General features: G+C 38.2%; 1 protein-coding gene across 6 annotated transcripts; it reads right to left on the reverse strand.

Annotated features, from left to right (window-relative positions):
* Positions 1-29,805: 29,805 nt before the first annotated feature.
* On the reverse strand, positions 29,806-211,215 carry RAPGEF2 (Rap guanine nucleotide exchange factor 2). 6 transcript variants are annotated; one of them, XM_027882827.1, is made up of 30 exons: positions 210,822-211,215; positions 155,574-155,644; positions 151,951-152,007; positions 137,682-137,765; positions 118,853-118,928; positions 117,503-117,670; positions 114,765-114,782; positions 76,400-76,531; positions 67,285-67,462; positions 65,387-65,523; positions 64,705-64,863; positions 62,874-63,026; positions 62,352-62,516; positions 59,275-59,382; positions 58,978-59,181; positions 58,769-58,877; positions 56,360-56,606; positions 51,769-51,926; positions 47,229-47,469; positions 46,599-46,982; positions 44,979-45,190; positions 44,768-44,891; positions 44,143-44,166; positions 42,885-43,108; positions 42,048-42,239; positions 40,185-40,337; positions 37,926-38,151; positions 35,741-36,300; positions 33,084-33,389; positions 29,806-31,913 (listed from the first exon to the last, which is right to left on the reverse strand). In XM_027882827.1, exons 1-30 carry the CDS (start codon positions 210,888-210,890, stop codon positions 31,888-31,890), a joined length of 4,965 nt encoding a protein of 1,654 aa, XP_027738628.1. In that variant the 5' UTR covers positions 210,891-211,215; the 3' UTR covers positions 29,806-31,887. The 6 variants fall into 6 exon arrangements, with proteins under 6 accessions (XP_027738628.1, XP_027738631.1, XP_027738629.1 ...); XM_027882830.1 differs by lacking the exon at positions 44,143-44,166; XM_027882828.1 differs by lacking the exon at positions 114,765-114,782 and having other exon boundaries at positions 210,822-211,214.
* Between the last annotated feature and the right edge of the window lie 51,056 nt (positions 211,216-262,271).

A 262,271-nucleotide genomic window follows, 5' to 3' on the forward strand; every position in this document is an offset into this window, starting at 1 on the left:
CCTTAGTTGCCTCCATACACATCTGCAATTCCCTACTGACCCTGACATTTGTTGTTTTGGGTTTTGAGCTGTATTATGGAGCCGTTTTTTGTTTTCAATTCCTATTTGAACAAATGTTAAAGATGACAAACCACACTTCACTGTATCCATCCTAATTTAGCAGAGCTAAGAAGAGATCACAGGCTGAACCTGCATACTCCTTCAACAGGCACTCAAGTATTTTGATATCCTTTTCCACCAAATTATTACATATGAATTTGTAGATTACACATGCTACACCACTACTTCATTGCAACCGCTTAGTCTCCTGACTGGTGCATTCTCTGATACTACTAAAACTCTCTCCCATGACGGGCCCAATTTTTTGCAAACAACTTGGCAAACTTTAAAATCATCTTTGATGTTATTCTTTAGCTGGAGAAAGGATAAAGCATCTATGATAATTTGGTCATATTTTATTCAGTCTTAAGGGTCTCTCCTGCATTCTTTTGCACCTCAGCATTACCAGATTTAGCAGTCATGAATACATTTACACATCAACACACTTTTTTCCTCACTTCTTTTAAAAGTTTCTGTCACGAGTTTCTTTTTATCATAGAGAAGCAGCTTCCACTAACACATTTGTACAGCTATTACTGCCAGAGTACATTAGGTGCTCCAAAACTAGTCACATATAAGATTACTGCCAGACAATCTTGGTGCTTGTTGGAATATAATGCTTGCAAACATGACAGAAAACAAAACACTGCTTAAACTCTGTCCTGATTATTTCCCAGAGAGCTTCAAATCTGAATGGGGCTCTTCTTGCCCTCATTCTTCTTCACAGATAATTTTCTCAGTTTGTTTTATCCCTTTACTGTGTATGGGCCAATAACCACTCAGCCAGAGATTGGCAGAGGGGATCTATTTCATTCAGCGTCTGTGTTTTAACCTCTCAGCTTTTCACCACTAAGGCCTCTGTGCTTCAAAAGTGTACCCAGCTGGCTTACAGTAGAATGTCTATGGTGCAGCTCCATTACCTCAACCTGATGCACTAGCACCTGTCCCCTGCTATCACAGGTATTTAGGCACTGCTGTGTTGGAAGCCAGGATGACTATGAAGATATGGAAAAAGCATTTAAGGAGTGGAAAGAAACCCAGAAAACTGAGGCTACCTTTGAAGAATGGAAAAACCGACTTGTGAAAATGGAAAATGAACCTCCATGTGCTTGAGAGACTATTTGCGGTGGTTTAGTTAAACATAAAACCTATTCGTAAGTTGCATTCCCTCCCTTTTCCCTTTCTCCCTCATGGACTGGCAGCCTGACAGGCTTGGACACAACTTCCCATTGGTGAGCATACATGCAGTACTGACCAATCCCGTTACCCCTGGTTTTCTCCTCCCTAGTTTCCGCCTCCTAATGTTTATGCATCAACTGTTGTCCTATCATTGTGAGCGGACTTGCATGCTCCGCCCAAGTTACTCCCCTTTTCCAGAATATTCAACCCTAGAGGATATAAAAGCCCTCCATTTTGTTAAATGAATTGGATCAGCTTTTGGCTCTGCAGGTATTGGCATCTTGTGTGTGTGTCTCTTTCCTGGTGCTCTGCACGGTAGTGAACTATACCTGTCAGCACTTGCTATTGCCACCTTAATATCTGCAGGCAAGGCAAGAACCCCTGTCGCTGGTCTGTCTCCCGATCCCAGACAAGACTGCGACACTGCTGTACCCAGTAGAAATAGAGGATTAGCACTAATTCTGATGACTTTTGGGTCAGTTTAATCGGGCTAACCATCTAGGTCATCTCAGCTCTTTTCTCAAACCTGTAATAATTACTGCTTTTGAATCAGTCATTGCCAGCCAGCTGCATTGAACTAGAGTTCTGTGACTGGCTCATAATTAATTCTCTTTAAAGTAATTGTTATTTCTGAGTAAATAACAATCAGGATCAGATGGATGAAAAGAATTTTCCCTTCCACCCCCAATTACCAGTGTTAAAAAAAAAAATATTGAGTGTAGCCTTGGCACATCTTGCTCTGAACAAAAAGTTGGAACGCATTTTACCATCTATAACAAACAGCATTTGTTTATACAGAGCAAAGCTTTCTGAACCCAGGACTCTGTCTCATTCTTGAAGAAAAGCTATCTCCAGCACACCAATTAGCACAGGGTAATTTATGTTCAGCCAAGTAACAGAAGGTTTCTCAAAAAGAGGAGAGCCAGACTGAAAGGCACCGTGAAGGTAACTCACTCATCGACTTGCAAAGGTTGCAGGCAGATACGGAGACACCTTTGGTTTACATCTTGCATCACAGTCCTATTTCAACTAAAAAAAAAAAAAAAAAAAAAAAAAAAAAAAAAAAAAAAAAAAAAAAAAAAAAAAAAAAAAAACAAAAAAAAAACAAAAAAACACCACAAAACCAAACACAAACACCAAAGACAACACACAAAACTCAGGAATACTCATCAGCCTTTAAAGTAGTAGCCTATCCCTGCCAATAGCTGTTTTAAGCCTAAAAAAGTTTAATATCAAAGTTTGTCCTCAAGCCCCTTCTGCCAGCTCCCAACCAATGACATGTGGTACCTCCCACACAGAGGCTGGGGCTGATCAGCCCTGGGCTGGGGCAGGATTGGGTGGCTTGGCAGCACCCTGGCTTCAGAGGCACCCATAGTTATATTGTGCCCTGTGTATTAACTTAAGGCAGAGCAGGGATTTGGGTTCTGCTCCCCTCACCACATTAGTTAATTATATAATAAAAAGGGATTTCATAGAATCATAGAATGGTTTAGGTTGGAACAGACTTTAAAGACCATCTAATTTCGACCCTCCTGCTATGGGCAGGGACACCTTTCACTGGACCAGGTTGCTCAAAGCTCCATACCACCTGGCCTCGAACAATTTCAAGGATGAGGCATCCACAAGTTCCCTGGGCAGCGTGTTCCAGTGCCTCACCACCCTCACAGCAGAGACCTTCCTAATATCTAATCTAAACCGTCATTTAGTTTGAGCAGGTTAATATATATATATATATATATATATATATATAAAACAGCAGTATATATTTTTATATATCTGTGTATATGGTTTGATGCAGGTGCCGCCCAGCAACACCACCACAGGACCAGCGGGTCGGATCTCCGAGGGATCGGAGCGGAGGGACCGATCTGAGCCGCTTCCTGTCCCAGCGCTGCCCGCCGTTCCTGAGGGCACATTGCCACCTAGCCACGGCACCGGTCCTCTGCAACACACCAGCACAGCCGCCACAAGATGGGCTTTTTGAAATGATCCATCCTAGCACCACTATACTGGACGAATGCCATTAATTCAGAATTTCTCTGATTACTTCCTCGTGCAGCTCAGGGTGTAACACCCTCCTGCATCGATCTGCTCGTCACCACCTCTCCTGACACCAGTCAGTGACTCCCCTACAGCAAGACGGTGTCAGGATATGGCTTCAGAGCAACACCCATCTTGTGTTCATGTGCAGGGTGAGAGGGAAGGAGTTCGGGTGTTTGCATTCTCTCTGTTTCAATTGAAAATAGGTACCGGTGGGGTGGGAGTAGGAATATTCTTCATGCATTTCCCAGGCAAAAAGTATGGATCTTTGCTATTCGAATTACTTTTCTTTATCTTTTATCTTGCAAGGGGTTTTTTCGCCCACATTTCACACTATTACCTTTTAAGAGGGAGTACAGCCTTTGGGGGACATCAGGACCAAATTTGGTATTGCCTTAGGTAACTTGAGTTTAACTTTATCCTGATAAAAAGTGATACAAGTTTTCAAAACCAAACAATTACTTTCATCAGTAACAGTGTGCTTTCTCATTATAACAAAATATTAGATAAAGGAACAGGGCATACTATGTTGAATCAACTGTATTTCTTCGTAAAGCAGATTGGAATTATTTGAAGGTTTTCAATGAGGACACCAGCTCAATAATTTACCCATACAATGCTTGACAAGAAGAGGGGGGGGGAAAATAAAAAGGAAAAAAATGCAGTTATTTTAATCAATAGCATCCTCTGTCAGCAAGTCACCTACAGGTCCTAGAACAAAGAAATGAGAATGCCTTCACCAGAAAGCTAACATCTCACAGTGGACTGCTGAGACTGAAGTGAACAAATTCTTTTGTGAACCCAAGCAAACCTGAAGTCAAAAGCAGCTGTCATTGATTTAAGTGTGCCGTACTGTATATTGACACTGCTATTGTTTGCTCTATAAGCCCCCTTCAGTAATGCACACTCTGTTACAGAGGCCTTACACAACTAAGATTTTGTTGAACGACACAGTGGTGCTTAGAATTCCCAAGCTGAATTGCAAATATTTATTTCACTGTCTCCTCAGAAATGCATTGTAAAAAGAACCTCTCTTTGAAATTGCACAGTGGCTCTATTGACCTTTTCCCAATACATTTCTAGAAAGTGCCACACTCAGCTAAGAATAAAATATCTTCAAAGTATAGCTGTGTCTTTGCCCCAATACTGTAGGTACAGTAAAGTCTTCTCTTCCAACTGTAGAGAAAATTATTTCATACCATACGCAAATGCATTGCAGGGAATAGTTTGGGGGGTTCTCTTTATGATCCTATCTCACATTTCAGTGCCACTTCACACGCCTTTAAATATATCCCCCAGAAAACTAGTGTCAAATATATGAATAGGGTTGAGGTAATTGCATGTCCATATACAGAATAATATACAAATGGAGGGATGTATGCAGAAATTCCAAAGACACCATTAGAAGAACACTAAATGACTGTGAGGCTGAACACATCTGCAAATCTACAACATAGCAGTGCTGACAAACATCACTGGTCCTAAATTACATCATAGGTATAGCATTGTTTGAGGTTGCAGAATGTGAGCCTTCATTCCACAGTCCTTACCATGTGAGTTTTTGAATTCTCCAAGAAGTTGTGTTCTCTGGTTCAGTAACTGAAATGGCTCTAATCTGTCTCTGTCAATACTTCACAGAAAAAGGGGATGCCCTTTTGGGCAAAATGTTCAAATCTGACCCGCTTTGCTCCCTCCTACCTCAAGTTCAATAAGCATTGCTTATTTCTACAAAACATGTAGCTATTTTGGATGTCAAAGTCACATGACTTTAAAGGTTATTTCTTGTGGCAGCCCTGGCCTTTCTTTCCCAGCAGTTACACACAAGACATGCCTACACTGCACAAAAGATAGCAGAGCATGCATCCCTGAGCCAGCCCCAGCATCAAGAGCAATGCAGTAACACCCTCACAGCATACTCCCATACTAACTAGCTTTGTCTGATGGCTAAGCAGCACAGGAATAGCCACCTAAATGAGTGTACAGTGCTTCCAGAAATCAAGTGAGTATCCTCACAGTGTCAGGTAGACACCATTTTACTCAGAGTAAGTTTATCTTTCCCGATCCAGTCTGGCTGCAGAGAAGACTAGGGTAAAGATAGAGCCTCCCCTGCAGTAACTGCTCCCGTCTCAGATAAACAGAAGACTCACAACCTTTTATTCTTACCTCTTTCTGTGAGGATCATTAAATACACTTGATATTTCTAGCCTGGGGATGAAAATTTTCCTTATTATGGGAGCTTGTCTCTCTACAACTGTCCTGGCAATCACACAGTGCTTCATCGCACAATGTAGATTCATTCACATCATTATTGTCATGAAATAAGGGAAACTCCCTGCACACTAAATCATGCCAAGCTTTGTTATGTTTACAGGGTAGAGGTGTCTGGGGATGATTTCCTTATCTGGGCCTTCATATGCCTGTATGCCCCAACAGACATCTTTCTAAATAGCAACCAAATTATTAGCACATAGTAATTTATGCATCAATAATATTACTCCATAATTTAACAATGTTAAATGTGGATGAGAGTGATTTTCTTGTATTTTCCAGCTAGCATGACCTTAATTATACTGATACCAATTCCCAATACCCTGTTATACTGGAGATAATTGGCTCTAGCAACTTCATGTCTAAACCTTCACATTTCCACCAATTTAATGTGCTCAGTCTCAGCAAATTCTGTCCTATTGTCAAAGATTGTAGCATCTGAAAAATAAGTAACATATGGCAAGAAAAAAAAAATTACTACTAAGCATGATCATTTATGTAGTTGTAAGAGTCTCTGGTGAGTTTATCTCAAGGAAATAAACCCATTATCACAATAAGTAAGTTGTGATAGGTCTTTTTTGCCTTCAGGGTAAAAAAAAAATCTCTGTCTACCTCATTGCTAGCAGTAACTTTTTACCTGTAGAAACAAACATTTATTGTTAGATTTAGTTGGTATTTTTGACTTGTGTGAAAGTTTTAAGAATTTTTGCAAGGCCATAATTAGCTAGCTCCTAACATAATTCTGGCCTCTCATCTAGATTTTCCAATCCCCAAATTTCTATACCACTCACCACGCTGTTCTTGGCTGGCAGACAGACAGCCTGTACAGATATGTGGCTGCCTCCTGCCAAACAAGCAAGCAGAAACACTTGCACTCAGCATTGTTTGATGGTAAAACCACAGTTCCATTTTCTGTAAATACACACCTTGTCTTGTGTTTCCCTAATCATTTCATGTAATTCCTCAGCTATCACCTTAACAATCACAGGCCACCTTGTGTGTTGGGTTGTTTTGTTATGTTGGGTTTTTTGTTGTCAGATTCATAGGTACCTACTCTAGCTCTGAACCTTGTTCCAGTGGCCTTCTGTTAACTCTTTGCAATTACCTATTTTCTCTAAAGCTCATGTTCCCTCATGTCCTATGACTAGAAAAAAAATTGTCCACAACTACTTACAACTCATTCTTCTTTTGTTCGCCACCAGGTTCTAGTGAATCTCCACAACAGCAGAAGTTCTATTTGCCCCATTTTCCCATCTTTGGACTTTCCTTGTTTATTCCTTTTATGTTTCAGTGTCACTCAGTGCTTAGTCAGTGGAGATCAGCTTTCTCTGGTGAGGCTAGAAAAACAATCTTGCCATGTAGGGGAGTGAGCTACTGAAAATAAAGATTAAAAAATATAACTATATGAAAATATGAAACTTATTAGTAGGTATCAGAAATGCAGCATTATCACCACAGAAAATAGTTCATATTACCCAAGGGAATAACAAAATTTAGCTGATCTAAAGACTTTAATAAAGAGGAAGAAGGTCAGTCTTTGTGCAATTAAGGGCATTTAAGCAAGACATGAAAAATCACCCACCAAATAGCCTTTTTCTGCTTGGTGAAGACAGAGAGAACAGCATTAGTAGCTGGTTAATTTAGCTGTCAACAGCTGCTAGTTGTTAGACATCCTTTGCTTAAACTGTAAGGATAGATACTGAAGAAGAGGGGGATTGTGAAACTCAATGGTGGAACAAGAATCACACATTAAGGATGCTTGAGGTGATGCTGCTGGATACTTTACAAGAATTCCTCATGAACATGTGTGTAAAGAACATACTGCTCTACACCACCAGCCTCATTGGTGGCACATACAGGGAACAGTCCCTGCCATTGCTGTATTTTCATATTATGTGGGAGAACCCAAATGCATATGGCTGGTTTCTCATGATTTTGCAAGCATTGCGAGTTTGAGAATGACTCTCTGTGTGTTCCAGGGAGGTCCAGGGATGACAGAATTGCAGTAACATTTAGGTACAGTGAGTTGCCTACTCAAATACCAATAGAGTACTTCTCTTCCCTGTCATCTCTTTAAGGTCTGAGAGCTAAGATTTCATGCAAATACAGATATCTAACATCTGATCTCATTTTCACTGTTACAACTGAACTCGACAGCAACCACTCTTGTAAGTTTTAATTTTTATTTTTCTAGAATCACATCATGTTGTTCCTCCATTTTAGGCATCTATGGAAATAACTATTGTATACTATACTGAAACACTTTACCATACTGTAGAAACACGTGTCCTTAACATTGTTATTTTATGACGAAATGAAAAAAGAATAATCATCTTACTTTTGGTAATTGTCTTGTGAGCAGAAAATTTACAATGCAAGACCATGAAGTTCTCCTGTAATATTAGTTCTTTTTGATACAAGATTAAAGTTTAATAAAAGGAGTGTAACACATCTCTCAGTTCATTTTTCATATAACAACTAAACCCATGGTAGATATATGCCTTCAGTCTTAACTACAATTTCCTATTACACTAGTAACACAGAAGATACCATTAATACCTTGTAATTGTGTCACAGAACATCTTTTCATGTGCAAATCAATTGAATCCAGTAAAAAAAAACATTCAGGGTTGAAACATCACTAATTTAATGTTGAATGTATACACAAGACCTTCTCCCCAAAAAATCAATGCCTAATTTGTTTGGGGAAAGAGCAGAGGCTGATTAACTGCAGACATATCCTGAAAATATACTGCTCTAGCTCTGAATGAAGACATCTTTCTTTTTCTTAGAGGCTCTATTTCAATTATTTATAAGCTTCTTTTACCTGACATGAGTTCCTGAGGGAAAAGTTCTGTCCAACTTGTACACTCTACTTTGAACCCATAACATCGTTTTCATTTGGAACAAGAAGGCACAGGTGAATTAGAAAAGAATATTTGAAAACGGTTTCCTGTCCCATTCACCATACCCCCCTGACTTTTCATTCCAACTTCAATCTTCAGGCTACTTACCCAACACTGGTTCCAGGTGCGTTCACATCTTAGCAAGCACTGCTGTAATTCCCTGTCAGCCACAACAACATTTTGTGGAGTCACAACTTAGCAATGGAGCATGACAGGATGTAGCAGTGTGACACTGTAGACTACCAGGAGGCACTGTGGAAAAATAGGAGAAAATTTATAATGAAAACCACTTGGTCCTGAGGACCTAATATCCACACCAGACATGGTTAGGGTTTGTCTGTCTATTCATTTTGGACTTTTTCTTGTAAACAGAACACACATCTGTGGCTGGAGAATATCAGATAGCTCCTGGAGCATTGCTGCCTGTCTTTCACCCAAGAGGAATCCATTTCTCTAACTGCCCCAGGATGCAAAGCAAAGTACATTAGGTGGGGATAATCAGCAGATAGACTTAAAAGGCACACTCCCATTTGCACTAGCATGCTGACATCAGCTCAACCCTGGAACACCAAAGTCCCTCCTACTCAGGTGCATTTGTGCTTCTGATCATTAATTTTGTTTAAATCCAGACCTTAATATCAGATTCCTTTTCAACCAGGCATTCTCCTTTTATGTAGATATGTTTATAACCATTCAAGCTACAAAAGAGTCTGTTCTGAACTGGATCTTTTGGAAGCTGCTACACAAAAATACTGGAAAATAAACATTTACCTGCTGCAGCCCGGTGAAAGGAGAGGCGACGACAGCACGAGGGGTTCTTGCTCTGTTGTAGGTGTTTATTAACGCAGGAACACATGAGGGTACAGAGTCAAGGGCGCTGTCCCCGACTGAGGGGAGAGCTAACCCTTATATAGGGTTCAGGGTGGAAGGATCTGGAAACTGGGAGGAGCATGGGACTAAACAACCAATGGGGATTCAGCAACATGCATAACTTAACTAGGAGCCAATAACATGGAAGGAGGGAAATGGCAGGACCGCCCACACTGTGGCAAATCCTGGCCAATGAGGGAGAGGGAAACCTTGACCAATCAGGGAGGAGAAAATTCACGAGGGGACTAACATGTTCGTACATGTCCAAATATAATATAACAAATATAACTGGGGTACAAACATTAAAAAGCATGCATTAACAGTAAACATTATAAACATTAGTCAAACGACTACAGAACATTCTATTCATTTACGAATCAGGCTTAAACTGCCTGCAAACGCCCGTGTTATTAGGTAAGAGTCCTTTTAGTATTTTTCATATATCTCACACCATTTCTTGTATTCCTCTTGCTTCTTTCGTTTGTCCTCCTCATCTAGCAGTTTCACATTACAGACACTTTTTCAAAAGGGAAATCTAGGTTAAATCCCTGCCAGTCCATGCTGATTCATGGCAGCAAAAGGTTATTTTTGCTTTGTAAATACATTTTCCAACAGAACATTATGCTTGCGTAGCTCAGGAAAATATACCCCTATAATAATAGTCTACATATGCCATCAACTGCGTCTGCAGAAACATTGGATCTCTGCAATCAATCATTACTTTCAACACAGCAAGGCCTAGGCTGTTCAAATCAGTTAGCTCAGTTATCAGAGGCTTCTAGGTCACCTTGGACACTTAAGCCATAAAGTCTGTGAAAACAATGGAACTTGTGGTGTTGCAATATCATGGCAACAAAGCTCAGCTAATGCTCATTCAGTATTTTGGTATTCTAAAATCAAAACTTGATTTAGAATATCAGACCTAAAAAAGAAGCAGTCAGAAAATGTGTCTTGGCTGGTATGAAGAATTTAGGAAAAGGGAAAAAGAAAGAAACGGGTTTGAGGTAGCTATTTTGGTTGGAAAAAATTTTAGAACTCAGTTTAGTTGCCCCTAGCTCATGGCCAAGGATAGTATACACATGCTCACTGCCAGACACTTACTCATGCCCTCTCAGACACCAGATGGGATACCCTGTGGCACCTCCAATAAATACTGATGTGGGAATAACTGAACTTAGCTCCAAGAGTGAGATCTCTTCCAAACAGAGATCCTGAATGTCGGTATCTATAAGAAGCTTGACCTTACATCATAGAAAACTGGGGTTTGAATCAACTGTCTGAATGGAGATCAGACACAGGCAATTACTCAGTAAACAATAACATTAATATTTAATAACTTAATCTCCCTGGATAATTATTTGGAGTTTAGCTATATTCATGTTTTGTAGTAAAACTGTACAATACACAGAAATCACGGCTATGTAGGGTGTGAGCCTAGGAGCCTGTAATATTATTACCCTGCTAAATAATAGAGATCACAAATAGTTCAAAATTATACGAGGTTGGGTGTTCGGGGAGGGGGTTTAAATTAAGTGCATAAGGAACTAGGGAAGGTACTAGCCAGTGGACTGTATGTTTCATGTCCTCTAGACCGCGTTACAGCTCAAAGTTTTTAATAGGTGAATTATCTACAGATTGTACATTTGAAGGCTTACAGAAAGAAGAAAAGTTTAGATTGTGTAAGTATTAATTTATATATCTTTATATACATTTCCTTGAACATACATTGGTCTTCAGCTCTCCTTGGATCGCAGCGTCCTCTGGGTGTGAATTCCTGGCGCGTTCGTTCCCCCGTCCGCCTGGAACAGCTGCTCTGCAGTTCCCGCCAGTGGCCGCTGCGGGGCGCCCGCTCCCCGCGGCACGCCGGACAGCCAGGGCAGCCACGGGGGAGGAAAACCACGAGAGCCTTGGAGGAATCGAAACAAAAATAATCCGGCTTTCCAAAACCATCATCGCACTCCTGTGACGGGTCATTATGTTTCAGATTCATGACGGCAAAAAGCCGACCGTTCCCTCGCTCCTTGGGATAGTAAAAACGAGAAAACGATGGGCCAGAACTGTTTTCCAAATACAGTTATTTTCAGGCTTGAATTCTGGCTCTGTGTTTTTTCTACAAACGTTACTAAGCTTCATCCTCCAAGAGGAATTGTTAACACTGTATTAAGTGGTCTTAAAAGTGAGCTTGTGAGTTTGTAGCTCATTTGTGTTGCCTTAAAAAAAAAAAAAAAAAAAAAAAAAAAAAAAAAAAAAAAAAAAAAAAAAAAAAAAAGAGAGAAAAAGAAAAGCCTCATTCTGCCTAAAAATATATATATATTTATATAAAGATAAAAACCCCGGGTATCTTAGGGCTGAATGAAATTACCTGTAACATTAGAAGAGACATGTTAATTAAGATCAAACTGGGAACTCATACTGGTAGGCCTACATACATACACGTATGTACACAGAGGCCTAAAAATGGCAATTGCTACTTCACCTTCTGAAAACTCAAAGGCCCTAGAGAAATGGAATAAATTTCAACTGTATAGAAACCCAGCTCAAAAGTATTACGTTTTTCTTCTCCTTTCCCAATTCAAACAACCATTATGTTAAATGTTAGGAAAGCAGACTATTCTGTCCATAGCACTTCCATAAAATACTAGGTCTAGTCATCATCTACCTGTCTGTAGTGTGACTGCAACAACATCCTCCAGCTGAGCCTTTTTAGGTCCAACCAGAGAAAACACAGATCCTCCAGCTGGAACTTGAAGGCTCATAGGTGGCTGTTGTCACTGCAGTTCTCCGTGCAGGGTTAGATGGGCACCAAGAATTATTTCAGTTGTATTCAACCTGCTGACAGAAATGTCAATAACACCTTCGAAAACACACACACACACAAAAAGCCCTCTCATGGCCTCAGCAGGTATGAACCGGCCTTTGAAATTACCCCAAGAGATACTCACTTTCAGACAGGCACTGTGAGTTGCCAAGTACCTGCAGAACATTACCCGCTAACTATCTGCACCCAGTACAGATCTTCTATGTCAGGGCCAAAAAGCAAGTGTCACAGCTGTTGTACAGTACTGAACACTGCAGACCTTAAGGTGGATCCTCTCTGTAAACTATTCTGTAAAGATAAATAGGACTGACATATTAGGTTATTATGCCCAGTCTGGTAACAGATGTAATTTCACCTGAGTTAACTTCTTGCAGTATCGAGAAGCTTAGAAAGTCTGTTAGAGAACAGTGAATGAGTTTGAATGCCAAACATCCTCTTTCACATTTGAGAGTTTTTACTAAAGATAGCCTGCATGTTCATCACAGACACTCATTTCCTTAGAATACATTTCCTTGCATTTCCTCATAACACTACAAACAAAACCTTGAAGTTTTGACATGATATTAAAATCCTATGATTGGCTGCATTCCTCTACTTTCTTGGAAACCAGGTTTTAGCTTTTAACTTCTGAGAAAGTAAAGTGAAGTTAACCAATATAAAACCAGTTATCTGGAGCTGAGAACTGAATTGCACTGTTCAGAGTTCAAAGAAATCTTTAAACTCTCCAAACAGCATGCTTTAGTATCTCTCATTTTAATACACAGATCACAAACTTATTTAGAAGGTTGTGGGTTGTTTTTATAGAACAAGGGATCACCGAAATTTGAGGTTGTTGAGTTTTGTTGGTTTGATTTTTTGTGGGTGAGTTAGGGGAGTTGAATTCAATTTAACATTACTTTTATCACACTGTGTTGGGATTGTATCTTATTTTAATGAGTTGAGAGTCACTTTCAAAAGCCATTCGCTCACCCCTTTCAGATTCTTATGTAAATGATATCAGGAATTCCTCTCTACTGAAAGCAAGATGAGCCATTTGACTTTGTATCAACAACATAACTATAATTTATGCCTATAACAAACACCATAGATGGAATCACAAATTCACTGAGCTCTCTTGCTAAATACATATACAGAGTACAAATATGTTGTCATATGTACACGCAGGCAGCTTAAGTAAAATACAAGGAAATAGCACAGCTGAAATACAAGGAAAGTAGCTAGACTAATGTTATCATATATCACCTGCATTTGCATCTAATGTCTAAATGGAGAAAGAAAACACCATGTTTAATCCAGTACCAGCTTATCCTCTCCCTCTGACACTCTTCTTTGAAGCTCCACTTGCAGTATTACATCATTTCTAGAAAAAGCTACTGGAAGTAACAGCTTAGCTGCAATGGGAGTGTGGCATCATCTAAAGCAGCATTTTACAAGACTGAGAAGCAAGCAGACTCTGCAATACAGGCAGAACCCCTACATTCCTCTGCACACCTGGCTGCACTGCCTGCCTTGGCCTGGGGACAGGGCAGAAAACTGCATGAGGTGGCAGGATCAGCCAAGTGCTGTGCATTTCCATACATCGAGTCAGCCAGCACCACACAAAGATAACAGAAGCCGGGTGATAAGGAATTACAGGGTGAGTGAAGGCTGCAGTTGCCAAGATGGGATCATTCCTCTTGCTGGCCACATGTTGCTTTTTCGTCTTCTGTGTCACCACTCACTATGGGAAACTGATCCAGCTACACCTTTTTTTTCCCTGAAGTTGTTTCCAGTCATATCAGTTTCTGTATCTGGCATATCAAATGTCTGTGCTAACACAAAGTGAGAGCAGCTTGCCCAAGACGGGGCTGCCTATTTCAAAGGCAGCGTATACTTGGATTGGCCTAAGTAACACTGCACGTTAAGGAGTGGGAAGGGGCATGCAGAAAGGAACAAGCAGAAGAAGCTAATTTTTCTAATAAAAAAGATACTCAAACTCAGATGTTTTCCATTAAAACATCTAATAATTTTGCAGAAAGGGAGCACTGCTTAAGCCCTATTTTGGATGTGTGAAACTTGTCATTTGAAAAGTCCTTTCTTCTTAAAATAGACCGATTTCTATTCAGTTATTTAATGCCCTCATATTTTACGGTTGAAAAATTATTATTAGACTATTGAACATTAAGATAATGACTATAGGAAGTACATTGTTTGAAGGCAGGAATTTCTCAGGCCTGTGAATGAATCTGCTAATAAATATTACTTTGAAACATAACTTCAGCGTTTTTAAACCTGCATATGACAGTTTTGCAACTGCAAACATTCTCAGCTTCCACGTATACATCACAAGCTGTCCATACAAAGAGACATACAGTGCACTGAAGGCACTGGAAATTTGGCTGACATTATTCCACAAATCTATTCCTTAAATATATGTCTGAAAAATTACCATTTCACAATTCAAAGAAAATGTATGATAATAAAATTCCTGAATAAATCCTCAGAATACCAATGAGGAGAAAAAAACTCAGATAAGAAAAAAAAAAAAAAGAAAGGGAAACATAGAAAACTCACCTAATTTTCTTAGAACTCCTTTTATCTTAGTGGATATCTTCCCACTAAAATAGATTGTATTTTTCTATTCCTAAAGTAGGTTATAGTCAACTAATAGAAGTACATGGAGTTTCCTATCATACAATGAATCTGTTGAGATAATAAGTACCAGCTGGATCCATCCCCAACAGCAATAACAGTATGTAGAGCATGATTATAATGTAACAGATTGTGAAACAGAAGAGATGGTTTCTCTTGTAATAAGGCCCTTATGTTAATACAGTAACAGAAGAGAGAGTTTTGCTAGTACACAATGCTTCTAGCAAGGCCTTTATGCTAATGTAGTAAATTATTTCATAGGCGAATTCTCCAAAAATATTGCCTGTGAATATTCTTAGGAGCTTGATTACACATGCACTTATGTGCAAATGTGGTCCACTGCTGAATGAAGCAGGGCCCCTGGTGACACAGGATATTGGAAGAGGCTGATGCACCAAATGCCTTCTACACCTCAGCCTATTCTAGCAAGTCTGGCCTCAGGAACTTCCAAGAGATCAAGAGGAAAATCTCTAGCAAGGAGATCGGTAGAAAAAGATCAGAGGATACTTAGGCAACTTGGATTAACATAAGTCCATGGGCCCTGACAGGATACACCCGCATGTGCTGAAGGAGTGGGGCAATGTCATCACGAGGCCACTTTTGATAATCTTTGATTGATCAAGGCAATCGGGAAAAGTACTAGAGGACTGGAGGAAAGCAAATGTCTCTCCTGCCTTCAAGAAGGACTCCGGGAACTACAATTCAGTCAGCCTCACCTCAGTCCCTGGGAAGGTGATGCAGCAGCTAATCTCAGAAACCATTTCCAGGCATATGAAAGAATATTAAAGGGGTAGTCAACATGGCTTCACTCAGGGGTGAAGGATAAACTTCTACAATAAATTAAATAGTCTGATAGATGATGGGAGAGCAATGGATATTGTTTACCTGGACTTCAGTAAGGTTTTTGACACTGTCTCACGTTAGGACCTCATAGAGGAGCTGTTAAAGTGTGGGCTGAATAAGCAGTGAGATGGATTGAAAACTGGCTGAATATACTGGCCCAGGGGGTGGAAACTGATGGAAGTCTAGTTGAAGATCAGTAATAAGCAGTGTATCCTAGGGGTCAACACTAAGTTCAGTCCTGTGCAACATTTTCATTAATGGTTTGGATTGGCAGAGTGTACCCTCAGCAGGTTTGCTGTTGATACAGAACTGGGAGGAGTAGTTGACGTGCTAGAGGGTTGTGCTGCCATCCAGAGGAACTTTGACAGTCTGGAGCAATGGGCTGCCAAGAACCTCATGAAGTTCAGTAAGGGTAAGTGTAAAGTTCTGCATCTGGGAAGGAATAACCCCAAATACAAATATACACTAACAGCTACTCATGTGGGAAGCAGCTTTGAGAAAAAAAGCACCTCTGGATCCTGGTGGACCTCCAGCTGACCATGAATCGGCAACATGCACTTGCAGCAAAGATGGGTAATGGATTCCTGCACTGCTTTAGAAGGAGGTGGTGCCAGCAGGCTGAGGGAACCAATTCTTCACCTCTTTTCAGCACTTGTGAGGCAACACTGAATCCTGGGCCTCTTCTTGTAGGAAACATGCCCTGGTCTTGTATTTATCTTAGTGGCCCTTCACTGTACTTTCTCTAGTATGTTCATCTCTTTCCTGCACTGCAAATGCTACATACTTCTAGCCAGCAAGAATATGTACACAGGCAAAGCCAAACATCATGCAGGAAGATTTGGCAGGCAGAGCCGCAGAGAACCATTTCAAATGTCAAGTTGTTTAAAGGCTACTTACTATGTCCAGTAACGAATGTAAATGCAAACAGTTTAAACTATTGGACAAGGAAATTTTTGTCAAAATCTCCTACAAACTGAATTTGTTTCCTCTTCAGGCTTTCCAAAAGTCATTTTGCTTAGTAGCATTTACCATGGATTTTGAGATCTTCGGAGCTGTTACAGTTTTTTAACAGGTTTTGAAGTTGTCTGTTTAGCCATAGTTGTTGTTACCTTCCAGAGCAAAGACTTTTGTCTTGCTATTAGTAACACTTAACATCTCACTGTTCCTATGTGTCTTCCACTACTAAAACATATTTCAAAATTAACTTTTGTTTTCCAATAACCAAGTAGTCAAATGGAACACCAGCTTGAGAGCAAAGCTAGTGGGAATATTTGCCTGTTTGCCAAGTGTCTGCATACCAGTCCCCATCCAAAATGGCCTGCTGACCACCAAGAAAGATTCAGTGACACACTTGTTGCCGATAGATCAAGTTGAAAATAGCCACCTGCTGTCAGCTTGCATGATTTTGTTTTTCTAAACGAGGCTCATAGCATTTGGTGCATGTTTTTTCCAAAAAGCTTCAGTGCCCAGACTTTTCCTTCCCAGTTCAGATATTGTAATGAGGCAGCTTGAAACACGCTTCTTAACAGCATGTTTTGCAGAAGGCAAGCGCACTCCCCCAAGGAGTTAGTCATTACTGAAGAAAATCCATAAATTTTGATTACTCTAATGATGCGCTTAAGATAATCCTCTTTACTCCTGAATAACAAAAATTTTCTACACTATATTGTACTCACATACATCTTCCATCTCTTTGAAATGTGACAGTATACATGGGATGTATAGCTAGTGTTCTGTTAATGTAAAGAAAATTGTCGGAGAAGGGTTATTGGGCTTCAAATATCAGAAAATCCATGCAGAAAACAAGGATTAAAAAACAACAAAACCCCCTAGTATTTTGTTTCACACTCTTCAGTTGTTGTCCCATTTTTAGGTAGCCTTTTGATACTGGTGCAGTAACAGCACCTGACATAGATCCCTATTGTGACCAAAAGTTCAAACATTTAAACGTCAAAAGTTGCACATTGATGAAGTTATAATGGAAAGTCAATATAACTGAAATAGGATTGGAGAGAGAGATATTTCATTCCATTCATTACATTCTTGATGTAATGAGGTTTGGACACACACACAGAGGTTCCTGTAAATCCTGAAAAGAGCAGTTTCACTCACTCATCTCATCTCACGTTTCATCTTCAGAGTAACAATCTCCAAATGTAAAGAGGATATATGTTCTCCCAGAACTTGGGCTTGAAGGTAGACTACTCAAAATTGAATAATAAGTTACTGAAGTTTAGTTATTTATAACACTTTAAGTAGGATTAGACAGTTTAGAGAACCACATTCTCAGTTCTTCCATTCTCCTTGGACATGCTAACTATTGCTAAGAACTCAGGGCTGGCTCAGGATCACTGCGTAATTAAAAAAAAAAAAAATCAAAAAAACCAAACGACGAAGAACAAAGAAAATAAAATCTCCTGCAATTTCAGCATCCCTGAAATTTACTCTACAGAAAACACACCTCTTCAATAGACATGTAGTTACCATGTGTGGATATCATACCATTTTCTAAAATACAGCTGCTTTTTCTAGTCTTGTTCCTACCTTCGGAGGAGAATCAATATTCTTTACAAAACTAGTCCTTCAAAATTGAAAAATTTTGCAGCACCATCCTTAGGCGAAAGAAAAAAAAAAAAAAAAAAAAAAAAAAAAAAAAAAAAAAAAAAAAAAAAAAAAAAAAAAAAAAAAAAAAAAAAAAAAAAAAAAAAACCCCACAAAAAACCAAACAGACAAACACAAACCAACCAGCCAAAAATGAACAAACCAAAAACAGGGAAAAAAAAAAAACAAACAAAACAAAAAACAAAACCAAACAGACAAACAAAACAACCCTCTCCCACGACTAAGTAATCATCTCAGGATATTTTTGCACTTTTGCACAAAAGCCCAAATAAGCATTCCAGGCCTTCCCAGAAACAATGCAGTACCGCACAGCCAGCACACGGGGTCTCTAGCACACGGCAAGACTCATTTCTCAGCCCTGCCTCACACATGAGGAATAATACATAATACACGCATACATAATGTTCATACAGCATTTCCAGGTCAGCTTGGAAGTCTGGGACCTCTCCCTGAAACAGCTAGGCCCCCATGAGCAAGGTGCCAAGCTCTTAATTTGCAAATCTTGCAGAAAAGAAAGGGAAAGCTGACGAAACAGATGCAAGAAGCATTGCTGCACTTCAGCTGCAGGCACACAGGGATATATATACTCAGGGCAGTCCTGCTCTCATTGGTTATAGTTCTTCAGCTGCCCTCCTTTTCATCCTGCCTTTCCTTCCCTTAATTTCTACTCTGGCTGTATGTAATTACATAATTTATTTATAATATATATATATGCTCCTGTTGAAGCACATTGCAATGCTCAGGCACAAACTGGTATGAGGAATTTTAGGAATACAGCTGTGATTTCCCCTTTCCTCTTCGTAACTTTTTTAAACACAGAATCTCTACGCTTTTTTATCCCATCTGTATTATTCTCCAGATATTTTCCATGTATCTTATAAAAGGTAGCATATATTTTGGATGCAGGTAAAAACCTGACCTTCTATCGACACAGAGGTTATCATAGACTGGTTTGGATTGGAGGAGACTTCTAAAGTTCATCTAGTCCAACTCCTCTGCGATAAGCAGGTACATCAACTAGATCAGGCTGCTCAGAGCACTGTCCAGTCTGAGCTTAATGTTTTCAGGGATGATGCATCTAACACCTCTCTGGACAACTTGTTCCAGTGTTTCCCTGCCTTCATTGTAAGAACTTTCTTCCTCATATCTGGTCTAAATCCACCTTTTTTTAGTTTAAAACCATTTCCTCTTGTCCTAGCACTATAGGCCCTTCTAAAAAGCTTTTCTACTGAAAGGTCACAATAAGGTCTACTCAAAGCCTTCTCTTCTTTGGTCTGAACCACCCCAACTCTCTGTCTTTCCTTATAGGAGACGCATTCCATCCTTATGAGCATTTCTGTGGCCCTCGTCTGGACCTGCTCCAAGGTCTTCACTGTGCTGAGGGCTCCAGAACTGAACCAAGGACTCTGCTGCTGGGGTCTCAAGAGAGCACAGCAGAGGGGCAGAATCACCTCCTTTGACCTCACCATCAGGTGGGTCAAGCAAAACTTGACTTGGCGAAGCCATGCTGGTTGTCTCAAATCACCTCTGTGTCCTCCATGCACCTTAGTATAGCTTCTAGGATCTGATCCACAATCTTGCCAAGCAGAGGTGATGCTGACAGGTCAGTAGTTCCCAGAGTCTTCCTTTCTACATTTTTTTAAAAATGGGTGTAATGTTTCCCATTTTCCAGTCACCAGGGACTTCCCCTGACTGCCATGACTTTTTGAGTATCATAAAGAGTGACTTGGTAATTACATCAGCCAATTGCCTCAGGACTCTGGGATGTGTCTCGGCAGCTCACATAGACTTATGTATATTGAGGTTCCCAGGATGGTCTCAAACCTGATCTACCCTTACACAGGGATGTACTTTGTTTTCCCAGTCCCTGTCTTGCAATCCATCCTTTCAACAGGTGTGGGAAGAGAGACTGCCAGTGAACACTGAGGCAAAACAGTTTTTGAATACCTCATCCTTCTCCTTGTCCCTTGTTACCAGTTTTGCTCATCATGGTTGAGTATGATTTCTTTGACCTTCCTTTTCTGCCTGATCTACTTATACATGGCTCATCTCCGTAAGATTTCAGATGTGCTTTAGTGTAGCCAGCACATCTCAGAGCAACAGGCTGAGGGCCCTCACCAGCACCCTGTCCCTCTAACTTTGGCCTGTCATCCCACAGCTTGTCATGCAAGCTTGGTATTATCCCCATCCCCATTCAAATCTAATTTAAAGCTCTGTCACTGAGCTCCACGAGCTCCTGAGGAAAGACCCTCTTCCTCCTTTGAGAAATGTGAATGCCACCTGACACCAGGATGGCCTGGTGCAGTGTAGGCCATCCCATTATCGAAAACCCCAAAACTGTGTGACACCAACCTTGGAACCATGTTTTAAGGATCTAGGCCCCTCTGTTTCATCCGATGTCGCTCCTGCAACTGGAAGGCTGGAGTTAAATACAGCCTGTGCTGTGGAACCCAAGGCCCTGAAGTCTCTTTTGATTGCCCTTGGACTAGACATCGCAACTTCATCACCACCCACACGGAACAGCAGTAATAGGTAGCAGTCCAAGGGCCATACCAGCTGGGAAGTTTCCTGGTGATGTCCCTAACCCATGTCCTGGGGCTGGTAGGCCTTTCTGACCGGGGCAACATCTCTAGTGTAGATTATTGTCAAAGGAGACCATATACATGCCAAACATACCATGCTTGCCTCAAGCCTTGCTTGCCCCAGCACCCTACTCATATGTAAATATGTGTAGATAGCTTATTACTTACCATATCAGATGAAAGGGAGACTCAAAAAGAGTTCAAGTAATGATCTGCAGGCAGAATCAGCCTGTCAACCTACAAATATAAGTTATCATTATGAATACAGGCCATTGGATTTTAAAGCACAAAATTTCAGAACTGTTTTCTTTGGATATTAGTTCTCATGGCATAATTTTAAGGAGTATTTTTCTCATATTATTTTATGCCCTATTCTCTGAATTGTACTTTTTTCTTAGTATTAGTTTGGATTACCTTTATGAGAAGAAGAAATGAGACCTGTAAAGAGATCTAATCTCACCTGACTGATGGCCAGTGAAAGAATTGCTGCCACCCTGTCTTGCAAAACTAAGTGCATTGAAGACTTTTTAAAGAGTATTATGCATGCTCTGCATGCTTGTGGTCTGCCCAGAATGTGAGTATACCTAAAGATGTATGAAGGTCAGACTAGCATGATGTCTATTCTGTGGTTTGGACTAATTACCTTCCTTATACATTTTTCTCCTTGGTATTAAATACACCATTTTGTAACAAAAACTTGGAAATGCGGAGCAAAAGCTGAAGATTGAAATAAGTATTACATTTGTTCAAATTCTCCAGACCATTGTAACAATAGCAGTCTTAGTCATTCTATCACTATTTTTCTTCCTTAGGTATGTATGAAAAGGTCAAGAAGTTTAACTGAACTCTCATCTTTGAAAAATCGAATTTATTGTAATAAGAATAAATGCTATGTCATCAACATGCAGTACTCTTTAAGTACATATTTTTAGCAGTTTTGTGAAAGGTATTGATTTGGTACATCTGGCCAATTCCATGTTTCTAAAATCCCAGCACATTTCATTTATAAAATAATATTTCAGAAAGAAGGTGACCTTCACAGAAGTGAACACAAGCAGTGTTTTTTAAACTATTTAAATGTGCATCTATAATTTAAGAAATCTGCAGACAACTGGGTGCTTTTTTTTTTTTTTTTTTTTGTAACCTTGGCAATGCAGAGCATGCTTTGAGAAAGAAAAAAATCCAGGAGTTATCCACTGATATTATTTTATAAATGCATACTGCCTTTCTCAAAGGGTCTCCAGTCTAAATTAAGCATACAAATTGGATGCAGTAAGTGAAGGTAAACAGTGGGGAGGGACTGGAATGAAGGGCAGACTGTGCTCGCACAATGCAGTGAAAGCTTGTACATGAAACAAATATTGGTGTAGACTAAACTGACAAAGACTGCAAGATATATAGCTGAAGAGAGAAATAAAATAATGTATAAAACATTAACCTACAACCCACAAATTTCCAAACAGCAGCAACAGCAATTTATTTGACCATCCTAGGTGAATAATCAAAAGAACACCACTGATCACTCAGCTAAGTCAGCTTTATGCCATTGTCTCCACAAGGACACAAGGCAGGCAGGGATTCAGCAAGGCACAGAAAGTGGGACAGCCCACAAGAAAGCCTTTAGCCCATCGTGTCACAGGAACTTGAACTACTGTCAAGCAGCTCATTTGGATGAATGGGGGACATGACCGCTTTCAGCAGCCAGCAATTTGCATTCTTCCCATTTATTCATGTGTGCCTTTTATTTATGCACATTTTCAGAGCATCAAAAATATGCAGAAGTTCATGCTTCAACCACGAGGCCATTTTGTAGTGACCTATGCCAAATAGCACCTCCCATAAATATTCATCAGGACTGAAGGCAGGACCCTCTCAGCTACAGAGCACCAGTCGCTCCAGAATGAACTGAACTGGGACTTCTGATGTGATGAAATTACATAGCAAGTCATGTAGTCATTGGGATGACTCACTAGAAGAAAACATGATAGAGGTCTAAATCATAATCAAACAATGTTAGAACAAACACTGCATAATATAGTTGCAATATCAGGGAGCGGGAGTAGGAAATTAAAGGTAGATTATTTTAATACAAAGGAGTGTAACTTTTGCTTATAGGAATCTTGATAAAAAAATATTATTGTTTTTCCACTGATTAGAAATAAGCATGGTTATCCACTCCACAGTATAAAGTGTTGAGAATTCCAACTACATATCTAGATAGTTATGCACTTCTTACTTATAGTCTTTGCCAAATGGACTAAGGAAGCCCTAGCATCTATCTGCAGCAGAAACAGTTGCAAACCTGGGCTACTCAGTTTTCCAGCCACAAAAATGATTCCTTTAGGAACATCTTATCAGGACAACCAATATATAGTATGACAGCTTGTTTTAGGAAAATAATCAGCAAAGAAAACATTAAAGTACAGACTGCAATGAAAAGGTTCTTTAGGCACCTGTGAATTGCATGAAGAATTAAGAATTCTAGTATTACAAGCTAGGACAGGATACAAGAAAAACTGACATTTCACTATCTGCTACAAATGAAACAATGCCCAAGACAAGTCCACCTGAAGTGTCAAGTGTAGCTTGTGCATATAGCATTAGTGCACTTCAACACAAGGAAAAGAAATCAGTTGTGACTCCTGGACTAGCACCAGATGTGAAGAGGAACAGTATCAGCACATCAGCAGGCAGCAAATACATTCAGCTGCAAAGATTTCTTCAGCAGTATACAGAAGTGGAAAGTGAAATTTCAGCCAAAGCTATTAAAATTATGAGAATGCAATTATCAGGACAACACTAAAACCAAGGACAAGTTTACATCTATGAAAGGAGTAAAGGCTGACACTGCAGATGCTACATAAACAACCTATACTCCTGATTTCAGTTGAAACACAAGTTCAGAAACCTCAGTGACCCTAAAGCTGAAACAAAAAATTCAAGCAATACTTAGGTGAGTAAAAAACAAACCAGAAAAGAACTAAGAGCAAACAATGTAGTGTGACATCCCAGCAGCTTAGAGGTCAGCAAAGATTTAACAAGATGTAGTGTACCACACCTACCTCAGGAAGAACTCGTTGCACTTACAGAAAAACAAATTCTGCAAAACAAAGGCTGAAATTAGACTCTTAAACCTCAGAACAGTAGTTGTAAGGACACCAAAATAATGTCTGCATCAGATCCAAGCAATTTAAACAAACACTAAACCAACTCATACACTTCATGATAGTTACAGGCAGTATCACTTGACTGAATAGAGTAACTTGCTCTCTGCAGGTGGACTGACATTTTGAAAACTGTATTTGAGCACACTGACTCCACCAGATACGCAAATAAGCCTTCAAGGGTGCTTTGCTCACAAGTGATGGCACTTTTATGTCCATAATGCAAAGATAACATGAAGGAAGGTATAGCCATAACCTTCAAATACCTGAAGAAATATCTGAAAAAGCGCAATTAAAATTGTCAGTAGTACCTACAGAACATGTGCTGACCTCTGCAAGCCTTAGTAAAATTCCCTAAGGGAAAAGGGTGATACTAACTGCCTAAACACATTACTTCATCTGTTCAGAAGTTATCAGAATTTGCAAACTACTACATTCCATCTGGAATTGCAATGTTACATCCCACTTACATGTTACAAGAAAAGTAGGATGTATCCAATTCACTCCTTTTGCAGCACAAGCAACCAAGAACCAGAAACAATATTCAGTGAATTACAGAAGATCCAGGGAGACTTCAAAGACATTAAATAAACCTGTGATATATCAGTTTCCATAAAGAAAATTAAAATATCAAAACACAAAAAACTACACCAAAAAAAGAGTGCCGATGCACAGCACTCTGGAAAGCCAGCTGCTTGAAGAGCAAATGCCAGACTGGAGACATCCCAAACAACCAAATGTTGTAATCACAGAATCACAAGGCTATTTAGCTAGAATGGACACACTGTGATCAAAGTCCAGCTCCTGGCCCTGCACAGGACAGCCCCAAGAATCACACCACGTCCCTGAGAGTATCATCCAAGTGTTGTAACCCCTTCCCTGGGAAGCATTAATACACGATGTGGAGGTAGCTCAGTCCTGTACAGATCTTCAACAATATTTTGTAAAGAAACATGTTTATATAGAGAATGCATTTTGGTCAATTATGATTAAAAGCGGTGATTTAAAAAAATAGTCAGATTGACTAAGCCCTTTTAATTACACAACAGACCCCTCTTGTAAGATTACTGTTTGCATTTCAGAAATCTGGCCAGAACCACAACTCCTCCCTTGGTTCCCCTCCTCCCCAGTTCTCTCCACTGGTCCTAAGCCACACTCCATTTCTATCTGACAAAGGTTTTAGCACATAAAAAACCAAAAGCTGTCTATTCATCAAAGTAAGAGCTATGCTATGAATATATATGGACATTACAAAGAAACATGAGCAAAACAGCTTTCAGGCAACAATTGAGAAAAGGGCTATGTACATGCAGACAAAGAACTGAAGTCTGAATTTGCCCTGCCTGGGTACACTCCTTTCAAGCTTTCTGAGCATTAAAGTGCTGCCTCCTTCCATTGTTTCTGAGGACTGCATACAAAACACACTTTGGGAGGAAGGAAATGGGTGGTGCTGTGTTCTACAAAGGAGCAAAGAGAAGCTGCATGAGAAAGCTGCTAATATAAGCAACAGGAAGAGGTTAACAGGGAGGAAGAATTATGCATCTAAAGAACAACAAAGGAGGCATAAGAAAGGAAAAGCACGTACTTGCTGGGAAGAGAAGAAGCAGCTAAGTGCACCCTTTCTTAGTCAACAAAGCACTTAAACATAAATGATTCACTGAATCATATTCAAGAGCAATAAATACATAATCCATATGAACATGAACTTCAGTGAAGTTTCTGCTATGAGCTTGGTGATTTTGCCAACGGTATTTTAACACAAAACTCAACATTCTTTAGAAACTTTTATGTTCAGCCTTAGTCACAGAAAGACTTCCATCAGTTTCAAGTTTGTTCAGCTTAAATAATAAACTGTGCTAGTATCTCCACTCAGGCAGTGAGATATAGTAAATAGGACTCCAGTTCTCCCTGCAAGTTGCCTTTCACAAACCTTTAAGTTTTCTTGCTCTCTTCTATCAAGAAGGCACAGGCTTTCCCAAAGCACAGTATTAAACCTGAATGAAATCCTTCAGCCATGTTCTCTGTTAACATTACATAGAATGGAAGATTCACTTACTTCAAAGGTTATCCAAGACACAAAAGCTGTCCAGAATGTGCATCAGCAGCAAGGGGAAGGAATAAAATTTATCCAAGACAAATGTTTAGAGTGACCAGGAAAACCCATCCTCTAACCCAAACCTGAGTAAGCAAAGCAAACAAAGATTGATAAACTAGTATATTGGAGGATAGATCAGAATATTGTATGAGGAGGATGTGATCACATGATAATCACAGTGACAAAAGTAGGATAAAATTCAAATCAAGATGCAGATCATGCTTCATTTCAAGCAGTAGTTCTGGACGTCTATATTAAAAAAAATAAAACCAAAAAGCCAAACTGCACAAGGTGCAGAGTGCCTACAGAAGTTTCCACTCTACCTGTCCCACTGAAGTCTGGTTTATTCTGACAGGACAGACCGGAAAAACGCACGGCCACCATAAGGTATAGGTGCAAGAAAAGAGAAAGGAAGAGAGCTACTCAGCCTAAAGAATGTTTAATACAAAAATCTCATATACACATAAATCAGTATATGAAGACTTGTTATCTTTTGACTACCAGAGCAATGGATCTGTCTCCCAGTTAAGAAATACAGCAGCAAAGGCTATCTCTTAAGAGCAGAATGTGTCAAGGTTTTATGAGAGTTCTCTGGACCATCAAATCAGAACTACCCTTCCAGTTCTACACTGATGTTGAAAGCAAGACCTCAGTATGAACACTTGCTTTTTTTTCAGTGCAAATTCCTGTGTTTTACTTGAACTCTGACCCAAGACACCAAGGAAGAAAAGTTATCCTGGGTCACATGGACTACCTTCTGTTAGAAAGGGACAGTTCAGATCATTTTACTTGTTACACAAAATGCAACAGAAACTAGTTAAAAAACCCTCATATTTCTCTAGGCATGAAAAAAGCCTCAAAACAGATTAAACGCACCACCTAGGCAGTTCATCTCTGCCACAGCTACTGGCCCTGAGATAAGTGACAATCTTTTTCTGGAACTCTATCAGAAGAATAACAACTGCATGTTCAAATAGGTGGTGACTGAGAAAAGCATTTGAAACATCAGCACTCTAGCAAAAGTTTCACTGAAAAAAAAATTGTCAAACTTCATCCCTCAAATGCCTTTAAGTAATGCTGTACTGTCTTCTTTTCCAGTGCAGACATCCTAGCTAAAAATGTAGGTTCGGCACTGGTATACAATGGGGTTTTTTTCCTATATATACAACGTTTATATATATATATATAATGCTTTGAAATACACATACAAAAGATTCCATTGCCTGCAAGGGCAACAATGCTGCAAAGAAAATTATCCTTCTTTCAGAGATTACACTACCTAGGACAAAACTACACCTTTAGGGATCCACCAAATAAAGAAATAAAATCCAAGCAAATTCTCCAAACTGAAAGAGAAGACTGAGCATGTCAAGCCATGAGAGAGTGCCACCAAATAAAAGGCAGAGGGAGACAATTCTACGCTTAAGGAGAAGCCAGCACTTCTACTTAACACAAACTTTAGTTTCGACACAGAGAGCCAAGACTCATTTCTCCACAAGCAATGCAGTCTGTGTGTAGGTGTGTGGAGTGTCACTGTATAAATTTAATCCCAGGAAAATCAAACGAGAAATGCAGCTGATGATTGCTAGCAGTTGAATACCTTAAACTTATTCCTAAATGCTCACTACATGTAAGCAAGACAGAGCTTTTTAAAGATTTTCATATTCTAGTAAAAATTTGCATTTATCACATTTTCAACGGAAATCAGAAAGTAACAGATACCATCTCCCATCAGTAATAAACCTACTTTCACTCCCAGGCTTCTCTCAAAGCATGCCATTTTTAGACACAAGACTTTAAAGCTTACTTAAAGGAATCTAGGGAGAGATGATCATATTATACTAATCATCTCAGACGGCTGCTGTCTCTAGAGGGGGTCAATTTTCAGAGTAATTTTAACAATGTTCATATCTTCTTCAATAGATCTGTGTTATTTAACATATGTTAGAGAGGCTGTTGCTGCTACATAACCTTTGTTCACAGATGTAATGTTTCATCATATACCAAGTAATACATGAATATTAATACTTGCAATTAAATCATTACTCACATTCTCCAGAGCTGATTTTGTTTCAAGTATGCTACAATCCATATGAGACAGCCTGGAACTTTATTATATTTCCTACTACTCTTGAAGCAAATAGAGGGGATTTGGTTTTGTTGCTATCCTAAAACAAACCTGTTCCTCGCCTTAGGTGGTCTAAATATTTGAGTCAGATTTACAGATGTAAAACCTGCATGCTTCTCCAGATACTAAGGTTAATCCATTAAAGCAGTACCCTCAATACTCCAAGCTTTTACAAATTCTTGCTGACTTCAACATGCAATACACTGCATAAAGGTGTAGCCTCTGCCTCAGTAAGTTTCAGTAAAAAAACAAAGCACAGATAATTGAATGACATTTCTTCAAACAAAAAAGAAAATTTCCTTAGATCTCAGTGTTCTGTGCGATTTTGGTGAATGCAACACCAAATACCGGCAACTGGTCTTTATTTGTCTGCATCTTGCTGCATCCACACAATAAGTACAAAATTCATATTACATATATTACAACAACATGAATTCACTTCATAAGAAGTCACACCAAGTCCTTTATTTCTACTGGATCGGTTGCTGTGTGAAGTGTTCTTTATCACCCAATCCACAATGAATTAAGCTATGTGTATTGGATGTGGAGGACATCTCTACATAATGTGTTCTAACAATATTAATTACAGAAGGGAGGCATAAACAGGAGGATAGGGAATGCTGCCCAATTCAATACTATATCAAACACATGGAAAAAAACCTGAGTTCAAATATGTCACAAGTTGATTAGAGGAATAACTTCCCTATCGATGTAACTTCAGTATTACTGAAGGACAAACTTGCAGGCAAGACACGTAAAAACGTATGTTCATTCTACTGATGTCAAAACCAATGGTAGTCTTTAACTTTTTGAAATGTACCCAAGAAATACTAGCCACAGACTGACACTCACACCACACAAATTTAACAGTCTCCATAATTTCCTTCCCTACAGTGCTAGAGATTACAGCAATTAAAAGGCTATGTTTACAAATCCTATCTTTTCAGTGATTTTTAACGCTCTTATGACTGTTGATCATTTCCAGAGTTGTGTTATGAAAACTTAAATCTAGACAGCATTTTGTTGCTTTTCTTTGCAATGAATTAATTTTAGATTCACAAGCACCACCTGCCAGGCATTTCAAAACTAAATAGGCTACAGCGGTTCATGGCTTTAGCAGTGCCATTTTAACCCAGACTTCTGCATACCATTGAAAATAACAAATCTAACCTGTGAGGGAAGAAAATAAAATCTACAGATTTAACACTGAATTGCTGTCAGCTTTTACTACTGGGAATGCTATTGGGTGATTTTTATTACTTAAAACACCTTGTTCAGTAAAAACTCAAATGGGTTGCTTTCCATACTTCTCCCTGCTTAAATGTTAAAACATGTATTCCTTACTTTTTACAGCACTGAGAATATAAAATCAACATAATTTTGCCTCTAAAATTGTTTACATTCCATACACACCAAAGACCATAAGTTTTTTGGCATCTCAAATGTTTCGGCTGCGAACACACAACATATCGGTCATTCTCACTCAGCAGTACACACACCGAAGTTTTCAAAAATTATCAGCAGCACAACTGTATATTAAGAAAAACTCCACACCAGTGGTTTGCCCACATCACTTGGCAATGTCCCTTTAATATTAATACACAGAGAAGTAAAATCTTTTCATAAATTTGTTCAAGTATGTGGAACATGTAAAATGCATAAGAATCAATATGGACTTCATTAATGTTATATTTATTTATTTTCCAGCTTCATACAAACTGGATGTAGAAGCATAAACATAGTACATTTCTACCATTTTCAACAAAAATATAACCAATATGTACAATTATTGTATTAAAAATACAAAAGGATACAGACTCCACCAATGTCTTTCTAAAAGACATACAGGTACAAGTAGTATCAAAAGTATGAGGAAATCACCAGTTAATTGTACATTCTGCACTTGACATCACAGAGCGAACTGAGATTAGCAGTCCTATGGTCTACAATTACTTAATGCTTATATAACATTTGTGCAACATGTGATAGAGCTAAGATTTTGTATTTCTATATGCACATGAGGTCCATAGCCTTGAGAATAAAACTGGCAAATAATGCATATAACATGTAAAATTACAGATGCATAATTGACAATGTGATATATAAGCAAATAGACAAAAGCTATGATTACAGGAGAGAGAATTAAATAAAGCACTGACATTTGTTTGATACAGTGAAAAAACACTGCAATTTGATCTTTAAAAGTTGAAGCTATTTACGTTTATCTACTGATCAATATGATCAGCTGAGTTCAATGGAAAAAAAAAAATCCAAGACCAGCAGTTCCTCACATTTGAGTACTACTCGGATTGGCAGCCTTCACTTCTCCGGAGTCTGTGCAAAAACAACACAAAAATAGAGGGGAGGGTCATTTCAGTCATTCTAGGGTTAATAGCAGCTGTGAGCAGGTGGTTGCTACACATTGGCCTTCTCTACACATGCAGTGTTCCATGAAGCCATTAACAGTTGTGACTATTCCTGCATTGCAAAGGCTGGCAAATCTAATCGTGTTATTTTTTTTTACTTAAAGGCTCGTTTATCCCCTAACGTCAAAGTCAATAGATGGAAGTTATTAGATCAGTGTTAACAGCTGACACGAGCTGTGACATCCCAACTTGGCTTCACTGCAATGTTATCCAGTTAATTTTTATTTTAATATAACTACTATATAGTAAAAAAAAAAAGTACATAACTTAAAGGTGGGGTTGCCATCTGTCTTATTAGAATGGGACACTTTTTTAGTATGCCATCCTGTATTCCACAAGGCACAGGTATGAGACACACAGTGTCCTCTTCCACCATCGACCAGTTGCAAGCACTGTGTTTCTGCATTTACACCAGACCCGGATGAGAATGCCATTAACACTAACATTTACAAACTTGTGAAGATTCCAGGGTGGGGCACATTAAGAGCAAAGCTAGATGGTCAAGGAAAGGCTGCATCCTGTAACCTCTGCCTTCCCTTCTGCCCTGCTCAGCCACATGATAGCAATATTCTCTCCAGGAGCTCAGGCTGGCAACCTTACTTAGAGGTGTGAAATAATACTGTAATTACTATGCAGATGCAGTATTTGATCTTCCAAATGCAAACATACAAAATTGTAACAAAGGCATTGTAAACAAGCAAATAAGCACTGCCTCCTTGAAGGATCTCAAAGCATTTTTCTCTTTGTAGGTTAAAGGCCAAATGTAATTTGACAACTAACTTATCTCATTATCCCAATGAGACTAAGTGCTAGGATTGTGATTAAAATCTAAAAGGAAGATTTAAAAAAAACCCTTCCAGGCATTGGGAAGTGCAGCCAGAGTTAATCATCCTGATGTGATGATCTTGGAATTTGGAATGATACTGTGTGATGTGGCAGACAGCGACAGTGGTAGCTTGGAGATTGCTGCACTGTGCATTTCAAGCAACACAGTTTGAAAAGTGCCAGGGCGATTTCTTCACAGTATTTCACATGCAAGGGGAGAGGGGACAGAAGGGGGAGGGGCAGAGGAAGAAGCCCCATGCTGCTTTAAGGCAGGGAAGGAGGCAAATAGGTCCACCATCCTTTAATCATAGTTCCGAGGCTCCTATTCTAGGGACGTCTTCTTGTGCTCTCCTTAAAGGTGGCTCACTCTGGATCCAGAAAAGCCCAAGTCTTAGACAGCAGAGACTTGTTCATCTTCTGCAAACATAACAGGATAAGGGAAAACAGAATTTAGTTCATACAGAAAAAGACTGCTACTGAATGAAACAAACCTGTGCATATAACAACTATGTGCACTGTGCTGACATGTTTTCCATTTCATTCTCCTAGGTATATACTTTAAATAATCTAAATGTCAGCACATTTCAGGTCTCATGGGAAGTATTCCTTTGTAATTTTGCTCTTGAAGAAAATAAGACAATCCCCTAACTGAGCTATGTCCAGTTCCTCAGCCCAAGGAACACAACAGCTACTCCTAGATGGCCAGTAGCTTCAGAAAAGACATCTTATATTTTTCCCTGAATACATCTGCAATTTAGTCATCATTGGTAGAAACAATTAACATTCTCTGTCATGGTAACTCTTAAAGTTTGAGGCAATTAAGGGTAACTTCATTTTTCTTACTTCATCATATTCAACTGCAGAGTTCATCCTGCACATAAAACCTTACCAACTAAGCAGTTAGAGGCAAAAGGGTAATGTTAGTCATTCTATCATTAAGCAAAATAAAGAGTTCAAATGGGGGATTTGGGCACCGTCCTGCCTAAACTTTGAGCGCCTAGGCCTAGAGTTGTAATCCAGCTATACCTACACTCGACAGAAAAACATTATAGTTCAGTTAAAGCACAAAGATGCAGACACAGTTGGGCCAGCGAGGTAGCAAGACAGTAGTAAGCTCGTTATGTGAAACTGTTGGAGTGGAAAACCCAGTGTCCATAGCATAAGAGTTTCAGGTAGAATGTGAATGACTATACAAATAAACCTGACCAATTATGCTCTGTGGGGTGGATAGGCAGGTACTCTATAGACCAGGCTATTTTTTTGATCATTAAATACTGGGTTAGTGCAAAAAATTAGGGGAGGTACATGGTGAACAGAGGCACCTCCAGAGAAGTTGCCTAAGCCAACTACTTGGCTGTCCAAGACTCACATGGACCTACATTCCAAATTTTAAACCATATTTAGGATGAACTGAATTCCTTCCCTTATAAAAAGTTAACAAATAGCAAGTTTTGAAAATGAAATAGAGTTCAGATAATGGCAAGAGTTTCTATGGCAGAATACATCTGTGTAATGTGCTTTGTGTCTGTGAAAACACTGACCAGTTTTGCACGCAGCATGCTCAACATCTACCAATTAGAAATTTACCATCTTCCTCTGTGGAAAACCCTTGAGATGGATAGTGAGCAAGACGTGGATCTGACTCGTTTGGTTTATGCCACTGAGGTTTGTTCGCAGGCCTGCTGGTCGAATGGCCGTGAGACTGCTGCTGTGGAGTTGATGTTCCATGACTCTCACATGTCCGTGCCACCATTCTAGACCTCTGAAGTGCTATGTTGTAATCTGGAGGCTTTCTGGTTGGATGGGAGCCACCCTCCGCAAACTCAGCAATAGGTATTCCTACATAACCAGGAGGAGTTGGAGGTGGTTCCCGATATCGACCCTCTTTTCGTGCTGCAGGAAAAACAACAGATGATTATAAGAGATAGGAAGAGAAACACTGCTGAAAAGAAAACAGTTACTAAGTAAAAATCAACCAACTCAACAGCCCAGGAAGAGAAAATCCGAAGGACAAAAGTTAACCATCATATGCTATAAGCATACGAGCTTGTGAAAAATAAATCAATCAAGAAAGTACAGAATATACAACATACACAGGATCCAGCTATTCTTCCGGTGAAGCATTAGTCTAATAAAATTCACCAAATTACATGAGGAATTTGTTCAAACTTCACAACTGAAGCTGTTCCATCAATTGTATACAATTACACATACAGTGATCAAAGTAACATGGAAGACAAAAGGGTCTGTAGAAGTAGCAAACAATTCCAAAAGGCAAGGAAGAGGGCTTCATCTCCACACTTTTTGAATGCATGACTGCCCACTGCCCCATGGTTGTACTCTACGCAAAACTGGAAGTATGCCCATAAGAGCAATGATTGAATATGATTTTATATAGGAGGTGGAAAGACCACCATCTAAGTTCTGGATCTCACTGAGATGTAATTGTTTACCTGAACAAGACTTAACTCTGGGCATAATGAGAAGCTCTCTCTTGCAGAGAACTTCAAGGGAGAAAATAGCAGTTAAGAACTCTAAGCATCTGCAGAGACACAGAACAGACAGGCAAGACTCCCTGTTTCAGCTGTGTAGTTAGAAATGTCACCTGGGACTTTGATACTGTATACTTGTTGTGGATCTAGCGCTTTAACACAAGATCACTTAACTGACAAACCTTAAAATAAAGCAGGAAAAACCACTGACACAGACAATTTACTCTCCACAGCTTGTCATACACTGTACATTCTTGCACAAGTGGTGATGACACCACCACCCCGCATTAGGCAGTATGATTTGAATGAAAGGGCAGTGCAAGCTCAAAATGGACCGGTGCTATTTGGATACAAGTTTTTATGGACTAAAAATAAATCTCTGGTATTATAACAAAACCAAATAGTTTCCAATAGATTCTAAGTATTTTTCTTGGACAAACTGTTTTAACTGAGCAAAGCAGCATGAAGAGGTTTCTGAGAAACTTCATTCAAATATTTCTGAAAAGGAGAAGAAATTCTATGGAAAATTTCTGTTCAAATACTGCAAGAGATCAATATCTATTCAGTGCAGAAGTAGTATGTAAAACAGTGGGTTCTGCTGGACAGTGATATACAGAGTTATATTTGCAGGATAATTACTTAATAGTAGTCAAGTGCATGGAAGTGTGTTGGTTTGAATTTTCAGGTCTCTTTCATGTTCTTTCAAGTCTCTAAAAATGTAGTGGCAACCACTGTCTTGAGAGGCAAGTTTGGAAGCACACTTGTTACACATCCTGGAGGAAAGCAAGGGTATCAAAGAGAAAAATTAGAGAGAGGTACAAATCTGAACCTGAAGTCCTGAACTGAACAGGTTCCTGCTCCTCATAGGCCAGGGATTCAGATCTGAACCCAAGCTTTGAGGCAACATGCCACTGCTAAGCAGTATGCTTGAGCAGAAAATGGAAAAGTCATTTTATCACAGTGGTCTCAGCATGATCCTCAATCTGGCAGACTTTCAGCTGTGTCAGCAAAAAATGGCTCTTAGGTAGTTCTTTATATTAACCTGACAAAAGGCAAAGTGAGGGGGAATGAAAGGAAGAAAAGTGGCAAAAATTCAGAGGTTTTGGATGGCCAAAGAATTGGGATGTATAGAAGGAACAGTATGAGAAAAATGTTAAGCTCTGCCGAAGACACCTTCATAACTAATTTAAAAATTACGTGATCTTTCTATTATTGATTGCATGTAAATGTATTTCACCTCTAACTTAGAAACCTCCTCAGTTTCAGCAGTCCAAAGAAATATTTTACAGTTGGTATTTAAGCACAAAGTGATCCCATTTTCAGAAGTAAGGAATATTCACAATTATCAGACAAGTCATAGAGGTATAAAGTAAAACCCTTCTATGAAAATCAGGCCACATTTATTAAGACTTCTAAATATAGCACATGGAGCCTTACTGTGATGAGAAATTCACATTTCAGAACAAACATCTAAATACATCAACCTCTCAGAACACTGTCCAGCAGTTGAGCTAGTTTTTTGATGTACGTAAGGTTCTCTTGAAATACAAAGACACTGCCAGAACTGAAAATCAACAAGAAATATTTCCCCTTGTACAGAAAAATTTAAGAGAGACTGCAAAATGTTCGGTTTTGCTTTAAAACCTAAAAAAAGAAAGTCAAACCAGCCAAAAGAAATGCAGTTTTAGAACAATACAAAACCCTGTAAGCAAATGAATTAAAATACTTCATGATAAACAAAACTTAACTTACCAACATGCCCCTTTGAACTACTTGATGACACTGCTGTATGAGTGGGCACAGGAGCCGGTTTAGTCTCCTCTGCTGGTACAGATGTTATGCTAATGGTTTCAGCTTCAACCGAAACATCCTTCCCACCCCTCCGCTTTATGGTACCTGTATCACCTTCTGAGTCCTCTCCCCAGTATCCTGTTGAGGATGCCCAGCTTGCTCTGGACTGTGCTTGATCAAGGCCCTCCCTGCCTTGACTTTGCCTGCCATACTTTGTGCCGTGATCGGGGAACATCAGCTGGTCCATATGGCTGCCTGAGGCCCACAGTCCTGCCCCATCGCCTGAACTATCAAAATGAGCGTGTCCAAAAGGCAGAGTCTCCCAGCTCCTCTGGTGCTGTATTGTTTGTATGTTATCATGAGAACCGCTCGAACAAGAAGTCCAGCTACCACGGCCACTGTCAGCTGCATCAAGCGAAGCTCTGTCCCCCTGATCCTGTGACAGTTCTTCTGTACTAGGAGAAGAAAGCACAGTTGCTCCAGCATACAGGCCTCTGGTCTCTGAGAGTGGTGCATATGAGCTAGATGCACAGTGATGATGGGGAAAAAAAATAAAACCCAGTGTTGGAATTGGAAATCACGTACAAGACACACAATTCAACAATCAAGAGAAAAATAAACATATTTGGGGGTTGGACTGGATGATCTTTATAACATTTAAAAGGTCCCTTTCCACCAAAACCATTCTATGATTGAAGGTTTGATGCACTTTCTAATATCTTTTGTTTGCATTAATGGCTAATTCAATTTCGAGAATGGGACACTTTTCTTTCAAGCTCATCCTCAACAAAACAAAAACAACAAAAAAACCCCAACTGGACAGATAACCTGATAAAACTTTACACTTCAGGGAGTTATTTCAAAAGATAAAATCTTAACTTTGCAGCAGCCTTTTAAGACAGGTAAACCACACTGACACACATAAAAGGGAACAGACTGACAGAGAGGGTTGTCCTACTGCTTTTCCAGCCATGCAAAGCAAAGGTTCAAAAGCTAGAGTTTTAGAAGGAGGTGGTTGATATTCAGATCTAGGTTTCACCTTTTCAGATTTATGTTTTTTGCCTAGGAAACTCTAAAGGTTAAATTTTCAACATTTCCTGCAAATGGAAATGTATTTCAACCTTAATTTTGGAAACACATGCTAATTCCTAGAGCAAGTATGTTCTCTGTAGCCTCTCAGCCGTTAAGTGAGCCTGACACTATCACTTACATAGCAGCAGAAAAAAACGACAAAGTGTCACTTTTGCTTAGCAGCTATCCAGGCTTCTGGGATTTGTTCTTCCAGGGCAGCTTGCTAAGCAGACTGAAAGCCAGTTCTTCCAAATATTAATCTGATTAGAGAGTTTGCATGGCCTGGGATTCCCAGAGCTGAAGTACATCACTTTTGGAACAGGTCTGCCATTCACAGACACTGCAGGATTAAAACCCTTGAAATCGTTCAGAGGACTGAAGCATCCAAATAACAGCTCAAAAAAAAACCAAAAAACCCCCAAAAAACCCCACAAAAACCAAAAAACAAAGTGGAGACTGAATAGGAGCCAGAGCTCCAATTATTTTCACACCAAGGCTCACTACTAGAGATTTAGAGAACTCCTCACAGCACTAGCTTCCCCACCATTACAGAAGTTAATTACCTAGAAAACCAGCTGCATAATGTGAATTTTAGCTTCCAATTATTGTTGACTAGAAGAGATATTTGAGGCAAAATATTTTGGAGTTAGACAAATATGCACTTTTCCATGAAACAGACTGGAAAATCACTAGCTATTTCTGTTCTCAGTTTGATCACTGAACAATTGTATGAATAATATCTCATCTAATTCAGTTAATTCCCCACGTAGGAAGCAGGCTAGGATACTAGTCTGCCACAAAGAGGATAATCTACAGTACCACTGAAATGCTCAGACGATAAGTCTACTGAGGCAAACTTTTACTGCTGTAGACCTCATCATGCACTCAGGAGTGCAAAACCTTTTCCTGTCAGAAATGGAGCATTATCACAACAAGCAGCATTGAAAGAGCTGTTTTTAAGAGCAGGGGAGAAAAAATACTTGAGAGATACAGAGGAAGTTACATGAACAAATACACATGCCACATACATACTATATGAAAGTATAATGTAAGTAAGCATAAATAAAATTCCTACCCTAAGCTGTATTGATCTGGTTCAATCATGATTCTTCTATCAATCCTTCCCACACCAAGATTTGTCTCCACGATGCTGACAGAATGCCTCTGTCTCCTCTCGTCATGTAGGGAGACTGGCATAGAGTCAAAAGAGGAATTGCTGACAATACTAGATCTAGAAGAAATTTCACTGTGACCAGAATCTGAAAAGTTATCCACCGTGCTGCTAGGAGCCAAAGTATAGCCTGCAAAGGGAACATCATGTTAATTGGACTCTCCAAGACACCTGCTCAGTTACTGTCAGGCAGCTGGTGATACTGTCACCATAGTAGAGCAAAGCTACGATTACATTTACACAGCACTGCAAAAGATAAAGATGCACAGCAAAACTGTGTAACACTGTGTATTTGGTCTCTTAATCAGAGGTTTTAAGATTGTGAGAACACACACTACTCATTTACAAACCAACTGCTCACCTGCCTTCTTCTATGCCCTCCTACCTCAAAGCCTTTTCAAATTCATCATCATACTCGTATCCTCACATTATGAAATCTTACTTCTCAACAAACTGCCTGTGCATAAACACTGTCTCCAGGACTGGAATGAAAGAGATGCTTAGGATGAGTCTATTGCTTAAAGTACTCTAAGAAACTTTCTTATACAATTTTTCTGTTTGCAAAGCTATGCTTCACAGATGAACAGCAGATACAACATGAAGCCCAGATGCCTGGGCTGACTGCTTATTACATATTTTAGCTGAGAGGGGGGCAGGTTTTCAAGCTTTCTCTGTTATACTTGGCTAACTAATTAATTCCAAATAGCTTATATTACCAGAACTATAATGAAATTTGGAGGCAGCATTGACACAGCCAGACTGAGGTAAAATCTGCATACCATGTCACAGAACCAAATTCAGGTTTTGTTTTAGTATTAAACAAAGTTGTGCTAAATGTTCTTGTCAGCTAAGTTAAAGATCATTAAAAAACATAAATCCACAAGTAACTGCAGTTTTCATTTTTTTTTTGCTTTCAGTCTACACATAAGAGTCAAAATTACTTCTACACATCTATCCCACTTCACTTGCTGAGAATATGGAATTAATGATGTCATTTTTGTCTGAAAGAATATAACATTAGTTTCATGTCACCATCAAAACAGGGATTTTTTTTTTTTAGTCATGTTTATGATTTGCTTTTTGCAAAAATAAAGTGCTTTTCCCATTATGAGCCAAGTACAGAATTCCAAGTCCTTTTTCAAGAAATGCATAGGCCTGGCCATATTTATAGAAATTCACTGTTTACTAATGTAGTATTTGGGAGAAATAACAATGACAGCTTACAAGGACTTGAAATGATATATTCTCTACATAATATTCTCCATCTGACCTTAGTAAATAATACTTCAATACAAGTCACTTCAACTCCAGTGTATATTTTACCATAACATTATTTTATGTAACTGTTAAATTGAACTTCTATGATATTCTGAAAAGAGAATAATTTTGCCTGCAGTACATCTAGGCTATCATACTTTCAAAGGGGATTTTTTTTGGTTTAAACTACAGCACAACGCCTCCATCTTCTGTTTCTCAATTCATAACCAGAACAACTACATAAAAAAAAAAAAAAAACCACCAAAGTCAGGCTTTAAAAAATTCCTTTAAAGTCCTAAATTCACTTTAAAAAACAGCTCTATGAAATCACATAAAAACACCTTGGTCAAGGAAGCTCCAATGTGTAATGCCATTCCTTAAATAGTCATATACGTGGCTTGAATAATCAGGCTACTATTAAAATATTCTCTAGTAATGATCTGAATACTAAATATCTTAAGCCTTTTGTGCCATACATAGGTCACATCCCTTCCACATGCATGACACAGCAAATAATTCCTCTAATAGACCAGTGTGGTCAATGCTGTACAAAGATTTTAAGTTTTCAACTGCACATCCTTACACTGGCAGGAAACACTGAAGATAGAAATATTTTTCAGCAAAAGCAGCTGCAGTGAGAGTGACCTACAGCATCAAATCCTGTATCATATCAGGCTATTTTTCCTGGCTTTTGATAACCACAGGGCTTTCAGGTACCCTTGAAATCAGGTTCACAATTATCCTTTTAGGTAACTCACACTGAGCTACGTTTCCTGCCCTCTTGCTGACCATAAGTGACAAAAATAGGAGCAGCAGTAGTTTATCAACTGTTCAAATTCTTTCTTAGAAGCTTCCAAAGTCCATGAGTTTCGGGAAACAGGATGAGAAATACTGAACATCTAATACCTTTCCTTGGAGAGCTCTGAGGTGAAGTAGGAGGAGAAGACAACTGTGAAGATGCACTTGAGACCGTGTCTTCAGATTGTTTCTTGTGACGATCCAAACTTCCTTCTTCTGATAAGGAAAGAATTTTCTTTAAAGCTTGTGGGGAGTTAATGCCTTTAAGTAAGAATAAAGTAGATGTAAAGTCCAGTATAAATACATCTTCATGCTTCATAATGCATTTATAGAGCAGATATCATACAGGAAAAAACCCTAAGTTTTCTGACACCGCTTTACATTAAGCAAAATATTTAAACCTATTCCTGTTTAAAATATAGTGCTTTATTTCCACATATTCATGCAGACGGTCTTTCATTCTGGCCACTTAAATACTTTGCCACAGAAAACACAATGAAAATTTGATGTTGTAGAATAGTGCCCATACAAAACTTGAGGATATGCATAGGAGTGGCTACAGAAAAACTTGAACTAAAATTATGCTGAATACAGACACAAACCAACCTCACTGGCTAGTGAAGATTTATATACTAAGAATTGAAACTGTTCTCCTGTTTCTTTTCTATTCAGAGTAGCCTAGAAAGTCAAAGAAAGCTGGAAAGAAAATTAATAAGATTAGGCTTATGAAACAAGGTCATCCTGCAGCTGCCTTTCTCCCTTTCATTTTTGGGAACTATCTCTGCACCAGCTTATTTTTGGAAACTGAAGAGTAAAAACATCCTGATGATGATGTATGCTGTAAAGATCTAGGACACCAAGAATTGCTTTTCCCAGGCCACATTTATCCATCTTTCTTTTCCCTTCCCTCAAAAATCCACTCTAGGACAGTGAAGATAGAGCTTCTCTGACAGTTTTGCCAATGCTTGCAATAGAGGTTATTTTCAAGCATTCACAGAACTTATCTTTGATCTGCTGGATCGCAATCATGCTATCAATAATTTACAGCTGCTTCATCAGCATAACCTAGTCAGTTTTCAGAAACCTTGGCATCATTGAGCAAAAATGCAGTCTATGGAGCTTCAAAGTCCTTTTAAGACTTAAAATTAATGGAAAAATCAACAAGATCCAGATAAATAATGAATTGTTTCTTGCTCATTTTACTGCTTCTAATGCTTTGTTGCAGCCTAAGCAGTGCATGAGGAAAACTGATAAAAAGCAAAATCAGAATTAAGCTCTTGTGAAATTACCATCATGCAATAGGAAGGGCCAGTTATGCTACATATACTTATTAGGATAATTACCACACTTTAAGTGATTTAAGAAGTTCTTTAATCATGTATTTGTGTTATGTATACATTCTGGGACACAGATTTGGAAATCAGAGCAGAAAAACTCCTATAGTTTGGTGCCTTTCTGAGTAACATGGAGGCAGCAACAACTGAATAACAACAATAAAAAAGCAGAAGGGAGCAAAAGCCAAAGGGACAATGTCAACATGAAACTTCAGACCTACATTTCTGACAGGACCACCAACCTGAGTGGGCCTGAATTTCACATTAAAAATTCAACTTCTGAAGAGACACTGAAACTTTGGAAACATCTCAGATGGGTCGTTCAAGAACTCCATATCCCTAAGCCCTTTAGAAAAGTTAAGCCAAGATCCCAGGGTAGATAGAACCATTTCTTCTTTCCAGCTGCTAGTAACAAGTAAATACTTGTATTGATTCAATTGACAGGATGCTTTCCCTAGATTTCTTTCTTCCTTTTTTTAGAAAATAAAATTATGGACAGACACCGCATGAACTGGCATAACCTCCATATCATACTACCAGAAATAAATGCCTGAACCTTAAAAAATTCAAAATGTCTCCCTGACATGAGTGAATACACTTCACAGTATTAAGCCAAATGTTTTCTTGTTTCACTTACCAAATGGTGGAAGGTCTTTGACTGGCACTTTCTTCCGAGAGGGATAAAGAGATACAGCAGGGACCTGCAACGCTTGGTTTACTTTATGTTGCTGCTGTTGCTGCTGCTGCACTTTCTGCTGGATGCCTGCCCGGGGAGCCACTGGTGATGTTTCAGATTTTCCAGGTCGCTTGTCTCCTGTATTTTTCGGTACTTTGCAAGAAAGGGGAGAAAACACTGAATGACTACTAGCTAAAAATGTGGTGGGTGTTTTAGCCCTCCAATTAATAATTAAAAGGTGCTCAAATACTTGTACAATTAAGGACTACAAACTGATTCAGAATGGATGTATAATTATTATTTTTTGCTACCCTAAAACAAGGGAAGGGCACAACATACAGCATTCCCTCAAATCAAAATGAAACTGATATATCCACGATAAGGTCCCCCCTGTGCTGTCCCCGATACAGCCCTCCAGGTATCTCTGAAACACCTGGAAATATGGAAAACCCCTATTCCCTCAGAATAACCATATACCCATTCACACCAATAACCTGAGTACATAGAAAAACTTTTGATCCTACAGATCCTTTGTACAGACAAATCTAAGAAGCCCTTGTACACTTCAGTGTGACATCATCTTAAAGCCTTATCACCTGTATAAATACTATGTCTCTATCCTGTTAATCTACAGGATTATCTTTTTAAGATTCATAGACTTTCAGTACTCGAAAATGAAACCAGACACCTAATTTTCCACCTCATTTTCTAGTTAGTGTTCCTGATTGCCTCTCTGGACTAGAAACAGAGGTATGTTCAACAGCTTCCTTAAAATCCATAGCAAATGACAATGCTCACATGTGTTGGTGGCTGGTTCACACTGCAGAGACAGGGTCTGGAGGCTTTCTTCATCCATTTCCAGATCCAAGTTTGAGAGATACTGCTTTACCTTCCGTGCCATCTGAGCATCTTCGTACAGCTTTTTAGCATTAAGAAAGGAGCTGCGACGGACCCGCTTTTTATGACCCCCTGTTTGCGCAACATCCAGCACAGCTGCATTGGAACTGCCCTGGCTGAGAGACCTGAAGTGAAGGGGGGCAGGAGGAAGAGGAAAGAGGGGAAAGGTACGACTTAGTCCAACACACTATGACCCAATAAATATGAAACGTGCAAAATATTGCATGAATGTCAGTCTACAGTCAAAGCTTACATGCCTCATTCCAGTAAATCAAACAGCTGTAACAGACAGAAAGATGAGGGCCAGAAAATCTTTTTACTTGGTTACAGGCACTATTTTAATTACACAAATATTTTAACTTATTCTGCTCCAACTAGGCAACATCACTTCACACATCTAGAAAGCATTCAAGGTAGCTCTCTCACATAAGCCAGCTACTGAGAAGACTGGAGCATTAGGAAAAAGCTCATGCAATGAGGGAATGCTGACAGAAGACTACAGTTGAGGTTCAAATTCAAATTCATATACAGAAGGCATTTTGAAAGCCCTCTACATTTGAAATCAGACTGTAAACAAAATATACAGTTTAGTTTTACAGAATAGAACTTCTTTGTAACTTGCGAGGTTGAAGACAACTTTTTGTTAAATAAAATGATCAACTAGTTCATACACATTTCAGTGTATGTGTATCTATATGAAAGGTATGCATTGGCCCTGAATTGTTAAAGCAAAAATGATGGTTGAATTGTAATATGAAAATAAGTTAGTTTAGCAAATACTTAAGTTTTAACTTTTGTATTCAATTGTGATAATTGCTTAATAGGTATAACAAAATTAACAGCTATTTTCAGCTGTTGCAACCTTGTCATTTTATAATTCTCTTTGACTGAAAGACACTTTCTTAAGCAATTTAAATTGGAGGTGGGAAGAGAACATCCCTTTTCTACCTACAACCACTTAACAATAATTTAAAATTTTTGTGTTATAACCTCAAAAGCAAAAGCACTCCTAGATTAAAATGTAAATGTATTATCAGTAAAAAGGGTTAACAAGAGAAGAAAAAGTCAAAACACCAGAAAATTAAAGATAGCAAGTAGGAAACAATGCAAATGGTAAAGGAAGAATGAATGTCTGTGTTCGTTGTGTCCAACCACTTACCCCAAACTCCTCCATTTCTTCTTCCTGCAAGTGAGAGTCAGGAAGAGTAAAGCACGGGTTTAGGAAGAGACAGAGAAAGATCACAAGCCCAGAAAGAAAAAGACCAGACCTCAAAACAAGCAGTCCTGGAAGCTCACAAATATTAAAAAGAGCCTTGACTTGAGCAGATAGTCAGATATTACAAACCCTTCTACCTCAAATTAGGAAAAAGAGTATGCAATAATCTGGTCTAACATGAAGCCAAAGAGCATTCAGTCCATGTTTTCGAAGACCACTGGCTGACACTGCTTCAGATACATTACTACGTCTACTAAAACAAAACCATAAGCTGGCACATGTCATTGTTTCAAACAGACCAATACAAATATTTTAAAGACAGTTTCCCCCCCTCCCTCCCACTGATAGAATCTCATTTTTATGAAGTAACTGTCAGCTAAAGAATAATAAGAAACATTTGAAGTATTTATCAGTAAGCACAAAATGTAATGGTTTCTCCAGTTTTAGACCACCACGTAATTTTGGTAAATCGATAACAACAAGAAGCTCATACTACTCCAAAGCCCCTCTTGCTGACAGCTAGGCTTCTCTCAGCTGCCAAAAGCTTTGCCTGATACAACACACTTACCTTGTTCTAAACATTAAAGAAGGATCCATGTTCACAGATGCCATGCGACCGACGTGGCGTATCTCCTTCGCAATCATTCTCAGCTTCTCAAAATTGACCAAACCCTCCACTTTAGAATCATTTCCTACAATCAACAAGCAATAACATGAGTAATTAGGTAGGAAAGTTAGTTTTCCTTAGCTGGTAAAAGATGATGTACTTCTGCTTTTACCTTCATGAAGGAATGTAAGGTCTTTTTTGATAACAGGAAACAGAGGGATAATAGGGGGCTGTAGATTTTGGTTGTTAAGGACATTACGATATTTTGCCATATTCCTAGATGGATCAAACAAGTCCTGTAGATCTTGAAACAGTTTTTCATATTTGCTTGGAAGCTTTTCCCAAGTAGTTCGGAGCCTTGCAACTGGTGCCAAATTCAGGCCACTTGAAACAAAAAAAGTGCAGAAAAGTTCAAGAACAAGAAACAAAAAATCCCGTAAAAGACCATGTTAAATTTTGTATTGGAGAAATACCATATAGCCAGGATAGTATAGCACAACAGTGTCAATAAAGTAACAGAAAGTGAAAATTTCACCAGCACAGAATTATTACTAATAATTATTATTCCAGAATAATTCAAGTAATTTTTATAAAAGCCATAAAAACTGGAGATATGTTAACAATGTAACTATAAACAGATAAAATTACATTTGGATGAATAATTAAACCTTATACAGACTATGTACTTGCTGCTTTGGGACAGTGTCTGAATTTGATAATAATATTGTAATCTAAGAGTATTTCATGATCATCCCTTATTTCCAGATTATCAAACTGGAGGAAAAACCGTCTTTGATGATGATGTTCCGATGGTGATAACAAAGTGACTCGCCTTCTTTCTACAATAATCCATCTCACTTTGTTCTGTCTAGATCAAATTTTGTAAGACTTTCTATATCTGAGGTTATTTGGAAGCTGTAGCTGGTACAAAGGTCATTTTTATCCTCTATAATGGCACTGCTTGTCTTGCTGTTAATTTCTACCTAGGGGAAAGTTTGGCACCTGGAATGGTCCCTTCATTCAAGTTTTTCCTAGCAGGAAGGCTGCTTTTATTTCTCATTGAGATCAGCTGAAATAGCTGAACGAAATCTCAATATTTTTAGGTCTCAGAGATGTTGGCCAATTATCATCATGTATCCTTGACTTTGGAACCTGCCATATTTGATCAAATGCTATTCAAAACCAGAAAACTCTCTTCCTTTCCATTCCAAAACTATGAAAGGTTCTCTGAGATTGTCAGACGTTTTAAAATTCTTATTAAAAGACCTTTATTTACAGCCTATAATATGGTATAATATCACAGTCTGGTATTGACTGTTAGCAGAGTTCCATGCAAGAAACTGCTGATACAAAGAAAAACAAAGGAACGTATCATGGCTGAATGAATTCATTCATTCACACTGAGAATGGTATGTATACTGGGAGCTACATATAAAATGAGCTGTCTTTAGGAAATTAATGCATTCATTTATGACAATGTTTTAATTTTTCTGTTTATAACTACTGTTTCTCTTGGTCTTTGTCTTTAAATAAGTGCAGTAGTTTGTCTAGTGCCAGGTTCACCAATGACTCTTGCCATGCTGTCTTAAGCAGTAAGTACATAATAGCAGCATTCCAAAAAATATTTCAGCAAAAATTTCATTGGCAAGTTCAGATTACTGGAAAACATCCTCCTTATTGGATTGCCAAGTGTTGATGTTAGGTTTACTCTGTTAATTACTTTTTTTTTTTTTTAACTAACATAAGTAAGACTTTGCTTTTTACTTAGAAGTAAAATTATTACTGGCCATACCTAATGATGGCAAACATTGAGTTGAAGTTCTTGCATTCTCTGCAGTGTAGTGCTATCTTAATGAAATGCTTTATGATCTTCATCCTTTTCAGCTGGTTGGTTTCTCTAAGAATCTCAGAAGCCACCCAGAATGTTTCTTGATTTATCACCTCTTCGAACCTTTTTAGATTAGTGCAACCTGTTTTTGATTTGAGTTTAAACAAGTCATCTATGTATTCTGTGGGTTCAATATTACGGAACAGCTCAAAGTTTCTCATGGAGAGTTGGGTTGCCACCTCAACAGTACTGAGCTGTAGTAGGGAAATTTGACTTTCCCTTAATAACTCTTGAGCATCTTCATCTGAACAAAGAGTTTCTGTTTCCATGTTGTTCTTCAGGTAATACCTGTAAAAACAAAATTCAAAAAGGCACTAGATACAATATACTCGATTAATGCTGAAAGTTACAGCAATGATCACTTGGAATCTTATAATAAAATTAATTTTACCAGGCCTAGGTATTAATGAGAAGCTGCATAAGCAGAAATTTGTTGCAAAGAAACAGAACATTAATAATTAAGTAACACTCCTTTAACAGGATTTTGACTTAATAAACTGCCATCATCAGCTTTAGCTCAGTCTCCAATCTTACCTGCCACTCAGCTGTATCCTGTCAGCAAGCTTGGATAGCTGATCAGGAAGCCTCCTTTGCTTGATTACACCCTCAGGTGTGACAGATACTTCACATAGAGAATATGCATCAGGGGTTGCAGTGAGAGCAAATTCCCTGATAGCCTGGATAACCACTTCTTTTGCTGTTGTGTCCTTACTGATCATTATGTAGCGACTTTGCTGGTCTGCCTTGAAAACCCGCAGAACTTGATCTGGCAAGTCTGGAAAAAAATGACACGCAAGTTACGCACTTCAGTAATGAAAAATAGAAACTTAATGGTATAAGAATAAGCGAGTTACATTGAGTTAACTACTACTGCTAAGTTTTTACTTCAGTAAAGACTAGTTCTATTAAGATCCAGGCAAAGAAGTTAGTTAGGCTATAGAGGGAGCAAGCCACAAAAATACATTAACATTTTCAAAGTTTGGACAGACAAACTGATGAGCAGTCTGATTTTCACAGGTGTTCAAAAATTCTGTTTAAGTCTGAGAAAAATCCAGGACATAAGCTACAATGACATGTAAGAAGCTTAAGCAATTCAATGATAGGAGTGTCAATCTTCCTAAGGATGTTTTAAATAAAATAGACTCATTTAACTAACTCTGACACTCAACCATAGTGCCACACACAGAGGGAAGATGTGTACATATAAGAGGCTAAGAAGATGCTCTTACAATGCCTAACATGCATCTGTACATAATTAAAATGCAGTAGTATTAATGCACCCAAGTACTGAATTATCAAAAATACTCTATCCTTTATACATTTAGATTGTAATAATACATGTGTGACTGACTGAAAACTTTGCTCTTTAGTTCTCTATGCCAATGTTTTAGTAATTAATAACTATAGCAGCCAGAGATAAAACAAACCATCACAAATATTCACATTCTAAATATATTACTGTTTCAAGTGACTGGTGACATCAAACTTATAGCAAACACCTACAAGGTGACTGTTTTTTAGGAAATCTGGAAAACTACCAGCCTAACGTTGGATTTGGTATTTCCATAAAGTCTTATAGGAAGAAATTAAAAAATGAAAAAAGAGATGAAATTGTACAGCTATCCACCATGGGTTTTTTAACATCAGGTATTTTTAACTGACAAGTACTTTCAATTAATTTAACTTTTTCCCTCTATTACAAATAAGCTTTCCAAGTTTTGTGAGGAATGACATCTAGTAATTTTTCTTTAATTAATATGGGTTTTTAAAAAATAATTTCGTTTTTTAAATCCCAAAGGTCATACAAGCAAGAAAATGTTTCATAATAGAAAGCCTTCTGAATCTGCCGCTACAAAATGACCTTCCAAAAAATACTGAAAAAATAGCTTCCAGATGAAAACGTTCACTTTGATACAATCACAGTCTTTTCTGACAAGTCCTGAGTGTGCATAACACATACCAAAGTTACTACAGAAAGATCTACTCAGCAGCAGAAATCTTGTGACAAAAATTAAACAAAAATTAAATCTCCCCATTGCTGCTGCATGTTTCCAAAATAGTAATTGAGAAAGCATTAAGATAAATCTGTCTGATATGAGTTGATTTACATGCCACAAAGGCTGTTTAGGCTTAAATATATTAGTTTACAGATTTCATGCAACTAAGCCCATAACTTTCAAGCTCATAGTAGTTTTTTTGCAGCTTGAGAAGCACTAATAACAAAACACACTAGAATTGAGTGATTATATCATCAGTTATACATAAAGAATATTACAGGCCATTTTCTAGCCCTTCCTAAGCACTTGAGTCAAATCTACAAATACTTTATAACTAGCACGTTGATTTTGCCTTTTATCACCAACTCTGTGTTGACCGATCTTCCTCCAGTAATTAGCTGGGATACAGAGGAGTGCCTGAAGTATTTTCTACATTTTTTGACATCTTGAGGAAGGTAGATGCCAAAGACACAGCCTTTCAGAGATGTTATTGAAAAACAGACCATGCCCTAGATCTTGTTGCCTCTTGCTGTTAGAGAAATACCTGCCGCTCAAAGAAATGCTACAAAGCTAGGAAGGTACTGTAAACAATACAAAAGGTCAGAAATTGTTTAAGAGTCCCAAGAAATAAGTGTTTTATGCAAGGAGAAAATAACCAGCACTGCTAGATCACTGAAGTCAGTAGGAAGAAACAGAGAGAACCGCAAATAGAAATGTCCCATTTTAGCGCTGCATTTTACCACTCAATTTGTCAGGCTGCTTACCTATCAGAGCTGGTAGCAAAAGTGCTACACAGAATACAGAGGAGTCTGCCAGCAATGGAAATGATTACAGCTATAGCAATGGTAGCAAGTAATTCAGCCCAATAATTTTTAAATAAAACGCCGCTTGAAGAGAATCGTAATCACCCCACTTCCCTCCTTTTCATAAAGGAAACTGGGATGACAGGCTGAAGAATGCAATGCTGTATGATAGGAATCTAGGCCCTTAGAAAGATTGTGAGGGAACAAAAATTGTACTGGTGACTGGCAGCTCATCATTACTATGTTATTTTGACTTCCAGTCATATAACAAAGACAGCACAAGAAAAGAGAAATCAAAGTGCTATTGAACCTTAAAAAAAACCCCTTTAAAAGTATATTTGAAACAGCCTGAGCCAATCAGAACAGAAACTACAATGACTTCTTGCAGATTTCAAGCTGTTCACACTTTCTCCTCAAAGAGTCCCTTCCAAAACAGTAAGTTGTTTTATTTTCTATCCTGAGGGATATATACCAAAGCCTCAAAGGACAGCTGCTCTACCACTTTTCTCTTTCTTCTCCAATGCATTCAATTTCTTGCAGTCTGCCTCCGTTTCCATCTTTAATTTAGACCAGGGTAGTAAAAGGAATTAAAAACTGCAAGGTTTAATTTTGTCCAAATGTCAAAATATATAGAGGAATAACTCAACTCTTCTATCTACACTGCAACCATCTCTAACGTCCTTAAGGTATATTTTTTTTTATTTCAATCCCTCTTTCCCACACAGGAAAAAAATTTTAAGCAAATAAAAAAAATTTTTTTTTTTTAATTAAGAAATACATTTTCTACAAAGATAATGGAAAAGTTGCTAAAAAATTGGAGCAATGGCATTACATCATATTTATGTCCTGTCCTCAAAGTAAATCGCAAACAGTAGAACCTTATTTGTTTATTAAGCTTCTCTGAACTCCATCTGTGATGGAAGGGTTGTCAGGCCTGCAACAGCTGTCCTTCTCAATTCATGGAATTTCTTTGAGCTGTGTAAGTCAGCAACGCCTACAGCTCTGGAAGTTAGCCAGTTGCTGTGCTTGGCATTAGGGGCATATTAATTACCTAGAACTGACAGGTCTAGGTAATCAGTAAGCTAGAGAATGAAACCTTCCACCATTTATAGAAAAAGTGCTGATGAGAAGCTAGGCTCTTATTGATAAGGTATATCTTCAAGGTGTTGGACACTAGTCATCAGATAATATGCAAAAAATCAATCTTCCAACTCTCTCAGGATCAATGTAAGACACTGGGATAAAAATTGCATATCACCTTCTTGTAATCTTCTCTAGTCCTAAAAAAACTCCGATGAAGTAAGTTAAGCTCAGTATCACAGTTTCAAGTGCAATGATTGCACCACCACTGCCAATGTGTGGGCTGATACTCAAGCAGCATCCCTTTAGGTAATGTCTGAAATCCCTCAGGCTTAGCAGGGCACTGAATTTTCAGTTCTACTTTCGAGAAATACTCTAAAGATTAGACTAAAATAACCATGTGTCTGCACAGCTAGCATCACCATATCCTCCTCCAGCAGCTATATTTTAATAGCAAAGATTTGGATACTTAACTCAGTGAAGGTTTCCCACTAAGAATCTTCTTGCAGCCAGATAAAAGCCCAAATCCCAGCCTCACCCAGGAGCTCCAGCTAAACCCTTCTCATAAGATAAGGCTCTCAAGTTTCTCATATTCTCCCCCTATTTTTCCCTCACTCACCCCTGTGCTTTGATCCTCTCTAAATGTGTTCATTTTTTATCTATTTCAGAAATGGATTTTATATTCAAAGAATTTGGCATACAGCTGTAAGGCAGGGCGACTAACAGGAAACTTTGAAACTCTGTCCCTTACAGATGTAGTACAAGATTATATAAGTCTGTTCAGAAAAAGACTGAAAAACATGTCCTGTGTCCCAGTCCAACGCCCTTTCCCTTTACTATAAGCTAGTGATCTACTGTGCTATTTGAAAATACTGCAGTCCTGTAAATAAGAATGCATTGGAGCAAATTATAAAGTACCAAGCAAAATAGGTTTTTTCCTGACCAAGAGTATTCAATCAGTAAGAAGCACTCTACATACAGTACACTTAAAAAACAGACATCTATTATGGTAGGGTAAAGTATATTAGACCAAATGTAATAAATCCTAATGCACTAATATGTGGGTAATCTGTGTATGATACCATATAGTTAATAAAAACTCACATGCCTTGTTCAGTCTCTGCAGGTCCAGAAAAAAAACCTGATCTATTAAAAGAAATTAAAAGTTCAAGAACAACAACAAAAAATCCTTACCTGGAGTAGTATTAAAGTCTAAAATGCGGTGATGAGACTGCAGTAGATCAGGATTACTGGATGACAGGGTTCCACTGACAGGTAAAGCAGGAGGAATGTGCTTTGTTTGCCTCAGTCCCACAATGCTGTCATCCTGAGACTGGCCAATTCCAATGTCACTGCATCCAGAAAGAAATGAAATCAGGGCTTACAGACATTCAGAGCTTGGGCTATACTAGGGGGATGTCCCTTATTGCTACCTTTTTACACTTCCTATTGTTAGTACAGCAATATTTAGTAGTCAAAGTTCTCCAGACAACAGTACTTACTGTCTAGCTTTGCCAACAGCAACCAAATGTCCATTTAGTGATTAGATCTGCCTGTTCACACTGCTAGAAGATCCTCATGTTCACCACTAAGCTCTGAGAAGCTGCTAGGCTTGTTATTTTTTGACCATTTTTCACAACGACCAAGATCTTCATTCAAAAGGTGGTACCTCTGAATACCTCATCACTCCTGCACCACACCATTACTCAAACTTTGACTAATACTGCTGTCCCCTCAGCACTGTTTTATTACAACACCTGAATTTCACAGATTTTTCACCCCATCAGAGATCGCATTTGCAACTATACTTTGTGACATATCTAAGATCTTTCAACAGACAGAAAAGAGAGGATCACTGAGATCATTCATTTTCCTAACCTATATCCCCTCTCTGAGTTTCTTTTCACTCAATGTGACTGAAAGGATGCCAGTTAACTTGGAAGGCTAAGCTAAACAGCTGAACTTGTGTGTTACTGGTATACCCTTCAAAGTGCCTGACAGGCATAAATAAAGCATTCTATGATAAAGGTGAAGAGTTTTGTCTGTTAAATTGTGTAAGGCAGGGTCCCAAAGGAGGTCAGTAGTGCTAGATGGATCAGAGTTATCATCACATTATCGTAGGCACTGACGTGCTTATTGCTGCTGAGTTCATAAGTACAAAGTGAAGCAGAACAACTGTTACAGGATGCAGAGCTGGAGACAGCCATTGAACTTTTCTCTAAATATATAGATTCAAATCCTTAATAAAATACTCAGAGGGTGTAAAATGTTGAATAGTGGTCATTATAGAAAGTGAAAACATTTAAAAACACAGAAAACATAGGCAAAGCCTTTCTAAAAGCCAAGCACATCTAAATCTGTATCTACATGTGTAAATAAAGCATAAGCCAGAACTTACACTTTATGGCAAACTGCTACAACTCTGAAAAGTCAGTCTAGTAAATTAAATGATGCAACACAAATGACCACTTGTACCCTAGTGTTGGGCACTTAAGCCTATGACTAGTGCTCCAGTCTTCCTCAGAAAACCTAAACAGAAGTAATATAGGGCCAGATAATTATCCCCAATAGCTGTTACAGCACCAATATCCTTTTGTGCTTACCAAATGAATTAGCTTACACAGTACACTCTTGTACCACTTCTTTAAGTGCTATGAATAAAACAATACTCTGGAAAGCTAGAACAGTATCTCTGGGCAATTAAGACACAATTTTAATTACATGGACACAGCAATTGCTTTTTAGAATGCAGTGCAACTCAAAAAAGTTTGGAGGGATACTTCTGTATGATGTGTTTGGATTTTCTCATTGTTTTTTTTTTTTAAAAACAAGATAGCTAAAAGTTAGTGGATTCTCTCTCAATCAGAAATTAAGCTGAAATCTGAATATTTGCATTTTTGTGCTTCCATATCAGGCACAAAATACTGTGACAAGCAGTGATGCTCAGTTCAGCACACAACACTTATGCTCAGCCACAAGCAAGTCTCTCAGTACAACTAAAAAAATTTCCAGCAATCAATGTATTTTCTTTAAAGTAGAAATGACTTCACATAAAAAAAATAAACCTCAATAAACAAAAAACACAAAACCCAAAGCTTTCTGGAGGTTCTAAACAACTATATACTAGATTTCGTAAGTCTCACAACAACACTGTTTTCTCTAAATTCAAGTCAGATGAAGACAATGTGACTCTCACCCTTATATTAAGAGTTTCATTTGCATTATGCATTCCTTTTGCAGTTTGTCAGTTTTATATATATTCTTATACCAATCCTGTGCGTCATGACCGAAGCAGCTTCAGTAAAGTGGATCAACTGACAAATGTTAGGCTTAAAAGAAAAAAGTATCCGAAATTCTTCTCAGTTTTAACCATTCATACAAAAAAATTGGAAAGCACTTACTTTACACTCAGTTTTGTCTATTTTTAAAACTTAAATCAGAATCTGAGTTCTAACTTATGCAAAAAAAGAAATTAATGCCAGAAATTTCAGATAAAAAGAGCAACACTAAAAAATCCAGGTGCCAGGAAGATCAACTGCCCTACTGTTAGAGAAAATATTTTATTATGCCGATGAGATGAGGTTGTCGTTTTAAGGAAACAGCATTTCTATTGTTTTCTATGCGCATCTGTGTGCATGCAGGGAGACAGCGCATTAACTAAGAAATAACTTTCCTGCTGAATGACAAACAGGGTAGAAGCGATAATGGAATGGCAGGACTGCCTGAATGCTTCCTCCTTCAAAACACAGCATCCTCTGCATCCCACTGCAGGGCTGCAAACAGAGAGGAGAGATGGAGGCTGTTTCTTTGTCTGAGATGCTGCACTGTGGACTAGGCAGAATTTTACTAGAGAGGGAGGTGGGGATTGTGTTTAATCCTTTTTTGGAGCAACTGAGCCTACAGACCACAAAGCCACTCTGCATTAGAAAAGTAAACAAAGAGCTCGAGTGGAGGCTGTAGCCAGAAGCAAACTACAAGAGAAGCCTTACAGCCAGTGAAGAGAAGATTTCCCAGTAGGAGCAGAGGAAATGGTGCTGTTTGCTCAGTTTGGGAAGTTACTTGACATTATAGGACTAAACTGCAAGACTGAAGGAAGGCATTAACTCCTGTTCAAACTGACTCATCTTTGATGCTGATTTAATGTCTCATGAAGCAGACAAGCTCCCTCTAAGAGTGACCTCGTTCTAGTTTAAAGATTGCTTTTGTCTGGATACATCCTGGAGGCACTGCAGACTTCTGCAGTCTTCACAATCAAAAAAAGGTGGACAGTTTAACCTCACAAGCTAGCTGACTCATGAAGTCTTTAAATGCCTATTTTAATTAATGAGTAAATCAGTCTTTTCATCCCTCTTGATTTTTGGTATGTAAAAATACATGAGAATAGGTAAATTCCCTTAATATATGCAACTACTAGGAAGAACGAGATAGATGCTTCTATGCAATAGGGCAAAGAAAAGCACAAACAGTAAAGTCTACAGATACAGATGTCTATGTAGGAACTGTGCAGACACAAACAACTGAATGTCAACAGACTTTGCAGACCAATTGCTATATATAACACACAAAGTAAAGCTAGCAAAAAGGAAAATAAAATAAGTCAAATGTATTGTTTTTCTGAATCTTACCCAAAGAGGTCCCTGCATAGAAAAAGTGTAAAAATTAAAATAAAAAAAAAAGAAAAAGAAGGAAAACAAACATGAAAATTTTACGCAAATGCTAAGAACAATAGTGAACAATGCAGAAAATCAAGCCTAACAGTATGCAGAGATCATCATAGGAACAAACATGCAAGACCAGTGAAATAAAGGAAAACATTCTAAAGACAAACGACACAAAAAGAGGATTTACTGATTCTCCTCTACAGAAATAATATTGCCATCAACTTAAGAAACATCCATTATTTGGATATGATAATTTACATTAATTTAGTCTTTCTATTACTAACATTCTATATATAATATTTCAGAACAGTCTTCATTTATTAGGGAATATCTAACATTATTTAAGTAAACTTTTTTTTAAAGTAACAGCAGGAAAAAAATCCTAGATTTTCAGCACAAGTTTCTTTTTTACAAATTTTTATGGAACAGTTTCTTCCTTAGTGGGACACAGGAAAGAAAAATCCAAGAGAAAACACTCATCACACATCAGCTGCCCTCTACAATTAATTTTTCCCCCATGGACATCATCTGCCTTGGTCAAGAAGCAGATTCCCATAAAAATCATATAAAACTCACTCTTCAATTGTTTCCAACAATTCTTGTCAGAAATCTATTTCTAAAATGTGTTCATAGAATAAAAGTTACTAGATAGCATATTTAGCTTTCATTAAAAAAATATACAATTCTTTCACGGACAAGTTGAAATTTTCATCTCAGTCTCCCTTAAATCAGTACACAGAAATTTTTATAGACCACTGGTATGTGGATACATTGAAATCACTGCTCATATCAACTCTCTGCAAGCAAACATGCCTGCAGTTATTCTGAAATTAATTGCCTGGGATGCTTTCAGTTAACAGTCCTCCTAAAAGAAAACAGTAAATGACATAAAGAAGTATTTGTGTCATCACTTTATCTACAAGAAGCAAAATACATCCATATTGATGTCATGAGCTGTACTGTTAACAGTCTATGCTCATTCAGAGTAGTATTTTCTAGTATATTTTTTCAGATATAAGCATGATTTGTATTAATAAATAAAAAAGTATCATCACAACATATAAGTTTCTTAGGAATTACAAAAATTTAACACAAGGCAAATATTTAAGAGGAAATAAACTCACTTGTACGGTTTCTGAGGCAGAATACTGATTCGAGTCTTGTCAAGTATCTTCTTTAACTTATTTCTTCCCCCAACTGTGTTGGCTTTACTTTTCTTATTTACTTTTTCTAATCCTATTACCTGCTCCACATCAACAGCAAGGTCAGGGATGGAATAACGACTCGCCTTTTTAATATCACCAATTTTAGGCAGGTGGGGAGCACCGTTTCTTTTTTCCTCTGACAACCGTGTTAAGAGTTCTTTAAAAACTGCACGAGACAGGAAAAGGAAGAAAAAAAACCCCTAAAATGTAAAAGAAAACTCTGTACCAGTTTAATAGTAATCATTATAAAAAACCCGATTAGCATATTCTCTCAATGCCAGTATTTAGATATAAGACTTTAAAAACATTTTCTATTTTAAAAAGGGCATTAATTTTCTGTAGTACAAACCAGAAGAAACATAAACTGGCCCAGCCTAGAACAGAAATACACTAGTGACCACATGGTTGCACGGATGGTATCAACAGAAGGGATTTGACTTTTCAGCCTAAGGACAAAGGCTTCCACAGGATAGTAACATGCATAAAAAGAGTACACTAGAAAAAAATGAGACTGAAAAATGCAAATGAGAAGGAAGGCTTAAACAGATAGGCAGCAACAAAAGCTCTCAGATGGACAAGAAACTATTAGCAAAAGGACCAAAAATATCACAGGGGAAACTGCAACAAAGAGATAAGGAAAATATAACAACATCGGAGATTATCGAGACACCTTGGATGTTCGGCAGGGCTGTTGCATCCATCTGCCAGAGAAAAAAAAAACCCTCTCATTCTCCCTCAGGTCCCTAGCAAAGAGTCATCTCTAAGGCAGAAATACCTGATAAATTTGTAAATTAGTTATTCTACTGCAATTTTCAGCCTCACAAAAATGCTGATATATTTAAATAAATCAATCAAAACTGATCCAGAGACCAACTCACGTATTCTGAGTATGACAAGAACTTCCCATACATAAATGGAAAAATCATCTGATGAATTACTTTGTAATAATAAATGAAAACTGATAATTAAAACTAAGGACTTGTAGAAAAACATAAGAACAAGGGTAACCAGCTCAGAATAAGTATTAGGGGTTAGGTTTTACTGTTATTTATTAATTTTGTCCTTAATGTTCATCTTTATCTCCAGAGGTACATAAAAAAATCACGAAGAGACTTCAAAAGCTTCAAATAAGACACACAAATAAAAGTGAAGGAAAGTAATCCCAGCCAATAACTGTACTGTTGAATAGGAATTGGAGGCTGGAGAGAAGAATTAGATACAGATAAGAAGATGCTGTTGAAAAAAGGAAACTCTCCCTCTGGGATTTGTGGAGAAGGAATTGTGCATGCAATACACAAAAAGTAACTGCTCTGAGACTACTGGAATCTGATTTCAGTATTTGCACTGGAACAACAAGATAGGAAAAACACAATTTCTGAAGAAAAGAAAAAATCAGGTTTAATCTCTAATATACTAAAGCAACATGAGATTCAAACACCTAGTGTGTGAAGAATGGTTACACAGAACTGACACATGAAGTAACAAGCAAATAGTGTATATATTAAGAAATGCCATATTAGAAACATTTGAAATATTAGAATCTTTACTGTAAAGCAAAAAAATCCCCAGGAAACAGATTTGACCGATGACTTTTGGAGACAACCTAGGTATATTTAATCATCAGTTAGTGCAGTGACATGCAGTGACAATATTCTGCCCTGCTTACTTGTGATGAACAACCTGATCCTGAAAGAGATACTCAGGAAACACACCATGAAGTTGTATAAGTAATCCAAGTATCCAGTGGTAAAAATCAAACCAAACCCACAAGCTATTAATTATTTTTGATGCTAACCGAGGCCCTGAGCTGCTTAAAGATTCCTTTATGCCTACTTAAGTACTTGTTAGAGGGAAAAACACAGAGAATAAATACAGAGGCTAGCAAAATTCTTTCACCTAGCTGGCAAGGAAGTTTGTGTTAGCTTTGTGTTTGTTACACTCATAGTGGGCTGAAAAACTACAATCAAATTCAGCAGACAGAATAAGACCACTGATGAACTGAAATGCCAGAAGAGACTTTTTCTTGAGAAAGAACTAAATATTATACATACAAACGTATTTTATAAGTCTAAGCTACATGGTCATAACAGTTCCTCTTAATACAGTTCCTCTTAACTCTGAGAGCAAAATCACTTTGTAACAGACTATTAATAAATTTTTGTTTGCAATTACAAACTAAGGTATTTTAGGACCTGCACGTTTCCTTTTTCTATTGTCTCTAGCACAAAAGAGTTTTGAACAAAACTATTTTAAACTAATAAAAAGAATAATTTAAGTCTCCATCAAAATTAGAACAGAAATTTGAACAAATAGTGAGAGCAAACTTACCAAATAAATTGGTTTTCACAGTGATAGACAAATGAGTGTTATTTCTAAGGATTTCCATGGCTTTTGTCAGCTGAATGTTTTCAAAGTTTTGACCGTTTACTTCCAGTATCTAAAAATTCAAACAAGTAATGTTATTCTCATGTAGTAAAGAGAAAGGAAACAAAAAAAAAAAGGGGGGGGAATGGGGGACACATTTTAAAATTAGATACCTGGTCTCCACGTTTCAAGCCTGCTTCTGTAGCTTTGCTACCAAAATCCACACTATCAACAAAGATTCCAAATCCCTTTTCTGACCCTCCCAGTAAGATAAAAGGCAAAGGGGCTTCTCGAGATGGCTTTGTTAAGGTTATCAATCTTCGTTTAGCTTTAGCAGCACAAGCAATATTTAACAGCCTCAAATGTCCACCCATTTTCTACAAGAGAAAAGTATAAAAAGTTATACATAACAACAGCCTGTCTACTCCCTGTCATCCCAAATTGCCAGAAAAAAAACTACTCAGTCTTACCTCCCTCTCCAAATTGTTCTCAAATTCTTCCAGAAATCGAGTCATAGCAGGATCTCCTTCAAAATCATTGAAGTGATTGTTCACCCACAACAGTACTACCCGTGTAACCTGAAAATTAATCAGGGATATAAATATTTTCCACGAATTCTCAGACCAACACTACTACTAAATCCTTTAAAAATCCTGTTCCTCCTTAAAGGCTCTGTAAATTCCTGCTAGAATCCTAAATATTATATATACATATATATATATATATCTCCAAAGCAAACTTTACTAATATGTGATCATTTCTCAGAAGGATAGAACAAATTAAGTATTAAAATTGTTTTCACTTGTATAAGCAGTTGTATGCTGTATTGCATAACATACAAGTCAGAAAATTAACACTGGTTGTATGAAATTTGGCTAAGTAGGGAATAGTGCACACAGGTAAGAGCCAAAGACGTAGATCCATTTCTGACTCATAACAACAATTTCCTGTTCATGTACATTTCCAAATCTGATTAATTCTTCAAGCATATGATCACAAAGCCTACAAGACAGCTTTATATTGGTTCTTGAATCTCCTAAGTCTTTAGATGTGCCACTATTAACTTCAGTTGGCACTTACCTGTGTGAAAGAGTTATTGTATGTTTAGAGAGGCAGGCAAAAGGAGCTCTTGCAGGATGCAGACAAGAAGTTTTAACAGCAAAAACCTACAATTTCTTTCCTTAGAGTAAATCTTTCTGTTTACTCCTCCTTCTTTCTCTCCACCACTACTCCCCAGAAGCAACCATGATTCTTCCAAGTTTAGAAGAATCTTAGCTGGTATGTTACAGCTTGTTAGAAAAAAAAACCTAAAGGAATGCTACTAAGTAATACTAATGAAGGTAAAGCCACAAAATAGGAGCTGCCTTTTTTAAAACTATATGCTTCCACTATAATATTCTCTCTTTTCACATGCGATTTGATTTGCAACATCAGCAGCATTCGTCCTGGTGAAATAAAAGAGTTTCGACGTCTTGAATTAATATTGATTCGCACTATTTTTTAAATATTTTTTGCTTATTTTTTTGCTTAATCCAAAATGGTTGTGCCACTCAACACTACTTGTAAAAATGCAGCTGTATGTCTTCTTCTATGGGAAAGTAAATTAGTGGCAATAAATCTCCAAAAATTTCAAAACCTAGAGCTTAAGAACAAAGTCTCATAAAAATTTTAATCAGGTAGTACTAACCCCTGTCCATTCTTCGTGTCTGCACAAAATCTAAATGACTGTAGCCTCATATGCTGCTAAAGGGCTGACACCAGGCATGTAAAACCACCCACTGCCACCCTCACATATAGTTTCTAAGTATTCCTTTTACCCCAGAAAAGCATATGAATTCAGAAGAATTGCTGAAATTAATGACCAAACTAACAAGGTACTTCAGAACTCCTCAAGAGTTCAGATTCTAACAGAAGGCAACTGCACAGCACTATGTGCTGCAGCTCCCAGCCACAGAGACATACTTGAGATTTTTCCACCTTCAAAATTGAATATGAACTTCATTCCTGTTAAACAGATCTGATATTTTTCATTACTGTGGTTGACACTGGAAAATCCAGACAATGTCTGGTTAAATTTAGGCTAACTGCAGATTTTCTAAATTGGCTGGGAAGTTACAAGCCATACCATGCAACATACTATAAAACTCTGCAGTAACAGCTTCACTGTCAATGCTGCTTTCCAAGTTGGGACATACTAATCTACACTCGAAGGACACCATGCTGGGAGGATTTGAATGGTGACTTCCAAAGGAATGCCACTACTTGTGTCACAATCAGGAACAGCATTAAAAGACAATTAAAGCTGTAAAAGTAAGTACCCTGCTGCTCAGCAAAATCATGAGTAAGGCTGGATGTCAAGTGTCCCACTGTGATTACTCTTGAGTACTGGCCATGCCCAAGAAATTTTACTCACTCCTTTCACTCTCTTCACTGTCAGCCCCCAATACCAAAGAGCCAAAATCTTCCAGATTCCTTATTCCATACTTGCTTATCTCCACTTGTCCCAAGCTGTTCTCTGCCTCTTGCCTTTCCGTCAGTGCTACTGGATGTCAGAAAAGGTTGGTCATTGAGGCAGCAGAACAAAGAGCTGCTCTGTGTTCAGACCTGATACCAGTAACTGTGCTGGCTCATGCTTTCCAGAGGCTGAGGGGATTATCCACTGGAGGACAAGCAAAGTGAATTTAAAGATGAACTCCAATATTATAGCTCTGAAGCTGTAACAGCATTAGCTGCAAAGCCTATCCTCTGCCAAATGTATGATCCTTTCTCCGAGGCATAGCTACACTAGCACTTCTAGAAGAAATACCCAGATTTAAATAAAAGTTAAAAACCAAACTTCTCTTTAGCCTTAATAACATAATTCCCTTGGTTTCAAATTTACAAAAAAAAAAAAAAATCTGGAAATGCTTACTACTTATTTTACATATGAAAAAGTTGCATACAAATGAAAATAAAGCAATAACAGTGTGCCAAAACTGTATAAGCCTTATTCTTCCACCATGGAAATTTTGTTTAGGGAAGAGGATATTTGATTGCTTTCTTGTGTTACGGTTGGGTTTAGCATATTTTTTTAATGCTACATAAAGCTCAACAGATTCTTAATGCATGCATTTTCTAGTTTCTTTAAAAAAAACAAAAAAAGGAAAAAATCACAAAACATTTACCAAGTTGCATGAACAAATATCATGTACAAAAACCAGAACTTAGTTATGTGCTCAAATTCAGAGACACAATAAAGTTCTATTCAATAACATTTAACAAAAATACTGATTAGTGGAAAAAACCTTTCCGTATACTTGTAAACAACCAAGTTATGTTTTAAAAACACAGCAAGGTAAAAATGTGGTTAATTTACCTTTTCTGAACACAATAATATTTTAATAAAGTGAGGATAATATATTCTTAGTTTTAGCCATACAGTCTGCCATTAAAATACGTCGCCAGCTATTTGTGTCTTATTCAGTTTAGTCATTCTCTCTAGAACATATTTTATTCTTAACAGCTTGTATTTCAATGCAAATGGTAACATAATTCAGGAGATTTTAACCTTATCCCTGAGGCTGGGGTCATTGAACCACTCCAACAACTTCTTGCCCACTTCCATTGGGCTGGAAAGAAAGGTCCGATATGTCAACAGGAAGTCTTCTATAAATGTTGGGTCTACCACAGAGTGTTCTTCCACCAAATGCATTGTTAACCTTTCAGCTGTTCCCTATTAAAAATCAAAACAACAAAATCTTACTTACTAAAACAGATTTTCAACACATGCAAATTTGTTCTCTTACTGAAGATGCATTACACCAGAAACAATACTGCCATCCATTAACTGATAAGCTAAGCAAACATAATGCCTTCAACACTGTGATGAGAAATGTAAAAATTTATGTAAATTTCTATAGAAATCACCTAGTTGTCAATGTGCGTATTTATAAAGAAAATCTAGAAATATTAAAAGTCTATTTTCAAATATATATTTTTAATGTTCTTCACTAATCCTGGATTTAACTTGCCAAGTTAAGAAATTTATATAACACAGACTTTTGCATGAGACTCTTTCTTTTGCTTTTACCTTGATGACAATGTGACCTTTTCTTGTTCCAGTGCGATCGAGCTCCCTGTGCTCCTTCACCATCACAATCTCCCCTTCCTCTTCCACCTTCTGCATGTTCTTTTCCACTTGATTGAGGATGCGGCAATAATCTTGCTGGGCTATACAAACAAACTGGAAAGAATCATCACGCACCAGTATTAAAAGGTAAAATCTTGAGAAAAGCATGTAGACTTAAGGTGCAAGTACTCTATTAATAGAAAAGATAAAGTAGCTTCTCAACCTGCAGTGAGTCAAATTTGTCTTTCCAGCAGTTCAGCTGTAGTAAGCAGATGAATACACAAGCGCAGTACTTCTACTACAATCTTGCAGTTAGAAGAGATCAAGGACCATCAGAGCAACATGATTTAGCATTATCAGCCATTTTCATTCAGCTGCTTTGACCTCCTCACTGCTGAAGATGTAGTTCAGTGTCCTAACCAGTATTTCTTTCTCCCATGCACGCTTTTTGTGGTGTTTAGAAGGGTTAAGTGAGTGAAGTGAAAACCTAGCTATTGTTTTTTGTTCCTATTGCTATGGTAAATAATTTTCATTTTTCATAGCTATTATTGTTATTAAAGTCTATCCTTAAGAAAACTAACATTTATTCAATTAATGAGTTCAGGCACACAGAAACAAATTACTTCTGGATTAAAGCCTAGAGCAGGAAAATTATTTTCTAGAATCATCTGTTCAGCAAAGAATAAGTGCAAGGGTAACTCTTAAGAATATTCCTACCACCTACACTATGCAAATATAATTAAGAACAACCACAATAAGTAAAAAAAGACAAAACTGTACACACTATGAATTACCTTCTATAACTTGCTAAAATTTTTAAACCCTTGTCTCTTTCTCAGGGCAAGATTAAACTGTCATCTTATATGAAGTTGGGTACTTAACTGAGAGGAAATAAGTGTTTCTCTGATTAAAAAGTTGTTAAATCATTATGCACATACTTAAGACAAAGGTACGAGAATCAGAGACAGCATTTTCTCCTGCATTCTTTAAATTCATTTACACACCATTTCTTTTTTCCAGCAGCTAGTAGTAGCTGAAACAAGTCCCACAGCTTCAATTTGTTGAAAACATTATCCTAACAAGAAACCATTTATGCATATTTTGCAAGTTAGATGGGCAAACCAAACCAAGTGACTTTATTAATACATTTACACCCATTTCAAAGGTAATCTACTTGAAGTTAATTAGTCATCAGGACCAAGCAAAATGCTTAATTCAGCCAAGGCTCAGCTATTATCTTCTGGATGGGAATAAGCAAATAGCAATCACATATCCAGATTGGGCCAGTATGCTATGAGAAGCATTCCTTACATCTGACTGCTACTATTATAGCAAACATCAAGGCTTTTTCCTTGAAAGGCCAGGTTAGCCAAAAGCAGATTTTTAACTTAAAGCATAGGACAGTTCGTATTACCCTAATATTCAGTAGCTGAGTCAAGTAAGGAAGAGCTATTAGCTGTAGAAGTAAAAGAGCCTGTACTGGCTAACAGTCGGACCTTAAGAACCTACTAAGGGAACATCGGAAGCAATGGGTGGAACAGGCTGATGGGTTTCAAGTTCTGGAGAAAGCATACAGGCAAACCTCTTCATCCCAAATGATCCCTACCCAGAAAAAGATCACTCAATTTCCTAGATGGTGGGTATGCAGGAGCCAGATCACCCAACTATTGTCCAGTGTTACCCACTGGAGATTTTACATCTATTTATTTAAAAATAAAAATTTGTCTCATTATCGAGTTGCAATATACCCATGTGTTTGTGAATTTGCACATATTACAGCCCAGCACTCTACCTGGCAGTCATCCACTTTGGTTCTCATCACTCCTTTCATATATTCCTTTTCCATGGTAGGGGAAACACCAAAACTGTTCCCCATGCACAGTATCTCTGTTCTTCCATCAGGATACGTAACCTCCACAGAGCCATTCAATATGACTGACCAGGAGTCCAGCTACAAATCAAACATTGCAGGATACATGAAAACCAAATCATTTAACATTGTAATATCATACTATATAAATACAACATTCACAACCGTTCTAAAACAAAAGTTATTTTTAGCACTTATTGAAAAATTATAAGCTAGTTTGCCTTAAATGTACAGTATTTCAAGCTGAAGAAAACTGGGGTCTTAAGTTTATCTTTAATATTAAGAGGTAATATAAAAGTGCGGGGGAAAAAAAGAAATAAGGTTTTAAGACACCACTTAAACACTGAAATAAACTCCCCAGAGCAGCTCAAATAGGCAGGAAGCATTTTGTACAATATGGAGAATGTATTTTTATGTTTTTATTGCACAAGAAATGTGTGAGTGCTTAAACAAAAGCTTTCAGACTAATCCACAACAAAGAGAGGTTTGATTTACCTGATCGATATTACTTTTTTTTTTTTTTTTAGCAACAAAGGAGGACCTTAACCCTGTAGAATCTGGGATGTTTGGTATGATAGGAGAGTCAAAAGCAACTTATACTGACCTCTTCCCCATCGTTTAGTACAATAGTTCCTGCTCTCTCCACAACTGCAAACACCATTACAGCACAGAGTTCTCTCCTTACTGACATTGTCATGTTGGCAAAAGCAGGCAATTGATGCATGAATTCCAGTAGTTGTTCTGAAGGAGAAAAAGCCCACTGAGTGGTGCATGTCAAAACAACGAAGCACAGTAAAGATAGCTCTTCAGCAAGATGCCCGAGGCTACTTAAGCTAAAATGCTGCACAATCGTTTCTGTATACTAATAAATCATGTACAGTGGCCTGTTTTAATTACTGGGTATTTTGTAGACACAGACTGGCTGGTCATATTATCAATAGAAGCCCTGCAAAGTAAAAGCATAATGGAAGAATTGTAATGTAACCAAGAGCTCTGAATACTACCAATGATATTTGTAATACTCCAGTCAGCACAGTAACTCCCTTAACACTAGGACAGGACTATATAAAACACAGCAAGACAAATTTCACAAAGCTGAGCAAGTTTTTTGGCAAAGCCATCCCCTCCTAGGCTAGATCTAATAGTAAATTGTACTTGATCATTGTCTGGTCGTTTCACAAAGTTCCTCTCAGATGGACCAGACAGGATTATTGTCTTAAAGGTGACTACTGCTGCTCTGACTTCTGCATGCCCTTGAGTTGCACTTGTATTTAACTACATCCTTCTTGCATTTTCATTTTTTATATTGTTCATAACTACAGTACTCAATTTTACTTAGCAGTTCTGCTGAGTGATTATATGCCCTAAAAACATTTTTGCATCCAGTTTGATCTAAAACATCTACTAAGAGCGTTCAATAGGACCCTATCTTTTCCCTAAACTTTTATTTACTCTGAATTACAGAAAGTTTGTGGTTAGAAGGGACCTCTGAAGGTCATCTGGTCAAACCTGCCTGTTCAAGCAGAGCCACCTACAGCCACTTGCACAGGAATGTCTCCAAATATCTTTTGAATATCTTCAAGGAGGAACACTAACACCTCTCTGGGCAACCTCTGGCAGTGCTCAGTCACAGCTAAAAAAAGCATTTGCACGTGTTCAGATAGAGCCTCCTGTGTTCCAGTTTGTGCCTCTTGTCCTCTCACTGGGTACCACTGAGAAGAGTCTGGCTCTGTCATATTTACACCCTCACTCCAAGTATTTGTATGCATTAATGAGATTTCTGAGTCTTCTCCAAGCTGAACAGTCCCAGCTCTCTTAGATCTTCCTCATATAAGAGACGCTCTAGTCCCTTAATCATCTGATAATCAACCTTAATCACCATTTAGTCATACTTCAATAAAAGAAAAAAATCAAATCTCCCCAGTGAAATAGATTAGATTAGAATTTGAATTCCAGTTCTGCTTTGCTCTCGGTGTGTTTACTTGTATGCTAACATAGCAAATTAGTTTGATTAGATGTACATTTATGCTAAGATCTTAACAGCTCCAGTGTTTATCACAAATGTCCAATCACATCACCATAACTTACAGTTAAAAAATGCACTCTGATAAGCAGTGTTGACGTTAATGCTGACTTTGCCAAGGTTCTGTCTAACTGTTTTCCAGTTCACGATGTTTACTGCATAAACCTGTTCTGATATCAATTAGAAGCTGATGTTTTAGATCAAAAGGGCCAGCAAGTAATAGGCTTCACCCATATTATGTGCATTTTCCTCTTCTTCTTCGGCTATACTTGTTCATTAGCTGAATTTATGGCATTTATGATTCTCCTTACAGATAATAACTGTAATAATATATATATAATTATAGTAATAACAAATACTAAACTTACCAACTACAAATGTCAATTATTAAAAAAAAAAAAATCTCAAGCTAAAAACTAATTCTTTTGGGGGTGAAGGAGAACATTTTTAACAGTATTTTACCACACTGCAATACTTACCAATGTCATCATCTGTCCTGTCTATTGGATCTTTCTCCAAGCAGTCTCTAACAATATCTCTACTCATCAACGGATCTGATGCTCTTTCAATGTCTTCTTCATCATCATCATCTTCAGAATCCACTGCTGTCTCTGGTAACCCACTGAGATCCATATCACCTGCTTCACTTTCTGTAGCCTAATACATGTATAAACAATTAAAAAAAAAAAAAAAAAACAACACCAAGAAAACATTCAGATGTGTTCTGGCACAGATTTCTAGTTAGATATACAGAAATCCGCCAATATTTTGGCTGTTGTTAAGAAAAATACTGCTTTTTATTGAATGAATTTGAGTGATCTGTTAGATGGTCATTTTATATTTTTATATTACTTTTTTCTTCACATATCTTTTTAGAACAACTAATGATTAAATCCACCAAATCCACTGTGTTTAAACAGAGTTTTAACATTAGTTTCAATCAGTCACACATAAAAAGAATTCAACAGACATTATTTAACCAGTAGGACTTGGGGGGATGGATGATTATTACATTTCAAGCAACAACTTTTTTGACTATTAGTTGAACATAATTTTTTTCAATAAACAGTTTATTTGACAGTTTCTGTCCCCATCTCATCTTTGCATTTTCAGACACTTAGGAATATGATGTAATTTTAAACAGACAGTTTTGGGAAATAAGCAGAATATCAAAATGCTACAGGAATTTTGCTATCTCCCAGTAATGTAGGACTATTTTTCTTCTACAATTCCAGTTGAACATAGTTAAATATGGCTTTCATTTGCTGATAAACTGCCTAAGAATTTACAGATGCAGAAAAAAAATGTGAAATCATTGCTTAAACGCCACAGATGGACTACACAGAATATCTGCCAAATTTAACCTTCTTTAAATTGTATTAAAATGAATGAAAATATAGTCCAGATATAGCCTGAGGTCATTAGTATAGCACCTTAAGGTAAACAGACTTAATGATTCAGTTTGAAGACCAAACACTTAATAAATCCCACAAACATTTGTCTGTCACAGTTGATAAAGCTGCTTTTTCTCAGAACCTGATTTAATATCATGGCAGCTGCCGAGGCTCAGCTATCACAATTTTTAAGGAAATGCAAGCTTCTAACGAGCAAGTTTTAAGCCACGGCTTGAGAAATCCAGTTTCACAGGCCTTACAGGGATGGTTTGTTTCTGAGACTCTGGACACACACGATGCACTCACATCTGCTTTAAAAATAATACATGGGACAAACACGGCTACTAAAGCTTGTTTGATCGATCTGTCTCTCACTCTTGTAAAAAAGACAACCCACAAAACTAGGTCACTCTCAAACACAGAGAAGGTAAGATGACTTGCATTGGTAATTTTGTAGAATCATCTTCCCTATCCCTGCCTCACTAGCTGTGGCTTTCTGTGACATCTGTTACTTTAATGCCACTATAACAGCCACCTTATGAACGGTAACATATGGCTGGAGATGGATCAGGGCTGCTACTGAGAGTCTTAAATGCTTCTGTCCTACAGCACAACACTGGCTTTGTAACTGGGTCTTGTTAATACAACAAGCATGATAACAAAATCCACACAATATTCAAATTACTCTCACTTAGTAGTTTTGGGTTTGGTTTCTTTTGCTGTTGTTGGTTTGGGGGGGTTTTGTAGCTTTTAGGGTTTTACCTTTTTGTGTTTTTTTTTTGCTGTTGTTAAGAAAAATACTGCTCATTCTTTAAGCAGAATAAGGAAATATGTTACTGGCACACAAACAAATCAGAAAAACGATAGCACCAATAGCAGTATTTTCATTAGCAGTCTTACTGTGTTTAACATGCGTGTTCCCTATGATACATTTGAAACAGTTGCTGTAACTGCTCTTTCAAAACAGCCTTCATCAAAAGTGACTGGCGGAAAAGTTAGTGGTGATGAGTCAGTAGACACACAGCTTATGACACCAATCTGTCAGAATCTGAAGTTTCCAGCAGTGAAAATTCCAGTGACAGTGGGACTGATTCACAGTCGATTTTGCAAACCTTCCCATTACTAACAAGTGCCCCTCCTACCTGCCCAGGTTAAGCTTTCTCAAAAGCACATTAGTAAAATGAACACAGAGCTCAATTTAGTCACAACACACATGAGAAACTTCCACATATTGTCCAAAATCTGATAATTAAAAGACAAGTTATTTCACTGTCTTAGAGCAACAAAACAAAAATGGAAAAAGTTGAAGCTCTTTTATCAAGAAAAGTTGATGCTATTTAAAACAAATTCTCACACTGAATTAAATGTAACTTTGTACTCAGAAAATGTATTAAAAATACTACTAAAGGCTACAAGCATTTCCTGAATATGATCACTTTTTAGAGCGTTTGTTGTGTTTTTTTGACAACTAAAGCTATTGGTGAATGAGAAGCAACTATTTCTAACTTACTAGCTATCAAAAATTATAAACCATTGCAACAAAGAAGCTCAGCATTAAATACAACAATCTCCAAAGTAATAAGAAAGTTTAATAATTTAGGACACCTTTAGAAATATCTTTTGAGGAAAAAAAATTTCCATTTTTCAAGCAACTTTCTGAAAATGCTGTGATTACCCAAAAGTAAGCAAAGGAAGATAAATTTAGCCTTTCCTCACAGGCAATATGTTTTCACAATAGTAAAACAAAAAAACGAAACCAAAACAAACAAACAAAAAACCCTCATTCCAAGAGGACTCCGTGTTTATACACAGAAAAATTTTGTATCAGTTTTGTTACAAAACCGTCACAAAGGGTTTTTTTTGCTTAGTAGCATCACTAATGACATTAAGTATTCAAGGTCCTCTTGCGGACACATTCAACTTTATAACCGACCTACTCTGAGTATTTCTGCGCTCCCTCATGTGCGACAAAAATCAAGTATGTCTGCACAGGAACCCTTAGTTAAGCGCAATAGCCTTGCATCTATCTAAGACTAAAGGGGAAACCTCAATTAGCTCCTTTGAGCATAAGGGCTTCCTTATAAACCTCGGCAGCTGAAAACCAGAACACAGGATGAACACCCAACAGACTTTTTACTACAGTCAAAAGTGAGACTTAGAGCTTCTCAGAGCATTTAATCAAGGATGAAGTACACCTCAGAATTTCCTTTCCTTGATCCATGTTGTACTTGGTTTCTTGGGTAATAGGAGAAATTAGCTTCCCTTAAATAAATCTAAAAAGATAGCATGCAAGAAAAATGCTGGTTGCAGCTTGAAGTACAAAACAATGTTTCTCCAAAGTCTGAATACCAACTGTGAGAGTAAATTTCTCATGTCATCTTTCCAACTGTGAAGAAAATTTTTGCAGCTTCAAAGGAATCTCACAATAGTGACAGCCTAATATTTTATTTGTCGCATCACCAATGAGAGATCAAGAGTATACGACGTTTTCAAGCCTGAGTTGAAGGGCTATTTCCCATTTGATACCTAAGGACAATCTGCCCAATTTCAAGCAGTGTCTATTAAGGCTAATATTGCAACAATAAAAAATGGTTGCTCTAACTGCTAAGGATCTTGAAGCCCAAGCACACTTCCAGATTTGAGTGATAACTAATTAAACAAATACTGTGAGGAGAGGAGGATCAAAAAAAGTAAAGAACTAGTATTCATTCCCCCTAGGTGAAACTAGGGAAGTAGAGACACTGCTGGTCCCTTTAGACTGGCGTGAGAGGAAACTGATTAATCCCAACTCTGCTGGTCTCTCATTTTTCAGAGGCATCATGAAGATGGTCATAACGAGAGAGGTGATGGACTATGTGAGCAGCTAAAGAAGATGACCCAATTTATGGCTTGTTTCTTTCTTCAATGAATTTTTGGGTTTCTTGAGAAAACAGATTAGAAATGGTCAATTAGAAATACTCAATTAAGTAACTCTCACCCCAGGGTAACAACTGTTTTATCACACACTCATAGTATGGGAAAGAAAGTGGGGAAACTTGGAGAAGTGCTTAAAAGATGACTGGCTCTGTTTTAGGTGGCCTTCATAGTTTTCTATACTGATTTGGGGAAAAAACTTCTAGTCGATAATAATATAAAGAAAAAAACTAGAAAGCAAGTAAAATAACACTAACTACTGATTTCTTAGTATTTCAAACAGACTATTTCAACCCTTACTTTTTAATTTTTATTTTAACTACTTTCTTTAGGAAACATTGCATCATTTTGAAGAATAAATTCCCTTTGTGACTATTGTTACCACCTAAATCAACAATCCAAAATCTCCAAATACGCAAAAGAAAAGCACCAGAGATCAAAAACAAACAAACAAAAAAAATTAAAAAGCAAGAATAAAAGAAACTTCTTGCAGAAACCACAAATATGTTCATTGCCTGGTGCAGTCCTTCAGTCTCATGAAGCTAACAGTGAAAGCAACCATGCCTAGCTCAAAAAACCCAGTTCTTCATTGCTTTTTAACCATTGTAGTTTAAGGGCTAAAAAACAAACTAAAAAATGAAATTAAGAATGTTTATTAGCAAAAACATTCATTGATTACTTTCTAATTTTGAAGCCTGTACTGATGCAAAACACCAAGAACACTGTCTCTACCTCATGAGTACACTGTCTCTGTCTCACGAAATCACTTGTAAAAGTCTCATTAGCTTGAAACATTCCCTCCTGTCACACAGAGACACTGGATCCAGCTTCTCCACAGAGAGAAACCATGGCTGGGGTTTTGTTTTAAATTAGTTTTCAGAAGACTGAGTAAGAGTTTACAATATCAATAAATTAAGATTAAATTCAATCCATGTAATTATAATTTGTATTTGTTTATTAAATACTTATCATATGTACTACAATCAACTATAAGTATTACATATATGCAAATCATACATAAATCTAAGGTAATAAAATTATTTTTTCATACTCTGTTGACATGAATGCAAATGGCTATGAAATACATTAAAACTCCTTTAGTCCAAGATTTTTACAGCACTCTCCATAAATGTTCTTTCAGTATCTACCAAAACAATTACAACACAGCAGCCCACACCTGTCACAAAAGTCAGCCTGAGCAGTTTTCCTCACTAAAGATGAAAAAGTGTAACAATCCAGACAATGCACACCAGGAACAGCATCCTACCCTATCACCAGCTAATAGGTGCTTTCTCAGAATGGGGCAACGTTCACCAAGACCAGAGGCTTACAGAACAAGGACTCTGAGAGGCACTCCTCAGCGATGAGCTGCAGGATAGATTAAGAGCACCTCAATTTACCAGGAGCAATATGGTACTGCAGAGGACTTAGTTGAAACTGTGGGGGCAGGAGGGGGCAGCTCACAGGACACAGTTTATCTGAGCCGTTCCAGCCGCTCTTGCATTACCCAAAGCCATGAACTTCAGAGGCTGATACAGTTGAAAAAACTGACTTAAGGTAAAATCTCTTTATTTTGCATACAGTGACTTAGTAGGGCTCCACGGACTCTCTGGTTTGACAAAAGGTTTGGGCTCCCTCAGGAAGACTTCCAGGAGGGTGGACCTTTCTTGTAGGAGCTACCTTATCAGACTCATGAGAGTGCAAAGCTGACATCTTGAAAATTTCTAAGCAATGCACACGTCCTGGGAGGGTCTCAGAAAGGATGTTCCCAGTTTCCTGTACTGCCAGTGGTATCTGGGCAGACACCAGAAGGCACACAGAGGTGGCAGGAAGGAACCGGTCTGAGGACAGGATAAGGCAAAGAAAGGCTGGCAACGAGCTGAGCCAGCACAGCAACGCCTTTCCAGAACAGGGTGGGGGGAATAACACACATTCATGAGCTTAAATTTCCTCCCTCTCCAACCAGGAACATCATCTCGTAATATATATGACAGGTATAGGAACCACTTAGGAGCCTGTAAGAACAGGTATGTGCTTTCATATAGGAAACATTAACTAAGCCTGAGAGTAAAGAGGAGCAGCAGTGAATGATCTGCTTTGCCAAGTCAATACAAGACAGAATCAAAGTATTGTTCTTGGCAAGTACAAGCCAGCACACAATCTACTAACATTGAGCATCCCCTTCCTCTCAAGTCACCCTACAGAGTTCGTCACTTGATGAACTTATTTCCTAAAATAAAAGTAACAATATTTAAGGAACTTATTAATTGGCATCTGAAATGTTTTTGAGACTTGGGTGGGGTAAACATAAAGGTTGATTTTATTTAGTAAGTACTTCTTATCCTAAAAAGTTCTTTCATGTGCAACGTTTGGCAAACAAATTTAGATACCGCATTAATATTTAAAAGGAAGTATTCTCAGTTCAACGTTGAAAGCATCTGAAGATTCAGCATCATGATTTATTAAAAAAAATCTTAAGAGGCCATATTTTCACTGCAAGCAGCTGCTCTTAAGGTTACAGAACTAAAACTTACTAAGATGCAAAACATGACATATCATTACCTCAGATTCCAACAGTAAAGATATAAAGAACAATAAAATTTAAAGAAAACCCCACATTTATTTATCAGTTGGAAGACAAGATGGTAAACTTTCTAAATCAGTGCTTCTACTTAGCCATAATGAACAGAAGTCCACTCCACTGAACAGAAAAATGTCATTATATACAGAACATAAGAATCAGAGGAACAATGATCATGAGTTTTGCCTAAGACCTACTAAATTTGAAAGAAAAAAACATGTTGATGACTTGGTGATGGTTTACTCTTTTTGAATAAACACTTGGAAGAGAATTAAAAGGTAAACAATTGAGAGAAAATGACTGATCCAGTCTCTTCATAAAAAAAAAAAAAAAATTCTGCTTATTTATTCCTTAACCTGACCTAGAGAAACTCAAATTACAGCCATTTTATTTTGTTTCAGGACTGGGGGGGGGTGGTTTACCAGTACTTTAACATACCTTAATGTTGCTACATTACATTCCTCTATGACTGAAATTGAGGCCAGAAATTAATGATTTACCACTATTTGAGAAATCAGATAAACAATACTTGGTACCATTAGGTTAAATTCAAGAATTTAAAAACCTTATCAGTTTCTGCACCTGAACTTACCATTTTCTTAATAAATGTTTCCTTAAGTATATGTATTAAGACAAAAACATGGGGTTACATTCTACAATATATGGTCATATTTCTTGATACAGACATAGGTTATTTTTAAAATTACTTTGACAATGTGCAATTACATGGTTCTCGATACATCTGTGCCAAGACAGCTTTAAATGAGGCATTAATTGGAATTAATTGAAGAAACTAGTAATATTTTTAAGATCACCAAGAGTGGATTATATTTATAAAGTAAATTTAAAAGAATATTTAAGAAGTAAATTTTCTCTGTGTAAATAATTCAGTAAATTATTAACTCTCTCCAAATATCAACCATTCTGTTGATTCCATTATTGCCAATGAAACTTACAGGAGTCACTGACCAGGCTGGTGACTACATAAAGAAGTATTTATCTGAAGTTTCTGTAGTTGTTTGTTATATTGTTTGGTTGGGGTTCTGTAATTGCACAGAAATTCAGTGATCCCTTTCACAGTTAGGAAAGTTTTGCTGAAAGTCCTTGCAAAAAATTTACTTCCAACTTATCTAAAGTATGGCTGTAACTACATGCCACCTACGACTGTGTCTCTAGAGGTACTTGTTATTTTTACGTTAAAGTGAAAATCTTTGCAATGAAAAGGATGAAAATCTATAAAAGACTAGAAGAACAAAGCTAATTTTACATCTTCTTCATTCTCACAGTATAAACATGAATCCTGTCTCAAAGTAATCCTGTCTTCAGAAGAAATTCTGTCAAACCTACTTGACTGACAAATGCTATGCCTGAAGTGCAGCTAACTTGACACTTTTCACAAAAATAAACCTCTGCATTATTGCAATTAACTGTCTAAATTGAACTGGGACCTTTTTATAGCTTATCTTCTTCCACAAGGAAAAAGTCTATAAGTTTATTCACCTGAAGCAGACTACATCCTACAACTATGATCACAACTGAACTTGTATGTATTTGTATAGATGCATTTCCCATTGTTTAAACGACTACATTTGCAATTATAGAAGTATCCCAAACAAACATCACTCCTCTTCTGGTAAACAGTACTTTATGTAGGACTGGTCTCGTTAGTTTATTATTATTTTGATAGAAGCATATTTTAATTGGATTGATGCCTTCTTTTCAGAATAACAAATTGGCATACTTTCCTATCAGGACAGATCCTGCTCTGACATTGCAAGAACAGTAAACATTAAGTGGAAAATGCGGACTTCTTGTTTTATTTCACTTGAATTTTTTTTCCAATTTATATTTAAACTCTGGATCAGTTTCACAGTAAGTCTATCCAAAATCAAGCTGTTCCAAAAAAATAGCATAGAGCTTTACAACATGAAGTCCCCTCAGAAGCATAACTTTAAAAAGTGTCACTAGTTCAACCTACCCACGTTTCTGAGGATTGCCAGGAGGGAATGCACTGCTAAGATGTTGGCATCAGGTTTCTACAGGGTGGAGAAACTGAAATATGCCCCTCAAGTCAGGCCAGCACAGGCTGCCCACTTGTGTTTATTTTTCCCCATCACTGAACAGGTTCTACACTATGAAGCCAACATATCTAAGAACTACAAAATACAGCAGGAAGAAGACAATCCCTCACATTACAAGGTCCTACATCTATAGTTTTGATCTGTAGACATCACAGCAGCTGTTAAACATCTGGACAATCATACAGACAGAAAGAGGTGGTGAAGTGCTGGAGTCAGGAAGAGAATTCCTTTTAGGTCCCTTTAGGGACATGGAGAGTTCATACTGGCTCTCCATGCTGAAGTTCAGGAAGATTTCCTCCCCTCAAATCACTAACAAAAATTTGCAAAGCACCATCCTGATATATGAAACACTAAATCTCCTCGTGGCTGACTCAGATGCTGACAAACTACAGTGACATGTCATGTTGCTGTGCTGCAGATTACTTGCCGAGTTTCCAAATACCAGACTAATACATAGTGGGTAAAACCCTGAAATTATTACAGTTGAAACAAAAGTTAGTTTTTTGAGGTCTACCAAGTACTTCCTCAGACAAAAACTGACAATAGGCAATAGCATGGGCATTCAGCTATTAACAGCAAAACTGTTGGTAATTGCACCTCCCATCAGCATCCATTTCAGTCTTACCTGGTAGATATCAGAAAGGCTGCTGCTTCCTGAATCACTAGTGATGCTACATCCTGAGTGACTAGATGAAACGTGGGTCACCTGTGGGTGGAGACTGTCAGTAAGGTGCAGCTTTGTGAAATCTGCAGGAAGCTACAGGTGGAGTAAAAAAAGCATCATTACAATTTGAGGGAGATACACAGCAAAATTAATTCAAATCATTTATGTCACTTTACCCTCTGCCAGTATCAAGTGTTTTAAGAAAACCACTGAGGCTTGAGAATGCAGCATAAAAATTTTGAGGTTTGTATCTTTTTGAACTCATGCAGAGGTCAGCAAATTGTTGCAAATATAAGAGATTTTAAAAAAACAACCTGAGGACAAACACTAGTGAACTAATGTGCCAAAACCCTTCAATATCTTGCTATAGGGTTTGGATAGAATTAAAATGCATATGAATATTGTGCTACTTCCAATATCAATAGTTTCCTGTAGAATTAGAATTAACAGTTGAGTAAAGTCACATACTTTAAAAAATCAAAATGCACTGCTCTACATTTGGTATATTTTGTTTCTCAAGTTGACAAAGCACATTAGAGAAAAATAAAATCCAAGTCACTGAGCTATCCATTATACTTTGAGCCAAATAATATGACAGCGAATAGGAAATGTGGGAAGACTGATACAATTATAAAGAGCTAGAATCCTGAAATGAGTTTGCTCACATGCAGTGCTGAAGAATGAATCAAGACCATGAATTTGATCACTGAACAATCATCCACCAAGATTTGTGATGTGTATTTTCACTATTGCTTTATGCACACAGCTCCCATGAAAATCTTTAAGAACTTCAAACATTGCCAGAAATGACAAAGGAAAATATCTGCTGTCTGAAGAAATATTTAAACACTATTTCAGGGGCAAATCACTCCTCTCCCCAAGAAGCCTGCATCCCACAGCTAGTTAATAAAAGTATGTTAATGTATCAGTTTTGTTGAGCAATAAATTCTTCAATAATTAAAAAATCTTTGCTCATTAATTTTTTTCAACTCAGACAAGGCAGATACTCTCATCTTTAAGAAGTTGTATTTGTATGAAAAATGTCATATACAGTATGTCCATCCATGTCAATTATGAATGCTACCTTGTTCTCCCTGGATGGAAATAAGAGTTCATTCAGTGTTAAGACAGAGTAAGCTGATCAGTATAAAAGGTTATGAAAAAAAGTCATCTCCAAATCTCAAGAGAGCGTGCTTGAGAAAATTATTAGCTCTGTACAGCCAAAGATACTGAACGATTTTACTGCTGTTTGCCTTAAGTTTGTTCATGGAGCATGACCTGAAAGAACCTTGGCTTTAAGATTTGCCATGAAAAGCACAGACAAATGAAAACTTTAGTCTTATTTAGACTGACTGGCATTTCCTATTCTAATACATCTGAGTAGGATTTCTTCTCACAGCATGGCTGTATCAGTGACAGGGAAAACAGCTACATTTTAAACATTCTTTCTTAGTAATTTACCTGAAAGAGGGGTTAAAACCAGAAACCAGACACTAATAATACTAAAAGGCTTCAGTAAGCCCAGAGCTAGAGCTGATCTTCATCAACAAAGAGAGGGCAATTAACAAAAGTAATACTCTAATACATACAGCCATGGATGCTGCCTCCAGAAAAATCTAGTTATGCTCACCCCTTCTGATAATGTACCAGAAAGAGAAAACAGGGCATTAAGGGAGTGCATTATAGTATCTGTTGATTTTGCTACTTCACTTTTCAATCTGTAAGTTTTAATTATCACAGAACTGAATCATATATATTGATACTTAGGCCACTGTATAACTTTTTTTATCATTATTTGAGCCATTCTACAAATAAGTATACATTCCATAGGTAGAATGCATAGGAAACGAATTGCCAGAGCTTCTGCAACGTGTCAATGCCTACTTCTAGAAGTGCAGTCTCTCATAATTAAAGCAGTCCAGGTTTATTTCCAAGTAGAAATCCTACATAATATTTTAAGATACATGCACCAATCATCTCAAATTTATATATTCAAAAACTTAAAAAAGATATAATATTTTGAGAGTTTTACTTTTTATAATAAACTAGTTCAGTCCCAAATAAATATTAACTCCATAGAGAGCTGTACATGAGTGCAGTCTTACATCCAGCCAAACACATTCAATTTTTCATAGTGCCCTGCAAATATCTCCATGTTGTTAACAACGGCATTTATTTTTTAGCAATGCACTAAAAATTTTAAAGAACCTTACATAAAAGCAAATCCACTTAGTATGTTAAAAAAAAATTAAATCAAGCTATGTTTAATATAATGACTGCACTTAGTGTTTTAAATGAACAGCAAGGGTTTACGTTTTGTTACTGCACAGGCAATAGGAAGAAGCAGGGGATTGCACAATAACTGATGGAATACATTGCAAATAAAAGCAAGCCTTCAGAATCTTTTTGGCTGTAGACAATCAGCTGAAAGCTTGGTGATTACTGGTTTCAGAGTAACTCCTCAAGTCAAAGCCATGCTGCACGAGCTGGACTTGCCAAGTGGTGACAGAAGATCAGAAGCAGGCATTTTACTTTAGGCAACCTAACTAGTCACTTTGATGCTAATCAAATAGGACTATTTACAAGCAGAAAGCACATGCTCACATCTTTGCAGAATACTACATCTCTGTGCTACATGCCCGAAAGCGGCATCCACTTTGACTGCCCTACCCCCTAAAGTTAAGGCAAGAGGCTGTATGAGGAAAAAAATAAATACAAAAATTTAATAAGCCAAAACATTTAAACTGTAAACTCAGTGAAAAATCAAATCACAGTAGGCTAATGAGAAAAACCAAATCTTGACACCTTCCCCTCACCCTACCCTTCTTTCTAGGTTCAACCTCACGCACAAATTCTCTAAATCCTCCCCGCTCAGTGGTGCAGAGGAACAGGGAATGGGGTTACAGTCCCTGGTAACATCAGGTTACCATCACAGGTTGTCTCTACTGCTCTTCTCCTTGCAGGAAGGACTCCTCACACTCTTCTCCTTCCAAAGGAGGCAGTCCTCCATGAACTTCTCCAGGGTGAGCCCTTCCCACAGGCTGCAGTTCTTTATGAACCGCTCCATCGTGGGTCACTTCCACAGAGTGTAGTCCTTCAGGAATAACCTGCTCCAGCATGGTTCCCCTGTGGGGTCACAAGTCCTGCCAGGAGCCTGCGTCAGTGTGTGTTTCCCACAGGGTAACAGCCTCATTCAGGCATCCACCAGCTTTGGCATGGGGCTCCTCCATGGGGTGCAGGTGGATGTCCCCATGGACCTCTGTGGGCTGCAGAGGCACAGCTGCCTCACCATGGTCTGCACCACAGACTGTAGGGCATTCTCTGCTGGGGCACCAGGCACACCTCCTCTTTCTCCTTCTGCACTGACCTTGGGGTCTGCAGGGTGTTTCTATCACATATTCTCACTCCTCCCTTCTCTGGTTGCAATTTCACAGTTTTTTTTTCCCTACTCTTTGGAACTATGTTATCCCAGAGGAACTACCACCGGCGCTGATGAGCTCACCCTTGACCAGTGACAGGTCCAACTTGGACCGGATGGCATTGGCTCCTTTAGAAATAGGGGAAACTTATGGCAGCTTCTCACAATAGTCACCCCTGTAGCCCCCTGCTACCCAAACCCTACTACCCAAACCCAATACCAGCTACACGTGTTCCTCCTGGAGCACGTTTTGTTAATGGTTTTCAGTAACTAGAACGAGGGTAAAATGCAACATTCAACAACAAGCAAAAAACTGTCTGCCCCAAACTAGGATATTTACATCTAAATTCTTACTTACAGTGGAAAATATTCAGAAAATACCAACATGAAACCATGCTATTATAACCCAGTGAAAAAAATTGCTAGGAACAATCATCTCTGCTTTTGGGAAACATATGGCAGTTAACTTCACTACAACAGGTGAAGTTGCTGTGCTACTGAGTATCATTTTATTATTAAATTATTAAGCACTCTGCTCTTATATTCAGCTATCACTCTATTCTAAAGTTTAGCATTGACTTTAGTATTTAGTATAACAATAAAACGAAAGGTTTTCTTGCAATGCTTTGAGGCACATACTGGCTAGATCGAGCACATGCTTTATCAACCAGACCATGAGCGGTATGAGGAAGCCTAACGACACACCCTTTGCCTCAAAAACATCACCCATTACAGACTGACAACACCACAAATGGCATCACAACGGAATATTCATTTTTATCTTGTCTTCCATTTTCATTAAATGATGGCTAGGAGTCATTCAACGTAACAAGGATCAAAAGCAACTTGTCTATTTTACATAACAAGCATTTATTTTTCTGCAATCACACTAAGCTAACAGCTTTGCTGAAGCCAATACCTACAACACTTAACTTCATTACTGAACACTCAGAGTCAGAGCATCAGAAAGAACTAGCAGAGAGAGTAAAAACACAACGGGATAATTTAGAAAAATTAAGACATGATTTGTTTTCCAGTAAATATAGTTTCAGAATACATTCCTACATTAAATAATTAAGAGTCATTAAAAGGGTAAGAAAACTGTCCTGATGACCTATTCGCAGGACAACCTTCATAAGTGTCAAACATTAAGGTGACATATGCATAGATCTAATCAAGTGTAACAAGGGACAAAACAAGAACCGACAAAATAGTTTCCACCAAAGCACTAATCTTAATTTGAGAGCAGTCAAAACAGTATTTTATAACCATAATAAGCAGGCATAAGCTCACACATACATACATCCATACAGGTTACACACATGGATAGAAACCAGAGGGAAAACAGTACATCTGGGAACACCACGTTTTTACTTCTTGAAAACCCTAAAACAAATGAAAACTTGAACAATTATGTGAAACTATCTTAAGGACAAAGACATATATCCCTTTCGAACTCTACAATACCTTAAACCCTATAACATCTTCCTATCTTAAAAGCAGCATTTTATTACTTCCACCCTCAAAGTGAGTCATTGCTTTATGCATGCAAAACTAACAATTACTTTGCTCTGAATATGTTCCTTCTATTTTAAGAACGTCATGATTTTCTCCTACCCTACAGCATGCCTTTCTGTATAACAAAAGGCAACCTCTATTGCAACTTCTACTCAGAAATCACTTGGTTTATCCTAATGATACAGCATTTAAAAAAAATTAAACATATTTTCAGAATATTTACTGGACAAGAAATCAAAATCCTTGGACATAGCATAAAAAGTTATGAGAACAGACAAAAAGTAAGTGAAACTAAACCAAACCCCCTTCTTTCTTTAAATAGTATTTCTGCTTCTTTTTTTTTGTTTGTTTGTTTGGGGTTTTTTTGGGGGAGGGGTTGGGGGTTTGTTTTGGTTTTGTTTTTTTATTTGGTGTTTTGTTTTTTAAATGCAGTGAAAACAAGTATAAATGCAACAACGTGAGAGGCAGACACAAGAATGTAATTTTAAATTACCAGAAGAATTCTGGTTAAAGAGCTTCAATATACTACTCATTTTAAAGCAAACACATTGGTAAGCTTTTTATAAACAAGGTCCTCTACGGAAAGCTGACAGCACTTCATGAAAAATTCATAAAGCCTGCAAAGTGACTGAAGTACATTTGCAAAAAGATGGGATTAAAGAGAGCAAAGGTGTAACATTCTGTTATGCAATTCCCAATGAATGCTCTTATAGGTAATTAAGTGCCACTGAGACAGGCTAAGCAAGTACAGTAGACATAATACAAAATATCACCCTTATAGCCTCTATTTCCAGTTTCTGAAACACAAGCAAAATCTGATTCTTTAACCTCTAAACACATGTATCTGATCACTTATTTTGCAGTAACTCTTTACTAATAAAAGCCATCATAATAAAAAGTTTTTTCATTCAATAGATGACACAGCCCACCCAAATATAACTAAGTAAATTATAACAAAGTTTTTTGGGGATTCTGTATCTTTTTGTGAAGGAAGAAGAACAGCAGACAAATAAAATTAATACTGTGTCTTAGTCTTTCTCATTTTTTTCCCCCAAGACAGAAATTCTAAAATTTTTATTGCACTACAAAAGTGTAGATCACCAAGGCAGAATTCTTCAGTATCCTATCAAATTATTAACATTTTATTTCACTGTTGTATATAGATGTTGATTTTTATATTAAATGTTTGTAAGTCTGTTGTCTGTATTTTAAAGCTATACATGTTTATACATACATATATATATACACACATTTATGGTGTTTAATCAAAGATGAAATATTTCTAATAATGGTGGGTATTCACCAACATACTATTTCAACGTAATTCTTTCACTAACCAAGGGAGACATCAAGGAAAACATTTTTATGGTTGAGTGATTTTAAACACAGCAGTCAATGTAAGTAATTACTGAATAATAAAGTAATTTTTATTGATTCTGTCTGCAGACATGATGCAGGCTGACATGTCCAGTGGAGAATTAAATTTAAAATAAAAGTGTAAACTATATACAGTTCAAATTAGGATGCAATTCACATGGAAGAAGGATTTCCTTGTACCTAGGGGTGGAAAAGATTAAGAAGCTTCTATATAAATTCTACAAAAACTTCTGTAAGACTTAAATAAAATCCTACTGACTTGAATTATGTCTTCTGTTCAACTGTTCAGTTTATACAACAATCCCTCGTGTATTTCAGATCTCTAAATTTTCCTCAGATAGACATCTTTCTGTGAAGCTGTGGCTCAAACTTCATGAAGATCTACTCTTAAATATTTTCTTCATCTTGAGTACAACACAAGACACAACCTATGTTCTGAAAATATTGCATTTTGATACTATTGTTGTTAAGCGGTTGTTTACATACAAAGCCCAAGCAGAATACCTCTAAAAATAATAAAAGACAGTATTATAAGGATCTTTTCTGGCAATTTCTTAATACTTTGCTCCACTGATACTTAGCTATAGCTAACCACCCTCCCCCCATCCCAAAAAAAAAAAAAAGAAACTATTCAGATTCTAAGCTAATGCAACATGAGCTGCTGGTCTCGGGGAAAGAGCAAGACAGAGCAAATGCACACGAACTTCATTTTGTTTCCCCTTACAAAACACACACCGACTGCCACTTACTCATAGCTCTCAGCAGCTAATCCTATGAGCACTTAATGCATTGAATCCTTTGCTTGAAGGATTCTTGACTTCTGCAGAGAGACAGAGGTGGTAAAATTTAAATGGGTGTCTGGAGAATGAAAAATCTCCCAGGGACAAGTCTTTTTAAAGGAAAAGAAATGCATCACTGAAACATACCCATTCTTAATTTAACCACCTTCTCTGTTGTATGATCAAATATGTTAGTACTTGTACTTTCTTTTGACAGTGTTTGAACTGGAGATTCAATGTGGCATTTTATATTCAAGTGTCTTACTTCAGGGAATCTGACAAACATTATTCCTTCAGCAAACACAAATGTCAATTTATTGACTACAGCTCAAATCATGTGGGGAAAATTTAAAAAAAAAAAAAAATCGTATCATCCAGGTATTTACAGTGCCAGTGAACCACAAATACAAGAGAAAAAAACTGTAGGATGGAACTAAATCATATTGAACAATTTCCCAAAGTTTCTCTCAGGTTCCTGAAATTCTGAACTCAAACTACTATAAAAAATTTGCAATGAAGGGAACAAATCCACATGATCAAAATATTTTTATTCAGAACTTTACTCAGAAGTCTATCTCAGTCAAAAAAAAATGGCTTGTAAAAGTGTAACTTTTTAGTTGGGCAACATACGATAGATAATTCAGTAATTTTAAAATACGGACTCTGTGGTGGTTTTAAAGTTATAGCAGTTTTGCATAGGGATCAAGCTAGAAAGATCTCTACAACTTTTGACTGCAGACACACATTTAAATACCGACAACTCTTTGACAACCTCAACCACATGAAGAAATATGGAAGTAAAACTTTGTAGAAGGAATTATGAAGGATTTTAAGATTTGCTTCCTCTTTTTTCATTAAGTATCTGGTATTTTGTATTATTTAATAAGTAAATAAATTTATTACAGATTTAGATCAGATCCCATTCTTTGAACTACTGTGAATAGCAGAATCTCTATTCTGGTGTATTATGTCTGCACATGTCCAAAGACATAGCCTACCACTCTTGGTAGCATCCCACTGTCCCACCAAGCACTTGCATTTAAGAGCCCCAACAGAGCCTGCACAGCCCACACCCTCACACAGACTAACAGCTTCCCAAAAACACTGAATAAGGTTGGGAAGGGAATTCATCTTGCAGAAATCTACATAATTAAAACTGACAAGTAAAGACAGGCACTCACTGATGACTGCCGTTTAGGATGAAGGGAAGACCGTTCTGAGGCATTTCAATATCTCTAGGGTAGGAGGGTAGAAAACGGAGTTCAACCACTAAACTTCAGTAAAAGTTCCCCATTATTTAATAGCAAGAGACATGGAGGAAAATAAATAATAAAGCCTGGCTTTGCAGAGATCTCTCTCCTGGGAATAACTGATTTTCATACTAACAAAATGCATGCTCCAGTTGATGTTTTTCCCACAGTTAAGTATTTCTAAATACTTCCTCTTGTGGCTGTTTGGGTGCTTAATATGCTGAGAACCACTGCTGGGTTGGAAACGAAGTGGCCCATTTTCAGGGCTTTTGGAGGCTTGTAAGGTTACATTTTGAACTCTTTGGCCTGTTACAAGTAACTGTGGGAGAGGAAGGAACAGAGAACTTTGTTTCCACAGGAAACCAGACAAAAGATTTACGCCTAAGGATGTAAAAGCAAAAAAAGTTCAAGAACACTTTATGTAGGCACATATGTTAACAGGAAATGTTAATTCAAACATTTTCAAGCAAGATGTTCTCAATCCTACAGAGTATTTTAAATAAATAACATACCAGACTCATTTGGGGTTCTTACATAGCAGTCTCACAAGTAGACACGGGGGATGATAAAAAGCAATTACACAAGCAGGGGTAAAACTGATGGTACCTGCAGATAGATTTTATTTTCAGCTTTAAGGCACCACTCAGAACTGGAAACCACCACGGAGAAGTAAAGAGTTTACCCCAAAGGTGAAAACATATATTCTGAGCACGTCTTAAATGGTTTAAAGCAAAGATCTATGATATGTCTACAATTTCAACTTCTGAAGCCCTCCCACCAGTAGAGAATTCTTACATCATGTGTTGCTGTTCAGGTTTTGTTTTATACCTGATCACAGAATACTTTATGATTACAGCATTCTAACCAAGCTTTGTTAGATTGGCTAAGTTTTTCAAACCTTCGTGAGGTGATCGCTCAGTTTTGAACTGCAGCTAGTCAATGTGAACTAGTGCAGTTTACTACTGAACTACAGCACTGAATTTTACTGCATTAAACTAACTTACAATAGTAAAAGAAATCAAAGTGAACTGATTCTAGAGTAAATTAAGGGCTACTCGAGTAAGTGTTATTTTTTTAAAGATGGAATATGAAAAATGATTGATATATCTTAGAAATCTCCTCTTTCCAAGTGGAAGGGGAAAAAAACAAAAGTGCTGATAAAACCTGCTGGTATCACAGTGCAATAAGACACTGCTGATAGAAGAGATAAGCAGAACACTTCTGTGAGCATACGATGACTCCTACTTGGAGGTAAAGAAACACAGTGCAGTAGATGATGACATGAAATCATGCACTTAAAGACAAAAACAAAGAACCTGGGAACTTCCGTGTCAGAAACGACTCAGAAAAGTTTCCATGTAGCAGCTGATCAGAAGGTGACTGAATTGTTCAGGTGATGCAGCAGAAGGAGAACCCAATGAGATCACAGCATGCATCCTCCAGAAATACAGTTCTTGGCTCTTGTCCATGACCCCAGCAGGGATCTTATTTGGAAATGCTGCACACATTCCCAGCTGTATGTTTTAAATAAAGATGGGCTTAAAGCCATACACATACATAGAGTGAAAGAAGAACTATCAGGACTAAAAGAAGAAAAATTAATATTTGAGAAAGTTCAGGAACAGCACAGCTTTTTCAGCCCCCACTGAGAGCGGGTATGAGCACTATCCAGAAATAGAAAGGAGGGAAAAGAAATATTTCCAGTAAAAGGCAATGCAGGTGTGAAGCCTAATGAGCAGGAAGCTGAAAGAAGGCTGCTATTCAATGAACTACAGAGATTCTCGAAACCAGACTCCACAGGATCTGTGGCAGAGGCGGTTTTCAAACTGAAGCCTGGCCAAGTTATGAGTGTGCTGCACAACAGTGTGTAACAGCAGCGACCCAGAAATTCCCTTCCAGATCCATGTCATTCCTTCAAGCAAAAGAATCTGAAGTGCAACTGTTCTTTTATATACTTATCATTCAGAAGTAGACTAGCTAAAGGAGGAAAAAAGACAAAAATCAACACGATTAACACGATAACATTTTTTTATCAGTTGCTCCTTTGTACTCATCTAAGTATTCTATACACTTCCAAAGCAAGTTTTTAAAAGATATAGATAAATAGGGAGCTACTATGTACAGATGCAAAAAATTGAGATTTCCAAAGTCTTGCCTCTATAAAATACCAGATTAACTGAAGGAAAATTTGATGAACATTTAAAGAGAGACAGGACTATTCACAAGCAATTAAATGAAAATTTTGTTTGAAGTCTGATGGTGGCAGCCATATCAATACCACCCCTGGAATTTTAACTAAAGCATTATCCCTGCTTTATAATATCAAGAAGTAGTTGAGGAGAAAAGTGAGTGCAAGTTTCCTCAATTTTCCTTGTCTGAAAACGAAAGATTCACTCTTTTGCTTCACCTCAAACGAACAAAAACAACAAAAAAAAGAACTGCATTACAAGATGAATATCTCAACATACAAGTGGACATCAAAACACTTGCTAAATTTTGTTTTCAAGAATAATCTGATTGTAGCATTCTTTAATATAACGCAAAAAGTGTATTATCATAATCAATGGTTTGAGATTGCTAATTGCATTATAGTACTTTAAAACAATGACACAATTAAAAAAAAAGTTGGGCAAATAAGAGGCAATTAATTTTGCTTAAAAATGGGGATGATGTAAATGCAAAGTAAGGTGAATTAAAAAAAAAAATATTACTTAAAAAGACCTTTAAGTCCACAGATAATACTTATAAGACCACCACACAGAGAGTAAAAATATTTCATATTTGCATTACAGAGTGATACAGGTAGCCTTGCTATTTTCCTGGATTATGTAAAAATAGCACAGCAATGAGATAAAATATTTTCAAATGACAAGCATCTCCCTTTATACATGACTAATGTTGCAAAATCTTAAAAGAGTATAATTTTACCATATCTATGATTTTTTAACACTATACTAGCATGATTACTAATCAAACAGCTTTAGTACTTATTTTCTGAGTTTTGAAAATGTAACTGTACTCATGCAATGGCAATACAGCAGCAGTGAATGTCTCTGTAACAGCTCTGACTTTGCTTGCTACATTATTTTACACTTTCCCTGACGTGGTAGTCAAAGAAAATTAATGAAAATTTTTCACACTGACACAAGCTTTTAAAACTGTATGTGCCATCGTGAAGTTCTAATACCTACAGAGTTGCTATTCTGTCACACAGAACAAGATTCCAACTTCTTTGAACTACTATTATTTGGGGCAAAAGTTGTGTTTATTGTGATCATAGGAAGGGAAATCTTTTTTTCGTCAAGGACCTTTTAGGAAATGCTAAGCTGTTCTCTGAATTCTGGAGCACAGTGCAGCAACCACCATGCGAAGCCATTTAAAATTATTTACAAATATCAACAAAGAAGCATCTTTAATATTAATAGTATCTCCACTGAATTTTGAAACAACCTGTAGAGCTTTTCTTTGTAGTACCAGTGGCACTTTTCTAAAACTATAATATCTAATGTTAAGTTCCACTAGCCTCCCACTTTTTTTTTTTAAAATCACCTAATTTTTACAAATGTCCACAACAACATACAAGACAAGTAATACAAGAAGGTCCCACGTGGAGCCTGCTAAAATCAGGGCTGCTTTAGAGTAAGGAGGCATTGTCAGTTAAAGTACCATGTAATTCTGCTCAAAATGCTGACATTCAGATGTCACTTCCAGAAATTTATCTATTTGTGTCTGTGCAGATGTGCACATAGAGTTTAAATCATCCCTTATATTCCTGCCTTGAGTCAACAGCATACTAAAAACATAATCCATGTAGCAATTTATATATTCTACTGACACCATGAAATACTTTACTGGTGTTTATTTAGGAAAAGATTTTACATTACAGATTGCCAAGATGCAGAAATATAAGCAACACAGAAATCAGCTTGAAATACTAGGGCCAATAACTGAAGCTGATTCTACAGATACAGTTAGTGACATTCATCTTTTTTCTCCCATCTACCAGAAGATAAGATTTAGAGACTCAGGATGTGTGCATTAACATCACCTACTGCATTAGGTCACCTTGCAATAACCAGATAATCTGAGAGTCGAGTCAACCACAGATTCACGGCAGCACTACAATGGACTCTGCTGTAAGACATGGTGCAAGAGATTTATAAAGTTACTTCTCTTTCATAAAAGTGGTAGGCATTTTAGTCATTACTGCATTAAATATGTTATCTCTGGATGCTTAACTGAATAAACCCCCAGTTGGAACACTGAGGCTCCACTTAAAATTTAAAAAAAAGAATATTATTATTCTAATTCAGGCATTCCTAAATTTAGTTTTCCCTGGGTACCATCATCACAGAAAGAATAGTAACATACAATACTACTGGAAGTGGCAGGTGTAGGAGTGACATTTAAGTGTCTAAACAACCTCTTCCTTTAACAGGAAAGAAGTAAATAACTAGATTTCTGTATCCTGCTGCTGAGATGCATGCCACTGTTTGTGAAACTACACTTGAGTACCTATTTATTTAGGAAAAGCAGCTGTATTCAGGGACCTTGGGAAATCTCTACTAAATGGAAATTTCCAAAATCCTTAGCCCTGAAATGCAAGAAGTCTCTAATCTTCTCACAAAACTGGAAAAAAAATCCCACCACCACCAACAGTATTATCAACTGTAAGAACCTACTAATTTAAAAATAAGCAAGACCGAACAGGACAGAAACTCCTGGAGTCAGACAACAAAAAATGTTTGCAGAAGTCAAACACCATCAGGCAAGGAGAGGTACACCTAGAATACAGACTTTCACAGTTATTAAAAGAAATTAACGCTGTTTTCACATCAGTTTGGTTCTTAGTCTGCACCTACAGCTGTGAGCACCTTCACTTTTAAAAGAATTAGTATGAGTCTTCTCTGTTGCCTTAAAAAAGAAAAAATCCAGGGAACCACCATTTTCAGACAATTATTTAAGTAGCATATTTTACAAAGGTTTCAAAATCCATAAATCCATGCATTTTCATTTTCTTCCTAGTTCATTAAAAGCAAGGACAATATAAAAAAGATCCTTCTACATTATTTCTGTATATTTCAAACAAAACCCCTCTACAGTCAGCTTTTTAATCAAAGGTCAAAAAACCTAGATGAAAATCCACTGGTGATGTGGCTCAAGACTGAAATGGCAAACACGCCAGGGAGGCACATCCAAGTCTAACATCTGGTTCTTTCCTGAGCAATCTAGAAGAGTAAAGACCTACTGCCTGCCAAGTATTTGGAAAATATGGGCTGGTTTTTTTCCTAGCTTGTTATCAGGAATACATTAAGATTTAGAGGTCAAGCTGTACCTTGATCAGTGAAGCAGCACAGGCAGAATGTACAGTGCACATTTTGAAGAACCTTTAGCTCCTTACGTGTAAGAAAAACAAAAACCAAACAAAATCCTCCAAACCAAACCAAACAAAAACCCACACAACAAAAACAAATCCAGAGCATAAAAAATGCAGCTGGGATAAAATGAGAACAGGGTTGATGGCTCAGCAAACCTAGGACATAGCAAAGAAATAATTCCCAAAATCAGTGTAGATTTCCCAAAATCTAGAATGATTAATTTTTTTCAACCACGACCAAACATATTAAAGTACAATGCCCTTCATCACCTTATTTTCAAGCCACTGATCCCACTACCAATATTAAATTTATAGTCCAGTTCTGCAGCCATATTCTCTTTTTCAAGCATTCCCACGCTCTTTCAAATCATTAGACCACGTTAGACCTTCCTGACACTAGTGCAATTCCTACAGCATTCAGCAGGCTAGCAGGCACACAGCAGCAGAAGGGCATTTAGGAAACAATGCTGTGGATGGAATCCTAAGAGCACAATCCAGCTCCCATTTTCCTGCCTCTGCAGGAATAACGGCAGCACAGAACAGTAAAAGCCTATTTTTAACTATAAAACAAGCCAACATGACTACACACACAAAGGGAGACCTACAAAATAGCACAACGTCATTTTTATGAAATCATTCTTCAGAAGAGGAAAAAAAGAAGAAAGCTTGAATCCACTTTTCTTACTTGCAAGGTCATAGTTTGGAGTCAAGCTATAAACTAATAAATCCTACCTGGTCTGTCCAAATAATCCAGCAGACAGCATCTGTGGCTGCAAGCAAGTAAGCTGACAGGCTGCAGTCAGATAAAACAAGGCAATATTTATAGACTAAGCGAAAGAAATCAGAGGTTGAGGAATTTGACCACCGTGTTATTGTCTGGGTTTACAATGTCGTTGCTGGCTGTCCCTATACCTCTGAAGATCAGCTAACTGCAGTTACCAAGAAGATGCATTACAGTTACCAAAAGTTGGCATTTAGTCACCCAAGCTGGGACAGTCGAAATAAGTCACCTACACGAAGAAAGTTACATGGGCTACATGGAGCTACATTTTGTGATTGTCACAGCATTTGTTAGCTTACTAACCGATTCTAAATGCAGTTATAATGTAATACTTTGCACTTTGTATCTTAACTCACAAGCCTGCTTTTCCTCTGCTTTGAAAAGCAACTGGTTCTTGATCCAGCTGAGATACTGGGACTGAAAGAGAGGATTGGTCTTAAACCACTTTGCATATTCCCAGTCCAAAGGAGAACTGTCATCTCTGTTTAAGAGCTGCAAATGCCATGAAGGTATGGATACATTTGAGCGTAGAGAGTCACAAGCATCTTCACATTTTGTCAAATGGTTCAGAGCTTTCTGTCGTCAATTACAGCAGTCACTAAACTGGAACTCAGAAGACACATAAGGAAAACTAGAAAGCCCATATGAATTAAAGGAAGGGTAGTCACAATCCATACACTGCAAAGGAACTATTGAAATTTGTAGCAGAGTAAGTTATTTGATGCCTTTTTAAGGTGTTCCAGACAGGCGTTGGTAGGAATGGCATATTATGGGAGATATCAACTTGACTACCTGTAACTCAGGCTAGAAAACTACCCAGTCCAAGCTGGGAGGTTTAGCAGGCTACTCCCCATTCAGGAAAATCCTCTTTCACTTTTCACAAAGAGGGAACTGAACATGCCAGGATTTTCTGTTCAACATTTGCAGTGGATACCAGTGATCAAAAACAGACTGATGCCCTTATTTTTAGCTTTTTGAGCAGATTAAGGTTTAGGCCAAGTAGAGAATGCCAGGTTAGCTAAACACTGTGAAACTGGTTCATGGTAGCAAGCTTCACATTTGCAGTGAGAGCAACCCAAAAAGACAGATGCAGCCTTTTGCCCAAAGGACCACACTCCTGCTAATAGAATTACCAGAGTCTTGCTAGTCTAATGACCCACTCCAGCATCACAAGAGTAAATTAGAAACAACATATACACAAAATTTCCTGTCTTCCAGTTATTTCACCAAATGTTGTGATCTTTGATCCTTCCAAAGTAAAAAATAACATAAAATAAGGCAATAGCTCTCCCTTTACATCTCAGATGTATTAGGGACTAAGTAGCAGCACTATTTGTGTCAGGTGCTGTTATAATGTAAAGCTATTTACCTTCAACATCACCCAAATAAAAGCACTGCAATCTGTCGTCCTTCATCCACCCTTCTCATATGCCCATACAAACAAGGGGTTTGGAAGGAATGATAAACACTCCTATAAATTCCAGCTTCTGGGCACAGGATCACTTTTCACAAGTAACCCACTGAGCAGAGACCCCTTCAGCACAGCTTATTCTTCCCATGGCTTTCAGCTGAATCATCACCATCTCAAAACGAACAGCAACGAAGACTACTGGCAAGCTGACAAAACCGGAATAACCACTAACCATCCAATTCTGGGACACCATACATGTAATATTTCAGTAACAGCCTGATGGGTTAAGCATGCAGAGGTTAGAATCCTAAAAACACTGCAGACCTGCAGGGGTCCTCCCCTACTTCTCTTGCAATACAGCTACCAGATTCTAAAATACAATATTGAAAATGAAGTGTGATATGAACAAGGTACTTAAGTCAAGGGTAAAATCTCAAGACATTAATATTTCATGTTTCTCAAATCCTTAACATTAACTCTATTTCTCATCCATTGGAAATAAGGAATGCTGGGAAAAAAATGATCTAGTATTACACTCACTTGCACAAACTCCTGAAATACCCTATCAAAGGGTTTGGTTTTTTTCCTTCTAGTAGTATTACTTCCATTAATTTTGAAGTTTAGAAAATGCTTACAAGAATTCATCAGTAAAAGCGCAAAGAATTAGTAGTCTGGTAATAAATCTGTTGCAACTAAGATATCAAAATAAAAATTACACTTTAATAAAATAATCCTGAGAGCCTGAAAATCTTATTCAGGTCTTAATTTCAGTCAAACAAAAATCACACAACTATGTATTCCTGAAGGAGTTAGTAAAATTAGTTCAGTTTTTCAAACACCAAGGATGCTGTTAAGGCCTAATTTGAAGCAATTTAAAGCCTAGAATACAATAAGAAATAAAAAATATATAAGATAGTTGAAGAAAAAAACTTTAAACAAGGTTAAAAACATTACATTTAAGTGTTTCCAGCATCAGCATCATTATGCCAGATTGCTGATGGTCTGAACATAGACTAAATTTTTAAAAACTCTAGTTTAAAATTTAGGAATCATGGTTCCTAATGCTCATATTCTTAAATCATTGTGGTTATCTCTTGATATTTCATTGATTTTACAGACAACCTGTAAAGTTATCAAGTAGATAAGCTTTTTGTAGATGAGCTTCAGGTCATCTCAGCAGCAGATACAGAACCTGAGACACTTCCTCTCACTGTTGCATACTGGAGTAGTACCAGCAGCAGCGACAATCACGACTGTAAAAACAACCAGCACAACTGACAGCATTTTCTAATCCTCTTATAAGCTACATATTTCTTTACCTATCACTATCGGAGATCCGCTGCCTCAGATAACTAAAAACGAAGTTTCCAAAAACCTAATTTACTTTATCTCACTGGAATATTTTTACAGTTTCATTTGGTAAACTGTTAAGTTTACATCACTTGGAAATAGTTTAAGTACCAGCATAAGTATCATAAAACCCTTGAGCCAGTATTTAGCAAGGGAGTGCAATTATTTTGCAGGTAGAATAATCAACTTGAGATACTGAGGCATAGGATTCCCTTAGTGCTTGCTTCTAGTTACAATGAACTTCATGCTATTCAACATGCATGTGAATTCCATGGTATTTTTAACTTATGCTACTTAACAACAACACATTATTTTCTGCTTTTTAAAGTTTCTCTTATTCCCATGTTTTTATTAACTCATAGAATTGGGAGCAAACCAACTGTACCTTAAGGGATTTAGGATTTTTTGCTTCTTTTGATGTTTAGGATTTTTGGTTGCTTGGATGGCTTTCCTTTTTTTTTTTTAATTGTTGGGTATCAGCAACTCTCAATTTCAGCTAGATTTTCAGTACATCTGAAGATCAGGCAGGAGTGCCAACAACTCAGTAATAATAAATAGCTTTAGTCTGTTGGTCTCGAAATAGCATTTTGGAAGAAGCTGACTTTCCTTTTCAGGTTCACATCTGCATTGTGACTATAAATACCACATTTCAGTATGTACCATCATAAATAGCACTCTGCAAAACACTCCAACAGATTTGGCCACTTCAGAACATAAACCAGAGCCATAATACTGATTATGTTAATTTCCCAATTCTCATTGTGAGGCCTGAAACTCTCCTACTCCATAAATTTGCTAAAAAATGCCCTACTGTGCAATCTTCTATATCAACTATCCATGCTGACATGAAGAAATTTTAGCTACTTCTTGAGAAGGTAGAGAAAGCAATATTTTGCACACACACAATATACATATAGATGGCAGCCTTTTTGGTATGGTTTTGTGGGTTTTGGTTTGTTTGGGTTTTGTCTTTTTTTTTTTTTTTTTCCCTCACCTTTAAATATGTTGTGCAATCCCCAGGCCTTGAAACCATAACAGAAAGATAGCAGGATGCCTTCTGTGTGCCAAGGATACTTTCATTGCCATCTCTCCAGGTCACTAAATACATTCACTGTCATTCCTATGAAATGACCCAAATTCTGCCATTTATAAGCTTTTGGAAAAATCTGCAGTTAAATGCTGTCCTGCAGAATAGGAATTTAGCCAGGGGTCTACCACAGATCTCTGGTAGGATGCCAGACAAGTCACTTAAAATCAACCTGTTATATGATTATTAGGGTGTGGGTGCCTGAACTGCGACAATATACAGAAAATTAAAGTAACAAAATCCATTCTTTGAATACTTACTAAGATCAACCTAGGCTGAGAAATAAGCATCTTTAGTTCTCAAAACTCTGTCCTTAAATTTTGCCAAAGATTTCCTTCAGCAGACCCACCTGAAAAATTAAGATGCCTCCCCCACAATACTTTAATGAATTGCATGAACACTGTAGTTGCAAGCATCTTAAAAAGTCACAGAAGAGAAAAATATTTATGCTTTTGTTTTCAAGTAAAACTTGAATAATACACATAAATACAAACTGGTCTTTTGAGCAATGAAGCTAGCCCAAAATATCAAACAGTTGCTCATTAGATTAGAGTTATCCATCTCGAGATGAATCTTGTGGTCACATAATTAAAGACTGTTTCATAACGCACCTATAAAGGTGTAAAATACTATTTCAAGTCATACGAAAAAATCTACAATCCTTGTATTGATCTTCAGAGAGGATAACTTTTTTCAAAATACACAAATTAAAAGGAAAGGCATGATAAGAAGGGGCCAAACCAGAAATCTGGTTTCTACTAAAAATAAAGGTGCCTAACAACAAAAGAAGAAAATCTGTATCAAGTCCCAGTGCAAAGTAATTCATTAAGATAAACAAAATCACAACCCACCAGCAGCTATATCAGCTAATAGGTTACTACTACCTAGCCAGAGTTTTTTCATACATCTATTTTTTTTCCAGATACATTTGTATAAATTTATGAAAGCTTACAAACTGTAGCCATCTGATCACAACACCACATCTCTCTTTCCCATGTCTTATTAGTGAAGTGTGATGCTCACTCAAAAGACAAATAAGCATACCAGGTTACGTTTTTTATTTTAGAAAATACCGATGATCTCTTCAAGGGATAGAAAGTGATATTTATTTCGTACAGTTCTATATTTCTTAGGAAAGTATGCCAACCAGCACACTTACTATACAGACTAAAATAACCATATTTGAACAATTCCCACTCAGGACATTTCCTCAGAATACCATTTATTTCCCTCTCTTTCCTGGGAGTGAGGGCCACAAATTTTTGTGAACTAAAATATCGTTAAAACAACCCAAAAATTTGTGATACTGCTTTTAATATTTCTCAGTAATTCAAGACAGGTCAAGCACATCAAAAGACTGCAGTATCTTCATGATCACTAAAGAAGAGTCACTGGGCTGGCAGTGAAATATATGCTTTATTAGCAGACTTTATTCCTATTACATCCAAAGTAAAAATGTAACTTATACTTTCTTACAGATTGTCTGTAAGTCACTCCAATGTACTCTGCAATTCATGAGTTGTTAATCGTTATACAGTCATAGAAGAACTGTGCATCTAAAGTCACATTTTTAAAAGCCATTATACCTGTCAATTTTTTAATTTTTTTTAGTTGACCTTGAGAAAAGTTCTTAGAAACAACATAAACAAGGGAAAAGGAGAAATTAGAAAACTAACACTTTTAAAGGCCCAGGCCTACCACAGGAACCTTCATGCACTAGACCTTCATGTGATTTTTTTCACATAATAAAGTAGATATAAGATGCAACATGTAAAGCTTTTCAAGAGATTGTTGTTTCAACATCCACAAAGCAACATTTATTGAAATATCACTCCTCTTCCTAAAATTTGAGATTAGGAAAATTATAACGAAAGCATTACAAAACTAGTTGAGAGGACTCTTATAACCAGCAAGGACACAACCAAATAGAACGAACCTACTGAAGAAGCCCAAAGAGGTGTTGGATGCCCCAACCCTGGAAGTGTTCAGGGACAGGCTGGATGGGGCTTTGAGTAACCTAGTCTAGTGGAAGGTGTCCCTGCCCATGGCAGGGGCGTGGAACCAGGCAATCTTTAAGGTCCCTTCTAACCCAAACCATTCTAAGATTCCATGAATTAATGAAATCTGGCTAAGTACATTAAATAAAAGAACTAAGCATTTTTGCAACAATCCAGCTCTCCTTTCTCTGTCATCTTTCACCCAGAGCATACCTTTCCTCCCTGTTAAACAGATGACAACAGTTGTGTATCAAGGAACATCACCCACAGATCCACATCACCTTCAGATAGGTGTCTGTAGCACTGCTTCAAACTCTTCCAATTTATGAAATATGAGGCATGTAAGACCAGTACAACTGACTGATGCCACTGATTTTATTTTTTACATTAAACCATCTAGGAAATGCGAGAGCACTTACTCGTCCTCTCTCCATTTTCACCATGATTAACATAATGATCAGTTTGCACACCATTTTCCCAGAACAGTAGATATAAACCTTATACCTCATTCCCTGACTAAAATAGTGTGAAATTAAGATTTCACAGCATTAACTAAAACTAATTCACAGAACTTTGCGAAACCTTGCACAGGAGATTTTTGCATTCAGTTTTAGATTGTCTCAGCAAATCAAACTGAGGGGATGTCATAGAAGTAATTAAGCCCCTTTCCCTGAAATAAGATTGAGTCAGATATCAATAAAATATTTAGGACTCTGGGAACATACTAACATGAAAATAACTCATTACCAGAAATAATTAATTCAGTAAGTTTTCCTTTTAGGCAAAACAAGACAAAAAGTCTGTATACCTTGTACTTCAAGCTTCCCTTCCCTTCCCTCTCTACCAACAATTTCAGTTCCACTTTCCAAGGGAAATAACGTCTACCTGATGAACAAGCATGAAAAGTTTCATTGTCAAAATGGTCAGTTTTGCTGAGCTACACTGTGTACTAACACTTTAAACTTCTATATAATCTCTAAACTATGTCTTTTGTTTATTACAAAATCTGCAATTGCATGCCAGCCCTATGTCAAAGCATGATTTCTTTCTCTTGCATAGAAGTTAATTTACCTTAAGAAATGTCCCCTTCTTGTAAAGTAATACCTTGACCTTTTCCCTTTTACTACTCCTACATTTTGGTCCATCTCTGTGATTCAAGTAATTCAAAGTGATACAACTAAAATACGACTGTAATGTACAGTTACTAAAATTAAGTTTAATTTTTTTCTTTATCTATAAGCACTTATTTCATATCACTTAGATTTGCTGTGTTACCATAGCCAATCTAGAACTTTTCATCAACATTCTTTCGAGAGTAGAAAGAGCAGGCAAATCCAATCCATATGCAGCTTTCTCATTTTATTCCTATTTGTAAATTAAAGATATACTATTTTATTTCACCTTTTTCAGTATTTAAGTTTCAGAAGGAGAATTTTTTTTCTTTTTTTAGATTTAGTTCTAAATATTTCATGAAAACCAAATGGTTTGGTAACATGAACACCCTTATACTTAGAATGTAATTAAGAAGGGAAAGGAACAAAACAGTCTACAACAAGAAACTGTGATATGTCTGATACTTGCATAAGAAAAATCCACTGGACACATTCTGAAACATTGCTAGATTACTTTCTGTATTTCTACACAATCAGAACTGAATTCCTGGAAAAAACGTTCCTCCTTCAAAAAGTTTCTGCTATCATCTCTTCCCAATATTTCCAGTTCTTAGCTGTATATTCTGATCACACTGCATACATGCCCATGCACATTCTAACACACAGTATGCACAGAACATATATATATAAATAAATTTTCAAGAAACAAATTGTAAGATTGAAAATTATAGTGAGCCATATAAAATCCAGCCTGAAGATTTAAACGTTTTAAGTGAGCAATAAGGTTCTATGGATCCTTACAAAACTTACAGAAGCTTTTCATCATGCAAAACCTGAATTCCTAATTCCTCACACCTGAGGCCTTGTTAAATCATGTTTGCTCTTCTGCTTATGAATGCATTTTTCCCAAACAATAAACACAGGCAGCCTATGGGATTAAAGCATGACAAAGGTGTAGCTGACTCATGGGATCAATTAGAAAGCATCAGTACTTATGCCTTTTGTTCACTCCATGTTTTACTAACAGTTTCTGCATTTTCAGCATAAGCGTATCACAGATGTTAAACGTCATGCTACGAGGCAGTGGTGCACTAGTACTATACACTAGACAGAATAAATCTATTCTTATCACCACCTACAATTATATCAGTCATTATACAGCTTACATATTTCTTTAAAGTTTAAACAAATGCATAAGGATTTTAACTGAATGCTCACAGCTTCCTGCCCAGTGAAAGTATGTCAGCATTTTTTCAGTACATTTCTAACATTCAAAAAGAACCTACAGAGTTGCCTTTTCTAAGCCAAAACCAATTTTAAATACAGCCACCGACACTAATGCCACAGGTACAGCTTTCCCTCCAAACCCGCTGTTAAATTCACAAGCAAGAAAGCCCATGAGCAGGATGACAAGCAGTTTCAATCTCCATGCAGTTTGCCTGTGACAGGTTATTGATAGAACAAACAGAATTTGCAATACTTACTGAGTGTTTCTCCTGCTGGCCCATAACTCCATGGTTAGCTGGGATTGCAAGTGGTTTCATAATGAAGAAACATAAGCTGAACTGAATTTACACATCATGTACCAATTTCTTATGGATGGCAAGTCACCCTCTACAGCATTAAATTAAAAAGAGGCGGAGGGGGTGAAGCCAAGCTGGAGCTAAAAGTGTCACTACTGGTAAGCTCAAACCCCCCGTCGCACTTGTAGTGCAGAGCAGCAATCCGAATGACAGCGTTAGTCTCCATTTTTGTAACACTGAAAGTCTAAGCATGTCAGGATGTACAGAGCCTGATGAAACCCTACATATCCAGCATCCATTCAAAGGAAGAAAACCATTCCCTGAGCCTGAGGAATGGGAAGCGGGGGAAAAAAAGGAAAAAAAAAAAAAAAAGGAGGAAAAAAAGCTAAAATGGCTGACTGCACAGAGGCTCCCTCAAAAAGGCTTAATACAGTATTATATTAGTCAGGGTACAGGAACCAGCCTCCAGCACTCAGCCAAGCATTGTTAATACTCCTGTTTCATTTGCAATCACACACACTCACACACGCAGCCTCCCCCCCCTCTCCACCACAACTACCCTCCACTCCCCCAAAATCAGGGCAGCGCACGCGAATAGGGACCTCCTCCCCTGGCTGCTAATGATGCTGACAGAGTAGTGACCAGTGATCTCTGTTCCACTCAGCTAACCAAGTTTGCACAATTAATCTCAGCAGCATGACATTGATGGACATTTAATTTTATGATGCCTGTTCCTCACAATCAAGACAAGCACTTCTACCGCCCAAAGAGTCAGCAACTAAAATACAACACAATTACACACAAAAACCCAGAGAATCATGAGTCTGAATGCAATACGCCAATATAATTACGTTATTGTGCTTACTTTGGAAGACCATGGCTGCAGGCAGTTGGCATAGCAACGCACAAGGAAAGCCATTTCCTGGGTAGAAAGAATGCTTCCTTTTCTAAATAAAAAATTCCTCTTAGGATACAAACGGCATTGCTGCTTCCTGCAGAAAGCAAAGACACTGAAGTCTGTCTCTTAACCTGCACACAGGCACACACTCAATGCAGTTGGAGTGATGTAAGTGCATTTCTCTCTCTCTCTCTCTCTCCCTCCCTCTCCCTTTATCCACCGAAATATTCGAGTTAAATGGAAGACACATTCCTTGAGGCTCGCCCCCTCCGATACTTAACTGTTTCACTCATTAAGGTAGAGATGGACAATGCAGATAAAACAGCAAGCTCCTGCCTCTGTCTGGTATCAGCCTCGGAAGATCAAGGCATCCCCAGAGGGGAGGGATCCGTTTGCTGCTGGCTCCTAAGAATATCACTGAAGTCAGGGTGGGAATGAGAACCCACGTTTACCTCGCCAAATCTTGAACTGAACACGGACTTTTCAAGAAGATAATGCTAAAGCAGAGACATCACCTCCCTTCCCCCCGCCCCCCCCCAAAAGAGTGCTGCTGCAGAGGTGTAAACATTGTTATCACGTATTTATAAACAGTGCACTTGATGAGCTCTCTCAGATTTTCAGCAGCTTCGATGCTACACAGGCCACAGACATCCATTCACGGGCTGTGGAAGGTAAATGTCCAGAACCTTTTAACACACCATTTCACATCTTTCTGAGTATAGCTCCTGCTTCTTCTTGCACAGTGAATATAAAGTTTCCACTGCAAGCACATGGGGATACAGGTTGTGGAAGAGATTGACACGCATATGGCGTTTATAATTCTCCACTCAGACTGTAACTATATCCTAAACTTAGAAATTTCCCTAGTCACTCCCATTTACATTACACCACTTCTCATATTATACTGGCAAAATCATACTGCAAAGGAGCCAAAATGAAACACAACCAGGGACCACGCTCAAGCAATAAACAAACTGTTAGCGCTATACAGCGAACCTCATGAGTTTGTACCACTTGACAGAGGACTGACCAAGCCAGGAACATAGCACTCTTCCATTAGGCTTCATCTTTAGTAAAGTTCTCTATAATGCCTTCACAACACATTCTTTAAAATCAGAGACCACTCGGCCTAAAAAAACCTTCAAAGTTATTGTTGTCTTTTTTTTAGCAAGGACAATAAGAAAAAAAAAAGACTTAACAGTTGTTACACAGGTATAAATATACAGGGCAAAAAAAATGGGTAACACAGAATACTATGTCACAAAATCTGCAGCTGCCTTCCACCAAATAACATGTCCACTAATGAGTTTAGTCAGTTACACACTGATTTGTTCACTTCTGACAATGACTGCTAGTAAATGAAGCTATAAAACTTAATGGAAATTAATTCTAATGAAGCCAGAAAACACCCTGACATATTCTATTTTTTGCACAGTTATTCTATGAAAATTGTTTCATACACAGCATACATTTTAAATTGAATATATTTACATTTATGAGAATTTTATGACACTTGCGCCCTTGGTCCTATAGTATATTCCGAAAGATAAGTTATTATTTAAATTATTCAGTTACAACAATTAGTTTAGAATTTTTTTAAAAGTCTTTGCTATGTGCCACTGCAACTAACAGACGATTTTAAATTGCTAAATCATGCTTAAGCTTTGTAAAATAGTTTAACAGTGAGTACAATCCATTTTCTGATAAAGTGCTGATCAGAAGTAACAGAAGTTATGCATTCTAGGAAGCTACAGCAAAACCTCTCTAGTACAAAATTAAAAAATACTACTTGTTGACAAAGCAATTAAATACCTCTTGAGTCTGATTCGGTGGCCTTGTAGTTAACACCATGAGCAGAATTTGAGTGTGGTGTTTCATACTCATGTCAGGAAAAAAAAAAAAAATGAAGTTCTGCCAAAAGAGAAACATGTCCCCAGCACAGGAAGGCAGCACACCACTTTCTGCACTTGATCACACACATAACTATCAACATGCATCCCACTCTGTATCCAACCAGAATCTAGCCCAGGTTTCTACAGCATGAGCCTTCAAGAGTAACATGAAAACATGACTAAATCCACGTCATATGAAACATTTTCTTACTACTTGTGCTCGTCACTACTGTACACATTTACTCATCTGTTAGTAATTTAAGTCAGTAGTTTGTATACGATTGCAAAAATTTTTATCAACCTAACGAAGTCCAATTGATGCTCACACCCATCAAGACTGAAAAAACCTCTGTGGTTTCCAAAACAGAAAAGTTACTTTACATTCAAAATGTGAAAAGTGACATTTATGTAATTAGGTGAAGAAAACGCCACTCACAAACAATTTGTGAGTCAAAACAATATCAATAAATTAGTGATCAATTCCATTTTCCTACTCCTTCCTCCTCAACACCACCACTTCCAGGTAGAGTGGTGCAGTGTAATCATATGTACTGTCCATTATCAGTTCAGAGAATAATTACATACAAATTAAATTTCATAAAAAATAATTAAAGCAGAAGTGCAGTGAAATCTTATAGGTTACAGTGAAGAATTAATGGTATTTAAATCAGTGTAAAACACCAGAATGATACATGCTGGAAAGTTTCATAAATAAGTATAAATCATAGAATCATAAAATCAACTGGGTTGGAAAAGACCTCCAAGATCATCAAGTCCAACCCTTGATCCAAAACTGCCGTGGTTACTAGACCATGGCCCTCAGTGCCACATTCAGTCTCATCTTAAAAACCTCTAGGGATGATGAATCCACCACCTCTCTGGGCAGGCCGTTCCAATGTCTGATTACTCTGTATGTAAAAAATTTCTTCCCAATATCCAACCTAAACCTCTTCTGGCACAGCTTAAGATCATGCCCTCTTGTCCTTACTGATGGTTGTCTGGGAGAAGAGACCGACTCCCATCTGGCTACAACCTCCTCTCAGGTAGTTGAAGAGAGTGATGAGGTCTCCCCTGAGCCTTGTCCTCTCCAGGCTAAACAGTCCCAGCTCCCTCAGCCTCTCCTCATAGGGCTTGTGTTCGAGTCCTTTCACCAGCCTCGTTGCTCTTCTTTGGACCCGCTCTAGCACCTCAATATCCCTTCTGAACTGAGGGGTCAGATCTGGACACTCCAGGTGTGGTCTCACCTCACACTGAGCACAGAGGAAGAATCACTGTCCTGCTCCTGCTGGCCACTGTTCCTGATCCAGGTCAGGATGCCATTGGCCTTCTTGGCCACCTGGGCACACTGCTGGCTCATGTTCAGCCTCCTGTCGATCAGCACCCCCAGGTCCCTTTCTGCCTGGCTGCTCTCCAGCCACTCTGTGCCCAGCCTGTAGCGCTGCAGGGGGTTGTTGTGGCCAAAGTGCAGGACCCAGCCTTTAGCCTCGTTGAACCTCATCCCATTGGAATCAGACCATCTCTCCAGCTCATCCAGGTCTCTCTGCAGAGCCCTCCTGCCCTCCAGCAGATCAACACTCCCCCCCAGCTTGGTGTCATCTGCAAATTTGCTAATGGTGGACTCAATCCCCTCATCCACATCATCAATAAAGATATTAAACAGGACTGGGCCCAACACTGATCCCTGGGGGACACCACTGGTGACTGGCCAGTAGATTTTCCATTCAGAAACAGTAGTTCTGAACTCAAGGTAAAAATTGGTAGAGACCTCAACAGAATGTATCATCTGACTGTAATGGCTCTCAAATATTTTACATTCTAGGACATAATCTCAAATGGATATTGTTCTCCTAAGCAGTGTCAACAATACTTGGAGTATTAAACCTTTTTAGGTTAATGACAAATGCTGCAACAACAGATTACTTCAGTTCTTCAGTTTCAGGCAGTCATCTTAACTCATAACTATTTACAGGAGTACTTAATTTTTAATACAGATTATATACACAGAAACCATTCTCCATTCTTTTCCTGAAGTACCTCAGAACTAGTAATTATCAGCACATTTTCCCCTTCCCTTTAAACACAATGTAAGGTATAATTTCCTTCATGTTCAAAAACTTTGGCAAACACCAACAGTGCACTCTAAGGTCACCAAATCTACTGCCACTCCATGACTCCAGTAGCTAGAAAAAACATTAAAGTGAAGGGACAATTACATAGATATTACACAGCTGTGTAGGTGGACTAACAGACAGCTAAATTGAAGAGTGCAAGAATGGAGTACATAATCTTAAGGAAAATAAGGTAGAACTATCTTCTCTTTCCCCCACCCTCCTCACTTGGAAAGCACTGGAGGTTTAAAATTTAAATTTAAGCTCAGGGCTACTGGACACAAAACTGTTAAGGTCCCAGGGACATTTTCTGAATTTTATAATGCTGATGTTCTCTCCCTCCCACCAACCTTATGAGAGAGATTACTAAATAACAATCTGATGCTCCCATCAAGATTTAGAAAGACCAACTGAAACCACTAAAACCCCAGAATAATAATTCATTCAAAATGCCATCATACATTTAAATGCCCCATACATATGTCTTATTCTAATGTATTCAGACAAATTTACTGCCAACAATTAAAACCTCTGGCCATATGACCCAATTTCATACAAGCAAGTTCATATTTAACAGCATAATGCAGATATGGGATGGTCTAGGCACACCTGTCCTATTGGTATTTTCTCAAGAACTTTGAGAACTTTAAATAAAACAGTTGAATAAAAGGAAGTTACTAAATATGTTCTCCAAGGTACTAAAATACCACTTTGGCCAAAACACCTAGATGAAGTAATAGTATTCACGAAGTTACTTTCTTTATTCATAAAGCTGTGGCACTAACATCATTCTAGAGATTTTCAGTACACAACTGGCAACACCAAAGCATCGACTACAATGGAGTGGTGTATGCTGTTTTGGTAACACGTTTACTAATGTTACAGACCACTTGAACAAATGCCCTTCTGTGGAGCTGCTGCTGCAGATGAATCTATAATCCGGATCTTTAAAATAATGACAAGCCCAGAGCAGTCAGGCTGCTGCCTCAGTTGGGTGGATGTGCCATAGACTGTCAATCATCCCTTTGATAGCAGACTCATTTGTCACCTTCTGTGCATAGCTCTGTTTTCAGTACAGCAAACTGTTTGCATGCCATCCATCTTAAAAGGGGAGCAAGTCGTAGCATTCATCTAAAATACTTGCTATCGAATTCTCTTATGTAAGACAATTATGCTAGAACAGACATGAAGAAAACCTATTACTCATACTCATCCCAAATGTGACAAGATGTCCTATTTCCAGAATACCTAAATTAGTTTACAAAACTGATTTGAGCAAAAGCTCACGACAGTACCAGAGCACACAAACTTTTCTCTTATTTATTAATTTATTTATTAATAAAGAAATTTATTTATATTATTATTTATTTATATAATTACTATTGTTTATAAATAAATAACTAATTTAACGCCATATTTATTTATGCTTTAAATCTATCAATGTTTTTAGGAAGAAAAAAAAAGAAAAAAGAAAAATATAACCATATCTTTCATGTTCCTGCAACACTTACAAGGTCTTGTATAACATATTTTACAGGCTAGATCAAGATCATATATAATATGTATGTTTGTGAAGTCACTTTATGCAATGTGATTTTCACGCAAAGTAAAGCATTTTTACTTATACAAACAAAGTTTACTGCATATTAACATGGCTTTAAAACTATAAATTATCATTATTAAATGTTAAAAATTAGACATTGAAATTTGCAGTATTAATGACTTCAATTTGCAGAATGGTCAGAGATTGGTTTCATTCTCTTAATAGTTTCAGTTCTTCATCAGTGGAAAAAATGCTTTCTGTGAGGATAGACAGTTTTTTCCAACATTCACAAAATTTTCTCACTCTGGTGTCAGGACAAGATTTAACAATAGTGTATTAATTAAACTGGAGAACATGCACAAGCGTGTTCTGCTTTTAAACCATGAAAAAAACCCGCAAGAAAACAAAAAAGCAAACACATTTTTTGGGTCAAGAATCATGGTATCAGGCATTCAGGACAAGCAAGTTCTCTTTACCACATCCAAACAACACTTTGACATCCATACCTGCTGGGGACAACGTTTACTACTGAGATACAAATCTCCAACTATCTTAGAGGAAAAACAAACAGGAAAACTGTCCACAAAAAACCCTCACATACCATTGTGTTCATACCAATTTCGCAGCAGGAATCCAGGGACACAAGTTCTTCACTTATGTGAGGCAACCTTAAAATTTCACATTCTTTGCTGTGTAATAGTGTAGGAAAACTTTATGGAAGCTGGATAAACACATACCTCTTTCATATGTGTCCTACTACTGCACTCCTAAAATGTAAGAATAAAACTCAGGGATTGAGGTTAATCAACTGTACAAATTCTATATTGTTATGGTCATTAGCACCACCACTGAAACCTGTTCCTGAAATATGCTGACATGTTTGAATCACAAGGATGATTGTTCTGGCACAGAACCGAACATATCTGAGACCACCTCAGGCAGGGGAACAATTATTTAATGTTTCAATATGAAATATTAATGGATTAAAAAACAACCCACCACAGGTTTCCCAGTGCCCCACATAATGGTGGGAATTGTGTGTCTTTTTTATACCATATCTGTTGTTAATCTGCCCATCTTCTTTAATGTTTACTTGGACATCTCCTAGAACAATTTATTATTTATCTCTGGTGTTATGAGGAAGTTTAATTTTGAAAGGGCCGGTAGTTGTTACAGAGAACTTTCATTCACTTCAATTACCTGTTGGAAGGAAGTAACAACTTGTGTTTTTGTCTCCAGTCACAGTCTCATGCAAAAAGACTCTCCAAAGAGCCTACTCCAGGGGTTCCCAATTAAAATCAACACTGAAGACAGTTTACCAGTGTAAGATCATTTTCCTTTGGGAAAACTCTCTTCTCATGCCCCTGCACATCCTCTCTTGTGTAATGCACAATACACTAACATATCCTGAACGTTTTGTGTAGGGCATCTAGGAACTGTACAGAAATAATTTATCCAGACTCCTCACTTTTATAAGTAACAAACCCCATGCAATTTCACTTGTCCTTTATTTTAAAAATATTTACCATGCAAAATGAGCCAGTTTGCTTTTATATAGGAAAAAAGTCAAACCATGGCATTATATCTTTCAAATAAAGAGAACCTAATATAAAATTCTAAGAAATGCCTTTCCCTCTCCTCTTCCCAAATCAAATAGATCAAGAAGCTAACTACCACCACCTGATGGACATCCCATTTTGCAAATGTACCACTACACTTTTTCCTTGCAATTACAAGATCAGTTACCTAGATGTAGAAGTGCTAAGTAAAAACAGGTAGAAGTGCACCTACTGGATTGACTCTGCCTGACAATTTGTTTCTACACTGTTTTATATTCCAAGATTGGTGCCAGAATGCTTACTTTTAAGATGATCTTCTGTGCACCAGAGATTATTTGAAGACTTTAAAACCAGTTAGCTGCAGGCCTTTACATTCACCAATTTACAGAGTAATATAGAGAACATAATTTAGAAGTGAGAGGAAGAAAGAGCAAAGTATTTTACATTTTGACATATGCACACACACATACATATAAAATAATTCAAAACAGAGTGAGAGCACAACTGGGTAGTTTTTACATCAGCCACATCAACAATACAGATAACACCTGCCAGCTGTTCCAAATACATGTCAAAACTTTACTGTCTGAAAATTCAAACATAATTAAGGCTAACCACGCAAACCTAAAGCCCAGCTCCCAATACCCATTACTCAAGCAAGAGAATACTAACACTTTACCTAGACCTTAAATAAAACAAGAGAAGGGGTTTTTTATCATACAAAACAAAGAAAAAAAACCAAAAACTCAACAACAAAACCAAAAACAAACAAGAAAGGTGAAAGAGAGGGAAAGAATTTACAAACAAAGCCTTGTTTGTACCTTGCTTTATTCAGGACTTGTTAGCTCTCCTGAACTGAATTGTCACCTAACAAAAGATGCAAGCATGGATAACAGCATTTACACTCAGCAGGATCTAGCCAAGGCACTATAATACACACATCTACCCAATTAAGTCAAAAAGGGTTTACACATCACACACTGGATGTGCTCCAGCACCTCGATGTCCTTTTTCGTAGCAAGAGACCCAAAACAGAACACAGAATTTGAGGTGCGGCCTCACCAGTGCCCAGTACAGGAGGATGATCCCTGCCCTGGTCCTGCTGGCAACACGATTTCTGATACAAGCCAGGATGCCATTGGCCTTCTTGAAACTTGAACACTATGTTTTCCCAATGTTTCAATTCTGCACATACTTTCTTAGTTGCTCAGGATATTTTAACTACTAATTTTTAAAATTTTTTAGAGCTTTAAAAGTCACTCAGCAAACTGCTAATTTGAAATTAGTCAAGTCAAATACAAGGCATTGTTAAAAGTACTCAGAAACAGAACCTTTTCTGGAAAAACTAATACTAATAATTTTATCTTGAAGTCACTATGTCAAGCTCAGCTTGCATAGCAGTGGCTCAGATGTTTGGGGGAAAAAAAGAAAATGAATTGACAGCTTCTTTCCATCCTTTAGTGGGCAAATATCCACATTAGGACTATCACTCATGATGTCTGTCTGTAGAGAAATAACAGAATTGAAAGATTCTGTATTGGTATTCTACAAATATAACGCACAGGCAGATCCCATTTCCCCATATGTACTTTATAAGCAGATATTGTTCCTACCTGATCAATCCTAATGAGGATATTCCTTTTAAAATATTTAAAGACACACACATATGTTTGTTTTTATAATTTTCCTCAGCTCTAATCAAGTTTAAGTGTCAAAAAATCAACATTTGTATTTAGTTACATTATGTAATAATCAGTTTAGAAAAGCTATGAAAAAATAATTTTTGTGCTGCATGAACAACTTTCTGCTTTGACAACAAATTTCATATTTAGTTTTATAACCTACATCTCAGAAAAACAACCTTTTATATAATATAAAATCAGTAACAGCAATAAAATCATGCTCCTCTGGAAAACCTATGCTATTATTAACCAAAATTTCACATATATGTGGTCATAAAGTACTGGCAACTCTACAAGCTGTAAATAGGACCTAGTGTCATTAATGTGTCTAAAAAAGAGAAAGAAATATTACTGACACTTCAGTTGCAGAAAATAGTGCATAGCTTCAATGCTTCTCTTTGAGTTTTCAAATCTAATCACATTACAAATCCAGTTATGACATCAATGTGAGCCCTTCCAAAGGGAATGGAAGAGCAGTAAATCCCAATGGATCTAAGAGTTCTGCAGCAGGGATGATGTAATATATGAAAATAGACAACCTCTGACAGAAGCTGCAAGTTGAGTAAATAACACACTGCATGTCATTAATTTTGCATTAGCTTGCCAGTAGTCATTACTAAAAGGATGATGAACTAACCATTTTGTTTTGCTTCAGGTGCTACACAAAATATAACTATAGCATTGCTCATATATTAACAATAATACACAACTTAATACTTAAAACAGTAATAGTCCTTTAGAGCATGGATGAAGGAAGGAAGCTTTGTGGCTAAAAAGGTTGCGTTTTGCCACAACACACAGAACACAGGGATGGGAATTAATTATTGCCCTTATGGTATTGCCAGTGGATGTTCCCATAAAGAAAGATCCAACTTCCATAAAAAAAAAAAAAAGTTAATGGGAAATATCCAAACCATCTCAGACATTTCATGTTTCAGACAAAATTATCCCACAATTTTTGTAGTGTCTCACTTCAAAATACACCTGCATACATAACACAGTCACACACTCCAGGAATTAATGTTACTGGATGTGTTCAAATATTACAAATACAATAATTTTGTATTACTTCCTAGTATGACGTATACACACTGACTTCACTCCAAGTCATGAGTAGATTATCACCAGCACAGAATAATTTGTGTGTTTTTGAAACTGCACACTGAATTTTGTAGATGAAAAGCAACTAAACAAATATCCATTTGGTAAAAGGATACTTGCACTTGGCAATGTTAAGAACTAGGCACTTTCTTTTATTAATGGAACAATCAATAGTTTATTTTCACTGAAAACATTAGAAATATTAAATTATTTTATACTGTTTTGTTATTAATAGAGACAAATTTGTCTGAGCAAACAGGTACACATTATTTACACTAATGTGTTTCAAATACCTTTGCATACCATGCTCCTTCCCATCAGCAGTACACTGCAAATTTAGGTATGCATACAATTATGTTTCGAATTACTATTTTTCTGCTGACATTACTTAAATTAATTTGCTTCATACCAAAGAACAGAACGAGTTCAGTTCAATTTCTATTTAACTGAGGTAACCCTTTTGCTTTCATTTTGCATAAGGCACACAGCAGAACTTTCTCAGCTTCCTTCCTCCTTGCTCTTCACATTCTTCCTCTATCTGGGGGAAACTCAGTTACCAGCAAGTTCAAAAATTGAATCTATTTAAATTGATTCAGCTGCCATAACTCATATGAGCCTCTAAAGCCAAAACCTTCAAACATTTTGTGCTCCAAACATTTCTGACAACCAAGCGTACCTGACCCCAGTAGTTTCTTTGAGCATTTTTTTTCCTTTGTAAATAGACTTGGTAAATGTAATACTTCCAAGGTCAAAGATGCTTAGAAAATTGTTTTTCCCTCCAACCTCTCCATATCCTTTATCCCTTTTTACAAAGTCAAGCTTTTAGTGTGTCCACACCCTCTTGTTCACTGCCCTGTAAAAAAATTTTCTTAGATGTGTTTTGGATTTTTTTTTTTACTAAAAGAAAGCTTTTTTTTATTGTTAATGTGAGTACTTATGATTGGGTCTGTTCTTTGTTTTTTGTTTTACTAAGTGATCTTGTATTAGAATGAAAGTTATAGATGATCCTAAAAACCATCAGGAACATTAAAAGCTGCAGCTATTTACAGGTTTGAAAGGCTGACAGTGTTCCTTTAAACTGATTTCTTATGACTGAGTATCTGACAACAGTTCCTACTGATTCAAACTGAAACTTAAATTCTATATGTAATAAATATGACTAAGTACACCATTACATTGGCATCAATTTACTATTGAACTTATTATCAATTTATAATGCCTTATCAAGAAGACACTGTATCAAGCTATATCACAATATTGCAAAGTCCATACTGTTGAGAAGCAAGCACATAAAAGGTATTTCATGATCATATGTAGTGTGGATCATGGAAAGACTTCCAGCAACATGTATTTTACAACATGCAACACAAAAAAACCATGCAGAGAAGCAATGGTATTAGGTTGTTTTCTAACATTAAGTCTCATCCCAAATTATACTGGACACCTGCAACAAAGGGCTAAAATTGAATCAGCTTTTTTGAATTCTCATCTACTATGTTAACCACTGAAAAACACTGCTTGTCATCTTGGAAACTTCCACATAACTTCAGCAACCAGACACAGCAAAAAAAGGAAAACAAACATGAATTTGCATCAAATTCGGGCAGAAAAACTTAAAATTCATGGGTTTTTAAATCCTTCCTAAATGTAGTGGCATGATACAAGGCGGCTTTGTAATGTATTTTTTGCAGACAATGGAAAAGGTAAATTTGTTTCATAGAACAATCTGAACATAAATTTTCAACTTTAGGCTCTTGGCAGACAATGTGAATCCCAATGGTATCAGGAAAAAAGGCTACTTTGCCAATAGTTTGCACTAATAATTTTAAAAAAAGTTCATGGCAGGAAGTTTTCTGCAATTTGCTACTAAATGAGCAGGTTCTAGTTTTTTTTTTAAAGTAATATACATCAAAAAAAAGCTATGAAAACCCTCATACTTATTTTTTCAGGGAGTCATGGCTGCAGATGAGACTTGACTCAGCAACATTAGACATGGTTTCATTTCCAGACCTCATTCAGATTTTCAGTCAACTCCTTCAAATAAAATCCAGCCCTTAACACATCTCACAATGGCTGTCTCAAAGCAGTGCATGAGGATAAAATTGTTGCATGCTTGTAACTGAGGTGGAAGCCAGGGTTATTGATGGCTCCATGCCCACCACTCTTTTCTTTCCGACACCGGATAAACGGATTGTCACCTCACGTGAATCTCAAGCTGAGTGGGATAAGAAAGGCTACTAAAGGCAGAGAGCCCTTCTGCAGGGATTTCAGCAGCTGGCTTTAGAAAGCCTGGCTGAGAATGCACTAGCAGCAAATTTCATAAGCCTGTTAACTAATTCAAATCTAGACAGATTCTCACAGAGTAAAACACCACACGTAATCTTTCTGTTCAGGGCCATCTGCAGGTGCTTCAGCATTACTTGCAGGGCTGCCTGCATATCTTGAACTACACACCAGTAAGCTTTGATACTCTGCCTTTAGCAAACTAAAGACTACAGGACAGACTAAAGCCCATATCACAGTTTACATGCCAAGTCCAGATAGACACAGACTACCACAAACCAGGGAGTTACAAATTACTACTCTAATACAGCTAAAGAACAGAACCTTATTTCGGACAAAGTTATTTTTCCTTTATGAATTTATGTTAATTTACACTGAATATGTCATGCATTATATACAGAATAACCAGCTTAGCAACACTCAGACCGAGCATGACTAATTTTTCACAGATATAATGAAGCAGCCACAAAGTTTACTGGCAGTAAGATATTACAAGGAAGTCTGCCCTTTTTTAAATTCACTCCTCAGATGACTATTTAATTTTAAAGTTTTAAAAACAAAACAAACAAACAGTCTAAAGGCAGAAAAAAAGCCATGCAGGTTCTCAGGAGTGTGGGTCCACACTCTTTTCAGTCAAGTTGCTTTAAACAAGGGCTTTGTATCAAAATATGAACTAGTCTTAAGTAAAGATACGCACAGAAAGAAACTCCACATTCAGAAGTTAAAATCCAATTTTTACTTTTAAGTAATGAGGTGTTAACACTAATCTAGCTAAAGACAATTTCTGACACATGAGAAGCACAAGGAAAAATTTTCTAGATTCAAGTGAGAGCAACTCAAACTCATCAGTATTTTTTTCTTTCCTGAAAAAGAAGCAATCAATTTTACCAAACTATAAAAGGTGATAAAAAGGATGCAATTTTATCAGTCTGATAAAACACATCCATTTTATTTCCATATACTATCAAGTTTATATTTTCCTTACTCTAGAAATCAGCAATGCTTGTTCCAAAAGTAACATGCCGAAATACAATATTCAACATCAGATTTCACTTCAAATGATCCTTCAAACATTACGGTAAGTTATTAAAATATTACAAACTATTTCAAATGCCTATCATAATCTAAGTAGTACAATATCACTCCTAAACACAGCATTTTAGTAACCATAGGTTACTTCAGATCATGCCACTGAAAAACTGGGGAGCACTGATCTGAAGATAAGGAAGTGGTCCCTGGAAGAAATGTACTATACATATTGAAGAAAGAGCAAATGTCAGCCTAGAAATCACTCGTATATGATACTGGAAACATATTGAAGTTGGAACCCTTTTAAGTGTTTTAGATAAATGAATTTGAGAATGTGACACAGGAGGACCTTGTAAATTAAACACATTGCCTGATAAAATAGCAGAAGAATTGACCAAAGTCATGTTTGAGGAAAGGGAGAATTTTTAAGCTAAAAAAAGCAATTTTAATTTGTTCTCAGCTCTATCTCAAGAGATTTCTCAAGTATAACAGTAGGGACATTTAACAGTTTGACAAGACACATTCTTATCAAACTTTGTATTTAATGGATGCTCTGTATTTATTCACTTTGGCATTGACAAATGCAACTGCAAATGTCAGTTAAGTTTAAAAGATATCACTCAGATCTTCATATTACTTTGAGTGTATTTGAGGTCTGCAATCAGGAAAAGCTTCTATATTTTGGTTGGTTTGGTACCATTTCAAGATGCTTGACTTATTCAGGCACATCATTCTCCTCCCATTTACGCATACTTTGCTCGAGTCTACAAAATCCAGCCTCTTCCTACTGAGTCAGTACACATCAGAACAGAAGACAAGTGAGAAAAAACGTGACAAAGTCTTTTTGTGGCTTCTTTAGTGCTCATCTTGTCACACTCCATTTCCCTCTAATGACATACTAAAGAGTGATGGGGACCAGTTTTTTAAGTCCTCTGTGTCATAAAAGAGATACTTAAGTAAAGTACCTATCAAACACTAAATATTTTATATATGCCCTTTCCTCATACTTCTCATTTCCTACAAATCACAGAACATCAAAACAAGGAAGGTCAATCAAGCTGGGCAAGAGACATTGTACTGTCAGTAAATTTCGTGTTTACATTTGTATTTTTACATCATAGTGAGACTGTTGAACTAACAAAGCAAAGGCTATGAGACAATTTTAGTCATGATGTTGCATCAGTATCATGATACCACACTGCAAACCCACAAGTAAACTGTTAGTGGACCATACACAGTAAGTTACAATACCTGAGGTTTAGTGCATTCCTGTGAGCCAAAATGAAATGAATGCCATATAGGAGGAAAGGAAAAGATGAACATTATCAGACATGCCATAGTACATTCCACCACTATGAAGATAATGTTAAAATTCTGTTAATGAGGGTCCACTGTCCTCCACAAGTTGACTCTACTGCAGAAAGCCATGCCACAACTGAGAGCACTGCATTTCATTTTTAATTCTTGGAAAGCACAGCCATGCATCTGCATTTAAGCTCTACATTTTGCTCTATGTTTCTATGAAGATATAGAAAACTTTCTTCAGAAAATACTGTTTGAAGTTTCTGAAGAAAAGGATTCAGAGACTACTACAAATAAAGCATAGTAGTTTATCAACAATAAAAATAATAATTCCACGTGCTAACTACTAAGTTAGGGTAAAACAAAATATAAGAAAATTATACATTGTGAAGACTTTGAGGATGCTATCAAAACAGCTTTATTACTTTGCAGTTCATGTACATAACACCTAAACTAGAACACACAGATGTGGAAGAACAAACCTGAAAACGAATGCATCATATTAAGCCTCTTCCAACTGGATTTAACATATTATTTACTACAATATCTGAACCTCTGCTTTTTTAGAAGTGCTTCTTTATTTATCCAAAATTAAGAAGTAGAAACAAAGATGACATCCTGACAGATGATGGCCAAAGCACATATAGGCAATAAGTCCATAGGATATGTGCTATAATATGTTTCAAATTACTACGTGTTTCAAAAAAATTCCCGCTTTTTTCCAGTCGATTTTTCAAGACACTAATAAAAAAAAACCAAACAAGGTCAAGGGACATGAAATAGGAATGGAGAAAAAACAATGCAGCCTGTGAATGTACAGATAAAACAACAGAAATAACATTGCCAGTAGAAGTGAATGAGAGAATAATGTCTACAAGATCACCAAATACCGTAAAAATAGGAGGAAATGGACCAGTGTGAAGAGTCTTGACTACATTTTAAAACTCATTTGAGCTTATTTGACACAATTTGCTTTGAAAAAAAAATAATAAGCTCAGGCATATGCATCATATTACACTTTGAAAAGCAACATTTGACTGTAATTGTTGAAAATTTTAGAGGTTATTTGGCAATCTCTTCCAACTCAATATGAAATCCTGCTTGCAACAAATTTCCGAACACATACACGAAGCCATTATGAACTTGCACAACAGAACGGCATGTGATGGACTTTTGCTCTTAGTACCAGTTAAGCTTACAAAACCTCATCAGGCGTACCTAAAGTGAAATTTATACAACAGACAAGCTCCTATGAATGCAAATGGCACTATGTAATCTAAATCCTGCTACCCTTCTAGAGGTAGGTACAGATCACACTACAACTGCTTGCTAAGCACAATATACACATCTTAGTAATATGGACAAAAGCAATTCTTCCTGTAATTCCTATAAACTACAATACCACAGGTTTTTTTTGGTTGGTTGGTTGGGTTTTTTTGCAAAAACAGGTCAGTAAAATGTTTTATCTATAAACCAAATGAACTGGCTCAATCCATATTGAATTTGGAGGCAATTAAAACTGCACTGAAAATAAAACCATTAAAAGCTGTTGTATAAACAAAACCAAATTTTTGGCATAAAATGCAATTATTCAACCCATGGAGAAAAGCCTGGGTAATTAACAGATGTAATCAAACATCTACACACTTACAGACACACACTGAATATACAGTGAACTGGCAAACAAGTCAAGGAATAAATATGAAAGAAAAATTGAAAAAGCCTACAACTGCACTGTATTAAAGACAGTATTTTAAAAACTGAAGTATTTAAAAACTAAAGCTCTAATCCTGCAAATTTATACGTGTATGGCTTACACTGTGCAAAATTCAGCCCAATGAACTCAATGAGATTAAATATGCACAAAGTTATTTATGCCCATGCCTTTATGGTTCTAGCAGATTTAGGGGCTTAAAGAAATAAATAACATCCAAAGACAAACAGCTTTCCAGTATTTTGCTCACAATTGAAATCAATACCAAGCAAACATATTAATCTAATAGAGTTTTTCTCAGTTTGAAACCCATATAAAAATTTTACAGAATAAGTTTTAATTATTAATTTATTTTCATCTCAAGAGAAAGTCTGGAAACTTTTAGAATACAAAGATTTCCCCCCCAAAAAAAAGCAATCAAGTAAAATGACTAAACAATTTCTTTGATTATGAGCTAACTACGCAGCTCGCTAAAACCCAAGTATAAAGGGCAGACACCAGCGTAAGTTAATTTCAATTTTACATTCAAGTTCTGGATATCAAAAACAAATGACAGATGTAATCCAAGAATTTGGTGTACTGCAACGCAGCACAGACCTTTTCAGGCAACACCTGTTACCAGAGACAATGAGTGCTTCACTAACTGACCTTTTAACACAGTACACTAAACTAATGCTACAGTAATTTAAGAGAAAAAGGAAATGAGAACTGAATTTTTCACAGTTTCCCATAATGACTAGAAAAAATAATACATGACATTCATGGTCAGAAATGCACTTTCACCTCTGAACTAAGATGCAAGTTGCACACATGTTCATGTACTGATGGAAACAAACTCACATTATTTTAAGGGGAACGCCCCCTACAGAAGCACACTTTAAAGATATCAGCAAGTTTAGCCATTTTGACTGTGTTATTTTCAGCAATTTTCATATTTCTGTTCTTTTGCGAACAATAAATACAGACAGCTTACCGTATGGTAGCCTCTAGGTAGAGGTGGTTTCCCCACAGGATAAGGGTCAACAGTATCAATAATTGTTTGTCGTTCCCCTTTCTGGTTGATTTTCCTAAACCTTCTTCGAGACTGCCTGTGAGATGCTTGACGCTGAAAATACGCTTCACTTTCTTCCATATAATCAACCTGCAATAGATGCAAGAGAGGGTGTCATTTCCCCACAGAAAATAAAAATGTTTCTTCTTGTTTGAAACACAACAAATCCCACTTTCAAAAAACAGCAGCTAGCTTTGAATTTCCTGCATTTTCAGCACTAAGAGTGAAACCACTACTAAAAAAATATATAAACATTATTATGAACATTATCACTAAGTATCAAAAATTTTCAAAAATGGTAGAAGAAAAATTTTCCCTTCCTCACCCTCTTCTTACACTTGCACAAATACAAACATCTCAATACTCAACACACTGCAGAAAGAAAACTGGTACACCATTTATATTGTTGTTACATTTACTTTTACAGACTTCTTGTAAAATTATAGTTTTCTTGTGCTAGCAAAATACCAGAAGAGTTTATAGGTTTGTCAGGGTTTTTTTAAGCTGCTTTATTATTATTAGATAAGCAGAGATGCTTTAAAGTATTAATCACACATTAGCTTAAGTAATTCATGTTTGATTGAATTAAATTTATTCTCAGCCATCTGACTTTTTAAAACTAAATTTGAACATTTTTAAATTCTGCCAACTTTACTGGGTGAAGGGAAGGTTATTTTGTTAGCAACATCTACTGTAGTCCAGCGGCAGAACAGCATAGTCTTTGAGGTTCAAAAGTTTTAGTTGCCAGTTCAGGATGCCTCATTTGAACAAATACAGAATCAATAGGCTAAGGCTTTATTAACAGTTAAGTTCATAATACAGGCATGACAATTACCTAAGCCATACAGAGTGGCTTAAATATAGACTGTGATATTAAACATTTTTTTCCTAAAAAGTGGCAGTTTCTGTAAATCTTGCAAAAGCTCAGGAAACTGTGGTATAACTTCAGGGCTGTAGAGCAGATTAGGTTACTTGTTTGTTACCAGTTTGTGTAACTCGCATCTGACCACAAGTACAGGGAACAGTTTGTTGCCCCAGTTTTGTTCTCCAAAGGTATACAATTTAGTTTGTTGTAGCTGTGTGAATGGCTGCTTTTGTCACTCAAACAATGCAAGTACGTAAGCAAAGAATGGCAAGAACATTATGTATGAAATCTTACATTTATTAAACTATCATATGCAAAAGAGAAAAACTCTAAGTTGTATTGGAAGCTGAAGTGTTACTAAAGCTGGTCTGTAAACTTTGAAAGCAACTGAATGAAAATGTTCTTACCACAATCATTTCAGATGGCTCTAGAACAATGCACTCACATCCACGCCTCATACTCCCGGCAGAACGCTTGCCAAAACTGAAGAACAAAAAGAAATATTTCAATTATAAAAGAGATCTGAACTATAACAGAATTCATAAGCATATTTACATCTTATCCATATATTGCAAAGCAGAGGAAAAAAACGTACATACCTCTGCACAACACAAGTTTCATGCACATGTCCTTCAATAGTGTCCTTGGGTATCAGTTAATTAAAACCTGTCTATTTTGTATTTACATAGTTCCCTAAGAGTATTTGCTAAATAAGTCTGTTAACACTAAAACAAGTGTCAATCAAGAGCTGTCTACTGAAGAGGCATAGTTGATTCTGAACTACATTACAGCATTTGATCTCTTATCTTCTGACATTACAGTATTAAGTTACCTAAGCTATCTACATTTCTATAACGAAAGCTAGCTGGAAGACCAAGAAAATAATTAAAAGGTTGATCAACTTCAATTAGCTCTTTTTCACTTAAAATAATAAAATAAGGAACATAAGTGTATTCCCAAACTGAATAGATGAGGACAAAAGGTTGTTCTGCCCTTTCATGACACATTCCCACTGCAACGCAATAATTAAACATGATACTATTTTATTTCTTGCAGGATAAAACAGAAAGCTTTTTAAATTTTGGTTTCTGGAGTGCTCTGCCTATATTAAATGAATGTGTGCACCTGCAGGTTTCACTGCAAACAATCCTCAAAATGCAGATGTAAAGATGGAACACAGAGAACCAGTACATAATTCAGTGAAATACAGGACCTTCAGAGTTAGATCCTTAATCCTACACCATCGGAGTAAAAGAAAGGAAGCCAGTTAAACTTTGCTTATGGGATGTGTGATTCCTCCTCTAGGTAGGAATGCCAGGTCAATGCCAGACCTTTCCCATCGCAGACTGGAGGGCAGGATAGACAACAAAATGAGTGAAGCTTCAGGACCTCTCTTGTAGTTTGCTGTAACCAAAATATGCTACAATTTGCAGAGAGCCAATGTAACTATTTAGCCTTTCCGTTTCTTCAACTCAGCACTGTGCAACAGACATGGGAAACCTTTCTATCTGAAGCCCACAGGTCAACAGCCTGAAAAACAAACCAGACTCAATGAAACTGTAAAACCTGAATTTTAACCAATCCTGTAATGCACAGTCATGGTAACACAATGAAGCTACAATGTTTTTGAAAGGTAAATTTTGTTTCATAACACAGAAACTGAAGTTCATATCCCATTCAGAACAGTGTATCTATGTTCATCTCTATGCTCCTGTCCTGCCTGGCGATTAGTAGAAATGAACAACTTAACTTGCTACCCCAAAGGCTAATCTCTTGACAACAGCACATTTATAGGCTCAAAAAGAAGGCAGTCAGATATTGAAAAGAAATGCCAGCTGTGCTTATTCATCAAAATAATAATCGCATTTAATGGTACATGGGACTTCTACAATAGAAAAAATTTTCCAGAATACTAAGCTTCTTGAAAAGAAACATTCAATACAGAAGTCTCTGGACAAAATGCTTATTTTCCTAGAGGCAAACACATGCTTTCTCCTATAGTTTAGCAACTAAACACAGGGTTGTTAACAATACCATCTTGAGTTTTATACAGTTTCAACTACCTTTAAGGACACAAGAAAATGAAGCCATTACATCGATTCATTAGACTGTTGCAAAAGTGGCAAACTTATATTTTGGTCAATAACCAGATCCATACACACAGTTTTTCCTTAAAAATAGAAAGGAGGAAGAGAGAAAGGAGAAAGTAAGTAACTCATTTACTGAAAAACAGCAATGCAAAAAATGGTGATTAGGAAGTCAACTTATTTGATATTCTAATTGGAAACAAACACAAATATTTTTACCACTTAGAAAACACTCACTGCTGTAATTTTTTTGCCAATCCATTTTTCTAGTCTCAGAGCAAGTACTCATTAAAAAAAAAAAAAAAAGTATATACACTTTTCCCCTCCACCATTTCTTCTTCCTCTATTGCTGTCTGTAAGTATCAACTTTAAACTTCTGTCTTTTGCTAATCACTGCTGACATGCAAAAGTTTTCAAGCTTTAGAAAACACAGTAAAAACAAAAAGCTGTGTTTTGGATGTGCTTTTCTATTCTTGAATAACTTGTTTGGATTTTACTCTTCAACACCAGGGAACAGGCAGTCAACGTATTAAGATAGAAGGCATGCATTCAGTTAGTATAAAGAAAATTCTCGATTTCTGTTCCCAGTAACACAATGGTTCTCTCAGCAAATAACCATGTCACTGTTGTATTGCTCAAATTCCTATGACACCATGAAATTTATCAGAGCAGACAGTGCATCACATGTATATATTATCTTTGACCAAAGATCATAAGGCACTTCAGGCTGCAAACAAACTCTCTAATCTTTGTGAAGTACTGTAGGAAAGAAGACAAGTAAATCAAGGCATAAAAATGTTAAATAACCTTTCGAGTGCTGCAGTTCTCAGATTGCCACACCAGCTAAACATCCTGATTTCCCATCTCTGTTGAAAATTCATCATCAGTGAGGAATTCACCTAATCAGCGAAAATTAGGGAAGTCTCTTGTCATTGTCCACTACATCTAGACACTTCAGAAGTGTTCATCTCTGACTGTGGTAGAACATCCATCACAGTATTGCATGCCATCTGTTGCAGAACCACACTTCTGGTTTTTGTGTGACATGCAACTCTGAGAAACTACTGGGATCTTAGGGCATGGCCAATCCTGCTGTTTCAATTCATAAGACTGAAAACAAAAGTCAGTACATTGTAACTGAACTAATTTGTCAGAGTTTCACACAAGAGCAAAAATAAAAGACTAACAAAAAAAGGTCTTCAGTGGCAACTCTACCTGAAATCCCCAGCTGCGGTAACTAGACACTCAGTAGAGGAAGTCACTAAACAAACTTGGTTTTACTGAAAACAAGTTATTAAAAACATCAGCAAGCAGTAAGAAGAAGTAAATACCAAACACATAATATAGTCTGTTTATTGAGCTGATAAAAAAGCCCAAGCTGAAAAGCCTTTTATAAAATTCTTCATGATCAGAACGCTGAGCACTGGAACAGGTTGCCCACAAAAGTTGTGGAAGTGTTCCAGACCAGGTTGGATGGGGCTGTGAGAAACCTGATCTAGTAGGAGATGTCCCTGTCCATGGCAGGGGATTTAGAACCAGATGATTTTTAAGGTCCCTTCCAACCCACACCATTCTGTGACTCTATGAATTACCAGGAGAAGAACTTCATTCAAGGGACCACAAGCCACCACGCAAGCTGGCTTGAGGGATGTTAGGCACCACACAGGAACAGTAGCAGCAAATAAAGTTTCAGTGGAAGGGTTGAAAGATTATCTTTATAGTATCAGCTCTATTTCAGTAATTTTGACTAGACAATATTCTCTACAAAATTTTGATGCCAGACTTCCCACAGAAAGTGAGTTTGACTACCCAGATTTCTCACAAAATGCATAGTCTATATGAGCACTGGCTAGTCAAAGTACAATGTAGAGAGCCTTTATTAGCAGGTTTCAATGGACCAGAGATTTGACAAATTTACTCCTTCCCTTCCTCTAGTGTGAGATAATCTTGCAGATATATGATCCCACTACAGAGCTTAAGTTTAACCACGGTGGTAGTGGATCAAGGGTTGGACTTGATGATCCCAGAGGGTCTTTCCAATCTGGTTGATTCTATGATTCTTAAATCCCATTTTTGTTTTTAAAATGCAGTAAAGAAATCTGCATAATACACGCTTGACATTTGGTTGAGCCATTTAAATCAGAATTGTCTTAACACACCTTCCTACCTAAACCTTATTAATTTCAACTCCTAAACATAGCTCATTTGCAACTAAGTCAGTGATATACCCGAAAGAATTCTAGACTTGCAACTATTTTCTCTAAATCAGTGATGTGCATAAGAGAATTTCACCAATGGAAGTTAAGGCAGTTTAAAGTTATCTGTGCAATTGTAGCTGTCAATATGGCATGCACAGGTTATAATAGTAATTTAGAAAGCCAGAAGAGCTGCCTGGTCAGGATATTGCTGCCTCATCTAAATTTCCCAAAGAACCTTGTTTTCTAACACTTTTCTTCCCTGCTACCACATAAGCTCTGACTTGAGGTTCCCTGAGTATTAACACTTCACAGATGCTCTCCTCAATACCTGTCCTAGAGATAAGTTCACTTCTGGAGTCCTTTTCTATCACAGTACTTGTATTACCATACAGCTATTGAATACATGTTGTGAATATAAATCTACTGCAAATAAAAAACTCTAACTTAATGATATACAAAACAATATTATTTACAGGAATCCATTTTGCAGTAGACAGGTGTTTTCCCCAAGCAACTGCTCCCTAACTACACTATTTGCTTAAACAATTGACAAGTCTAATTTTCCACCTGACTATTCATAAGCATTATTTCCAAATAAATTCATTAATATTAAAAAAACCACTTTTGCTCATTATGTGAATTGAAAGTAGATATTTTAATTCATATCAGTAATTTACAATTTCAATTCTAAAGCATTTTTAAATTGAATTTACACTGACCCTAGATGACAGTTCCCTTCTCTATAAGTATACCTTACTATATATGTATCTCAGCTTATAACCCATTATACTCAAAATACACACAAGCTAGCTAAAGAACAGATGTATTACTGTTTTCAACATGCTTGATAACAGAAGATGAGTTTTAAGTGAAAGTTAAGGGTTTCCACATTTCCCATGTTTATACTTTCAGCTTTCATTTAAAAAAAACCCAAACTTTACTATTATAAAAATACAATAGTACACATATGTCAGTGGTTAACAAATAACACGAGAATAATTTAGGATCACTGCCTTCAAATTTAATTAATTTACTAATAAAACAAAACAACAAAGTACTTCAATTAAATTAAACATCTACAGCCACAGGCAACATATGAATTTTTATAAGCACTTACACAGAAACAGTCAAAAACTTGCAGGTGTTGAGGGCAACTCAGTTTTTATTCTTTCTATTATCATCATGATATCGGAGGACAAGGCAGTTTTCTCCAGACATGACCCATCCATTCCCCCAGGTCCCTAGACATACACGTACACACACATACAGATGCTCTTTTCAAAGCTCACAGGGAAGGTAGCAGCTACTAAAGAGGGAACATTTCCCTATCAGCATTCAGCCCTGTCCCCTCACCCTGGGCCTCCACATTCCTGCTTTTCACGTCAACCCAGCTCCCAAATGGAAAGTTATTTCTCAGCACTGGAATGCAAACACATTCATCAAAAGTGATGCAGAATCTGAAGGAAACTCCACTGACAGTGAACACCAAGAAATAGGGTTTCAGTGTGAAACCCTTTTCCTCCTTCCCCTTAAAGATGAAAGACCACTCACAGAAAACTCATTTTCACTAGTGAAAACTATGTTGCAAAAAGGACATACAAAAATTTGGGGTCTCCTCTATAATGTAATCTTCGATTTCTTTTGATATTCACCACATTGCATTAGCTTAAGGTTTTAGTAAAACCACATTTAAGTCTCACAAAGAAACTTACACAAAGCATGGTCAATCTCTATCATGCACATTCTTCAACACATATTTAAGTGCAAAATATTGTTATAGTTTCATGTATATGTAAATGCAATATTTTGAATAAAGTTGTTAGTTGAATCTAAAACCTATTTAATTGGCAGCTCCTCTCAATCAAAAAGCAAATTCTATTTAGACATGTCCTAACAAAAGAGAAAATACAAGTAACACATTTTCTTGTTTCTCAAGTTCTCAGAATTTTCTAGAGTACATGTATGCACGGAAATAAGTTCCATAGAAACTGATTTTTTTGATAAAAAAATTTACAATCTAATTAAAGTAGAAATGTAATGTATAAATATTGCAATGATTTATGTCAAAACCCTAGAAAACAGATAATCAAAAACTTTCTTTGTTCTGAAGTTTTCAAATGGGATGTACAATGGGTTCAAGATTAGGGTTGTGCAATATCTGCCAATACAGAACATCTAAACATACATGGAGACTAAAGCAAACATTATCCCTCTCCCACCTTCACTAAAACCAATCCTTATCTGTTCAAGACTATAGATAAATAAATCTGTAAGCACAAGCGTATGCATAGTTGAGTTCAGTTTCTCAAGCTTTTAATAAATTCATGATAAAACCAGACCTTAAGTTATATAAACCCAATACTTCCAAGCTCTTTTTGTGAAAATTACATTGCTTCAGTTGACATCTGTATTTAGGAGAATCATAGAAAACTACCAAAGTGAAATACAGAGGTATTGCATGATGTATATTTAGAATTTGGAGTTATGTAAGCCAAAGTATCTTCATTTTCTTGTAGGTAGACGCCATCCTAAAAATGCTATTACTACCACCATTATTTACGTTCAAGTGCTCTCTACTGCATTTCCCACCTTCCCTCTACCCTCCATTTCTCCATCTCAGAGGAGTCCCTGTTCCTTCAGGTGGATCATTTGCTGCACGTCCCACCTGCACACGCCACTTGTCATAGCAGTGCCATGACAGGCACTTGCTTTCCATCACTGCATTCTCTGATGACAGAGGAGCAAACATGAGCAGAACGTCTGGTCTCTGACAAATCCTAAAATCAAATCTAATGTAATAATCAACATTTAACTTAGAACAACATCAAAGTGTGTTAGATTTAGTTCTAAAGCAAACTAGTCACACTGAATTCCTGGATGAAATATAGAGCAGTATTTAGTAGATGCCTAGATGGGGGAAGCCTAGCCATGATGGAGATGGGGGAAAAAATGGGGACTGTTTTCTATTTGCCATTTTGGGACATAAGGGATTCAGTAAAGTTCCTTCTCAGGTTTTTTTTTTTTTTATTAAAAAAACAACACAATTCACTTTGTTATGTCCAGATTAGAATGAAAAACATGAGTCCCTCAATATGGCTCGTTCTAGCCAAGCTGGGTTCAGCTGGGTTTCACATCAATATGCTGACCTCCACCCAACTCATCCTCGCCAGGGATGAAAAAGAAGAAAGTTACAACTTAGAAGCTCGTATACATGCACAAGCCTTTCCCAGAGGAATGCTTAAGTGTTCTGACGAAAACTAAATTTGGCATGGCCATTTCCTGACCCCTCAGAAAGAAAGACAGAGCCTTTCATGCATGCAGAGCCACTCTAACGTGAACAGCTCTCCACTGGGGATGATGTAAGGAGGGAAGGCAGCAGCAGGTTCCCCCCCGCCCCCTTAGAACTTCACACTGGAAACTATGAAATCAAGAGTTTGTCAACTAAAAGACAGAATATGAAATTAGCTGATAATACAGGTTGACTTCTCTAATTCTCATGTGAATTGGTGCCTGTCTTTCAGAAAAAGCAAGTAAAAATGCAAGTGAAACCCACACTGTTTTTTAGTTGTAATAACTAACATTCTTAATTAAAATGTGGTGATCATCTTCATATCATAATAACCACTAGATTCTCCATGTTATTCTATTTATTCGATACATTGTTTTTCTGCATATTATTTTTCTTTTTATTATTATTCCATTTATAGCAGGTTTTTTCAACAAGAGCAAAAAGCTGCTTTACAGAAATGCCTTTCAGTTAAAAGGAAAATTGAGATGCTGGCAAGTGGAATACAAGTTGAAGAGGCATTTTCAGACCTGTCACTACTTGCAAATCCTGGAGACACGAGCTCACTGCATTCCATGGATAAGGATGATTAGACTTATCCAGTGTCATATGATAGCTTAGATGTTTACAGTCTCAGTACAACAGCTCATGTGTCAGCAAAGGGACTCACTTGCTACATCACAGCTAAGTACATGCCACTTAATAATACTTTGGGAGGCGTGTTTCACAAGAGACAAAAGCCTCAAACATCACTGCAGATCCTTGCTTGACTTGGGGCCCAAACTGCCCGCTGCCTGTGGGAGAAGAGGAATCACAGTGCCAAGGGCAATAACCCTGGTGCTGCAGCAGGAGGGTGTACAGGTGGGAAGAACCCACCAAGCCAGACAGAGAGAATGCCTGATGACTAACCAGACCATACTAAAATCATAGAATAAGCACACTTATAGTAAATTATTGTTTTAAATTGTGTATGTGAAAAAAAAAAAAAACACTAGAAGTGTATGAAAGTTAATTAGAACTCCAGCTGAAAGCTTTAGTAAACTTCTTCAGTATTTTGAACACGTTTAGTTAGCATCCTTAGAGATGACAGACTATAGTGCTGTATCTACATAATACTCATAGGGATTTATTTCTTATGCAAATGAAACACAGATCAGAGGTTGCATTAATCTGCTAATTTATAGCTGACTACTGAAAGCACTTCAAAAGAAGTTCCTGAAAACCCATCGTGAATAATTTGAAATTAGCTAGATTCTGGAGGTTTGCTTCCAGAGGAAGTCCCCTCATTCAACCCCTGAAACGTATACCTTAGGATCTTCATACAGTTTTCCTTCTAGAAAAGGCTACTGTTTTAAGAAGTATGGTTAATTTTAAAATTTTATCTGGTTACAAGACTGAGTATGGTAGCAAGTTTGACTAGTTTAGGTTAAAAAAATTAAATAATTGTGCAAAGTTTCACATTTGTTCCTTTTCACAACGCTACATTCAAATTAAAACATTAAGCTGAGACATGGTTAAAAACCCAATCTGAAAAAGTACTGTTCAGAATAAAAAATTGTTTTGCAAATTTACTGCAACAAAGGCAGATGCTCAAGGCCTTTATAGCAGCAGGTGATCCTGAATACTTTTCAGACTACAATACCACTTAGAGTTCTTTTAGTACTCTTTCATATAGACATATGAAATGTTTCTATATAAAAAAAAAAGTGCTGATGACATTCTCTCGTTGATTTCAAGATCTCTATTCATAAACTATAGACACAGAATAAAGAAACAAAACTGGAAAATTGGAATCTCCCAATAGAGGCAACAACAAAATTTAGCTTGTTGCAGCAGTTCTGTTTTGCTTCATCTCTAGCACAGGAAGTTAGAAGGCAGGTGCTTCATCAGAACAGCTGACAAAAGGTCTTTCTATAGGAAAAATTATCCTTATTTTATTTTTAAATTAGAAGTTCTTGTATTATTTTATCTCAGAAAACATTCAGAGATGAAAGGTTTCTTCCTAACCTACTTTTTTTTTGTTGTTCCTTTAAAAATAAATAAATAAATGGTTTGAATAAAGACAGCTTTGCTTATGTTTCTTGCTAATGACGTCTGTGTTGCCATGGAGATTACTGTGACATCACAAGAGCTACATAATGGTCTCAAAGAATAAGAAGTTGTTGGAAAACATTACTTAATAGGCAAGACCTGTCTGAACACAGTTTAGCTTATTAACATTCATGAAATTCATTAAAGCAGAGGAGTATTTTTCCAACGTCATACAAAGACCTCAGATGTTAGATTCTAAATTAAGAGGTTTTACATTGAAAAATATTAAATAGGCATTTTTAAGTCCCCCCATAGACTTTCATAACTAAGATATTACAAATGTCTAACTTTTTAACATTAATAAAATAACTTGGCACATCATCTAGATTTTTAGTAGTGAAATAAGACCATACATACTGACATTTTCCACATGCATTTATATGCTTAACTCAGTCAATACAACAATTCACATAGAGAGATAAACACATGACCTCAATAAGTAGTTTACATAAATCTATTAGAACAAAACAGATATTAAAGATAAATTTGTATGCTTGTAAATGAATAAACAAAGTAAAAGAGTGGAGTAGTACTGACAATTTTGTTTTAACTATTTGTATCATAATTTGAAAATAATTTCTCTCACTTGACTTGCTATGTCTTGTATCCCTGAACTGATTTTTCAGAAACATTTGAAAATTTTAGCATCACTTGAAACTCTGAGACACTTTTAAATCTCTAATAAAATGTTATTCGATACTGTGGAAGACCACTTGTAGCAGAATCAATCTAATAATCAAAACAATACTTCTGATTCCTTCCACCTTTTCCACAGTCCTCCAAATACATAAGTAAAGGTCACTACTTCAGCTTATCAAGATTGTCCTTCACTGAAAATCATCTGAGTTTCACATGAGGTAAAGAAAAAGCAATGCTCTCTGTCCCTTTTCTCCAAGTGGTGGTACTTCTCCCTTTTTGGTATTCTTTATACTATTTTTGCACACTGCTCATTTTTTGGAGTTTTTTGAGGTAAGCAATGATCAGATTACTTCAGTTCATTACACTTGTAAAACTTGTCCAGAGACTCTGAGAGTAACAGCTTTCTTCTGATAGATACCTTTAATTAGCAATGTAAGCAGTAGTGAATATTCCAGTATAACAGTTCTCACATTTAACTTCTAAATAACCACTTTATTACACAGAGAATTTTTCCCTCCTTAGTTTCTCAGAAAGAACTCTCAATTTTTAGTCATAATTAGTCAACTTTCAAACATTTAAAGAAATGGGATGTGAGAGTTGGTAACATTCATAGATGACAAATTTTGTATTTCCTCTATCAGCTACCTTAAAGGATTCTGTCCTTTCCTCTGCTTTCTTTCTGCTATCCCCCATAAATCTAGTTTGTTAAACTCTTCTCAATTTTTCCTTAAGGTCCTTTTCAAATACTTTGTGCTACTAAGATACATTCATGCTTACACGGAAAAAAATCTACGACCTCAGATTTTGCCTTTTCTTGGCATTGGCTGAAAAATTTTAATTATTCTGTGTAGCAAATGCAAAAATAACCTAAATTGGTTCACTGGCAAAACTCTCCATAAAAGCAGTGGTCTGGATTTACAATGTTACGTACTTTGTTTTATGCTCTGTATCACAAATTCCTAAGTGTAATTTTGTCATTAAAGTAGATACCTTTAACTAAGTACTTTTACACAACCACAGTTTCAATGGGGAAGATAAACTCCGCTGATGTGAATAAAGCACAACATAAGAAAAGTCTACCTTATTTACTTATTTTAAATGTGGCAAGAAATGCCATCTTAACTGAGCTTACAATTGCCATATGTAAATGAAAAATGAAATGAAAAATGAAATGAAAAATAAAAAATTAACCAGAAAAAGAACTCTTGAATCTACAAGCTCTGTGCCATCAATTCATGGTGTCTCTCCTATAGAAAGTCTAAGGAAATTGTTCTGAACATTCCACAAACGCACCTGAGCACCAGCAGGTGAACCAGGCCATGTCAAATCCATCATCATGCCTTTTTCTATGGAAAGAGACAGAAGTCTGTGGCTCTAATATATACATCTAGAAACTAGGATAAGGTTTGCATTTGTGAGAGCTGCTGAAACTGGTTTTTCTCCTATCATGAGCATTTCCATTCCTGAAAGTCTCCCTCACCTTAAGGGGAATCAGAACTACTCAGGCTCACTTAAAACTTATTCAGGTCATTTGACACTTTCTGCTTCATTGTTACCTTCTCATCTCCTCATTACAAACTTGGAAGAAAGCCTGGTAGCACTAGACATACTACGCTAAATTTCTATTTTTATTTTCAAAAGATGCCAGCGTAATAGATTAAGTCCCTTAATATTTTATCAGCTCTGCAAAAACAAAATTCCAGTAGCACTGAAATATGACAGGAACAAGGCCAGATACCAGGCAATCTCATCATTTAGAAACTGCCTCCTATTTCCCAGCACCTCAGATACTGGCAGCACACTTGGAAAAACAACCAGTTTCAAACCTCAGTGAGCTCTTCGATTACTCAGCAGAAAAGAAGATGGATGGGATAAAAGAAAATTTAACTGCAAAAATAATAATTCATATTTAAAAAAACCCCATACACTCATTTTTTCAAACTGTAAGGACAGTTTCAGGTGACACGACTAGTACAAACAGCCTGCGCACTGCATCGCAAACTTCGCTGAAATAGCAGGTGACATCAAAAGACAAAGGTCCATCAATTTATGGCCCAGCTAATTCAGCTACAGCCAGAGTTGACTGTGTTTAAAGTGATGAAATCAGATTCAGAGAGTTTGAAATACTCCCTGCATGCCCTCCCTGCATGCCCTCCCTCAGGGAGCTGAGTTCAGGGACAGCACCATGGCAGCTCCAGCTGCTCATGAGGAAGACTGCAGTGACACACATGAGCGAGCACTGTGCTTCACTGATAACAATGACCGTGATACCAACAGGAGATCAACAAATTCAAGGCAGATGGCCAGATCAGGCACTCCCAATAAAATGCTACCTCTCGTAAGCAAGCTTTTATTTTCTCTAGGAATTTTAATCTCAGTAAGCAAACACAGTCGCACTGTGATAAGTCTAATTTTCTTCTTCCAACTAGCAGTAAGCATCTCCATCCAAAAGGGCATTTGCAGTCTTTTGGGTAGATGCAGACAGTACAAACCAATCAGTGTTAATTTCTCAAAGTCTATTTAAAATTATTTGTAATTCATGGCAGCCATGCACTCAGTCATAAATGCACTGACATCACAACTTCTTCCAACTTCCTTCTTCAGCCTATGATCTTTCCCAGATTAAACCATAAGATCACACTCCTTCATGCTTCAGTTGATGGACTGAAATGCTCAAACAAGGCACTCAAACCAGACAGAGGACAAGGGAGGACAAGGGGTCAGCCCACATAAATATCATACTCTGTACCTTCCCACCAGCCTTTAGATATGGTCAGGAGTGTCACTTCAGAACATCACTAGCTGGATACAGACATATCAAAACAACAAAGAGGTTACAGGGGCATCCAGCAGCAGCAGTTAGCAGCAAGGGAAAAAAAAGAGGGGAAAAAAAAAAAGTAGTAAAGTTTTAAGTAAAGAGAGAGAGAGTTCTGAGGGTAAACTAAATCCAAAGCACACATTTTCAAGTAATTCCTTAAATAAACTTGAAACTATAACCTGGGGAGTTATTTTTCTCTACAAAGTTCCAACGTATGGTCTTCATGTTTCCATCATGATGCTGTAAATCCTTAGCCATAAGCAAAACTCAGAACACGGGAAAAGCTAAAAAAGTTCAGCACAGCTCTTGATCAACTCCCTCTGCAGCTTAAATAACTAAACCAGCAGTTCCCAAAAGTACAACTCAGAGCCTCCCCCAAATCAGTTGTTGTAAAACTCTGGGGGGGGGAACCACACCTCCCTTTTTAGGGGATTTTATCATGGTTTAAGTATTTGTGTGTATTGATCACCCTCTTTCAGTTAAAATCCCAGTCATTCTGCTATCTCATAGGTTTCCATCAACAATAGCCATTTTTAATAAACACTAAGTTGCAAATATATTAATCATATACCAAGAGAAGGATTTTATCATCATGATTAAAGCTATCAGTGCAATTTTCTTCACTGAAAAGACTGATCAAAGGTAGTTATGTATTCAAAATATAAACAAACCATAAGATACATGTAAACCACACAAAACAGCATGACCCAGACATCACAAAAATTAAGAAGCAGGTTTCAGATACATAAAGCCATAAAAACGCATGTAGATAGCCAAGGGCTCTGCTCCAGCACCATTACACTCACATTCATTACCTGTCAAAATAAAAAAACCTGCCAAAATCCCCAGCAAGTTTTCCTCTGAAAGGTTACTTTCATAAGGTAATCAGGATACACTTCAATGAGGACAAAACATTTCTGCACAAACTGAGTTTTGCTATTGCTTTACACATATTCAAAACAAGCCCATAATGTCTTCAATTAGCCTCCAGTACAATTAAATATTCCAATCCATTTTATAAGTTGTTTTAGTATAGGAAAGACCAGAGGGCTAAATAATTAATATTTAAAGAGATACATGCCTTTTAATTTTGAAAATAGTAAAAAAACAGATATTCTCTCACCTTCAAAACTTAATCTATTAATGAGATGAAAAAGCTTAAATAATTGCTCTTGTACATAAAATTTGTGAATTTGCCAAAATGAAAGTGGTTCTCCATTGCCACATGAAGCGGTGAGGGGAGAATTGATTGGATATGGCAGCAAAGAAGAAAAAGAAGAGGCTATAGCAAGGGAACAGTGTAGATGAGCAAGTAGTTAAAGACAAGTGTAAAGCCAGGTTTGCACATGGCAAGTTAGCATTGCAGTATGCCTGAGCAGCTCAGCACACGCTATCCAGATGGTCTCAGAAGCATTTTAGGAGAAAAGCAGAAAAACTCAAGTACCAGAGCCTATCAGTTTGAGAAAAACTGCCCGGCAATTCTGTATTTTGCTGCTGCTAAGAGTTAGTTGCATCCTCTGGTCCTGGAGGCCAAGGGCAAGCATGAGATGAGCTGTGGGAGATCTAGGAGACCTTTTTGTACTGCAGCTCCCATTTAAGTAATATAAAAGAAACCAGCAGAATTTACACTAGAATTAAACTTCTGGTACAAAAACCACACAGAAAATCCAAGCAGATGACCAAATGTGGTGAGGGCATGGAGCAGGCCAAGAGGTGCTGGAGGCCATTCCAAAAGTTATTTTGAGGGACTGTCACATTGTTGCTGTCAGTGGCCATGTGAAAACACAGGAGAGCCAGGATAACCCTCAGTGAATGGCATTTTCTGCTCATTTATTTTCTGGACTTTATACACAAACCTCATTCTACCATGTGAGCTGCTTCAGGGTATAGATGCTCAGGGGAAATGCTGAGAGGACTGAGTGTTAATTTGTGCTAGTTCAGTGGTCATGGTGGGAGGGAAGAATTACAGAATGTTTAGTTTAATAATAATTTGTGTCTGATAAATTAAAGGAATAAGTATGAGAAATGTTAATAGTAAAATTGGGAGGGGAAGGGAGAGGGATAATCTTCCTTGTCCAGAAAATTTCACTGTTGCAATTTACAGAAATTAAACAAGAGAACAAGACTGAGCTTTACTTTCTGTCACCAAAAATATGACAGTTTTAATTGTTTAGGTCAAAATTCTTGAAAACTGTGATTGTTTTTTTTTTTCCCAAAAATAAAAAGGTAATAAAATCCAGGCTTATCTTATGAACACTATTTGCTAAGAGATGGTTTGGTATTTGAACAAATACAAGTTAAGCTATATGGCAACAGAGAAATAAATTCAACTCATGCTATTTTCAAAAAACAGACATGGTTTGGATGTTAAAGTTTCCAAAGCAAGTTACTCAAATTAGGACTTCAGGTATTTCAATACTCCATTTTCAACTTTTTTTTTTTTTAATTTTAAATTAAAGACTTGTCAAGTAGCTAGTTACAAGTAACTTTACAAGTCACCTAGCACATTTACAATTTTGGCTAAAATTGGCAGCTCTGACACTCATTTCAAAGTATTCCAACTCTCATGGCTAGGCTTCGCGAACGAAGATTTGAGAAGGGCTCTACCCACGCTTGCTACAAGCGTGCTGATGGTTAATATTCCAACTAGCAGCTATTTGACCATACTTCATACATTACAATACTTAATTTTGGACTGCTATACTATTTTTTATTCCTAGTTTGAGTGGGTGTCCTAGTTTTGGGCAAGGACAGGGCTAACTTTTCACAGTAGCTGTGAGGGGGCTGAGCCTGGAGCTGCATGGGCACAGCCAGGACATTGTCTTATTCAATCCCACTTTACGTCATGGGTGGGGGAAAGGACTGTCTCCCAGGGTCCTGGGCAAACGTGGTGGGCACGGACATAGGGTCCATCTGCCATTGTTCAATGCTTGGTGAGCATTTTGCATGTAAATCACCCTCTCTTTTATACACTGTAATTAGTATTGTTGTCATTACTGTTCAGTTGTTTTGGTTTATTTTTTTTTAATCTCATTGCTGTTTCCAGTATATTGTTCTTATCTCATCTCAGAATCCTCTGCCTTTTGTGTCTCCCACCAGAAAGGAGGCAAACTAGCAGTGACGGGTTTGCGAGAGTCTCAGGGAGTACAGGCACTAAATTAGGGAGTGGCATTTCTAAACCATGACACTGGGAAAGCAGGGGAGTAGTCATTTCCTATGCTTTTAGACAGCTTGGGGGGCTGGGGAGGTAGAATTAGGGGGGGATGACAAAATGTATCTTATTTTAAATTTGGTCAGCTACTAGCCAGCCACTCTTCAATGAAGTCAAGTTTGAGAGAGTCAGGAGGACAGGCAAGGAAAAGCTCACAAACAGAGCAGGATTGGCAGGATGCAGCCCAGAGAACCCGTCCATAGGGATTTACTACAGGTAAATGGGGCAGGTTGCCAAAAAAAGGGAGAATATTTTTAAAATGGGAAAAAACATGACGAGTTTTAGATGGTGATACTTAGGCATGAATTACTCTTAGCTCGGGGAAAAGAAAAGTTAGGGAAATGAGAATTTTCTATGTCAATCAGATCTGGAGATAGGAATATATTTTTTTCTTTCTACATATTTGCTTGCTCCTACACAGACTTCTCAGCTCCATCCTAATCTCTTACAAGCTTCACATGTTGCAAAATAATCTCCTAGTGGTTTTTTAGATGGGCAAAGATAAAATGGATTAATCTGGAAAAAAAATCACACTAAAACAGTGCAAATATGAATCTACTATTGCAAATTTGGTTTACTCAAATGACAGTGTTTTAGTCAAGCAAGATCGAAATTAGATGATCTCTACTTTGCAATGTTTAGGTTTCCTATTACTTGATGTCAGCGATGCATGAGGGCGTGCTCCATTTGCTAAGCATACCCAGTTCATCATAACAACAATAAGACAGCAAGATTCACAAATTGCTGTTGAAATTGTTACTCCCTGTATATGTAAACAGTCCGTTTCAGCAGTTATCCAGTAACTTTCTTTTGCCCACTTTTAACACAACTCTTTAGATTTCAAAATGCCACTCTATCAATTCCTTCTGGACAACAGCCTTTTCAGTAGCTCTCTCCTTTTTTTTCTAGACCATAGAAAATTTTACTTTAGCATTTTTGCTAATCTGTCTCTTGTGCCAAGTACGTATATCTGAGCAGTTTACTATTTCTGTCTGAGCAACTCACTGGCAGCATAAGTAAAGATGAAAAACTTAGTTTCCTTCTCAAGACTCGCTTTATTAAATAAATAAATCAATAAATCACTTATTACCCACCAGTATTCCAAATAAGAAATTTAACCTAAGTGCCCTCTCACTTTTCCCATGTTTCTTATTCATGGATGAGCCTAAGGCCCAGATATTCCAACTTACTCATTCACAAAGAAAAAATCCTGATTAACCTTGCCCTAAATTGAAAGGCCCTCACCTATCCTTTGATGACTGTAGCTTCGCAGCACAAAGCCCCTCACTAGAATAACTCTGATTTTACTCTCCAGAAATATTTTCTATCTTATGTAATTAAAGTTACTTAATTTTGCTTTCAGAGATTCATGTTATCTCGGTTAATTAACAAAGTGTCTCTCTTGCATTAACTTCCCAAGACACTAACTTTGACATCTACTTGACTTCATCCACAACTATGAAACTTATCCTAATGCCAAATTACATGCTTATACTTCAAAGATCTCAGACACTGTTTCACCAGATGTAATTTCTGAGTTTCTCTCTGCGAACAGCCCTTAAATGCTCTGCTTAGTGTCACAGGATCTGAGATTTTCTGTTCAATTTTTGAGGAAGAATCTTAAGCTCATTGTTCATCTCACCTCTCTTCAAGTGTCCAAAAGTTTGCGGAGGCACAAACATTGCTGTATTTCAAAGGAACACAAGATTCTTGCCACAGACTATCCACAACCACCCCGCATTAATTCACGTATTATACATCCTTTCTCCTGGTACCTAAAGGTAGCACTTTCTGCCAGCACTCCCTGTGTTATGGATGACATTTTCACTCTGCCAGCAGCAGGTATCCTATAATCTGTTGTGGTGATACTTTTTATAATAACCAATTTTACAATTTTAACATTATCTATTCAATGGCACATCAAATATACCATTTTATCAGCAGTGCCTGTCCTTTTACAAACACAAGTGTGACTGCACCAAGAACATGCTACCATTACCAAAATCAAGTCCCAAGACTAGCACTGCTCTCCCACTAAAAGGCAGATTTGGAGATCTAATTTTTCATGCATCAACCAACTCTAGCTCTGAAGTGGTTTTCCACTGTTTAAAATTATTTAGAAGTTTCCAGTATTTTCGTTATCATGGTACCATACAGAGACAGATCATTCTTTCACTCTGCCTTTCACAAATTTTACTACATGCCATAGGCTTCAAAGAAGCCTTTTAGAGCAGTCTGAATGAATATGCTACAACCAGGATCTTAAAGTGATTCTGCTCTGCTTCCACTAAAATGATTAAGCTCAGCCACGTTAGTCCAAAATCCTTGCAATCACTTGCATTTTTCCCATAGCTCAAAATAATTAATTTTTTTTACTGTAGCAATGTACATTTCAGTGTCTCACACTCAAACATTTTTTTGCAAGTGAAATACCACTCCTCATGACAAATCCATTTGCATGAAGCACAGTCTTAAAAAGAAGCAACAAAACCTGCAGTAACATGATCTAAGCATATACTAAAACATGCACCAAAGACTTGTGCACAGTAAGTAAAGCCTCAGGAAAACATCACAAGTTCAAGTGCATCCTGTGATTAATTTGATTACTCACAGGAACAGACTCCTTGGTACTTCATTCTTTTTTTTTTTTCTTTTTGGTGGTTTTACTTTTAAATTGACAACATCTGCACAACATTTTGCCTGGTTGTACCTTGTCCACAGTGCTTGCAATTTTAGATATGGGCATAATACAGTTACCACAGTTAGTAAAAGCAGGAAAAGCACACTTATTTGTGTTCTTCTGTGTGTTATTTAGCTTAAGATACTGCCTTTTAATTATAAAAATTTTCCACATCTCACGATTTATGTTTAAAATATAGAATGCAGTACGTTGATAGCTGACATACCTGCTCCTTGGAAGAAACATAGATTCTTTAATGAAGACTGAACCAGACAGCAGGATATACCAACAGCTACCAATGTCATCAGGGCTGGAATAAAAAAGGACACAGTTTAAAACATTTGATTTAAATTACTCACAGCAGTACCAAATTTTCACTACAAAGAACTAAGAGGTAAAAATGCTCAAAATTATGGAAGCCCCAGTTCAATCATTTATAAAACAATTCCATTAAACTATTCTAATTTCCATCTGCAAATATATGCATTATAAGAATGTCTCATTTCATTTACTTCACTTTTTTAAAAGCACATATCTATCCATTTGATAACAGCAGAAACCCATTTAAATATAACAAAGCATTTAAAATTAAGTCAAGCTACAGTCAACATATTGTACTGTATTTTGTTGAATGCATTACTTTGGTCTTGCTGAAGAGAACCCTTTCCCTCTATAAATAAGACTTCCTTTCCCAATTCTAGCCATCTCCTCTCAAATCCTTTGGGCATCAGCTTACCTTCCTACAAGGTAAAAGACCATAGGAAACATTCACAGATGGCAAACCTATACTAGATTTGTTAGTCATCATTATCTGGTATTACTACGCACTGCCCCTTTCATGTCTCTTCCTGGCACAAGACTGAATTCCCAATTAAAGGGAAAAAAGTTTCTTTTCCCCTCTCTTCATGATATTGAGGAACTGGATGAGAACATCATCCAGGCCCAGTTCATTCTGCTGTAGATTCAAATCTTGCTCCTTGACTAATAAAAAACCTTTTTCACATACTTAGACTCATCTTGGATAAGTTCAGATAATGTTGGACAGGGAAATAAAATAGATTAGGTTACTAGAAATAGCTGCAGTAGAAGTCCTGTTCCATTTTAACAGTCAAAACCGAGAAGATCTGTACTTGAATTTTTAACACTCCTGCTTCTTCCAGAGAAACTCATTAACTGAATTCAAGTACGTCACTATGAACTGCATGAGCATTCTTATCCGAAAACCACCCTAGTGACACTAAGAGATGTAGATTACTTAATTAATTTGTAGTACCTTCATTTTTTTTAAATTACATGTCTCAAGTCTTTAGAAACAATTAGGTCTAACTTCAAGAAAGAACAGCCCACATCTTGTAACAAGGATGACAGCATAGTATTAAACCTAATCTTAAATCTAAGTAGGCAATGTACATGTTAGCAGTGTCCTTTTCAGTAGAACTTCAATTTAAGAAGTACATATAAAGCAGTCCTCAAAACAAGAGAGGGAGGGAGTCAGCCTAAAACAGCTGAGAGCAAAGTAGCAAACCATCCAATCTAAAAATGTGCTCCATTTTCATTTTGCACTGTAAAATAAAAGCATAAGAGAAAGGACAAACATCAGAAACACACAGAACTAACAGAGGAAATTAAGGACACAATCTACGGCCAAGAACAAAAGAGCTAAATAAGATGATGGAACTTGTATTTCTTTTCTACCAGCTGATGATCTGACCTGTGAAGCCACAATGGTCAGCTACGCACACCAGATCAGTGAAAACTTCGTATCTTTAAAATGAAGACTTCAGGAATACTTCTTTATACTGACAGACAACAGAAAATTAGGCGATATAGTCCCACAGCTAAAACAACACTTCGTTTCACATCGTTTAAGTGCTCCAAGCTGTCTTTTCTGAAGTATGCCCCACATCCTTGCTTCTCACATGGACCTGTATCATCCTCAAACTTGTTGGTCTAGAAAAATGAGCATTGTACAGAAGTACAGAGAACCAGGTTAAAGCAGATAAACTCACAAAAACCAGCACTTCAAATGAAAATATCCTTCTCAAAAGGATAAACATGAACCTGAGTTAAGTTACATGTCTTTAAACATTCTTTCCCTCACAAGTCCTATGTTGACAGGCATACAACAACAGTGCTGCTGAACTGCAAGCCTGCTGGGTTATTTTGTTGTTTTTCAATAGATGTCATTTTAAATACAAATAATCTGGACTAATTAGCACAGTTGAAATAGACATTTTCAGCAATGGCTACAGAGAGTGATTTCCCAAAGAGCTGGGAAGTAACTGTATTAGAATGTCAATAATAATTTTTTCATGTGGATTACAGTATATTACATTTTCATATACTAAGTTTTGTGTTTCAGGGTAGGGTTTTTTTTTCCTTTTTTTCTAAAAATTGTCACCTTGACCAAGTATAAAATTGTAGTCTGACAGAAAAGAACCTGGGGTCACAGGCTTTATAACTCTAAAGCAAAAGTAATCTGTAAGATCTTTTTATACTTCCAGAAAGCCATTTCCAATTATAAAAGAACTGAAAAAGAAAAAAAAAATTAAGCCAATAGAAAATATTTAACTTTTGTAAATCTACTAATATACAATTTTTTTTCCCTCATTTTAGGAGTTGATTAACTTTTTATTATTTGTAATAATAAACACCCACGTGTAAGAGGCTTCAGTTATCCCTTCTCATTGGAAATCTTTTTACTTCAAAGGGAAAGGCAGCTACTGGCTTTCAAAAGCACCAGGCAATATGTTCAATATTCAAATTCTTAACACTACTTTTGAACCTACCTTTGAATCATTTAACAAACAGCTAAAATCATTATACATTTAACTGAAGTGGTTTAATTTTTTCTTATTTGATCACACACAGCATGACCTTTCATTCAGTTAATCATCCAACTCAGTTTTAACTTTTTTTTTTCCCCTCAGTTCACAGGTTAATTTTCTTTCTCTGCAAGCTAGTTCTTCAACAGTTATTGTTCCTTCTCATCTATCAGGAACATCATACTTTATTTCTGCTTTATATATAATCAAAGGAAGCATCTGCTCATTTGACAGCTGAAAGCACTGATTAAAACAATAAATAAAACTTTAGGAATACCCTCTGATGGAATTTATTTTCCCTTTGCTTTATGTGTACTTACAAAATGTTTTTATTTTTACAGTGAGAATATACAGTGTATATTTGAGAATTTATAAGCTCTAAGTAATTTGCATCATGCATATCTCCTGAACTCAACCCTTTAATTATCTAAAAAAAAAAAAATCTTCAATATTGCTGTGTCTCAATAGTGGAAGATTACTACGTAAAGTGTCTATATTCAAGGTATCTTCCCTGAACTACACTGTGCATTCTTTTAAAATTTTCACTGCCAGCCAAAACATCATAAATATTTCCGAGACAGTCTTTAAGAGGAAAGAATACTGAGAGAGTTTTAATTCTCTTCATTTTTACAACCAGTAGTGTCTTTATACAGTCTTGAGCAAAACATCTGAAAAAATCTCACATGTATAGCAAACACTTTCCTTCCTTCCGAACACACATGCTTCCCAGAAAAAAAAAAAAAAGCCAATGAAACACTGATCTAGTCCTTTCATATGAAAACATATATAACTCCTGCACTTTTCAACACTTGCTACACTCTCAGTTGATTAGAATTAAGCCTCAAAAAAGCCATTTGGCAGTCAGCTTTCACTAGACAGTATTATTACAAGAAACACATGCAGTTCTTCCATTTTAAGGATTCTGGGCTTTCTACAATCTTATTCAAACATCATGTGCCTTTGAATCAAGCTTCCATGTTTTCTGTACTAAGCTTGACATTTGTTCATTAACAATGCATTTGCATTCTACAAGACTTTTGTGCCTGTAATGAAAGACAGAAGGAACTATAGAAGGGGACGCTGAATTACAAAAGCACTTCTTCAATCCACCTGAGGACTCATACAAATATTTTAGTCAACAGCAAACACTCACATTTGAAAAGTTTTCTTTGCAATCACATTTATGTTTTGTTTTAAACACCAAAATTGAATTCTAGAGAATAAGAGTTAAATTATAAAGTTTTCTTTCAGTGTCAGAATACTGCCTACCCATGGCAGTCCACAGAAGAATTTAGAAAATGTACTTGTCCTACAGATACTTGTTCTGTCATAGAGAAAACAGTAAATTGTGCTGAAATGGCTTTTAGTGTGGACAGGTCACATCCCTGACAGGGTCTGCAGGACAGTATTAACTTCATTTCATCCAGAATTAGCTGAAGCAGGATAGATGCTGACAACTTTCCCCCAAAGGCATCCTTACAGGGATACTGGGGTTTTTTCAGCCTATAACAGTTGAGGGGAGGGTCCGGGAGCATCTAGCAGTCAGGTTGATGTAGAAAGGAAAGACATCTGATCAGGTAAGATCAGATAGTAAGGACACCATGGCTATACATCATCATAGCAACTACTGAAGCAGCAGCTGTCACTGGAAGCGCACTGAAAGCTCCACAAAGGAACAAAGCTGGCAAAGGGTCTGGAACACAAGTCTTGTGAAGAGCAGCTGAGGGAGCCGGGGTTGTTTGGCCTGGAGAAAAGGAGGCTCAGAAGGGACTTTATCACTCTCTACAACTACCTGAAGGGAGGTTTTAGCAAGGTGTGAGTCAGACTCTTGTCCCAGGCAACAAGCTACAGGACAAGAGTCAGTCTTAAGTTGTGCTAAGGGAGGTTTAGATTGGATATTGAAAGGATTGTCAAGCACTGGAACAAGCTTCCCACTGAAGTGGTTGACTCCTCACCCCTGGAGGTACTTGAAAAACACACCGGCTGGTACTTGGGGACATAGTTTAGTGGCAGATATTGCAGCTTTGGGTTAATGGTTGGACTCATTGATCTTAGAGCTCTTTTCCAATCTAAATGATTCTATGATCCACATAAGGTTGAAAGCAAAGCTCATCCAAGTCAGGCAAGCAGCACCTCCACCTAGTTTTGAATTCCTCTCCCACACAGCAGAAGTGGAAATAACTGAAATCAGGAATTACTGACACATGTACATTTCCAAGCAGGCAATCAGAGTTCTTCTTTGCAGGCAAAACCTTTACTTTACTTTAAGTGACAGAATACATTCCTTCAAATACCTAAGACTGGGGGAAAGGAAGGGAGGGGCTGCTGCTCTTTGGGGGGTGGAGGGGGTTGGGTTGTTTGGGTTTTGTTTGTTCTGGTGGGTTTTCAGCTCAACTACTGTTCAGGATATTCATCTCCATGAAACTTAGGACTGTTAAAAGTTGCCTACCAAATGTAGCAAAGCTATCCACTTTGCCAGGTTACAGAAAACAAGATTTATTACTGTGAAAGTAAGATGACACAGGCAATTTATCCTGCAGAGAATCAGAATGAAGTCAACCCAAAAGTCACACATTAAGGGGCAGTAAGAAGAATTAAATCAGTACACGTAGTCATTCTGTCCTGAAAATAAGATCCGTGCTCTCTCATACTCACCAATATGCAGGCTTTATTCATAATCTGCACTTCAGTTGTATGAAATCTAAATAAAGTTTGACCTGAAATATTGACTCGTGTATTACAGAACTTTCAAGAGCAGTGGATTTCCTGGGAAATCTATATATAAGTTCCCAGAATGTCAGAGAATTTGATTTACAGCAATTCAGGAGCTAGAAACAGAAACCTATAAACTGGATTGTAATGTCTTCCCACTGCATTTCCCTTCCCAGCTTCCTTGATGTAGTCATTTAATGCAACTACAAGCTCCAGCCAGACAGGACACCTCTGTGCTTTGAAAATGACACAAAAACCTGAAGACAGAACTATGCAAAGTAATTTCATAGTTGTCACTAACTGTTCTGTCTGGAAACATCAATTACATAATTATGCAACAGCTGATGACATCACTAGGTTGTCACCACTGATGAGGTTAGACAGTCTTTTCAGACTTGGGTCTTCACATTTTCTAGCATATGATTGTTCTGTGAGACCTCAGAGGCAGTCAAAGTTCAAAAATCAGGAAGTGGCTATAAATCTCCAGACTTCCAAGACCGACAAAGCTTTCAGGCTTTCTCAAAGTCTTCAGCACTTGTATCAAACTCTTCTTGGTATGATCTATTCATTCCCCTAGAAGGGGTAGCTTCCTATTCCCAGATCCTCAATTAGCTACATATACACAACTTAAAACCAAAGCTTTACTTCATAACTCTTTTTTTCTCAATATAAAGCAATGAGCAGCACTTGCACATTTGTAACTATACATTTTAAACTATGCATCTAAATTAAATATTAACAGCATATCGAAGAAATTACGCACAAGAAATAACTTATTTCAACACCTGTCCCTTACACCTATGGATTCTGTAGGGCATCTCTCTACAGTAGAGTAGATGTCCAATTTTAGATTTCAGATTTCCTGATCCCATAAGATGTGGAAAAGTCCTCCAAAATAGTCAGTTACAATTAAGATTTAAGTCAACCTGTTGAAAGGCCAAATAAATCTCAAATATCTACCCCATCTGTAGTGTCTTCCTCTATCCTAACAAGTCCTGATGCATCAATTTCCTTTAAAACATCTTTAGAAGTAGATAGATTTTAACAAATTCAATCCATTTAATTCTCAATCTTCACCAAAATGAGACACAGAACTACTAAAACCTCCGGAATAATGAATCATTCAGCACATGCTTACCATGTGCCTTTGCTTCAACGATATAATGAACATCGTGAGTACAGGGGCAAGAATTTGCAGGTCTTTGTGATGACTGCTGTCAGACACACTTTAATTCTGTAAAATAAGACTTCCCTTCAGCACAAAATTCAGTACCTGGACCTAAAAGCATATGCTGAACAGAAGTCTTTGCTGCTCTGACCACCACTGGTTTTTCAGCCAACTCCTTTAAAACAGCATTTGAACAAAGCTAAGCAGCATGCAGGTCTCAATGGAAACAAGCATGGAAAGTACTTCCAAAGAATTACTGCTTAATATTCCTTTTGCAGGAGTTGCCTCTATCCTGAGGCTTAAACAATGGAGGTGCCATTCTCCGTCCAACACTGGACTGAATGGTCCAGCAACACCAGATGCTGGAAGGACCCCTAACATAAGTTGAACATCATCATCCAGAATTACTTTCCATTCAGAGCTATTTTTCAAGCTATTTCATAAAAAGGTCATGAAATAGGCAAGAACAATGTCTTGGTTGTGAAAAAGCTAGTTTGATTTATGGAGACAATAATTCTTTAAACTTCCAACCACTAAAGGATTCATTCAAGACTTATATTTAAACTGGACATAGTACCATCATGCTACAAGCTATAACATTTGTAACCGTTCTGACAAAACAATTTATATTACAAACCAAGAGGTATCTGGTAGATTACATTTTCATGTAATCATACTCAATGCTGTTCAAAGTTGAATAAATTTCAGAAAGTAAGCAGAGAGTAATTACAAAGACATTGTTCATGCTCCCAGTTCTCCACTTGGGAGAGGCAAAAACAATGAAAACTTGACATGTCAGAACTGGGACCTCTTTCAGGCATTTAAGTACTACACAAGAAGAAATCACAAAGAACATTGCTCTGCAAGCTTATGTTCCACAGGATATTGTTCCAGCAGATTAATCTGTCTGTTTCTCTTTGCTCATTTCGGTTATCCCTTGTCTGCTGAAAGCTATAGGTAGTTTATCATTTTAATTGAGTAACCATTGCCGCAATTAAACATTAGCCCTCAAGTGCCTTGAAATGTCAAACATGTCTAAGTTGAACAATTCTCTCAGGTAGATATCTCACTGCCTGAAGATCCTGCCCACTGGCACTGTAGTACCGTAACACTCAAAATAGCCAGAGAACCATTTACTAACATTGTCAGCACTGTCTATAATCCTTATAATCCTCCTTATTAGGCTAGTTAAGCTGTTACCTGACATCTGCCAAAGCATTTTAGATGCTCTTGATGACATTAGCAGGTATATCCCAAACACAGAAGTAAAAGAGATTGGTACTTGATGCATCAGCCACAATTTTCAGATACTTTTTTTATGTGAACATATTGAAGTCATAATTAAAGTGAAGATTAGAAATAAGAATAAATATAAGACAAAGTTAAAATATATTTAGTAACAAAACTTATAACTAAGAATTTAAAACTTCTGATTTTCACTAAACAAGCATCTTAAAATGCATATTTCAACTGATGTCTATGATTATCTTTTATTAAAGGACCCAAGATGAAAACTGGTGTCTTGTCTCCTGGTAGAAAGAATGGGAAATGAAGAATGAACCACGGGAAGCAATTACTCAGTATTCATGAAAACAATCAGAAGTATATTTTTCTTTAGAGTATTAAATTTGTTTGTATTGTTTTCCACTTATAAAATCAGTAAAATTAAAACAGAAAATTCAGTCAAACTGAAGATTATTGCAGTGTCAGTAATGCCTGTCAGTCTAAGACAGTTGATTAAACAGGCAATCAGTAAATATATTATGCAAATAAACACAATCTAATTGACCTATTGTCATTGAAGTTTTGATATTAAACTTGTACAGTGAACTACCCCTTGATAGTAGAAGAGAAATTCAAAACAAAAATTATAGTCTCCTAAATCATCAGAAAAAAAATTACAGAAGTGGTAAATAAAATGGTCTTGCATCCAAAATACTCTGTGGTCAAGACAGACAAATCTGTTCTTATATCTAACAGCCTCCTAGTATTTCTCCAAAATCAAATCTTTTATTCTCAGAATTACAGCAACAACAAAAACATGACAGGTTTTAGTGACGCATTTACAGTGAAGAAAGTGCAAAAACATTACTTCAACTGTCATTCAAAGAAGTCTCTAAATCAGGTCAAACAGTAAGAGAAATTTGGAACTGGCTATGCAAAGCCAACAGACTGATTTTGGTCACTGACACTACTAAAAAACCTTGACTCGGTGTCTGTTTACACAGAGACAACTGTCAAGTCCTTGAATGGGTTTTTTTTAATGATACACATTGCCGAAGAAATTTCCCACAGAAAATGCATTCATAGTACAACATATGAATTCAGGTTCCTGATTTACTGCAGTGCAGAACTGGCAGTATCCCAATGCTATTTTGGCAACTGCCCGACTATCAGAAGGTGCAATACACCTTTAGGAATACTGTCAGGACAAAGAAGGAAGAAAGAAAAAAAAAAAAAAAAAAAAAGGAAGAAGAGACCAGCCCTTCTGCAGCAGTTCTTTGCATTATTAAATATACTGCTGCAGAATTTCCACAGAAACCTATGGATGTACAAGCAGTATGAATATATGAATATATTATATATATTTATGAATATATATTACTTGCAGAGGTCTACCTGAAAATTCAGATACTGACCTAGCAATCATAGAATCATTTAGGTTCGAAAAGACCTTCACAATGATGAAGTCCAACCACTAACCCAGCATTGCCATATTCAGCATTAAACCATGTCACCAAGCACACATCTACAACGTCTTTTAAATACCTTCAGGGATGGTGACTCAATCACTTTCCTGGTCAGACCATGGCAGTGCTTGACAACCATTTCCATAAAGAAATCTTTCTGGATAGCCAATGTAAACCTCTCCAGTGCAACTTGAGGCCATTTCCTTTTGTCCTATTGCATCTTACTTGGAAGAGACCGACTCCCATTCTACTACATCCTTTCCAGTAGCTGCAGAGAGCAATAAGATCTACCTGAACCTCCTTTTCTGCAGGCTAAACAATCCCAGCTCCTTCAGCTGCTCCTCATAACACTTGAGCTCCAGACCCTTCACCAGCAACGTTGCCCTTCTCTGGACATTCTCCAGCATCTCAGTGTCTTTCCTCTAATGAGAGGCCCAAAACTGAACACAGGATTCAAGATGCAGCCTCACCAATGCCGAGTACAGGGGGACCATGACTGCCCTGGTCCTGCTGGCCACACTATTGCTGATCCAAGCCAGGATGACATTGGCCTTTTTGGACACCTGTATCACAGAATCAATCAGGCTGGAAAAGACCTTGAAGACTGACTCTTAGATTCACATTCTCAAAGACTACTCATAGATCTGTTTCTCACCTGTCCTTGCATAGAACTACTCTATGATGATTACACAGACCTACAGCTGCTTAGCTAAGGCACACACAGACATTGTACAGCTACATCCAAAATCCCCATGACTTTCTGTGTAATGCATGATACCTGGATGGATGACAGCACATCTCTTCTCTGGGAAGAGCATCATCCTGAGCAAGCTCCGCAAGTTCCCTACCAGTCACTCTCCTGAATCCATCTCACCCACGTGCCTTCAGGAGATGATCTAACACAACCTGTCTGGAAGCTACACAAAGCTAATGCCCTCCAGCATTTTTCAGTCATTCTACTCTACCTCATGAATGACATTTTCATCTAAAAAAAAACAATAGGTATTTGAGTAGCTACCAGAAAGTTATGCTCCTTTATTTCCTTTCCAGATTTCATTTGTTTCAGGTTTTGATAGCTGGGGCAAGCCAGTACTGAATGGCTAACTCAAACCCAGTGTGTTCGGGTCTTGTGATTTGCCATGGGGATGCAATCAAGAAAACTTGGCTAAGACTGGATGGTGATACTACTGCTACTGGACCTAAGAATTTAGTTCTAATCATGGAAATATCAAAATTATGTCTCTTTATCCTTTTTACAGCATTCTCCAAATCTCATCCCCTTTTGTCTCCCTGCTCCACCTCCCATATATGCACTATAGTCTTAACAGAAGTGGATGTTTTTCATCCCAGATTGCATGACAAGTGGAGAATGAGGAAAAAAGCAAGACAAACCAGAACTGTACAAATACAGCTTTTTGTCATACAGCTGCCTACCACTGTCACTAATTTAGAAATTAACAAGCTTGTTATTTCTCATTTTAGCTGTGGACATTCTCTGTAGTAATAATTCGGATTTACACAAGATTTTTTCTATCCAATCTTCACTTTACATGTACAACTTCTATTTTTTTAATCCCCACACTGAATTTCATTAAAGGCTGCACAACTAAATGACATAAAAGCACACAAACATGTTGGCATTAGACAAGAGCTTTTTTTCAGCCATAGAAATTAATACTGAAATTCAGTTCAAGATATTCAAGACAAAACTACTCTTCTTTAAATACCTGTCCTTTTCTAAGAATCTACACAATCAAAACCAGTAACCTACTACTAAAATACTGCAGACCGAGAAATTTTTCACTGATCAGTGCCTTAAATCCAAAACACACATTTTCTCACTAGAGACATGTGGGAGGTAGGAGCATATATCCTATCAGGCTTTCCTTTGAAGGATTTCTTAAACTTTATGATAACCTGGCATTAGGGTTTCCTTTGTATTTTTAAAAAACAATACAAATAGTAGCTAAGTTAGTTCCAAGTTCAATTGCTCAGAAACTACAGGGAATGTGATCACTAAAACATGTGCTACAGCCTGGCAATTCAGAAACACATGAGGTTTTATTATTGAATGACTTTGGACTGCAGGTCATCAAACCTTAAAATATTTTCTACTAATTCAATATCCTTAGTGAAGAAAATAAATAAAGCCTAAAGACATATACGACTTCCTTACAGAAAGAGTAAGCCAAATACCACTGATACATACAGACAAATATCAAATAGCAGGGTTGAAAAACACATACAGCCCTTGCATGACTAATGACGAGGAAAAAGAGGTACTGCGTTTATTAGAGACCTATTCATTTCCTTACGGGCAAAGCATCTCTTGCCAAAGATTGCTCTCTGCCATCATAGCAAACATTTAAATTTTGATCTGGAAAATTCTGTTCGACTGTTAAGAGGTATAAACACCCTCTACAAATCTGCTAAAACTTTGGTTCCCAAAGAAAACGATAACTGGAAACTTACTCTTGGAGACATCTAGAATTATTATCCTGCAGACATGAAAATAGAACTTTTTTTTTCCTTTGAACTACTGAGAAAATACATATCAAGTGACAAAAAAAATATATTTTTTATTGAAAAGTAGATTTAAAAAAAAAAACAAACAGAACAAGTATGCGCGTAAAGTAAAGCTCAACTCTGAAATTTTGCTTTGCAGGTTTTTAAGCCCTTTTACCACTAATTTCCCATCAAACGCAAGTAGTAGGATGACTGGCAAACGAAGAATAACTCGAGCTGAACTGCCACTTCTAATAACCCAGTCTCCATTTAAACAGTGAGATGGCCGCAGGGTTTGAGAATTTGTCGCTACCATGTATACCCGCTGATAGTAAAGCAAATGCAGATGAGATGAGCCAATTTTAAACAACGTGCCCTATTTTACCCCTTTGGTCAAAAAAAAAAAAAACTATAGAGATACCATGAAGATTAACAACTTTTTTTTTAATTTAGGATAAAAATTACTGTTTGTAAGGAATGCAAATAATTATTTTCAGCATTGCATACACACAATAGAAATTTTCCTCTTTATACATACAGCTAGCAATGCAGACAGGAACAAAATTTTCACAAGGAGAAAGTTTTGATCAAATAAACAAAACAACTGTATTAGTTTGCATGTTAGCACTTAGGGATAAAGATTCAGATTTTCTGCATTGAGACATTAAGCTGTGCCTCAGGGAGGTCACACACACAGGTCAATTAACAGCTCCAACAGTTGCAGCTATTTTAATAGATGTAGTACCCAATTTCAGATTTCACTGCAAACGTACCATCACTGGGGGGAAAGAAAGGTTGTAATTTAACAAACAATCTAAAAAGTCCAAATGTAATGATTTTTTAGATCTTAGCCTTCATGACCAAAAGAAGAGGTTAAAGTGATAAACTCTGGCATGTTCAATAAAAAGTGACCTGGTTGCGTGTTCCTAACTCATTTCCTATAGCTCATAACAGAGCGGATTGATTCTGGCCTGGCTATCAGTTTGCTTATCTCCTGCAGTACTTAAAGAATTTTTCCAAACATGTACACTGTAAAACTGGAATTCTGATTTTTACAAGAATACATCTTCAACACGTAGGCTGAGTTTGAGAAACAAAAAATGGATTCCTCCAAGTTTATTATTTTAAAAATAGAATACTGAAAAAAGACTGCAGGTTCCATGGGATTTTCTTACCAGGTGGATCTCTAATCGCTTATTAAAAAAAAAATTTGTATGTTCTATTACTCAGAGTAACAGAACATACATTTCTGGCTTCAAAATATTGATTTTTTTTTTTTCATAAAAAATATTCAGTGTTAACTTCCAGGTTTAGTCCATTAAAGAATAAATGAGAAATGTAAAACGCTAGTGCAAGTACATTTTACATTAGCATCTCTATCCAGAAACTGCCAAACTGCCCATTAAATCTACTGAATAAGTCCTGGGGAAAAAATGTCAAGAAGCAAGTAAATATGAATGACAGGCAAACAACCAAAGTGAAGATGAAGTCACATGAAAGGAGCGACAAAGGAAATCAGTCCAAAAGAAGTGCAAAAAGCACTTGAAGTTAACCCAGATTTCACAGTTTTCTGTTTGTCAATTTTCTTTTTTCAGGCAAATATTTCCTGTAACTTTTGCTTGTTTAAGTATATGGTTAATAACTAAGTATTGATTAATTCAGCATATAATTCAAATTTAAGTCAGTGTTTAGAACAAGCCAAATTATACTGGATCTAAACAGAAACTCTGTTACACATTACACAGACACAAATCAACTGCCTAGAAAAGGACAAATCACCAGCACAACAGTCTTTAGCAAATTAGTCTGTAAAATGAATAAAGATTGTACTGGTCTAATTAAACTTATCTATCCACGTATAGATTTTATCTATCCATCTATGGATTTTTACCTTGTGCATTTCCCATACATAACATTACTGTGTTTCATGAGACCTTAATTTAACTTTGCTAAATTGTCAAGGCTTAGCACTAAAGTTTGTTCAATCACATCATCTTCATGATGGTCAATACAGGAAAAATTACACACATATTAAAGAAATCATACAGAGGTTTTTGTATGCTTAAATGTTCAAATAACACCAGACCAGCCCGAAAAAAATATGCACTTAGAGTCTGGTTTAGGGGGCAGTAAGTAAAAAGGATGATGAACCATTTGTTTCAATAAATTGCTTGCATAAATGAAGCAATTGCAATTCTCAGATCTCTACTGGAAATCTGAGTTGACATTAGAGCACATCCCTGCTAATTATAAACCATGTTATATTTGTCAATTTGGCACCTCTGGCACGAAAAGCTGATCACTACTACTTTCACAAAACTGAAGTAAGACAAAATGACAACAAATGAGAAGACATCCCACATCCTTTAATTTTATATAAATTTAATACAACATGCACCACCAAGCAAAAGCCACCGTTAGCTCTCTCCCTGGCACCAGCAATTTCTCCACTGTTTAATGATGAAAATGAAGTGGATCATTTATATTTACACACTGTGCACTGGGCAAGGGATTCAGCATCAATCACTGTCCTCAACTCACTTTAAAATTAATTAATTCTTTAAATATTCTACAAAAGGAAGCAAAAATACTTACTAGTACAGAACTTCATTTGCTTCATGTCTTTCATATCTAACAGTTTCACACATCATTCTGAAAGAGAAGAAGTCACTTGTTACAATTCTTATCAATGTCACAAAGACTTCACTTTCTGGAATTATTCAGCATTTCCATATGCCTCCAGCACTTACAGAAACTAACCATCAATTTAAAGCTAAGCTGATTCATAATTTAAGAGAACAAATTTTTAAACATAAGCATTGAAGTCATTAGTTCACCCAAGATCAGATTTGATTTAGGACATTAGATCTAACTGTTTCCATAAAAAAAATTCTATAAAAATGGACAAAATTATACTGATCTCATTTTAAAAAGTGATGTGATAAAGCTGCTTTAAAAAAAAACAATTCTGAATTTTAAAAATGGATGGAAATGTACTATATGCAACACTTATCAGAAATAAAACAATATAAAAACTGCTCCCATTTTCAAGTCAAGCTCAATAGATAAAACAAGAAATTATGTTGCATAGTAAATCAATGCTTCTCATTTTGCTAATATTGAGCTTGAAAATTACCATGAGATTTAATGCTGAAATCCCAGAGGGCTCAAAGTGGAGAGAATTTCCTGCAGAGAAATCTTCTGTCTAGAGGGGAGGATTAAAGTACTTTTGCATTCACTGTCTGGCTGACAAATGTGGCATAATAGAGGGAAACTATAATAGAACTTACCATATATTAGGAAATCCAATGTTAATTTGGTGTAAAAAGCAAAAAATCAACATGCCATTTCTGTCTATTGTCTTAAGGAAACAGCCCTACAAATTACTGGGGAGATGGTGGGAAGGGGAAGGAAACAAATTCCTCTGCCTCCCTCGGCCTTTCTATGTCTCTGAAGCAGACTGCAAACCCCAAGGCTATTTGACAGACAGTCAGAGAGAGATTTGCCTAAGAGGCTCATGTGAACATTCAAACGAGGAACTATATTTAAATTTTGGAAGTAAATTTTCTTTCCTCACACAATTCATCCTCAGCATCTCAGTGTACCAATGACCAGCTGCCAGCAGACAAAAGCATTCAAGTATTGCTGCTAAGGCAAAAACTCTCAAGTTGATTTGAGATCTGGAAGAGTTGGTCTGGGCTTGATGTAACATAAGGTTTCTCTTTGCCACTTCCTAGATCATTCATTTCAATAGACTGCTACAAAAGTCACCCTAGCACTCACCTCTTGCAGGATTTTTACATATTAATTCAGCCCGCAAAAAAATAGTGCTTTTTCTGTCCAGAACTAGCAGGCTTATAGTGGTATCCTGACTATTAAGAAATTGTTAACACAAAATTGATATCATAATTCTGTTTGCTAATAAAATATCTATACAGGTACAGATACAAATTAGGAATCAAGTTTTACTACCACAGCCTTTCTTCCAACCCCATTATTTTAGACCTACTCTTTGGGCCATCTTTGAGAACTTTTCTTCCAGGCAATGTCTGTATTGTATATAATTAAGTATTACGTATTGCATATCCATTTCAGCTAATGAAAAATCTTCCTGCTTCCTGGCACAGCAAAAACCTTTCTGAACCACAGAACCATCTCTTTTCAGACACTGCTCTCCACCATAAAATTGGGTCTTGTCAAAATCTTTTACAGACACTGAAAAGCTCCTCTCTGTTTCTACCTCCTGAACCCTCATCTTTTCTCTGATCCTCTGTTTTGAGAGGGAAGGAGGGTACGGACATGAAGTTACCGGTGAGAAGATACCAGAAAAAAGCCATTGTTAGGAGTCAGATTTAAAAATCCAAATACTGCTCAAGGATTGTCTGTACCCTATTGGTCTGAAATGACGCTAGGCAATGGGCCATCTAAGAGTAGGAGTTAAAGGAAACAGAATCATTGTAACAAGCAAGTTCTGTTCCCCTCTGAATTGGGATCTGAAGGAAGCACATTCTTGATTAAGTCACAAAAGTTCACCACTGGCACTGAGTTTTACAGCATTTTGGTCCTATTATTAGGACAGTAACAGAGGAAAAAAATGCCTCTTACAGAAGGTAGTCAAGCGTTTCAATTCTTGTGTTACAGTGGTACAGCTACAAATTACAGTGACCAAGTAGCACAAACTAGATTGTTTCCTCAAGTATTTGAAAAATTGAATTAGTTCTGGTCAATACTGGTGTCCAATTTTTGCTGGATCACTCGAATATGATCTTTGTCCACTTCCTAAACAAATATAATAAATTCAATATGAGATCACCAACAAGCCATGTGGTAAGTTATTCACTACTAGAGGCCACATTTAACGCACTAGGTTTTAATGAATCTCAGAGGTTTTTGTGGCATTCCACTGCCACAAGAAGAGCTGTATCCTAAAGGATACTATAAAAGCTTTCAGTTCAACATCTGCCAGCAGCCCAGCCTTTTCCATGTATGGTACTGTAAACAGAAGCTCTCTTTGAGGAATTCACTATGCTGGGAGAGCGAGTTCCACACATTCCTCAGCAAGAACCTCATTCTGCACAGGAAGCCAAGAAGCACATATCAACACACCACGCAACCATATGTGCACACTTTGATCTTTGTAAATAACTTAACATCAGTTCAACTCCAGCTATGCAAAACTTCATGTGCTAAAACTCTCGCATATAATAACAGAACACAAAATACTTTAGCTGAATGTGACCATGGACTCCTTCCAAAGCGAAAGTAATTACAGAGGCTTCTTTGAAGTCAACATCCATACTACAAAATGTGTCTTGAGCATTTTGGAAGAAAGAAAATCCCACCTTTAATTTTTTCCAAATTACAGAATATTGGCTTGGGAATGTGGACTCTCACAGAATGACAAAGCAAGAGGTCAGAAATTAGAATCTAAACCAGCACTAATCAAGTTAAAGTTGCCTCAGCATCTTCAGATGTGGCAAATGTTGGCATGCCCCAGGATGCAAAACAGCAGTAATTTACCCTCTCACCCCACAGGGCATACAAAAGATGTGCTTGGCCTCCTTCTGCAGCTGCCAGTTTCACATCAGTGTCTAAATACTCTTAGGAACCTCTGCTGTAAAATGTTCATGTGAGGACAACTGAAACAATTACATAAAAAAACCCAAAACAAAACCAAAACCTCAGGAGTTCATGTGAAACTTTGTACTTCAGGTCACTTGCTTCATGAAGCATTTTAGATTTAAAAAAAAGGGGAAGACCTTCATTAGATATTTTTACTAAGTATCATTTGCACGTGCTGTACACAAGTCATCTAAAACTTCCATACAAAAGCAAGCACATGCTGAAACAGAAGCTAAATAACATACTGCTATCATGATTATTATATTACATAAATGACTTCATCTATATATGGGCTTTCAACCAGGACTGGACCTTATACGCTGTACGTAAAGCATTTACTTCTAGTCTGAAAGTTTGAAAAGAAAACAAATGCATCCACAATAGACAGAAACAGGAAGGAACAAATAGAGATGTATATGCACACATAGAAGGGGAAAGTGTTAGGACAGTGAAGAAAGGAAGAAATAGATGCAGTGAAAGTTAGCGTTTCAGTGTGAGATAGGTACACAAGAGGTAGCATACAGTTAGTAAAATTACTGTTCCTTTGTTTTGTTTGTGCATTAACATATGTGTTTTTTAATGCCAAAGTATCATACCTTAGCTGATGCTCCCTCAGATTCGACAACGCTTCCATTCCATGTAAATACGAATAAACAATCTCCAAGTCCTACAAACATAAGGAAAACATTATTAGGATTCTTAGTTTGGTACAAGCTGTTAAAATACCTCTTTAAAATGTTTTGAAAGCATCCAAAACCCTCCTATTGGGGTAGTAGGAATATTTTCAGGAGGTTAAAGGCAAATTGCAGGAATACCTTTGATTATATCTTGGAACCTGACATGGGGGAGGAATGATACCACTCCCACATCAAACACATCTTTCTGCTTTTGTTGTCATTACTCATTGTCTAGGAAACAAGTCTAACCCAGATTACAAGAGAGTTACTTTGCAATTATCACTGTCCTGCTTTCCGAGGCCAACATAGCCAAAAACCTCCGTTTGTTTCATAAAGCAAGGTCATAAGGAATAGGTCTTTTCCTGTTCCAGGTAAAAGAAAAAAGTACAAAACAGCCTAACAAAATACTCCATTGTACAGAGATATTGTAAAATTGTATTCTTTTCAAATGGATGATAAACCACAACCTTACACATGAAAAAAACTGGCATGAACAGAAAATTATTGGCACGAGATAAAAATTAAAAAAAAAAAAAAATCACAAACACAATCCTAGTTACATGGTAAAATATTACTTTCACCATTGTGGACCTCCAATATGCAGCTCACAAAACAACATTAATAAAGAGATAAAAAAGAGCATTGAAGACTAAAACTTCCTGAGATGTAACTAGGGAAACACCAATGTCAGGCTAGAGGCTTTGCTCAAGTTATACTTAAAATGACCACATGACTTATGAGAAAACTTGAGTGCAGCCCACAGCCTCTAAGGTGATTTAACTCTGGATCACTGATTTCATTGCTGTTTCATTATCCTTTTTCTTTCCTTAAAATTTGTTAATTGAGAGACAAAGTATTATCCATAACTCATTGAAAACTGGAGTAATGGTTCACAACCACGAGCTGAGGTTGACAAAGTTCAGAAGAAACTAACACCAATAAAACTTCCATAACTTACTGTAAGGAGATGTTTTCAAGTAATGGAATATAACAAAGCTAGAAATTTATGAAAGATTTGATCACTGTGAAATATTTGTGTATTTTAAATTGACCACAAAGTACAGAAATACTTGTTTTCAGACACAATGACAATGCTAGATGTGTTATTTGAGCAAAGATGTTAGGACTGAAGTCACTCAGAGAACTTAAATTTGAAAAATAAAAATAAAATCCATCTAAATACATTAAGTGTAGAAATGTTACTGTACTTGTTAAAACCACAGTACAGGTCAGAAAGGATATCAGGAGTTAAACTCAGCAGTTAAGGCTAAATAGAGGTCTTTCATTCCGTATCAAAAAGAACATTTTTTGTAAAAAGGCAAATATTCAGTTTGAAAAAGTAGGAGAAATGCACAAGCCAAAATACTGCAATTTCAATTCTATTCTGGTCCTTCTGCTCGCTTGCTCTCTAGAGGTTTTGGCCCTGTGAGGAGTAAAGGGCACAACAAAGACACAAGTAATTATACATGGTTTGGGACAGAGGGACCTTGCACACAGAAGGCTTTGAAGAGAAAATACAGTCGCTGCTTGTCTTTTTTTTTTTTTAATACTAATAAAAGTGTGTGAAAAGGCATGTCTGCTGTAGTCAGTGACCTGCTTACTTGCTAGACTGGCTGGAGGTGGGTAGAAGCTCCCAGGAGCCCTGTGCAGGCAGTAGGGTAAGATGCAAGCCAGACAGTCTCCATGGCACCACTGCTGCTCATCCAGACGTGCAGACTCCGCAGCACAAGGCACCAGCTACCATGGGAAGTTGGGAGTGGAGCACTGAGGATTAGATGCTCATAGCAGCATATTAGATGGAAAAGAGCCTGGCCAGAAGGTGCTACTCTAACTCATTTCCTGCAAGTCTGTCTAACAGCAAGCAGAGACAGAAGGAGAGTAACCCTTCTGCCACCAGCTTGCACTGAGGTTTCTCAGAAGTGGCAGAGATTTATCTGCTGTAAAGTATTCCCAAAACAGGGAACCATTAATGATGCTAGCTTACAGGGATCCACAGACATTTGGTTTCCAAAACTGATGGATGACACAAACCTAGTGACCCTCCAGATGTACAAAGCACTAATGAACTCAGGTTATGTTCCTAGAGAAAGGCAGCTGAAATGACTCAATGCAGAGGGAACGAATTAAATCACTGAAGGGAGTCACAGAACCATAGAATGGTTTGGGTTGAAAGGGACATTAAACATCTAAACACCTAAAAACCTTTAATAAATTGGGGGGGAGTGAGGGGGGGCACAACTAAAATAGTCTTAAAAAGAGAATTAAGGTTGGGGCTTTTTTTTCTATTTGAGAAAAAAAAAAAGGCAGCAAGAAAACAGACCAGTGGCCTCAGCAGCTGGGTCCTATCAAAGCAAATAGTCATTATAACATCTCAGCTGACACGCACTGGTTGTTTCCGAAAAATGGCCAAGTGAGCTGCTGCCCATTCATTAAGCTGTATCTTTCCAGAGGGCGTCTGGTAGGTAACAGCTCCCTCTAGCACCAAAGCTTTGGCATTGAAATTGAAGTTAAAAATAACCAGGAACACTCCTTTCAATCAACTTCTCCATAACAGTGCAAGGTACAGAAAACTGCAGTAGAGTGAAAACAGCAAATATATATCCATATATTGTCAGAAGGCACTGCATGCTTCCAGTCAGTCTGCAGCATGAAAGAGTAGGAAAGCAATTTAAGAAAAAATAAAATCAGAATATCAAGGTATTGTCATTAGGTCACCTCAGTTTTCCATTTATCTCAGAAAAAAATATGCTTTGTTCACTTAGCAAAAATACTCAATATCAAACACAAACATTAACAATTTTTAAAAATAATTAACAATATCAAACACATTCCCTTAATTAAAAGTAAACTGACAGAATTCAAGAGTCCTTCCAAAATATTTTTGCCAAGTGTTGTAATGTCCTAAGCAGATTCTAAATGCTTGAAATGAAAGTAATTTCACGAAAATAACACACACATATAAAATTAGGTATGTAAGCTATGAAAGTTTTTGATTTTGATATTTTAGACACTTGATAAAAACTAAACTTGTAAAACTCTCAGGGAAAGAACTTTTTTCTTTCAAGGACGTAACCTCCCTATGTGATTTCTGCCGCCTAGTTGAGCAGAACCCTTAAAGCAGAAGCTAAATTCAACCCTACTGTGACTTACATAAACATTCCTGCTAGCTCACAGTGTTCCTGAAACCTGCCTCTAGCTAATGCACAGGATGTATAAAAACAAGCAGGTGACGGCAGCAGGCTGGTGCTTCTCTGGATGCCGATTTTACAAGCCATGTACCCAAATGACCACGAGGTGGCAGACCTAACCATGAGAACCTCAGAGAAAGTTACTCTCTACAGTTTCTCCCCTCATTGATTTTAAATATAACTTTATAAGAGTTTTAACATGTCAAGTGGAGAAAAGATAATCATCTCCACTACAGCTGGCTAACTATGCTGCTACAGTAAGGACTACTTGCACAAAAGCACAGAGGAACTACCAACATTCTGCTTTCTAGTTTTATCCAGTCAGCAGAATTGAAAGGGAAAAAGAGTAGCAGAAGCCATGCAAGGGCTCAGCTGACCTTGCTACAAGAATCAATTTCTATACAAAGACTTAGGCAACAGTTCGAAAAAACAGCTTAATACAGACTCCAAAATCAAAATGAAAAGCACAAATTAGTACAGCTTTTAAGGCAAGGTTTTATTTAAATGAAAGATAAAAGACTGAAATACAATCTACACTTAAATCTGGACAGCAGCCAAAGTCATATGCTTTGGTTGCTGTGTATGGAGCAGCACAAAACTTGTTTAATTCGGTGTCATTTCTTAATTTGCTTGTTTCCGTGGTGTCAGATGGCTCACTTTAAAGTTCTGACTGTACTTTGAAACAAAACAGAGACTCAAGTTTTAACACAGCTCAAATTCAATTAGATCTGCAGAAACATATTGGTCTGCAACCTTACCTCTGCTCTCCATTCTAATAAAAATCTGCATATGTTTATGCTCAGTCATTTCTATCTATTTGATTTGTGCTTCAAACATATTTGGCAAAAAAACATAGAATGCTGGGCCCGAATTCACACTAGCTTAAGGAAGAAATTTTTACTTTAGTAAGATAATTCACATGTGAAAATTTTCCATTTCGGACTTTAAAAAAAATCCTCTCTAAAAATTGCAAGCTTACTCTGGTTTCAGTCCTGGTTTGCATCAAGGTGTGAAACTACAGGCCCAACTCAACTATTCATCCTTGCCACAGTTAAGCAAAACGCTGAGAAATTCATTGCTCTGTAAGAAATCCACTCATTTCTGTGAAGTGGCAAACAAGAGAGCAGCTTTGATCTTACAACAGTTTGGTTTCTTTTATATCAAAGGGCAAAAATAAAACACAAGCTAACTCCTTAATTCATTGTCTTGAAGGCAACCGCTCATGCAGCGGGGAAAAGGTGGGACCTCAAAGTCTTCGATAGGTTTAAACAGACCCTGAAACTGCTTGCAAAAAGAGAGGCATTTGTCATTTCTGTAGGGTTGACTAAACAGTTATTTTAGCTCAAAGTGGGAACTCTCCAAATTGTAATGTTCTAACAAGAGCAGCAATGCCAACTTTTTTCCTTCTTATTGAGCAATGAAGCCACAATCCAAACCAAGGCTGCTGAAGTCCTGTCTATCTTTCTTTGCAGCGGTAGGATCTTGTCCTTTTCCCTTTTCTTCACACATCCAGCACGCGAAATTATTTGACTTGCTATACCAAGCACTTATATTTTCTTTCTTTCCTCTGGCACTGATTTAGCACTGGCCTGTCTGGCTGCCTGTACTGGCTCACTGAGGCCAAAGCAGTGCCAGCATCACCAAAAGAAGGACTGGACTACGGCAGCATCAATCCCATCTGGCTTAAACAAAAGTTTCCATGTCCACAGAACAGACGTGGCCACTCCCAAGTATGTTTGTTCACATCTGGTTCACACTAAAATGCCAGGCTCTCACCAACAGCAGCTCAGGAGCTACTGCCTTCAGAGTCAGCAAGCCCCGCAGGCAAGGCAGGGCAGTGCTGAGGGAGTATGTCAGTTATCCCAGCCAAAACCCTCTCTGAAGGCAAGACCTAAGGGTGACTAAATGGTGCAAGCACTAAACTGCCAAAAGACAGGAGCAAAACCACAATAACTGACCTACACTGTGACACAAAAATCCAGTATGGCTGATATCAAAATCACTGCCATACACACATTAATATGAAAACTTCATCTTCACCTCCAGTGTCCCAGCAGTGGAAAAAAATCTGAACAGAAGCATAACTGCTGTGCAGGAGCATGCCCAGGTACATATGCACTTATCGCTGAGCCATACCAAGACAAATTTGCCGAAGAGATTAAAATGAAGTGTTTGTCATGTGCTACAAATTTTTTACATTCTTTTTCTTACATCAGGACCTTCAAATACAGGTGGGAGTGGGAGCTGCCACGCAGGAGGTCTGCCAGGATACAACCTATTACACTACCAATTTAAGATAAATTGTCCTTTTTAATTTCACTGTAAGGTACAGCAACATATCTCGGCAAGCCATTCTTACTAGTGTACACAAAGATCTGTGGCTTAAAAAAAAACCTAAAGCCTAAGTTATTGGAAACAACTTATTGACTCAATAATGAATTGGCAGCTACACAGAAAGAAATTAAATATGTAAATGAAATCACATATGTTTAATGGCCCAAATTGGTACTTCCATAAATGAAATCCCATGGGCCATGTTTTAAGGATAAATATAGGTTACGTACTTCACTTTCGAAAATCTACCTGAAACAACCATTTCCTTTATAGAAGCCTATTTTGAAACTGCAAGCTATTGAGACTAATGAAACTCCTGAATGTAGGAGAAACGTATGCATTCCTAACAAATTCTAAGCATAACCTAGAGTGCAAAGCTTAGTCTATCAGTTTTGTATAACAGTCAATTAACACTTACTATTGTCAAATTATTGACATTTTTAATACTGCAGGCTGATTCTTCAAACAGAACACCTACAGAATCAGGTGATGCTACCTTTTCAATGATCTCACAGTAGGGTTGAAGAAGTTCCTATCCTTTTCATCAATCAGTTTTAAGCACACTTTCAAATCCTATTTGTCCTTATCTACTCCTGTGGAGCTTGTTTTCCTGACAAGAGCAAACCAGACCTAACCAGTCACCACTCAGCATAGTACAGCCCTCCCCTTACCAAGGAGCAGCACCATTAGCTCCCAGACAAGCTGCAAGAATGGAAATTCATTGTTCACAGCACAGACACAGTGGACTCAGCTCAGCAGAACTGCTCTGATAAGTACCCTCCACCACACCACATTGCCATTATAATTTCTTCCTTTTCTTTTGCTCGGCATATGAAAAACTTAGTGGAGGGGTGGGAAGCAAAAATGAGATTTCTTGTAGACAGGTGAGGAGAAGAGCCATATACCCCAGGTACATGGGTAAGAAGACAACCAATGGTAGCAGAGTAGCTCTGCTGTCCCCAGTCTGTTAGCCACCAGCCTAGCCCACTTTTCCATAAGTGCCTATTTCAGGCAACAGCTTGATTTACCTCAAAACCACAGCTCTCCAAGACAGTTATTAGACAATTTGAAACTGAAGAGCGTCTAAAAACAAATACCTTCTTACTCAGACCCCAAACAGCTGACTGGGATTTCAAAACAACTTTGGAATTTAGAGGTCTGTTAGAGTCATCAAATGCCAAATTAGTTACCTGAACTGCAGCCAAATGTGTTAGTGGCCAATCAAGTTCTGAAAAATGTTACCATGTTAAACCTGTATGCATTTGTCCCAACTAACATGCATTATATTTCAGGAGATTCATGACAAAACATCACTCCACAGCAATCAGGCATGACTAAGCTTGGGAACTGGCCTCCATCAGAAGCGCAGCTTACAGGCCATCAAGCCAACCCAAGTCTTCATTTCCTCTAGGCAGTAGGAAAGGGATATTGTAGTCATCTCGTTAAGACTCGCTGGCACACAAAAACTGCTATTTTTATCTCCACCATTGGGAGGGTGGGGACATTTGTTATGGGTAGGATTTTAAACTGAACTAGAAACAGGATGAACAGGCAATTTCAATCTGGAACTGCAGCACCCACGCATTAAGCTAATCAGGAGCAATTCCAAAACCTCATAGAGAAAAAGGAGCAATCCCATTTTCCGAGTTTGTCTCAACTGGGAGTTGTCCCAGTACAGAACAAAAATATCTTCTCCAAAGACTTAACTGCATTACTGCTTCAATGTCAGAGACTGGAGAAACACCATAGGATCACAGTAAAATAGTGGCAGAGGAATAGTTTCAATAGGGTCCTGAAATCAGCCTTCCTGTCTTTTTTTGGTTGGTTATACAATACTTGATTTCTTTTGTGAATTACTTTCTTTTTGAAGAGCTTCCCTCAAAATATAATTTCATAACATATATTCATTTTTGCATTTTAGAATTTTTCCTGATTGGAAGTAGACAAAAACGAGTTGGAAGGTTCAATGACCCACTCACACTACCTGACTTAACAGTCTCAAGAGTAGTACAATTGATTCCCCCTTTCCTGCGTTTCATAAGCTTTTAGCAGAATAAAGAAAAAAAAAAAAACAAAAAACAAAAAAAAAACCCGACACTCATTATTATAATCATCCCATAAGATGGGGATGAACATGGAAAGGGTAGATGAGAAATGAAAGCCTGTCATGTCACAGAAGTCCACAAACAAATGAGCATATGAAATTACAGGGTAGTGCAACGTCTTTTCTGCTTTCCAGACTCTCAGAAGTCAGACAATTAAATGCTTAACACAAAAACTGATGTTCTGTAGTCAAAAATTCAAATGTTGGTCGCATGTCCAAATACAAACAAAATGGTTTCACTACAAAAAATCTCTCCTACTGGCTGCACAGTTCATAATTATGAAAGGCACTAACGTTATTCACCATTAAAAATACAGGTAATTGCCTTTTTGCACCTTTCAATATTTATAGTCAACAGTTGGAGGCGTGTATCATATCTGTTAATTTGCACATTCAATGCACATTCATATTTTTGCTTGAGAGTTATGTCAGTTCCTACAGGGGTTTCCTTTTTTTTTTTTCCTCAATGCTAAGAAGAGTCTCAAATTCTTTTGAGGGTTATTTTTCCCACATTTTTCATTAGCTGTATGAAATAAGACCAAATATCCTACTAAATCAAAATTAATCTTGCACTACCAAATATATCAGCTACTAACACAGTGGTGCTTATTTTTAAACAACGACTTGTAGCAGAGATCAGTTTTATGTAAGTTTATTCAAATATAGAGGACTACAATGATTGGCAGCTTTTAAATAACGAAATTTGTTTAACAAAAATAAGGAACAAAGAATGAAACAGGGAAAAATGAAAGCGATACACAAATGTCCTGGAGTAAACAGGCAAAAAGTTACTCCTACTAAGTACCAAGTTGTGATCATGGCAGAAGCATTTTAGAGGACCTCAGCCTAGAGAGTAACATCAGGAAGAGTAAACAAGGTGGCCAGGAAAAGGAGACCACAGTACATCAGGTAAGGTTGCCTTCCAGAAACAAGGTGAGTAGTTAGCTCTACTTAGAGGATTCCTTAAGAGCTGCGAGAGCAAGATTAAGGTATGACAATTCTCAGATATTTTTCCTGGTGTGTTTTTGCTTGTTTGTTTTTTAGAACGTTTAATAAGTCTACAGGTTTCAAAGCAAACAAACCATAAATTCAGTAACAGGATAAGGCATCAGTGTTCCTGAGCTAATAAAGAGGTAACCCAGTAAGCCACCTCTGCACAAATCACCTGTGATCATCTGTCTGCATCTGAAGGTCTAACAGTCCCAGCTGCTTGTATTTCATCTAACTTCTTGGACATCACTGCATTACACCTTGGTTTTAAAACAAGACCTTGGAACAGACCTCCTTGCACTATTGGGAGGGTGCAGCCCAACAATGAATTAGGGGTTTCAGCACTGTCCCAAGTGCTGAATGTCATCACGCTCCACCCTCTGCTTTATGCACTTTTTCCCCCTAGTCAACAAAAACCAAACAAATCCCAAAACTACCCAGAAACACAAACCTCACTTTCTGGTAAAAAAAAAACAAAACAAAACAAAACACCCCACAACCAGTTCCCAGGCACAATTCCATCCCAACCCAGCCAGCAATACCCTCATTTACAGAACCACTCAGAGTATCAGAGGCACCTCCACTTAGTAAACTGGGATTTTCTAGAAGCCCCTGCTGCCAGAGGAGTCCCTGACCATCCCTCCAGAGGTTACTTGTCACAAACGGTCACCACTGAGCCAGCGTTGAGCAGATGAGGAGCTCCACACTGCAGCTCCTGGCTTATTACCATGACAACTCACATCCAGAAACAAAAGGAACCAGCACGCGTTGGAAGCCGTGCTCTGCCAGATCTTACTACAGAAATATCTCAGTAGTACTATAATCAACAGAAAATACAGTGAGTTGTTTTCTGTGGCTGGCTTACAATCATTTTATATTGCTGGCTTACAACCAACCAAAGCAAAAACACAAAACAAAAAAAAAAGTTCATCTCTCCAACCACCAAGGAAAGAGCCCGTAGTTGCTGAAGTAAAACTGCACCATTTCTTTTTGCTTTCAACAGTTTTGGGGGGTTTTAGGAGGAATTATGTTGCTCAGTTCCTTCATATTTGTGAATAAAGGTAGATACAATAAAAATCACAAGGAAAAGGGAGAAAATATTATACCACAACTAATTTCAAAGGTTTATACCCCAATATATATATTTTATTCATGTGTTAAAGAAAGCATTAAGATTCATTTAGGCAGATACAATTTTCCCAACAGCTTAACACACAAGATAGAGTCATGTTGGGGTTTTTTTGAGCAGCTGAATTTCAAGCATATTTCTGAGCATTTCTTCCAACAGATATTAATCTCACTTGAAACATCAACAGTAGGTCACATGAAAATTATTCTCAGACTTTAAGGCAAATGATCATACTGAAGAATGTATTTGCATGTCAAATCATTCCTCACCCAAAAATTCATCTCAAAAGCTGCTGGTGGTCACATCCTCCTAGCGCTGGGATTACTCCTCTTTGAAAAGGAAGCAAACAGAAAAATGCTAAAGTACTTTCCACAGAATAATCTCCAAGCCTGAATTTATTTATTAGCTCCAGTATTTCCTGAAACAGTGTGCATTTAATAACTCCAAATTACTATCTTTTGGGTTTGTTTTGTTTGTTTGTTTAGGTTTTTGGTTTTATGGGGTTTTTTTACTTCCTCTAAGCAACAGTAGGATTCCGAAGGCAACACAAGTTTGGGGTTTGTTTTTTTTAAATACTACTTGGGGAAGACTGAATTTCCATATTTCATATGGGCTTATTGGGGACGCTGCTCTGATCTGACTTCAGCAGACCTTTGCACTCTAGGAAGCAGAACAACCACCACCTAAGAAATTTGCACATCAAATGGGTAAACATCCATAGAGTTCAAGCTTCTGTAGGATTATGGTGGTGGTAGAGCACAGCCCCTCTCAGGTTACCACCCTGCAACCTAAATGCAGCTCTGAGTACCCTAAAACTAGATGGAAAAAGCAAGGAAGTCCTTCCATTACTGAATGGGTTGGACTTTCTCTTGGGCACTCGGGGAGCATCTGACACCTTAATGAGTAAACCCCACTTGCCAAAGCTGCCTCCTCTCTGGCTCAGGCTAATGCTCTGACTCTTTAATGGTCCAAGTCCAACAAGCAGAAGTCATGCACGCACTCACAGCCAGCCCACATGACAAAGGGCACGTGGGACCACCCTGGCTGGGTGGCAAAGCAGACGGATGAGCTGGGTTCAGCCCATCTGCTCTGCCTCAGCCTATTACGGTGAAGTGACACAGAGCAGCTTCACTGCCCTTACAGGAAAGGGCTTGAGTGACTTGATTCAGTCTTACGTAGCACTGTACCCACAAAGGAAAACCATCAGGGAGAAGACACAAGTTCAAAGGATACAAGAGAAGTCACACAGTGAAGCTTCACTGGAATGCTCTGCCAGCCCCTGAAAAATCCCTTCAGGAGGGAACAAGCCATTCAACTGGTTTGGCTGTACTATTAAACCATAGGAGTGAATCTGGAAACACCCTTCTCTAATATTCTCCATTAGCAGCTCTAGATAGCTCCATCTCAGCACTTTGAAATCTTTTTTTATCTCATCACACCTGTTGAAGCCATCCATCAGATCTAATTCCACTTCCATGCATCAGACAGCTCAACACCAAGACCCAACACCTATATTATTTGTCAAATTGCCAACTGTATATCTTAAAACACTGCATTTGTACCACAGGTTACAGAGTTGGTCATAGGGACATGATTTTCACTCAGTATCACACCCATGAGTGTGCGAAGTTGAGGTTGGAAGCTGTGAATAAAGTTGATCTGACACTGACTCCATTTCTTGACTTGGCTGGTTCTGTACTTTTTGTTCAGTAACTTTACCATAAAGAGAGTAACATAACCATAAAGAGAGAGAGATACTGCCAGTTATTTCTTTGTGACCAGGGGCTTCCTAGTTAAGAACACAAGGCATCACAATAGCAGTGACAGCTCACAACTGGCCTACAATCTATCTACTGAACCAGAGTTTAATTTCTAATAACTACAAGTGAGATATCTGTCTGTCATGTCAAAACTGACTTTTACCTTTTTTTTTTTTTAACCGACGATAACGAATGTCCTTCCATTTGTTATCCTGGTTCCTCCCTGCTACCAGCCCCAACAAAGACGGACGTTTACAAGTTAGCGAGCAGTGCAGTCGCCAGAGGATCTACAGCAAGTGTTGTGAGATTAAAAAACCAAACACATGAACACATGAAAACCCTGTCCACAGGACAGCATCGGGCAGTCTCTCAGAATCCTAATCCAACCCGTGTTAAAGAGAAACAGGTTTTTCTATAGTCTTTCCAGAGTAGGACCATATGTTACATGCTTTGCTCAATGTAAGTTAAAAAAGTTAGAGATAGAACATTGCATTCCTCATGTATAATAAAATACAAACCATTGGTTTCATAAGAGAGTATTTTTGTCTAGATCTTAATCATCACTGTTCATCAACTTTTAAAACAATTCTTATTATGGAAAAACCTATCGGTTGATTTGCAAACTAATTTAAACTGAGCATATGACAGCCATCAATTTACCAAACCTGAATAAGATACTGCTTATCAACTCATGAGCAAACAATATTTGTTCTTAAACACCGAACACATACCTTCACAGTAGCTTAAAAATCATGTGTTGTCTCCAAATTCAGACATGAAAAGCACGCACATTCCTCATCAGAGATTACTGCTTATCTTCTGAGTTAGTAACTTCCTGCTGAGTCTGACAACTCACTTTTAATATTAAAAGCAACTCCAAACAGAACTCAGGTAAAGCACGGCAGTGAAATATCACACCCCTCCCAAAAGCACTCAGATGGACAATAGGTGCAATCCCTGCCATTGGAGTGCCACACTTTCAGTGTCCCAAAGAAGCCCTTGCAATTAGAAACCCAACTCTAAGCAGGTTTGAGCACCACATCAGTATCTATGCATTCCTAAGATTGTACTAAGACCAATGTTAATAAGCTGCTTGCACAGGCCTTAAATGTCCTAAAACATGGAAGAGACACCACTTTTGCACTCTGTTTCCTAGTCTGACACAAGAATATAGGATTGACAAACACGATTTTAAACAGTAGTGAACATTTCTTAAAGATGCAATGGCCTATAGTGATGTTGGATGACAAAAAAATGGGAGACCCATGCAGAAGCACTGCCACCTGCTCCAGGAGCCAGCCAGGTGGTAGCCAGGAGCCTCCAGCAGCATCTGTTGGGATATGCTCACCAATGCTCCCAAGCTTTAGGCAAAGAGGAAGAGGGATCATTAGTGACAGTATGACTAAAACCAGAGGACTCCTAGAAAAACTGGTAATGGTCACAGAGGTAAACTGGCTCCTGAGCTGTAGAGGGCTGTGAGGGCGAGGCACCAGGACACCACACCTGTGGTGTTCAGCAGAAGGGACAGGCAAGCTTGCTATTAGCTCTGGCCTCCACTGGTTGGCTGCTGATACCAATAGGGCTAATCACTGTTTCTGCTCTCCAACACCACTAGGAAGGGCTCATTAAGTCAGGAGCCAGGCAATATCCACAACAGCCTCAACTACTTTTAGACAGCATTTCTCTGCTGGTGAAATAACCCACAGTAACTCTGGAGACTGAGATGCAGAAGGCAGATCCACAGGGAATTGTCTCAGGAGCAACAGAACTGGATCAAAACTAGCTCTGTGGAAATCCAAGGTGTCTCTGCATCCTGTTCACCGCCCTCAGGTCTAGAAATAAAGCTCAGTAGTTACACTATCCCTGCATCATCACAAGGTTTCCTCAGAGTGTGCCTGCTGCCTCTCAAGTAAAGCATCCTGCAGGACCTGACATCTCTTTGAAAGATCATCACAGCATGGGTAATCCGGATAACAACCAACAGGGAAGCCTGTAAGGGTTGAGACTTTTTCCTTTTAAAACAACATTCTAAGTTACATTTAACACAGATCATGAATATTTCTAGCGTCCAGCACAAAGAGTGGCTTGTCTGTCAGCTTTTATCTATTTAATCTACAAGTTGTCAGTAGTCTCAACAAATTGTCCAGTTCAAAAAACACTAATCCAACTGTAAACTTTTCATCCACAATACAATACAACTAATGTGTTTTCAGATTATAAAGCCATTGTTTCTACATACAAGACCAATGCATTACTGCTGAGGACTTCTGACAAAATAAGGTTCTACCTTGTCACATCAGTCCCTCTGCCTTACCTCTCTCACCAATATTTTTAACCCATTTGAAAAGTTTGACTTCTTCAAAAAGATCTGAGGGTTTTTGCTCCTTCATGAACCTTTCAATTGCTGTAGACTGGCAAATACACCTGCCATATGCTTTTTCCTCAATCCTCCTTAATTTAAAGAAATTAATTAATTACATTTCTGCTGCATTCCCTTCTATAGTTTCACTAATACTAGCATTTAGCCCCAAATGGGAGACACAGGATTGCTGGTCAGCAGAGAAATGAATTAGAGGTCTCGAAGCAGCTGCTAGAGGAAAAATAGCCCTAAAAGAACCTACCAGGGGAGGAAAGAACTTGTCACCTCCCTTGGCAGTCTCAGATACTAGAAAAAGTCTGAATGAATGCAGCAGCAGCTCCAAGACCCCACACATTTAATAGAGAGCCAAATCCTGCAAAATCTGGTAAAAGTTCTACGTAGTTTCCAGCTGTACTTTTAACTAAAGCTTTCTGGCACTTGTGAAGTTAGAAGCAGCAGCCAAGCCCTCTAGAACAAGCACGTAAGCTGGTTGCGTACATGAAAACAATCAGCAATGCAATAATCTTCTCGATAATTTTGTAAATACTTTAAGTCTGTTCTCAAACAGGGGACCCTGCAGCTTCCTTTCCTTCTGTACTTTGAGTGCAGAACACCAAGACTGCACTGCTTGTGTTTTATATTTATCCTCCCTCAACTGAACGGACTAAAAATAAGGCAAGATTTGGCTGTGTGTCACTGTCACAAGCAACAGATTTCAGCTATCTGCAATTTGATTCCACTATGGCCAAATACTAATTGGTCATTTACATGCACTGGCACAAAACTTGTCCCGCATGCAGTTTGGGGGAATCTGCACTCACAAGTGCCCTGCTAAACTGAAATTCTGCCCTAGAGACTATTTTACAATTGCAAGCTATTTACTGACACAGCACATGTACTGTGTGCTCTCTTCTGCCAGCTCTGCTCGGGTGGGTACTGTACAGATGAAAGACCACGCTGACAGACAGAGACAGTTGCTCCTCAAGTTTCCACAGCAAGTTTTGCCAGAGGAGATTCCCCAATGTTACAGTCATGATTTAGCTGGCTCTGAACAGTTGTCTCACCCAGGGGTCAAGTTCTGCACTTTTTTGCCAGTGACTTGCACTTCCCTTTTTCCTGCCCCCCCCCCTTTTTTTTTCCCCTCTTTTCCTTTTTTTAAGACAAGGTAATTTAAAAGTCAAGAACAGCAAATTCCTTGGTTTGTGTTTTGGTGCTTTTGGTTTAGAGAAAGGATTTAAGCATTTAAATACTCCATTTTCAGTTCAGAGTATCAGGAAATCATAAATTTCTACCCAAATAACCTGAAATTACAGAGCACTTTCCTTCCAAGGATATCTTAATTTTCTTTCCAAAGGCATGTGAAAAGTCTCTAAGCTCAAGTTCTAATGCAAGAACACATACTCTCTGAAATTATTAACTTGCACTGTGAACTTACAGAAGGTACAAGTTGAGTAAGAAGTATGAGGGTGGCTACTTGAGATGAGCTATTTACTAGGATAAGATTACAGGACACATATGGAGCACAGTTAGCCACAAAATATGTGAAAAGACCATTTGCCCTTTAACGAACCAGCTGATAATTCCAGGCAGTTTAGGGCCAACAACACATCCTTAACTCTATCATGGGGATGCTGGGGGTGTCAGGCAAGGTGTTTCATTGGCATTTGAGTCACAACAGTGAGGGTGCAGGGAGATGACCAGACAATGCTATGCTCAGGCTACTGCAAGAAAGCCAGGTTAACTTCGCTCTGTGTTTTCTGGAATCGGTTTTCTGGAGTGACTTCAAAGTGCTTTGGGAATGAATTACAACATTTTTATATTTTAAACAGTAAAATAAAGAATTTTCTGAGCAGCAATGTTGTATTATAACAGATCCTTGGCCATTTCTCCTTTTGAGACTTTGGCAATAGCTGATCACCCCGTGGCATTGGTATGCCCTCACTCACTAACTGTGGGAATTTATCTAAGGCCAACTAGTCTTATTTTTGCTGCAATTTAGAATTCTCAAGGGTCAGGGGAAGAGAAACAAATACTGCTCTCAACACTGATTCAGAGACATAATTAAAGAAAAAAGCACAAGTCACAGTAATAAACTGTAGAGTTGCAGAAGATCTGATTTCACAGACTTTTGAAAACTTACTCATAATTCTCTTCTTCAGTCAGTCAAACCTAGGAAGTCTTGGGAAAAAAAAATCACTTTGCAGAAGAAATTTGATTGGAATTGTAAAGGTTTATCAGCAAAGAAAACCTGAGTTGAAGCTTAATTTTAGATGCTGGCAGAAAAAAAAACCTCAGTACTGTGCTAACAGCTTTACAGGACGTGATGAAACTTGCAAACCTGATCTAAAAAATTTCAGAATATAATTCAGAGAAAAGAGATAGTAACAGCTAATGTTACTAACAGGCCAGTCTTTCAAAGGTACATATCAAACAAGTGTATCAAGGACCCCATCTTTTATTACAATAGATTAATTCTTTTGATTAAAAAAAAAAAGAAAAAAAAGGCCTTTGTACACAACCTGGATATTTTTCAATTTTCATCACTTATGAGCCCACTGACTAGTTTTAAACTTACTTGATAGCTGGAAAGGTTTACAACAGAGAGAAATAATGAAGAAACACAGATAAACTAGAAGCAAAAAGATTAAGGGCTGGGAAGCACAAGGAAGGCACAAGTTGGGAACATCAAACACTTAAAAACAAATATTTACACTGATTCTTACAGTCACAGAATAACTCTTTAAAAATTTAATAAAAAAAAAGAAAAAACCGTCAAGTACTTCATAGCAACACAAGTGACCTGAAACATCAGCTTTTCCAGGCTTCATTAAATACAGTTAATATTTAATACCAAGTTTCCCTTAGTTCAGTAAGTAAAAGTGAGTTCTACGTTAGCAAATCAGAGCATCCTCCTCACTTTCAAGTTATAAATACACTTCTGTATTTTACAAACAACAGGTGACCTCAAGAAAAATTGAGCTTTGCTAGTTTTTTAAGTAAACACAGCTTACCCAAATTCTCAGATCTTGTAAAAAAGCAATGCTTAGGTGACATTTTGCCCAACAAACAACAAAAGGACTAGCCCAGGCTTTCACTGTTGGCTCTCACAGTGAGCTGGCAGAGGGCTTGGGGAGGGGGGAGCTGGAGCATTTGGCAAGAGAAGACCAAGTAGTAATATCTGGCTGTCTGACAAGACAATTTTCTGGCTGTAATCTCATTCTCTTAAGCAAATTAAAATAACAAAAAAAAATGCTCTTACTGCCCTTCTGGTTCATTTAATTCCATTCACTTTAACAGCCTGCTGTTTGAGTCCTTAATATGACTATTACCAAGAGTAAGTTTTATTTCTGACCTCAAGCCAGCAGAGGAAAGCCTCAAAATGCACTCACAACGCTGAGATGGCTCACATATGTCCAGCTTAACTCCCGGAAAGTGCTTTGTTGGTGAGTGCATGCTTTACTGAAAACAACAACAGGCATCACATATGGAAAAAGGGTTATGGGTAGACCATTTACAAAAAGAACATAAATATCCTGACCAAGCAGCATCATGAGAAACTTTTCTGTATCCTCTATTCACGTAATACTAAAAAGCACCCTAAAATAGTCAGAAGCAACAGTAAAATGCTGAAAATTAAATAACTGGAAGCAGTATACTTAAATTAGTCTTGCAACAAAACATACACAAGATCTCTTCACAAGAAGTATTCCACTGCCCCTGGTGTCAACATTTTTCTCCAGAATGTTTTATTAATGAAAGCCATGAGGAGGCAAATCAAAAAAGCTCTTTTGATAAGCACAAGCTCCCACCAAGAAGAGATCATGCGACTATACAAAGTTCCAGGCGCCATTCAGCAAGAATTGCATTACTGTAGAAATACATTTTGACATTAATATTCTTGATTTAGCCTTGCTGTACTTCACAGTTTACAAGCAACCATAATGAAGTATCAGAAGAGGCAATAAAGTGCCTGCACTTTTTTAAAGAAGTGTTTTTATTCTTTTAATGTCTCTTACATGAGCATATTAACACTGAATCCCACAGTTAATACGGTCTTAGAAGGTTCTGTTTCAGGTCAGTATCTTGCAAAAACTACTTAAATATTTATAAGCTTTTTATGCAACATGAAAAGCAAAAGTAACCAAATAACCTCTTACTGCTAATACATCTGGTTGTCTCCACTGTTTCCTACTTCCTACCATTAGAATCCCAGAAAAAAACAGTAACTGTTTTGAGACCAAGCACAAAGATGTCCTAATTACTAGAAATCCCTCAACAAACCTAAGCAGCAGAGCAAGATTAATACAGTCACAAGACCCAGAGATTAATCTATTTACCAAAGAATCTGTGCAACAAAGCAGTCTAATACTAAAAGATTACTGAAGCTAGATTTTCAACAAGATAAGAAGGGTCAAGAGACCTAAACACTGCAAAACATCTCCCTAATAATGATTTCTTATAAAAATATGTTCCAGAGGAAAGAGATATTACCTTGCTGACTTTTAAATAAGAGTCTCATTTAACAAACTAAGATCTCTAGATGATTTACATCAAGAGCAAAATTTACTATAAACACATTACAATATAAGCCAAGTAACAAGCTGACCAGTAAAACAAGTCCTTTGTAATTACCTTTAAAGTTCAAGAATGGACGACAAAGGAAAAAAAAAAAGTCTTATCTAATTCCCACCCCCTCCCCACAAAAAATCCTCTATCTTGGAACAGCATAACTAATCAATACATAAACAGCATAACCATCAGTACACAGCATAACCAATCAGTAAACTAAAGCCAAAATTGAACTGATACTATAAATAAAAAAATTTATAACCACTTTATAAGGAAAGAAAACCAACCAGTGTCAAATCTAGAACACAAACTTACTAAGCTTAAAAAAAAAAAAAAAAGCTGAGGAGATCAAGTTAGCTGAACTGAGAGAAGGCTTTGAGGTCCCCAGACTGGATGATCACCTGCAAGCAAGCATCACACGTCAGTCTTCCAAATCCCAGTTCAACAGAAGGTGGTAGAGTGAAATTCAATAACCCAGAACCTGAAACAAGACAATTCAAACTGGAAATTTCAGGGGGTATTGTTTTTTTCTTGTAGATTGGTAAAAAACAAACATTCAGTCAGCTTACCAGATAATTTAGCAAATCTTATCACTTACACCGGAACCAAATAGCTGAAAGATTAACTCACTGCAGGTTACAAGTACACTACAGAAGACAGCAGAGAGTTCCTGTATGTTGACTGGACTTAACACATACTTCATTATTTAGTCAGACTGCCACTTGTACAGATTTTAAAGGTATGTGCTTTTGAAAATGAGTATTTCACACAAAATACTTTAAACTAACCCAACACTCTTGTCACTTAAGTTTGCACTGAAGAATGCTCACCTCTAATGCTACTATCATCCTATATTTTATATTTAGCAATTTATATTTTTATTATTCACACACCATAAACTAGATGGGAGACACAGCTCCTAAAAGCATGTTCTGCATGAGGGGAGAACGCACTGGACTGAGCTGTATTCTGTGCTTCACAGGTTGCAGCCTTTAAACTGACATCACCGAACACCTGACAGAAATATGACAGAAAAAGAGGACCTTGGCTGCTCCTTCACAGACTTCCAGGGACCTATAATGAAGCTCAGACACTTTCCTCAGCCTGGGAGAGCTCTACCATGAAGATGGAAGTCATTCCTTCCACTTAGGGCATTCAACAGAGGGGAAAAACGAGGATGACAACAGAGGAATTAACAACCCATTAGAGCTCCCAAAATCCAGATTCAGAGGTCAGCCAACTGGTCACAGATCCCAGAAGAACATTTCCTAGCAGAAAACTGTACTACCAGACAGAGCCACCCACTCCCTGCTGCATCCTTGGCAATTCTCTGCCCCAACGACCCAGCGAGGATTGTACAGACGTACCTGCTGACAGACAACACAGTGCACCAGGGCCTCCCAGGAAGATAACCCACCGGGGGGAGTGTGAAAGTAGAAAGGTTTTAGTGGTGGCAAAGGAATATAACAGGGCAGGGACTTTTCCCTACAAACTAAATTTAATTGAACTTATTTAAGGTCAGTCACCATAAATTTCAGGCCTGGGGAAATTCATATTTTTAATGAGCCAAGTACAATGTCAGAATCATGAGTAAACTAAAGGCTGTACTATAGCTTGTGTTGTCAGCACTGATAACTTCTATGTTTACACCACACCTAACTCAAGTTTAAGAGCAAGTCACACCAGCCACATCTTCCCTTCCTTTTCGTGTTAACTAATTATCTTTAATAATGTTTTTATAATAGGCCTCCATTTTCCCATAGTCTCATTAATCTGGCAACTTGAAAACAATAGGTCTTCTTGCATGCAAAGGCAGAGGATGCAGGTGCTTCCATCTATAAATAAGATGTTGTAGTATCAGATGTGACTGCTATTGTTTCAGCAGTCCATTGGTTACATGAGAAGATTAGAAGCAAGGGTCAAGGTGTATTTTTTTTCCTTTCTTTGACCTGAGAGGACCACTATCTTAAAAAAAAAAAAAAAGGCCAAAAAAAATGAACAGAAAAGAAATACAATAGTTTATACAAGTCACCTCCCACACACTTCAGTTTATTGACAAAAGACAAACCTGAAATGTAATGACAGAAACCACTGAACAGTGGAAATGGCTTAGTGTTTTAACACTCATTTACCAGATTATAGATCTTTCATATACTGTACATCCAGCAATACTTTGAAAACATCTGTGGGAAGATGCAAATCTGAGCTTTCATTAAGATTCTTGTAGCTGGGAGGCCTATGTGTACATATTGACTTGTATTTTAGTCATAGCTCAAATTTTCAAGGAGGACATAGAACAAGCATAATGTAAAAGCCTGTGTTACCAGTCAACCAAGATGAGAGTACATTTTATTAGGAGCATGCAAACTGCAGGTTCTCTGAGCCATATACAATCTTCAGTGGTTTTTCTGTATTAAGCTTCATACCACTGTGGCAAATTTGATTTAAGTTTTGGGTTTCCTTCACGGATTTGAAAGACAGGCAAGCCCTTAGAAACGTGGGGGCGGGGCAGAACTAAAAATGGGAGTAGGGAGAAGAATTGTCAGAAGCACTTGAGGAGGAAAACAAGTTGCAGTCAGAATTAAAACAGTAATTCTGACTGAGTAAAAGCATAATCCAACAGACCCCGAATGTACCTATAATTTAGTGAAGTCATTACAAATAAAGGAACAACAGCTCTGAACACAACTCTGTTTTGCTTTTTAATCTCAGAAGTTTACATGCCTTGGAGGAAACTTCCTCTTTTGTGCTTGCTGTCAGGAAACCCCTATTGTTACACTCAATAGTGCCACAAGTTCCAGCATCAATTAGTGACTCTTTCTGTTCAGCATCAATTAGTGACTTACTGTTGTTCCATCAACGAAGTGAAACTCAGTATTTTAAGTGCTTTACACTACTCAAGTGCTTTACACTATTCTTCAGATAACTTGCATATTTCCATTAAAGAAAACATTGGAGACTGTTAACAGTAAATTGTGCTGCCTTCACACACATTTATCCCTACCACAAAATTCAAACAGAAGAATAAGCCTAGATTCAATTTTAAATAAACTCCGCAGCAATTCACAAAATCCCAGACTACCAATGATCTAGTGCCCTTTTAGCCATGGTCAAAACCCTTGGAAAAACCATTTTTGTGTTGAATCACATTCTACACACATCTCAAACTATAATAAAAAATCCCATTTGAAAACAGGCTAAGTCACTTACTGGCCTTTAAGAGAACATGCTATACGCACATAGATGATACAACACAGATTTATTAAAGTTCAATCCATTTTTCAGAAACGAGTATATTTTTCCAATTCTTGAAAAAAAAAATAACACTGGAGTATCAATCAACTAAAGGATTTCAATGACAACATAGCTTGTAGAAATATCAACAGCAGGCAGTAGCTAAACAAGCTAGACAGGTAGACAGCTTATAGTCAAACACTAACTTTTACAGCAATGTGTTAAGAGTTTTGTTATTAAAAAGTTATCTTAACATAATATTTATCTGACACTTATCTTTTTCCTGAAAAACTGTATTCTTATTTTTGGAAAAAAAACCCTGGGCAAAGTTTCAAAAGCACATTCTTTAATAATGTTGTTTTCCCAACTGCCCATTGCACACACTTCACTGATGAAAAAAAGATGCCATAGTAAAAAGAGAACACTACAATGTTTATGAAGCTTAATACACCACAAACAACAAAGAGATATTTGTCTAGTTTCAGATCAAGTTGACAGACGTTGCATTAGACTAAAGGAAAAAAACATTACTGCTTTAGCATATGCTCAAAGCACAGCCATAGTATACTGGGTCTACTTTAACTGGATATCAGAGAAGCCATAGCAACCCGACATTTATAATCTGTATTAGGTACTATATATTAGGTACCATGTATTAGGTACATGACTTAACTGAGTATCCAGAAGTCTTTTTGTAAGACTGTTTTCAGTAAAAAGGACATGCACAACATTCTCATTAGAAAGAAATATTTCAAGCTGTTCAAATCTATAGCTCCCAGGTGACTTCTGGACAGGTTTTAATGTAGGTATTTCTTGTGTTCCAGTATACAGCAACTCCTCATCCTCCAGTTTTGATTTTTTTATACTCCAACAGTATCTCTATAAAATAGCCAAGCCATATATCATATACACTGAGGCAGCCTTGTTATGGATGAGATACTGATGACAGAAAGCACCACCATAATAACAAAAAAAAAAAAAAAAAAACCACAACAACAACACTTAGAATAATTCGAGCAAGTCAGCTGCAGCAAAAACACAAATGAATGGGGATAAAAGGAAGCATCTTCCTTACTGCATAAGGAAATATCACCTTCCTCACAGCAAAACAAACTCTTCAGAAGAACAGATATAGTGGTACAACCCATCTAAGCATTTCCGCCACAGCAAAGACAGGATCAGGAAAGATCACGAACTATACTGTTCTCCCTACTTTTTATATCCCAAAGGTATCACAATACCAGCAAATTAAGGGAGCCACAGCTTTCCTTCCTCTTGTCCCCTGCACCACTTCCAACCCCCAAGCATTCATTATACAAATGTTTACGTAGCCTTATTTTGTAGGAGTACACTCTCAGAAATGGTGATTTGAAAAAGATGTTCAACATCCTCCATAAAAAGGAAAGTTGTCTGCACAACTACTTCAAGGTTTTGCACTCAACCTGGAACCCTAAAAATTACAGATACATTACATTCATTTTATTAAATGAAAATAGGTGCATTATATTCAACATGAAGTAAAAATTCAGTGTCTTTAAGAGAAACCATAATTTTAACAAGCAACTCCTATATTGTTGTTCTTTTTACAATTACCAGATGAAATAGGAAAAAAGTAAATAAAAAGTCATTTTACACAAAATCAAATATTTGTGTGAACAAGTCTACACTTTTCTCCTTATCTGGCATCACCGCTGCTTAGCCTACAGCACTTATGTGACACTGGCATCAGTTTGCCTAAATGTTCTAGGTATCAACACTTCTGAAAAAAACATTGATACAATCAGTGCAACCTGTTCAAAAATTTGATCTGCAATCACCCAAGGTACACACAGATGCAGCCTGATCACTTATTTATCCCTGAGAGGAAAGGAAGGACTTTACTGGAGACCAAGAACAAAATGAGAGACATGGATTTCTCTTCCCTTCTCTGGCAAAACTGCTTCACTTTCAGAGAATATGTGTTTACATCCATTTGCAGGCATTTTCACTGCTCAGACATTACCACTGCAGTTTAAGAACTCATTCTGTTATACTGATGTCTTAAAAGACTGACAACAAATCCTAACAGGTATTTTTGAAAACTGTATCTTTACTACCTTACCACACTCATGTCCTCCCTTTGTTTGCCTCAGCAGCTCCATAACAGCAGCCGCACTTTGACACTGGGATGTGCAGTGACAAAACCAGTATCATCACAAATCAAATAGAGCTAAAAATTTCAAAGCAAACTAAACATTCAAAGCTTCTTCAAGCCCCTCAGTAGAGAGCAAAAAAGAAGCACAGAATAGCTTGGGTTGAAAGAGACCTTAAAGATCATCTAGTTCCAACCCCTCTGCTGTGGACATGGACACCTTCCACTAGACCAGGTTCCTCAGAGCTCCATCCACCCTGGCCTTGAACATTTCCAGGGATGGGCCATTCACAGCTTCCCTGGGCATCCTGTTCTAGTGCCTCACCACCCTCACAGATAGAAATTTTTTCCCTAATATCTAATCCAAACTTGCTCTCTTTCAATACAAACCCGTTCCCCCTTGTCCTGCCGCTATGTTCTCCTGTAAATAGTCTCTACATCTTTCTTGGGGGGTTCTGTTCACGTTCTGGAAGGCCACAATTAGATCACTCCCCAGCCTTCTCTGAGGCTAAACAGCCTCTATTCTCTCAGCCTTTCCTCATAGGAGAGGTGTTCCATCCCTCTGGTCATCTCAAAATCCCTCCTCTGGACTCGCTCCTACAGGTCCATATCCTTCCCATGCTGGGGACCCTGGAGCTGGATGCAACACTCCAGGTGGGGTCTCACCAGAGCAGAGTAGAAGGGCAGAATCACCTCTCTGACCTGCTGGCTCACGTCCAGTCTCTCCTTCACCAGTAACCGCAAGTCCTCCTCAGCAGGGCTGCTCTCAGTCTGAATCGATGCCGGAGGCTGCCCTGACCCAGGTGCAGCACCTTGCACTTGGTCTTGCTAAACCTCACGAGCCCACTTCTCAAGCTTGTCCAGGTCCCTCTGGATGGCATCCCATCCTTCAGGTGTGTCAACTGTACCACTCAGCTTGGTGTCATCTGCAAATCTGCTGAGGGTGCAGCAGAGCTCTTCCAAAATGCGTAATGAGAGATTAGATATCATCTTCTTTGTATCTTTACAAATATCCATAAACAAAACATAACACTGGATGATATAAGAGGCAAAACAACAGTCATTGATGGGGAAAAAAAGGACGTGAAAGTGTAAACTACCATATGAAAAATGCAAGCAAGAGGCATAAAGGTTAAGTCTGAGGGTTTGATCAAACCCAAGAGCTCAAGTAGGATAGGGTTTTCAATGGATCTGTCGAGTGATGGGCACATGATGCAAAACCCCCAATAAAACTAATAAAAATACTTGCATACTGGTTGATAAGTTGACAGTACTGAAAGCCCATAATGTAGCCATGAGAGAAGTAAATCCTATGATAACAGTAAAACTATTTGCGCCTTTCTACAAACTTCGCTAGATCCTATTTCCTTCAAATTAATTCAGAACTAGGAGAGCTGCACAAAAGAGCCTGTTCTATAAGAGAGTATTCCCAAAAGCTGGCTATGCTAAGACACAGAAGAGGTCATGGGCAATTGCAGCTCTCTAGAAATAAAGTTAGAATATACAGAAGGCTGTTAAAACACAAAGCTGACCTAGTAACACAAGCACCACTGCAATGAGAATTTGGAAAGGAATATAGTTTAGGAAATACTCTCCTGTGTAACAGTCTGTCGCTGCAAGAGATAGTTTCAGTCACCCACTGGTCCCCTTTATTTCAGTCCTAAAACAGGGCTCAAATGTATCACGTTAGAAAAACAAAATAAACTCCCTTCTCATTTCATTATTAAACCCGTTTCAGAGTTGAGGCCCACCACATGATTTTTGATTGCTTAGATTTGGTAATACTTACACTACAAATTCTATATATAAACCATCATAATTTACACACAGTCACCCACATAAACAATTCCTAAAGGCTCGTGACTAAAACAGCAAGACCAAAATTCTGTATTCTTTCTTAATTTTGCTTTTAATGAAGGCTACACAAACCTTTTAAAAGTCAAGGACAAAAACAAGGAGAAACCTTTAAAAGAATGAAATTACATGGAGTTAAATTTATTTTCTAGAAGCAGTAAACTGTATTTGCCTTCTCCTAATTTGCTATCCCTGAGGAGTCAGTAACATATCAGCCATCTGCCCTTTACGAGAAAACACTTGTAGGAGACAGTACAATGGCTTGCATCATTGGGTTACAGCTACTTCAACCATTTATTACCTTGATAATTAGGATGTTAGGCTTTTAAGATGACGATTATCCTTGCCATAAAATAAAAAGGAATAAAGAGAGTATGTGCCCAGTTTACCAAGTCAAAGAGTTCAACTTCTATGGTTACCAAGAAGTGTTATTCAACTATCTGTAGTATTGGGAGTTATTTAAAAGCTTAAAAAAAAAAAAAAGAAAAAAGAAAAAAAATACCCACAAAAAACACCATGACTGAAACACTAGCAAGAGTTTTTTCATTCAGGTTCAGTGTTCCAGCCCGCTTTAGAAGAGCAATTTCAGGGGGAGGGGAGAAATTAAGTCATTCATTTTCTTCTACTAGGAGGCAAACTGGTGCCCTGCCTTGCACAGGGGAGTTATAGCTGCATACTTTGTTGTTTGGAATAATAAACATAATTTAACAGATTAGCTAGGAAGTTTGTGTAACTCACCAAGGGTAATACCGGTACTGGTGAGTGGTATCACTCACTTGCTCTCAAGTCCCTGCCCAGTATCTGTCCCAGGCTGAGCCACTTGTTTTCAGCTTAAGAAACAAGGCATGCAGATGAATAAGTGACAGACACTTGGGATTACATTCAGGTGTCAATCTGACACTTAATGAAGTTCATACTACTAAGGAGAGTGGTATCCCCAGTTCCTCATTCTTCAGTACCAGCCCAGGCACGGTAATTGGTTTCAGGATTCTCAAACCGGTAAGTTGAGTTTCCTTGAATCTATCTTTGATACTCATCTCAGTTCTGGCACACATCCTTTCCCTATTATCCTTCCTACCTTCTGGCACCTTAATAAGGAGGAGGAGGCAGGGGACAAGATTAACCACAGATCATTTTCTTCCATGAGCTAAATCAGACAAATTGTAGTTCTTGCATACCTCTGAGACAGAGTCCCTTTTCAGCCTTCACCTACATCCTGAATGCCACGAGTTACAAATTGGTGAATGAACTCTTCTTGCCATTAAAGCTTTCAAAACACCCCATTATAATAAACATGCCTACCTGATGCTGTCAGCAAGAATAGAGTTACATAGACTGTGCAGATACTGAATTAAAACAGTTGAAAGAGAAGCAAAACCTTCACTGCGTGCAATAGAGCTACCTTGACTGAACCTATTGTCTGCAAGTGGGGTTTTTCCACTTCCACTTAATAATTCCGATTATAAGACTCTTCTGATAAGCATATTTCAAGGTTAAAATGCCCTTTTCTCCCCCCACTATTCATCAGAAGCCAGAGTCAAGATTCACTCTATGTGCCAAGCATATTATTCTCCTTCTTCTGCAACTCTGACACCAACTCTGTATGACATTTCATATAGTTCATTTGCAACTGTCAAAAGAGTTGTAAAGTTGGAATAATACTGGACAGAAAACCTTGACCAGAATTCTGAAAAGAATAAGAGCAAGCAACATTTCAGAGGGTATAATTAAAGCTTAATCTTCTGGAGACCAACAACATAGGACGTCTCAGAAACCACATGCATCAATAACTGATTGCTCAATTTGGGTAGTATAAAGTATTGTTTCTCCCACTTTCCCTCCTCCTCCCACCAGCTCTGGGCTATTCAACGCGACTCAGAAGAATTCAGAATGGTTGCAGCTGTGTTAAACTCCTGTTTCCTAGCTGAGCATCTCCAGTTTGCATCAAGCTATGTTAAAGAGATGAAAGAGAGGAGTGGATCAGGAAAAGTATTGCACAGGCCTCCACTACTGAGAAAAAATTAAAGCTGCCCACAAACAACTAGCTTTCTGAACAGAGGTACAGAGTTATCAATTTGTTCTTAAACTAGGGTTGAAACACTACTTAGAAACATCTGAACAAACACAACTGAAGCAAAACCAACTTATACACTTAGAAGCATCCTTTTTGACAAGCACCTGAGATCACAGGGAAAGCGGGGTTGCCTTACAAGTAACTTTGGCACTGTTCAGCATTCCTTACACCTATGGCAACCAACAAGACAGGAAAATTCTCAATATTTTCTTTAAAGATTAAAATATTACTTCCTCAATGGATCCTTTAATTTTTTTTTCCTATTGAATATATTTGCTGTCAGTTAAGCCTTCAGTTTAGTTCCCTCATTCGTAAGAAATGAGTGAAGGGCAAAACCAAATACAGTTAGGAAAATAGCAACTTAATTTCCTCAGCTCTTTAGTTCTCATGCTTCACAGCAGTTAAACAGCTCAAAAAACATTGGCAAAATGTTTGCTTAGTTGAATTATAAACAGGTTCCTTTGAAAGAAGGGAGAACAGGAAGCTGTAAATTCAAAGTTCTTTGCCTACAAATGAGACTACACACACTATTTAAAATTTAAAAAACCTAGTATAGGTAAAGTTACATTTAAAATACTAAGCTGCTAATAAAAGCCCTGACCCGTTATAAGCACTGAATCTAGTGATCCAAAGTGAGAAATGCAGAAGGAATATAACTCAGAGTCAGTCACTAAGTCCAGACACCAGCTGATCCAGACCTTCTTAGTTCATGAGATGGGTTTTTTTAACCACAGAACATCGAGATAACCTACAACAAGCATAGTTTCCCATCTTCGTTAAACGTTTCAATGGCAAAAAGCTGGACTGCAACTAAATCATGCCAAATACCTCAACACATTCCAGAAAGAGTAATAGCTAGCATTTGCAGTGTACCATTCATCAGTTTTAAATGCAGAACCACCAGCCCAGTCTCCCACAGGCATCAAATCACACACCACTGTGTACAGAGGCATACTTAGAACTTCTACATCACTAGAACAGTACAGATCTATGATTTCAAGTACAGGAATCTGCTCAAACACCAACAACTCCCTGCCTCAAGCACTTAGTGAGAGCCAACATTTTCCTAGTTATTCAGATGACGAATTTCTCCACTTGAACTTGTGGTCTTCCCATATTCAGTGCTACAAAGAACACTTTGCACGTGTTTTTATGCTAATTAGGGATCTCCCTCCTGAAAGTAAGCGCTAGGGAAAAAAAACAGCAAAATACAAGTCTCTAATAGGGTTCAAATCATTCAGGTGGCTCCCCTGAATGCCTTCTGAGTGGTCACTGTTAGACCTATATATCAGGCATGCAGTATACTCCAGCATCATTTCAACAGAACTTCAGCTTCTCCATATGTTTTCTTCATATGCCCAACTAATACACCAAACAATCGTACCCAGGTATGAGTACAGAAAGGAAAATGCTAACACAAAATTTGCCAATGACATTATTCTAAGAGTCTGTAAACCTGGAATGAAAAGGGACGATTTGGTAATTGTGCCATGGAGTACCAATTAAAAAATAGTATTCAAAAAGAAGAAAGCCATTCAAGAAACATAACAGGGAAACAGCAGTCACAACACTTACAAGAAAAAACAAAACAAAAACCATGACAGTCAGAGTTATCCATATCTGACAATGAGGCTCAAGAACAGCTGTTGGTTCTGCCAAACAAACTTAAATACATTCCTTTGCTATCCTCCCAGTGTCACCCAAACAGGATTTCCTGTATTAAATTCATTTTTCAGCCTTAAATCGCATGCACAGTGAACCCAGCTTTAAAAATACTGACATTGAAAGCATATTTCTTATTCTTTGCATAGCTACTGAGAGATGAGTCCTATTACCCAGAATTAGCACTTCTAAAATAAACATATTACCCTATTTTTTTCCCCAAGTTTCACTATGATCTGAAAAATCCCAAATGTTTTTTGTTCAGTTCATTTAACAGTAACTCCTACTACAGGCAAAACGCTTCAAGAGGTGCAGGTGGGGAGAAACCTGCCCTGCTGTACTTTTTGGGAGGTTAGTGTTCAGTGGTATCACACCCCCCAGCTCCACCAGCTGCTGCTCTAGGTAAGGACAAAGCCCATTTAGGAAACTGAATGAGATCATACTTGAACATATTTATTCAGTGTTAGGATAATTTCTGTACACTATCTTTTTCTGTTAGGTAAAAGTTGTCATTTGCTGTAACAAACAAAAGATTACAACTGCTTAAAAGAAAAGCTGACTTGGGAAGCAACACCTCTCTTATTATCAAGCAAATACCATTTGTTATTTCTAACCTTCCTTGCCGCAATCAAAGATGAATCCCATGCAATTGCACTTCATAAATATAGCAACAATTGCACACAGGAGTTGGTCCCACACAGCAGCTGTGCTGTAAAACTGAATCAGAGAAATTAGGAGCCAAAAAGACTACCCACTGCATCATTTGGCACATCCTCCACAAGCACATGTACAAGCACAGCCTTGGCCACCTTGTGCAACCAAGCCACTAGTGAATCACAGCGGTTTATAATGTCCTCCTGCGGGAAACATTCTCTGCACAGTACCTCATTAGAAACATGGTTTCTGGATATTCTGATTCTATTTGTCTTCCTTCCCCATTTTCATTAATTCTATAAACACCTTTTTCCACCACTTCCCTCTCTAGGGTTTTCTGAGTTCCGGGCCAGGAAACTCAAGTTATTACGACCATCTTTCTCTTCTCTCACTCCCCCCATTAAATTTCACAAGTGTAACAACTAAGCATCCAGAAGACAATCCTTGCCCCATCTACCTCCTTTAATTTCAAACTCAAAAGGAGGAAATTTAGGAACAGCTTACCAGGACCATCAGCTATGTTAGCATAACATTAAAAGTTACAGAGTCAAGGAGGTAAAGGATGAGACAGTGAGAAGTGAAACAGTTTTAAGAGAAGCTAAGTGAGAGAAAGCACACACAAGCCCTTGAAGGCGCCTTCAGGAAGGGTTACAGACCAGCAGAACTGTGTTTGACAGCAACTCATTCCAGTGAGACAGGAATCAGTGGTAATTTTAGGTTTACTCCATCAAAATTAATTTTTCCCCATCCATGCTATTCCAAGAGGCATGCCAGAAACACGCACACTGTAACAGATACAGTCTGATATACTGAAATGTTGTTGTTACAAGTGTGTTTCACCCTCCTTACTACACTACAACACACATCAACAGTTTTGCAACACTGAGATTCCAAGGCAACCCTAATTCATCATAACAAACTTGTGCCCATCCTGATGCTACAGTCAGTTTTCCAGTGCTTCAGGATTACATCTTTTGCCAACATTCATACCACTCCAGTCTTCCTCATGCATCATTATTATTTGTTTTCCTATAGAAAGTAATTTTGGAAAATGCCTTCCATTATATTATTCTTCATTTGGCATTTGGATTACACAGCATTCTGAGACTTAAAGAATTAAACTGAAAGAACAGAATAAAAGAATTCATCCTTCTTGACAGACAGGGTTTTATTACTAAAAAACAGAAGAGTTCCCATTTGCAGACATCTCCACTGGATATTTTTTATATGATCAACAGGATGCATTTTTGCACAAAAATATGGGGATGTAGTCACTATTTTTAGACATGTCACAAAAACATGGAAATATTTTCATGACAAGGAAAGACAAGAAGTTAAGATATCTGACTAATGACCTTTAATGAACTCAAGTTCCCTTGGACATTATGCATTACATACACATTTTGTTTGGGGTCAAATAACTTACTCCCTCATTCAATGCAAATCAAGAATTTATTTATACATATTTTGTATAAAGCAAGGCCATGAAATCAAGCTACAGACTTTAAGCATCTTATTATAATGACCCTGTAGGTCATTGCCCACAATATCCACAACGGACTACAAAAGCAAAGGGAAAACACCCTCCTTAAAAGACAGTTTTTGGGAAAGATGAGCTCAGAGGTTAAGGTGACAGATGGCAGATGCCAACAAATACATATAAAATTTATATACTCAAGAACCACTATTTTACTGGTGGAAAGCATCTGAGCAGAGTATATGGTTCACATCACCAAGTTCAAGCATTACAACATCTCAACTAAAATAACAGGACTGCAAGCTAATTGAATTCACAAGAACAGGACTGGAGAGGGCTATATTTTTATGCTTCACTTAATTACCCCGCAAAGACTGTATACATGTCCTTTTTCTTAACTACACTGTGTTTAATACAGTGGCCTAATCACACCATAGAGCTTAAGAATCATTTTTACAAGTATTTAGAAGAAATCCTTCTGTATTCTTTCAAATTAATCACCCAGTAAAGGTTTTTAGTCAACCTGAAGTTTACATACATAGGAAGTCTGTGCACTTCAATGTATTCAAAATCTTTCTGAACATATGTATACAGAGTATCAAGGTCGTGCACATCAAAAATGCACTCGTAGGACGTAGCACAGACTTTGCAGTGCAAAGAGACACCAGCATTTCAAGAGCTCTGGTTACCCAGATGTTTCCCCTTAGAAATTCTTGCACCTGGGAGAATGACAGAAGTATCAAATACATACAGAAAAACATTCCAATACTACATAGGGAAGGTGCCATAAGAAAGGCCTTTATCCTCAGGTCAGTATCAACAAGGACAGTGCTAAGTCTTTCACTCTGGCAGGCAAAAAGAACTTTGTCTTCCATGGAGGCATGAGCTAACTTGATATTCAATTATAGTACAATATTAAACTTTCACAAATTTTTCTCCCACAATATTACACTCTAACTCCTTTAAGACAATGGAAGTATCGCCAAAAAAAAAAAAAAAAAATCTATCTCAGTGAGATTGCTATTATGAGGTAATAGCATAAATATATTATGGGAAGTTTATAAGCCTAGAACACAAGAATATATTTGCATACTTATTTTACAGTGCTTATTTCCTCCCTATTTGCAACACAAGTGAGCTGACATTACTTCTTTCAATTAAATTCTGCATTTTAAGTAACAGCATAAAATTGCATATATTCCACCCAATACAAATCAGGCCTCTCCTGAAGCCACAAAGACCCTTTTTTTCCCGTCATTCACTTGTCCAAGACGCAAAGCATAGCTGTCAATCAGTTTACCATCCCTGACAGCATAATTGCTGAACAGTTCAGAACACAAAAAACATGAGGAGGGTTAAGACCAAAAGAGATACCAGCAATATTCCTCCTTGCACACTTCAGTACTAATTTAGGATTCTTCTTCGTTAAGATTCCTCTCCAGGCACTGTTAGAGCAAAACAAGGAATCTGTAGAGGAAGGCTGAGAAGGCCTTGAAAGCCAGCATTGCCAAGTAAGATGGGCTTGTACCACTCCTACCCATTTCAAAAACAAGTTGTAGCATCATTTACCAATAGATGCATCATCTTTCAGGAGCAGGTTTGTCTTTACCACTAGCTCCAAGACTCCATTTTCCAACTTCTTACCTGGTCCACACTCCCCCCCCTCAGCCTGAACATATGTGCATGTTTTCATCTGTGAATGCCCAGCAAAACTACATCTCACTGAAGGAATGGTATCTTTCTTCTCATTTTGCTGCTGCCTAGTCAGTATTCTATCTGCAAAATTTATTTGAAAAATTTTAAGCTGTCTGTCTTGCGTGAAATACCACGCCTTGTAGCAATCAAGTAAATATCTAAGTTCATCAAGTGATTTAACAGCTACACACCACAGCAGAGCAGGAATTTTTCTGCAGTTGTGATCTGTATCACAAGATGCAGAGATTTCTTTAAATCATGATGCAACAGATATGACATTTTTGACTACCGAGAGGCAGCCATTCCTTACTGGACCCAAAAGGAGCTTTGATTTTCAGCCTACGCAGACTGAAAGTCCAGCTTGTACTGATGCAAGTATAAATGAGAAATACTGGTACATATTAAGACATTAATTAATTTTTTTAATAACTCTATCCCCTTTTCAAAATTTTAAAGAAGAAAATCAAAGCAAAGACTGTCTATAGCCATATCCATCTTCAGGCTTTGCAATACTTTTAGCATCAGTAATCTAGAAACACATTTAAACTTTCTTTTTTTTAATTATTTTGAAAACTGCATAAATACAGTTGACTCAGACTGGACTGATCTTGGCCTTGAAAATACCAGCCATCTAATATCTACTATTAAAATTCTATATTATCTAAAGAATTTCTGGTCTTAGAGAAGGTTATTTATATTCCACTTCCTGAAATGGAAATTCAAAGTTTCCTAAGATAAAAATGCTTGTGACTCACTGCGGGGGTTTTGCAAGATACATCTCTTTAAATCTGAGCAAGTCAGGCGGTATGGGTAGCTGATATAAATGCGAACAAAAACATTTTCTTCAGATTCCACCAACGTGCCCATTTCCAGAGTTCTACTTTCAGTCCAGCACAACTTATGCTTTGTTAGCAACAGCACACAAGTAAAGGATGCTGTCCTAGTAATTTCAAGTGTTGCAAAATTTATAACTTCGAAATACTACAAAAAGAACTTTTTTTATGATGAGGTAGGTGAATCACTGCACAGGTTGCCCAGAGAGGTAGTGGATGCCCCATGCCTGGAAACATTCCAGGTCACGTTGGACAGGGCTCTGAGCAACCTGATCTAATTGAAGATGTCCCTGCTCACTGCAGTGGGGCTGGACTAGATGACCTTTAAAGGTACCTTTCAAATCCTATGATTTTTTGGGACCAAAAAAAAAAAAAAAAAAAGCAGCAGAAGCAATTTTGGTTTATGGGTTCATGTCCTCCCTTTCTGTTCTGTCGAAACACAGAAAGAAAATTCTATAGATGACATCTTTGCAGCTCTGTTTAAAAGACAACAAATTAATCCTGATGGTCTCAACTGCATTTTCAGAAAAACATTTTATTAGCACATTTGAAAAAAATGAAACAACTCAAAGTCAACTCCACTAGCTCACACTACTTAAGCAGCTGCTGTATGACTAAATAAAGTATATTTCTCTGCTTAGCAGAGGAGAGGAATTTCCCCTCCCAATGCCCTGAAGGCTTTTGATGCATTTTTTCCCTTTTCATAGAAGAAATGATTAATAGCTATGGCTTAAATCCAATGTACAGTTTTGGCAGCTGCTGATGGGCCACTCCATCTACTTGCTGCTCTCTTTGCTACGCACAACACGTACTGTTAAACACATGCTGTCAAAAGTGCTAAAATGATTCACTTTTAAATCTGGTAAATCTCGATTATGACTGCTTGAAGAAGTTGCTTCTTAACTGCAGGTGTAGAAAACAGGCAAACATTTTTCCTGTAAAATTTGGCATGTCAGTTTTCAAAGCACATAAAAAGCACCATCAGGTTAAAAAAAGTTATAATTTTTCCACTGTTTACAGAGTAAGCTTTAATTAAACAAATTGCAAACCTTCCTATGAGCAACAACGCAGCTGTGAAAAACAAGCAAGTCTCACAACTACTGGAAGTCTATTTTTTGCCTCCATAGTTTACACAGGCAGTATTGTCTCTCAAATTACAGTTTAGCTATGATGGAAACAGATCTGTTTTCAGATTACCAAAATAAAACCTCTCTCTCCAGTACAGTGTCAAACCAAGAATTAAGAAAGAAAAGTTTATTTAAGGTATTTATGTATTTAAGAACATTGTGCCATGATTTTTATTTCAGTCCCTTGCATACAATATAGCCTTTGAGAGAACAAGAGCATCCCAAAGACGTTACTCCTAACTCTTAAACATTTAAAGTCAAATAAATGCTTGGCTGTCTTAAATACCAAGGAGTAAAGATATTTCATTTCCAATAGCAACAAAAAGTTGAGTCTTTATCAGGTTTTAGAATGTTTCTGTACAGAAATAAGAGAGCTATAAGTTTTAAAAGAATAAACTGGAAATAATGGAGATCTTGAAGTGTTATTTAATTTCTTCCTACTTTGAACTTAAAAGCCTTATTTCATGTATTAATTTCGAATGTCGCCTCCATTTTGAAGCCGTGCTAGCAGTGTATCCACTAATGCCAGCACCAATCATTTCCTTCAGTTTTCTTTTGGTTTGCCCAGTCTTAAGTTGAGAAAAAAAGAACGCAGGTAATCCATGTAAGGTCACTTCATTGAAATTGGAAGGTCTTGCTTGTTTAATTTGACATTAGCAGTGTTGCTTTCAATTTCAAATTGGTACAACCAGGTTTTAAGCAACAAAAAAATAAAGTATTTAAATACTTTAAACTAGTATTTACAGACACTATATTATCAATGGAACAGGGACAAAAAGGTTCACTAGTCCACAATTTTCTCTCCACAAGAGCCGTTTGGTAGCCAAGCGTAAAAGTACAGAAAGGTTGCTTACCTTATTAATTTACTAAAAGTCTATCTGGTATTCCAAAGGAAAATTTTATCCTCCTCAAACCATAGAATCACAGATCTGTGGGTTCCCCCCTCTCCCCTTACAACAGGAGCAATTCTTTTTGAAAGACATGCCAGGTTAGTAAAATCAGAAATAATACTACAAAAGACCCAGTCAACCCATGTTCCTGTTCATACTCCTGAAACAGAGTCATTAGTCCAACCTTCACTTTTAAGTCAGCCTGCCTAGTACTTTCATACATCAATATTGGTCATCTTAGCACACTTCTCTCACACTTTTTTCTCTCCGTACAGGGTTTGTAGTGAGTTGCACCATGTGTTTGCAATATACTGGAAGAAGTCAGAGAATTGTGTTATTTTGTGAATAGCAGCAGTGAGATGAAAAGTACCTACTGACATCACAGGCATCCAAAAATTTAGAAATACCTGCAGATCAGTTAGCTTAAGAGTCATTTAATTCATTGGTGAAGTAATACTTGTACAGAAACAAAGCGAGGAGACTACAAAAAATTTACTAAATTTTATTAAAATGAAAGCTGTTATTATCACACCTACACCCTCTCTGTCTCCAGACAGGTGTACAAAAATAACAGCCTGCAAAGCAGTCAAAGCTAGCTGACATGTGCATAGACATCTACAAAAGATGTTTTCCCATTACAGTTTATGTCACTTCTCAGAACAGAATGAGTATTTGGTGATATGACATGATCAAAAGCATTTTTGATAGTTTAAAAACTGATCAGAGCATAAGTTAGACTGGTACCCCTGTACAGGAGAGAATCACTGACACACCTCTTCCTTCCGAGATCCTAGCCCAGATATGAGAAACTCCCACAATCTACAGTATGCAATTTATAAATGACATTAGAGTCTATTAAATCAGTGCATGAACAGCCTTGACAATACAGTTCATTTAAATCAAGGAGATGCTCAAATCCAATTAGAGTTAAAGTACATTTCTACCTCAATCTGAATAAATGGGGGGGGGGGGGGAGAGAAAAACAAACAACAAAATAGAAAAAAGCTAAGAGCCTGGTCACACTAAAGAAGCCCTTCCCATATTTTTTGCAATAAAAGATATTCACATACTTGTTTCTGTAAATTAAAATTAACGAGGTTACCTTTAAACTTACCTTAGTCGTCTTTAAGCAAAAATATGGGCTGAGTCACTATAAACTCAAGTCCACTACTTCTCCTTATATAACCTTCCTCTAAAGTTAGTTTCTTCTGCCACTACGGTAAATGAAACAATATGACTTTCTAAAGAACCACAGATCAAGTGCCAAGTGCTGGAGGGGACAGTTAACAGAGGGAGAAAAAGAAGCTACCTGGAAACATGCACCACGTACTCTGACCTCCTACCCTCTCCTATTTCATTCCTTTTCCTGTACTACTCACCTGGGGCTTAGCCTTTAAAAACCACTAACCTCTTAAAAAGACATTGTTCTGGTAAAGTGGTTAATATTCATCTACTACACGTTAAAATGTCACATAAAGTGGTACCTACTCTGTTGGCTGCTAGGCTGCTGCTGGCGAACATCACTGCACTTCATTATTTAACAACTTCCTCAGCCTTCAGAAACTGTCTGGACTAGTGGGCTGAAGGTCATTAACATTTTAAAATGCCTGCAGCTAATATTTCCAAGTTGTCCAAGAGAGTAATTACTGCTCATATTATTGTTAAATATTAGCATTCGTTCACATTATAGAATCCAACATACACTTTCAAGTTGGATATTATATTAATTTTGCATACAAACACTTTTCCCACCCAAATAAGCTACACTTAGGAGAAACGGGACAAAATATCAATATCAAATTATCTTTCTGGGGTTCCGATAATGGAGGACAAAAGGTCACATTAACATGAAAAAACAATAATTGTATACAAAATACATTCTACAGAGTTACAGGATGCTCTCTTCATTCTGAGGGAGGGAAAAAGTTACAGATGGTTCTTTCAATAAAAGCCTTCCACAGACAGCAGCACAGTGGTGTACAACCAGCAAAACTATGACAAAATACTCTCTCCCCTCCTCCAGCTGACAAAAGGGTCAAAGTTACCTGAAACTGTAGCAGGCTCACTGATGAAAGTCTTTTTAAGTCTTCCAGATTGCAGAGACAGTTTCACTGGTAATCATTTGCTTTACTATAAAGGTTGACTGGTGAAAGTTTTTATCTCATCCTCACGATTTTGTACGTTTTTATAGGCTAACCATGGAGACCCAAGAACTCATGCAAACATACATTGTAACTGAATTAGCTCCTTCAGACTGTGAGATTCTTACACATTCACCTGCCGAGTCAAACTGCAGGGCATCAGAAACATCTTTTGCCACCCTTAAGGAGCTAAAAGATATGCAAAAGTAATTTTCTTCAGAGAGTGTTAAAAACAAGTGCACATGAGTGTCAGACAGACAGGGTTAGATAAAGCTACTAACTTTAAAATTATTTTTTTAATGACTCAGCTAATACAAATGGCTCTAAAGTTCCTACAAACAGCAGCCTACCAGCAGTTCCATCACCTGAAAAGCCTTAGGATCTGCCTTCCGAAACAGGCAATATCTTTCAGCTGTCCACGGGACAGCAATTACAGAAGTCATAATGCAGAAACACAAAAAACGTGGGGTTTTTTTTTCCTCAACACTGCTATCATTGGAACTACTATAACTTCTAGACATGCTCAAAGGAGCTGGACACAAAAATCCACACCAGAGTTTTTCTTTAAAAGCCAAATTATCTGGAAAAAAACCACTCAAGTCCTCTGCTTGCTGTCCCAGTTTTAATGACAGCAGAAAGAAAAGCTGTCTGGCATTAGAATATTTCCTTGCTCACGTAAAAATTTATCTTTAACTCACACTCTAGATTTACACTGACTATAAAAGCATTTCTTAGCATCCAGATCCACAATTTTTCCCACTGCTACTTTGTCAAACACCAAACAAGCAGCAGCTCACAGAAAATGCAAGAGATAAAGCTTCATTTCTTAAAACTACTTAGAAATCCAACTAAATACCTTCAGGGTTCCACTAAAAGATATTAAAAGACTTAATTCCGGATGCCATCTATATTTTTTAAGCTGGCATAGCATTTGAATAATTTACTTTCCAGCTGATTTTCCAAATTACCTCTTTAACAAACATGGGGAAAGACTGACAAACTGCTACCCACAACCCCAAATACGAAATACTGATTTGGAAAGTACGTCCTCATTCTTACAGTCATTTATCCTACGCAGAGTGGAGAAGTTTTGTTTCCTTTCTTAAAGCCATACTTTATTTGTTGAAACTGAGAACAACTATGAACTGTTAGATCCATGTTAATAGTAACTATAACTCACACTAACTAAAGACAGCATCTTGAGAACAAAATAACAGAAGACCCTCCACAACTGAACATAAAGAGCATATTCCTGCTGTTTCAAGTATTCCACGCTATCCAGCGATACCATTTCAGTATAGCCACATTAGTTTCAGCTGCCTTAATGCATTTATTCATAACCCAAAATAAAACAAAACCAAACAAACCACATGCACCCCACGGGAGAGAAAGGTCGTTTTCTTGATTTTATCCGAGTGTAAACAGATGTTTGAATAGAATATTTTTGAGCATAAACACAGTCAGAAAACATTTCTGAAGTGTGTCATTTCAGTATCATGTTGTTGTTAGCAGGAACTTTATTTTTTAATAAAAAGCAAATGTAAACCTCAGCCTATTGATTAAATAGGAATGTCATAAGTAACAAGCCAAATAAAAAATAATCCTAGGGGTTATTTTTCAGTTTCAGCATACTACGAGATGTCAGTGCAATTGCTAACTCATCCTTCAGATTTTGTTGCTGTATGGGATTTATAAAAGAGGTGGGTTTTTTTAGGCTGGAGAAATAATCTGTCCACAAGCAGCAAGTACGGTTTAGTGATTATGACACACTGAATTCCTTTTACCCCTTAAAGCATTTTTCTTGCATTGTTCAACACCAAAGTGAATAATTTTGGAATTTTAGAAAGCTGAATCCTAGCAGCACAAACCAAGCAGAAACAAAGTTCCACACACATAAAGCCTGCAACTGTGAGGAGAATGAGAAGAGCAGAGAGACAAGGGGGGGGGGGGGGGGAAATTTCAAAATGTACAGTTGATACTAACTGGGAGATTCTCAGAGAAAGGGAAAAAGCCTTCTGCTCATTCAAGAAACAGAATTAGGTGATGGTAGTATAATATGCAAGCTGAAACTCACAAAAGCTGACCCGCAATGTGGGGGATGCTGCGTTAACTAGTGCAACATTTTTTTTTCTATCTGGCTTTTTATCTTACACCTACCTGGGAGGTTCTCACTATGTTCTTTATCTGTCTCAGATCTGAAGACAATCTTCTGGTTACCAGGTTGTCTCACACATCACCTATTTACACACACATCCCATTTGTGGGTTTTCTTTTTTTCCCTTTTTTTGTTGGTTTGTTAATTTGGGTTTAGTTTAATTACAAAAAAAAAAAAAAAAAAAAAAAACACCACACCACCACCTTTACCAAGATCTTCACAGAAGATATCTTCTCCTGAGAAAATTAACTAAAATGGCGAATTAATTCCCCAAAAATAACTTCTTTTTAATACTATCAAAGTAAAGAATTTTTATGGTAAATACATTGGAATCTTCTTGAAAAGTTAGGGTGGTTTGTCCCTAAGCAGCAGGCTCCTAACTAAAATTTTCTAAATGACTCATGATTGCAGCATCTCCAAGTTTTGTAAGTATACTCTGAGCAGGTTATCTTTCCAGAGCAGCTGCAATGCAGGTATTGCAGGGCCACGCTATCCTTAGAGCTGGAATTTGCTCTAAATGACTCAACATCAAGCAGCTGCTGCTGAGCACCGTTGTGCTGCCTGCAGACCACTACGTTTGATGGTCTGTCACTGCAGGCAGTCATAGATCATCTGCAGAACAACTAGGCCTTTCTTTTGCAGACAGTACTTTGTCCTTTTTCACTACTTACAGCCACTATTTTGTCATTTTCTTCTTAAAATAAATACAAACCCACACATTCATCTTGAAAGACAAATGTCCATTCTGATGTTTTAGAGAGCAGATACTAAACTAAGAAACCAAGTAGCAGATGCAAAAACGATCACTTTCAGCACGCCATATGTGGCCTCTTGCCTTACTTTACAGCTACCAAATCCACTCATTACATCGAATACAAAATTATTCATTTCGACATGCAACTAAATTCCAGTGGTTTCAAGGTGAACTTTCAACAGAGAGCAAAGCACCTCAAAAGATGCCTACCACCCCTCAGCAGTTCACAACTGCAAGACAAGACAGAAGCTGGTAGATGTTAAAGGGTTTTTTTTCTCATAATGATAGGTCCCTGTTATTTTAGAGGGTTAGCATTAGGCAAACAAGAAAAACATGAAAGTAGTCTAATTATTATGGTGACTACTTGAAAACAAAAGAAAAGTTGTGAAAACACAAAGTTACTCTCCCTCTGCAGAGCCTACTGTTTGGGCCGATAAAAAAAGAACAGGACCACCAGTCCACAAAACCTCTGAGCACTGGGTCTCATGTGACACTTAAGGTTTTATCCCATCTCCTCGTTAAATACAGAATTAAAAATTGACATCCAGATTATCAGGGCACCAATGTAGAAAAATATTTTGTTTGTGATTGTTTCTCAAGAAATGCCACAATAATTTTTTGAACAAATTTAGAACATTTTGGTCAGTACTTTGAATTTCAAGAGCTAAGAAAACTTTCAGACATACAGAGGTGGTTTCATAAGCCTCTTTCACACCGCACAGTGCAGATGAGATTGTTAAACAGTGACAATTACAGTCACAATTTGTTTTCCTGAAATCTTTTCAAGGCAACACATTGCAAACTCTCTTAAAACTAAACGCAAAGTACTAAACACAAATCAGATTCATCATAAAAAGTTATACAACAGCCAGATAGACAAATATGAAGTTAAACAAAATGTTCAACTATTGATGACAGTCCTAATTCTAAATATAATTTAGTTTACTGAATATGGAAGTATGAAACAACATAAAACAAAGTCAAATGACAAAATAGTCATTATAGACTATATAACATACTGTCAAACCCATATTCTGAAAAGTAGTTACTTGCCCTCAGAAGTTTCAATAACAGGTTTAAATAAATTTTTAAAATCGGAACATCACAAGGAGACCTGGGTGCATGACCCTTGTTAAGTTAAAGATTTTAATCATGTCTTCAAATAAAACTTCATTTTGAATTCCTTATAGCAATAGTTATTCCTCAAATGTACTTAACGGTACATGCTTATTAAGTGGTTATACCACAAGCATACAAGTTCAGTTGCACTGCTGCGTAAACAATAGAACAAACTTTAATGACTAAACAGGGCTGTTTGTGACAAATCAATCCTAAATTTAAGACCTTACACTGACCCTTGATTAAGGCAAAACCAGTTATTTAGTCAAAAGCCTTTATTGTACTCCCACATCTTTGCTGCCCTCAGCATTGCTGTATTCTTTGAGGACCAGTTTAAGTGGTTAAGCCTTTTGTTTGTAAACTGGGGAGAACTTCTCCCGTATACCAGAACTAGCAAAAATTATCATGCATTTAATGACCATTTGCTTGTTATTCTCATTACCTCCAAGGTGGGAGAGACCTTTCACATTTATGATCTCAATGACCTTACATGGTTGGTAGAAGCATGAAACAGATAATCATCTCCCTCAAGTATATATGTATCCCTATGTAAAAAATAGTCACTGAGGTCATCCGAAAGTCTACATGGGAAGTAAGTGCTACCAAATAGGATACAGCCTATGCGTCGACATTCCAAGCCATGCACAGACTTCATTAAAAGAAGAAATAATTGAAGCTGAAGTGATTACTGTCTTTTGCATTTTAATCAGTTATACAACTGATGTGGACACCAAGAAATGATCTTAAATAGTTTCATTTTTGGAGGTGAAACAGCATATGCCACAGTCACAGCATGATACAGCAGAGCTAAAGATCTGTGTTTCATTGTGGAAAAATACTTTCTGTACAATTTCTTTTGGGAAGGAGAGGAGAGAGGACATGCCAGAAAACCACAACAAGTAGCATTTTTTGGAGGAAGGCACTTCCTGACCTTAGCTTTCAGATAAATCCCAAACTGAAGACATCTATAAATAGAAGAAACAGGAAAAGAAATCAAGTAAGATATCAAATGTCACTTGTATAATGCAGAACTTTCCTTTTTCCTTAAAAGAAATTGTGACAGTTTTCCTAAGGCAACGCACAGTGTGCAAATAGCCATGCCTTAGCAGCCTAGATACTGGCTATTTCTTCGTTATCTCCTGGCTCATTTTACTAACTATTTAGAAATATTCTCCTCTAGTGTTCATAAATAACACTCAAACCTTTCAACAGACCCAGGCAACTTATCACACACTCTCAAAACCATTTTATCACCGTGAATTTAACACATTATGGTATGGTTGCAAAACTTAATAAACGTGTCTTCTACTGTTTTACGTGTTTCACGAAGTTGGCAAGTTCTAGATATGATAGTTCCTACTGAAACTAAGATTACCCTGGAACAACCAGGGTAGGTAAAGTCATCCTGAGAATGGTATTTCAGTAGCTATCTAACTGCAGAGGTGACAGGCCAACATTTGGCTGACCAACTGTGATAAGCGTGCTCTAAAAATAAACAGCAACGTTTGAGGCAGTAAACATCATAAAGCTGTAGCTGTGAGTTTGGGTGTTTTTTTTTAATAAAATAGAAACCTTACACAATAAACCAAGATACCTTGTGAAGTTACTCATGGTTAGCAGAAGTAATACTTCACCTAAAAGCTATTTATAAAGGCCAGGGTAACCATTAGAGCACCTGTTTCGAACAAACCTCCTTTGTTCAAAAGAAATGTAAGGTAACTCACATGCTGGAATGTGGGCCAATGTCAACAGCAAACCCAACTGGATTTATAGAGGTTGTGTCACTATAAACTGTGTTACTTTCGTCATGACTAAATGTTCATTTAATATCAAGCCAAGATAGACTGTAAGAAAGTGCCATTATTTTCTCTTCACTTGTGAATTCACACAGCATATTCATTTACCTAAGAACATTAGACCTTAAACAGCAGTGCTAGTTTATCAACCTAATAAAGGTAGAAGTTAGATATATGCCATTTCTGATGATGACATACTTGGAGTATTTGTATGCTTTGTTTTAAAAGTGAAAAATAACTTGTATAACGTACACTGTAAGGCAATTCATAAATAAAAAGGAGTTTCTTTCCCACTCAAACCTAAATATATGCGACAGAAAATGTTAGCCAAAATCACACACCTCTTCCTAAGTGCTCTCCTTGGAAGAAAAGTACCTCAAGTGATGACTTTAACGCACAAAATTCAAAAAGCACTACTAACAGGGGTTTAGAAAGGGAAAAACTCTAAGATATCAAATTAATAAAACAGAGATTAAACCACAGCACAAGACTAGGAAGAAAGAATGAGTACAAGAGAAAGAAATTAAAAAAGGATTCTAATTTGCCTGGACATACAGAAACATACCTTCTTCTCCCACAGATGAAAAAGTAATACCCTACCCCAGAACTCCATTTTCTTTCTCTGGGTCCTTAGTTCTACTTTACAAAGCTAACAAAGCATTTCTACACCATCATGTTGTGCATCATGTCAATCATATTTTCCAGCAATATCCAGTAGTCCTGAGGTTTTTCAGCTACTAAAGAAATATTCCTCTAAAAGTCATCTTAAATTAAAGAGTCGTAAAAGCTTCTTATAGAGGATTTAGGAACAGTGGAGACCAGCTATCCGTCAATCCTCAGTCTGCTAAAATACAAGCTAATAGCACTAAAATAGACGCCTGTCTAAAATACAGCAGAGACGGAATATACTCCTCTCTTCCACCTCCACAAATACCCACAACACAGCAACAACTATCATCCTTCCCTTGCCATCGTTACCTCAAACCATTTTTAACAGCTGAGCTGGAATTGTGTCATCATCTGATAGCTGTTCAGTGGCCTACGACCAAGGAGTTGGCATTTTCCAACTAAATCGTCACGAATTAAAACAAGGCATTGGTGCTAATTAGCAGCTTTCAGCAGTAATGGAGAAGCTGTGACAAGGACGGAAGCTCAATTACCCTCATTCCAGCAAGTGCCTGTTCCTGGTCGGCGTGTAGACGGAGAAGCCACTTGTGTTTCCATATCTATGTCACATGTGAAATACTTCAGTCCTCAAATCAGACCACTGTGTGCTATTCACACAGGGTCTGACCTTTCGTGCTTTGTATAACAAATTCATTGAAGACCCACAACAAATCTGATGCACTGTCTAGCAATGTGTACCACAGATCAATGCAGAACATGAAATGCAACTCAGACTGAAACACGGGGAGTGTTCACCATCTGCTCACTGCCTCCTCAGCAGCAAATACATTCAAGCTACTTAGCTACTGCACTAATAGAGTTTAGAGAGACAATCTACCTGAACAGCACTCATCATTAACCAGTACAAAATCTTATTTCTTGCTTCATATTCACATAGAGAATCCTCCATGAACTACAACCCATTTATTGTCTTTCTTAAGATAATATCATTTCAATCGATGGGCCACTTACCGCCTTCATTCTAGAAGCTATTGGTCATTAGAAATCACAATGTGTGTCGAGATCGAATACATCACTTTCAGCATCTTGTTATCAATTTAGCAACTGGGATAAAAACCCTAACCATGTAAAACACCTTTGCCTCACATTCTGCTCCAGCAGCACCCATCACTTGCTTTTTTCTTCCAGTTTTTGACTCCTTTCGGAGACTCTGGTTCCTCTAGAGTTGAGGAGTGATTCCAGAGTGACAGGAGAGCTCCTGTCATGGTTTAGCAGAAGTATTTTCCGATATTTTCCAAACCACCCCATGCCACTTGCTCACTGCCCCCTTTCACATTTCCCTGCTACTGTGGCAGGACTGGAAGGGGAATTGGAGGCACAAAGGATAAAGATCACAGGTTGAGATAAGAATATTATCATTTTGCAGTTGCTAGCTTATAAAGTTCAAAGCTATTTCAACACTAAGTACCATCACACATAATCACAGTAAAATGCCTCAACTTACAAATATTGACATCACTATTTAAACATAAGTCCATCTTTTTTGTTCCTATACCCACGGCACTTTCAAAAACTGTATGAGTAAGCAATGGGGTGCTGTGCTCTGGCAGCGCCTGCCTGCTTGTCCTGCAGCACTGATGAAGGAAAACACTTCAAACACCCACAGCAACACTGACAAGGAACACAAAGAAGCTGTAACTGTGCACAGACAAGCCTCCTTCTCTCAGCTCAAAATGTATCTAAATATTTACTACCACATACATATGCTGTGTACTCTGCTGTGTCTTTTGATAAATAGTAAAAGTCCAGACAACCATTCAAATGAGCACTGGCTACTCACATGCAATGTGTAACTGATTTCAGCAAGGTTATGTATTTTGAGAAACTGTTTTGTGCAGGGGAGGGAATGGTTTCCTGTCAAGATTAAGCACTTACCTCAAAGTCGACACAAAAACAATAGAGAGTACATATTTTAAGTACGTCCCAATAGATTTCACGTACCAAATGGAAAAATGTGTATGTCTCTTAACTTGCATGCCATGTCACTTCTTTTTTTCCCCCCAGCATGGGAAGAGAGCCCACCAGCAGCCAATTTTCAGGTACCATACAACAAAGTAATGTAAATACAGCCAAGATGCAGTATTAGCAATACCAAAAAAAATATATCAACCCTTACCTTAGAAATTCAACCACCCAATTCAGTGCATGCAAGGGTAGCATTACTACCCAGATTTCTTACCACTGTTATATTCTAATGGGGGAAAAAGCCCTTACTTTTTACAAAAGTTTGCTTTTATGTTAATCCTCACGAACAAAAAAGGGAAGACCTCTCTCAAGAAGCATCTTGTCCATATGCCTAATAAGTTAAAAAAAATTCTCATTTTAGTAAATGTATCAAGAATAAATAATGTCATAATATTCTATCTAGTTTAATTTTTTTTTTATACTTCTAGACAGTGTTTGAAAATGAAGCACTCTCTGGGGAAGGTTAAGCTATTTCAGAGGTTCCTAGACACAACCATAAGTACTTATTCTCAATCTTGCAGCACAAGTCTTCACACCTTCAGCTGCACCAACGCAAACATTTGAAGCCATAATCTAAACCAGATTGAGTCATGTAGATTATAGAAAGCAAAAACTCTCACACACCATTTCTTCTGTTCAGCTAACAAGATTGTACCACTTTATCCTGTGTATATTGTAGCCTCAGAAACAGCTGGATCGGCACAAATGAGGCAGCTGAGAACATCAGCAGGGGAAATAAAGCTGTTAAACTTTGCTGCTAAAGAAGTATCATGTACCACAAAAGATGGTACCTTTGGTTTCAGCAAGTCAAATCTCAAGCAGAAGCTTCTTCTACCTGTATTGGTGGTATAGCCTTGGATATCCCATCAACTGCTTACAAACCACATTTGTGCAACATTTTATCTCACCCCTCTAAGTTTTCAGGGTTTTTTAATTTTTCCCCAACGACCAATAAAGTCAAATAAGGATAGGAGACAAGAGTATCCTTAAAAATACAGAACGGCAAATGCAAACTGAAAAAAAAAAAAAACCAAAACAACTGTGTAATAAAAGTTTTTATTTATTAAGCCAAGTTTATTTTAAGACATACAAAAAGCAAGCAAACAGAAACAAACAGCCTGGTAAAGACTGTCAACAACAGGCGTACTCCAGAAATCTTTCATGAAACTTACTATCCATTCCCAGGTAATTTACACTGATATCAAATGCATTTTCATTGTGTTGGTGTTTATCAGAATACACACAAATAAGAGAAAAATAGGTAAGTGATGCTTTCCACAGAAATATTAATGTAAGAATACTCCTTCAATCTTTATCAAGCCTGAAAAGTAAACTTGTGCCCCCCACTCCCCCCTCTCCCACCAGTTTAAATATTTCAACCCTTTCTTATTCCTTCAGTGTTTTGCTCAGGTAATGATATCCATGCTGCTCATTATTGTTAACTAGAATTCCTTAGAACTGCTCTAAATCAAATATTGAATCTCCCTTACTCAGGTCAGACAAGACAGAGACACACAAAGAAACACATCTACAGCTATATCGGCATAACAGAGATACGCAGAGAGAAGAAACAGCTAATTTTAACTGCAAAACAAAGCTCTGAGAAAAGCACTGTAGTAGGGCTCTTCTCTTTCCCTTTTCAAGAAAAGTGGTCAACTTCACCAGCTTCAGGAAAAGGGAAGCAGACAACCACTTCCATTTTGAGACTTATTCAAATACACTCCTTCACGCAAAATATATCCAGCAAATTAAATCTGCAACACTGGCTGCAGCAAACAAGGCGTGCAGGCTCAGCTGCCCTCCACAAAGCATCTTTGTGGAGCTATCTTTCTGCCAGCGCTCCTTTTGAATCCCCAAACAATACCTCACAAAAATTAGATCTCCTACTGTGGGAAAGTTCCCAAAACACAAGCCAAAATACATTTTCTCATGAGGATACAAAAAAACCCTCAATGAGGAAGTCAAAGTTCTTACAATGACTGTTCAGTGTACATATAGTTATTCTTGAAACATGTTAACAGATTAGGTGGCAACATTCTGATTAAGGGAAAAAAATTATTAAAATCAGATCAGTTATTCAAAAGAATTAATTAGTAGCTACCAGTAGCTACCAGTAATTTGCACAGTCGTAGACATTTAAAACTTTAAAGCATATAGATTTTTAAAAACAATAGAGTTCAAGAAACAATAACTTCTTAAAAAAATCTTAGCTGAGCTCTATTGTAATGAGCATAAAATAAATGAATCATCTCTTTTTTTTCCAGGTACTAATGGTTCTTCATGAATAACCTGATAACCCACAGAATACTCTATCCTCCTACTAAAGAAAAACACAATTTGGGGTAAATGCTTGTGTGTCCTTTATCTTTGCTCACCTACACTTTTACGTCCAAGAAAAAGGTATCAATTTTTTTGGTCTCAATCGACGATTTTGTGTTTTACTAGTTTTGGCAGAAGAGCAAGCCTATCTATGCCAATCAGTATCACTTTACAATAATCCTCCTCCACCACAGGCTCCTCAACAGCACCACTGAGCCCAACTCACCACAGAGGTGGGTGAATGGGTGGGAGGGTGCTGGTCTTTTGGCATCCCAGAGAGTACAGACACACGCTCGAACATCTGAACAGCACGTTAAGAGGCAAGGGGACTAAAAAAGCCTGGGCTGAGTAGAAGATCCCCGGGGTTTGGACCCAGCACTGCTCACTTCAGTTATCTTCCCTAGGCAAGGAAAGCCTCCCAATTTTTAAGTGCAGGAAGGAGACTCTGCCCACAAAGGTTGTCAAAAACATGCTCACAGGAACGTACCCAGCCCAAACCCAGTGCAAACACTTCTGCAGCCACAGCAGGGCAGAAATCATAAGCAAACTCTACAAAGCAGATAATTAATCAAGTAGGAAATTGCACAGAGTTTATCGGCGCTACAGTTAAACACTCACTTTCCACGTTCCAAACTAGCTGAGATACGTACAGCTAACTGAGCTGCAATCTTATGACGTAATGAGAAAGCAGACAAGTGTTTAGGATAAGACTTCAAATCGGCTATTTCTATGCTATAGGTGAAGGCTTCCTGATCATACCAAGGTCTTTGCATGTGTTGGCAAAAAATACAACACCACAGAACCTACAAATGCAGAAAGTACTAGCCCTATGACAGGGAAGAACTATCGCAAAAGAAATTAAAAATTCAATATTCTTGCCCTTCTCAAAGCTCTTGGCAACAAAGACATGAATGGCTATGGGAAAATGCACACACACACACCTCCCATCAGAAAGATTGGGAAATAAACATAGTTCCTTTCAAAACAAACAGGATACTGAGCAGCCTACTGCAGCACATACCCTTAGTTTTGGGAAGGACATGAAAACTGACAGTGGAAGTTCAGAATCAAACATTCCAGGACTGTTTTAACAGACTGAGATTAGAGAGGTTACAAGAAAATCTGAGCTGTGCAAGGGGTTTCAGTTTTCGTTATCAGCCACAAAAAGATATATTCACACAATTAAGTTTGTTGGGCATGAAATTACACTGCATAGCAATACTAGCTTGAGAAAAAACATTGAGCAAAAAAAAAAGTACACTTACTTCAAAAATACATTCTGTGATATTTTTTCTGCACTAAACAAATACATTATTTGCTTTGTTAGGGGAAGGTATCACTTTTTCCCAGTAGTTACTTTGGATTTTATGTTCCCAGTTTAGTGCTGAAACACAGCAAGAAAAACCCCTATGGATAAAGGTCTCTAGATACTCGTGTCTGTTATAACTTCTTTTTCACCTTTTCCACCTCCCGTATTTACACCCCAAAAGACACCACTTAAAGTTCATCAGACACATTCAGGGGATGTTAGCTATTTGGAACAAGTTTCCAAAACCCTGCAGCATCTAAATGTGGTGGTGGGGGGGGGGGTTGTTAGGTTATTTTTTGGGGGTTGTTTTTTTTTTTTTTTTGGCCAGATCAACTACCCTTACAGCTGCCTTTATGATGACAGTTTTACTTCAAGCCCACTGTCAAGCAAGAGAGCAGCCTGGACAAAGAACTAGCAACATTTCTTCATTAAGCTGTATTACTAACACTGCTCCCAACATTAACACGAAACGTAACAGGCTCATGCCCCCACTTCAGACAGCAGTAAGCCTGAACACTACCATGGGAAGTGCAGTTAGAAATCTAATTTTGTTGGCCAAATGAGCTCCCCTCAAAGAAAGAGAATGGCAAGCCTTGCAAGCTAAGGTTACCCTGAATAACCACATTACAAAGCCCTGAGATGCATTATGGAAAGACATTATAACAATGCAATGCAGCCAAATACCAGGCATCAGCTGTCACAGTCCTTTGCTTTTCAGGGCTACCAAGAACCAGCAGGAGAATTAAGTAACAGAACCAGTCCTCAGCATTATACTGCTGTTAGCAGCGTGATAACAGGGGTTACCCGCCTCTTTAAACGTTAGCCTCTAAAAGATGGTAACATGCTAGCATGCTTACAGTGAAGAAAATCTGAAAGTAAAGCTCAAGCTCCAAAATATTTTTGTTTTCCAAATGAAAGAAATCCCTAATAAGCTCTTCTGAGAAAGATCACTTTAGTCTTCTGGTGTGTTTGGTATACAGACACATGATCAGCCTCAATTTAAAGACTAAATATAATTCTTTTGCTAGACTCACACATAAAACGCTTAGTTTCTATGATCCCATTAAACTACAAGGCCTTGTATTTATTTGCTAAGAGATCACTATAGCAAGAAGGAAATGTTCATTTCTAGCTTATCTGAAGATTGCACACAATCGTGCTATCACTGGTTACAAGCATAAAAATAACACAACTGGGGAACAAGCTGAAAGTTTATTTGGAAAACGCATAGGTACATCCTATAATTAAACCATTGTTCCTCTCAAGTGTTCAAGAAGGGAGTATCTGCTTAACAACAGCATCCTGTTTAGATGTCTTCTGACATTAAATGACGCACTAGTATCAAACTAAGGGCTACTGTACAGTTCTCCCGTCTGCCCTCAAGATGTGGTCTGATGCTGCTACATCTCTGCTACTCGTTACTGCTATACTGAACTGCCTCAATGTACCACACTGGCGGTTTCCAGAGGAAAACCTTAGGCATCTAACATATATGAAGGCACACATTAAAAAAATTTCTTCCTGCAGACGTCACTACATGGCACGAAAACAGTGAACTAGTATGCAGAGTTTCTGAAGTAACTAGCTGTTCACATACCATGCCATGCAAATGAGTTGTTAGGATAAAGAAAGATTAGGGCTCAGTTTCTCTTGTTTGAAAACAAAAGCAGCCCTATTTTTTCAGATTAAGCTACACCAGTATAAAACTGCATGCTTACTAAGCTGGCCTGTGATGCCAATAAGAATTTGTTTGGAAAGGACTTAAAGCTATAACAGTCCATGTAAGACAACGTTTGGAGAAAAAAAAATAAGATTGCTATTACTCACAGCTTAAGGGCACAAAACCATTTGTAATTTATGAACATTTAAAAGTTATATTCCCCAAAGTAGTTAAATTAACTTCCTAGTTCACGTCTTCAAAGAGAAAATGAATAGTTTAATACAGCAATTAAAGAGGAGAGCTCTGTTACACAACAGGCATGTTGAAGAGCAGCCATATATATACCTTTTTTTATTATTATTTATGAGCTTCTTTAGCCAACAGAATATGGAGTTGTAATTCACAAAATTCAGGAAAGCTCTGTAAAGGAGGATACACCAAAGAGGTACAAAGTTAAGAATTTAGCAAAGCAATTGCAGAATACACTGTTTACCTATTTTAAAAAAAATCAGTTCAGTCCAAAATTACCATGATATTTTTGCACTTCAGAAGTTCATGCCAAGTTAAGTTTGCTTTCTCCAACAATGTGTATCAGACCTAGTAGTTCTCAAAGCCGTACATACTGGCTATCATACTGCCTCTCGTCTCCTCTGAACCTGCAGTGAAGGCATTGTGCCAAATTTGCACCCTGACAATCCAGGGTGAATAGTAACGTCAAACGGATATTTATTTCATCGTGATTTGGGAGAAACTGAGCCCCAAAGAGTTTGTTAATGCAAGTAAGCAGCAAATATGCTACTAACATACTTCTCTTGCTATTTCCTGTACTGACATGAATATGATAAATATATTTTTTCTTTCCAACTCTCTCTCAACTTTAAAAAAACCTCATGACTTCCTAAAAGCCAAAATTAAATAACTATCTTCATGAGATAGCATTGCAAGGACAGGAAAATACAAGTAAAGAGACAAAAGTTACTTTAAGGGAGGAAGGAGAAACAAGGTCTTGGTACCTTTCTATATATTTTTTTCCATTTACTTAACAATGAAAGATGATATGCATTAGCGTATTTCTTTCCAATTCTGATACTGTTGTAAAATAAAATCAAACTCCAGAACAGAGAACCGACATTAGAAAACTCTTTAACACACACAATTCAACATGAGTTATTCACAAAAACATCAACAAAGTAAGTTTCCTGCTGCAAGCCCTGCTCTCCCCAGCAGCAACAGGAGGGCACGCCTGACTACCAGTTTCAAGTATTCCCAGTGCTAAAAACGCACCACATTTCCCACAAATTTGGTCTTATTTGTGGATTATTTTGGGCCAGTGTCAGCTTCATGGATTTAAGGGTGGGCTTCTTTTCCTGTGGTGACTGCCACAGCAGGCTGCCAGTCTGCTGATTGGGGAAGTTTTACAGCATTAACGCAGCCCTGGTGTTCCCGATTTAGCTCTCTGCTCTGTGCCCTTCACATAGGCTTTATCCCTGCATTCAGGCTGGATTCTTCACTGCGTCACTTCTTACTTTCTGCCTTTTTTGTTTGTTTATCATCTCTTCTAGACAGCAAGGCCAACTGGCAAGGACGCGAGAAAGTTTTAACAGTTCACGTGGCACAGACCATGCCACAGGGAAAGCATCGTCCCCCAGGCCCAGGCTGGTGGCCCCACAACCTGATCAACTGGTTTCTGAGCATCTGCCAGCTTCTGAACACCCAATCATCCTTCGATAACCATCTCCTGAGGCCGGACACTGCCGTTAGGCTCCCTCAGCTGGAATCTACACCTTTAACAACACAAGGGACCTCGCTAGGAGTTTGCAGAGAGCGTCTTCCCCAGGAGCACACACTTGGCCTTCTTCAGCTTTCACAACATACTGAAGGGCTGGGTCCAGCACCGAAGGCAAACAGACATTTTTGGAAAGGTCAAACAAGGACAAGAAACAACTTTAGCACCACAAAAACAAGTTCCAGAAGCAGCTTTCTTTTTAATTATAATTAAAAAAAAAAAAATTTGCCAAAGACATGCTACATATGATGCAGTCAGTATGTTTTTCCATGAGAAGTTTTATTTTCTCACACATATTCCATGAGCATGAGGATAAAAATAACATTACCACAATGACGTATCTATAGTAGGAGGAATGACTTATGGGTGCTGACCGAAAGTCAAGGTTTTCTCTTTGACCCCAATTTGAAATCATCCCCAGCCAGTCAGACGCCTGCCAAAACAATCACTAACACTTCTTCCCCAAAACCCGAACGCAGGGACTGCTCTGAGAGCAGGAGAAGCCTTTAAAAAATAGGACAGATGGCATTACAACTCCAAGCAAAGTAACTCCTTGTATCATTAGCTATTGAACCGCAGCTTGATGTGGGGATCAGTGTAAAGCTTATTAGTCTTTAGACAGTTGGCAGCAACAGCCACTGCAGCAAGCATTCGGGAGCAGAAGGAACTCATTCAGTTTACTTGTTTTTCAGGTCATGTTAAGTCAAAATGTTTCTGTACGCACTCCAGTTCTCAGCTTAACCTTTCTCAGCCTCTCTAAGCGCAACTACGCTTACAAACAGCTTCAACTCACACACTCCTCTGACAAAGAGGGCTCCAGGAGCCCGGCGCAGGTATCTAAAAAATTCCTGCCTGGTGCCATTGTGTAAGGATTTCACCCTACTTTGGAGAGCAAGGACTTGCCAAGAATACCACTGACCTCAGCCCTTACATTATGAAACAGCGCTGCCAGCTCTAGCCAGCTATGTAAAAGTAGGGATTGAATTCAAATCCGGAGCCACAGCGTACTCCGGGGCAAGAGCAAAACACACACGAAAAGAAAAACCCAAGCGAAAAATTATACTCTTAAGCGCATTTTTCTTTTCACCGGAAGCAACCTTCAAAACAAGCCCAGCTGGCGCTTATCCCTCTTCTTCCCCCCCCCCCCCCAAAATTAGCGAGTAGAAGGAAAGTTGTAGCGTTAACGCGCGCCTTCCCTTCCCGGGAGCTGCCGGCCGGGAATTCAGCGCTGGGGAGCTCGGCGGGGCTGGGGTGGGGTGGGGGGAAAGGCCACCCTTCCCCGGAGCCGCTGCGCTGCCAGAGGAGCGCGGCCGGGGCGCTCCCGGGGCTGCCCGGCCGGGGCTGCGCGGGGCGGGCGCGGCGGCCCCGCCACCACCGCCCCGAGCGCGGGTCCGCGGGCAAGGGGGACCTACCTGGGGGCTGCGCTCCGCCGGGTTCTTCATCACCGCCTGGCGGAAGCTGTTATCCACGTAGGACGCCATCGCGCCCCTCCTGCCTCCCTCCTGCCTCCCGCCGCCGCCGCCGCCGCCCGGGGAGGCGATGGGGGAGGGCCGGCCGGGGCCTGGCGCTGCGCGGCCGGGGCGCTGGGCGAGGAGCTGGGAGGCGGCGCGGAGGCACCGCGGGCTCAGCAGCGCCGCCGCCCGGAGCTGGAGGCGGCGGCCGAGCCCCGCCGGTGGCAGCGGCGGCGGCGACAAGAGCTCGGCGCTCCCTCTCGACCCGGCTCTACGCCTCCCGCCGGCCCGCTCCGCCGCATCCCCCCGGGCACCGTCCTCGCCGCCTCCCTCCTCTTCCTCCTCCTCCCATCCGGGCTGATGGGGGGCTCCGCGCCCGCCTCTACGACGGGGAAGTTGCTGGCTCGGGGAGGCGGAGCGGCGGGGGGCGGGTGGGGGCGGGACGGAGCAGGGAGGGTGGGGCGGGGTGCCGGGGGTCGCGGCCGGCGGGGTCTCCTCCGGCGGCAGTGCTTCAGCATCCTACCCCTGGGAAAACATCCTTCCCAGTTTTAAACAAATAAATAAATAAATAAATAAAAGAAGTCTGACCGGCTGCCGCCATCGTCCTGAGACACGGGCATCACAGCAGCTTTGGCCGCGCGTCCTGTGGATGGATCCTGGTGCTGAGCAAGCTGGACACCGAAACAAACAAAAAAAATTAAATAAAGACTCGATCTGCTGGATCTAGTGACTTTGGGGAGCCCACCTGTTGTCACGCTTCTCAAAAGTAATCCCTATCAGCCGGCTGTCCCCTCTGTCACTGCTATATGGGACAAAAACGAGGAAGGGATGTGAAATCTTTAATTAATCACTTTTCTGGGGATTATCTAGAGGCGGATTCTTCTCACGTGAACTTAAGTTTTTAAAGAATAAAGGATCTCTCAACATGGCTGATTTTCTTTGTTTACCACGATACCGAGCACGTCTCAGCAGCAGCTTGACAAACGCAAATCATGGAAGTATTATTAACGTGCCATTAGCAGCAGGGTAATACTATTAATGTATTTGCCTTCACAAGCGATGTGTACCCTTCGCTGATACGGATCACGCAATGTAAATAATGTCAACACTAATAAATCTGTTTAATTCCCAGTCACTAGCAGTCACATTTCAATCCCAAGTAAGGAAGTGTCATCTTTATTTGATTTTTTCTATTTGTGAAGAGTCCCAGGGATAACCATCTTTTCCTTACAAAACATACACTGCTGGTCTCAGGAGACAAAATCTAACACTTTTAGACATACACGGCTCTCAAAAATGCTGTCTTCAGACAGTAATCTTCTAAACCTACTGAATTTCTAGATATGGCTCATTAACAAAGATAGCTTTTCAGGCTAATCTCACTCTTATGTGTCAGCAAAATATTTTTGCAGTAATACCAATCATTCTGGACAGATTACAAAAAAATACTAGGGAGGGCTTCACATTCTCTACATCTTGCTTGTTGGAGCTTAGTAGTCCTTTGGGGGGATTTTTTTTTTCTAACTAACAGATTGAAAATGTAATGTCCTTTGCCCTAAAAAATAACAGTTTAAATATGCCTTGTATTCATCATTCAGAGGGTATAATTTCTTCAAATTAATCAAGCCTGCAGCTATAGAAAAGTGTCAGCTTTTCCAAAGCTCAGCTTACCAATATGGAGTGCTGAAGTTCCCTATTTTTTGTGGGGCATATGTATAGGGCAAGTGCCACAGGAATGTGAGGAATGCTCTCCTGGGCTTCAATCCTCAAACACTCCAGGGCACCCATTCCCTCCTGCTACAGACTAGCTTGCCTGACATCTTTATATCTCTACATCAAAACAGAGCTACCCACTCTATTTTAATATGCAATTATCTTTCATTTCAGACCTATTAGCTGTAACAGCATCAAGTGAAGTGTTTTGCTCTGGTTAATTTTTTGCCGTGCTGTCTGGTAACACAATAGCTGTGATTCATAGGGATGTTTAACTTCAGCCAATGAGATCTGGGAGTTCTGATAGTACTCGGCTCAGTGTGACAAATCTCAATGGTTAGAGATGTATGTCAAAGGCCTATCACATGGTACATGAATTGTTATAAATGAAAATGAATGAAAGCTAGAGAACTATGTACAAATATGCTCAAAGACTTATTAATAATGTTTAAAGATGTATTGTGTTAGCACCTTTTTAGTGTCTGTAAGCAACATACTTGTATAATGAAAATGCTTCTTATTACTCATATCCTCCATAATGGATACTAGTCTTTCCTTTATGCTTTTTTTTTTTCCTAGCTGAAATTAGTCTAGTTTTTTCAGAACAGAACAAATCAGTAAATAATCATCAAGATACAGAGAAAGGACAATAACTATTGGAGAAAATATCCAATTATCACTGGAACCCCTGTTTTTCATGCAAATACTCAACAAAAGATAATTCATAGTTTCAAATGTTTTTGCAAATTCAATATTCTCTTAGTGTTGTCCTGTTTTTCAACTTAAACAATAAATCATTATGTTTTAAAATACACATATATACCAGGACATGCCATACCATTCATTTTGCTTTTTGGTTATTCCTCAGTCTACATATCTAGCCTTATTTACAATTGATTTTTTTCAAGGGGTAGGGGGCTATGATGGTGTTTTTCTGGTCATGTTAGTACATTATACAGGTTTCCAACTCCATATTACACAAGGACACTAATGGTTAACAGTATACAAGCAGTACAGAGAGTACTGATATTTCAGCAGTATGAAAAGGCTGCAACTCAAAATATGACAGCTCAGCATAATATGCTTTTGCATAGCTATAACTAAGCACTATGTTATTTCAGAAAATATTTTTTCTTGGAAATACAGAGTACCTGCCTTCCTGAATATCTCTGTTTGTTTCAAGTCATAATTTGAAATGGCCAGGTCAAACAATTACTAAAATGCCAAGGAAACAAATTCAGTATTTCTGGGAGCTCTTTGTTCATTTGCTAAACCTCATTTTCAAGAAGATACTCACACTTTGAAAGTCTTGCACTTGACTTAGTCACACGGCTTTTAATTCATTACAACAGTTATTAGTCACCCACAGTTAAACAGTTGGTTTTCTCAGGACAGGCCTGTCTGCCCCGGTAGGGAAACAAAACATTGCCTCTTTGAGGGAGTTTAGGAAATTATACACAGTCGTCATGGTTATAAGCCCTGGGATGTGTTATTCTCCCCTTTCTTTGGATAAGTACTCATTTCCATATATCTTCTTGAGGTGGCATGGCAGTTGAAGCAGATTCATGCTGCCAAACTCCAGCCCTAAGAGCTGCATCTCTCCTTCCCAGCTCTCTCTCTTCTCAGCAACCATAAAAACATACTTCCATAACCATTCATGAAGGCAGACAGTTAGAGAGGAATGGAGGTATCAGCCCAGTGAACCCCTCTGGAGCTGACCATGAGAACAGTAACCAGCCCTTTTGGGCTGGGCAGGAGCTAATTTTGTTGGCTTTTAAGTCAGAGATAAATTATTTTAGGTACAAGTAAGGCCACTACCAAGGTGTGACAGTTTCCTTTGAACAAGGTTAGCCTCTATGCTCTGTCTTTGGGGTGGCACCATTTCCAAGAATGCTGTCTCTCTCCCTTTGAGATTTATATGTGGATGGGGTTGCTACCATTTGCAATTCCAGTTTTTAGCATCTTTTACAATGTAATGAAGGATGTGTGTTTGTTTGGGTGGGTAGTTTTGTCTGTTAATTTTTGTATACAACATCGTCTCGTTATTGTGGCAATTTGTCAATCAGCAATCACTAATATATGGGCACAGTACACAACAACTGTTATATGCCCCTGAATCAGAGGGTAGAATAGAAAGATATCAGTAGCTTAACATGGTCCATACTAAAATAATCCTTGAATGTTTAACATAATCTTACGGTCCTTTTGTCCTTTTGTAAGAGGTATGAAAATCTGAAGTTTATAAAAGAGAACTTGGACTGTGCCATAGAGGAAAAATCATCCTTTGTTTTTTCATAAAGGAAAAAGAGAGGAATTTTTTACTCCTATAATATATTTCATGCATTTATTCAAAACTTGCCACTATTTGCATAGCTGTGTTTGGGAATATTTATCATTTAACTTCTGCTGCAGTTGCAAATGTATGCAAACTGACTTTAGCTAGTTAGTTTAATACTAGCATCAACAGCTCAGGGACCAGCACGAACCATCCAAGTATTTACATGATCTTGGAGAGGAATTCACAGCCCACACAGTGTTCTCTTCAGCTGTACTGATAAAGGTGCCCTGAGAAAAGGAAAGGTGGCTGATATCTGTATTGCAGCAGCACCCAGAAGGCATAGCAGTTGATGGTGGCCCCTATGCTACACCCGGTGTGAACACTGAACAAATTAGCAGGAAATCCTGAAGGTCGAGCATGTGTTTCTGAAGCTCAGGTACATCTACACAAGCTTCACCTGTGCTTGCGACCATGCTACAGGTCTGGCCCTCATCTCTCAGGAGTGAAAGTGATGATCGGAGGTGGTTGTGAGTCTTCTATGCTGGGAAGACTCACAAACCAGGAAACTGGGCTCCAGTTCTCATGTCAGCATCTCCACCTTCTCCTTCTGTGAAAAGAGACAGAAAAACAGCGACTAAACTTCCCAGGTAAAGTATTCTGAGACACACAGAAAGCGTTGCAAAGTGCTGTTACTAATAACAGTAGGAGCATTTTGATTTTTTTAAACAGAAAATTAACTACAGACACAGAAATATTCAAATAGCATCTTCTGTCATTATCAGGACGTGTGGTGAAAGAGGTTGGTTCGGTGGGATGGTGCAAAGCACACAGCAGGAAGTTGGCAGATAGATGCTGGTGTGCTCTGAACAGGCTGCCAGCATGGAAAGGTGCCTTGTGGCAGTTCTCGAATTGCAGCTGCTACACAGTAGCAAAGGTATCAGAGAGACTAAGTCTAGCGTCATTTTAGATAGATGACACTTCCTGAATAATGTATGGTTAAAAAATGCACTCCACTCCTTTCCAAATAGTTATCCATGATCTAGTAGAGACAGGATATACATAGGAACAATTTCAACTGTTGAATGTATATCATAAGAGTTTTGTGTCTAAATATTTGGTGTCACATGTATTTTTAATAGTATATTTCAGTAAATAGCATCCCAAATAAGAAAAAAATATTTCATTCTTATTCATTCTCTTTGAAATTTTCATTACTGAACAAATTAAAGCCCAAGTTTACATTTCAGTGTTTTGCTTTTAAACCAGTATATTTCATAAAAGAAAATACAAGCTTACTTTTTCTGAAATGGCTGCACTTGACTTATATAAAATAATCTTTTGAAGTTTCTACAACCCAAAAATTACATGATTGTGTCAAACTATCAAGAAGAGTAATTGTCTAAAAGTCAAATCTACACAGGACTACCATTTATTCAAATCTGGCCAAGTCTTTAAAAGAATTTCACTCATACATATTAACAATAGATAGCTAGATGATCATTAATATCCAACCATACTGCTTTTTATAAAACACTAGATGATAAAGTTATCTAATAGACCATGCAGAATAATAAATAAAATATGTAAAGCTCTGTAAAGAAAATGAAACACATAGGAGGTAGGAATTTTATTCCTGCACAAAGACATCAAATATTTATAAGAGACAAAATTGTTAAGATTGTTATTAAGAGCTTTCACTCCAAATGTGTTATTTTCAGTATTAGGATTCTATACTAACAGCCTGGTTTTCACTGACTGCTATCAGAAGCCTATTCTTCCTTTTTTTTTTTTTTTTAGGTCAGCTTTATTATATATGATTAAAGCATTTGGCTTCAGTTCATAATAGCTGTTTCAAAAAATATGAATATATTTATAACTTTTGGCATTACTGCAGGGCATTATTCTACAAATTAAGTTTACAGCTGGTAGCATTTTTCCATAATGAATTATTGATTAATTATTCCAGACATTGCCTGTCCTTGCTCAACTACCAAGCACTGCTTACTGCACTGCTAAGTCAGCCCATGCTAGAACTATTCCTTGGACTCAGTCCCCAAATGCTGCATTCCCGTCAGCTTTCACCTCTTTAGTCTTGTCACTATCTTCCATGGAGATCATCCACACTCTTCCCTGCTTGCTTTAACACACTACACTGAATCACAAATACGTTCCAACATGATACTACTGGCGCTTATTAGAAGAGCATTTGTATTTACATTGCTTCCTAACAACCTCCATAAATTACCTCCTTGCTTTGAAATTAATAGTCATTGTGTATAATGTTTATGTGGCTCAGCTCTCTTCATCTTTCAGTCACCAGTTAGATCTGTTCAAAGCATATGGGGATGTGTGGGTGTGTGCTTAAGTGAATGTTCCTCTGCTGTACATACATATCTTGGCAAAGCATATTCACACCTATATCATACTGTGACAAGTACTAGGTACCTATTTAAATGGTTAGGATCAGCTTTAAGTTCAGTGAATTCTATAAAAGTTGATATTTTTTTACTTACTGATACCACATTCCATCAATTTATATTCCATCTATTCTTCCAGGAAGAAATCATTCAGTATCTGGAATAAAAGAGCTTTAAAGTCTAATTTTAGCCTATCCAAAGGAAGCATATTCCATGTAGATGGACACTGAATTAAGCTACCAAGGTGATCTAAGCTTATCATGCAATTGTCCTGATCATTCTGGACAATTTAATGACAATATGCCTGATCTTGTATGTGCAGAGCTCTACGTTGCACCTGTAGTCGAAGAGTACTCTTAATAAACAGATCACAGAAAAAAAATAAACAGTTCAGGTTCAAAACACTGTAATGATCAATTTTTTTTTTTTACACATAGACTCTACAATCACTGTTAATGTCAGCAGTGAAAATTAGGACTTTCTTTCTTTTTGTAATGAACTTAATATGAAGAGATTCCTATTTCCACCATAACCTTCAGCTTCTGTACAAATACATAATGATAAATTCAAGCCTTAAATTCAGTTGGAGCAAGAAATCCTCCAGTAATACAAAAATAGAGACATGAAGGAACAGACAAAAATAAGCATTACTGCACTCATAAACAGTCACTAGCTCTGAGGTAGAAGTTTACACAATGTATTCCTTGTCTTACCTGGATCTAAGACACAGAACAACAAACTATCACTTTTCCTCAGGGTTTTTGTGTTAATTTTGCTATTTGTTTCATTTATGCAATAGATACTCATAATACACTTCAAACATTCAGCAGCTAGCTGTGACAAACACTATCTTCCTACTCCTGTAACAACTGATTTGTGCTGAGAACATGTGCCATTGCCTTCTTGTATCACTGCTGGAAAAACACAGGAACACAATGTCTGGTTCACTTTTCCTTTCTAAAACATATTTTAAAAAGAAAAAGAAAAAGCCTTTGTTATTGTTGCTGTGCTTAGCAGACCAACTAGCAGAGGGAAGTGGCTGATGAAGATCTGTAGCCAACTAAGTATATCTTGTAAATGTGTTTTCTAGGTCAGGAAGAGAAACTGAAATGTGGGAAGTAATTGTACAGAAAGAGGTAGTTGAGATTAATGTTTTGTGGCAAATCAAGTGACCCTCTGGAAGACGTAAATTTTTGAAAAACACTTGAACTTTAAGGATTTTGTCAGGAGAAGCTCTTTGCCAGGAATTTTCCTTGGGGGTTTTTTGTTTTTGTTTTTTTGTTTTCTGTTTTTTGTGGGGTTGGTTTGTTGGTTTTTTTGGTGCTATTAGCCACTTAGAAGTCTGCTGACATACGCTGGCACCTGACTGGCATGATGAGAGCCCTGTGCACTGCCACAGTAAGCACACTCCAGCTATCCATACTTAATTTCTTAGTTTTTTTTCCTTCCTTCAGCTCAAGTTACCTGGCATGGAGACAGTTCTGTGTATTTAGTCCTTGTGATAAGTCTTGAAATACTTCAGAAGTATTCTCCTGCAAATAAACTGGAGGGTGGAGATTGGCATCCACATGCTCTTGTTTGTGCACAAGTAGTAATCACATGAGGAAGCAGATTTTGCAGAGGGGGGAAATCTAGGGTGGATCATTTCTCCTGCTTCAGCATAGCTTCATTTTACAGTCCAGGTCCTCATCTGATTAAAGGCCCTGTATTTCAGTGAGACCAACAAAATCCTGCTAGTTTCAAACTGCTAAAGATCCTCTTCTTGTGTCTGACCCCTGATGGGCTTGCAGGGCTTTCTCACAGTGCTGCAGCAGACAATGGTCTCTAGCTGAAAAAAAATAATGCGCTGTTTGAAACATGCACAAAGGGAGACAGCTCTAACTTGCACTCAGCTGTGCCCCTGGGAAGAGGTGCATGACGAACCACAAAACAATCTTGCCCCTGTTTGCCCAATGGCGACATCTGTGTCTTGTTAGCGAAGCACAAACTGTTAAAATAGTTCTTCTCTCAGGTGGAAGTGAGCTGTTTAACTTCATTCCATTGATGTGAGTAGCTAACAATTTTGCCTCAAGCCTTCACATTACTGTTGCATTTGGGTATGAAGTTAGATTTTTCTTGCTATTGAGTAGAGGAGTACAAGAGAAAAAATTATCCTTAATTAATTTTTCTTTGTCCCTTGTGTTCCAAAAATACTGCCAATGGTCCAGAAGTTAAGTATTTGCATGGATATTTTTTATTTTCAAATAGATATTCTGAAGTTTTATTTGAAGTACCTGTAGTCTTTAACCCATACTCATCATGAATACAGTTTCAGTGAGGGTCCTGCTCACTTTACAAGTAAAACTCTAAGCGAGATACTGGGTTGATACTCCTGGGCAATGTAAATGCAATTGATTAAAAACAACACATCAGCATATCTTCAAAGTGCAAAGAGGGGCCTTTCAAGCAAAAATATCACATATTTTTTTGAAATCATCAATAATGGTACAGATATTAAGTTCACTTCAAATAGGAGAACAACACTGAAGCTTAGGCAAAGTATTTTCCTCCTGCGGTTAGATTTTAAAAGATCTGTGCACATGGGAATCAAGTTGCACTTCACTTTGTGAGAGCATTAAACCCAAAGGTTCCAAGGGTAATCTTGTGGGAAATAAAAAAGGAGTTTGTAGGTGGAAGGAGGTGTGATGGCATTTGACAAAAACTGGACCACAAGTGGTCTGAACCCATTCTTCAGTGCTTGCAGATCTTGGTTTTTGTAAATTTTAAAGAAAAATAAAAGTATGGAAGATATCCAAAGCATTACATAGCTTTTAGCTATTAACTTAAATACCTCATGGTTTTGCAATGTGCATATGTATGTCTTATCTTCAAAACCATGCAGGTATGTCATAGACCTCAAAAAGCATCTCTTAACCTTAAACCCAAATATTCAAGGTTAAATTATATAGTATCTCCATTCTCTAGCAGACGTTTGCAACTCTTTTGAACTCAACTGAAAATGTTTAATTGGTCTAGATGTACTCACTTGCACAATTATAAAGTGAAATAGGGTAGCTTGCATTATAGGTTGAGGATGTGTAATCCATAAAAATGAGATAACTCGTTCCAGTTGTAATTCCACATAAAATAATTTTGATTAATTTGTCTGCCCATCATTTCCCTGAATTTACCTGAAACACTGTATAGTGGTCATAATACCAGAAAATAACTCACATTTTCCTTTCCTCCAAAGAAACTTGTGGGGCCAGATACCTTTCCCAGAAAAACAAGAGAGAGATAAGATCATACGTAGAATTATTTTGAACGACAAGTAAGAAACACTTTCTGGGGTTAAAAAAAGCATGACTGGTTTATACCATTCCACTCTTTCAGCCTACTCTGTGCAGCACGAGCGTGAGGTTCTTTCTGACACACCAGAGAGTTCAGTTACAAACTCTCAACCTCTTTCCTGAGATGCTGCAGAGTCCTTCATTCACTGGACATAACTATGCAATTATGTACTCCATGAAAGAAAAAAGAAAGATTTGAAAGAAAGCAAAGCTAACTCAAAAATAGGGAAGATTGAACAGAATTAAAACATACACTTGCTTTAGCGTATCAAGCTTTTCCCTCCTCATGACTTCAGCTAGACAGATCTATTTACCCAGAAAGCATAAAGTAGGTGTATGTCTGTGAAGCAAACCCTTGTGCCTGTAGTATCCCACCAGTCAGCCCCTGCTGGTTTATTCAGAAGTGTCTCACCACCTCTCAGCACTGTTATCTATTCTTTATGGAGCCAAGTCGGCTACTGCTTTCCAAGCCAATTTTTCCAGCTACCTATGTGGGGCTTAAGGCACCAAGGTTTACAAAGACCTTTTAAAGCTGATTTTTAGACAGACTTCAAGGTCTTGCCAACCTAGTTTAGAAACCACATTTCACAGTGTGATCTTGGCCCCAGCTAGATCATGTGTGCTGGTCAGCACTTGAAACTTCCACTGGCTTGTCTGTGCAAGGTAAAGCATGTCAGTGTGGTCATGCCAGTAAAAGCTCATTGCAAATACGTAATTATAAAGAAGTAATTTACAGCTACATCTTATTTCAGATGAGATACAATATTATCAGAACTTTCAGTGGAAGGAAGTTCATACTGAGACTGTTGGGGCTTTAATTATAATCATGCAGTTAAAGCAGGGAAAAAAAATAATCCTGCACTATCCTTTCAACCGAGAAGACAGGCACTTTTCATCATTTCTCCTAAAATCATTTCCCTCTGTTTTGAAGTATGGTTAGAGGCAAGTGTTCCAAATCTTCTCTCAAATTTGGGTCTCCTTGACGATCCCTGTAGGCTTCAGTTCTGCTGTATTAATTGAAGCTGAGTGCAGTAGGAAATTCGGCCTCATAAATTTTAGAAATGCATATTTATCTAGTAGTACTATAACCTGAAATACATTTTAATTCTTGATGTCACTAATCACTTCTTTCATGTGGGAAAATATGTTGCCATGGTGAAGTCATACTTTTTTTTTTTTCTTCATAGGAAAGCATCATAGAAGAACATTAGGAAAGTGTAAATAATTCCTCCTTTGTAATGCTTGCTGTGCAATACATCTTTGAACAAGTTACTAACATGTGTTAGTAACTCCTTGTTATAAACCATATAACAAAATGCGTGCACCTACCTCACAAGGGCGTTCTGAGAGCTGGGGCTTGTAAAGACCTTTTGAGGATGAAAAGCATTATATGACTGTTGAGCACTAATCTCAGCCATGTGGACAAGCCGCGCACATTCGAAGTAAAAACCTTTCTAATAACATCCATCTGCATCTTGAATACAAGAATGAAATTGTAAGACAGCCTGTCAATGATCAAGGCTTTTTCATGCAGCTCACTGTTTGGCAGCTTGCCAGCTCAGAGAGCCTAGAGAGGAAAATGGCTCCGAAGGAAAAAATGTGCATGTTAAGCAGAGGACAGCCTTTGTGAAGGGTGGGAAAAAGCAAGACAAATACCCTCAAATGCCGAAGTGTTCTCTGATATATGGAGGAAAGAGGTGAGACAAACTCTAAGGAAGAAACTATAGCAGGCAGGAGCCTCCTCTTCTCACTAAAGATAACTCTAGCCTGTTTGCACTAAACTGCCAAAATAAAACACATTTCTACTTCAGGACCAAGCCTGCTTCACATTAAGGATGTTTCTCTTTAGAGAGGCTGGGAGAAGCCAGAGAAGGATTTATTTGGAACTGCAGCACCTAAACCAGCTAAGAATGCGTGTCAACCTCCAAAACTCTATTAATGATATCACAAAGTCTTTCAAAAAAGTTTGTGAGGCAATGCAGTAGTATCCGAGCTTGCTGAGGAGATCTAGGAAGCTCTTCTTAGGATGGAGTGATGCCGACCTTTTTATTCAATGGGACTTAACTGGCTGGCAAGGATAATTTAGCTGACGCTGCTGACATGAACTGGCTCACTTCTATTACAAACCCCTGTGCAGAATCATCAGCAAATTCTTTTGCCTGATATATATATATATATATATACACACACACACATATATCCAATGTCAGAATTAGCCCCCTTACTTCCTCTCACCAGTCATCTACGTATTCATTTCACTCAAGCTGTGCTCCAGCTGTACAGCGTTGCAATGCTGCAGTAAAACATATGGAGTTTCAGCCAGCAGTCCTCCTTCACTTCCTACAGCACTTTAGTCTCTCTCTCCCCACAGCACTTCATGCACTATCTCAGATGCAGCAAGGTTTAATCAAATTAAGATATGCAGGAATTAAACTAATAACAAGAAAATCTTCATCTATCATCCTATATTGAGAAAATTTTGTAAGGAAAGATTTCCAGTCTTCCATTAAAATGTTTACCTGCAAGAGATTTCTTCTCTAAAAAATTGTGATTTACATTTAGATAGTACCTTTTATTCTGATGTCTTGTCTTTACTGAAAAGTTGATTGCAGTCCTGACTCACGTGTAGCCTTTCATTCAAATTCCTGCCATATATAAAGAGCCCAAAACTAAATATTTAAGCAGCTTTTAATTCACGTTATCTTGCCACAGATCAATTTAGCATAACTCATCAACTGCTAACATGATCAATAATTAATACGGCTGCAGATCATCTACTTCAGAGTTCTGACAGTCCTCCTAATGTCTTCCTGCAGTTCGCTCCACAAGCCCAGGGAGAACAGGACAGCTCTACCATGGCTCCCTGGAGTGAAATTCATAGAGGAGCTAAGTCCACTGAAACGAGGAAAAACCCCAAACAAACAACTAAGCCAAACAAACAAACCGCCAACCCTACACCAAAACAAAAGACTTTGAATATGCTCTCAAAAGTGTTCAGTATCCAACACATGAGCCCTGGTGAATTTTCTTTTTGTGGTGTATTGTGTTTATAATCCCAACATTTGATTTCCTGACCTCCCCCTCTCCACAGCAGGGCTGGCAGAAGAGCATATGCCCATGTCTCAGCTCTTCCAATCCAAGGCCTGGCTTCTTAAGCCAAAGTCTTTGCACCTGACACTGAGATGCTACGCAGTGGACTGAAACAAACACTATTCAGCTAGGTGGGGATATATGTCGTTCATTTTGAAACTCTTTTAAAATAAAACAAACTACCAAGCCTAAGTAAGTAGAAAAAGCAGACCATGTGCTGCAGCTGCAGTAGTGCCTCATATCTCCCTCCATCTCTGAAACAGAACTCTCTAGCAAGACAGCTTACTTGTAAGGCCTGAGGAAGCCCTGATGTCTACCATGTAGTTGCTTCAAAACTGCATGTACCTTTGCAAAGTTTTTTATTGACATTGCTGTTCTTATTGCTGCTGAAAATTTTGAAATCGTGATTTAATCAGCAGTCCAACAACACAGCAGTCAGATTTTCCTAACTTCTCTCTTTCTGTGACTTATTAGGCTTTTTCTGTACCAAATAAAAGCATGACAATTAGAAGAGTGGTCTTCTACTTTCAGAATGAGACATGCACCATCAGTTGCAGAAGAAGTTTGGATAGTGTAAATACAGACAACAAAAATAAAGGTTATCCCCCTTCCTCTATGAAAATCAGTACCAGCATAAGCACACTTTAAAAACATGGCATTGCTTGTATAATACCTCTTTAACTGCACTGTTTTTTTCAATGGATGTACTTTTCCATGGAGATGAGGGTTTTGAGGATGATGCCAGCCTTTGAGCCTGCCTGTGAGTGCAAGGTACCATAGCACAACATTGCAGATGACCACTGCAGATGACATATGTACCCAGGCCCTGGAGGTGCCTGGCAGAGGCTGGGTGTACTCTCCCCCAGCATGACAGAGCACAAAACAATCTGGCTTGGGGAAGAGGCTATTGGAAAAGTAAAGGGAGGAGGAATAAAAAGTTGGAGACCAGACCAGGAAAAATAGGAGAGACTGAGACAAGTCACACTGGGAGAAGCAGCTGAAGGGCCAAGAAGAGAAGACAGAAGCAAAATGTTGTTGAACAAGTAACACTTAGTGATTCAAAGCCAGTGTCCATCAGCTCCAGTTCTTACTCAAAAGATCAGCATGTGCCAGTGTGTGTGCATAGATAGGCGTTGTCAATCAAATGCTCCAATACTGCCCTTTAGGGATTGCTGGAAAAAAGAAAACTATTAAAGTGACACTAAAGATGCTTCAGTACACAAATCAGAGCTGCCACATATGTTTAACTAGAGTACAAGGAACACCGTGCTATCCTTGATTATTCATTAATTAGAAGTTTGTTTCAGATGTGGTTAGAAATAGACTGAAAACCCCTTGCTGAGCATTTTTAATATTGTATGCATTGTTGAAGCACCAAGGATTTGTATGGCACCATACCAGTCCTTTGGATTTTCTCACTTAGAAATGGCTTGTGCCCTAAGGTGTTTACAAGCGAATAAAAAAAGTGGGAGACAACAGATGGAATCAGCAGCTGGAGGATCAGCAGAAATCAAGGCAGCTCTGACAGGCATGTCAGCCAGACTTTTGTCTGGGGCTCTCCTATTCTGTATCTTTTGCCAGCACCAAAAAAAACCCAAATCTCAACAAAATTACTGGGTGAACCAGAAAAAAAGTAACTCTTGAGAAAAACCTTCATGTCCTCACTCAGATCACTTTCATGGAGTGGAAAACCCTGAAGAGACAGAGATGCTGCCCAGGATCCACCTTTTTGATCCTCAAAGCAGCAAATAGCAGCTGAAACCCAGGTAGTCAGGTTTCTAAAACTCCAGTTTCCTGAAGACAAATAATTTTACTTGTCAATGGTCAGTCTCCAGCAGACTTATTAAATGCAGTGAAGCAGATGTGGGCCTCGCTTGGAGTCAGCTCTCCAAGGACACCTGCAGGGGCTGCAACCCCAGGGCTGCCATCCTGCCAGGGGGGCAAACCGGGCCAGGCCAAGCCTGCAGCCACTGTGGTGATGGGCACAGGAGCCCTGGTGCAGCAGGGGCTGGACCCCTCCCAGGCAAGGAGAGACCACACCATGCCATCCTCCCATCACAAGGCTTTGGTGGGGAGACACTCATGGAGTAGTGACAATGCTGGGGTCTCGGAGCCCCTCAAACAGCAGGGGTACTACTTCAGCCTAGAGCAGGACTGCAGCTCCTACGTGGGCAGGGAAAGGGCAGCGTTACTGTCTTCACTGCCACTTCACTTCCATCTTCACTGCCGGCATTTGTCTGATGAACCCCAGTTAAACCTGATAGATTGGTGATCAAAGCACGAGCAGCACGGTTAAAAAGGATTAAGCAGTGACAAAAAAAAAAGAAAAAAAAAGGCATGTTAGATGGTAACATTGTTTTTGTTTCACTGGAGAGTTTGATGCCTAAATAGAAAAACCCCTTCCTTTTGATGTTTACATTTTTTGTACCAAGTAAGTGTATGGATATTTTTCAGCCTCAAGGGATTATTTATTGTGCACTAGGCATACAAAGGCATGCACACCTAGAGACAGTAACATGAACTGGATGCTTTTTCAATGTGGAAGCTTTTATGCCCTGCTCAGCAATTCTCATTCATTACTTTAAAAGTGTGACCTGCACCTCCATTTTGAAGAAAAAGCTCTGACAGTGTTTGAGGGGAGAACGAGGTTCTGGTCCAGGGACTAAATGAAAACCTCCTGCTGAGCGCCAGCAAGGATTTCTCAGTGTTTCTAGCTACAGCTCCATTTGAATTTCAAATGTACCAGTTTAAAAAGAAATACTCCAGAATAAAAATGATGGGCTTTTATTAAAAGAATTTGCATTTGTTTCAGAGACTGCTTTTAATTTATAGTGATGATCTGTGTCTAGATTCACACAAATAGTGATTTTATTTAGAGACTGATACATTTCAATGCACTTGTATCTTGTAGTAATTAAACAAGAATTGTACAAATTGTACTTCAATATTCTTTTTTTTTTCTTAAATGCTAAATTACTAAAAACAATATCTGGGTAGTATAATTTGAGTTGTAATACAGTATATGTGCCCTAGGAGCAGTTCATATATGAGTATCTACACAGCAGTAGTTTCTGCTCTTGAGGTACAAGTTGCAGAAACATAAAATCTGCAGTTTAGGGTCAAATTAAAAATCCGTATCATCTAATATCTTTGACAGAATTGCTCTTAAATCTCATTCACAGATTTTGCCTTGCACCTTCTTTGCAACAATAGGTGAGTCAATTTGGCCATGAAGTACGTGAAAAAAAGAATTTCCTTTGATGTTTAAATATGTTTTTAGCAATTTAATTCTAGGTTTTGTCTTACAAAATGTTCCAACTGCTCATTATTCATCTTCTTCAGGAAGGTCGTTATTTAACAGCTCTCTACCCCAGCCTTTTAAGTAATTTTTGAGAGAAAGGACATAAAATATCTGTTCACTTTCTGAAAAAAAAAATGAAGTCAAATATATTGTGTTTGATTCCAGTTTACCACTAGTTTTCAGTTATTGAGATTAACAGAATGGCACAGGTGGATAAATACATCTACATCGATCCCTTTCTGCACCTTTTCTCATTTTAAAAGGTCATTTCATGAGATTGGTAAGAGTGGGGAATCAGAACTTCACACAATATTCAAGATCTAGGTGCAGCACCAATATATTCCTTGGCATAATATCTGGAGGTCATGCTGAATTGCCTGTTCACTAAAAGCCAACATGATGCCATCCCCACTCTTGTCAGAAAGGGCACACAGTGGTAAAATTGCATGGTGTAAGTTGTATAAATAGCACCAAACCACTGACAAAACCAGCCTGTGAGTTTACCTACTCAACCCTTCTGCAGCATTGCTAATATCATTTAAAAAACTGAGCAAGTTTCAGAAAAATGTCAAGTTGGATAAAGTTATTTCAATTCAACTACTGTGCTACATTCTGTCCTAAGAGGCTTTTCTACCTAAAAGTTTTTCTACCCTGTTTTCCTTTCTATCAAATATCACGATAAGACTGCTGTTACTCTCAGTAGATGGTGGATTACACTCTTTTAGGAGCATGGGTTTTCTGGAGAAAGCACTTTTCCTGAGAAACTTATCTTGGAAAGTGCTTTGGCTCTTCTTGCTGACTGTCTTTAATCCAATAATGTCACTACAGTATTGTGTGACACAGGCATCGCTCCTGTGAAAGATTTGTGCCAGGCAATTCTGAGACAAGAGGAATAGTCAAGGTTATTTTTAAAGCAGCAGAAGTAACTTAATCACAGCAACATAATCACTACTCAAGAATGCACAGCTTGCTATTAGTGACACTGATATCTTGTAAAGGGAAAAGTAAAATTCACCTGATTATTTATAGAGTTTTATTGCACATAATGGAGCAAGTGTGTTATTGCAGATTTACAAGTTAGCAGATGGGTTCATAATTAGTGTATTATTCATAGGCATTGTAAGACTCTTCAGATAAAGAGCCAAGCATCTTTGTTCAAAGTTTGCAGTATTTTATTCAGATAGGCCTACGATTACTGTTCTGTTTCTGGTGGTTTAAAGATAAGAAGATTATTTTTTTAATCCCTTAAATAATTCCTTAAAAATAAAATGGGATTTATTTATGTAATAGTATCTGTAAGCTTCTTGGTTCAGATTTCAACAAAATATATGATTCTCTTGTCATGGTTCAATTTTTAAAAAGTAATGTACTCACATACCTCCACAGATGTGTCCTAGATCCTGATTCAACTGGCAGCCTTAAGGTCAAAAGGGGCTTGACCTGCTCATATAGTTTCAGAAACCATCTTCTCAAGGAAGCAAAAATTATAAACTAAATTATAAACCTGACCAAGCAGGACTTCTTCACTATATCATTTCAGTTATTCTCATGGAGGATCCTGATTATCTGCTTGAAAGACTGTTAGCAGGTGACAGGAGGGTAGAGCTTGCCTTTATTTCTTCTACACTGTTCCAGCCTCAGGCTGTTAATCAAACCTAGGGAAAAAAAAAAAAAAAGATAAGCTAATAAAAGCAGAGTTAAATACTACTTGACGTACAGTGCAGGTGATACATAATGCTTTCTGAAAATATCTAACCGGGGTATTAAAAGAACACTTCTTGTTTTTAAGGGTTCCATTATCTCTGTCTTCATAACATATATGTAAAAAAGGAAAGTGCTAAAGAAGTACTGTGACTATACAAGAGTCTGAGTTACCATACTGTATGCAAGTGCCACAAGTGATGGGTTATTTGTGACTTCAGAGCCTCCAGGAGGGTTATATTGTAAGCCTCAAACCATCCTTCTGCACTAGCCTTCATCTGGTGATTGCTGTAGCCCCTGGTTTGCATGCAGTCCCCCAGGGACCCAAAGGCATTCACATCCCTGTGCATGCCAGGGTGGGAACGCTGCTCTTGCTGCAGTACTCCTCGGGACTATGCCAGCTCAGCACTCCTGACCTTCAGCCACTTGTTCCCATCTCACACTGTTTGTTTTGGCACAACTGTTTCTTCCCAAGCCACCCCCTGAGGCCACATGGAAAATGAGATCAGTGAACTGATCTGTGTTAAAAATAAACCAGAAAAAAAAACCCAAAGCATTTTAGCATGTGGCTGAGAAGCAGTTGTTTCAGTGCCCTGGGCACCCCTGGGTAAGCAGGTGGAGGGGCTGAAACTGGCAATGCTGCAAAGAAATGGTACATAGCATCCCATCCAGCTCTGGTGCCTCTTATTAGATGATGATCTCAAGGTAATTCTCAAAGGGTGGATTCCTACACCAAGCAGCTGAATGTCGCGACTGACGTTTGCATGGTTATACTCAGGAGGCTGAGATACCCTAGGTATCTTTTTTCTTTAAAAATAGCCAAAACAAAAAAGAAAAACAGCAAAAAAAACAATCAGAAAGATGCAGGAAAGTGTTGATTTTTATGCTGTCTCTGATGAATGGTTACCTCTGTTTACTGATTGCCATTTGGTGCTTTTCAAGAGGAGACACATTTAACAAATGAAACATGAAAAGCAGTTTATGATGCTGAAACTTTGCCTACATCTTTTGAAGAAAATAATGGAAGTAAAATAAGTTGGAGAGATGTATTTGTATTTGGAGTAATGTTTGAAATTATGGTCTGTAACAGAGAAACAGCTTTGCATTTTGTTTCCATTTTCTGTACCAGAATTAATATTTAGCACTTTGTCTGGCTTGACTTAGAAGTTTAAAACAGAATAGGAAACCTTCTCATCACTGATTTAGAATCACAAGCCCTGGGGCTCTGTTTTCTGAGCAACTCACTCTTCCTGAAAAATTATAGAGTACCTTCAGCTCATGTGGAAATTAATAGGTTCTATCGTAAGTACAAGTCTAAAGCCTGCTTATACTTTTCATTATGTCATTATGAAATAGCTATTGCTAGATAACACCAGCTGTGGCCATTTTATACTGGAAAGCAATTGGGATGTTGCTGTTAAACTGCAACCAGGATCTCCGGAACTCCAGAAAAAGAGAAGTTCACACATGGGATTAATTTGAAATGAGTTAATCAGAGAAATACCAAGCTCAGCTCATCATATTTGCTATATGTTTATATGGTTTAAGGTAGGTTAAAGATGTTCATCACAGGCTGATGAGCAATTTTGGCCTTTATTCTCTGAAAACTTACACAAAATATGCATAACCGTAACCACCACGAGTAGTAATCCTTACTATCAGCTTCAGATGGTCAGATTATTGCCATCTGGAAGTTACTGTTTGGTCAGTAGAATGAACTATTTCTGTTATTGTTGAGGGAGTGGGAGGACACTAATTCCCTAAAGGGTGTTGTAAATTTAAGCAATGGTTCTGTATTTAGCCATGGTTTAGTTCTCTGCTTTTAAGTATGCCCTACTAACATATGTGCCTGCTGGGACAAATAAGACTCCTAGGATTTATAGGATTATTTATTTACACTAGTATAGATAAAATTTATTGCCCTAGCTTATAATTAATATATCAGGAGGAGCAGTGAAACAAAAGGGAAACCAGTCTCAGTGTTGTTGAAATAACTTGTCATTCTTACTATCATCTCTTCCCTCATTCATCATTCTGGGAATATACCCACAGCTTTCTCCAAAAGCTTGATCAAATAAATATGTCCTTCACTGAGCCTAGAGAATCAGTGCATCTGGACAAGCTAGGGAGCATACTGCAGAGATTTCAAGACTGCACAGTGTGCGAGCTGCCAGCACTGCCTCTCTTTATCTGACCAAGAATAGCCTGCTCAAACGCCTTTGCTAAGCCAAAACTGTTGAGAGGCAGTCCCTTGGGAATCAAGCCAGGGCTTTTCCCAGCGACAGATATATTCTATCTTCATCCTTACTAATGGAACATTTATAATTGATTTCTTTTGTTTAACCTTTCCCTTGCTTCTACAAGGAGAAACAAAAGTCTAAACTTTGCTTTCTGTACAACAAACATGACGGCATCCCTTACAGAATGTTAATCACACAGTGGGAAGTATTGAGAGATGCTTGGTTTGCTATTAAATTACAATTCAATTTCTAGCAATTATTCTGAAGTCCAAACAGACCAATAACACATGTAATTAGTGAGGATTCTTTGAAAAGGGAAATGTACACTTAAAGCACAGTTCAGACTGTGGAGTCGTAAAGTGATAAACCTGATGGAAAAATCATGACAAAAATCCAAGCTCTGGCAGCAAAGTTGGTTTTAGAGGCTCACGCTTTTTATTATTTCACCTATGGCACAGTTCACTGCCTTTGCACTTGTGCTGATGGCAACTGTTTAGAGGCTGTGCTGTAAACTGGATTAGTGAAACAACCTTAGGAAGATTTTCCCACAATCTCTTAATAACAGTGAAAAATGCTATAAATTAGCAGGACTGCTTAATGCAGAGGCCTTGAAACCACATTGTGCATCAGCTACAAACTCAAAGAGCTGAGCTCAGCTGCTGATTACAGGAGGCTGGAAATTTGGATACAATGTTAAAGAAAGCATTTCAAGGAGTGCCCACACTTAAATTTTAGCCCCATGCCGAATAGGACTGAATCTGTTTTTAAAAGGTGTCCTTCCCTATTAATGCAATACAGTCAAAACAAAATTGCCAACCTTTACTGAGAGGCTGATCTGACGTTGAACTGTACTGGAGTGATCTTTGTTTCAACTGTCACTGCACATAGCGATCTATTTTCAGTTTAATATGCATCCTGAGAAAACATAAGGTTTGGAAATTAAGCCCTTGCCTAGGAACAGGAGTCAAGTATTATCTATAGTTGAAAATTCAGTATGATTAACTTTAATTATAGAAACTATTCCAGAGCAACTCCCAAAGTGTTTCACAAAAAAAGTTCTTATCCATTCCTGTTTTGCTTCACCCATTTTCAAGAGCAGCTCCATGTGAAAATTCACCCTGCTGTTTTGCATTTTTGGTTTTATTTTGTGGTAACTATGGTAGTGTGGAGGGTGTGGGTTTTTTCAGCCTCAGTCTGGATCAATACAGCTCTACTACCTAAAGCAATTGCACAAATATCAGTAGATCAGCAGGGAATTGATTTAAATCTATAGCAGCAATGAACTCATCTGACATCATCTGATGCTTCTCCCGTAGAAGACTTTGTCAGCATGCTTCTAATGGTTTATCCTTTTAACTAAAAACATGGCTTGTGGCTTTTGCAGAGCCCTGAAGCCACACTATGCTTTACAATCTCTGTCTTCCACTGTAATAATGCAGTATTTCTAGGACTTTACATTTTTGTCAAAAACACAAATGACAAATACCTCCTTCTCAACTGAAACCTGTGTGGGGTTTGTCTGGCTAAATGATATTTGAAGGCTGAATCATTGTAACGCCCCAGTTACAGAGGTGATGATGGGAATGGTGCCTCTCAGACAATCATGATCTCAACAACTTAGTCATACTAAATTTGGAATTTCTCTTTTGAAGCTATTATCCAAGTGCTTTGAAATAACCATTAAGGCAAAAATCTGCCTTCATATCCTGTCAAGCTCTAACAACTCTCAGCTTTAGCAGTAAAAATATCAATACTAATCTCAGGCTGCAAATTGATGCTACAGAGACTTTGGTGATTTATGAGTTCCCATAACACTCTTGCCCTGTCTGCACAGGGCAGAGACACAGCTTGCAATGACCAGCCCTTAGGTTAAATCTCTACCTCTCTGTGTTGCTAAAGCAGTTTTACTTATTTATATTGATTTATTTATATATTGATTTATATTTATTTATTTATTTATTTATGATTTACTTATTTATATTTAGTCCATAAGAGCACACAGCTCCCTGCAGAAAGCACCGCTGGCTATTAAGCAGTGATGTGGAGGCTACTGGGGCACCTGAGCATGAGTAAAACTCTGAGGCTAGCTCTGTGCCTTACCGTCCAGCCTCCTGTGTTGCTACCAAAGAAAACTCAGGTCCTCAGACTGGGTGGGACTTATGAGGTTTTCCAGGCAGATGTCCCATCAGCAATGGAGAGTACGGCTTCATTTTGCTTTTCTTATACCATGCCTTCTGGTCATGCACCTCAACAGCTGGAACAGCATCTCGTTCCATAAATTCAGACCCTCTCATAATTCTGCACTAAAATTCCTTTCAGACACATCTCTGGATGACATGGAAAGTCTCTTAAAATCACTGGGCTTTGTTATTCAAAGTGACTTGGTATTCATTATTTTAAATTGACATTGAGATATATTGAATTGAAGACACCTTAATTTTGGATTAGAATAAAATCATAGAATTTAATTTAGTAAACCAAAACCACTTTAAATGCATATCTTTAGCCAATGCATACTCATTTCCTGAACATATTTATATAAATAAAACTGAAAGCACATTTTAACAGGTAGGGACCCAATCAAAATGATAAAAAGTTGCTCTTTACTAGAAGGAGACTAATTTTGTTTCACGTCATGCTGCTTTTTCAACAGCAGAATTTTTAGAGCAGGAAAAAGGATTATGTGATCCCCACTGCTGGAGACATTCTAACAAAAGATATAACAAGTACAGTGTTCTTGCAAAGTGGAACAGCTGTGTAATGTTGCTGCTTTACAAGCAAGATAAAAGAAAATAAAGCATACTGAAATAGGTTAGTAGCAAAAATAATTTAAATAGTGTGCTTCTCTGACTTTTCTGTCTGTAGGCCCAGATGCTATATGAGATTACAGAACAAGAAAGCCTGAACTTACTCCCCCTACATCTGCAAGGATAGACAGCACCAGTAATACTAACTCTTTGTGGTGCCCTGGCTCCCCCATCTTTCATACGTATCACCTCGCAGACATCACTACCCTGCCAAAATTGGGTGGTATGTGAGGGAACTCAGCCATTTCACCAGGAAACATCTTCAGAGTGGAGCACATGTTAAGGTGAGAAAGACTTCATCTATGAAATTACCTGAGCTGCAGAAGGCAGAAGAAGATTGTGCTCTGCTTTGCAGTTTCACTCAGAATTATCATTAGGGCCAAGATTAATCACGGACTAAGGAAGGAACAAGAGAGAATACAGCTGATAAAAATTGTAAGAGCAAAACATCAACCTAGGCTTACAGAGGCTTCAAGAAATATTTTTCTAACATTTTGTCTGAAGTCAGGCTCCCAGATGCATGAGGCTGCCTGACTAAAATAACCTAGCCAGCATAACACAATGTTTGCATTTAAGGGCTGAGTGGCTGTGGGCTGCATTTGCCCACATGACTGAAGTCGACAGAGATGTGGGAGAAGCTGTTTGAGGGAGCGAGGCCTGATGTGATACGAGCCATCGAGTGATCTGTCCTGGCTGATTCCCAAACACTACAGAGACACCCAAAGCACCAGGTTTGCAGCCTCCCACAGGGTTTGAATGCTCACAGATGCTTACAGACCCCTGGTAATTTTGCAAACCTGCATGTTACTAAGCCTCATGCAGGGCATAGGGTGCAGAAGTAGATAACAAGCTTCAGACACTCAATTTTGTTTCCCTTTCCATTTGTTCTAGTAATTTTGATCCTCTTACACATCTAGTTACAGATGAATTCATGCTTGTGATAGGTTATAATAAAAAGTCCTACTGCTTGATTCCTGAAACAATTTGTATTTACATATGTAGATATGATATAAATCACATTTTTTCTTATATATATGCATGCAAATTCACATGATATGGCTATATTTAACATTGCTATGGCTATATTTAACATTATTATGTTTATTGCATAGTAGTTTCAGAAGCCCAAAATAGGCTAGGGTTTTGATTTATTTAGGGCTGTATGAATTTATACCACTTCTTTTTTTTTTTCCCCTAAAACAAGATTTTCAGTGCTTAAGGTGCTCTTACATCAAGCTGCAGCACATCTGCATTGAACACTGTTTATCCCTCCAATCCTTATTAAAACACCAAATATAGGGGAAGTATATACGTTATTCATGGGTTTTGTCTGGGAGTAAGTGAGTCTGCCTGTGAGGGAGGAATCTTCCCAGGAACAGAGCAAGACCACTAGGAAAGGCAAGTAGAAATGAGAAATTTTGGAAAACTCTGGTATAGTTGGGATTAGAAAAATGCTAGGAACATTAGATGCACAGGTTCCTGAAATGAAGGAAAGGAAAATAATTTTGGGGAGCTAAAAGACAGTGTGTAGCATTTTGTGTAACCCAGGAAGTTAGTGAAAAAGCAGGAGGACTTTGGAAGTGAAGGCACATGGAGAAAATGAGCAGGGTTAGGTGTGTGTACAAATCTTTCAGTCTGGTTGCAGTTCTGCAGTTATAAAATTTTCCTTGACATATATCTGCTCACATGAAACCAGCTTTTGAGCTTAAGGTGTCTTTCCTGCTTCTTGAGGACCTCTGAAGGGAAGTTGTAAGGATAAACTAAATCTGTATCTGACTGGGAATCCCCTTAAATAAAAAAGACCAGCCTCTGGATGATCAACAACAGCTGCCCTTTTGGTCCTCTTGGGGATCTGGTGGTCTCTTCCCAAACACACAGCAAACACTCACCCTCTCCCTACCCTTCCCAGGGTGAAGATGTGCAAGACAGAGGTGGAGGCTTTCTTATTTGATCTTTCCACCTGGATGCAGAGAAGAGGAAGAGAAGAAAATCTCCATATGTGTTTTCCCTCACTCACAACTATTCACAAGCAAAGGAATATATTCAGTAGACAGTAAGAAAGTAGCTGTGGGTATAATAAGCTGGTGGAGCCGTTTGACTGAGGAAACTAGCCATTAAAAATAAGAAGCCTAACTGGACCAGACCTCTCTGAAAGGAATTGGTAAATCTTTAATTTCTAGGGGCTGATCCTGTGTGACTTAATGTGATGGCAGCGAGACAAATGTCAGCAGCATTCAGACCCTCTGCAAGCCTCGTTTGACCCCTGAGCACACCAATTTTGCATTTCTGCAGTACACCACCTTCCTAGGTCAAACTGTGAATCTTCATTGATAATTTCCCTGCAAAGTCTGAATAGAGGTATGGTCCATGCTGTATTGAACAATATCTCCTGACATTACTCAAAAACTATTTCCTGCTCTAATGAATCCAGTGTGAGTTCAAACTTATGAAAACACAAATAAGAGTTTGCATGTATATACTGCACATATGAACAATCTCCACGTATAGGTGTATATGTGTAATAGGTTTGTGATACTGCTTCTCTGAATTTAACAGCGTGCATCTAAACTCTTTTTGTTCTTACCCAAAAAATTGCCAACACAGAGTAGTAGTAAGGGGCAATTTGGTATCCCTGTGCAGAGCTGTGTGTACTTACTTAGGAAGCAGCAGTCATTTGGGAAAGACTTTCCAGTGTTGGTAAGTACAACCCAGAAACACGGCCGACAGTCTAGATTTCAGGACTAGAGAAGGGAGATGTAAGGTCGCTCTCAATTATAAGAGAAGCTGCTGCAAAAAGCTCTTACCATTCTGCCTGACACATTCTGCAGTGCTGGCCATGAGAGAGGCCAGCAAAGGCTGAGCAATGCATAGGTGACCAGAGGTCTTCCTGCCTTGCCCCTTCATCCCCTGTGCAGCAAAGGGCAGTTAAACTTAGCCTACGACTACAGCGTTTTTCCATTATCAGCTATCTATTCATAAATGAACTCTCCAATAGAGAATGAACTCTCAGTTCAATGGGGTTTCTTTTTTACAGTCTATAGATTTTATAGTCTACTTTGTACTTCTAAGTGGGTATTTTCTAGCACTAAAATGGCTCTGAACCATTTTCTTCATGTAAAATCAATAGCAGACATAGATTCCATGTCTTTCTCTCAAATATCTAAACATCAACAAATCTCACTACTGTCATTTTTGATCTGCAGATATTGCTCTCAACAGAGATTAAAATAAAAACAATTTAAGCTGCTTAGTGAAATTAAATAGCTTTTAGAACAATTTATTAGAAAAATAAAGCTTTTAGCTCATGATTTGCCATATGATCTTTAACAAATTTTAAGATAAAACACAGCGCTTGTATTTACTCTCCTTTGCACCACAGATACACTGTTGAGATATTCTAACCGTGCATGTTTAAGACACCCAGACTTATTGGAATAATGTTTTCAAGCATATTGTACCAAGTGGTAATGCTTAGCTCACAGGGCTTCTGCCAGCGCTAACACCCCCCAAATTTTTGAAAGTGAAAGCACATTGCATGCTGAAGAAGGGCCTTAATGCTGTCACCATAGAGATGACACTTTGCAACCCTTATTTATGTCTCCTTGATTGCACCAAACAAATGCACTCCCTTTATAGACAGATGCTTTTGGTTTCTTGAGGATCATTCTGTAGATGATGCTTTAAATAACGTCTTTGTAGGGACATAAATATTATTTTGTAGTGCAGTGAATTTTTCACAATAAAGACTACAGTAGCTTTGCAGGCTAGAATCAGTTTGAATAAACACAAAGAAAATTCCTTATTAAAAATGAGAGCCAGACAGGACAGTCTCTTTGTCTATACAAACAAGGATGAAAGAACCTGTTATTTGAAAGTTTTGCAAAATAGAACTCAAATTCATAAATAGCATGAGCTGTTTAAAATAAATACAAAAATAACCACTCAGCCCTATTCCAAAGTAGCTGGAGAGGGAAAATCAATGCAGTGCAGAAGGGCTATGCACTCCCACCACCAAAACAAGCTGCCTTTCATGCTATGCAATCTTACCATGAGAAGCCCTTGCCCTCACCCTTCTCCCCACACTGAGCAAATGCTGCAGGGAAGCAATTTCCCTGGTCAGTGAAATGCCATGCACATTTGTAGGTCTACGTAAGTGCTTACGAAGAGCAAGGAAAATTATAGATGGTAGCAGAAGTCATATTTCATGTTAATATTAATGCAAGACTGGACTTCAACACAAAGTATGTACCTCTTGTCTGAGAGTATTTAAGCCTGCACAGGCTGTGCAGTGTGGGTCTGACCAGGTCTGCTGGTCAGTAATGTGTGTGGAGTTTATTTGCTGTGTGTAATTGCAGTTGTCCTTCCCAGCCCTACTCCTGACACACTCTGCACTAGACCCAAGGAGCAGCATTCCCTAAAGTTACTGATCAAGTAACTTTTTTTGCCCCCCCCCCTTTTTTTTTTTTGGCTTTTACTCTAGTTTATGCTTTTTTAATTGAGCTAGTTTCCATGACAGCTAGGGCCATACAAACAAAACTCCTTAAAATACCACTTTAATTAAGCTTTTATCAAATGCTAGCAATCGAAACGTGACGATAAGCCCTGTCCTGACACAGAAAGCTCTGCACTGTGACCCATGGTCTGAATCTAATCCAGAGGACAACCTCACCTGCCCTGCCACACCTAATGGCCATGGCAGGGGCAGAGGGGCTGAAGGCAGATCATCTGCCCTTCCCAAATACCGCCTGTATTTGGAGCAAGGAGCTGCTGCTTCACTTAATAGACCCTCAGCATCAACACTGCTGCGTGCCTATCATCATGCTGTCTGGGCTGCATATGCTTAATAGCCACTGATTTCAGAAGCTGATTATCTAATTGCTCCATCATGTCGTCTTTGACCTCACGCTTGGCCCACATGCCCCAGTCCTTGGTGTTGTTTGCACTTCCTAGAAATAGGCTGCCTGTCCAGACAAGGAAAATTAAGCACAGAATAGGTGGTATTAGAGACCTGAGCTTTTGACCCTGAAGGCAATATGGATTCAACTGATTTGAGGGACTTGATTTGGTGAACTTGAGCCTGAACACACACAGCTGGTACAAAGGGGGTAGGTAAGATCACTGGAGCTGTACTTTTAGCTGAATAGGCAGAATTAACCTGGGAGCTTAAACCTCCCCAAATCAGGAACCATCTCCCTCTTGTGCAGACATTATAGCGGAATCAAACCCAATTAAATTTTTAAGAGGAATTTGCTGTTGTTCCTTTTACTAGCATTTTGATAGTGAATTGCTCATGTCTGCCAGAGAAAACAACAGAAAAACTTTTGTTTATTTCCTCTAACATGTCTGAGAAACAGAGCTGCTCTAGGCTCTTCTTATCTCTCAAGATGCCTTATCAGAGGGCAAAAACCACAACAAAACAAAACAAACAAACAAAGAAACAAGACCAAACCAAACTAAACCAAAATGTTACTCCTACTGACTGTTGTGATGGATGTCCAGGGCAGGCTGCCTTACTCTTCCCAAGGATGTTAGCCAGGCAGCTCAGGAGGCTGCTGTGGAGGACTCAGTCCTTCAGCACCCAGGGCAGGAAGAAGGGTTTGTGTCCCCTTCCATGCTGTGGGGTGCTGTGAGAGCCACAGGAGTGCTGGTAAGTCCCTCTCCATCTGAGTGAGCATCTCCATCTGTGTGCCTGAATCCAAGCACCAATATCTACCAGTTGTCTACTCATAATGTTTCTAACTGTTTCTAACACCTGCAGGAGGGAAATCCAATTTTCCCTTGAAGCAGTTTTTCCCCAGTGCTCAGTGTTGCTAGTACTGCACTGATCCACATGTGAAACGGGATCCTGTTTTAGACTTTACCTGGGAACAGGGATGCTTAGTTTTTCAAGTGCATGTCTAAATTATTCTGCAGTTGAAACAGCCCACCAGACATACACAATTGTTTTAGTACAGTCCTAAGAAAAATGTAGAAAAAGAGAACAGAGTAGTAGGAATGATGGTGAGGACAGCTATGAATAGGGAGATAAACTAGAGGACATGGGCCAGTTCGAAGCCTTTGTCCAGCTACTGGGCTAAGTAGAGCTCATGAATTACTTGAGTTCTGTGGGTCCAGGAAGAAGAAATTGCCTAAGCAATTGTCACTGCTTAATCTATATCTGATATGCTGTTTGATTGCACAGGACCTGAACAATTACACTGAGCAAGTAAGATGAAGAAGTAGAGAACTTGAGGAGGATCATTAAGCCACCTTGTTTTGCTAAGCCTCAAAGGAGCTCTGATTCAGCTGTTTGTACGAATTCTTTTACCAACATATGGCCCAAGTACTGTATGTAGATAAGCTTGATAGGAATTAAAATAAAGAGTACTTGGGGTGTTGCTGACAAACACATACGTTGTGTTGCTGCTTCTCTCCCCAAGACAAATGTAATACACATGGTTATCTCACTCAAGCAAGATAAGTTTAAAAAAAAGCTTATTACTGAAGATTGACCCTTGACTTATTTGCAGTGATTTTTGCTATCCTGGCTGTATTTGTGTCCCATGACCTCAGAGGTACAGTCTGTCGTGGACTTTGGGACTTATCCCTTTTCTGTTTTCCATTTGTGACCTTTAGATGCATTTTAAATAATCCCTTACCTTTTCAACTACTCTTCCTCTCATTAAAAACTCTTCTCTAAGTCACTCTTTATTGGGTCTTTTTAAAATTTTAAGAGTCAATCCACTGTCAAGCCCACTGTCTCTGCAACCCTCACACAATGTGGAAGCAAGTAGTGATGGTTATTTTTCACATTCTCTAGTTTCATTGCCATATCTCCACCTAAATCTTCTAGGCTGGCACATGTTGGCACCAAAGTTCATGATAACCACTTATTAATTTTTTTAAAACTCGGTCTAATCAGTGCCCTGGAATAGGCAAATTATTGGCATACTTGACTTTGAAGTTCAACACATCTAATGAAAGCTTACCACTGGCACCCACTGCTGAAAAAACATGAGAAAACCACTAAGAATAGAGTATTTAGCTCACCTTTTGTCATAAATCAATAGAGGTATTCCAAAGCTAAACTACAATAAATTTCAAGCAGCTAAAAGAGCTCTCTCAAGGAATATTTAATCCCTTTTGAAGAGAGAGCCCTGTTTCACAGAAACCCGTTTCCTTTTATAGTGAGAATTAATTTTTCCAGTTATTTTTATTAATGCATCTTGAAAGAAATCTCAGGTTTATAAAGCAGTAATCATCTGCAGCTAGGAATGCATTACAGAAATTGAAGCATGACAGTAGAAAAAGGTCTTATGAGACTGGCAGAGCTCTCCCACCAAACCATGCATGTGAAAAGAACTTCCACTATGCCAGAATATACAAGGTTCACCACAATCAGGAGCTCTGACTGCTGAAGCATTCACAATCTAGGTAAAACACAGAGCTGTGAAAAGCACTAAGGGCATTTATGGAAAAGCACTGCTCAAGGAGTTTCATTGTATCTTCTCACCTTTCTCCAAAAATAACCACTGGGAAACACAGTATATTAATGTATGCAAGGTAGTGACCTCCAGTGGAAAATAAGGAATGCCCAAAATCCATAGAACTTGCCTGGGAAACAGCAGGTGATGACTGAAGTGCCTCCATCATCACAGCCGGTCTCCCAACATGCCTGCCTGCTCCCAAGACTGTGGAAAGCTGCCCTGTTCTCGCCCTGCAGATGTAACCACATCTCTGCTTTGCCTCAGATGTTGCTGCGGCAGAGGGCAAGGCTGTGCAGACAGACACACAGACACAGCTCTGCTCAGCCTCTTCCTCCCTCCCCTTTCCTCTCGCTTCTGTATGCTGTGAACAGGAGCTGCTGCCCTCAGGACACTGCTTCCCTTCGCAGTGGTCCATAGTACAAGGAGTTCTCACAGCGTATTAAGAAGCTCCTTTTTCCCCCCACTGCCTGTTTGTGCACCCTGGAGCAGCAGCACTGGTGCCACAGGTGTCAGGGGTTCAACTGGGTGCAACAGACAAACCCATGAAAAAGCCTAAGCAGCTCCTTCAAGCTGAACTCCACTTTGCCAGCAGTAGCAGCAGTACCAGGAACAGATGGGCCAGCTGGTCTTCAAAAGCTATAATCACTCTCTAAACTATGGCACGGGTTTGCTTCCCCATGTGCTGGGAGTAGGAAGTCATTATCAGCTTATTTTGGTTATTACAGTAGTGTGTTGTTGCGACTCTTGTAGCCTGGTGACAAGCTACAACAAAAAAATCACTTCCACAAAATCTGTGATCCCATGCAGTCTTCAGTCCATCGCTGGAAGGCAGCCAGCACCGCCAGGCAGAATTGCAGCTTTGTCATTTTTATAAAACATTCATAAAACATGCACCTTATTAAGCACTTGGAAAGTAATCCTAGTTTAAATTGATGGATGAACAAAGAAACAGCAATTTGCTGTTGGGGAACGGTTTATTTGCTCTTCACCACAGGAAGGTGGATAGGAAAACAAAGTCACCCAAGTAGGAAACAAATAAATTAAATGCATTCAATTAGCTAATGGAGTGTCTCACAAAAGGTTGCAATATTAGAAAATTAAATTAGTCTTCCTAATATGCTGAGTCATTAACACTTTTTTTTTTTTAAAGAAACAGTCTGAAATACTCAGGGGATTATTCTGTCACCATTGGCTTTTTGCTTCCCCTGCCATACCTTTCAAGTCCTGATTCTCTTCAGTATTGGAAACAGTGCTAATTCGTGAAAAGCATTTCTAAGCTAAATACCTTTGCTATAATTCATGAGTACAAGGAACATAATTCAAATTTTTCTAAAGGGACATGGTGTCCACAGAGATCAGTTTCACGAGCTATTACATGATTTAGTACCACTGGTTACAAAAAGAATCAACTCAAGCATGTTCACTGGTGGCTTCCTATGCCTTTCTACAACAGTTGAAAAAGGAGGATAGAAGCATTTTGAATTTGCAGTCCTGCCCTCTCAATGTTATTCCAAATGACCTAAATCCAACCTACATTAGGTTAATTAACATCAGCATGGCACTTTTTGGGGACAGCAACAGATTGGCCAGACATACCCCTTTGTTGCACTGCTACAGTAATGTGCTTTGCATGGTGTGGTGGCAGAGACTTCCTACTCCCTTCCCGCCATCCCAGTTGGAATGCTGCAGGTCTGTGGTTAGGAAATGCGGTGCACGTCTTTGTAACTCCACCTAGACCTTGCTGAAGAGACAGGAAGAAGGGATAAAGATATTTCCTGCAGGTACCTACCTAATCAGTACACCTATTTTCAGAGCATACGCTTTGCAAAGCGTGTCTGATCTCATCCAAATCACGAGGTGGGGGGTCCTAAGTGACCTCCAGCCAAGGTAGAGGGGAGGTTGGAGGAAGAAGCGGTGCTCAGTGCTGCCTCTTGTTCTCGGTGAAGCGGAACTGATCTGTCCCATGGAAAAACCCAAAGTCTGCATTAGAGATAGCTCAACAGCAGGAAGACCAGGCAAAGGTCCTGGGCAGGGGGGTGGGGTTGAAAAAGAGCCAGCTAGAGACATAAAGGCACTTTTTGATGAGAGCATTTCTTTCCCAGGCAAATAAAAGACTCAGGTACACATGGAGACTCATTATCCTCCCGTGTTTAAAATCAAACTCTTTGCTGGGTGAGATATGGCATGCCCTTATGTAAGCAAATTATTTTTATCTGCTTCCAGTCTAATAGAGACTTGACTATTTTGAGAACTCATAGGTCTCATTGCTATGGAAACTAACTCTGTATCTTTAGGTCAGTCTTGTTATCTCTGATTTGCAGAGTCCACATCTAATGTTTAATTAAAAAAAAAAAAAAGCCTAGTTGTACTTGCTGTTTCAGTCCCACTCCTCATTACCCTTTGTCTGTTTCCAAAGCAGAGTCCAACACCCTTTATAAGAAGAGAAATTAGGATATTAGCAGCAAATGCAAGGTTACTGGTTTCAATGTCAAAGAAAAGTGATGCAATTTATGTTGATAGTAGAGACAATCAACATAGGAGCATCAGCAAGCAGTTGACCTCATCCAGGGATAAAAACCTGGCCTCACACAGCTGTCCTCTCCTTGTTTCTCTCTTGCTCAGGTGAGTGAGTCAAAATACTCAACACTACTCTGAAATGCTAAACAACTCTTTTTCAAACCAGTTATTCCCATATGAGAAATGGTTCTTGACACACCTCAGTTTCTTTATAGCACTGACAGAACTATAAGGTGTTTGCATGTCTTTGGGTTGCTTTCTCTTCAGAAGGAAAATTTTGACTTTTTCAGAGGTAGTTCAAGGACCAATATAGTTTGCTATTTCAGCCTCAAAAGACTTTTCTGCATAATTCAAAGTCACAGAGAATTGACACCCAGAACTTTTTAAAGTTGCTGGAATTCTACTACTTTAGTAACACTGGAGGTTTTTCTTTGTTTTTCTTATTCTAAAAAAAAAAGTCGTCATTTCATTGACAGAAAGGTTGCTTTGTTATTTTCCACAAAAAAAGAATTATTTCAATTGTGATATAGACCCACACTTTTGCTCAGAAGTGGGATGCATTGTAAATTTTGCTGTAAAAAAAGTTACTCTTTTGTCAAAGATGGTAAATCCACCAAGAAGGCAGTTTCTGTCAGTAAAAATGAAATGTTTTCATCCAAAATGCTAACACATATACCTGTTTAATACATTGCTTCCTATTATAGAACATATAATCCATTTATCCTAGTACAGGACAAATGTGCCTTGTCTCAGTGGCCTCAGTTAAAAGTGGAGTTCTGTCCCCATCCTTCTTTGCTATTGTTTTCTCTTTTCAGTTTTAAGTGATTTATTGTTTTTTTTTTCTCCTTTGTAGTAAGAGGCTAATCTCTTCTACTAGTTTAAAGATAGTTGGTTGGTGTTTTTTGTTTGGTTGGTTTTGATTTTGGTTTTTCTCTCAGAAAATTAAGCTTGTATTCCTAGTAAACTCTGACACAGCTATTTTTTTTTTCCCCCGGCTTCTCCTGCCCAGTATGAGTGAAATCCTTATCTCACCATACTCCCTTTTTATGCAAGCCAAATATTAAATATATATGATCACAGGGCAAGCACTGAAAATTTTGGACAATCTAGATTATCAATGGTGGAAAATGAGAACTAAATGTTTCTTAAAGGTTGAAGGGCATTCAGCTTCAACAGAGAGGAAAACCCCATAAGTTTAATTCCTGTAATGGATGGCAATGACACACACTCTGCTTTCTGGGATATTATTCCATAGAGGAATGCAACATAAACCAGTAGTTAAACTAGAACAGATGTTACTGGAAATATTTAGAAGATGTTTACTTTATATAATTAGTGATTAAATATGCAGTGTTCTTGGGTATGTCATCCTCATGACTTCCCACAAGACATACTGTTTTCCTTGTTGGAAAAAGCAAACAGCTAAGTTGCAGGCAGCTTTTAGTAACAGATATTTTGGACTGATGATGTAACTGTTTAAGCATCCATCAGCTAGACCATCCTGCAGCACAACCACTTCCCTGGGCTTGCTCCCCTTATTTCTTGCATACTTTAAAAATGCTTAGCCCCTCTCCCAGTCACCCCTTCCCAGCCCAGCACTGGTACTTTCTCTGGTAGCTTTCCAATTAGAAACTTCCCACCTCAACTCTCTGGAGTAAACTGTCCTTTTCTCCCATGGCCACCACTCAGAATAAAATCTATTTCTTACCATAAATTACTGGGTGGATCTCTTTGGACTTAACTAAAGAAGTGAAATGGGATTTTTCTGACTAGGGTGTGAAACCAGCAAATGGAGTGTTCTTTCACAAAGCTCACAAAAGTTTCAGCTATTGCAGTAAAACTGCTGCAACATTCTCTGAGTATGTGCTTGTAGTCACTGAAAGAAAAAAAAAATTAACAAGCACTGCAGTTAATATGATTCTGTAAAATTAGCTGATTTAAGACTTCCTACACTCAAAGTTGTATTAATATAATCCCCTCTAGCTAATCAGGTGATTTGTGCATAGAATGTACCAAATCCTCTACTGTAGGTGAAAAAAGACCAAGCAGCTGCAAGAAAGGGAGGTGCGAACTCTGACTTCCTTCTCTTAAGACTCTCACCCCTTCAGACCCAAAGCAGACCCTATTGCGCTGAAGCAGAGACAGCACAGAAGAATCATAGAATAATTTAGTCTGGAAAAGACCTTTAAGATCATCAAGTACAACTATTAATGCAGCACTGCCAAGTCCACCACTAAACCATGTCTCCAAGTACCACATCTACACGTTTTAATTACCTCAGAGATGGTGTCTCAAACACTTCCAGTGCTTCACAAACTTTCCTGTGAAGAAATGTTTCCTAATATCCAATCCAAACCTCACCTAGTGCAAGCTGAGGTCATTTCCTCTTGTCCTATCATTTGTTATCTGGGAAAAGAGACCGCCCCCCACCTTGCTACAACCTCTTTTTGTTGACCTTCTCTGGACACCCTCCAGCACCATAATGTCTTTCTTGCAGTGAGAGGCCCAAAACTGGACACAGGATTCAAGATGCAGCCTGACCAGTGCTGAGTGCAGGGGCACAATCACTGCTCTGGTCCTGCTGGCCACACTATTTCTGATACAAGACAGGATGCCATTGGCCTCCTTGGCCACCTGGTCACACTGCTGGCTCATGTTCAGCCACTGGCAACCAGCATCCTCAAGTCCTTTTCTACCAGGCAGTTTTCCAGCCACTCTGCCCCTGGCCTGTGGTGCTATGTGGGGCTGTTATGACCCAAGGGCAGGACCTGACACTTCACCTTGTTGAACCTCATAAACTTGTCCTCAGTTTGTTGAACCAGACTGTCCATATCCCTCTGCAGAGCCCTCCTGCCTTCTTGCAGATCAGCATTCCCACCCAACTTGGTGTCATCTGTGAACTGACTGAGGAGGCACTTGATCCCCTTGTCCAGTTATTAAGGTATTAAACAGGACTGGCCCCAGTACTAGGCTCTGGGGAACCCCACTTGTGACCAGCTGCCATCTGGATGTAACTCCATTCACCACTACTCTCTGGCCTGGCCATCCAGCTAGTTTTTTACCCAGCAAAGAGTACACCTGTCCAAGCTATGAACAGCCATTTTCTCCAGAAAGCTGTGGAAAATGTGTCAAGAGATTTACTAAAGCCCAGATAAACTACACCCACAGCCTCTCCCTCACCCACAAATATGTCATCTCGCCATAGGAGATCAGGTTGGTCCAATTAGGACATGCTTTTCATGGACCCATGCTGTCTGGACCTGATCTTCTTGTCCTGCACCTACCATGTATATTTCTTCATGATGTCCTTACTGGTCTCTGCCCTGCTGCCCTCCCTGTCCTTCATCTTCTGCCTGACACAAGCATTGTTCTGACTACCCCCAGAAATCTGTGGCTCTCGTCCCACTTTCCCTGAATAACTGCATCCTCATTGCCCCATGGCCAGATCAAATGCCTTCTTAATTTTACGGAATAGTAGCCCATATCACTTTCTTGAAGACAGAGCCACTCTATTTTCCCCATCTCATTCTTACTATGTACCCCCATGTTGATGAACTCCTGTTTAGTTTCTCATCTTCCTAACTCTCCTGTTTCTTACCTCACCTAACTCTCCTGTTTTGGCTCTGGGGTCAGGGCTGGCATTGGAGTGAGGGGGTGTGCAGTGGGATGTCACCATCCAGGGCTGTGGCTGCAGGGAGGGAAATGCCACAGGCCATGGCTGAGCCTCATGCTCTGAGTTTGTCATACAAGGGGGGTTACCCTCTGCTGCAGCAACAGGTTTTGTCTGCTCGATTCCTCAGCCTCCTTCATCTTTTTCCTCCCTCTTCTGCTTTCCAACACTAAACATCAAGCTGGAGTAGCCAGAAAGACAACTGCTGCCTTTTTCCAACTACCTCTCCTATGCATCCATCTTTTACGGAGATTAAACATTTTTGCTTTATTGTGAATCTTTTCATCCAGTAGTTGATGGCTGCTGAAAGAAGCTTGATTCTAAAAGAGCTGAAGCTCTGAGCTGCAGTTGAAAGGCAAAATACTGGGGAGAGCTCTGTATACCAGCCAAACAGCAAGACTTCCTCAGGCTCCTACTTCTTAAATGCTCATTTGCTAAATGTGTTGCTTCCAAATCATTTACAGAATGTTTCCCTGCCTTTTCTATACATGTTTGCCATGATATAGCCATATATTATTTTTCTCATCAGCCTGAGGGCACAGATATTGATACAGCTCTTACACCACTGCAATCCCAATGACTTCCAGGGAATTACTTCCCATTACAGCAAGTGAAATCAGAATGAATAAATACACCATTTCTCTGCTATTCACTGTTAACACTGTAAAGTTCACTGGAGCAGTCAGAGAAAGCTGGAGATTAACTCTTGTTCGCCTCTGTGCAACTTGTGCGACATGCAGGGCATCCTCTTTCTCACTGAGAACCAGAACTGCTCTGACAGTTCTTCTGGAGAAGAGCCAGTAACAAAATAATTATGTGCTATTTATTTTTACTATCAAATTGGAAATACTATTTTTTTTTTTTTAATCTAACTCTTTCTGTTGGGAGTCAAAGCACCAAAGCCATTCAGTCACCCAGAGAGGGCTTTCATCATCTCTTATAAATGGGAAAACCCTGAGACACAGAAAGCTTAAATTATTTGTTCTTGGCCATAGATGTGGTGGAGACAGAAATAGTTCTGTGTTCCAAATGGTCACTTGAATACATTTAAACACAAGAGCATCCTTCTTCATTACTCCTTAGTGTTTAATTTAGACACCAACACAAGAAGGCAACAAAAGAGAGTATAAGAAGGCAACAAAACAAAAGCTCAGGTTCAGATCCACCACAAATCAGACACACAAAGCTGCTAAACTGTATCCAGCTATCATGTGGCTGCAGTAGGAAAGCTTGGCAGTTGCCTCCCTATGCAGAGGTCAGTTATAATTGCATACCATAGAGATACTCCCTGAATGGGCTGTGAGTTACTCTGGAAGAGGAAGAGACAGGATCTGTCAAAGCCAAACATGTCTGAAGACACATCCTCCTAAACAGACCCAGGAACTGCCATCCCAAGCATGTCCTAAGTGGATCTCAAGTCACAAATGCTTTGGAGAGCCCCTACTGGGTCTGTTTGGCCTTCTGTTTCCCTCCATGTGTATTAATAGTCTATCCCAATTTTTTAATCCAGAAGTTACTAATTACAGCCTTCCTCTTCCCAATGTTAATGCATTTTTTCCTGGTATTTTCCTTTAAGACAAAAAGGAATAATGAATCCCTCAATAATTAATATCTCACAGTTCTTCACAATTAAGAGGTCATGTACTTTCTCCACGGATTTAAGCAAGGCTAGTGACAAGTCTAGGGGAGTATTCTTCTGAGCTTTGCCTATGTACTAAGCTATATCTATTGAAGAGAGCAGCAGCAAAATGGTTCAGAATATGGGCACACCCAGAGATGAAGCTGGCAGCTCATGCTCATAGTTGTCATGTCTCACTATAGACAGTGTTGTTTTCAATGCAGAAGTTAGTTTTCCTACCTCCACACTGTCAGCTGCACACTCATTCAAATGTGGAAGGTTTTCTTTGTGTACAAGACCTAGAATATATCTACGTTTTAAGAAACGAACAACCAAAATTATTTTCCTGTCTGTGCCCTTTGCTGATACATTCTCAGCAATGAACATACATTCCATTTTTTCTCTAAAGTAAACAGATTTCATCTACCCTTCTCACTCCCCGCCTCCAAGTTAGAAATGCCAGGAATTACAATTGCTGATGCTGTGCTTGCTGCAGGACTACCAAGAACTGGGGCTTTGGTACAAGCAGAAATTTGACCTGCTGTTTTCCCGACCTTCAGCAGAGGGAAAAAGGATGTTGTCTCTCACATAAAGGGCTTTCACAAGAAACTCACATAACCTGTTCTCAGCCAGTGCTGGTTTATCATTTGAGTTAAAATTGCAAGCAAATGAGTAGGGATTTTCTTGGCTTGACTAAATGTTTCTACTTATAAAAAAAACCCCAAAAAACATTAAAACATTGCAGCTCAGGTTTCTCTCATTTCTCATGTCACTAACTCATGGCTTACAGGCTACCCTGTAGCAAAACTGTGGAAGCTGAGATTTAATATTTGCAGCAACTGATTTGCACAGGCTACAACAAATGCTTTTGCAGATTTGCAGAAGAGAATAAAGAGTCAAAACCAGCTCAGTCCCTTTATTCCCACTGTAATTTTCACTGTTGCAAAAGGCAGTTCAATTTTGTATAATCACAACAGCAAGCAGCTATAACAGAATACATTAAAAACACATTTGTTCAATAAAACAATGCCATTTCACAAAAGGTCATGCTTTGAGCTCTGAGGAGACTGCTAGTCATTTGCTTAAATGCCAATACATCATATCACAAATCTCTGACTTGTCTATTCCCTAGCTGCTTTAGCTACAAAAATGAAACAAATAGTATTTACCTACCATTTCAGATGCTGAAAATATTTGGCTATAAATTAAAAATACCTAGTACTAAATATTTAAAATGAGGCACATGTGAAGTAAGACATACAGTTCCATAAAGTGGAAAACATACGAGAAATGCACTGTTAAGAGTCTCCTCAAGAAAAACAATAGTCTTGGAAAAAACAGTAATTATGAGTTTTAGCAGTTTACCTAATTGTGCATAACATTCCATGGCACTTATTTAGAAGCCAGCTAGTCCATACTAAACTTTAAATATTTAAAGACAAGCCACCATTCAGGGAGTTTCTCCTTGCCACAGCAGTCTGTTTCCAGTGACAGTATAAAGAACACTGGCATAGATATACACCACTTCTGCATTACCTCGTCCATAGCTCTAAAGTGCTATTTCCTGTCGTTGTAGTCTGCATCCTGTAAAGCTTCTAACATATTCAAAAGGTGACTTCTATGCTAGAAGAAAATTTACTTTTAACCCGGGGTAAATTTATTGCATCATTTTATATGCAAACTCCTCTTAAATAGAGGAAACTAGCTTTTTGTCCATTTGTCTCTTGGGCACTTAGTTAATGAAGGAGGAGAATTTTGCTGATTTTATTGGCTAAATTTTGGTCTTTTAAAAATGTTGTCCAAGGAAAAAGATGAATACTCATCAGTCCGGGTAGATGGGGAGAAATATACCACTGCCTGTGATATTAATTTTTCTCTTTTTCTGTCCTACGTGATATTTAAAAGAAGTCAGGTGTCTGTGAGTCAAGTATTATTACTCAGCAGCACCTGTAGTGTTTTTAAGGAACTATTTTTGATCATTTATATATTTTCCAAAGAAACTATTTGATTAAATTTGACGTCACATCTCATTTTTAAAAGAGTCAGCTCTAACGGATCACCTTTCTCTCAGAATTCTGAAAATGTAAAGGTACACTTCTTTCCCCATATTTTAAAAAACAAGTAAGAGGAATGGGTTTTGTTAGCTCTCACATCTAGTAACTCTAAAAACGACACCTGAAATTCCTCAAGTGTGCCATCATGAGGAGGTTGTGGTTTTGGAGTTTCCACCTGACCAAGACCTACAGCTTGGGGCAAGCAGTTCATCATTTTCAGAAGCAATTTATAAGAATTTGTCACCTAAGTTCACTGAATATGCCCAATCCTGCATGTGCTCCACATCCTTTGAACAGGCAAAATGCAGAACAGGTCTAAAGATGAGAAGGTATGAAAATAATGCAAAGTGAGAGAAGGTGGCCATTATGGAAAAAGATGAGAGCAGAAAAGCCCAAAAGCAGGAGCAGAAGATGGGGGAAAAGGCTGCAAGCCAGGAGGGGAAAAAAGCACCAGTTGGAGAGGTAGAGATGAAAACTGAAGAGGTCTTTGATCAGTCCTCTCTCAAACTTAGCTTCAGAATTTGGTGATGAACATATAGCTCTCGAGCCACAACATGCTGTCTATCAAACAGCTACCAAACACAACTGGGGAAAACATTTTTTCTCATTCCCCTCACATCTTACCTTTAAATGTTGCCTTCTGAAATGTTAATTTTATTTTAATTTCTTTTTTTTTTTTCAATGTAATAAAAAATCCCTACTGTATCAGCATTAGAAGACAATCAGATTTGACTGCTGGGAAAAGCACAGGAGGAATGCAAACAGTCATGCAAAAAGTTGACAACCTAGAAATTCTGGTCCCCTTCCTAACTGCTGTGTGTATATAAAATCTTCTTCCTATAAGTTATACACGGGCCTTTTTTTTGCTTACAAACATCTTGAACATCAATTATCCATGCAACTTGGGAAAAAAAATGCATAATTGATGCTCTCTTACTCAAGGCAAGTTTTGAGAGAAAATTAGTGCCCTAAATGGCAAAATATTCAAACTGACTATAACTCTGTTACTGATATGAGCTTTCAAATGGCATATGACACATCCAGATTGGTTCAGTAAGAAAACAGGTTTAGGGTTGGATGGTAGTTGAGATTTTTCTCTTCTTTTTATGGCTAAGGATAGCCAGATGGATAAGGATTTTATTATAGGTATTGGCAACTTAATGCTGCTGAAAGCCTGACACATGATGCATTGACTCAAAGTTGGAACATCAGATTTTCACCAACATTAAATTCAAGCAATTTTTCTGAAACTGCAGCCTGGATGTGCCACCATAGTTTGTATATTACTTCAAATGAAGAGAACCCTAAACACCAGGAATTATTCTCTCTGAAGTGAAAAAAGATGAGCAAAGAGCATTTTCCACAAGAGAAGAGCCAGAACTCCTGAAAACTTGTGCATGCAAACACGTATGCTAAGCTCTGCTCATCTGCACACCCTGCTCACAGGCAGGTCACAGAGCACACTGCCCTCTTCGCATCATCCAGCCTGGAAAACTGGAGTTTACTGTCAGTCTTCTACTTTCCACTCCAGTCTCCAGATCAGGAAGCAGCACTCCAGTAACCTCTGAAATCTGCACTGTAGATGAACCTCTAAAACATATGTGATTTGTTGAAAATAGATGTATCATATTTATCAGTTAAATCCCCAGTTTCCTAATTCAGGTATGAATTCCTAATTCAGTGTTGGCTCGGAATACCTGAACCAAAGTGATAGGGCTGGACATGAGTAGTCTCCAAAGGAGTCCCTCATGGGTGAGATTTATCTCTGTTTCTTCATTTGTAGCATAGACAAAGGGAGTTATTTTACATTCCCAAAAGATGTGTCTCAGCAATTTCCCTTTTGAGACAGTACAGTGAGGGACAGAGGTAACTGATCTATTTGTGGCCTTCAATTAGTACACCAGAAACTTTATAAGCATGGGCAGGTACCCGCCTGGGAAAGCTGGCCATCTAATTTTACATATGCCAAGATGAACACGAGGAAAAAATACTATAGACAGAGGGGGGTTAACAAAGAAAGAATTCTGGCCAGTAAGAGAACAGAGTAATTCGATCAGTGCACGTCTGTGCAGCATGACATGTAGTTGTTAACACAAAGGATAAAAAAGTTTACCATTAATATCACTCAATCTGCAGTGATTAAACATGTCCCTGGGATTTCTCCTCTCATCAGAACAAGAATTCTTCCTGGCCACTGTCTCTTAGCCAGTCTCACATCCGACCCTCCCCAACAACCAAGATTTCAATTGCAATAGTGAACACCAACTATTATCCGAGTCCTACAGAAAGGCTAAGCCCGAGCTGGGCCAAAAGAAGCAATCAGCTCAGAAAAATGACTAAAAACCTGCTGCACCGAAGCTAGAGCAGACAAGGTCAACGTTTTCCCGACTAATAAGGGATTTGGGTCAGGAGGCACTAGAAATGAGGTAGATTTTGGATGCTGCTTCCACTGAACCTGGAATCTGCTTGGCTTGTGGTGCCTCCCAGCACTCAGCAGCCCAGCTGGAAGCCATAAGCAGCTATCGGCTTGGGCTCATGACATCACTGTGGCACTGAGCACATTTTTCACATACTAAGACAGCCCAGATACAGGCTGATAGCAGAAGGAGTATATTAAACAGCCAAACTGCCAGCTGCTGGTGCTTCATTTCTGCAGGTTAAGCTGTTTGTTTCGTTGGAGCGATCACATTTTTCAGTTGCAAGGAGTTTATTAAAAAAAAAAGTCATTGACATTACCATTGGTTACACTTGCACGTCAGAACACCTAAACATTAATTTTTGAAACACACACAATTCCTCCAGCTCCTCTTTGGTTTTCTAAAGGGGCTGAGGTTTCTAGTTGTAAATTTTACTTACCGGTATCAACTCCCTTGTGAAATGTGTAGAAATTGCAGAGAGCAGTTTGATAAAGGAAGGCACATATTTAACTTCAGCAAGACCAGCCCCTGGGAATAATGTCGTTTTGTACCAGAGCACAGGCAGTCTTGTGAAAGAGAAATGAATCAGCCACATACCCTGCCCTGTAGCCTCATGGAAGCTATCCTGAACCACAGGCTGAAGGGCCAGCTTATTACACCTTTGGGAAAGAGAAATTTATATAGCTGAGGAATTTTGCAGTGTGCTAAGAGGTTTCACAATCCCAGAGCAGACAGAGATGGTGAAAGAGCCTAAACCTGTCAAGTTAAAGGAGTAAATCATTGCTCTGGTCACGTGTCTCTGGCAGCCACCACCTGCTGGGCTGCAGTTGGGCTGCCTTTCTCCATGCTGAGGGAGAACTGCACTGCCAAAGCAAGAGAGGAGGATTTATCCAAGGGGAAACAAATGTGCACACTTGTACAATGACCCACACTGGTAGCACAGGTTTTAGACCTGAGGGAGAAAGGCCAAGACTAAGCCTAGAAGTCTGTTGCAACCCTGTAGACAGCAACAAATCTCAGGGGAGAAAACCGTATCCTACCTGACGCAGAGGCTGTGGTTGGGCTCCTCAAAAGAGCTGGTTTAAAAGAATCCCATCTTTCGACTTTAGAGCCTGAGAGTTCAAGTCTTGCTTGTGACCTTGAGTGAGAAATGCACAGAGAATTAGTCTTAAAGCTCTACTTAAGTGTACTCTATATTGACAAGGTAGAAGTCATCTGCTCAGCAAAATAGATTTCTGCCAGGTTCTTTAGGCCATTTCTGAAGATGGCACAGTATCAGACCTATGTTAACAAAATGCTTTTAATCAAAGTTTTAATGATTCAAAGTTCATCTGTGTAGCTGCTCACATCTACAAGTAATTCTAAACTGAATTTTTACTGCAACAGAAAGCACTGGGTGCCAGCAGGACTGAAAGACAGAAGGCAGCTCTCTTCTGCTGGTTATAAGCAAGCTTTTAATAGCTTCCAGTCCACTTGGGCAAAGGAAGCTAGCTGCAAAGTAAATCACAAAAAATTTGCTACACTTAATATATGACTAAAATGATACACTGCAAAAGGTGTAAACAGCACTACAGCAGTCACAAGTCCTGAAATGGAGGAACATATGACCAAAACAACTAAGGATAAGACCCGCTGAAGCACGAGATTTAAAAACAAATGAGAGGCTGATATTGTTAATATAATTTTTTTCTAAATCAACAAGATGACCAAGTCCCAGTTACAGTGGGACTCTGATGTGACAAACACAGCACAGCTGTGTGGTTACTACTACTTTGGTGTTCCCTACCGATTTTTTTTTTAATAGGATGGCTACTGTGAAGTGTCAGCCTCATGTGAGCAAATAAAGCTCTGAAAGAGGAAGACAGCATTTTCTTATTCTGTTATGCACAAGACAGGGGTTTAAAAAGATGTGGACTCTTGTCTTCTACCCAGTCATGATCCTTAGGGTCTGATTTAAGATAGCTGAACTCCTGGGTGTACTCTTAGCTATTAAGGTATGATTTGACCTTGATTTCCAAGCAGCCATTTCTCAAAGCCTTTGCATTCTTCTTTGAATTGTTTCACCTCTTTATGGATTTTTCCAGCTGACCCTTTTGATCCTATTTGAAGAAGCTGTGTGGGGGCAGTTCATTGCATGAAGGAATATTAGGCCTGAAGAACAACAGCTGTAGCTGCAGCAGAAGTTAGAAAAACTTCTATATGGCACTGTTTTCCTTTTAATTCCTATGGAACTGCCTTCTGAGTGCAAAATGTGCTTAGCAGTTCATCTTAATTCTCTGATGACTTTGCCTTTCCCCAGCCAGCAGGACAACGATTTTGCAGCTGCTGCTACTGCACCTAATTTATCAGCAGCTTCCTTCGCCGGTGCTTGGAGCACTGACAACTGTGCTCATAATTCACACAGAACAGGGACTCCACTCTTGAAGGAAACAAGAGCAACACAATGCCCTTCTGCAGCGTTCACAGCTGTGGGAGATACTCGGCTGGAGTGGTTCCTTCTCCCACTGATGCCCACTGCCAGCCCCACATCCCTGACTGCTCCGTAACGGTCAGGGAGCAGAGGCAAAAAACTGGAATCAGAATGAATACATTCTGCCATTTTGCAGGAGTTACACCTCCTCTTAGAGAGGTATTAAGGTCAGAAATACTGACAGCAAGCTTCACAGGGAGCTTCAGTGGTGAGGAAGGGAGCAATTGGGATTTATTTCAATAAGTTACCTTTGACAGTCTCCGATAGAATAACAATCAGGTCCAATAGAACATACTACGAACAGTAATAGGGTTTGCAAAGCTGAGCTATTTGATGCCAATCTAGAGCTAGGCAAGCAATCTGAAACCAGCTTTTACACTAACTGCAGCTGGGGAAAAGGAGAATTGGATTGGCACCGGTCCCACAAAGCACGTGTTTCGGTATTACAGCCAGCTGTAGCTCTGTAACTTCACCAGTCCTTCAGGGTGCAGTTTTCATGTTACAGCTAAGCTGAAGTAATGGGTAGGCGATGCTGGAAGGGGGAGTCATGCTTCTCCCTCTCATCGTTAACACCTGGCTACAGATTCTCGAGGTATCACAGTAGCAGCTCTCATCTGACCCCTACTGCAAGCAGCTAGGTAAGGGTATATTTCCTCAAGTAAACACAAGGGATCAGCAGCGGACAGGCTTGCTTAACTAATGTGAAACTCAGTGCTCAAAATTCCCATTTGATCACTGCTTTAGGCAGACTATGCTGAAAGGGGCAGACCTGTTGTCCTCTTCCCTGCTACAGCCATTTCCCTTGCACTTGCTCAGAGACTCAACTTCACCCTTATCATGAGCTCAAAGACCAAATTACTGTTTTTATTTGTTGGATAGGGTTCTGAGCAACCTGATCTAGTTGAAGATCTCTCTGCTCATTGTAGGACAGGGGTGAGCTAGAAGACCTTCAATGGTCCCTTCCAACCCAAACAATTCAAGGATTCTATAAATACTATTCCCTCCTATAATAGGCGCCCAGCCTTCTCTTTCTCCTGCTGTCAAACCTCGCATTTCTTCCCCTTGACAGGTGGACAAAACTCAGCCTCCAATTTGGTTTGGCATTTGCTGTCCTTTAGAAACTGGTGGTGCCCCTCAGGCACTCACTTTTACAACAAGAGCCACTACTTAATCTCAAGCAGCAGAAAGAAATCATTTAACGGCCTTTGTTTTGAGAAACAGTTTGCACGCTTGTCTAATTATCCAAAATGCACCTTATCCCCAAGGGGATTCACCATCTCCAGCTACCTAGCAGCTGGCCAAAATCAGTCAGCTCCCCAACAGCAACAGCCAGGATTGCCATGGCAATTTATCCCCTTAGAGAATGACAGTCACATCCTGTCTGGTCATGGTTGCTTTTCATCTTCGGATTCCCACCACATGGATTAAAACAAGCAGCACCAAGGCTGAGTCAGGAACTCAGACACTGATAACAGAGTCAAAAGGCATTTATGACCCATAATTTTACTGTTTTGCTCCTTCTTCTATTTCCTCCCGCCCCTATCCTTTCACATAGTTTAGAGCCATAACACTCATTAAAGTATTTCAGCCCATATGCATACTTCCAAGCAAAACTGCATTAGATCACTATTTTCCATATTAAAATGGCCAGATATAAACATGCTGCATTACCACAGCACAACATTCATTACAGATACCTGCACACCAACGAGTACAAACTAGCACATAAGCTGTTTCTGTGAAGGAGTAAGTTAACATCTTGTACATTCCACACGCTTGTCTGTAACACCTTCCCACTGCCTCAAACAAGAAACTCGCTCAGAGACTTTGATCTTTCACTTCTGCCTGTATTTTTCCGAAAACTAGCACTTCTTTTGGGTGGTTACTGACTCCTGCTATTTCTTCCAAAGTGTTGCTCAGCTGCTTGTCATGAGTTACTTTTTCCCACATAATTCATGCATCTCAAGCAAAAAATAAAGATGCATAACAGCAAAGAAGCAGGTGTTCAGAAAACCAAAATACATTTGGCAGAATCCATGTGGCAGATACTTTCAGCTAAAATAGCCTTATAGGCACAATTTTAATTGTACACAGTATATAAGAATGAGCACACATTTTCCCTTCCTTTCTTTCACAAAGAGGTTTGTCTGAATGTCAGACACTATGATTCTTTAAAGCAATTGCCAGGAAGGGAAAAGGGAGATGTACACATGCCCTCATCCAAGCTTGGCCAGTAGGACTGTTCCATGATGGTGGCATGATGGACTCAGATGATCAGGTACTAACCTTTGACACAGTATCCCTGCATACCTTTGGCCAGTCACCTCATCCCTCTGTAATTGAATGGTGATAATTACCAGAATGCTGAGAAAACAAACAGGAGCTGATTTCACGATGAGCCACAGACACAGGGTGAAATTTCCCAACCTGCCACCAGCCAAAGCTTAGTCAAGAATCAGGAATGGTTAATCAGTGTGGTCTACTCAGCATGGTACAGAGATTAAGAATGTGCTACAGAGTGACTAGAAATAGGTTTAGTGAATCCAGAGACGATCGCAGTATTGCTGCATAGTGCTGTGCTACACTGACAAGCTGTGCTATCAGGATCCTCTATGCTGTACATTATCACAGAGCATGTAAAACTGCATTTACCTTGAGCAATTCCACCCCACTGTAAAGTTCAGTCATATTTCAACCTCAACTACAATGCAACCCAGCTCAGCATCACAGCTCTAAGAAGGGTAGTACCGTGCACTTTGGCAGCCGACCAGCATCAAGCTATTGGAAGTGTTACCCTGGCGAAGGGCAGTCTGATGGTGCAGAGGCTTCACCCCAGACTACTAACAAGTTCATCTTCGTGCTTTTTAGCACAGTCCCCAGTTGTTAAGGAAAGACTGACACTTAGCAACACTCAACAACTAGCAGCGAGACAACCTGCAGGTGCACACATCGCCGCTTGGGTTCATTGAGACAGCAATTTTCAGGGACCCCTGCTGGAAGCGCTTTGCCTCCTGGGATGGGACCCTTCGGCTCTCAGCTCTCCAACCAGACCAAGATCTGAAATCTTCTTAGCAATAATTACTAAGTCCATGCCAGATTTTTTTTAGGGCTGGTGGAGCAGTTGCTGGCCACAAAAATAGACATGCAGAAAAACCTTTGTATATTTACGAGAAAAGAGAGAATACTAATTTGACGTGAAGCAAGGGAGGGTGGAGAAGAGTCAGCTTCCCTGTAAAGTTTAGTATGATCCCAGAGATGAACTAGTTAGATTAGGTCCTTCGCAGCAACATAGTCTAAATATCACAAGGCTCAGGAGAGGAAGCCTTGTGAAGACAAGAACAGCATTCTCTAATTACCAGCTTGCCTATATATCAAGAACATCGGCACTCACACTTGGGAAGCCACCAGAGCTTATTTAATTCAAGCATATAATAACGCACAGCTACTTCTCCAACCACTCCCATCAACCAACGAATTACCTGTGAGACTCGGAATTTATTTAGCAACGTGACAGATGGGCTCTGCATCTTTTGCTTTTGGTGTTTACCCACTACTGAGCAACAGGAGAGGCTACCGCATTCTTGTGGGAAGAAAATGGCACATGGAAAACCAGAGGCAGCTGTCTCCCTTTGGGGTGAGGCCGTGGCTAGGGCTAACACAAATGGTTAAAATACCAGAGGCCTGACAAACTCACCTGGAACACTGGTGGCTAAGTTATGTCCCCAGCCGTGCTGAACTGGCACAGGTCAGTCCATCGCTGGCTTTGGCAATGGCAATAGGTCAGCATCCAGAGGACCCTGCTCAACAAGCCTTTGGATTCAGTCACCCTTTCCATGTTAGGGATATCAAACCCTGACAGGAGATTGCCAGAACTGTAACTGTGGTAAACAGCAGGGCAAAGGAAAAATGTTAACTTTCCCTCAGTGCTAACTCCATTTTTGTTTTATCCCCCGACCAGGCAGCCTGCTGCCAATATTCCTGACCAACAAGGCCACAATGCAGGACTAGGCTGGCCTGGGGTTCAGGCAACGGAGGTTTTCTTAACCCATGCAGCAAATGGGCTGCAATGATGTGGGAATCCCAGGAAATTCTGCTTCCCAAATCAAAAGTTAAGGCATAATTTCTCTATTAGAAACAAACCTTTAAAGAACTACAGTGCTTGCACTATGACTGCAGTGAACTTGTACAAGCCAGTCCCTTAAAGAGGGCAGGAGGATGTGATGGGATGGTTTGGAAATGGGATTTTTAATTTCAAATTGCTTATGAAGCAGCTGTGTTTGAAGGTCAAACACATGTTGTAGGGAATAATTCAGCAAAAAAAGTTCAATTCAAAACCCCTATACTGTTCAAAGCTGAAGTGAATAACTTTAGGAGATTTGTCCATCTTGAGGCTAACAGGGACGGTGCAGATCTTAAAAAGAAAAAGAAAAAAGTGACGCAATACTGTAGAAAATAAAAATTGAAAACATTTATATGACACACATAAAAGAAAACTACACAGGCTCATTTTACCTAGGGACAAGGAGATAAGGCAGCAAAATAAAGCTCAAATAGTAACATTAGGGACATGTTTGTAACAATTTTGTTATATGGAGGGTTGGAATTCAACTCAACAGAAGGCAAAACATCTTTGTGAGCCAAAATACCCAAACCCTTGACCCTATGCTACTTTTATCAGAAATAAACCCCCTATATGGGAAGATCTCAAGCAGACCTAAGTATCACTTCATATTTCCACACTCACGAATGTTTCTCTGCTCCTAGAAGTGGGAGCTTTACTCCTTGGTGAGAAACTCATTTCTCAGGGCAGTCTGCTCTCTCTCAAACACCATTTTGTCAGATCACAGTGGAATCTCTCTTGTAGTTTCAAACGGAAAAAATCCAGTTTATGAGATTACATGTATTTTTGAGTGCTTGACTGTCACTATAAGCCCTTCAGCCATGTGTTGACCTTTAGGATTTTGAGACAAAGTTCTACTCTACTTGTACTGCCTAAACTGTTTTAGTTTTGGAATTGTGTCAGACAGACATCTAACTGCAACTATTATAGGAGTAATTTTCCAGCTTGCGGATTACTAGCATGTGTCCACTTAAGATAATTTTATATGGGATCAGGAGCCTTATAGGTCACAGTCTTATGGTTTATCACTTGGCTCAATGTCCTTTATACTCAAAATCCTGTTTCGTATGCTTAGTCCTGATCTCTTCAAGCATATAAGTATAGAAATCCAAAGAATATGGTGCATGGATGATCAGCATAAAGCTTTGCTATATAACTTTTCATTTACAGATGAAAGAAAACCTGGCAGAATTTTGGTACAAGACTTAGTTACTGTGTGATATAGTTCATGTTCACTGCTGTAGCCTTGAAATCCTTTTTACATATGAGGAGAATCCCTTTATAAGCAGGAAAACAGTACCAATCACTAAACACTACCAATCACTATTAATATTTGTATTATTTCAAGTCACATCTTTTGAACAAATCATGGAATCTGAGCGCAGAGTTTCAGAATTTTTCAAATCTAGGTACTATTTTCTCCTTTGCAGGTGTCTGTCCTAAAAGCTCTGTGGCAGCCCTCTCAGCCACGTAAGTATTTATTAATGCAGGTCTCCACCCTTTCCCAGTGTTTGGCCATTTCATACCTGTCAGCCTCCATCCCTACTTCTTCCTAACCTGCCACCACCCCAAACATATAGATTCTGAGACACTGGCTAAATGCCCTTGAGAAAGAAATTCAACCAGTTGATGACCAACAGCTTAACTACATTTTTTTTTTTTTTTAATTAGTGGAACCAGAGCAGAGGAATTTCACAGAGTCTCACAAAGCCTGGGTGGAAAACCCACGCAAACTACTAAGTCCAATGGTTCACAAGTATCAAAGACATCAGCAGCTGGAGTAATCTGAGTCCTTCTCTGTTCCTAGCTGAGGGGTACCATTTCTTCCCTTGCCCCTTTGAGACAAACTCAACTTGTTAACACAGCAGCAGCCTTTTTTTTTCTTTTTCCTATTGCAAACATGCTTCACCTGGCTACACAGGATTCATGGCACAACAGAGCAAGGCAAAACTTGCAGATGTAGCTAGTACGACAGGAGAAAAGGCTGGATAGGGTAACTGGGTTTTCTCCTCACCATCAAAAGCCAAAGTTCCTGGGTTTTTCGTCTTACATCCAAACCTTGTTAGCCCGACCAACAAGCAAACCTCAAACATTTCAGTCTACAGGTAGGAAGTGCTTACACCCAACAAATCAGACTGTAATTCAGACCTGCTCAAAGATGTTCAAGCATAATTACAGTTGATCAGCTCATCTTTTTTATTTC

This window comes from Empidonax traillii, unplaced genomic scaffold (genome assembly GCF_003031625.1).
Source record: "Empidonax traillii isolate 1590-97213 ecotype Southwest subspecies unplaced genomic scaffold, ASM303162v1 scaffold112:size1231168, whole genome shotgun sequence".
In the NCBI taxonomy this organism is placed as follows: domain Eukaryota; kingdom Metazoa; phylum Chordata; class Aves; order Passeriformes; family Tyrannidae; genus Empidonax; species Empidonax traillii.

Bases quoted from the DNA above. Each gene is read 5' to 3' on its own strand.
- RAPGEF2 (XM_027882827.1), bottom strand. From the start codon at position 210,890: ATGGCGTCCTACGTGGATAACAGCTTCCGCCAGGCGGTGATGAAGAAC. The intron at 64,864-65,386 runs GTCAGTATAAGT...TTTGATTTGTAG, and splicing joins TACTAAACGATGGGGAAGAG to CTGGACTCCTGGTCAGTCAT. The intron at 56,607-58,768 runs GTAAGTTTGCTC...TGTCTCGTGCAG, and splicing joins TGTGAAAACCAATTTATTTG to TTTTTAAAGAACTCTTAACA.